Source organism: Camelus dromedarius, chromosome 29 (genome assembly GCF_036321535.1).
Source record: "Camelus dromedarius isolate mCamDro1 chromosome 29, mCamDro1.pat, whole genome shotgun sequence".
NCBI classification, from domain to species: Eukaryota; Metazoa; Chordata; class Mammalia; order Artiodactyla; family Camelidae; genus Camelus; species Camelus dromedarius.
The window spans coordinates 2,051,884-2,340,241 of record NC_087464.1 but is presented as its reverse complement, the minus strand read 5'-3'; the positions used below and the strand labels follow the sequence as shown (position 1 = coordinate 2,340,241).

Below are 288,358 nucleotides of genomic sequence, written 5' to 3'. Positions count from 1 at the left end.
ATTATAGCTGGAATTTGAAAAAGTCATTTCTATATCTGGCGACAAAGTGACTCGGAGTGATCAGCATGTACTTTTTTGTCATCGATGGTAATATCACCAACATCACTGTACTGAGAAAAATGTAAAATGAAGCTGTCACATTAAAAAAGAAATTATCCAAACAAAACTCCAAGCAAAATATGAAGCTCTACCACCCCTAGTCTCCTTAGGTTAAGTGCACAGGCTATGTATATATATGTATATCACATATATGTACACACACATATATGCTTATTTGTATGTATGTGCATGTATCTATGTATGTGTATGTGTGTATACATATGTGCATTTTCTAAGCATTCAGGCTTTAGACGACATAATAACGCAATGAGGAATGCTGTATTCCCAGCCGCCAGACCTAGTGCATGTCTCCAAACACTGGCTGGGTGGGGAGGATGCTTTAAAGATGCCCCCTATGTCAACAGTGTCCTCTGCAGCTTTGCTTGAGGAAGAGGATAAATATTTGTTTGACAATTTGACAGCATGGAAAAGTGAGACTTCCGGGAACCTAGTCCATCCTCTCAAAGTCATTTTGCCTTTGCTGGTGCCTGGGGATCTTGGTCACTCACAGTCCCTATGGCAGGGAACAACACATCGCTAGTGCAGATGCTTACCAGGTCCTTCCCCTGGGATGGCTAGCTCCAATTCCACTCCCAGAGGGGCGTGACGCTTCTGTTTTTAGTATCTTCTGTCCTGAAGGATTCTCTGTTGAGGGCTAGTCCCTGGAGATAATCATCTTCCTGCACATGGAGGTAGTCCTGCACCTTAGAGCTTAAGGAGGCAGTAAGGGTCCTCGAGGCCATGCTGCCCTCTAGAGTCAGCCCTGTCTGTAAAGATGCATGGTTTGTAGGAACAGAGGGCACTGGCATATGGTGACTGGGTGGACCTGGGCACTGTGGGGGTGCAGAGATGCCACCCAGTAGATCCAGCTACACTGTAATGGGATGTCTTGGGAGGAGATCGGGGACAATCTGAAGCAGGTTCTCCAGTGCCTTTAGAATTGTCTTATCTCCAGAGGGGAGAGTATAGCTCAGTGATAGAGTTCAGTCCCCTGGGTTCAATCCGCAGTACCTCCATTAAAAATAAATCAATAGATCAGTCAATCAATCAACCTAACCCCCCCTCCCCAAATCACTCTTATGGGATGGAATATAACATAATATTTTAATATGGGCAAAGGAAGGTAGGGTTTTAAGAGATTAAATGGGAACTTTGACTTGAAGTCTATGGAAATCTCATTTATTTATTTGCTTATTTATTTATATCGAAGTATAACATGTCATTGAGATGTGACACAACAGTATATTAGCTTCAGGTGTATGACATAATTATTTGAATATGTTGCAAAATGATGACCACAATAAATCTAGTTAACATCTGTCACTATACATTATTACAAAAAAATTTTTTCTTGTGGTGGGAACTTCTAAGATTTACTTTTAGCAACTTTCAAACATGCAATACTGTATTATTAACCATAGTCACCATGCTGTACATTACATCCTCATGACTTATTTATTTTATAACTGGAATTTTTAATCTTTTGACCCCCTTCACCTACCCACCTCTACCCCTGCCTCTGGCAAGCACCAATCTGTTTTCCATATCTATGAGCTTGGTTTTGCTTTGTTTTTAGAGTCCACATATAAGTAAGATCAAATGGTATTTGTCTTTCTCTGACTTTTTTCACTTAGCATAATGCCCTCAAAGTCCATCAATGTTGAAAGTGGCAAGATTTCCTCCTTTCTCATGACTGTATAATACCTACATTTCTCTCTATCTATGTATCTATCCATCCATCATCTATCTATTAATGTCACTTTTTTTAATTCATTCATCCATTGATGGACACTTAGATTGTTTCTATATTTTGGCTTTTGTAAATACTATAATGAACACAGGATTGTATATATCTTTTCAAATCAGTTTTTGTTAGTCAGAATTGAAAACGCTAGATCATATGGCAATTTCATTGTTAATTTTTTGAGGAACCTCCATAGTTTTTTCCACAGTGGCTGCACCAATTCATAGTCTCACCAAAAGTGCACGAGGGTCCCCCTTATATCCTTGCCAACATTTGCTGTTTCTTGTCTTTTTGATAATAATAGTTTCAGCACGTGTGAGGCGACATCTCATTGTGGTTTTGATTTGCATCTCCCTGATAATCAGTGATGTTGAGCATCCTTCCTGTGTCTATTGTCCATCTGTATGTCTTCTTTGGAAAAATGTCTATTCAGATCTTCTGCCCGTTTTAAAACTGGTTTTTTTTTTTTTGCTATTTTAATTGTGTGAGTTCTTTACATATTTTAAATATTTATCCATTATCATATGTATGATACGCAAATGTTTTCTCCCATTCAGTAGGTTGCCTCTTCATTTTATTTCCTCTATTGTGCAGAATCTTTTTAGGTTGATGTAGTCCCACCTTTTTGTTTAGGCTTTTGCTGCCTTTGCTTGTCAAATCCAAAAAACCATCACCAAGATTGATGTCAAGGAGCTTACGGGTTATGTTTTCTTCTGAGAACTTATGGGCCTTACATGCAGGTCTTTAATCTATTTTGAATTAGCTTTTATGCGTGATGTAAAATAGTGGTCCAGTTTCATTTTTCTGCATGTAGCTGTCCAGTTTTTTCAACATCATTATTGAAGAAACAATCCTCTCTCCATTGTATATTCTTGGCTCTTTCGTCATAAATTAATTGACCACATATGTGTGAGTTTATTTCTGGGCTCTCTATTCCACTTATGGAATCCTCTCTCCGATTATACCTCATTGTAATTTTTTTAATTGCAGTTAATTAGGTTTCTCTATTAAAATGGCCTATAAGTGGACTTCAAGTCTACCAGAAGTCCATATGTTTCTACTTTGACGAGGCCTGGTGACCACTAGTAAGAACCTAGAGTTACAGTCATCACCAGTAGGATGAATGCTGGGATATGAATGATGGTCACTGCAGGAACCGGACAGCTGCCACTCCAGGAGCCCTTCTGTTGCTGTGCTGAGTGCACGTAGTTATCACATTTATTCCCCAGAGCAACTCATGGGGCAGGGTTTCCCATCCCAATTTTCAGAAAGAATACTGAAACCAAGAGAGGCTCACACAGCAGAACCAGGTGTGGATTTAAGTACCCTGACCCCAAAGTTTTGACCTATGATGGGGAGCTCTGCTTCTTCCCAGGGGTTCTAGCCAGCAGTGTGGGGAGTAGATTTCCCTCTAGGGTGAGCGAGAGCTCCTGCTTTTTGGTACTGTGTCAGTCAGGGGCGCCAAATCTGTTTGGCAGATGCAGCTGTATCTATAAATGTAGCCCTTGCCCTCATGAAACTTACAGACTTGTTAGTCTAATGGTAGAGATACAGCATTGATGTAAGATAATAACTATTTATTAATCTCTATTATTCCAGAAACAATATTGCTCTGCTATACCATAACTAGTCTCTTTCATTTTATATCCGAAATCAAATAAATATATTTCCCTAAGATAACAACTTAAACAGGTAGGTACTTTCTTTATCAAATTATCCATCATCCATCCATCCATCCATCCATCTAGAAAATATTTGTTGATTTTGACTTAGTGTCAGGTATGTTTGCTAAAGATTAAAGGCCATACAGAGATATAAAAATTAAACATCACTTCTTCCCCAAAGATGCTCAAAGTCTGTCTGAGGGAGAACTTCTATATAGAGGATTATGATTGGTCCTCTGTATCCACGAATTCCTCATTCACAGACCCAACCAACCACAGGTCAAATATGTCTGAGAAAAAATTCCAGAAAGTTCCAAAAAGCAAAACTTGAGTATGCTGCATGCCAGCAACTATTTATACAGCATTTACGTTGTGTTTACAACACTTTAGGTAGCATTTGCATTGCATTAGGTATTATCAGTAATCCAGAGATGATTTAAAGTATATGGGAGGTCGAGATTTGCAGGTACTACTATATATAAAACAGATAGATAAGTTTCTACTGTATAGCACAGGGAACCATATTCAATATCTTGTAGTAACCTCTAATGAAAAAGAATATGGAAATGAATATATGTCTGTATATGTATGACTGAAACTATGCTGTACACCAGAAATTGACACAATGTTGTAAACTGAATATATTTCAAATTAAAAATTAAAATAAGATAAAAAAATTAAGCATATAGGAGGATGTGAGTAGGTTATAGGCAAATGTGTTACTCGCTATAAGGGACTTGAGCATCCATGGATTTTGATTGGCTCCTGGAACCAGTCCCCTCTGGATACTGAGAAACGACTACATAACATAAGGGAGAATGAGCAAGTTCTGGGGAAGAGTTTGTGAGAGAGTAACTCCCTGGGGAATCACGGAAGTCCTGACAAATGGACAGGGGAAATGGGCTAGTGGAGAGGACATTGCAGGTGAACACAGGGAGCTTGGACTCAGGGGGCACTTGGGAATGTTAGTGGAGGGAAGAGCTGGAGCCAGGTTGAAGGGGCAGCCCATGGAGGGAGGGCTCAAGCACCAGGGTAGTGGCTCAGGCTGGATTCGGCAGGAGTGTGGTCCACGAGAGCTTTTACAGGAGGGGAAATCCATAACACGGGTTTAGTGGGGAAAGCACGCTCTGTAGAGGCAGGCAGATCCTGGCTAGAATCTTGACTTTTTTTTTTAAGTGATGTCCACTGGTAAGTTACTCTCTGAGCCTCTGTTCCCACGTCTGCACCTTGAAGGAAATGATGCCTGCCTTTCGGTCTTGTTTGGAGGGCCCAGGTCGATCACATGTGCAGTGTCCATGATTGGGGAGGGTGGGGTTCCTGACTCGTGGGGACACTCTGTAGAGGGTGCATTCTGACGGGGTTAGGAGACTGGTGCTCTGGGACGCCTCCTCGTCAAGGTGGGTGGTGGAGGCTGGCAGCCTGGTTAAGATAACTACCTGAGGCCTCAAGGGCATGGCCATGGAAATGGAACACAAGCAGGGGCAGAGCTGGGAGACAAGGAAGAAGGGATGGAAACTGAAGTTTAATGGGAGGTGTAGCTGCAGGGTGAGGGAGCTACGGAGGCAGATGTGACCAAAAGGGATTCTGGGGCTGCTTTCCCAGCAGCACTCAGCCCGGGGAAGTCAGAGTTGGGCCACGAGCCTAGAACAGTCCTTCTGGGGAACTAGACTTTTTCTTTCAAGCCACAGCAAATTCCAGGAGTCCCCATTTTCACACAAGCTTCCAATGTCCGATGCCAGATTTATAGCTACAAGTGGCAAAGGATTTTTGGTTTTCCTTGGGGCTTAGACCACACCGGGCTGCTTGGCTTCCTCCTGTGTGGTCAGGTTGGCCAAGAAAACCGTTCGTCATTCTGCTTCGAAGGGAAGGCCTGCTGCTTTGTGGTTCTTGACACTTACTTTACCCCGAAAGCGGAACTTCACCCTGGCCTGCAGGGGTGGTGGGGGCGGAGCTGGAAACACGTATTTCCCACATTTGGACAGAGTCTTCGGCTTCAAACACTTTTATTCCTGGTGGCACAGTTTACAGCCTTGCTCGAAAAACAGAATTAGGAAACAAAATTAACTCAATGATGATTGAACTGTGATGAGGTGAGTGTCTGTAAGCACTTCCCCTAGGGGAACCAAGCGGGCGTCTACCACGTGAAAACTGTATCCCAAGGGAAGATGATGAAAAGTTGAAACTAGACTAAAGAATCTGAGAAAAAGAAGAATTATTTTAATTAGTGGTGCAGTCATTGTCTTAATTAAATTGTGATGTTCCAGAATAACACCTCTGTGGACATCAGGTATGAATTTCTATTCCGGGTGTTCCACCAGTGTCCCAGCGCAGAAAGGGCCATGAAATTCAGGCTTAGTAAACCTGAATCCACTTTGCGGCACTTCCAGACCCCGCGTAAGCGCTTCTGTGTTTTCACCAGCAGATGTCACTGTTTACACATAAAACGGAAACAGGGGTGCGTTCCAGGAAGGAAGTTAGGCTTAACGCCGGTAAGGACCTCTGAGAGGAGGAAGGCCAGACACCACCACAGGGCTAAGGGGTTGGGTTAGAAGATCCTGGTCTGTCTGAGAAAACTTGACCTTACTCACACTGGGCTACCATGGTTATAACTGGCCACCTGCCTCCCAGGTGTGAATGCCCAAACGTGTTTTGCACTGAGAAACAGGTAATTTTCCTTCTGACTCTGAGTTCCTTTGAATATTCTCAAAGTTCTCTGAGGCTAACGAAATCGTGGCTTTTAAGGGGATCTTGGTTAAAATGTTGGTTGCTGTCTTGCCCCAAATTTGAGTGTATAGAGTATGAGTCCAGGACAGACAGACCGTTGGTCAAACATTGGTCCTGCTTGTGGGCTGCAGCAATGGCAGCCGCAGCTGACACTTCAGAGGACTTCAGTGGGTGACAGTTTGTGTCCCCACCCACCCACCCTCGGGTTGAGATGCTGTTTTTGCTGCTTGCTAGCTGACACTGTGTGCTTACATACTGATAGGTACCAACCCAATGGAGATCCCATGACAAAATGGTGCCTAGAGCCAGTGCTCCCTCAGAGGGGCAAGCACGTTGGATGAACTTGACATCCAGTAGGGAGAGAGAAAAAATTGAGAAGCATCTATTGGTTATTGGGTCCTAAGCTCAAGTCGATTGCAGAATCAAATGAGATGCCATTCGTGAAAGGACCTTGTGCCCTGCTACACACGCACTCTGTTGAGTAAGGCGTTATAATTTAGCAGCACTAAGTGAGAGCTCCAGAAATACCTCAGGCACGCATTAGGGCCCTCTTAATAAATACATGCAGTCCATGGCAGCATCTGTGAGGAGGTGTATGTATTGGGGAAAATTGCACACTGTGAGTCATGCAGGATTTATCTGCAAGGTCCTCCTTGCCTTTTGACCATGATGATGGTGGTAATGGTGACTGTGATCATTGGTTCCTAATTGCTTTGTCTATCAGATGACCCACCTGCCCCTCCGTGTGAAAAGCTGCCCTGGTTTGGGTTGCATGGATGCACGACGTGCCAATCCTTCTGGTCCACGGAGCCTCATCCAGAAGGCTCATCCCACCTCTCAGATCGCTGAATCACAGATCCAGCTGCTTCTGGTCTGAGGGTTTCCTTAACATCCTTATCACACCCTAGACATAGGTTGCATGAAACTTGCCTTACAGAAGAGGTGGGGCATGCCAATTCCCATTGAGCCCAGAACTAGAGGACCTAGGGAGACACAATGTAGGAAAGTGTTAATACATTCCCCCTGGCTCTGGTCCTCGCTGCTGAGAGGTAGTCTTCGTTGATCACTGACATGTCAGACACTGTGCTAAATGCTTTACAATATTATTCTGAGATAGTCATTAGTACCCCACTGCCCCATTATACAGAGGAGAACACTGAGGCTAGGAGAGGTTAAATAACTTGCCTAACAGCACACACTAGTGACAGACCCAGGACTTAAAGGCAGACAATTTGTCTCTGAAGACTTATACCTAAGCCCTAACAGTGTACTTACAGTGTAGGAACAGTCCCTATTCCCAGTATGGCTTTAGTTCATTATTCAGGTTTGCTGATTTCTTCCAGGGCTGTAGAATCCTCTCCCCTACGTCCTGCCCCCACCTTCATGCAACAGCTTTTCTGAACAAAGGCATCCATCTTCATTGCTGAATGGGAAGGCCATGGTAGGTATTCAACAGACACATGTTGAATGAATGCAAGTCTGCATGTTTTCTGTGGGGGCACCAAAGAGTCTTTACCCAGTTGGAAGCTCACAAGTGAGGCATGGGTTCCTCTCAATGTGCAGATAAAACCCCTGAGCAGGACAGAAAACCACTTTGAGGGCTCATTGCTCTCCACTGAGTTGAAGTAGCCAGGTTTCATGTCTCTAGGAGCCAGTTCATTTTATGAAATTGTATGTATAAGTAAGGAATGTTTAGGAAGGAAGATGATGAGAAATGCCATTCTTCTCCCTGGTGTGGTGAATCATTTTTTCTTTTTATTATTGAACTATAGTTGACCTACAATATTATGTTAGTTCAGGTGTACTGCATAGTATTTGCATACATTATAAACTAATCAGCATCATAAATCTAGTAACCATCTTTCCCCATAAAAAGTTATTACAACACCATTGACCATATTCCTTATGCTGTGTATTACATCCCTGTGGCTTCTTTTATAACTTGATGTTTGTACTTTTACCTGTTTCACCCACCCTCTGAATCCCTTCCCCTCTGGCAAGCCCCCTTCTGTTCTCTGTATTTATGGGTCTGTTTTCATTTTGTTTCATTTGCTTGTTTGTTTTATTTTTTAGATTCCGTTCCAAGTGAGATCATACAATATTTGTCTTTCTCTGTCTGGCTTATTTCACTTAGCATAATATCCTCTAGATCCATCCACGTTGTCGCAAATGGCAAGATTTCATTTCCTTTTTCATGACTGAGTAGTATTCCATTGTATGTATATACCATATCTTCTTTATCTCTTAAAGTATCTTCCTTTCTCTTTTTTGACCTCTCTGTTGTAGGTTTTTTGTTGGTGGTTACCTCGAGTTTTGTGTACAACAGCCTACGTATATATGTGATTATTTTAAGTTGATGGTCTCTTAAGTTTGAATGCATTCTGACAACCTTACATTTTTTACTCCCCACCTCTATTTAGTGCTTCTGATGTCATATTGTACATCTTTGTGTTTTCTGGATATAGATGATTTTACTCCCTTTGTCTTTTAGTCTTCCTACTACTTTTTTTTCTTTTTTTTTTTTAACTGTATGTTTGCTTTATCAGTGAGACTTCTTTCACAGCTTTTATATTTCCAGTTGTAGGCTTCTTTTCTGCTTAAAGAAGTTCCTTTAACATTTTTTGTAAATTCAGTTTTGGGGTGCTGAACTCTTTTAGCTTGTTTCTCTGTTAAACTCTTTATTTCTCCTTCAAATCTGAATGATAACCATACTGGGTAGAGTATTCTTGATTGTAGGGTTTTATTTTTTTCCCCCTTTCATCACTTTGAATATATCATGTCACTCTCTCCTTGCCTGCAAAGTTTCTGCTGAGAAGTCATGTGATAGTCTTAGGGGGGTTCCCTTGTCCATAACTCATTGCATTTCTCTTGCTGCTTTAGAGATTCTCTCTTTGTCTTTATTTTTTGTCATTTTAATGTTAATGTATCTTGATGTGGACCTCCTTGGTTTATCTTGTTTGGGAATCTCTGTGCTTCCTGGACTTAGGTGTTTATTTCTACAGGTTAGAAATTTTTTCAGCCATTGTTTCTCCAGATAAGTTCTCTGCCTCTTTCTCTTTCCTTTCTCCTTCTGGGAATATAATATAATGTGAGTGTTAGTATGCTTGATGTTGCTCCAGAAGTCTCTTAAAGTATCCTCATTAAAAAAATTTTTTTCTCTTTTCTGAAAAAAATTTTTTTCACGTTGAGTGATTTCCGCTACTTTGTCTTCCAGTTTGTTGAACAGCTTTATGATCATTATCTTGAACCCTTAATGGGTATGTTGCTTATCTCCATTTTGTTTAATTTTTTTTTAAGGTCTTAGTTTATTTATTTTATTTTTAAATTTTATTTTATTGAGTTATCGTCAGTTTACAACGTTGTGTCAATTTCTAGCATAGAGCACAATTTTTCAGTTATGCATGAACATACACATATTCATTGTCACATTCTTTTTCACCTTGAGCTCCTCGTTTAATTCTTTTTCCGAGGTTTTGTTTCTTTGTCTCGCCCAATTCTCTGTGTTTATTTCTACATATCAGGTTAGCCGGTTATGTTTTCCAGTTTTGGAGAGGTGCCTTTAAGTAGGAGACATCCTATGGGGCTCAGGAGTACGCTCCTCTCTGGCCGCCAAATTGTATGCTGTAGGATGCTCCCTGTGTGGGCTGCAGGCCCCTTCTGTGGAGGCAGGGCTGGGAACCATGGGCACACCAGTAGGTGGGGCTTGCTACACACCTGCTTGGCAGTGAGACTGTGCCTCGTGTGATGGCTGCAGGCCTGCTGGAGGGTGCAATGGACTTCCCATGTAGTTGGCTGTGTGGCCCAGGGGACATAGGGCTTTTGGTGACCTGATGGTAAGCAAGGCTGTGTCTGCACATGGCTGTCTGCTTGACTTGGGTGGGGTGGGGGTGGGGGGCTCTGGTGCTGGCCCATTGGAGAATGGGTTTGGGCTCCCTGGCCTGTGTGGCCCAGGGGGGCTTGGGCCTTGTGCAGCCTGCTGATGGGCAGGTAAGCCCCTGGAGCTTGAGGGAGGTGCTTACCAGTGATGATTTTATTGTAGTAGGGTGAGCTCCCCAAAATACCTGCTGCCTCCCCAGAAACCTCTCCAAGGTCAGCAAGTGGGTCTGGCCCAGGCTCCTTTCAAAGCATTGCCTCTGTCCTGGGACCTGGAGTATGTGAGAATTTGCACGTGATCTTTAAGAGCGGAGTCTCTGTTTCCTGTGGCTCTCTGACTCTCCCAAACACACGCCCCACTGGTTTTCAAAGCCTTATCTCCCCAGTGCAGGACCCCTGGGCTGAGGAGTCTGATGTGGGGCGCTGACCCCTTGCTTTTTGGGCAGAACCTCTACATTGTGATGTTCCTCCCATTTGTGGGTCACTGACCCAGGGGTGTGGGTCCTGACAATGCACGTCTCTATCCCTCCTACTCATCTTGATGTGGTACCTTCTTTATATCTTCAGTTGTGGAAAATTGTTCTGCTAGTCATCAGGGTGTTCTCCCTGATAGCTGCTCTGTACCTAGTGTAATTTGGGTGTGTCTTTGGGAGGAGGTGAGTTCAGGGTCTTCCTCCGGCATCTTTGAAAACAACCTGGGGTACATTCTTCAGAGCAGAGGTTCCCTCCAACCTCTTATCTTTGCTGCATTGAGATCATGGGAATTTTTAGCCAAAAGCTAGAAGCCAAGGTAGCCATAGCCTTCGGTTAGCACCCGACTGCCCATTCCAGGATTGCATCACAACAACCTGTAACCCCCGAAGGTCCCTCTACCAGTCAGCTGCCCATCACGCTTGCTCCCCCTTCAGATCTCTGGAAAAAGCAACTTCTTATCCAAAGGGGAAACTCTTGTTCTTGATACAGAGTCCTTCCTGAATCCTGTGAGAAGGGAGTCTTTATTTTTTTTTTTTTTTAAAGATTCCGTTTCCTTGGCGTTCACACATATGACTTTTCCTATTTGAATTTTAACAACATCCTACTCACAGGCAGGTAGGGAAAAGCCCATAATCTGATCCTGTCTCAGAGGCACGGGGCTCAGCATGTGATCAGAGAGAAATGTAAGTGGATTAGTGACCATCGTTGTTTCCATGGTTACCAGACCCTACTGTTGGGAAAGGTTCACTGCTCCTCATCCTGTGGCACCTAACGCTTTGTTAGTACAATCATTCCTCCGTGTATGCAGAGGATTGGCTCCAGGAAACCCCACAGATATCAAAATCCATGAATGGTCAAGTCCCCTACAGTTGGCCCTCTTTATCTGTGGGCTCTGTATCTCGTAAACGGAGGGCTGATTGTATTTAATCAATCAGCTAACACCTACAGGATACACTGTATCAGCTTTCCGCATAATATACTCAAAATTCTCCAGTTATACTCCAGGGGTTTTTTTCAGAGCAGCTCTAAGGACTACAAAGACTTCCTAAAAGAATGCATTTGATGTGATCATTGTTCGCTAAGTATCTGGCATATTTCCTGTCGTGGAAGAAACACCCTCTTCCTCCTTCAGTAAAGAAGTAAGGTGAGCAGCCTCCTCTGCTCAGGGAGTGAGGAATAGCTTATTTGCTCAGGATCGCCGTTTCCTTGCTCTTATCACAGGACGGCAATCTCCTGCCTGTGGTTTTTGTGACCACTGATGATGGCACAGTAAGGGGTATGATTGAGAATCTAGGCCTTCAAATTAGACAGACCTGGCTTGAAATCCTGGCTCAAATCCTGCATTTCCCACTGACTCACTCTCTGAACCTGACAAGCTCCTGGATAGATCTGTGCCTTAGTTTGCTCAGCTGTGGAATGGGAAGAGTAATTAATGCCTACCTCTCAGGGTGGAGTAAAGAGTGAGACATGTCATAACTGGGACATTGTGCTGTACACCAGAAACTGATGCATTGTGACTGACTATACTTCAATTAAAAACAAAAAAGAGTGAGATATGTCAAGCCCAGTGGGGGTGCATGGTCAGCAGTCACACATGCTAGCACTCATTTTGTGGTTTTTACATTGGGTGGGTATGGGGAGAGGTGCAGAGTGCAAATGACAGAATCCCAAAGGAAATCTTCAGTTGGTATAATTAATGAAAATGCAAGTTCAATATTTGACCAGAGATAAGAAATTTATGGGCATGAATACTGCAGCTCTGATCACATAACCTACGTATGTTGTAGGAGGCAGCATTTCTTTTACTTAAAGCCCTATGTGCTCAATTTGCATTCAGAGACAGGTTGTGAAATCATCCAGACCTACTGCAAACAAGAAATCGAGATGCCAGCAAGGCCAGTGTTTTTGTGAGAATGTTAGGCTATTAATCATAAAATAGCAAAACAGAGCACTTTTATTTATAGCAAGCTGTTGCTAAGCAGATAATAAAGACCCCTTTCAGAGCTCTCATTTTTTTCTCCACCTGGCTTGTACAATGGTTTTTCACGTGAAATAAAAACCCCATATGTGCATGGGGCCTGAGTATTTGTGGTTTTCAGACCACGACCCTTGGCATCAACCAGACCCTGCAGAACAGAGCACGAGCCATGGAGAAACCCTGTGAGGAGAGGCCAGGCTGCAGGCGACCCCCTTTAACAGTGGCTGGGTATGTGAAGTCCCTTCAGGTTGGAAATGAGTGAGCGGTGGGGAAAGCCCAGGTGAGCGCCTGCAGCTTCCTCTGCTGGATGACTGAGAGGTCCCAGGTCTCCTCCTGCTGGGCTGGGTGGGGCTCGTGGTCATCATTCAATCAGACTTGCCTTTCCTGGCCCCTCTAGAGTTGGATGCTGACTCCTCCCAAGAAATGTGTGGGGAGCTGCCAGTTCATGAGAGCTCAGTTTTTTGCAGTCCCTGCTACAATGATCTCCAAGCTTTTTGAAGTCCAAGGTCGAAGCTTTTTGAAGTCCAAGTTCAGAGCTTTTGCAGTTTCTGGATAAAGCAGGCACTTAAAGATTTGCAGAATTCAGGAATGACTTTATGCATGTCTCTAAATCTGTCCTCTAGCAAATAGAAGATATGGTAGGCTGAAAAATTGGCCCCCAAAGATATCCACATCTTAATCCTTGAAATTTGTACATATTAGCTTTTTGGGGAAAGGGTCTTTGGAGATGTGATTAAGTTAAGGATCCTGAGATGGGAAGATGATTGCAGACTACGAGGAGGACCCCAAGTTCAGTTACATGTGTTTATATAAGAGGGAAGCATAGGACGATTTAACTACAAACAGAAGAGGAGAAAGTGACGTGGAAAGGGAGGCAGGCATTGGGGTAATGCAGTCACAGCCTAAATGTCCACCTAAAGATGACTGTAGAAAGAAAATGTGACACACACACACACACACACACACACACACACACAGGAATATTACTCAGCCATTAAAAAGAATGAAGAATGCCATCTGCAGCAGCATGAATGGACCTACAGATTATTATATTGAGTGAAGTAAGTCAGACAGAGAAAGACAAATATCATGTGATATCACTTACATGTAGAATCTAAAAAAAAATAATAATACAAATTCTACTTATATATGAAAAACAGACTCATGGACATAGAAAACAAACTATGGTTACCAAAGGGAAAGGGTGAGGAAGGATATGTTAAGGGTTGGGATTAACAGACACACACTACTGTGTATAAAATAAACAACAAGGACATACTGTAGAGCACAGGAAATTACATTCAATTTCTTGTAATAAATTATAATTGAAAAGAATCTGAAAAGAAAAAATATATGTATTTTTTATGTTTATATATAACTGAATCACTTTGCTGTATACCTGAAACTAACATTGTAAATTGACTACAATTGACTTCAATAAAAAAAATTTAAATATATATATATATATATATATATAATATATATATATATATATATATAAGTGTGCCCTCTACCCTATTTCCCTGGCGTCCGTCCTCTAGCTGCACTTGCATCTTCTTTAAATTAATATGAATAGGAGCATATTTACATCCAGTCATCTTGACGCAAAACTGATCATTCATTCACACCACACAGCTCCTTTGGTTCAGTTAAAACTTTATTTTGGGAAATCTTCCCATACATGTATGTAGATATTGCCTCATTCTTTTTAAAAAAATTGTGTAAAAATTTCATTGTATGGATATATTACAACTTGTTTAATTGGTCCAAAATGGTGAATTATTAAGGTAACTGAATATGCTTTTGTTTTGACAAGGACAGGATGACTTTAAACTGTACCTCTAAGAGCACAGAATTTTTTTCTTTCCCTAGATTATAGCCAACGATTGTGATCGCCTTCAAAGGCAGCATGGTTAATGGAGAGGTTGGGTCCTGCCCAGTAACTGTGGGATTGGGGAGCAGTCTGGGAGGTGCCTTCTCTTTTTGCTCCTGGACTCTCGTGCCAGGGACAAGCATCAAGGTTGTTTGTTCATTCATCCCTTTGTTCAACCAGCGAGTTTCAGAGCCACCGATGTTCCCAGAGCTGTGCCAATATTCTGCAGGTGCCAAAGGTGAGCATTGCAAAGCAGCTTGCCTCCCAGGAGCTCGCGGCCGAGCAGTGCGCTGCTGATAACCCCTCGCCAGACAGAGTGGTGTCTGTGGGCAGGCGCTGCTCTAGTATACTCTGCTTCCACTGCTTCAGCCAGCGCTTCTGTTACTGTTATCCCCTGCTTCAGGTAAGAAACCTGGAGCAGAGAGTGAGAAAGCCCAAGTCACCTACTAGAGGTCTCAGTGCTAGGAAGTGGCCAAGCCAGCGTTTAACCTCAGTTGGAGGACACCTGAGCCACCCACACTCTCAACTCATAGAGACAAACACTTTGACATCTATTGGTGCATTACAACCGCCCCCAAACTCAGGAGCTAAAACCCACAGCAGTGGTGCTTTTGCTCCTGATCCTGCAATTTGGACAGTCCCTGGTGAGGACCGCTCACCTCTTCCCCTTGTAGTGAGCATCTGCTTGGGCTGGACTGTCCAAAATGGATTTTTAACCCATGTGTGTCTGGAGCCTCAGCTGGGTGTTTGGAACATGGGGCCTGGCTGGCCATTTCTCCATGTGGCCCCATCAACATAAATAATCAATAAACAATCAAGAAGAAGGAGAGGAAAGAGTTTTATTTGAGCCAAACTGAAGATGAGCCAGGAAGCCTGCATCCCAGATGACTCCGAGCTGAGGTGCTGCTCCAGAGAAGCATGGTTTCCAGCACAGTTTTAAATCTTGTCAGAGCAAAGAAACATGAACAAGTCAGGGATACATTCCTTTCAAAAACAAACAATGAACAAACAGCCCAGCACATACACGTACAATATGTGCAGGACGGCCTTGGCACATGGGACTGGTCTTGTCATCCAAGGAGGACCAGCACTGGTGTCCTGGGAAGAGAAGCATTTAATCTTTATTTTTTAACATGGACATCCTTTACTTCTGGTCAGTGTGCCCTTTTCTTTAATAATGAAAACAGATGTACGATGTATGCTTGTTAGGCCACAAACAGGCTGTTCTAGTTAGCATCAAGTTCAAGTTAACTCATGTACAAGCCAGAATGGCTTCCCTATGTCTCCAGATGTGAAAATTGCTTTTATCAGTGCCTTCACATGACAAGTTGGCTTCCTCACAGTACAGTGGTCTCAGGCTCGTTGGCCGCCTCCCATAGCAGCTGACTTCTCTCAGAGCAGAAAAGCAGAAGCTGCCATTCCCCGCCCCCCCTTTTTTTTTTTTGCCATTCCCTCTTAATTCCGGGATTTGGAAATTTAAGAACATCATTTCCAGTGATTTCCTTGGTCAAAACGATTACAAGGCCGGGTAAGATTCAAAGGGGGATGAAGAGGGAAAAAAAAAAAAAAAAAACTCTGTCTCTCACTGAGCGAAATTCAAGGCCACACTGCAAAAGAGCATGTAAGATGGGAGCTATTATCATGGAAACCTCTGGAAACACAGTCCACCAGAGGCGATTAGCCATGTCCATAGACAGGAGAAGAGAGGAGTAAATGCTCAAAAAGGGTAGAGTTGGGGAAATTGACAGATGACTTCCAGCGTGCCGAGTCAGAGACAGAGACCCACGGAGGGCACATTTAAATTGGTTTGGTGGGTAGGCAGCATCAGACAGGTGCACGTGAGAAGAAAGAGGTCCCCAGAGCACAGTGTGAGCAAAGGCCAGAGGTGGGAGGGTGGTGTGTGCATGAGTGTGCGTGTGTGCTCACAGGAACCCTGTGCCACCGTGTTTGAGCATGGGGCACGGGGAGGGGGGTTGTGGGAGATGGACCAAGGAAGGCAGGGGGCGGTGCCAAGCCAGCAGGGTACTGCTTTTTAAAGGAGCAAGGAGTATGGAGACAGGAGTAAGTCACCGAAAGGGTTACTTTGGCAAAGCAATGAACAGACTGAAGAGAAGAAAGCAATTAGGAGGCCAAAGTTAGCAGCCTTGATGTCCAGGGAGAGATAATGGGCATAACTGGTCATCATCAAAAGTGCCAGAAGAAAGGCAGGCTTGAAGATTTGTTTTTAATTGCAGTATAGTTGATTTACAATATTATCTGGCTTCAAGTGTACAACACAGTGATTCAATATTTTTATAGATTATCCTCCATTTAAAGTTATTATAAAATATTTTCTATAGTCCTTGTACTGTGCAATATACCCTTGCAGCTTATTTTTTAAATGTTTTTCAAATTTTATTTTATTATCATTTATTTTTAAGGAGGGGAGGTAATTAAGTTTGTTTATTTATTTTTTGATGGGCGTACTGGGGATTGAACCCAGGACCTCCTGCATGCTAAGCACACACTCTACCACTAGGCTGTCCCCTCCCCTCTTGTAGCTTATTTATTTCATATACAGTAGTTTGTACCTAATAATCCCTCACTCCTACCTTGCCCCTCCCCTCTTCCTTCCTCCCAGTGGTAACCACTAGTTGTTCTGGATACCTGGAAGATAGTTTAAAGCGTGTGTGCGTGTGTGTGTGTGTGTGTGTGTGTGTGTGTGTGTGTGTGTGTATTTCGATCAAAAGATCTAGTGAGAAGAGGGTTGAAGAGCTGTAGGGTCTATTTTTAAGCACAAGATCAAAGGTGGAGCAGAGATCCTGATGAGACCAGCTTTCTCTGGCATCAGAAGAAAAGGCCCAGATGAGCGGCCAGGAGTGGCAAACACAAGTGGAGGAGGCAGGACTCGCCCCTCTTCCTCCAAGGGCGCTGGGAAGGCTTCCTCTTCGAGGGCTGCCCTTGGCCTGGAGATGAGCTCTGACTGGGCTCCTCCCCTGCCCCGGCCAACCCAGCGCCCTCCCGAGGCCCCTCCCAGCCCCGTGTCCGTGCTGCCCCTGTCACGTGGGCACAGCTGCGGGGGCGGCGTCCCAGTAGTGATGGGAAGGTGATGCCAATGAGCAGATGGGGTGTGGCTGGGGTTGTGGAGAGCAGAGCCTGCCCTGGTGGTGGTTGTTGAGCAGGGCCTCCTTTTTTGTTCTGTGGTCATCACAGCCCTGACAGGGGCTGGGTCTGCTCCCCTGTTGCTGGAGTCTAGGCTTCTAGACCCGTTTCTGAGCTGTGGTGTGTGGTCAGCGGGGTTGGAACGCTTCAGCTGGGAAGAAGGGTAGGCAGGAGATGTGCACTGGGAGGTGCCCTCTGTGGTGTCGTCTGTCACTGGTCATGCGGCTTACAGAGTATTCTTTGAGGCTGCCTTTGTCCCCACCTTTGCTATAGGAATGTCAGCCATCTGCTCTGGTGTCCCCCAGGTTCTGGGCCCCCGGAACCCCCAGTGCAGATCTCCCAACATCAGATGCTAGGACCTACTGTAGTAAGTGTGTAGTCATGTACCTGGATCCGTGGTGTGCCACGGGGTCAGCAGAGACCCCAGCCCTGCCTCTGTGCATGCTGACCTGTTTTGAATGCCCGCACTCACCCCTGCCGTGCGCCAGATCGCCGTTCACTGCTTATTCATCCCAGAGGCACAGGTGCACAAAGGCACCAGCTGAGCAAACCCACCCTCTCTGCTTGGGGCTAGAAACACATCTCAGCCCCGTCTGTGAAGCTGCAGGGCCCCTGGGTGTGGATTCAGCTTTCATCCGGCTTCAGGTTTTTGAAGGCACAGCCTCCTTCCTGCTTAAGTCCTTTTCTCCCAGACTCCAGAAGACATAAGCCATCCATGTGCTCACCTTGGTGCCAAGCACTTGGCAAAGGATGGAGAAGATGAAGCCTCTTACTGCCACCATGTGATAGAAACATCTCAGCATCCTCACAGGAAGGCTCTTCCTCTCTTCTCTCCCTTCAGCTGCAGTCATCCCTAGCCAACAGAAAGGATTCCTACTAGCAGAACTGGTTTCAGAATCACTTAGTAAATTCAGCTTCAGCACTATAGCACCTCAGCCTAGGTTGTGAGGGTATTTGCCATCCATTCTATTTTCTTCAGATGAAACAAAGACAAAAGCAGTTCTAGTTTAAACCATGTTACAGAAGCATGTTTATCTCTATCCATTATTTAAAATTTTACTCAATCAAGATTATATCAGATATTGCTGGCCTTGTGCCAGTGGAATTCGCATCTGGAAAGCCCCACCCAGCATCCCCTTCGCCCCTAACCCAGCTGCCTTTTCTGTTGTCCTCATTGCTCAGGACTGTGTCCTTCCCATCTCTTGTCGTGTTTCCATCATTTCTGACTTCGCACCATGTTGGCTGTGGTGCTCTCTCTCAGCAGGTATACAGAGGTTTCCTACGTCACACAACTTGCTGAGGTTTTCTTTGCAGTCACACAAAGTGCAATGTTTGAGTGGTGGTGATGGTGGAAATGGTAGCACTGGTGGCGGAGAGGTGGGTGGAAGTGGTGGCGTTTGAAGTGTTGGTGGTGGTAGAGGTGGGGGAGGTGGGGGAGGTGAAAGACAGAGGTAGAGGTAGAGGCGATGATGGTGGTGGAGGTGGAGATGGTACAGGTGGAGGTGGTGGTGGCGGTGTTGGTGGAAGTCAAGACGGTGGAGGTGGTGGTGGAGGTGGCGTTTGCTTTTTTTTTAACTGGTGAACTTTTTATTAAATCCACAAAAGTAAAAACCATACTGTGAGGGGCTAGGATGTGGACCACCAAGGAGTGGGAGCCAGGTCACCAGAGGGAGGAGGAGGAACAGGAGAGGGAGAGGGGGTGACGGGATAGGAGGGAGGTGACAGGGCCAGCGGAGATGGAGGTCAAAGTGATGGTGGTGTTGAAAGCGTGGCTTCTGCAGAATAAACACGAAGCAACCCTGAAGGGATCCTCTATGCTCCAGGGAATGGATTTCCACGGAACGCGGTCTCCGCTGAGTTTGATCTCACGGTAAAACAATTACGAACTGTAGTAGGAAATGAATTATAAGAAGGAGAGTCAGCAGACACATGAATGGGAGAATTTGCATCGCAATACCCAGATTTAAGTAAAAGAGACCTGGGAAGGAGAGACTTGAGATCATGGAAAGAGAGAATGTTTTTAAAAGAATACACTTTGTCCTGAACAGAACAAATGAAAACAAATCCACACCTAGATATATCGTAATGAAATTTCCAAAATTACAAAGTAGAGACAAGCATGCAAGCCAGAGTGATACATGACAGATTGGTGAAAGGCAGCAGGTGGGCAGCTGGCTGGTGGCTTCTCAAGGACTGAGGCTCTTAGAAGATCAGCAACTGGGGTTTCAAGAAGAGAAACAGAATCCTACCTTACAGGTGCTGGGGAAAGCTGACTGCTGGGCACAAAAGGTATTTTCAGGCACAGACATTTTTCCAGTGTAAACACTCGCCAAGGTCTCCCCATTAATATAAAAAACAGCTATAGTTTGAACTTCAGCAAATAAAAAACAAATTAATCTGGAAGGGGAAGAGCGAACCACTGAACACAGTCATGAAGGAAGAACTCCACAAAACTCTGGAAAATCCAGAAATGTATTAATTTTAAATAATAACATGAACAACTGATCAGGGTAGATTTTTTTTGACAAGTGGTAGAACTAAAATATTGGGAAATGGTAAATATAGAAGACGACAGGGATTGATAGGGAACAAAGTCTGAGAGTCTTTATTCCATGGGACCAGAATAGAGATATCTATTAGCTTTCAGCTGTGGCAAACAATCATGTTAAGAAATTAGAAATAATCTCTCAAAGGATAGAAATGGGATACATAACTTCCAAACCAGCTGGAATAACATGGGAACAAAGAAAAGTCATTAATCAAATGGAAAGCAGGGAAAGAGGTGGGCAAGGGAGCCAAGAAGACGCTGGGAAGTAAACACAGAAGTGAGAGATGGCCATCACTCCAGGGGGGCAGTGGCAAGGCCAGGGGAAGGCCGTCTCCTGCGGCACCTGGGTTAGCCCCACTTCAGCATTACAGAGTGGTCCTGGAGCCTCACAGGGAGGGGCAGGGGACTGGGAGGAGAGGCCCGGGGGACACACCAATGAGCAGATTCATGGGTCCACTGTGATGGGGTTGATTCCTGCTTCCACTCAACAAAACTGCCTTTTCTTGTAGCTCTTAGTCCTAACCCGAAAATTGCTCTTTATTGTCTCTGGGCGTCTCTGCAGGGCCCTCAGGGTCCAGTCTGTTGCTGGGTCCACCATCAGCTCAGCCTGGTCTGACCTGAGAGAGCGTGGGATACGTTTTCCATTTTTCAGGGGAAACGAGCCACACATAGTATAAACTTACTGTCTATTCTCTGCTCATCTGTGCTCCAGGTGCTTCCTGGGGGTTGCACCACCCCTGGAGTTTCAGAAATAAATGTATGCTAAAGGTGGACAAAAAGCAAAGAGTGATAGGGTCTTTGGTGCCTGGGAGAGAAATGGATTCCTCTCTGCTCACATTTTCAAGTAGTTATAGAATTTAAAACCTGCTCTTTAAAACCCGTGAACTCTATAACCCGGATAAGGCCCAACCTGTTCTTATTTTAGGTTGCTATTTGAAATCTGTTCCATTAAAGGATAAAGCTTTTGCTTCCTCGCTGGGTCCATTTCATCGTATCTGTTTGTTTCTTTCCTTTGCAAAGAGCCAAAGCAAAGGCAGGAATAAGCGCTCCTCTGCCTGACCCTCTTTTCTTGCATTGCAAAAGATCATTCTTACAAGCCTGGAGTGAGAAGAAAAGAAATCGGTCCTTCAGTGGAACTAGGCTGAGCTCCTGGGGAGAACCCCCTCCCCAGGCTGGATTTAAAGAGACCGTCTTGACAAACCTCTGTAGGATCTGACCGATCCACCGAAGTTACTAAGGGCACATAGTCTTGGGGGATTTGGTATTTATGCACTGGAGGGGGCTCTACATGCAGCCCCCTCCTTAAGCAAGTCCACATGAGCCCCGCTGGCCTTCCCCACGCACCTGCCTGACAGCAGGACTCAGCCATTGCCTCTTTCCCCACAGACGACCCACAAGCTTCTTCCCCATAAACCTTAAATGCCTTTCTTGCAAGCCCTTTTCCCTCCCTCCTTCCCTCCCTTCCTTCCTTTCCTTCTTTCTTTAAATTTTATTCTACTGCGGTAAGAACACTGAATATGGGATTTCCCTTTTAACACCTGTTCAGCTGTGCAACGCAGTGCCGCGGTCTCAGGTGTCACATGGTGCAGCCCGTCTCCAGAACCCATTCGTCCTTCTTGGCTGAAACTTTATGCCTCTTGGTTGGTGACTCCCCATTTTCCCCTAACCCCGGGTCCTGGCAGCCACCATCCCGCTCTCGGAAATCTATGAACTTGATTATTTCAGATCCCGCCTGTAAGCAGAACATGCAGCATTTTTCCATCCGTAACTGGCTTGTTTCACTGAGCGTAATGTCCTCAGGGTTCATCCATGTGGTCACACACTGCAGAACTTCCTTGTCTTTTAAGGCTGGGTAATATTCCACGTATGTATAGACCACATTTTCTTTATCCACTCGTCTTATCGATGGACGTTTAAGCCATCTCCACACCGTGGCTGTTGCAGATAGCTCTGTAATGAACACGAGAGTGCGGGGATCTCTTCAAGATCCTGTGGAAACCAGTGTGGAGGGTCCTCAGAAGACTAAAAGTAGAACTACCATGTGATCCAGCAATCCCACTTCTGGGTATTTACCCTCTTCTGTTTCTGTATTAAACACGTATTTTTCAATTCATTTTAAAATTTTTATTTTATTATTTATTTATTTATTTGTTTATATTGAGTTATAGTCAGTTTACAATGTTGTGTCTGTTTCTGGTGTATAGCACAATTTTTCAGTCATACATAAATATGCATATATTCATTTTCATTTTCTTTTTCACCGTGAGCTACTATAAGATCTTGAATATATTTCCCTAAACTATACAGTATAAACTTGTTCATCTATTCTGTATATATCTGTCAGTATCTATGAATCTTGAACTCCCAGTCTGTCCCTTCCCAACCCCCTCTCCCTGGCAACCACAAGTTTGTATTCTATGTCTGTGAGTCTGTTTCTGTTCTATATTTAAATTCATTTGTCTTCTTCTAATTTTTTTTTAGATTCCACATATGAGTGATATCATATGGTATTTTTCTTTCTTTCTGGCTTACTTCACTTACAATGACATTCTCCAGGGACATCCATGTTGCTGCAAATGGCATTATGTTGTCAGATTTTACAGCTGAGTAGTATTCCATTGTATAAATATACCACAACTTCTTTATCCAGTCATCTGTCGATGGACATTTAGGTTGTTTCCATGTCTTGGCTATTGTAGATAGTGTGTATTAAGCACATTTTTAAAACCTCTTACCTTTTGTTAAAATTGAAGGATAATTGGTTTATAAGGTTGTGTTAATTTCTGGTGTACAGCATAGTGATTCAGTTGTGTGTGTGTGTGTGTGTATATATATATATATTCTTTTTCACTATAGGTTACTACAAGGTATGGAATATAGTTCCCTGGGCTGTACAGTAAGACCTTGTTGTTCATCTATTTTGTATATAGCAGTTAGTATCTGCTAATCCTTAACTCTCAGTTTATTCCTGGATCGCCCCTTCCCCACCACTGGTAAACTTGAGTTTGTTTTTCTATGTCTGTGAGTCTGTTTCTGTAAAAATCTCTTCACTTTTTTTTCCCCATGAGAAATGCCATGTATTCTTTAAAAATTCTTGTTCAGTTTAGTATTATGACCATTTTCTGAGCTGCTACTAAGTGTCTTGACAAAGCAGCCTCAGCTGGGAGCTGGCGAAGAATGTAGGACCCGGCCAGACCACTGCGACCAAATCTGCATTTTCATGAGATCATTTTGAACCTTGGGTCATTTCATGGACTCTCCCTCTAAGAAAGCAATCCCCTAGATGGAGGGGTTGGCTGCTGCCCATTAAGCTACGACGATTTTCCCTGAGTCTTTGTTTTTAAAAGGAACTAGGAATTCCTGCACTTTTTTCTTTTTGCTTTGTGGTCTTGCTTTCAGCTGTTAGAAAGGAGCTGGCGGTAGGCACTTTGCTGGCATATTGGCCAATTAGTTCCCCATCCTCCACATTATGCCCCTAATTTCCCTAAGGCAATCATGCCATTAGCTTCAACACAGTCAACAAAAAAGCATGCCAGGCCACTGGATAGAAAGGATGAGCTGGAAACACCTCTCCACAGGGTTGTCTTCATTTTCCCACAGAAGACGGTGTCAACAATATTTACAAAGCTGGCTGTGCATTACAAAGTGCATCCACCGACTTGAGTCAGCAATATCCTTTTGTCCCTTTTGAAATCTACTGTGCAGTCTGAGCATGCTGTGTGCATGAGAGAGGAATTTTTTTCTTCTGGACTCGAGTGCTTAAAGAAAGTTGGCCAGCTTCATTGCTGGCAATAAAAGCATATCTTTCTCTATGTAGGTCTCAGATGATACAGTCCCCAATTCTCTCCGGATCACCAAAAATAGAACAGGACAAGCCAAGATAAGCAGATGTCTTACCCCCACATCCTAAACAAGGTATTTAAGCCCTGGAATTTAATAGCAAAGGGTGTGATGGCTGAAATATCACTCCTGTCAGAGTCTTTCTTCATAAAGCTGGACAGGGGGCAGGTACTGATTATTGCATTTGATTTATGCACAACTTAAATACTGGATTTTTAAAAAATTTAAATGTTTTCAATTAAATTATTTTGCAAGTGGGGAACTTATTATTGGAGAAATCTTATGATAAGATCTCTTTATAAAGCAATAAATCTTTTAGGTTTATTTGACTGTAAAATCAATATAATAGAATTACAGGAAGTGTCAAAAATGATCAAAGTTGATTACCTGCCATCTCCTAACTCGAATGTGACTCGTTTCCGTTATGCTTTTTTCTAGCTTTTGTGTATGACATATACATTCTACTTAGTTGAAACTACAGAATCCATGAGCATCAGATTTTTTCCCCTCACTCTACTTCATTGTATCTTAAATAACAGTCACTTTTTTATTACTGTACATTGAACTTGTTTCTAGTTTGTTGCTGTGGTAGTGTTCAAGCAGGCAGATAGCTAGATATGAACAGAGAAAGGGGGACACAGACCAAAAGGCAGGAATTGGGCAGAAAGGAGGGGCACAGGCCAAATGCAGGAAACCCTACATCATGTCAGCACCAGGGGTCCCTGGACAGAGAAAGAAAAGCAGGAACCTTTGGGCTGATAAGGGGTCATACCTTTTGGCCTGGAGACCCACAAAGGAGGGTCAGAAAAGGCAGGAATTTCCAGTGGCCGAATGTAACCTTTTGCTCATTATGACCTCATTTCAATACAATTAGCCTTGCAGATCAGAAGTACCCATCATGCACCGATGCCGTGACACTTCGGATTCAGACTAAATAAGGACAAAAACCCCTCCTCCCTTTGGGAAGGTGGAGTTGGGATGATAATCAGGGAATATGACCCCAAACCCATCCCTCCCCAATGAATATTCCGCCCATTCATTTTTACACCCATGTAACCAACTTGCAAAGAGACTCAGGGCAGCCACTCACCTGAGCCTGCCCGCTTTCCCCTTGAGAGCGTCCCATCCATCCTTTAGTAAATCCTCACTTTACTTTTTTTAACCTCTACATCTTCTCTGAATTCTTTCTGGGACGGGACAGGAACCTGGGACACCAGTTGCACCCACCGGCAACAGTAGTAGATGTGATGGATGTTTCGAGCCTCTCCCTCCACCCCTAATTTCACACCTGTAATTAGTTCACAGCCGCAGCAATAAAGTCAGCGTGGTCATTATATGAGCACACTGAGATCGCTCAGTGGGACACCAGGATGATAACTTGGAAAAACTCGACTGCAAATGAAAAGACCTCCCCTAGCCTCTTTAAGTCTTCTGCAGAATAATTTTCTTAATAAATTCCCAGGAGCAGTATGCTCGGCCAGAAAATCCTTTTATTATTACCAATGTATCTGATGTTTTATGTGATTTTTAAATTTTTTTTTTAATATTTTGAATTTGTTTCAATGAGGCAACTGGCTGTGGCATAACATTTCCTAGCTCCTGTTCCCCTGGTTCATAAGAATGGCCTCTTTGTGAACCTTTCCGTTTGGTGTCTTCTACATGGATTCATGTGCATGAATCAGGTAATTTCTACGGAGCAGGGTTTTCAGAAACCAATGTGGTGAACGCAGCACACATACTGTTAGAAGAGACACCTTTCTTTGGCAAATTGAGGTGTAAGTGCTGAGTCTCTGCCCTGTAAGATCCCAAAGCAGAAAATAAATACCCATATTCTTGGATCTGCCATTAGCAGTGTAAACTGAAAGAAAATGCACAACCTAAAAGCTGACGGACATTTGGCGGACATTTCTGAGGACTGAATCCCTTTGAGCCCTGGACGGCGACCTCCCAGATCGCTCTGAGGGACTGCTCCAAAGAGGTAGGGGCGGAGCCAGGATATGTAGGAGCTTTACAGCAAAGACCAGGTAGTCGGAATGTTAATGAGTACTGTTAAAGAAAGCCAGGCATCTCTAGTTAAAGAATTTAGCGCTTTTCTAGGTATAGGAAGGAGCAAACATCTGGGCTCACTGAATTCATTCCTTTGACAAGCACCTGGCTATCTAGGGCCAGTGTCCTGTCCTTTCTTATTCCAAGTCCCCTCAGAGGGCACCACTGTGAGTGGCTGCAGAGGCCGGGCTGCAGGCTTGTCTTCACTGCGGCGGATGGCAGCAGCTGCTGATGACTTGATGACTTGAGCATTCTGTGTTTACTGATATGTCTCGCAATATTTTCCGTTCACAGGAGTTAGTGTCTGTGGGGCATTTCAACCTTACTTCTGTCAACTGAAATAAAATGCATGACCTGAAAGTTGAGAGTTATGTTTTATTTGGTGGACTTTCTGAGGACTCAAACCCAGGAGGCGGCCTCTCAGATCGCTCTAAGAGACTGTTCTGCCCACATAAGTGAGGAGCCAGGATGTATAGGAGTTTTTGCAACAAAGACCAGGTTGTCAGAACATCAAAAGATTACTGTTAATTAAAGAAAACCAGGCATCTCAAGTTAAGGAATTGAGCACTTTTCTATACATGGGAAGGCGCAAAGATCTGGGTTCACTGGCGACATTCCTTTGGGATGCACCTAGCTGTTTAGGGCCAGTGTCCTGTCTGCACATCCTGAGTTCCCTTCACTCACTGCTGGGGACGGCGATAGTGGCTGATGACTTGATGGCCACAGCATCCGTTGTTTACTGACATGGCCGGCAATAGGTTTCATTCACACGTCTTACAGAAGGTAGCCAATTACAAACAAAAAGACAACACTGTGGGTCTTCCTAGAAGGTAGGTACTTGCTGGAGGCTCTGAAGTGAGTCACCCACACTCTTCTGTCTGTCAGGCAGGTGAGTGACTCTCATCTAATTTGAATATTTGGGAAAACCAGCCATGCCTTCCTGGGACAGCCATATGCCTGAGCCTCAGGCCGTGAGACTTCTGAGGGGATGGGTCTGACTATCTTGCCTCTTTTCCTCATTAAGTAGTGGTGTGTGTGTGCGTGTGTGTGTGTGTGTGTGTGTGTGTGTGTGTGTGTGTGTTATCATGCACTTGGAGAAAAGCACACACAAAATAAATGTAGAATTCAGCACATATCTTCTAAAGAACACCTAAATCCAAAAACAGAATACTTGTGTTTCTGAAAGGACACTGTGTTCATTTTCTATTGCTGTTGTATCAAATGATCACAAGCTTAGTGACTTGAAACACTGCACATTTGTTATCTTACTGTTATAGAGGTCAGAGTTCCTAAAATCAAGGTGGCGGCAGAAGGGCCTTCCTTTCTGGAGGCTTCAGGGGAGAATCTGATTCCTTGCCTTTTCCAACTTCTAGAGGCCACCTGCATTCCTTGGTCCATGGCCCGTTCCTTATCTTTAAGGCTGTTGCTATGGCCCGTCGAGTCTTTCTCACAGGGCATCACTCTGACCTTGCTCTTGTCACCCTCTCTGATTCTGACTTTCCTGCCTCCCTTCCCTTTTAAGGACCCTCGTGATTGTATCAGGCCTCTGGGATAATTCAGGACAATCTCCTAGGCTCAAGCTCCTTAACCTTAATCTCACCTGCAATGTCTCCTTTGCCATGTTTATAGAATTACAGGTTTTGGAACATTAGTGCTTGGACATCGTTAGGGAGCCGTGGCTCTGTCCACTGCATTAACACTATCCTAACTTTCTGCATTATGATTTGTACTGCCTGAAGTTACACTGTTTGTTCTTTTTGTGTCTGTCTTTTTTTTCCCCTTCAACCTGGTGTGAGATTCATTATGTAACTCTAGTTTATTGATTCCTTACTATAATATTCTAGTCTTACCATATGATATCACTTGTATGTGAAATCTTTAAAAAAAATGACACAAATGAACTTATTTACAAAACAGACTCACAGACATAGAAAACAAACTTATGGTTACCAGGGGAGAAAGGGAAGGGGCAGAGGGATAAATTGGGAGCTCAAGATTTGCAGATACTAACTACTATATACAAATAGATAAACAGCAAGGTCCTACTATATAGCTTAGGGAATTATATTCAATATCTTGTACCCATAATGAAAAAGAATATGAAAATGAATATATATATATGTATAACTGAATCACTACGCTGTACACTATTAACTAACACAACCTTGTAAACCAACTGTACTTCAGTAAAAAAAATTCTATTCTGTGAATACACGAAAATTTGTGTATACACTGTAAGTGGATGGATATTTGGGTCCCCAGCTCTGTGCTTTTATAAGTGTTGAACATCCTTGAGCCTGTATCTTGATGTTTGTATGAGAGGCAACATTGGGTAAGAGAATGCACCACAACTGACGTGAACATACATCCTGATTTGCCTGAAACAGCCTTGACTTATGCCTGCTGTCCTGGTATCCTGTCTGGTTACAGCCTTCATTCACTCTCCAAAATATGGTCATCCTAGTCATAGTGAATGCTTATGTTCAATGTCAAGAAATTATTGATGCAAGATAGTTTCTAAACTGATGGTGATTTATGCTCCACATCCTCACCAACATTTATGATCGACCATCTTTTCCATGAATTTGCATTTCCCTGATTACTAATAAGGTTGAGAAACCTCTCATATATTTATTGTCCAATTGGAAGAATAAATCTTTTGGGAAATCCCTGTATGACTCACTTTCCCTTTTTTCAATGGACTCATCTATCTTGCTCTTATTGATTTGTTAGGAATGCTTTTGATATTCTGGGTATGAGTCTTTTGCTGTTTACATAAATTGCAAATATCTTCTCTCAGTCTCTGGCTTGCCTTTTCACTTTTAATTTGAATGTAGTTTGAAGTATCAATCTTTGCCTGTATAATTAGCCCTTTTGGTGTTCCATTTAGAAAATCTTTCCCTGCCCCCAGGGTCATAAAAATATCTTCCTTTATTACTTTCCTGATGATTTATTGTTTTGCCTTTTTTATTTAGACCTATGATATACTGAAACTTGATTTTTGTGTAAGGGGGGTTCAGCTTTAATTTTATTCTTCAAAAAGACTCAGCATCATTTATCTAAAGTACTATCTTATTTTTCACTGTTTGCTCTACCAGGCTTTCAAAAATCAAGTGTTAAAAATATGCGTTGGTTTGTTTCTGCACTTTCTATTCTGCTTCATTAGTCCAGTTGTCTGTTTTTGTAACAGTATCACTCTGTCTTAACTACTGCAGTTTTATAATAAATTTTGAAATGTAGAAGAGGAAATCGTCCCCCATTGTTTTGTTTTAAGGGTGTTCTAACTATGCTTGGCTCTTTGCATCTCCATTTAGATTTCAAATTATATTATTAATGACCTTCAAAAGCTTTGCTGAAGTTGCATAAATCAGCTTAGAAAGATCTTACATTTTTAACAATATTGCATTTTTTTAATATGAGATTGTTTTTAAATAAAGAGAAAATGTCAATAATACCTAAAAATACTGCAATTCTACATTACTAAAAGAGACTCTGACTTGGTATTTGAAGTTGGGAAGTCTGGCTCAGGAGTTGCTCTCCTGAAGCATTTACCCAGCATTGCCTGTAAATTTTTTCTTAAACAAACTAAGATTTTTTTTTTTCTCAGTGAAAAGAGAATATGGAAGTAGGCAGCTGCTGGCAGTGGTCCAGAATTTCCAAGTCATAATTTATGTCTCTTTTGTTGTCTTAGTCTTTCTCTCATGGTCACAAGATGGCTGCCATGCTCCATGCATCTCAGATGCATGGCAGGCAGGACAAAGTAGGGGGAAGGGAGGCATCAGCAATGTCTCCTCTGTTACTAAGGATGCTTTTCCCCACCCACACCACCTCCAACAGGCAGACATGTCCCTCCATCAGAAAAGGTGCCCTTCTGTAGTAGTGGTAGATGAGGGAGACTGTAGGAGGGAGATGGTGCTGAGTGAACCTGTCCACAGAGTCAGTCTCAGCTTTCAAGACTTGGGCCCGGGCTACAGCAGGGAACCACCACAACACGCCACATTAGAATGGGCTGTAGTTAGAGATCACTGAAAAGTACCATTTTCTTTCATTCTTTTGGCAACTTTCTAGGGTCTCCTACTACAAGTGAAATATTTAAAGTTGCATCATTTTGTTTCTTGGTCTTTATTTAAATTAAACTTAATTTGGTCCATCAGAAATGTTACATTAGAAAAATTACTTCTGATATTCCAAAAGCAGAGAAATTTTTGTGTTTATCTCTGTGACTCCCCACAAAAAATAAAATCTACCCCTCCTAAACAGGAGATAATCAGTAAACATTTATTGTTTGAATTTATGTAAAAGTAGGGCAAGGAAATGGTACAGCTGATACTAAAATTGGGTAAAAATGGGCAATGGAAAGCATTAAATCGTCTCAATAAAGAGACAAAATGTGGATCAATTGCCTGAGCCTTAAAAACTTCCAAGATTAAAGTCTTTACAAAAGAATAAAATTTCTTTATGCTGGTCATTAGTGTAGCACCTCCCACCTTTTCTCCCCACCAGTCCCTTAACCAAGAATTTGGTCTTATGAGAAGCTGTGACCCAGTCAGCAGCAACTACTTCAAAGAACAAATTTTCTTCCCTCCACAGAGGAAGTATAAGGATGCAGGATTGCTGTGAGATTATTCACATGGGCTTTTCAACATACTTTTTACATCAATGTAGGGAGCACAAGAATAATGCAGATTGCATGTTGCACAAGGACAGTGAGCAGGAGTCTCTGCCTGGTGGTGACATGACGGCAGGGTGATAGCTCAAAGTCCTCTGAGCTTTTTCCATGAAGCAGGTAATTGATGGTGGTGGTTTTAAACCAAGCATGAGTTTGTGATGAGGGGAGAGAGTTGATCAATTTTAAAGAGGAAATGAAGGGAGGGAGGAAGGGAAGAAGGAAGGAAAGAAAGAAGGAAGGAAGGAAATGAAGGGGAAAAAAGGGGAAAAAGCATGGCTTAGAACTGAAGACCCTTGACTTCCTTTTCCACTTCCATCACTAATTGTACAAGCTTTAGTTAGACCGTTCCATCTCTCAATGCCTGAGTTGAAATGGAAGCAAGAGAGCATCTTTCTGAATTTATTCTAAGGGGACTGTGCTCTGAATTATTTGAAGGATAAGGCTGGATTGACTGACTGATTGACCACATATCCCTGCTTCTTTTGTCTCGTGCCCCTCTGGTTTAGCCAGATTCTCAGATCCTCTCCTTCTCTGCAGGCTGCTTTGCTGTATCAAAGGTGGCCTATTTTCAAGACCTGGGCTGTGTGCCAAGGTTTGGTGAATAACTCAAGAGGGAAGAGTCTCGTTCCTCCTCTCTGTTTCATCGGGGTCAGGCTGCAAATGGCATGTAAGGCAAAGAGGACACATTTATCCACTATATTGCTAGCCTGTGACATAGAGCTAACAAGGGAACCTGGTCCACTCAGAAGCCAACGGGACATTCCCATTACCCCAGTCATCACCGGCTTCTCCCTAAACCTCCTCTCCGAGTTTTTCTTTTCCCTTGGCCCCTCATCAGATTGCAGCTTCTCATCCTTCAAGCCATGTCTGTCCTGTTTGCACTCTCCTCTCCCCTTCTCCAGTTCAATGCCCCTCTCTTTCTCTGTCTCTGACCTTCTCTTCCTTCCCCTCTCTCCTTGTGGCCCTTCCCCTTGATTCTCTGCTCTCATTTTCTCTTTGATCTTTCTCTGGGTTTGTTCCTTAAGCTGCCAGTATCATTCATGGACCTTGAAGGAAATATGGACTCTCAGAATTATCAGGGAGCTCTGGAGACAGTCAGCCAGCCCCTGCCTGGTGCCTGGGGACAGGAACCAAAAGATCATGAAGCCCAGACCAGCGTCATGAAGAGAGGCCACTGGAAGGATCAGGATAGTAAGTCCAGGTTGTGATTGTGGCCATGCGTCTGTTTTATTAATTCCCTCACTCGGTATTGACTGAATCCCTCCTTCCAGACACTGCGCCACACACTGGAATAAAGAAATGAGGATGTTACTTCTTCCGGAAGGGCATTAAGTTTGTTCTTATGGCCCTTTTCCCCAGAATTGTCCAATTAATTTTCATGCTTTTTAAATAAAGAAGAGTAACAGGTGTGGGATGAAACACTGACACATACAGACATTAGATGATTCAGCAAATGCCCAGTGATTTGACCATTACCACAAGCAGTGAGGAAAGGTTGTAATCCAAAAAGCGTACAAGTATATTAGGATAGAGAAGGCCTGGCTCGGATCCCAGATGAATTAACATTCTTTCACAGGTGACCAGAGGTCACCTTCAGAAATGTACACAGAATTCTTTAAATGACATTTTCTATAATGTGGTAAGCCTTTCCATAAGTCATTAAATATACTCATATGATATAACCTTTATCCATCTTTTGAAAGAACTTTTGAGAAAAGGTCTGAAGTGGGCCTGAACTTGACTGGTCCTGCCATCCTTCTGGAGAAGGGAACTTGTGAACAGTTTAACCACTTTGTTAAGCCACTTAAATGATAAATATTGTAACTGTGTCAGGCACCTTCTACCTTTCCCAAGGAGCACGTGACATACCCCACTGTCAAGTCAATGCAATTTCCTGGCAAAACCAACACAGTGGTTCTATGCAGTTATACATTTTGGTTTAGGATCCATGGAATTACTGATTTTGTTGCAAAATTGTATCCCAATAAATCCCCTTCAACAATAATTTCCAGGTTTGAGATAGTGCAAAGGATTAAAACTTCTTTTAAATGTACATGCTTTTTGACAACGCGAACATGTTAAAATTTTAGGAGCTCTTTTTTGGAGGATTTCATGTTATTTATTTATTTATTTGTTTGTTTGTTTATTGAAGTATTTATTTATTTATTTATTGAAGTATTTATTGAAGTATTTATTGGAGTTGACAATGTTGTGTCGGCTACTGGTGTACAGCAAAGTGTTTCAGCCATGCATGTACATACATATATTCCTTTTCATATTGTTTTTCATTGTAGGTTACTACAGGATACTGAATATAGTTCCCTCTGTTATACAGTATAAATTCGTTGTTTATCCGTTTTATATACAGTAGTTAGTCTCTGCAAATCTCAAACTCCCAACTGATCCCTTCCCACCCCTTCCCCTCCTGGTAACCATAAGTTGTTTTCTATGTCTGTGAGTCACTTTTATAAGTACATTAATTTGTGTCTTTTTTTTTTAGATTCCGCATATGAGTGACATCATATGGTATTTTTCCTTCTCTTTCTGGAGTACTTCACTTAGAATGACGATCTCCAGGTCTTGATGGTTTCTGTCTCCTGAGGGCTTGTCACAGTGCCTGCCCATCTCAAGCAGGTGACTAATAGATGAGGATGGCTGACTCTACCTGGTCCATCGATTCACCAGATTGGGTTATTTCCCAGCAGTATTGATTAAACTCCCACCTGTGCACCACACATCTGATTTTCCAGAACTCACGATGCCCGGGCCAGTGAGCTGCTCTCCTCCGTGCCAGGTGTGCTGTTCCGTGCTTTCAGAGGACATCTGCACATGCATGTGATGCTCCTCCAGGAGAAAGAGGTGCCGAGAGGACAAGGTCGGATAAAGAGAATAATGAACAGCACGGTAAAAAACGCTGTTACGTCAGTGAATAAGGTATTAACCCTGTGCTGTAAAATTAAGTGCTATCTTTGAAAGTCTCCTAAGTCTCCTGTGACAAGCACATGGAAAATAGATCAGGAATAAGGAATTGAAAAGGATGTTGAAACAAATGCCAATGGGACCCAGTAGATGCAGAAATGGAAAGTAAAGCGGAGGACTTCAGGAAGGTAAGTCAGCAGAAAGGAATTAAAAGTGAGGAAAAGGAACTATAATGTCCTTAAATTAAAATGCTTTAATGAAAGGCTAAGCCCTGACAGAGGTGTTTCGATTACCCTGTGACTCTGATTATAGACCAACATAATGACCATGCTCTCACTGACACAGTTGGCTCAGCTTCGATGTAATATCTGTGGAATTCAAAACACTTTGTCAAGCACACGGAAAAGGAAGGCGGACACACTCTTCTTGTACTTTACTTGAACCCCATTATAGGAGGAGTGGGGAAGAAAGGAAGAGGAGAACAAAAAAACAAAAAAGACATTTAGCTGTTTTTTTTTTTTTCCATGTTGTCTCAATGTCTCATCTAATTCTCAGCCCAAACACACAAGCTAACTATTTTGTAGTTGGCATTATTGAGGTGTAATTGACTGATATTCAACGGCATAGGTTTAAATTGTACAACTTGATAAGGCTGATAAAATGATAATCTCAATCAAGATAATGAATATATCCATCCACAAAAACTTCATGTTTCTAGGTAATCCCTTTCTGGTCTCTTCTGGCAACCATTTCCTCCATCCCCAGGCCACCTCATTTCTTTTCATTACTGTAAAACTAATTTGTATTTTTTGGAATTTTACATAAATGACAACATATCTATTTTTTGGAGGGGGGACGGTCTGGCTTTTATAATCAGCATAATCATTTTGAGATTTACCCACCCGGCTGTGTGCATCCGTAGCTCACTTATGGTTATTGCAGAGTGATATTTTGTTGTAGGGATGCACCACAATTTTGTCTGTTCACCTCTTGGTGGACGTTCGGGTTGTTTCCAACTCAGAGCTATTACAAATAAGCTCCTGTGAGTGTTTGTGGGAGCTTATGCTTTCATTGCTCTTGGGTAAATACCTAGAAGCTGGATTGCTGGGCCAGATGGCTGGGGCATGGTGAAGTTTTTAAGAATTAACCAAAATGTTTTCCAAAGCGGTTGCTTCATGTACCATTCTCATCAGCAATGTAAGGAAGGTCCCAGTTGCTTCACAGCCTCCTCCACACTGGCTGTGATCAGGCCGCTCCGTTCTTGCTGCTCTGGCTGAGCATGTAGTACCAGCTCCTTGTGCTCTTTGTTTGCATTTCCCTGCGACTTGTGACGCTGGGGATCTTTTCATGTGCTTGCTGGGTGTTTGTGTGTCTCTGGTGGAGTGTTTGCTCAAATATTTTACTCATTTTTAACTGGGATGTTTGTCTTTTCTTATTCAGTTATGAGAGTTTACGTATTTTAAATTAAAGTTTTTTGTTAGATACAGGTTTTGCGAAGACTTGGATAAACTCCATTTTTAAACCCTATCATTGAAAAGCAAATTCTTTTAGAAATTTTGAATAAGAACAACTCATTGATTTTTTATAGTTTGGACTTTTGCATTATATCTAAAATCTTTCTCAAATCCACAGTCACTAAGATATTCTCTAAGTTTTTCTTCAAGAAGTGCTGTAGTTTGAGCTCTTACATTAGGTCTAACATCCATTTTTTAAATTTTTGTATCTGATGTGTTAAGTGCCAAGGTTCATTGCTTTATTCTGATGCCCATTTGTTCCAGCACCACTTGTTGGAAAGACTCTCTTTTCCCTATTGAATTACCTTTTTGGTCAATCCATCTCAATCCATGGATGACTTTCACTTTTTGAATGATGGAATAGATGCACTGTGCTGTGTTTCCCCTGTGAAGGACAGCTTAAAACTTGGGAAAGATGACCTGGTGGTTAGTGACCTGGGCTTTCTTTTTGCCTCAATATCCCAGACTGAAAACTGGAGAGGCTGGCATCCCTGAAATACTGATTGTTACAGAACAACAGCAAGCAAAAGGATTAGAAAAGGGACATCCCTGCCAGATGAAAACCTTTTAGAAAATAAACACTGTACTGCAGCTGTACACTGTAGGACCAGAGGTGAGGCCCACCCCTACCCTCACCAGCAAAGACAGAATGGAGAGTCCAGACTTCCCATTTGTGTTCCAACTCTTCTTCCTCTACCAGGGTGTTGTCAGAGGTGGCCAAGTAGGGAGCCAGCTCAGCACCCACTACTCCAGTTGGCGAACGCAGCTGGATACCATGTAGGGAGCCTAGCCTCCACCTCCATTCACTCTGCCCCGCCCCGTTGGTGTGGCATCAGGAACAGCCTAGATAAGAGCCAGAACTTTCACCACTATTTAAGTGGTGTTAAGGCCACATCCACACATGGTTTCAGTGGAGGCCATAAGAGGGGCATAACAAGATGTCCCGCTCCTTCCCAGCTAGGGATGTATTAGTGGAGTTCTGGTAGGCATCTGGTACTCCCACAAATTCCCCACATTAAGGAGAGCTATCTCCTCAGGTGTCAGTGGAGGCCAAGTAGTAAATCTGGATTTTTCTCACATCTGGCAGTAATGAGGTAGCAGCCACTCTTCCCCCGCTGGAGTGATGTCAAAGAAGCTAGTTAAAACAGAAAGTTCAAATAAGATCCACAGTTTTGTAACATAATAACCAAATTATCTAAGAACCAGGAACATTCCAAAAGCAGAATAAGGAGCAGACAGAAAAGAATGACAGAACAGAAGAAATTATCCAATATGAACAACATAGGCAAAATAGATTGAAAAAATGACAGAACAGAAGAAATCATCCAATATGAACAACATAGGCAAAATAGATTGAAAAAATGACAGAACAGGAGAAATTATCCAATATGAACAACATAGGCAAAATAGATTGAAAAAATAAAAAATATACAGAGCCTCAGGGACATGTGAGACTATAGGGGAAAAAAGCTTAATATTCATGTCATTTGAACCCCAGAAGAAGAAGATAATGTGGATGGCAATGAAAAACTATTGGAAGAATTCATGGCTGAAAAATTTCTAACCAGCAAAACCCATAAACACAGAGGTTCATAAAACTAAGAGAGACTCAAATAAGCTAAACTCAAATAAATCCACACCAAATCACAGCATAGTCGAAAAATAGAAACTGACATACAAGGGGAAAATCTTGACAGATCAGAGAGAAATGGTGCATACATGCAGGGGAAAAACAATTCAAATGACAGCAGACTTCTTTCAAGTGAGAAGCTATGGAGGCCACAGAGAAGTGGCACAACATTTTCCCAATGATGAAAGAAAAAAAATTGCAACCCAGAATTCTATATCCAGTGAAAATATTCTGAAAAAAAGGGAAAATCATTCTCATATGAATGAAAGAAGCCACCTCCATAACATAAAAGTGCAAAGTGAAGCATCAAGTGCTAATGTAGAAGCTACAGCAGGTTACCTAGAAGACCTGGCTAAGATAACTAATGAAGGTGGGGACACTAAACAGACTTTCAGTGTAGATGAAGCAGCCTTATATTGGAAGAAGATGCCATCTAGAACTTCCATAGCTAGAGAGGAGAAGTCAATGCCTGGCTTCAAATCTTCGAAGTACGGACTGACTCTCTTGTTAGGGACTAATGCAGCTAGTGATGTGAGGTTGAAACCAACTCTCACTTACCATTCTGAAAACCCTAGGGCCCTTAAGAATTGTGCCAAATCTACTCTGCTAACTCTGCCTGTGCTCTCTAAATGGAAGCGATATGCCAGGATAACAGCACATCTGTTTGCAACAAGGTTGACCAAATATTTTAAGCCCACCGTTGAGATGTACCACTCAGAAGAAAAGATTTCTTTCAAAATACTACTGCTCATTGACAATGTACCTAGTCACCCAAGAGCTCAGAGATGGAGATGTGCAAGATTAATGTTGTTTTCATGCCTGCTAACACAACATCCATTCTGTGGCCCACGGATCAAAAAGTAGTTTCATTCTTGTAATAACATGTAATGGAAAAGAACCTGAAAATTAAAAAAAAGTATGTATGTATGTATATGTATAAATGAATTGTTTTGCTGTACACCTGAAGTCAATATTGTAAATCAACTACACTTCAATAAAAATTTTTTAAAATTTATAAAGTAATTTCAACTTTCAAGTCTTATTATTTGAGAAATATATTATTGCAAGGCTATATCTGCTATAGATAGTGATTCTTCCAATGGAGCTGGTCAAAGTCCATTGAAAGCCTTCTAGAAAGGATTCACCATTCTAGAAGCCATTAAGAACATTTGTGATTTATAGGAAGGGGTCAAAATATCAACAGTAACAGGAGTTTGGAAGAAGCTGATTCCAAACCTCATGGATGACTTTGAGTGGTTCAAGACCTCAGTGGAGGAAGTCACTGTAGATGTGGTAGAAACAGCTAGAGAACTAGAATTACAGGGGGAACCTGAAGATGTAACTGAATTCATACCCCTATGGTAAAACTTTAATGAATGAGGAGTTGCTTTGATGATGAACAAAGAACAGTGGTTTCTTGAAATAGAATTTACTCCTGATGAAGGCGCTGTGAAATTGATGAAATGATGACAAAAGATTTCAAATATTACCTAAACTTTGTTGATAAAGCAGAAGCAGAGTTTGAGAAGATTGACTCCAATTTTGAAAGAAGTTGTATTGTGGGTAAAATGTCATCAAACAGCATGGCATGTTGCAAAGAAATCATTTGCGAAAGGAAAAGTCAATTGATGCAGCAAACTTCATTGCTCTTATTTTAAGAAATTGTCACATCCACTGAACCCTTTAGCCACCACTACTCTGATCAGTCAGCAGCCATCAATATCAAGGCAAAATCCTCTACCAGCAAAAAAGATTACAACTTGCTGAAGGCTCAGATGATGGTTAGCATTTTTTAGAAATAACATTATTTTTAAATTAAGATATGTACGTCCTTTTTTTTTTAGACACAATGCTATTGTGAACTTAACAGACTACAGAATAACACAAACACAACTCTTATGTGCACTGGAAAACAAAAACATCCGGGTAACTGGCTTTGTTGTGATATTTTGAAAATAGGACTTTGCACCTGTGATTAAGTTAAAGACTTCAAAAGGAAGAGATAATACTAGATGATCGCAGGTAGATCCCAAGTCCTTAGAAATCATCTATAAGGTATCCTTATGGGGAAAAGAGGAGAAGATGCTCACACAGAGAAGAAGACACGGAAGAGAGAGGGCAATGTGACCGTGGAGGCAGAGACTCGAGTGATGCAGGCACAGGCTAAGGAATGCTGGCAGCCTTCAGAAACTAGAAGAGGCAAGAAATGGGATTCTTTCTTGGAGCCTCAGCATCCAGCCAACACCTTGACTTTGGCCCAGTGATACTGATTTAGGACTTCTGACCTAGGCAAAATCCTAGGAACTGTGAGAGAACAAATTTCTGTTGTTTTAAGCCACCAAGTTTGTGGTGATTTCTTATGGCAGCCACAGGAATCTGATACAGTAGACTTAGACCTTTTTTCAAATTTGAGACGTTATCAGACATTAATTACTTCTCTGAGTGCTTTTCAGCCCTGCTCTCGTTCTCTCCTCTTCTGGGACTTTAATAATTCCAATGTTAGCTCTGTTTATTACTATATCACAATTCCTTGAGTCTCCATTCCTTCTTTTTTCAGTCTGTTTTATTTTATTTTATTATTATATTTTTTCTGTATAGGCAGTTTTTATTCTAGCATATGCTCTGAAGAAGATGTCTGTTTCTGATAATCAAGGATATTTGTTACTTTCATGTTTTTTTTTTCCTTTCTTTCAAAGGAGTTGGTACCTTCGGGTTGTGCTGTGTTGTGTGTGCCTCTTGACTTTATCCATAAAGTCCTTGCAATTTAATTCATTTTAAATTTCCATAACATTTGTTATTTTTAAAATTTTGTATTCCATTCATCTCTCACTGTATCCATGAATCAACAGAAAATTAATTTAATTTCTAATCTTTTATACATGGGTTAGGGAACTTCACTCTATTTTCCCTTCGGATTTTTAAGAAATATTCTTATTTGTTTATTCTACATGTCAATGGAATTTTTACCTGCACAGCACAAACATGTGGTACTAGTATAGAACTCAAAATCAATTCATAAACTGATTAAAGTGTTGTTGATTTCCTGATACTGTTAAATGTTCCTACTTAAACTAGCAGTGTTATTATTTTTGACTTGTACAAACCTTATTTCACTGTTTTCAGAAATATTTACCCTTATTCCTTTTTACTGGATTTGTAAAATATGGCTTTCTCTAGAATTCTGTCGGTCCTTTTTTTACATCTCTTCTCAGTCTATTTCAGCCTTATTCAGCTTGGGTTAATTCTACCAATCTGTCCCCTAGTTCATTGCGTCTGTCTTCTATCATCTTCACTCTACTACCAAGTTTATTCAATTAGTTTGTCATTTCAGTTATTATATTATTCAGTTCTGTAATTTGCACCTGGCTCTTTAAAAATAACTATGATTTCTTTTCTGCAGTTTTCTATTTGTTTCAGTTTCTTCCAAGAAAATCAGCAATTGCTTATTAAAGCATCTTCATTAACGCCTGCTTTGAAACTTGTCAGCGAATTCCAGCATTTGATCCATGTTGGTGTTGGTCTGCTGCTGGCCTTTTCTCATTGACGTCATGATTTTCTCAGTTCTGAGTTTGATGCACGATTTTCACTTGTATGCCAGCCTTTTGGGGTAGGAGACTTGGAGTCCTATTTAATTATTTTTTCAGCAGGCATCTGCCCGTGGAGGTGCAGCACAAAGTCTCGCTGGGCGTGTGCATTCGTCTTTCCACTGAGCCCTGCCAATGCTGCACCACGAAAGCAGAGCATGCTGAGTCACCTGCCTCCTTGCAGAGGTAGGGGGGAGTGTTCAGCCTTCCCTCTGCCGTTGACCCCTTCTGCACGAAAATCTGGTGCTAACTCACACCATCATGTTGCCTCCAAGTTGGAGGGGGTAAGCTCAGGTCCTGGCCATGCCCTGCTGTCCCCAGGGAAGGGAAGCAGAGGGCTGACTCATACTGTTGGGGTAGAGACAGCTTATCCTGAAGAGGCTGTTGTGGGGGAAATTGGTGTCCCACCTGCATCCCTGGGCAAGGAAAGGACAGTGAGTTCACCCCTCAGCCCCAGGACAGGAAGATTGCCACCTGCTCCATAGTGCAGGGACTGGGTGGAAAATCAACTGGAACCAGGGAGGGAGCGGTTCTTTCCCTTGGCATTTGACTGAAGGAGGGTGGTTATTGCCAACAGGTTTTCTATCCTTACCTCAGCCTCCCTGGCTGTCAGCCTAGAAGGCCAGACTGCTCAAGGCCCTCTGTACGTGTGCCTGCAGTGATCCGGGAGGAGGCTCTGTGGTCCCAGCAGGGTTCTGGGAATCAACACCACATGTGTGGTCCTAGGTCTCTACTCAGCTCCACTCCTTTCCCCCTCTGCCAGCGCTCCCAGGTGCAGTTGTTGGGTTACACCCAGGGATTTGTAGTTGTAAGGGGAAGACCCAGGCAGGATGGGGCTGCTCTGCTTTGGTGGGCCCGGAAGGAATCACAGGCTGTGACCGGGACAGTAGCACAGGGCCTGCCCTCAGGTTAAAGCTCTGCTGTCACCAGCTCAAAAGTCTTAACCATTGTTGACTGAAGGGGGTGTCTGCACAGGGCTCCCGCAGATTACGAGGCTGGATGGACAGTCTGTGTTTTCATCCATCACAGCAGTCTGTCTTTAACTGGAAGCCTGCCCATGTCTTTCAAAGACTCATCTCTCTGTATAGCAATAACCCCTTCCTCAGTCTTTTACTCCTGAAACTTTTGGAGAATAGAAAATACAAAATGTTTTGCCATTTTATCTCCAAAGTCTGGCCAGAGCCTTCCACACAGTCCAGCTTCAATACGTAGCTGTATGTATAAATAAAGGCCCCTTGGCATCTTTATCTGCTAGCTCTTACCCAGCCTGGATTTCATAACTGTGCATGCGAACACACACACACACACACACACACACACACTTTCCTCTGACTTCTAGGTCCTTAGACCTACTAATATAGTATCTAAAAATAAAATTTGTCTTGTTGGAAATACAAAATAAAACCCTTTAATTCTCAATCTATGCCCCCAAAGAACTACTGGGTAGATAATGCAAAACGGTAGCAAATTCACAAAACGTTTCCAAGTGACTTAAGAGTACATGACACAATTTGGTTTCATTTGCCTAATTATATTTGACTTGGATTGCTAAAATAAAGTTTCCACAGCAGACCACACCCTAAAAGGTGGTGTGTGGAGCCCCAGCAGACCATACCCTAAAAGGTGGTGTGTTAGACTGGGGCAGAGCTGTGCCTGGATCTGAGTCCTGGGAGGACGCCCTGCAGAGACAGGACTGGGGGTTCGGGAGGCTGCTCCCACCACATCAAAGGTCTGAAAGCGGCTTCCAGGTGGGTCTAGGGGTCCCTGACCCTGCCAGGAGGAGTAAAGTTGGTAGAGTGAAAACAATGGAGTCCCTTGGCTTGGGAGGGTAAGACCCCTAGTGCTGACTCTTCCTGGAAATGCCTGCTCCTGGTCCTCGCCGAACTGCAGGGCAGGGCAGCCGCGACCCGAGCTCCGGCTCCGGCTGGGGAGAGCCCTTCCTCGCCCCGGCACCCCTCCCTCTTGGTCTGATAAAAACCACTGTAAGAGGGAATGATGGCTCTATTGACCTGCTTAGGCACACTTGCGCGTTCACAGGGACCGGAGGGAGGCAGACAGAGCAGCAGAAGGAGCGTCCCCTGGACAGGGAGGGTCTGCGGTCCCCGGGGTGTCCGTGGGATGCCCGCGGAGACGCGCTCTGCGTCACCGGCACATCTGCACGGTCTGCAGCGCGGCTCCCGCTGGCCGGGGAGGCTAAAAATAGCAGCGCAGCGGGGAGGCGCCGGGGAGGACTCAGAGGCGCAGGGACGGGGGCGGGGCGGTGGAGGGGGCGGGGCTGCCCGGCCGGGGCGCCGGGACTCAGCCCCCGAGAAGAGAGAAGGGCCGCGGGGCAGTTACACCCCGGGCAGGCTGGAGCAAGGCCAGGATTGCCAGGGACCGTGCTCGCGACCCGCCCTTAGTTTCTGGGCTCTCTGTAGACAAACCAGCCTTGTCAGCGTCAAGGAAGGCAATCCGGAGCCCTCCATTCTGGATGTTACAAGCCTAATACGCTGCTCTTTTGAGATGATTCTGGGTTTATGGATCTCGAAATTCTTCTGAAAAGAATAATACCAGAAGACCAGAGTAGCCCCCATCTGACTTTTGAGAAGAGCTTACGACCCTTTAAGCACACACAGGGCTCCCCCAAAGACAGTGGGATTTAAATGTTTACTGGATGCAGAGTGAGATGAGAGAACACAGCCCGAGCAGTGATGCCTCTGCTCCTTTAAGAAAGCGTGTGAGTGCGGAGGCGCACCTTTTATTTAGGATAGCTTGTCTGCCTTTTAGGGCATTCCGGGATGTGTTGGGATTTTGTGTTATTTTTGGAAGAGGGGCAGTCTGAGAGAACGCCCCCTGAATAGTGGAGACGGGGGGGGGGGGGTGCGCGCGCGTGTATGCATGACAATCAGAGCTGGAGCAGAGGATTCTAGGTTTACTTGCAGCTCCCAAATTCTGTGGCTCTGAGCCACATGTTCACATGAGTGATTTCAAACTGAAAGACCGAATATACAAAGGGGCAAGGACCAGATCAGATATAAAAATAGAGCTTGGCCCCACCGCTGGCAGCAACCTAACTAACCCAGCCCTCTGGTCTCCCATAAACATCCCAGAAGCAGCCTGCTGTCAGTTGGTCAGACTTGCAGGAAGCCAGACTGCCGTCTCTAGTCGCTGTGACAATCCAGAAGGCTAAACAATCATTTCTGTGACAATCAGCTAAAATTCACCAAGACTTGATGAACAACTGACAGCTGCCCCATTTTTTGCCCCCATTCCAATTTAGAGCTGTTGCCAGAGAATAAATTCTCGTTTCTTCGCAGAAAGAATTCAGAGACAAGACACGGAGGTCAAGAAACTAAAGTAAGGAGAGCTCAACCAGACTTAGCTGAGCAGCCGTGCAGAGTTTCTTTGGCAAGCTGGTTATACAAGGTGTGAAAATGAGTTAGCGGAATGTTCATTGGAGACCGTGGGGTTTGGCGTAGTATTTCCTTGTATCTATTACAGCTCCGCCTTCTTGAAAGGAGGAGTGGTTTCTGTCCTTACTTAGTTTTGATCGGAAGTGTCAAGGTGTCAGTGCATGATGGGTACTTCTAATTTGCAGGGCTAATTCTATTGGAATGAGGGCCTAATGAGCAAAAGGTTACATTTGGATGCTGGAGATTCTTGCCTTTTCCCACCTTTCTTTGCCTACCTCCAGCACACTGGTCACCCCAAAATGCATGGTCTCTTATCAGTCTGGAGGTTCCTGCTTTTCTGTCTGCCCAAGGACCCCCATTGTTCATAAGATGTATGGTTTCCTGCCATTTGGCCCCATGGCCCCCTTCGTCTGCCCACATCTAGCATCTGCCTGCTCTAACATTACCACCCAGAGAAAACCAAACATGCACCCCTACCAACCACATAGGAAACCCCACTTCCAGTGAGCCCACCTCCAGCCTCCCCGGGCTGGTAGACTGCAATCAGGGCACCCTTGAAGCCCTCTCTTTTTCAATTATCAAGCTTTCCTCCTCCTCTGCCTGCCTGCCTGCCTTTGAGTCTCTGTCAAGCTCAAATTGTGGTGACTTTCTGACTCCCTTGCTCTAGCAAGCTCTGAATAAACAGTCTTTGCTTTTCTCATTTGGTTTGTCTTCATTTATTTTCACAAAGCCTGAAGCTGGGACACAGCCATCATTTGGTGTTCTGACCCATCCTCCATGAAGTCGGTCCTGCCCACCTCCCTCCTGCTTGTCCGTGGCCAGAGTGTACTCATCTCAGCACCCATGTGCAACGGGAAAAGCTTTTCTCCCAGTAGGACCCTTGCACCTAGTTTCTGGTCTTACCTGGCATAACCTGTGGGTATGTGTGGTATGAAGCCACATATTTCTCTCACTGATTTGTCACGAGGGATATAATTCTGATGGGTATGTGAAAGGCAACAAAAAGTTACTTGCCTGCCAACATTTAGTTAGAAGCCCCTGCTGTCTGCCAAACACAGGATTGGGTACAAGATGAATGAACTCTCTGCCCCACCATCACGTTTAGGGTGTTCACAGCCTCTAAGGGCTTGTGGGCATGTTAACAAATTGTTAGATCTCAGCTTCCCAGGAGCATGGACAGAGGGCATGGGGGACCCTTGGGGAGTCATTGAAGGCTTCTCCAAGGGAGTGACACTTGTGTGAGATCTCAGAGGACGCTCAGAAAGGTGACTGAGAAAAGTCGTCTTGTGAGAAATGAAATTTGGCATTCATACGACAGTTTCTTTCTCAACTTGTCTTGCCTTTAATTAAGATTACAAATAAATACTCCAAGCTTGGTGGGCTCAGGGAGAGGGGGAAGATCTGTAATCTAGGGCAGCCCAGGACAGGACAGAGGACCTTTCTCTGCCAGAACAGACCCTCTTCTGGAGACCCCTGATGAAAGGCAGGGGTGGGCCCAGGGATTCCAGGGTTTGGGGATCCTACCCTGGATGGAGAAGCTTAATGGAGGCGGGAAAAGCAGCAATGGGCTTCTGGGGTTTCCCCAAGGTAAGGGGGAGCTTTAGGAGGTGAGGGAGCAGATTCAAGCCGCAGGGTGGGACCCAGCAGCTAAAGGAGGGAGACACGGAAACAGTGGTGACAGCAGGCCAGCACAGATCCAGCATCTCAGGCCCCCTGAGAGCCCCACACACGTGTCCCCACCGTGGTCAGGTGCAGCCTTTCTGGCCCTTTATTCTGGGGGGACATGCAAATGTGAAGCGCCTCCTTCACGATCGCATTCTCAGATTTTTAAAAAAATTTTTTGAGAGGAAAGTACTTAGGCTTATTTATTTATCTATTGTACTTATTTCTTTAATGGAGGTACTGGGGATGGAACCCAGGACCCTGTGCATGCTAAGCATGCGCTCTACCACTGAGCTATACCCTTCTCCCTTAATTCTCAAAAGGAACCTCCCAATTTCTCTAGGCAATTCAGCTCCTAGTCTGGGCAATCATCAAGGCCTTTGGAGAAGGGGAGCAATTTGGCATGAGCAGGCAAGGATCACCAAGAACCAACCCTGGAAGAGCTAGGCTTTAGGGTGGAGGGTCCTGAGCCCCTCGAAGGTGTCTGTGCCCCTTGCCCTCAGCTATTGGTCCTGCTGCCTCCAAAGCTGGGTAGACTGTCCTTGGGTTACACCAGAAGTTCTATACTTGGTCACCCATCAATTCATTCCATAAACATTTTGCTCATCTATCACTTATCCCCCCAAAAAATGATTTAAACAAACATTTATTGAGCACCTACTGTGTGCCCAATATTGTATGCTAGAGCCCCAGGCATACCAATGAGACACACGCTCTGTCATCATTCAGATTAGTGATTTTCCATAGCAGCTGGGGAGGAGATAGGTGTGCACATCATATACAAGGCCTTTTTACTGCCTCTCCCTGCTGGGTGGGACTTTCTGTTACAGACTGTGGGGATAGGTCATGTTCCTCGAGCAGACTGGAGCAGAAAAAGAGTCGAGAACCCCTGATTTTGGTGCCAAAGACAAGAAAATAAAATATCTGTCAGAAACCATAAGAATAAGCAACATGTCTAGTGATATGTTACAAGGAGGTTGGGGCAGTGTGTCCCAAAGTCCTGGAGAATAAGGATCTTTCCAGGGACTGCTAGAACACGTGTGGGCTGGGGGATCCTGGCGAGGGCTGAGTGAATGGTGAGCATGAGTCACGGGGTAACACTCAAAGACAGCCTCACGAAGGAGCTGGAGTGAGCTGGTCCCAGAAGGATGCAGCCGGACTCAGGACCGGGGCCATGCTCAGGACTGGCCGACTTAGGCCCCTCAAATTGTTTCTGTGTCCTCCTGCCCCCTTCTAGCTCCAGGAGCCAATGATCCCAGCTGCCTGGCTGCCAGACTCGCCAGCTGCTCCCCCAAGCCCACCACCTTCTATTGCTACCAGCACTCCCCTGAATCACAAGGATGCTGGCTGTGTCCCCACTTCCCTGGCTGAGTCTAGCTCCTGCCAGCGGGCTGGATATCTCTCCTTCTCCTCAGTCCTGGTCATCAGTTAGGGCTTCCTGTTCCTCCCCGTCTTCTGCTTACGGGCTGGGCAGGTTGGTGAAGCACAGCCCCACTTTGAAGAAAGAATTCGAATGACAGAGGGACTTTAGAATAGAGCGTCTCCCCACCCCGCCATCTCTGGCACCCGTTCCCTGAATCATTTCCAATTTTCTTCCAACGGGAAGTACGTGCTGCCAAGGGCAGTGGTGGGTTCTGCTTTGCACTCTCAAGAAGGGCACAGGAAACATGATTCTGCTGTCTTAGCAGGAGATGAACCGGCACTGGGAGGCTGCCTGGCCTGCAGAAAAGGCTTGAGGTGACTCCTGCATTTTCTGTGTCCAGATAAGGATGTGTCTCTACGGCACAGAATCAGAGGGTTCCATGGATTTGCTGCCCACACGTGTCACAGACACGAACGGGGATGACGCATGTGCATACAGCATGCCATACACTTAGCATGCCACACACATGCGACATGTAGATAGTGTGCTGAGATCCAGGCAGACTGCCCGAGGAGTCTGGCATGAGCAAGGAAACTTATTGGACCCTTGGTCTTTTTATTGCCACCTGACCTGAAGATAGCTGTTTATATATTTTTTTAATTTAAAAAAATCTCCAAAGTGGGAGGAGGCATGCTTAGCATGCACGAGGTCCTGGTTCATCCCCAGTACCTCCATTAATTAACAAACCTAATTACCTACCCCTCCCCACCCCCGCAAGCAAAAACCTCCAAAGCAATAGTCCCCAGGTGCCAGCTCCTGAGTGGTGCCCAGCACATGTGAGGTTTTCACTGGCCTCTGTCAAAACAGCAGAACAATGAGGTTTCAGAAAATGAAACATAACCAAGTTGAGATTATGTCTTTTTTTTTGATATCAAAATATTCTTTTTCTAATCAAATGATGGTGAAAATTAATGGTATTTTTTAAATTAAATTCTTATTGGCAAAATTAAAAGACACCACATTTGCCCCCTTTTAATGGGCTGCTTTGTGAAAGTGTGGAAGCTATGAATGTGGTGGGGAAAATTCTGTTTTGGATAAATTGTTTGGCTTTTATATAGTTTGTTTAGTTGTTGAGGCCAGGGAAGTCTTACTGGTGTTTTATCAGCATGGAAAACCGGCTTTGTCCTAGAAAGCCACCTACAGTCCTTTTGTTACTCTTGGTAAGAAATCATCTCATGTCGTGTGTGTGCATATGTTTGTATGTATGTAATTTTTTTCTGCATCAGCCTCCCACCTCCCCACCATCAGCTACACACAAGTATTAAACTAAACACAGTTTCAGTGGCTGGGAAGATAGGAACTTAATAACTGAGGCAAGTACGCTCTCCCAAAAAAGCAAAGGGACACGGGTAGGTAGGGAGGGGGTCCACACATTCCTGCTGCCGAGAAAGTCCTGGGGCGGCGCCTTTCCAGGGGAAGCTGCAGAATGTGGCCAGGAAACAGGCCAGGAATGCAGGCACCAGCATCAGCTACCACAGTGGGTTTTGCTTAGGTGAGTCTCAAGGTCTCGGGTCTCAGGTCAGGGTCTCAGGGTGCTCAGGGTGCTCAGGGTGCTCAGGGTGGGCCCACCCCACTGAACAGAAGGCTGCCCAAGGAAACCGAGGCTCTTAAATGAAGGGGAAGAGGACAAAGACGTCTGCTTCCAGTCCTGGGGAAGCACGCTGTGTCCTGCAAAGGTTGTTCAGATTTGGTACCCTAGGAGCTACAGGGAAGCCAGGGATGCAGGCTGGCAACCCGCTGCGTGCAGAGCTCAGAAGACAACAGGTCCAGAAAGGAATCTGAAGCCGTATTTGCCGACTTCCAGAAGCAAACATCTTGGGAAGGGAGGGGCATTTAGCACGAGTAGCAGCTAAGGGTGGAAGCCCCAAGCCTGGAGGCAGTAGCTTCCAGGATGACCTGCAGCTCCTCCTGGGGGCCCTCCGGTGTGGGGGCGGAGGGGTAAGATTCACCGTCAGCAGCACATGGAATGGTTGAGGGGAAACAGAGTATCTTTAGTTTGGAAAGCCATCACACCGAGGAAGAGAAGAGTCTCATTTGGTGAGCCTTGACAGGACATTAATTAAACACACACACACACAGACAAAACACCACCATTTTAGTTGAGAGGGACCTTTCGTGCTTTGTGGATCTTGTTGCAGTGTTTTCTGTAGATTCCAGCCAAGTCGGGATACTAATCCTGAATTTTTGTAAGGACTTTCCCGTTGTAACTTACCTTAAGCCATCTGACTCCTTCTCAGATGCCGGCCTGCCCTGTCTGTGCAGCCCCGAGGGATCTCCTGGCCTCTCAGAGCCACCATTCCCAGCTACACAACCAGGCCAATTGTATCACCTGATGACTTTATTTTGATGATTAGATGATTAGATGAAACAATATGTCTGAGAATTTTTAAAATATATTTTTATTGAAGTACAGTTAGTTTACAATGTTGTGTCAATTTCTGGCATACAGCACAGCGCTTCAGTCACATAGGAACATACACACATTCGTTCTCATATTCTTTTTCACCACAAGATAATGAACATGGTTCCCTGTGCTATATAGTATATGTTTATCCTTTTTACATATATTAGTTAGTATCTGCAAATCTCGAACTCCCAATTTTTCCCTTTCCATCCCCTTCCTCCCCTGGTAACCGTAAGTTTGCTTTGTATGTCTGTGAGTCTGTTTCTGTTTTATAAATAAGTTCATTTGTCTTTTTCTTTTGTTTGTTTTTTAGATTACACATATAAGTGATATCACGTGGTATTTTTCTTTCTCTTTCTGGCTGACTTTGCTTGCAATGACATTCTCCAGTTTCAACCATGTTGCTGCAAATGGCATTATTTTATTATTTTTTATGGCTAGGTAGTATTCCATCGTGTGTGTGTGTGTGCGCGTGTGTGTGTGTGTATCACATCTTCTTTATCCAGTCATATGTTGATGGACATTTGGGTTGTTTCCATGTGTTGGCTATTGAAAATAGTGCTGCTGTGGACATTGGGGTACATGTGTCTTTTTGAATTTTATTTTTCTCTGGATATATGCCCAGAAGTGGGATTGCTGGATCATAGGGTAAGTCTATTTTTAGTTTTTCAAGGAATCTCCATACTGTTCTCCATGGTGGCTGCACCAAGTTACATTCCCACCAGCAGTATAAGAGGGTACCCTTTACTCCACACCCTCTCCAGCATTTGTCATTTGTGGACTTTTGAATGATGGCCATTCTGGCTGGTGTGAGGTGATGTTTCATTGTGGTTTTGATTTACATTTCTCTAATAGTTAGTGATGTTGAGCATCTTTTCATGTGCTTGTTGGCCATCCTAGTAGCTTTTCTTTTAATGGCAGCATAGTACTCCTGTTTCTGGATGTCCCGTTAATTTGTGCCTCAGGAGCTGGGCGCACCATTTAGCTAGGACTCTTTAAATCCAAATTCAAAGCCTGAGGCTCCTTGGGCCGCACTGATGACTCAAAGTCAGGCTGCAAGTCTAGGCACAGGCCCATTTCTGTCCACTTCACTCTCACCTGAGAGTGTTGGCCTTTAGAGTCCTACCTTCACATCACTGTAGTCTATTTGCAGCCCTATTTCAGGAGGCCTGGAGATTTGATTTTGATTCCTTCTGACTAAAAATTAGTTTTCCTGCTGTTTCTTTGTTTATACAGGAAATCCCCAGGGCAAAATAGCTCTGAGCCTTTGTCTTACCTTTTCTGGTTCTGGTCTTCTTTCAAAGTGTGGTCTTTACTCTTTCGTTAGCTCTCGGATGCGTTTAAGATGATATATTTTAGCATCATCCAGATAGTTTCGTTTTTCTAGAGCAAGGGTCGGCCTGATTGCTCAGTCGGCCATTACTGGAACCATTTGTTACCTTCATAGTTTGGGAAAATTTAAAAAGAAACATTCATGATATTCTGCGCTATTAGTGTCAGTTTTGACTTACAACACTGAACCGAAAAAAATCATGTTAACATTAACATTTTCCCACTTTGTGGATATAATGTTCTTTCCAATAGCATAAGCCTAAGTACCTTGGAAAGTAAAGCTTCTATGTGTGCCTTGGAAAATTTGAAAAGCAGTCATGGGTTAATGGACCATGATTTGTAAAAAGATCTGCAGATCTTTTTAAAGACACCCATTCAGTATGCCCAAAGCTCATTATTCCAAGCTGAGAGAGAGGCTGCAGACGCAAGGTAGACTCCCAGCACCCAGCCATCATCTCCCAAGTAGTGATGTGAGGTGTGGAAGGCAGGACAGACAAATGAAAGAAGGAACAAGCCAGAGATAACTTGTTTCTAAGCCTGAGCTTGGAAAGGACCCAGTGCTGCATTGTGACCTGAGTGGTCACTGAGATAACAGTAAGGATAATTTACATTGGACTATGAATGTGATTATCATGTTCCCAATTATGCACCTCATGTTCTGCACTAAGGCCCTTTTCAGGAGATGCAGTAACTCTCCATTTAAAATATCACATGAATGACCTCAGCAGAGGGCCTTTTGTCCAGTTCGCCTGTGGCTGGGGCAGGAAAGGGGTGAGACACGTGAGCCCCGCAGTGCAGATGGTTGTTTCCCAGGAGCACTGAGAGTCATGCCATCAATGGTCTCTGACGAGAAGGAAGCACAATGAAAACAGAGCTGACTCGAGCCCCCTTCCGTCCCCACCATCGCCCTAGGACCCAGCAGCGGACACACGGCCTCGTCTTCTGGACCTGAATTTCCATGCCACGATGCTCAGCAAGGCTGAACGGGGGCACTGATGGCCGGCGGTCCCGCAGAGTGGGGACGGCTAGGCAGAAGCATGTCTAATTTTGTTGAAAAGAGATGCAGGGCCCCATCTGGCTCTGTTTGCTGATTCCATATGGCACAGAGGGTGGCGTGTGAACGGGCCTGTGGGCTGTGCGGCATCTGTGTGAACAGCAGCTCCTCTGCACAGCTCCAGCTGTTGTCCATGTGCTGGGCAACAGAATGCAAATTAAAACAGCCAAGAAAGGCCAGGCTGATGTTTGTGACCTAATCTCGCCTCAAGAGGGAAACCCTCCCGGTGCTGCAGTGACTCCTGTCTGAGGTCTTTCTTCTCTGCCGCCCAGGGTCAGCTGGGTGATTCCTGCAGTAAATGGAGAATCACTCTCAGGATGATACGTGGGGCAACAGCTCCACGAAACACTTCCAGGCACTCGGTCTGGAGAACATCCCAACCTCAGGTTCTCAGGTTGGGTCCTCAGCCGGGGGAGCTGCGCGTCTCTGGATGGCTCTAGTTTCCAAGGTGAATAATTGGTCTCCTATTGGAAGAGACAAGCTGCTGGCCATCCAGTCCTGTCCTTGGGTTCCAGGACCTCCCCCAGATCATTTGGAGGACTGGCTGAGTGTGCCTTACCTTCCTGCCCCAGAGTTCAGTAACAGCTTTCAAAGTGAACCCCACTGATTCCAGACAAGGAGATACACACACAGACACACACACACACACATATACATGGATCTGGATGTGTATATATGTGTGTATATATGTATATGTGTATCTGGATGTGTATATATGTATGTGTATGCATATATGTAATGCTATCCAGTTACTCATTAGCTACTGGTTTGCCTCCATTTCTTTTGTTTTCTTTGTTTTTTTTTTCCCTCCTTCAGATTTCAGTTTCTTCTTCTTCTTCAGAAACCATTTTATCGTTAACATCAAAGAGGAAACTCTCCTCAGACTTCTAGCCTGACTTTGGAAAGGAATAAAAACCAAAAAAAGAGTTGGAAAAAAAAGAGATAGAGGGAGAGAGACTGGCCCGGTTTCTGACATTCTGTGTTCTCTGTTGCCTTGATTAGAGAAAGATGGCCAGTACAACATTCTGCAACCTCAGAGCCGGCGTAATTTCTTCTTCCTGAGTTAGTGTAACTGGGCCAGGGTCTAAAATTTACCTTCTTTCCTCCTGTTAATAACAGCTCTGGGATTTGGTGGCTTGCTGGATGTGTGCCTTTGATGATGTGTTTGGCGTCTATCATATTGGTTCTTGTAATTTGTTTTCACTCTGCCTGGACTGTTCCCTGCAGACTGCCTCGCTTTGACAGTGTTTACATGGGTCCTGATGAGAATTATGCATGGGTTCACCGAAGTGATGGTCTTGGAAGCTGAGAGCAAGAGGCCGCATCCCAGGTTCTATTTACCTGAGGAAAAGGTGACCTTAACTGAAATTTGTAAATTGTCCTTGTGATTTCTTTATTATTATGTACAGAAATTTCACCAGACTTTTATTTGCCATTCTTAAAAGTTATGATGATCCTCAACAAACCGAAACAAAACACAGAATTACCGTATAATCCATGCTGGCTTCGGCAGCCTGCACACTGAAACTGGGGCCACACAGGGAGGATTAGCACGGCCCCTGTGCAGAGATGACACGCAAATTCACGAAGCGTTCCATGTTTAGAAAAAAAATTACCATATAACCCACCAATTCTGCTTCTGGGCTCAAAAGAGTTAGCATCAGGGACTCAGATAGGCATTTGTACATCTATGTTCAGAGCAGCACTATCCACAATAGTCAAATGGTGGAAATAGTTCAAAAGTTCATCAACAGAAAAATGGATAAACAAAATGTGGTCTCTATGTCCAGTGGAATAGTATTCAGCCTTAAAAAAGAAACGAAATTCTGACACATGCTACCACATGGATGAACCCTGAGAACTTTACTCTAAGTGACATCAGCCAGTCACAAAAGGACAAATATTGTGTAATTCCTCTCATATGAGATGCCTGGAGGAATCAAAATCATTCTGCAATCACCAAAAGCAGAATGGTGGCTGCCATGGGCTGCAGAGAGGGGAGAATGGGGAATTGTAGTCTGACAGGTACAGGGTTTCAGCTGGGAAAGATGAAGGGTTGGAAGATGGATGGTGGATGGATGGGTGGATGGTGGGGACAGTTGCACAACCATGTGATTGTACTTAATGCTGCTAAACCATATACTTAAAAATGGTTAAAATGGCAAATTTTATGTTGTGTATATTTTACCACAATAAAAAGTTATGATTAATGTGGATTTATACATATTAAACCATACTCTCCTATAGCGCTGGAATTTGAAGGGAAAGACATAGATGTGAGGGAGGTTTTAGGCTGCCTGCAGTCACTCTGGGTTATGCTGGTCTGTCGAATCACCCTTGTACATAAGCATGGGGCTTATCTGCATCGTCTTGGAAGAGCTGCTGTATCATTTTACCAGTGTTACAAGCCGGTTTAATGTGCCCCTGCTGAGACTCTCTTGTCCTGCTTGGCTTTTTATAGTTTGGAGGAAATTAATTTTCTTGTGCCTCTAGTATTTATTGCAACATCAGAAGAAAAGGGTGAGGTTTGTATTGACTTTGATTTTTCTTCTTCAAGTAACATTAAAAGGTACCAGTGTAGAAAGAAACTGAAAAGGAGAGGTCTTTCGAAAACTCTTCAATTTAGGCTTTATGAAATTTAGGTTTAAAGAAAACTCAAAGAACCAAAGTGCTAAACTGAAGCTCCAGGGTTATTTTGATCCAAGAACATTTTTGAAATCCATGTCAGCAAGGTGATTAACAATGTGGACATTTATGGATTGTTCAGTGAAATAATTTATCATACTTCTGACACCCAGACACAGATGCGGGAATGAGGAAGACCCTTCAGCATGGTCACAACATGATTTCACAGTAATCTTGGGGCCATCAAACCCAATTTGGTGTGGTTTGAAAAACTTGGGAATTATTTTAGCCAAGTTAGAGTATTCTTAATGAAAATGTTTACGGTGAATCTAACTGAAGCTTTTGTTTTGACTTCTAGTTCACGAGACAGAGAGAGCACCTAGTCAAATGATGCCACCAATGACATCGCCATCAAATCCCGAATGTAGACGTTCATTTCATGAGGCAACTGCCCTGGTGTCTTCAAAACATCATGATCAAAAGGGACTAAGAAGATGTAACAACCACATGCAACACGTGAATCTTGGTTGTATCCACATTTAAAAAACTGAGCTACAATGTGAAACAGAAACAGACTCATAGACATAGAATACAAACTCGTGGTTGCCAGGGAGGAGGTGGGTGGGAAGGGACAGACTGGGAGTTCGAGATTGGTAGATCCCGACAGGTATATACAGAATAGGTAAACAAGTTTATACTGTGTAGCACAGGGAAATAAATACAAGATCTTGTAGTAGCTCATAGGGAAAAAGAATGTGAAAGTGAATACATGTATATTCATGTATGGCTGAAAAATTGTGCTGTCCACCAGAAACTGACATAGCATTGTAAACCGACTATAACTCAATTAAAAAAATAAATTAAAAAAAACTGAGCCACAAAAAACATTTTGGAGATGAGCGGGAATAACATATAGTTGATATTAGGAAATTAAGGTCAAGTGTGATTATGCTATTGGAGTCATAGAGTCACTTTTAATGCAGCATGTGGAGTGTCATGGCCAGCTTTGTCCAGTTGCTGGACACCCTATGGGTGGAGCGATGGTGAGGGGCACACCTGCAGTGAGTCTCCCAGGGCCACGTGCCTAGACAGGGACTCTAAGGGGCAAACGGGGATGCATGTCAGTCCACTTTTGATCTCTTTTCCAGGTTTGCAATTATTATCCCAAAGCATAATAATCTTTCAGCTGCTCAGCATCCCTTCATCTGGAAATTTGGAAGATTTCTTCCCTCTTGAACTGTGTACAGTTTTTTCTAAGGTAAATGATATTTCAATAAATGGGTATTAGAATAAGTTCCTAAGAGTGTAATTCCAGAGCGGAGGGTATAAACATTATTAAAACTCTGAATACATATAGCAAAACTGCTTACCCAGAAGGCTATCAACATTAACAGTTTCTCTGCAGTCAGCCCAGTTCACCAAAGCCTTTCCAGCCCTGGAATTAAAACAGAGGGAACATTTTCCAGCCACCTCCACCCTCCCCATGTAGACCTTGCCTTCCAATTAAGCTGAGTGTATTCTGGGACCCCAGTGGGCTCTTTCCTCCTCTGCTGCTGGGTTCCTCCACACAGAGGCTGCCCCCCGTTCCTCTTCTGCTCATTCAAGTGCTGTAGGCACCTCCCAGGCACATGTCAGCCAGCGACAACCTCAGACGTACACAGCAGGCTGCCAAACAAACACATGTGTGTACAAACTACAACGTATAAAATAAATAAGCTACAAGGATGTGCTGTACCCCCCAGGGAAGATAGTCAATATTTATAATGACTATACAGAGTGTAATCTTTAAAAATTGTGAATCACTATGTTTTATACTTGAAATTAATCTTATATTGCCAATCAACTATATCACAATTTTTAAAAAAATGTGGAACAGGGTCAATTGGTAAGGAAAACATATGTGACTTTCACTTGGAAGGGAGTGACACGGAAAAAAAAATCCCTGATGACAAATCTGACATTCATTTGCATTACAGACAATGGCGAGTCCGGAGCATTCAGCAAAGCCTGAGGCACCATGCCGTTCCGTTTAAATGTCAGGGATGTCTTTGGAGACAGACCATCTACTCCCATGCCCACCTCTACACACTAAGTGAAGGTGGTCAACTCCTGCATCTCTGCCCCAGGCTTTCGCTACCTGGATAAATGCCCCAGGCAGGGCCAGCCTCGCGGGTCCCCCCGTTCCCCTCACTGAGAAGGACATTGCTGTCATTGTCATGAAATCCCTGTAGTTCTGTTCTTGGGCTCGTGTGTTTTGTAGGTGAAGGCGATGATTACTGGAGCGTGTGCGTGAGCAGAGGAGAGCCACATGAGGTGTGTGTCCCCCACCATTGTTTCTGGCCTCCCCATTCCCGATGGTCCCCCAAGCCCCAAATTTAGGGAGCCAGGAAGCCGGGAGGAAGTGAGCACAAAGTGCGTGTGTCACGTCCATGACCAAGGAAAGGGGCGCAAACAGCCCAGGAGGCCATGCTTTCTGCTCACATGGGAACTCGCTCCACAGGCAGAGAGGAGGTTCGGGAACAACTGAAGAACCTTGTCACATCCGTTCTTACCTCTGTTACTTCCCCGTATTAGCCAATCACTTATGCTGAAATTGAAGACATAGAGGAAAAGCAAAGAGCGGGCGGCCCACCTTTCCGCTCAAGGCCTTCCTCACTCATCAGCGCCAGAGACGCCCGGTGTCAGGGGTGGACACCCATGGACAAGTGAACTGAAACCAGACGGGCTCGTTTCGTGTGGCCACCTTTCTGGGAAGAGATACAGATGTCTTGTGAACTACAAGACAATGATTGTATAATGTTTTTGATTCTGCATGAGTTAAATGCTGGTATTTGCCTTTAAAACTAGCATTGCATAGTATAAAGATGACCATAATAATTTAAAAGTCTTCCTTGTCCCTTGTTTGGAATAACTTTGCGGTGTCTTCTCCATTGTGGGTAGACACCTCCAGTGTGGCTGAGGTCCAGCTGTCCCCATGATTACTGGCTTGATGATAACCCACCACCGCCACCACCGCCACCACCACCCCAGCCCGTGTTCCCTCCCTTTTGAATTCCCCACCCCTCTGCGGTCTTTTCTGTATCACTGCCCCAAAACACTACTTAACACTCAGGTGCTGGAATCAGGGCCTCTCCCGCAGACTCCGTCACAGACACACCTCTCTACACCAAGGGTCCCGGCAGGAACGTCCCCTCCGTGACTCTGCCCTGAGCAGATGAACCATTGACAAGCCGGTAGAGAGCTTTGATGTTTGATGTGTGTCTTACCAGCCCGCTTTGCAGCTCACCGCAGCTCAGACAGGCCGGGAGGCGGCAGTGCCTTTTGAAAGCTTGTTGACATTTTGAAGAAAAATGTTAAGTTGCTAGTTTTAGAAATATTGAAGTCAACAATCAAAATATTTTTTGGTGAATGTCAGGATATCCCAAAATAAATACCCTTTCATCATTTCATCCACTTTTGGAATTCATTTTGTAGACGCCTGGGGGGTTCTGTTAGCCTCATGGGGCCCCTGAACTTCCTAGCCAAGGTGAATCCAATGTGGATGGACCTGTTGAGCCATGATGTACATGGGCCGCAGGGGTCCCACTGTCCCTTGTCATACTCTTTTCTGAGTTCCAGGGCCTTCCCAACCCAGTCCCAGGATGCAGAGCAGTGGGGGGGCCTTATCAAGTGAGGCGGGAGGAGTTGGTACTTTTGTCCTGAGCTCGGGGCATCCGTCCCACTGGTGCAGAATCACTGAATGGCTGAGGTACAGTCATTCCCAGGGCAAATGTCCTGGGTGCACCCATCATGTCTGGAACCAGAAGACCCACTGAGCGCCAAGACAGCACTGAAACTTCACCTTCTAATACTTACTTACGGGGCCTCGCGTGACCATCTGTACCGGGCATGGCGAGACGGAAGGGCTGCCCTTCCTCCCCTCTGAGGAGTGCAGGGGACACAGTTGAATCGGAGCAGATTTCACTCCAGCAGATTTTAACCCAGTCTCACTCTTGACCTGGGAAGCCCAGTCTAGTTCTAATAATTTCGACTCTTTTGAGCCTCGCTTAGAGAACAAACACTCCACACATCAAGGCTTTGACGTGGGCCTCACGTAAGAGTGCCAGTCTCGGAGTGCTCTGTGTGGTTTTCACAATCACGGAGCCAAATCACAATTTAAGTGTCATGTTTGGGAAGGAGGGATAGAAGCTCAGTGGGAGAGCACATGCTTAGCATGCACAAGGTCCTGGGTTCACTCCCCAGCACCTCCAGTAAAAAAATAAATAAACCTAATTACCCCTCCCCAAAAGATTTCTTTAAAAAGAAATAAATGTCATGTTTGTGCATACAATGTTCTAATTCTGAGATGAAGATATATAAAGATTTAGGTACTCTGGCTTTAGTAATTTGTGACCAGTCCTAAGGTGAAGTGTCTTAAACTGTCCAAAACAGCACAGACCTTCAAAGCCTAGCTCCTGAATTGAGGCCAGACTCCACACCTCTCCTTGGGACCTGGAAACAAATCACACGGGCTCACACTCATACACACAATGCTCACATGCTCATTCACACACACAGACACACACGCGCACCCCATCCACCAGACCAGCCACTGTGCTTAGAACACCTGTAGCTGTTCCAGTCTTCTGCTCAGGACCCCCCGCCCCTTGTCCGTCACGCTCCCGCAGTCCTCCACACGCACCTCCTCCATCGTGGGTTGTCACTTTGGCCCCATTTCAGACTCCAGGCTCTTGGCTCCACCTCAGCTTTCGAAGCCTGCCTCTGGTTTATACATGCCCACCCTTCTACACACTTCTGAGAGTCCAGAACTCAGCCTTCCCGCATGTGTTTACCACTCTCCTTCTCCAAACCTCCCCTATCCTTTCATGTCAGGTGGAGAGAGACCCCCGATCCAGCTCTGACCCTCTGGCCTGCTTCTCTGCACTCCAGTCTCCAGACCAGGGCCCTTGGGAGGCAGGCAGCACCAGCTCCTCCCCTGCAGAAGTGAGAGGCTTTGGGCATCCTGGCCACAAGGTCCATCCCAAGTGGGAACGAGATGCAGTTTAAGCAGACATTCTGTTTGGGGCATTTCCCTGAACCTCTCTGGCCTTGATTTGAAAGGCCACCCCTGGAAGCGCAGACCAGTGCCCGCGAGCCCCCGGGGAACAGGTGGAGACAGGCTCCTCGTCTCTGCTAAGATGTGCTCCCCGCCTTCCCCGGAGCTCGCGCTGCCACACCAGGTCTCGTCTTCTTAGCGCACGCTCCTGCCTCTCCCTGTCCTGCCTGTGGGGGCTGGGAAACAGACCAGCTGGAAAGGGGATTTACCTACGTGTCTGTGTGGGATTGAGGGCAGATAGGCAGCTGATCAGTAGGCATGAGACGTGGCTGATCCAGGAGCCCACAGCAAATCCTGCCAGGCCGTGTAGCAGAAGATAAAGCGTTCTTTCTGCTCGGGGTGGGAAGCCAGTGTCTGGACGAGGAGGGCTTGGGGAACTTGCTGATTTGGGCTGATGCGTGGATATGTCTAGGGCAAGTGTGTCTGAGCAAGAGCTCTAGGACACACCCCATCCCCAGGGTCCCCTGCTGTGTGCCAGGCTCCGTACTAGGACCCAGGAATATAAGGACCACGGTGATGAGGGCTGTAGCCTCATAAGCGTCTCAGTCTGAGACAGAGTCAAATATGCAAATACCTGCGAGCAAACACGCGTCTCAGGGACATGAAATGCTGTCCCTGCTGTGCCTGGAAATGGACTGTGGTGTCGAACTCACACTCTGCTCATCTGAGTTCTTTGTCCTGAAGCATGAGCATGCCCCTACTTCCTTTACTTTAGGGATTAAAAAACATATACATTCTTCACACCCATTAGGATGGCGACTATTTTAAAAAATCAGAAATGAAAAATGCAGGCGAGGATATAGAGAAATTGGAGCCCTTCTGCACTACTTGTGGGAATGCAAAATGTTGCAGTCACTGTGGAAAACAGTAGGCAGTTCCTGAAAGAGTTGAAAATAGAATTACCAAGGGGAGGGTGTAGCTCAGTGGCAGAGCGCATGCTTAGCATGCATGAGGTCATGGGTTTGAGCCCCAGGACCTTCATTATATCAAAAAAAAAAGTAAGCCTAATTACCACCACCACCCCGCCTCAAAGAAAATTAAAATAGAATTACCATGTGATCCAGCAATCCCACTTCTCGGTATATAGCCGAAAGAATTGAAGGCAGGAACTCAAACAGAAATCTGTACACCCATGTTTATACTATTTGTAATAGCCAAAAGGAGGAAGTAATCCAAGTGTCCATCCACACAAGAATGAAGACACAAAATGTGGTCTACACACACTATGAAATATTGTTCAGCCTTTTAAAAGTAATGAAATAATGACATTTGTTACAACAGGGATGAACCTTGAGGACATTAGGCTAAGTGAAATAAGCCTGTCACAACAGGACAAATTCTGTCTGATTCCACCCATATGAGGTCCCTAGAGGAGTCAGACTCACAGAGACAGAAAGTAGACGGTGGCTGCCAGGGACGGGGGAGGGAAGAAGAGAGAATGGAGTTAGTGTTTAATGGGGATAGAGTTTCAGTTTGAGAAGATGACAAATTTTCTGGAGATGCCTGGAGGTGATGGGTGCACAACAGTGTGAATGTATTTGAAACCACTGAAGTATATACTTAAAAATGGTTAAGATGATAAATTTTATGTTATATGTATTTTGCTACAATATTAAAATTAAAAATACATTATTAAAAAGCTATGATCCAGCAATGATCCAGCATTCCCACTCCTGGGCATATACCCAGAGGGAAATCTCATTCAAAAAGATACATGCACCCTAATGTTCATAGCAGCACTATTTACAATAGCCAAGACATGGGAGCAACCTAAATGTCCATCAACAGATGACTGGATAAAGAAGCTGTGGTATATTTATACAATGGAGTACTACTCAGCCATAAAAAAGAATAAAATAGTGCCATTTGTAGCAACATGGATGGACCTGGAGATCATTATTCTAAGTGAAGTAAACCAGAAAGAGAAAGAAAAATATCATATGACATTACTCATAGGTGGAATGTAAAAAAAAAAAAGACATAAATGAGCTTATTAACAAAACAGAGACAGACTCACAGACATAGTAAACAAACATACGGTTACCAGAGGGTAAAGGGGGTGGGAAGGGATAAATTGGGAGTTTGAGATTTACAGATACTAACTACTATATATAAAGTAGATAAACAATAAGTTTATACTGTGTAGCACAGGGAACTATATTTAATACCTGTAGTCACCTATAATGAAAAATAATATGAAAAGGAATATATGTATGTGTATGTATGACTGAAACATTACACTGTACACCAGAAATTGACACAATACTGTAAACTGATTATGTCTTAAAAAAAAAAAAAACTATGGGATAAACAAAACATTTTTTAGGATTTCAGGAGAAAAGAGTGATTTTTCTGAGGTGGCAAATCTGCCAAGACCTTGCCCAGACTGCCCTGACCTGGGGCCCAGGCTGCAAGCAAGGCCAAGCCGTCTGTGCCTGGATGCAGACCCGGTATAGCAGACATGTCAGTCCCGCCAGTGTCTGCCTTCTCTTCACAGAGGCCCTTGGCCATGGCCAGTTCTCCCTCACAGGTACTGCCAGTCCCCGTGAGTTCTGCCCTGTGCTCAGGCGTGAAGAGGATGCTTCTGTATCTGGGGCCTGACTCTTCTTCTGGCTTTGGGCTGCCCCGGGGCACCCTGAAGATGCTGCTCAAATCCCAGAGGTCCCGCCCTCTCCGGCCCATGTGTCAGCAGCAGACCCTCTAGCCAGCTATTGGGCAGGTGAGTTCCCTGTCCTGCTCCACTAACCCAGCAGCCGCTGGTCTCTGGGAGCTAGCCCTGGCCAGAGTTGCCTCTTCTTCCATCCTAGGTAGTATTTTGAGGTTTAGGAAAGGAGAAAAGACATGAAAGTAAGTAAAGGACCCAGTTTTCAATCCAGATGCTTCAATAGGTACTTTGGAATCTCTTGCAGGTGACAGAGGAGACCCTGTTATGGATACAAGGATGTGCTGCCCTGAGTCCCTTCAAGGGAGGGCTTGCTGCCCAGCCTCTGGGGAGCTGCTGACAGTCGGCCTCCAGCCTTCAGCCCCTTGGGCACTGGTCCAGCTGCAGAGCCATCCACCCACGGTTACATCCCTCCCTGGGGGGGCCTGCATCTCTGGGACAATCTAGGACAACTCTGCCTGTCACAGCTCCAGAGTGCCCCCGGCCGGCTGGGCCATCTCTCATCTCAACTCCTCCTCCACCTGATCCGGCTTCCTGTCCCTCCGTCCACAGGTGATGATCCCACAGGGGTTATCTCCCTAAGAAACACCCTGCACACCAAGCTGTGCCTCAGAGTCGGCTTCCTGGGAACCCAGTGGTGACACCTGTCTGTCCTAGGAATGCCTCATGGCACAAGATTGAGGATGTTCGAATATGAATGCAACTGTTCATCTCTGTGCTGTGAATCTATATGCAAAAAGTATTCAATACACAAAATATATTTATACAGATGCTTAATGTAGAGACACAAATATTTAAAATACATGTTTATATAGACATATACACACATACTTAATTAAATTATTCATAGGATCTCTTATTTAATGCTTATGAGACGAATAACTGGTAAGTGAACAGCCAAAAATCACTTAAAGTAGAAAATCATTGTGTGTACACACACACACATATGCACACACATGCATGCACACACAAACACGTTATGTACATACACACACAAATGTGTATATATGTATGTGTATGTGTATATGTTACATTTTATTTTAACTTGAAGCCTAAACACATAGATGTACGTGCTGATCATCTGATTTGCTGATTTCCGATCCACATTTCCTGTCCAAACCACACACAGCCCTAAGACATTGTCTGTATTTACCAATTTCAACTTATTTAAAGTGACATGAGAAGCTAAGACATCTGCGCAAGATTCCTAGTGCAGACTTAGGGATTTTTTACTCCCCTTCCCATCTTTCAAGAATTTCCCCGTGCACGCATAGTGGAACATCATCTTTTATAATTTGCCATTATTGAGTCTTTCCAAAGCTTTGAACTTGATTTCTGGAGAAGCAACAGCTCTCTTTTTCTGCTCATATTTCACAGGATTGGGGAAAGCTTAATTAAAGGACACAGAAATATCAGGGCCTGTCGGGGCTGGACAGCAATGCCCGGGCTCCGGGGAAGCACAGTCCTAAAAGATCAGTCAAGGACCACGGGCCTCAAAGGCAGCCCATGGACTCCCTGAGGGTGGGTGGAGGCGTGAGAGCCCAGGGAGGGCCCGGTGGGGGTGGCTGCGAGGGCTGTGGCTGAGTGAGCGTAACTCACCCGGGGTTGGATGAGCATGTTTCAAGTAGATACACTTGCTTACTCCTTTCACGCAGCACATACTGCTTGGTTCCTGCTCTGCGCTGGGTCCTGAGAACACAGTCCCCCTAAATGCAAAGTCCTCCCCCAGGAGGGACTCACAGGCCCACGAAGGCCAACTTGCAACCGGCTCATTTCAAACAACATGACAGGTGCTGCAGGCTCACACAGGCGGGACACCAACTGCGCAGGGAGCAGCGAGCTCAGACATGAAGCACCTAGTCACTGGGTCGTACAGAATGAGTAGGAGTTTGCTAGGTAAGTAACAGGAGGAAGCTTCTCGGCAGAGGCACGTGGGCAAAGCTGCTGACATACGGGAGGGCCCAGCACGTCCAGGGGTGGGCAGCAGCCCTGCGGGACTGGGGTCCAGCGCACGCCGCAGAGCCCAGAGGGGAGACGGAGGGGCCTGGGCTGCGGGTGGGGAAGCCGGTGTGAACTGGAGCCCTCGTACATCTGCATATTTATCTTCTGGGAGCTGACTCTTCCGCCATCTTAGTGCTAATGGCTGTGTCATTCTGTTAATGGCTGTGCCCTGCCCCCTTCCCTCCTGTCTCAAACTTACTTTTCTACTTAAGAACCTTTAAAAAAAATTGTAATACTACTGTGGGAAATGGAAGCTAACACTTTCAAATAAAAATGTTGGCGTAATTATCTCACGTACCAGCAGAAGAAAGTACACCTCACTTTGGGAAATGGTGATGGTAAGCATCTGGCCCTTCTCTGGGATCCTTAACCCTTTATAAGGAGGTCTTTTGGATGAAAAAAAAAATTTGTGCACTTCCCCTATAGGTGACTTTTCTTCAGTATCTGCCAACCGAGAAAATACCCAGCAGCCAAGCTGTGACGAATCCAGAATGATGGGCGTTAGGCTCGTGACGTCAGCTGCAGGCTGCGGTGCCCCCTCTTCCATGGGGAGAGCGTCTGGCCCCAGCTAATGTGAAGTCCCCTGAAACTCTGGGGCTCCTGGGATCTGTCGCCCAGAGTTCCTCCCTCCCCTCATTTAGAAGAAAGCGCCTAGGCTCTCCTTCACTCTGTGGACTAGGCACATTTGTCTTAGCGGTTTTTGGTTCCCCAGTGTGTGAAGCGGGGCTAAGAGTCCCTGCTGACCTGTGACCACACGGATGATGTTTTGGGGGATGATAAAATTAAATGCTGCTATTGAAAAGAGAAAAGGAAACCTTATTAAGTGCAAAACGTAAAAGTATAAGCCTTTCTGTAAAATATCAGAAGAAAACTAGGACTCTGCGGAGAGAGAATATGGACCAGGGGAGGATGGAGGCCAGAAATGATGGGGAGGGTGGCCGACCCCAAGGGCCCTGCGTGACCTGCAGCCTGGGCTCAGACCAGACCGGACTTGGTGGCTCCGCCCACTCAGCTCACATTTGGTCACCAAGCAGGTGGCAGGAAGAGAGAGGAGGCCATGTGACAGGGGTGACCTCCAGGCCCCCGCAGCTTTGGCCTTGAGGTTTGGTCTGTGCACTGAAGAGAGGGGTGTGGAGGTAAGGGGCTTCCCCTCTGGCCTGTCTGTTACGGGGGAAATGGACCAGGCTGCACGCGGGGCCCCTTTTCCTTCTTTGCAAAAACCCACCAGGACTAGCCTGGCTGCCCTGCGGCTGGAGAGTGGGATGCGAGAAAGGTCAGGGACCCTGAGCTGCGAGCGACCCTGCCCTCCAGGTTGGGGGGCGAGGTGGGAGGCAGCTCTTCCCTCCCCTCCAAGTAGCTCCCAGAACAAAGGAAAGCCTTGTGACATCACCCTCCTGTGTGTCGACTGTTCCTGTCACATCTGCAGTCCTTCGGAAAGTGGAATTCATCCCTGCTGTTCATAAAAGCCTCTGCTGGGATGATACCGAGAAATAAATGACTGTGGGTGGGCAGTTCTTGGCAGTATACAAACTGGGGCCAAAGGTGGCTTTGTAATAATAGGAAGAGACAATCAGGCAGGCGGGGATGGCCTTGTGAATAGATGATGAGGTCGCAGTGAGCTTATTTTAGCTTCTCTGGCCCATAGTAGTGACGATGGAGTAGTGCTCGGATATAAATATATCCTTCCTGGATTTTTTTTTCTTTTTAGTTCAAAATCTCAAGAATAGGTAAAACCTAAACTTCTGAGTTTCCATAAAGAGGTCAGAGCTCCTTTTAGAAAAATTCTAAACTGAGCCAAGAGTGAGATCCTGACTACAACGGCCGCTCTGTTGGGAAAATGCAGGAGCAGCGCATCTGCTGTCTTGATGTCATCGTCTGCGGGGGGCGCTCTGCCAGCCCTGCTCCCACGGAGAGCAGGGCAGGCGCTGGGCGGCGCAGAGGAAGGGGCCGGTGTTGGGGGAGGGGGTGGGGCGGGAGGCCTGGAGATGTATAGATTAACAACCAGGTAAGGAACAAATGGGGTCACAGCAGTGCTGTTGATCTGTTGGGTAGATTTTCCATTTGGGGTCAACCAAACAGGCAGCAGGAGAATTTTTTAAGCCACCACCAGCTTCCCTAAATCTACATTTTAGGTGTCAGTCTGAGAAGGATGGGAGATTTAGGGCAGGGCAGGGCTGCCCAGGGGAGGGACTTCAGGGGAGCCTGTGAAAGGGGCAAGAGTCTGATTGCTCACAGTTCTGGCTGCTCCCACATTCTCCTCCTGGCCCATCCATCTTTGTGACTCTACCGTTGGGCCTCCCGGGGGACATCGGGCTAGATTGACTCTAGGGCAGAGGGCTGCGTGGGTTTTGTTGGTTTCTGCAATAGGAATCCAACAGGGGTTATCTTTTACTTCCCTGCTGAGTGCACACAGCCCCCCTTGGAGAGCTGGGAGAGCCCAGTGGATGCTGTTTTCAGAATCTGTCCATCACTGGCTCTGACCCAGGAGTCGCCTGTTTCAAAGCTGAGTGCCAGGACTTCCCATGAAGCAGTCTCTCAGCCTCCACAACGAGCCCCCTGCCTGCTCTGTTCCGATGTTACGGGAGAATGTAAGTTCTTGCCTCTCACAGCGAAGAATTCAACAGCAAGACCAATAAAATAAAATAAAATAAAATAAAATAAAATAAAATAAAATAAAATAAAATAAAATAAAATAAAGATAAACAACAACTTTCTTCTGTATGGCACAGGGAACTATATTCAATATCTTGTAGTAACTTACAATGAAAAAGAATATTAAAAATGACTGTATGTAGGTACATGTATGACTGAAACATTATGCTGGGCACTAGAAATGGACACAATATTGTAAACTGACTATATTTCAACTGAAAAAAAAAGAGCGAGGCATAGTAAAGGGAAAGTGAATTTATTCAGGGGGATGCACACCCCGTAAACAGAGTGCAGTCCATCTCACTCAGAAGGCAGAGCAGCTTAGGAGATAAACACACCATAGCCAAAATGGGGGTCATCTCAAAAGGCAAGAGGGAGAAAGGCCAGGAGGCAACGGGGAGGGGGGGGCAGGGTGTTAGTTTAAAGTAAAAGTAGATACACACGCCATAGAGAGTGTGGCCATCTCAGGAGGAAGGAGGAGCATGACCACGAGGCACAGGGTTGTTGGTTTTTATGGGCTTGGTAATTTCATATGCTAACCAGTAGGAGGATTATTCCAACTATTTTGGGAAGGGGTGCGGACTTCAGGAATTGGATCCCCTCCCACTTTTTGGCCTTTTACGATCAGCCTGGGAACTGTCATTTAGCAGCTAATGTATTACAATGAGCGTGTAATGAGGCTCAAGGTCTACTGGGAGTTGACTCTTCCGCCATCTTGGTTCCAGCCAGTTTGTCCTCGATGGCTGTGTCATTCCTTCAGTGGCTGTGCCCTGCCCCCTTCCCTCCTGTCTCACTGGCCGTCTCCTCAGCACCCTCTCTGAGCAGGGCCTGAGGGAGCTTCTAGACTGCTGAAGGGCCTAGCTCTTCATTTTCTTTCTCTCTCTGTCAGCTTATGTCAGCTAAGGCACCTGAGCTGCCATGGCCCAGCCGCCATGTGAGCCGGAAGCCCTTAAGGACCCGAGCCACTCCCTTAACCAGAACCCTCAGCTTCTGTGCACAGAGGGCCCCAGTTCTAAGGTCTGCTGTGGGGTTCACGCAAGGCCTCTGGGGCCCTGAGGCATCGTCTTTGCTTCTCCCAAGAGAGCAGGCTGGCCACTGGCGTCCTCAGGAGTTGTGCGTGGATTGGATGATGGGTGGTTTCTCAAGGTAGTGATCTGGGTGATTCATCATGAGTGTGTGAGTGTGGGCGTGTGGCTGTGCGTGGGTGTAAACCCCCAGGGTGTGGTTGGCACTGTGTGTACCAGACTGTGCTTTTACTTTTCTTCTTTAGAGACCCAGAACCCTGCATTCCCCTCCCACAGGTGGGTGTGGCTGAGTCCCCCGCACACAGCCTGACACCCTACAACAGGGCCACAGGGAGGGTGGGGACATATTCCAGGGCTTCTGAAAGCCTTTCTTCCTGCCCATCCTTCTTGGCCACCAAGCCCTAACCCGATGCAAGCAGACCTTCTGGTCTTCTGTGTTGGACTGAGAGCAGCAGTGTGGCCTGGAGAGCTGGCGTCTGCAGCCACGTCCCCAACTGACTGCAGGGAAAGGCACTTGCTGTCTTTTTTCCTGTGACTATAGTCTTGTGTTCCTGGGAGGCCACCGAATCCAGGAGGCAGGCATGGTTGTGGGGTCCTTGAAGTGCTGTCCTGCCTTTTGAAAGTCCTGTGTGTCCTCCTTCAAGATAACTCATCCCCCAAGGGGGCTAAGGTTCAGGTTCACAGAGTCACGGATCTTTTCCTCTGCCCAGGAATGGCTCCCAGCAGGACCATGGGATCTGGGGACTGAGCAGCCGGCCCTCCGACAGGCTGAGTGTGCAGTTACTGTGGCCAGCAGCCAATGGTGTCCCCACTCTGGCTGCTCTGAGGTCCCCCTAGTGGTCCCCCTCTGAGGTCATCCTTCTAGTGGTTTTGTGAGAGCAGGCAGTTAGCTGGATATGAGCATAAAAAGGGGAACAAGGCCTAATGGTGGGAACTGGGGGGGGAGGAAAGGAGAAAGCACTGGCCAAATGCAGGAAATCACACACCATGTGAACAACGGGGGTCCTTGGACAGAAAGAGAAGAGCAGGAACATCTGGGCTGATAAGAGATCACACATTTTGGGGTGACAAGCAGCCTGGAGGCCGACAAAGAAATGTGGGAAAAGGCAGGAATCTTCAGCATCCAAATGTAGCCTTTTACTCATTATGCCCTTATTTCAATAAAATTAGCCTTGCAGATTAGAAGTACCCATCATGCACTGATGCTGTGACACTTCCGATCTAGGCTAAATAAGGACAAAAATCCCTTCTCCCTTTGGGAATGTGGAGCTGGGATGAAAATTAGGGAATATGACCCGAAACCTTTCCCTCCCAGGTGAATATCCCACCCATTCATTTTTACAGTCTGTGTAACCAGCTTGCCAAAGAAACGCTGGGCAGCTGCTCACCTGAGTCTGCCCGCTCTCCCCTTGAGAGCATCCTATCCCTTAATAAATCTTCACTTTATGTTCTTAACCTATATGCCTCATCTCTGAATTCCTTCTGCGACAAGACAAGAGCCTAGTCACCAACAACAATTTCAAGAAAGCAGACTGAGACCCTCACAGCAGAATGGAGGCTAGGACAGGGTCAGATCAGTCAGAGCCACTTAAAGGAGGGCTGAGGCCCAGCCAGTGTGTGCTGCTTCCCCACCCTACTCCTGCAGCCAAGCTTCTCAACACTGTGGAACCTTCTTCTCCACCAGCGTTGCCTTTTAAACCAACAAAATCACAGCACAACACAAGCCATAGCCAGCCACTGTGGACACCACCTGGCCCCCTTATCTTCACCTAAGCCTTGCTATTGTGGGCCCACTGTTCAGGGCAGGGCACGGGGTGGTGGGCTTCTGGGCTCCAGCCTGTGAGCACATCTAGCACTGGGCACATTCTCATGGGTCCCCAGGTTAGCAGCAGCTCTCAGCCTGTGGCAGCTGTCTGCAAGCTGCCTGAGAAGTTACCCAAACTTGATGAGTTGGTGTATTAGGAACCATAATGAATGAACTCAAGGACTCAGAACTTCCTCAGAGGAGCACTTAAGCCCTGCAGCTCTGTGCTCTGCCATCAAGCTTTCCCGCGTGGTTTTGTTTGCTGAGAACTGAAGCGCTATGTGCAGTGTGGCTGTGTAACACATAGACAGGCTCCGGGCCTCTGCCGCCGAGGATGATGCCCACTGCCAACACGTGCTCTTCTGAGATCATGCTCAGCATGCCCAGGAACCAGATCTGAGCACACGGGAGTTCCAAGATGAAGCCAGCCCTTGAAGAACACCTCCCCTTTCTCTTGGACATGAGTCGACATTTCAGCAGGAAGATGCTCTCATAATGCACCTCTGAAATGCCCAAGCTCGGGTGGTAGGGCCCTGCGGGACCATGGGCAATGTGGGGTCGACGCATAACGGTCTAGAGAAATGTCATAGGCGACAAACATTGCAGGGCCTCAGACTCTAAATGCAGAAAGTGAACACAAGCTTGTTTCAGAGGCTTAGGAACAGGGCTGCTCAGACTTCTCCAGTGGATTTCTGCAGTCCCGTGTGGTCAGTCTCCTGAGGAACATTTCAAGTAGCTTCATTTTAGATGTATTTTTCCAGATTTTTTGACCCACCAGTTTTCCAGCCATCCATCATATACTGCGTAGCTTTTGGGGGGTTTTTTGTTTGTTTGTTTGTTTGTTTGTTTTGGCTCTTTCTCTGTTTCTTCTTTTCCATCCACCTTGGTGTTTTGTTTTTTTTTTTAAGCAAACCAGAAATCCAAAGTCTTGTGTCTAGACCTGATTTACCATTTGGAAAGCTGTGTGACTTCAGGCAGGCACTTAACCTCTCTGAACTTTAATCCTTCCTTTCAGTCAAAATTAAATATGAAATGGAGACCGGACTTGAGAATTTTCTGAGCCAACAAAATCATTTAAGCCATGTGAGTAAAGCAAAATCTAGCTTATTTCATGGACAAAAGCAAAACTTAACTTAGCTTATTTCTTGTAAAAGCCTCTGACAATTTTAAAAGCAAGTTAAGTCATCTTTGTGAAAATGGTATGAGATAATCATTTTTTGCCAATCTCCTGCCATCTGGAAACCCCCATTGTCATAACCAACCCTCATTTTCACTTGATAAGCAGTCCTGTAACGCCACGTCAGTTTGAATTTGGAAGCTCCTGGCGAGCTGTTTTTATGTGCACAATAAATTTTTATTAGATACTATCTATTGATTTCATGGTTTTAATTTTGCCATCTTTGGACTTTTGACATCTGTAAAATTAAGGCACTGGTCTGTATAATCCTAATGTTTCTTGTGTTAGGCCAATGATTTTTGTGGTAAATATGATGCCAAATGGCTTCTGTCCTGCTAGAAATATATGTATGTCATTGTGTCAGTGATTAAGTTCTTGTCTCACAGCAGAAGGAATTCAGAGATGAGACACACAGGTTGAGAAAGTAAAGTGAGGATTTATTATTTATCAAAGGGAGAGCAGGCAGACTCAGGTGAGCAGCTACCCTGAGTGTCTTTGACAAGTTGGTTACACAGAGTGTAAAAATGAGTGGGAGGAATATTCATTGGGGAGGGAAGGGTTTGGGGTCATATACCCTGATTTTTTCCCCAGCTCCACTTTCCTGAAGGGAAGAGAGATTTTTGTCCTTATTTAGTCTGGATTGGAAGTGTCACGGCATCGGTGCATGATGGGTACTTCTAATCTGCAAGGCTAGTTTTATTGAAGTGAGGGCATAATGAGCAAAAGGCTACATTTGGATGCTGGAGATTCCTGCCTTTTCCCACTTTTCTTTGTCAGCCTCCAGGCCACTTGTCAGCCCAGAGGTTCCTGCTTTTCTCTGTCTGCCCAAGGACCCCTGTTGTTTACATGATGTATGATTTCCTGTATTTGGCCCTGTGCCCATCTCCTTTTTGTCCAGTTTCTGCCATTTGGCCTTGTCCTCCTCCCCTTTTTTTCCCCTCATATCTAGCTATCTGCCTGCTCTGACATCATGACTACAAACCTCACCTTCTGAGAGACAAGTGCCAACTGTGTTTAGCAGACATGGAGAGGTCGTGCAATATGGCACTCCTCCCCGCCATGAGAATCACCAGGACTTTAGCTGGGCTGAGGCGTCGATAATTTCACCCACACCCACCCCATTGCCTGGGGTGACAGCCTTATCTCATCCATATATAAAAATTAATTCAAGAAAGACCATAGACCTAAATACAGAACCCAAAGTTATAAAGCCCCGAGGAATAACCCAGAAGACTAGTCTGTAATTGTGGGGTAGGCAAATATATCTTGGACATGACACACACAAAAATAATAATACTAAATTTAAATTCATCAGAATCAAAAAAATGGTGCTTACCAAATGATACTTTTGAGAAAATGAAAGACAAGACACAAATGGAGATAAAATATTTACAATACATACATTTGACAAAGAATTTATACCCAGAATATATAAAGAACTACTACAACTCAATAATGAGGAATTTAATTTCTTTTTTGAAAGTTGAGCAAAAGACTTGAGTAAACACTTTACAGAAAAGACTTGAACAAATGACAAATGAACATATAAATAGGCTGTCAATACCGTACGTTTCAGTAAAATGTCAGTGAAACCACCCTGAAATACCATTTCACACCCACTAGATCGTCTATAATTAAAAAGACTGGTAACTCCAAAATTTGGCAACAATCAGCCTGGAAACTTACACCCGGCTGGTAGGAGAGTGAAATAGGACAATCACTTAGGAAAACAGTTTGACAGTTTCAGAAAAGGTTAAATATACACCCACTCTGTGACTCAGCAGTGTCACTTCCAGGTATTGACCCAAGAGAAATAAAAATACACATTCACAATAAGAGTTGCACAGGAATATTTCTAGCAAGGTTATCCATAATAACTCCAAACTGGAAAAATCCTAAATGTTTGTCAATGAGAGAACTGATAAACACATGTTGACAGAGTCATGTGACAATGAAAATCAGCAACAAAAAGAGAATTAGTGATACCCATTAACACCATGTGTAGAACTCAGTCATAGAGCACATGCTTAGCATGCATGAGGTCCTGGATTCAATCCCCAGTACCTTGAAAGAAAGAAGGAAAGAAGGAAAAAGAAAGAAAGAAAGGAAAAGAAAGAAAAGGAAAGAAAGAAAGAAAGAAAGAAAGAAAGAAAGAAAGAAAGAAAGAAAGAAAGAAAGAAAGAAAGAAAGAAAGAAAGAAAGAAAGAAAGAAAGAAAGAAAGAAAGAAGGGAGGGAGGGAGGGAGGGAGGGAGGGAAGGAAGGAAGGAAGGAAGGAAGGAAGGAAGGAAGGAAGGAAGGAAGGAAGGAAGGAAGAAAGAAAGAAAGAGAAAAGTTGTCAACTGAGAAATGCACAGCCTAAAAACTGAGAGCTACGTTCTATTTGGTGGACTTTCCGAGGACTCGAACCTGGGAGGCAGCCTCTCAGATGGCTCTAAGAGACTGTTCTGAAGAGGCAGCGGAGGAGCCAGGATATATAGGAGTTTTTGCCACAAAGTCTAGGTAGTTGGACCATCAAAAGGTTACTTTTAATTAAAGAAAACCAGACATCTCAAGTTAAGGAATTTAGGGCTTTTCTATGTACGGGAAGGTGCAAAGGTCTGGGCTTATTGAAATCATTCCTTTGAGATGCACCTGGCTGTCTAGGGCCAGTGTCCTGTCCTTACACATCCTGAGTCCCCTCAGGGGGCACCGTTGGGGGTGGCAGCAGAGGCTGGGCTGCCTGCTTGTCTGCATCCTCAGTTCCCTCCACTCACTGTCAGGGGTGGGGGTAGCAGCTGAAGACTTGATGGCCACAGCATCCTCTGTTTACTGATATGGCTGGCAGTATTTTTCATCCACGAAGCTGCCCCACAGGCAAGGCTTACAGGTTTATCAGGACTGGACAGTGCTTTTTGCATGCTTTTCCCTCAAATTTCTGCTGTGCAGTATTTGTCCTCGTTGTTTTCTCCCCCTCCCACCTCCTTCCCTTCCTCTTCCGCAGTCCTCCTCCCCTTCCTCCCCCCTCCTCCCCTCCTCCCTCTCCTCCCCTCCTTTCCTCCCTCCCCGCTCCTTTTCCTTCTTTAATTGTAGCTTCCAGAGGCATTGGTACACCAATTTTATAAAACAAACAAAAAGATAGTACCCTCCCTGTATTTGGTTCCAAAAGCTGAAGAATAAATAAGACTTTGTTCAGAACAGAGCAGTTAAGAGTAAAAAGGAAAAGGACTTCACCTTTTACTTTCCTACTCACTAAGCTTTTTTCCTACTCACTAAGCTCAATCGAGAGAACGTCAGCTGGGCCCCTGCTCTGCCTTGGGCACTGTGCTGGCTTCTGGGAAACAAAAAGGAATACACAGATCCCACTCCCTCGGAGAGCTGTCAGGCCGGTGTGTCACAGCAGCCGCGAGCGCTTCCAGAAGGAACTTCGGGTGAGAAAATAATTAAATGGACATAAAGTTTTCTCTCCTCCCCCAGTAGATCCATTATGCAAACCCAGATTTTTATAATTTGAATTTTTTGAAAAATAGAAACGATCCACTTGGTGGCAAGTTTTAGACAGACTGCAGATTTCTGGAAGTAATTTAGGGAGGTTTCTGAAGTTGGTATGCAAAGCTGGATGGAACAGAAACTTCTGCACCAAGGCTTCAAGATGGCGCTTACAATGGAGACGTCTGTACTCGGAAGCTCCTTGTGTGCTGCTAGTGAAGGTGTTGCTGAAAAACCATCCTCGGGACCCTGATAGCCAAACTGAGACTTGGAGGCTGAATTCTGGGAGAATTATTAAAAAACTGCTTTACTGCTTTGCCAAGCAAACGGGAGTCACAGCAGACTAATGCCTCAGAGACTATGAATCCATCTTGGGGTTGGGATCCTGAGGTTTATAGAAAAACTGGACTGAACAGGAAGGCAGCAACAATTAGGGTGTTTTTCCAGGATGCTGTATTTTTCTTAAGCTTGATGAATCCAACTGGCGTCATGGAGAAACTCCGGAGGATCTGTTCATTCTTCTGAGGCTATAAGCCCATGACCACCTTCCTGGAACACAGCTGAGTTAGAGGGTAATCTGTTCTGGGTAAAGAATGTATTGGTAGTGGAGCGTGTCATGGGAAGGCTGGAGACTGTTTAGCACAAAAGCATGTGAGCAAGTGAAGCAAAGACGGGGGTTTGTCAGAGAAAAGAGAAAGACAAGTTGCAAGAATGTTTCAGTCAGAATGAACCAGCAAACAGCTTTAGCATCAGGGAAGCCGCTTTGTTAGCTAGCTTCCTACTCTCTCAGTTACCTAGCACTTCCCACTCAGCGAAGACACCTTTGCTGTCGTATTTCATAGGCAGACAACTCTCAGGCCACCCCAAAGTGAAGCGGGATGTAGGCAGGCCCGGCTGCTGAGCCAGCAGGAGAGCGGGTCGTGCGGGCTTCCTGAGCTCTGCCTCATGATCTCATGTTTTGAAAATATTTTAATTAACAATTGTATTCTCCAGGGTACTCTTGACTCTTTAAAAAAATTTGAAACTTTTTGTAGTTTAATTAAAAAATTTTTTTGTCGGTTTTATTTTAAACAATTAAAATAATTTTGTTGATTTTGTTAATTTTATTAATTTTTGTTTTTTGGGGGGCGTGTAATTAGGTTTATTTATTTATTTTAATGGAGGTACTGGAGATTGAACCTAGGACCTCATGCATGCTAAGCACACACTCTACCACTGAGCTATACCCACCCCCTAACTTTTTTTTTAATGCCATAAAATATACATGGCATAAAATTGACCGTCTTGCCCATGTTCAGTGTGCAGCTTAGTGGCATACAGTGCATTGGCATGCAGCTGTCACCACGATCCTGCCACGAACATTTTCATCATCCTGAGCTGAAATGCTGCACACAAGAAAGTATAACTTACCCCTTCTCCCCTCCCCCAGCAACCGCCATTCTACTTCCTGTTGCAATGAACCTGACCACTCTAGGTACCTTGTATGAGTGAAATCATACAGTACTTGTCTCTTTGTGTCTGGCTTATTTCACCGAGCATAATGACCACAAAGTTAACCCATGTTATAAAGAATGTGTCAGAATTTCCTTCTATTTTAAGGCTGAACAATTGCATGTAAAGACTACGTTTTGTTTATCCATTCGTCTGTTGATAGACATGTGGGTTGCCTCCATCCTTTGACTATTGTGCATAATGCTGCTATGAATAAGAGTGCGTAAATAGCTGTTTCAGTTCCTGTTTTCCATCCTTTGGGGTATGTACCCAGAAGTAGGATTGCTGAATCATATATTAATTTCATGGGGGTTTTTTTGTTTTTTTTTTTTGAGAAATCACCATTCTGTTTTCCACAGTGGCTATAGCATTTTCCATTCCAATACCAGCACACAAGAGTTCCAGTTTCTCCACATCTTTGCCAACACTTATTGTTATTTATTTATTTATTTTTTGATAAACTTCATACTAGGCTTCATACTAGGTATGACGTGGTATCTCATTGTGGTTTTGATTTGCATTTCCCTAATGATTAGTGAAGTTGAGGATGCCTTGAATATTGATATTATGAGACTATTGTATTATTGATATTAAGAGATTTTAACATGAGTGATTATTAAAGCAATGAAAAGAACTTCCATAAGTTATGTTTTGAACTGTAGGTTGTGGGTAAGAGAAACCATGGTGTTTGGCCTGCACCCCAATGTTCATACCAGCACTATTTACAATAGCCAAGACATGGAAACAGCCTAAATGTCCATCCACAGATGACTAGATAAAGAAGATGTGGTATATTTATACACTGGAATACTATTCAGCCACAAAAACCGACAACATAACGTCATTTGCAGCAATGTGGATGTTCCTGGAGAATGTCATTCTAAGTGAAGTAAGCCAGAAAGAGAAAGAAAAATACCATATGATATTGCTCATATGTGGAATCTAAAAAAAACCAAAAATACAAAACAGAAACAGACTCATAGACATAGACTACAAACTTGTGGCTGCCAAGGGGGCAGGGGGTGGGAAGGGACAGACTGGGATTTCAAAATGTAGAATAGATAAACAAGATTATACTGTATAGCACAGGGAAATATATACAAGAGCTTGTGGTAGCTCACAGCGAAAAAGATGTGACAATGAATATATGTATGTTCATGTATAACTGAAAAATTGCGCTCTACGCTGGAATTTGACACAACATTGTAAAATGATTATAAATCAATAAAAAAAAGTTAAAAAAAAAAGAAACCCTGGTGTTTGGAGGGCAGATGGAATCCCTGGGGCAGCATAAGTCATGGTTGGGTGTTTTGTGCAGAGGGATAATATGTTTAAAACTAACTGACTGAAGACGTGAATGTAAGACCTAAAACCACACAATCCCTAGAAGAAAACATACATGGCACCTCAGTGACACCGATCTTAGCAGTGTCTTTGTGGTTCTGACTCCAAAGGCAAGGGAAACAAAAGCAAAAGTGAACAAGTGGGACTACATCAAACTAAAAAGGTTCTGCTCAGCAAAGGAAACTATGGGCAAACTTAAAAAGCCACCTACTGAATAGGAAAAAATACTTGCAAGTCATACATTTGATAAGAGGTTAATATCCAAAATATATAAAGAACTCAATAACTAAAAGAGAAACAAGCACAAAACAAAGCAAACAAAAAAAAACAGGTAGACTGAAAAGTGAGCAAAGGATCTGAATAGACATTTTTCCAAAGAGGGCATGCAGATGGCCAACGGGCACATGGAAACATGCTCAATGTCACTAATTATCAGGAAGATGTAAATCAAAACCACAGTGAGAGATGACCTCACACCTGTCAGAGTGGCTACCATCAAAAAGTCTCCAAATAACAAATGTTGGTAAGGCTGGAGAGAAAATGGAACCCTAGTACATTGTTGGTGGGAACGCAAATTGGTGCAGCCAATAAGGAAAACAGCATGGAAGTTTCACAACAAAAGAAGAACAGACCTACCATAGGTCTCAGCTGTTACTTTTCTGGGCACACACATACCTCGGAGGTGTTGTGGATTTGGTGCCAGTCCCCGGCAATGAAGCGAGTCACACAATTCCTTTTTGCGATAGTAGCATCGAAGATCACTGATCACAGATTGACATAGCAAATGCTATAATAATGAAACCGTTTGAAACATTGCAAGAATTACCAAAATGTGATAGAGACAAAATAAGTGAGCAAATGCTGTTGGAAAAACTGATAGACTTGCCAGATGCAGGGTTGCCACAAATCTTCAATGTATAAAAAACAAAATATCTTCAAAGTGCCATAAAATGAGATATGCCTATATTTATCTGCAGAACACACACACAAAAAAACCACTAATTCAAACAGATACCTGCGTTCTTATGTTCACTGTAGCATTATTTACAATAGCCAAGTTATGGAAACATTGATGATTCATTGAAGGATAAATGAGTCAAAAAGAAGTGGTATATATATATACACACATATATACATTATATTATATATTATATATATACAAGGGAATATCGCTCAGCCATAAAAGTGAATGAAATCCTTCCATGTGCAACAACACAGATGGACCTTGAGGGTATTACACTAAATGAAATAGGTCAGATGAAGGAAGATAAATACCATATGATTTTGCTCATGAGTGGAATCTAAGAAGGAAAAAAAAACTCAATCAACAGCAACAAAGTCACAGATACAGAGAACAGATTAGTGGTCACCAGAGTGGAAGGGGGTTGGGGGTGAGCGAAACGGGTGCAACAGGCAGCTGTGTGGTGGCGGATGGGAACTAGACGTGTGGTGGTGCACACAGATGTTGAACTGCAATGCTCTACACCCGGAACTTCTACATGTGAGAAAAGAGCTGAGCTGCAGTCATCAGCCTTGATACAAAGGTGCAGAAGCTCTCGCTCAGGAATACCCCAAGCATCATACCCTTTGGGTGGGAAGGACAAAAGGAGGGTCCACAGGGACAGCGACTGCTTAGCAGAGCACAAGGGCCGTACCCAGGGCCCCGGTGGGAGTCTGCAGGTGTTTAGGGTGGGCTGTCCGCCCCCAGCAGTCAGCCGCAAGAAGGGCTCGGAAACCCCAGTTCCAAAATAGAAGGGGAGGCTGGGGGGACACGCTCAGGCATGGGCAGAACACGGCCCTGGCATTCTGACACCTCCCACGGCGCTGGGCAGTGTGGGGACGACCCCCCAACTCATTTGAACAGGAGCCCCTCTCTCCTTGGCGGAAAATTACCAACAAGGCTGGAGGAGTGGTAGGTTCCTGGGTGTCTGTCTTGCCAGGCTTCTACTCCTGGGGAACACCAATGGGTCACGGCTAAAAATCAGTAGGAAAAGAGAGATAAATTTCCATTGAAATTGCCCTCCTTCTGCACAAGATTCAAATAACTCTATCGTCTCCTCAGATCTCGCTCACACAGGACTTTGGGAACCGCACACACCAGGCTCACGGCGCAAGGACACGCGCCTTCCCAGCGCCGGCAGGTGCAGCTCCTCAAGGAGCGGGGGCTTCCGAGCGCTGGTGGGTCTCCAAGCACCCGCCACGCCCTTCCAGACCGTCGCCCAGAAAAGGATTGGCACGCCCTTCCTTGCCAGCCTTGGCTCATTTTTGAGGTCACCACATTTAAAAGTCTCAAGAATAGTAAGTACTTAAAACACTGAGATCGCTTTCCCTTGTATTTAAAGAAGGGAGTGGGCGGCAGTGCCTCTCCGCGTGTGTCCTTAATGGAAAATGCACCCTTTCCGGGGGAGCCTCAGCCCTTTCTTGGCAGCCTGATGCGTGGTCTGGGTGGGGCTGTCCTGAAGTCACCTGTGTGTGCAGGTGTGGAGGCAGCCCACTGTGGGTGTGGGTGTGGGTGTGACGGCCCACGTGGGCATCTTGAACGGTCACTTGACTGGTATTTGCTTCCCCAGCAGCTCTGTTTCCTTGGCCTGGGAATGTGATGCAAGACAGGCGGGCCATGAGCCCTGACAGTCCCTCTCCTTAGACTGACGGAAGGAACGCATATAACCCTCTGCAAGTCTCCGTCCTGGGACGCTCTCTGTTGAAGCTGTTGAGTTGCCGCATGTGGCCAAGAGCTTCAAGACCCCTGACCCATCAGGAGGGGCTGGAAGGGTAAAGGGGAGACCCACCCAGGGCTGACCAACCATGGCCAGAAGTTGTTCCTGACCCTGTGTCAGGACTCCAGGACATTTTCCAAACAGAGAAAAGCAGCTACTTACAGCCCAAAAACCCAGGAGTGAGCCCTTCCTCACATACCTGACCTCAGGTGCAAAGCAGAATTCAGGAAGAGAAAGAAGCTGGAGAAACCCCTCTAGCTGCTTCGGCTGCCCTTCCCCCGCCACGTGTGGACTTCCGTTTGCAAGAATGACTCATGAGCTCCAATTAGAGCCGTGCTAACCAGGAGCTCCTTTTATGTTTTATTAGGTGGGCATGTCTCTGGCCAGTTCTCCTTAAAATTCATGGCTTCATCCCCACAGTGTAATGGATCTGCTCCAACAGCCTACAACATTTTTGCTTTTCTCTGTACGTGAATTACAGGCTGGAGCCAGCATGGCCAGTGCATCTTGGGTCTTTTTTTTTTTTTTTTGGTCATTTAGCTTTGAAAGGCAAGAATCAAAAATCTTGAAAACTTTAAAGAAACCTCTTCTAAAATAATGGAATTACAGTCTAGGAAATATTCATTTCTGAGGCAAAAGATTGATTTGCCTGTGGTGTCGTGGAAGGCGGCTTCGCGGGGAGTGCAGAGGGCAGACTGCAGGACGGCTCTTGGCTTTCTGAGCCCAGATGTTTTCTCTGCCACCCCCTTAGCTAGGGTTGACCCCAAAAGGGTTGAGAACAGGTGAGAATGAGGAAGGGATTCAATTTAGTGAGCAATCTGGGTGCTGTATGCTGGTTTAAGGCAGAACTGAGAATGACAAATGGTTCTTAACCTCAATTTACCAAAATGTTGATTTTAAAGACTTGACATACATATGGAATAGCACTGCAAAGCGAAATTTAAAAAGAACAAGAAAGAAAGAAAGAAAAAGAAAGAAAGAAAGAAAGAAAGAAAGAAAGAAAGAAAGAAAGAAAGAAAGAAAGAAAAGCTGAAGAAGGTGAAAATCCTAATTATAAAAAAAAAAACCCAGAATCCCACAGAGTCACCTGAAGCCCACCCAGAGTGGAGGTGGTGACTACACTGTCCTGACTCAGTGTGCGTGGGGGATGGGAACACAGCTCAGGTAACCATAAGGCAGTGAGCTGCTTTCCTGGCAGAGTGAGTTTGGCGTGTGGCACCCTGTGCCCATCAGGACTGGGTTTGGTTAAGGAGGACTTCCTTATGCCAACTGGTGTCTGAACCAGGTCATAAGCTTTCCAGTGAAGGTCTCCAGTTATATTTCTATTAACAAGGACAGAAGGAAAGAAATGCCATTACAAGTGTCTTGGAAACACTTTGTCATTGTTCCAAAACACTTGCTTCGAGTTAGGCATAAACTAAGATCAAATCGTGCAGAACTGTTTTAATGCTTTTACAAACGCAAGAAAGAAACCAGCTTGCGATTATGTTAAAACTGCAGGGTTGAAATCAAAAAGGAACCCTAACGTGCAGATCCTTCCGGGAGAGATGCTAGGGGCTTGTGCAATGGTCCGTGTGACAGAGAGCTCACCCCTGGGCAGGGCAGAGGCAGCCCTCCTGGAGGTGGCGTTCATTCCGAGTAAGATCCAAGTCCAGAGGCAGGGCGGGAGGTGAGAAAGGACTGTCGTCTTCCTTGTGGCTTGCTTGGATGACCGAAGAGCATCGTTTCATTAAAGAAAAGAAAAATGGCTGGTGGGGACAAAGTTGATCTCATAATTTATGAATGGGCCCCAACCAGAGAAGGATTTCACTGCACTGGCAGAATGAACACAAAGAAAGGACTTGAGAATAAGTCCCAGCATGGAGATTATTCAGTAGAGATGCGAGAAATGCAGGATGAGGTGATGCGAGCGGCAGTGCTGGGGCTGGCACCCTGCGGGCGGGGCTTGGCAGGGGGCCTTGGAGCCCTCCCTCCTGGGAGGCAGGGACAAGGGTACGAGGGCAGGGCAGAGTCAGGTGGGTGGGAGGGCCTGTGTCTCGAGCCTGTAAGAGCTGGGGACTGAAGGACCTTCCCTGTCCCTACTCTGCTCGCTGTCCACAGCACTTCCCACCACCCGCCCCTCCCTGGCCTTGCCTGGCTTAATCCACATCTAGCTAAAGTCAAGGTGCTCTGTCTATGAGACTTGTGGCCACTGCAGACTTGATGTTGGGCCTGTATTTTCTACTCACTTCACAGTCACAGGAGCAGGAACAAGCTGCCTGTGATCTTTCTCCTACAACCGCTTTTTTTCCTCTGACCCATTCTATTCATTTCTGAGAGAGGGTCAGGTACATTTGTGATTTTTTTTCTGTTCCTCCTTTCTGTCAGTTTCTGTTGCATGTGTTTTGAAGCTCGGCTATTAGGTGCACAACATTTAGGACTGTTAAAGACCAGAAAGTGGACAGTGGCCCAGGTCCTGGGAATCCCAGCCCCTTCCCCAAGGTAGTTAGAATAACCCTCCCGCTTGTCAGCATATGAAGTTACTCGGCCCATAAAAATTAACCGCCTCATATCCTGGGGCCTCTCACCATCTGAGATGGCCTGCACTCTGTCTATGGAGTCTGTACCTCCCTGAATAAATCTACCTTCAGTCAACTACAGCTCGCTCTTGAATTCTTTCCTGTTCGAAGCCAAGGACCCTCGTTTGATGGGGCGTGTCCCAGGGACTCACCTGAGACCTGGGACACAGCCATCCTCTGAAGCCCCATTTTCCTGCAACAATTGCATTAGCCAGAAATTCCAGAAAATATTAAGTAACACTGGCTTAGAACAAGCAACTTTCCTTTAGCTCCGATTCTAACAGGAACGCCTTGAGTGTTTCAGTATTAACATTTACTCTCGGAGTCGTCAAACATTTACTGAATGTATTCTAAGAGCTAATTTCTGTGCTGGTGCCAGGGGTATAAGGTGAAGAGAACACACGATCTGACCTCCAAGAACTTAAAATTGGTTTTGTATAATGTTGCATGTAGCCGTTTTGTCACCAAGGGCAGAGGCAGCCTTCTTACCTATTTTAGACGTGCCATTAGTACTGGGCGACAGGACATGCATGTCCCAGGGCTCTTTTGAGAATATCATGCAGTCCATCTCTGCAGTATGGTCTTCTTTTGAGGTCGAACTTAGGGGCTTGCAATGTATTCTGATAAGCACCTATGGACAGTCTTCATCCCAGAGGGCAGCTGACTGCCTATGCCCTTTACCACGCTTATGCCTCTGAAATGGCCTCGGTACCCACCCTCACAAAGCCACTTCCTGCATCATTCCATCTCCAAGAGAAGTATCTAGGGAGGAAAGATGCCTTTGAAAGAAGGTGTATTGTGAGTGCAGGAAAATCGGGAAGCTGGGGCACCTTGAACTCTCAGGTACTCAGGTAAATAGGCATCTAGTTCCCATACTTTGTGCTAACAACCATTAATTTAATTTGGGAAACAGTAGAGTTGTGCCCCTTCCCAGGGAAAGGCTCTTTATACGCGTTGCTCCAAGAACGGAGGAGGGCGCCTGAGGTGTGGGGGAGGGGCGGGTGGGGTGGCATCCCCTTCTGTCCTGGGCACTGCTGGCTGCAGGAGCCTCCCACTCCCTCCTCTCTCTTGCTCCTCTAAAAGGACCCAGACGCTCCTCTGAGGATCCACTTATGCAGCCCAGGTGCTTGGAGGGGAGCTAACCTCTCTCCCAGCTCCAGCCTAGAGCCCATCAGGACATTCCCCGCTCTTTTCCAGTGACTGGTTCAAGGCTTTCTGGCAACCCATGTGGGGACCCTTCCTGGGACGTGGAGAGGGGCGCCCCATCTCCCCTCTGCATGTGATGTGAGCACATCTCCTGGGACCGTTCCAGCCACGCCATCACCAAGAACGGAGCCAGCCCTGGGATCACGCTGACCCCGGAAGGCCGGGCGCAGGGAGGGAGGGGGCAAGCCCAGGTCTGAGCAGCGTGTTCGGCTGCCCCGGAGTCCCTCTCTCTCTGGTGTGGCAGACACGAGGCCTGCCTTCCCTTTCCACCTGACCTCAGGAGTCACAGGCACGGGTGACCAGCCACTCCTCCTGCGTGCTGTGCTCAGAAACTGCTTCGACCTTGGCTCCTGCTCCGGGACGGGAGCCCTAAGCAGGAGCACATCCTCATGTCATGTCCCTAGGCGGAGCGAGCGGGCAACTCACAAGGATTGGCCAAGTCCAAGAGAGGGTTCTGAAGGGGAAATGCCATGTAACTGCCTTGGACTTCTTAAAATAATCTTTTCTTTCTCTTTTTCTCTGTTCAGAGAGACAGAAATAATGACTCCCAAGACAATGCTTAAAGATACACACCTGAGAAGACCAGGCTTTTGGCAGCAAGGGTCTGGTGGGTGCTGACGCCTGGTACAGGGAGCTGTGGTGTAGCCCACGTCACTGTCACAGTGTCATGGTGTGCATGCCACCCAGCTGCTTCCTTCCCGGCGTCTACAAGGACCTGCCATGAAAAGGTGCCCTGCAGCACTCAGACCATATCCTCCTAGGTCACGTATTAACAACATCACACAACAGTGCCAACCGGACACGCTCTCTTTGCAAAGTGAAGGTTGTTTATTGCTCGTTATGAGTTTGACAGGCAAGACCCGAGACAGGGACCATCATACCTCCAGGCGATCTTTACCAAATGCCTGCGTAGAAATGGATGTTGGAATGAACATGGCACGCATGTGTGTGTGTGTGTGCGTGTTTTCCCGGAGTTCTCAGTTTTTCCTTCCTGGAGAAGCAGAGCCCCCACCCTCCCGGTGGTGGGATGGAGAGAGAGAGGGTGGTGGATCTCTGCTGGGGCCCTGTGCTCGCGTGTCACCTCCCCTCACTCCCGTCCACACCCGTCCGGGGTTCACTGCGCTCACACACATTTACACACGTTGAAGAAAACCAATCTGCTGCATTTTCTTATAAAATGAGATGAAAAAATAAACTTCAACACATCTTTTCAAGTGTCACTCTTCTATAAATTTTTATATATGTTAAAGCTCTTCTTTTTCTTTTCAATATACTCTACTTAGAAATTTTAAAAAATAAACTTTCTTTCTGGGTACCTTTCATTTCCTGTGTTCGCCTTGGAAATATATAAAATACATCTTGCTAGAACTCTTTTTGTGCAAATAATAAAACATAAATAATATTAACATTTCTGTTATAAAAAAAGAGCATTTCGAGGTTTCCACCGCTGCCACCGTCAGCTACAGTCCCTGGAAGGTGCTTCTAGAAGCAGTCTGTGGTCTGTCCACTCAAGCCCCGCAGGTCCTGGTCTGGCTGCGGGCGGCTGGCCAGGAACTCACCGTCCCGCTTGTCCATCTGTAAACCACTTCGGGAGAACTGGAGGACACTTCCCAGCCCGCTGACCAGCGAGAGGGAGGAAATCCAGCTGAGGGAGCTGAAGCTGGGGAGGCTGAAGATGGATGAGAGCGGGGCTGCCCTGCTGGTGCTGGTGGGCTTCCTCCTGGAGTACCTGGGACAGCCTTCCAGGACCACCTGCCCCGGCGAGGAGGCCCCCGGGGTCTGGCCGCTCAGCCCTTCCAGCAGGGCGTCCTCCCGCAGAGGCATGCCCATGTCCACCACACTGGGCTCCCCGCTGGCCTCCGGGGAGCAGGCCGGCTGCTGCGCATGCCAGGATGCCTGCGAGCCGCAGTCCTGAGAGAAGGACCCCGAGGCTCTGAGGCTCCTCTGTTCTGATGGTTCAGTCCTCGGTTCTCCTGGAACATGTCCCTGAGCAAAGGTCCCTTTGGGAGCACTGAGTTTCTCAGGGGACCTCTTGGCTAACTGGCGTGCCAGCTGAAGTTGGGTGGGGAACAGACTCCCCTGCAGGGCTTTGCAGAATAACCTGGAAAAAACACACAGAAAAGAGTCAGCTATTGCTCTGCTGGTGCCTTTGTGCTTCTGAGACTTGAATGGAGCAAGGAAAATGCTTTCAGAGCTTGTGAGGGGCCTGACGGACACTGTCCCCAATACCCACCTGGGCAGCAGCGCGGCGACAGGTGCGATGAGACAAGTCAAGTAAAACACGGGGTCGCCCATCAGCGTCTGCATGGTCCAGTAGGGATTGGATGGAGGGTAACAGGTCGCACAGGAAGCATTGTAAATCAAAGCCACGGTGAAAAATAAAAGGATGCTGAAGCCACAGGCGGTCCAGTTGAGCCAGGTCTGAGGGGTAAAAGAGAGAGACAGAGCTTTTATTTCAACAGAAGTGCACCAGTCCTCCACGGGCGGGCGGAGTAGAAACAGGACGGCTGGTGTGGTGGCGTGAAGCCCTGGGAACCTGCGGACTGGCCTGAATCCAGTTTGGGGAGATGGAAGGCAGAAGCAGGAGGGAAAGAGAGGCGGGGGGAGCCTGGTGGGGGTGGTGTGCAGGAGCCCAGGGCAAGTGTGGGCCAGGGACCGGGCTGCTCCCACACCAACGGGCTTATAGATCTTTTCTTGTTCTCATCTCATCAGGCCGGCTCCTGTCGGCTCAAAACCCGGCTAGACTACCGGGAATCCGCACTGAAGGAAGCGTGGGGCTCGCAGACCAGCCCCATTCTGGATCACGCCCCCAGGCCTTACCCAGGTCTTGGTTTCGATGCCCAGGTGCAGGAGGAAGGTGAACAGTGCGATGGCAGTGATGGGGGTCCCCCAGGTAAACACATCCGTGTCGGAGTCGTAGTAGGCCTGGAAGACAGTGCGTCTGGGTCTGTGGGTCGTGGAGGCCCCTGCCGGGAAGGGCGGTGCCAGGGGCCCACTTACCAGGTAGGGGATGAAGAAGCACACCAAGCTCTGGAAGGCGGCGTCGGCCATGTTCAACCAGAACGTACGAGGCCGGTATTCCTGGGGCACAGAAACAGGCAGAGCAATGGCAGGGACGCCCCCATCTCCCCCAGCGGCTCTCCAGGCTGCTACCGGCCGCCGGGGCACAAGCCAAGCGCCCTGTGAAACGCGCTAACTCGGGGCTTTTGAAGAGCGAGGCCCCGGGGGGCTGGGGAGAGGAACACCACCGAGGGCCTGCAGAGGGCAGGCAACGGAGTCGCTCCCTGAGCATCTGGACCCGCAGGACCCGCTGCCGCAACGCTAGGTCAACAGCAGAAAGATGACGACGCTTTCTAAATCCTGTGAGGGGCCGTTTCCCAGAGAGGGACTAGCGCCTGAAATTCTGCCCCCTCCCCCAGTCTGAGTCCTTCCACTCCTGCTTTGTCAGGGCTTGGCCTCCCCTCTGGCTGGTGGACCCCCTAGCATGTTTCTTAAAAGTGAGTTCTTTTAAAAGAAAGAAAAATACCATATGATATCGTTTACACATGGAATATTAAAAAAAAAAAAAGATACAAATGAACTTACAAAACAGAGACAGACTCACAAACATAGAGAACAAACTTATGGTGAGCAGCGGGGGAAAGAGGGTAGGAAGGGATAAATTGGGAGTTCGAGATTTACAGATAGTAACTACGGTATGTGAAATAGATAAACAACAAGGTCCTACTGTACAGCACAGGGAACTATATTCATATCTGCAGTAGTCCATAATGAAAAATATGAAAAGGAATATGAATGACTGAAACATTATGCTGTACACCAGAAATTGACACAATATTGTAAATGACTATACTTCAATAAAAAAAGAATGCAAAAAAAAAAAGATAAAAAAAAAGTGAGTTCTTTTAAAATTATATCATGGCTGTTTCCTAATGTTCAAATCAAAAAGCTGCCTAGCAAGGGCAACAATGACCTTGAAATGGACGCATCACGTCCTCATCATCTGGGTGCCCACGTCTGCACTCAACCCCACTGCGCTCTGAGCTGCTGGTCCCGGCACTGGGCCGTGGGACACGCAGAGCGGACGGGAGGAGCATCCACTGAGCCCCTCGGAAAGCGCCGGCTGGGCCTTTCCCGCCGGCCACCTGACTCCCCAGGACACGCCCCCTGCGGCTGCCCAGCAGGTGAGGCCTGGCTGAGGGCAGGGGTCCCCCCAGGTGACAGGTGGCAGGTGGCAAGCAGAGGCCCTCCTCATCTGCCTGACCTTCAGCAGCCCCCAGCCCAGGCCGCCTGCCTGGGTGGGAACCCGTCGTCACCAGAGGTGACGGGAAATCAACTCTTCAGTACACCAGCTCTGAATTAGAGACTGTCGTGCGGAACGTGGGGCCCTGTTTCCTTTGCACACACATAATAACTCCAATCAGCCCAAGAGAAGCACTCAGACAGCTTCCTTTAATGGCTGGCTAGGAACAGCTGGCAATTAGCCCGTCAATCTACGCGGCGTGTTGATGTAAACATGCATTTACATCATCTGTTTGTATTCATTTGTTCTTTCCAGGGTTTCCCCGTGGGTTGGTCTCCTCGTTAATGCCCATTCAAAGCAAAGCACATTTCTTTTGGGGGTGTTCTAGGAAAATCTGTCCTCCCCATGTGACCTTGACTTAGAGTCCAAATGGGCTTTCCTTGGGTTCCTGGAGACTCCTGGTGTGAAGACAGTTTTCACCTCACTCTGCTTTTTAATTTTTTTAATCTTTATCTAGGTAAGTTGATCTACAAAAACTGCACATTTTTAATGTACACATTTCGATGGGTTTGGGCACGTGCATGCGCCCGAGACCATCACTACACCACCGGCCTCACTCTACTTAGGGCGCTGCAGTCAGGTAGACGGAGTTCACTGTTTACCTCCCACGGGTCAGATACTAGGATTTTAACAGTTTGTCCCAAGGTGTTCATTCAAAGGGAGGCGTGGGGACCCGCACTTTGCAGGAGGTTGGCGTGGAGGGCGAGGGGACCAGGAGACAGGAGGCGGGGCGGGGATCCTCACCTCCCTGTTCTGGCCACTCGTGTAGAGCTGCGGCTTGGTCAGCAGCACGTCGGCCGGCACGTCCTTGTCCAGCACCCCAGTCACGAGCTGGGGGAGCGAGGAGAAGAGCAGGTTAAAGAAGATCAGGTACCACTGGTCGATCATGGCGGACGCGGAGAAGCCACAGTAAAACTGGAACCAGAACAGGAGGCCCACGAACATCTGTAGTCAGGAAGAGTGGGAACCGGCAATGCTCAGACGCCCTGCAGACTCTCGCCCAGGGGAGGCAAGGGGTCTGCGGGGTCTGACTGTAAAGGCTGAATTTATAGGTAGGTATTTCCTACCAAGACAGCCCTTACCTTGGAGCCCTCTGACTCCCCGCTTCCTCCTCCTCCCTGCTCCCACCTGGATCCCTTAAGCAGGAAGAACTGACAACGTTAGCTGGGAGTTCCCACGGATGGCCCTTGGAGGAACCAGGTCTTGTGCCCAAAGGGCCACAGATCGTAACAGAAAACAAAATACAAGTCTGGCAGGGTCTAGGGTGGCTCATATCCCAAAAAGGCCGGCTGGGTAAGTCACCCATCACTAGGCTTCTTTCCGAGTGCCCCTCTCTGTGACACCAAACCAAACCTACCCAGGTTACACCCTGGATCTTGCCCCTCTTTTTGATGGGGAACAGTGTGCAATTACTGACTCGCATGGAGGCAAGGACTCACATAAGCATGGTGGTAAAGGCGGTGAAGACACCAACCCCGCCGCCTTGACTGAGCCCTGGTACCCGCCCAGCACTCTGCGCAGGGAGCTACAGGCATTATCACTGGTCCCTACAGCTATCCCAAACAGGAAAGGTTCAGGGAGGTGGAAGGGCTTCCTCCCATGCTTAGTAGGAGGAGCTGGGGAGACCTCTTCCCACTGTTAGTTGATCAATGGACGTCCATGGCCTGAATGCTTTTTCCTTTTTTCTAATGGACGTATTGGGGATTGAACCCATGATCTCATGCATGCTAAGCATGTGCTCTACCACTGAGCTACACCCTCCCCCATGACTGTATTTCTATGATGGGCATGGGGGGCAACTACAAAGCATTCCGACATTTATTAGCAGTGCAACCTGGCTCAGACCATTTAGCCCCTCTCGCCCCAGTGTTCCTGTCCACGAAATGGGCACACACGTGGTACTTAGGTGTGGGGCTGTCATGAGGACTGATGACTGATGCACCTTCAAGAACCCACAGGAGTCCCCTGCACACTGTAGATGCTCATCCTTGGTTTGTGGTTGTTTCTGTTGGCAGGAGGGCTATTTTCTTTGTTTGAGGCCCAAGCAGGGCCAGCGTGCTTATGACCTCATTTAGAGGAAAGGAAACTGAGGGCCACGATGTCAGATGACTGGACTACGGTCACCGCATGAGTAATAAACCCAGTGTGTGCAATCACCCGATGATCTTGGCCCGGAGGAGCCACAGAGGGAGAACGTTCTCTGCTGGGTGCAGCTGACAGTGGCCTGGGTGTGGCTCATGGAGCTGCCACCGTCCACACTTCCAACCTGGACACAGTCACTTAACCTCCCTGAGCTCTGGTTTCTTGACCTGAACGTGGCTTGTTCCCAAGATCAGAAAAAAATGACAATCTACATGGACATCACCTCCAAAAGAGACACAGATCTTCTAGGACCTGTTTCAATCTGTGACTTACTGCGACTTCCCCTTCCCACCCTGAAAAGCGACAAACTTGGGTTTTTCATTGACTTTCTTCCCTTTCTCACTCCCACGCCTGGTTTTCTCTTGCCCACCTCCATGGGCGCAGCCTAATGAGTCATCAGTGAGCAAGTGAAGTCAGACAAAGAGGAAAACCACTTGGATAATTGAGATTTTTTTCCCCCTGTAGTACCAAAAAAACTTTCTCCCCAAACCACTGTTGCTATGGAAACTTTTCTTCTCTGCTCCTTACTGGAAAGGAAGGCCAACTCACTCCTAAAGCTAACGAATTTCTCACTTTGGGAGGCAGAGTGATTATCCTGGAACTTCTCAAGTAGATTAAGTGCTTGTTAACAGAGGCTGTGCAACTTATATAGAACAAAAAGCAGGCACCCTCTTCACCTGAATGTCCCTGTCCCCTCCCTGGGGACAAATTCACAGTGGCAGGCAGGAGGCTGTGCCCACTCCAGGTGGCCATTCTGGGCCCCATTTGCAACTGAAATGTTTAATGCCTTCCCCTCAGTCTGAGACATTTTCATTAGGAATTACGGAGAGCTGGTTTCAGATAAAGAAGACAAAGTCCATAAAAAGGCAAATAACTTGCTCCAGATGGCACTGCTAATGAACGTCAGAGGCAGGGCTGGGAGGCTGCTCTGCCCGTGCCACTCACCTTGACTCAAAGCACCCACCCTCCGGGAGCTGGTACCCTCTAGGTCTGCAGCCGTGTGCCCGGGGCCTCAGTGCTGGGCAGGCAGAGCCAGGCAGTCAGGAGAAAGGGGACTGGACTGACAAGGATAGGGGGAGTGATGCACAGCCATGCATGGGTCCAGTCCCAGGCGGAACCAAACCTGTTAATTCCCAGGACTCAACCTACAAAATTAGACGTGCCCTGATTGTCCAGAGTATCTGTGTTAATTTGCTAGAAGATATTTCAAACAATGAGTGAGAGTGAGGGGGCGGGAGCAGACGGGAAAAGAAAGGGAGGTCTCAGCCTTCAGAACAATTAAGAATATGAAACAGAGCTGCGCTGATGGTGGTTCAGAGCGAACACGGAGATTCTAGAATGGAATTTGAAAAAAAACAAATAAATAAGGCTTTTACTGTTTTTTGTTTCAGGAGGGTACAGGACGATCTTGACTTTGGAGCTGTGCGTCCAACGGGCTAGATTTACGGGACTACTCTGGAAGGTCAGTTAGCCCAAGAGTGAGTTTATTTCTTGTCTCCTTGTCTGCATATTCAATTGCAAGCTCTGAGAGGCAAGAGTGACAAGGAGCAATCCGGCAACTTCTCAGCAGAATGTCTATACCTCACTCACAGGCAGGCCAGGGTTCTGTGATGGCCAAGTTGTCCATCCCGGAAGGCTACGAAAAAAGACGGCTGTCTGCCAAGGACACAGTAACGAAGGGGCGAAGAATTAAATGTTAGTGGCAACAGGAAATGGACCCAGGGCCTGGATCAGAGTCCCTGGAGAGGCAGAACCGACCTCAGCTGGCCAGGCCTGGGTATGCCCTAACTGAAGGTCAACTCCGGACTGATCTGGCAGAGGGGGCGTCTGCCCCGCCCAGCCCAGGAGAGGCGGGGGCAGGCCTGCTAGCAGCCCCTTCCTGCTGGCCCAGGGTGAGTGTATCTCAACAGACCACTCGGTGTCAGGATCACAGCCTAAGTCCTCTCATTCTGACCCAGAACTGCCAATCACGCCCCTGCTTACCACGATTCCCTGCCTGCTCTAGACAGACCACCGATGAGAGCCCATCCCTGACACACAGTGACAGAGCGGTCACGTGCTTGGGAGCTGGAATCAGATGGATGGGGACTGAACGCGGTGAAACATGCATGCAAAAACCAACGGCGACTGCAAAATTCCTGAAAACTTATCAACAGAGTATGAGCATCTCTGGCTGATGACCTCGTGCAGACCCCTGGACCACATGGTCGCTCTACTTCCTATTGTAAAGCCCTAAGTGGATGTTCCCCTTGGGTCTGCCTGTTTCCAAGACCTTCTCCCTCAGAGGTGCAGATGAGTTAAGACTTCTGAGCCTGCAGGGTGCAAGGCCAGGCCAGGCCTGGGGGAAATCCACCAAGGCCAAGGAAGGTGGAGCCAATGGGAGGCTGTGGGATGGCCCACCGGCCAAGGTCAGGTGATGGTCCTGTGAACCTCAGGCCTTTCATATCAAAAATTCTTGATCGTGGCATCAAATACTTACTGTGTTTTTGTAGAAGAAATACAGCACCATGTTGGCAAGTCGGGAATAGCACCAGTGTCCGTGAACGATCAGGAGTCTCTCCAGGTACCGGAATCTGGGCACTGCAAAGTCGCTGGCCATCACTGCCTTGAAAAGGAGAGAGTTCCTGTTATGGTGCCAACCTCACTCCGCCTAAGGTCTGTCCTCTCCCCTCCACCAAGCCAAGGCGCCAGGTGGACGGAGAAGTTCAGTCTGAACACACGTGCCTGGCCAAGGCTGGCTGTACCATGGTCTCCCTTACAAAAGTCCAATCTCAACCACACTCAGGTTCCAGGATGTCACTCTCCAGGGCTCACTGAAGGTTTCAAATATATGTAACTGATGGATTTTTAAAGTTTTTACGTTTTCTTTTCCTTGTTATTTTTTTTTAAACAAGCTAACAAAAATACAGAGATGTGTGAAGTTTCCCTGCTTTTCCCATCCTCCGATGCTTTATTTGTTCATCTAAATCATGTTACAGAATCTCGACCCAAAGGTGAACCAAAGCCACCCTTTATGTAGGCCTCAGATAGACGGACAGCTGTCCTGGGAGTCGGTCCTGGGTCGTTCTTCCCACGAGCTACAGGTGATGAGCAAGGCCAGGCCCGTGGCTCCTCTGGCCTCCAGGTAGCCTGTCCCAGGATGGCACGGCAGGGCCCTGGACATGGACAGGAAGGAGGCGGGTGGCAGGCTTCCTCTACCAACAGGAAAGACACCAGGGGCGGACACATCCCCGTACTTCACCGAGCATCCTGCTCGACACACTTAAACTAATTGGGCCAGACAAACGCTATCAACGTGACACTTTTGTGCCCAAAATAACTCAAAACACATCACATAATGAGTTTCTTTATTTGGGGGAAAAGAAAAATCGGAGAAAATGTCACTGAATAGAATACATGTCTACTCATCTTTGGAGCTTAGTCCGCCCCAAAACGTAAGTCTGCTTTTAAAACTGACCTGACTTGCTTATACTTAAATAACACCTGGAAAAAAGATCAGCCTTGAGGTTGTCCTGCCCGTGAAGCAGCGTAACATCAGGATGCAGGACAGGAACGTCCGAAGCCTCCGGATAGCTTTATTTTATTAAAAGAAAAAATTTTAATATAATATATATATTTATATTTTATTGAAGTAGAGTCAGTTTACAATGTCGTGTTACTTTTATTATTATCATTATAGGTTGCTAAGATATTGAATGTAGCTCCTTGTGCTGTGCAGAAGAAACTTGTTGTTTCTCTGTTTTATATATAGCAGTGTAGTATCTGCAAAGCTTTACAGGCCCAAGTTGCCAGGCTTAGCCGAGAAGCAGGCTTAGCAGAGCCTGGCCAGAGTTCAGTGACGGAGAGGAAAGTCTTCACTTAGGACGGCTGTGCTCCATTTAAAATTATTTTATTCCCATTTCACAGCCTTAGTCCTAAGAGATGTCCATGACCCTTAAATGCTCTCTGCAGCTTTGAATTTATTTTTTATTTAAATGTTTCAAAAAAAATTTGGGGTGGGAGGAGATCATTAGGTTTTATTTATTTATTTTATTTCAATGGAGGTACTGGGGAAATGCAAGGTGTCTGCTTTCTGAACCCAAACATAAGAATCTGAAAGCCAATAGTGTCTTTATGCCTTTTCGCATCCACATACAGGCATCTCAAGGGTTTTGTGCATCCTTCATCCTTTCATTCATTCCATTATTCCTTTTCTCAAAAGTCACATATTAAGACCCTCCAGTTGCCAGGCACAGACTGGGAGGCACAGACACCGTCATACAGGGTCCCTGTTCTCAGTGGAGTCAGTCTAAAAACTCTAAGGGATGTGGTTAGTATGAAGTTAAGAAGAGCCCAAGACGCAGGCGTCCACATCGCACTGGAGAAGCAGCCTGGACCCCTGAGAGCTGCAGACAGACCCCTCCTTCCAGGCCCCGCCTGCCTCTCCAGCCTTTGGCCACGGCGTCCCACCTCCACACTTGGGCTCCTCTGCCAAAGCGGCCTCCCCAGTGTTCCCAGCCAGGTCAAAGCCTCCGGTCACACCCTCAATGGAGACACCCGTGTTTCTCTTTCACAGCACTCACTGCCATTATGACCACTGGTGTAAGCTTAAAATACTATCTACCTTCCCGTTTTGGCTTTTCTGAGCCTTCCACGAGAGCCAGGATAGTAGATGTGGTCACTGCTGCCCTGGTTCCCGGTCAGCGCTTGGTCCTGTGGGGCACTCAGGGAACGTGGTGGACCAGATGACTCCACGAAGCCAGGTCCTCTCAGACACACAGAATCTCCCTGGTCCCATCTCCCCGCCTGGGACACCTTTCCCAACTTGGCTGAGCTGGGCAGTTCCCAGCGACCTCACCCTTCCTCAGTGACTCAGCTGGGATTCCTCAGGCCCCTACTGCCACAGCATCCCACCCAGTGCGTCTCCCAGAGGCCTCAGCACATCTCTTTGCTTATCAGACTAAGATGCAGGCAGGGCTGTCATCCCCCAGGTAACCTGCGCACTTACAACAGTAAGAAAAGATACCAAGCTTTATCACCAACTTACATAATAATGCACCCTCAATGAGGAAGTGTAGCTTTAAATAAATACAGAAGCATCCAGTAAGACCCCCACCCAGAAGTCACGGCCACCCAAAGCCGCGCCTCAATACGAGCCCTAAGCTCAGCCGTCCCCTCCAACTCCTGCCTCAAGGACAAGCAGCAGGGGCGGCTCACCCCACTCCCCCTCACATGCTTAGGCTTAGAGTCTGGACACAAAGTGCCTTCACTTGGTGGATTTCTCTGCATGTGTGCTTGGCGGGCACTGCCCTGGGTAGCTTTTCACTCGAGCACAAAGGAGGCGATGCTGATGACATCAGAATGAATTAACTATTTTGCCCATTCATTCAACAGATGCTTTTTGAGCTCCCCCATGAGCTCGGCGCTGTGAGGAGGCAGGGAGACTCCAGCCTGCACTCCATTTTTAATTTTGTGGAGGAACAAAAAACGTACAAGTAACATCACACAAGTCAGAGGAGGGCAAGTGGAGGGTATGAAGGTGCTGAGGGTGAGGACAGGCCCGAGATGGAACGGCTGTGCTCCTGGCTCAGGGCTTCCCAGCTTCTTGCCATTTCAGGGCCAAGGTGAAAACTCCTGAGCCAGCCAGGCCTGGCGCACAGGAGGGCTCAGTAGGTAACAACCGACTGGATGCATCAATGAACAGATCAACCAGTGACTAAACAGTGATCAACATCCTGATTTCTACAAGAAGATGACTGGATAGATTGTTCCCTGAAGTCTCCACCAGGTTAAAAAAAATACTGGGATTCAATGTTAATAAAACGTGGGAAACTGCTGTGACACTATGGCCAAAAGAAGTCCATTTTGGTGGGGGAGGGTCCAGCTCAGAGGTAGAGCACGTGCTTAGCATGCACGAGGTCCTGGCTTCAATCCCCAGAACCTCCGTTAAAAATTAAATAAATGAACTTAATTACCACTACCCTCCAAAAAAAACAACAAAAGAAGTCCATTTTTCACTGACTCATTTGTTCACTGTCTGGATCGCATGTCAAGAACTAACACGATGACAGATGAAAAAGGCAGAGATGCGTTGTCACATGAGCCAAGACAGCCACACTCCACTTGTAACCGAGCAGGACCTTGTGGCGCCTTCCCGGGACAGACCCCTCCCCGTGCCCTCTGCTGCAGCTCCTCTCTGAAGTACCCGGATAACAGTGTCATCTCATGCACACGTCCTGTGTTCTTCAGATACTAAAAACTACCACCAAAGGGAAGAAATTACTTGATGGAGAGGATGTGGCCCCCAGACCTCCTGGTGCCCGAGGGTTGATGGTGTTGATGCCTGTTACCTGTACACCAACCAGTCAGAGGATTGTGCACAACTGCTCATGTACCCTGTGATCCACCCCCACCTTACCTGGCTTTTAAATAGGCTTTGCTGAAACCCTTCAGGAAGCTCGGGGTTTTCTTGGGCACAAGCCACCTGTCCTCCTTGCTCGGCCCTAAAATAAACCTTTCTCTGCTCCAAACTCTGACGTTGTGGTTAGTTTGGCCTCACGATGCGTTGGAACACAAACTTGCCTTCGGTAACACATTTTTATAGTGACACCAGGTTGCACCAGCACTATGGCAAAGTTCGCTTTTCAAACGGTATCCCCAGTGCTCAGGAGCAGCGAAAAATGCCTTCCAGGGATGAGCTGCTGACAGCCAGAGGCAGGCGATGACTTACCCTGCCTCGCTCTGCCCCACCTTTTCACAGAAATACTTAGAGACACGAGCAGGCATATTCCTGGCATGTGGCTTCCCCGGCCACCTGGCCTCCTGCCGCTGGCTTAGCAGAAGGCGAGCGACAGTTGGACTGAAGCCCAGCCCTTTCGCTCCGTGGGACAGAGCCCAGGGGAAGGCCAGCACAGCTCACACGGGACAGCCCCGCTCGGTCGTTACCTGCATGCCCTCCTGGCCCGAGATTCCCACACCCACGTCCGCCACCTGGATCATGCTGACGTCATTGGCTCCGTCTCCTAGAAATAGCACAGGCAGGAAGAATCGTTTGAATGGAGGTTCGCAGAATCAAATCGGCTTAACGCATCCTCCCAGGGTCCCCATGAGCAGAGTCCTGGGCAGGGTCTGGGGGCAGGGAGCAGAGGCGGTGCAGAGTCTTCCCCAAGGGAGCCGAGTGACGCAGTCAGAACAAGCATGGTGGGGGGCTCAGAGCCACCAGCCCCACCAGGATGCATCTCAGAAGGCAGTTAGCAGGTACCTTTCCAGCTAGCACACGCCCTACGCTGCCCTTCGCGTGGTGTCCAGCACCGCGAGAGACGTGACCTCCACCTTGATCGTCGTTTCCTGAACTGCTCCGGTGTTTTGTCACGTCAAGGCTACTCCCACTCATACTCACGTGAGTGGTTTTCTAAACTGAATGAGGGAGGTTAACCTCTGCCCAGCAGACTGGAGAGCCCGTTCCACACATGCATGTCCAGCCAGCTTGTTGGCCCCTGGGCTCACCGCTGGGCTCTCTGAGGGTGTCATAAAGGAGGCTGCCTATTTATTCAGTCAAACTGCTACAGAAAACGCTTAGGAACGCAGGGTATAGGCCAGAGCTTTCGCCACCTTCGGGGAAAGGCAAGCAGAAACGTAGTCATTGTCGCTCAGTGATTGTGGCCATTCTTGGAACAGGGTCACAGAAGGTCCCAAATCACGGAGTCCCTCCCACGTTTCACATATGCCAAAGGTGCGGATATAAAGAGTTGGAGTGACCCACGCCGTGGCCACAGGATGTGTCCCCTGCGGTATCTCTGTCCTTTATTGCACTGGACCCAACACGGGTGATTAGTCAGTATTTGTCCAATTGAAATTCTGCAAAGCAATAACCTCTGCAGCTCTTCCCAGAACGTCCCATTCAAAATGAGATACAGAGGCAACGATGTTCTCTGTATCATTAACCACTGGACGCCCAGGACCCGGTCACATCAGTGCTTTAACTCATGGTCAAAGAAATGAGCTCATGTTCTTGTAAGTCATTACTTTTCCTCTTTCCCTTCTGAGAGTCTATTTTGTTTTTTAATTTTCTTTTTAACCAGCCAAGGCTTTACCTCCATTTTCCTAAAGGAATGCCACACACTCATGATTCAGTGGCCGACCAGGCAGTGAAAATGTGGCTTGTCACTCCCGTCTGACACCAGCCCTGTCAGGGGGCACTGTCCGCATGTTCTCACTGAGGGCAGGAGCAGGGAGGAGCAGCTAGCAGTAAAGCTGCAGACCCCCTGGCTTCGGCCTTGAACACCTGCTCAGGGAGACCTGAGGCCACTCCAGGCACACGAGGGCAAAAGTGGTCCTGAGACAGTGTCCCCGAGGAGGGGCCACCCCAGAAGAGCTGCCTGTCTCCCCTTATCCTGAGCTGAGCTGAGCACACGCTCACTCTCCTGAGCGGTTGCCACGGCCCTCAGGATAGGCAGGGCCATCTCCATGACGACCACACTAGGGCCATCCCAGTGCAGACCCAGCCAATATGCTGGGCTCAACTGTCCTGCCGCGGCATCCTGTGTGACGGGGTGGCAATCCCCACGCCAGCAAGGAGGGCTGTCACAGATTGACCGTATTTTGTAGAAAATACAGTAATAATTGTTACTGATTGGCGAGGATGCTTTAGCTCAGAGCCAGCCCTCACTCAGGTGTGCATTCTATATGCAGGGAGAGCAAACTGTTTGCTATCCAGGGATCATGGGAGTCACCCCTTTTCCTAGGCTATCTGCACCTCACCAGCAGGTGATGCTACCAAGCCCCTCAACCTCACTGGACAGTGGACGTGAACGGAGGTGGGTAGGGGTGCTGCCTTGAGGGGAGACAGGTGAGACTGGAGAGATGCCTGGAAGGCTCTCCGGGCCAACAGTCTGCAAGGAAAAACCATCATTAGATGCATAGTCCTTAAAGAAATGATGCAAAATTTAGCAACTATTCATACCTTAGGATGGATTTTTTTAAAATTAGATGCTTGTTTCAAAAGAATCAAAGTTCAGCAGACAGGAAGCAACAGGAGCTCAAGTCTCTGGGCCCCGGGGCATCAGCAGCCTCGGACTCCAGGTGGCTCAGGGCGGTCAGAAGCACCTGCAGCGGGCCTCCGTTCTAAGCTGGCCTGGGAGAGTGCTTAGCGTGCAGGGCTCTGCTGTGGCCGTGCCTGCCTGGGACCGGCTGCTCTCTAGTCTCCCGTCTCCCGTCTCTCGGGAAACAGTAAACCGCCATTGCACTACTGACTTCCCAATACGTAGCTATCTCTGTTGCTAGTATCTTTTGTGGCTTTCACATCGAAGCTTTACATTTGGAACAGACTGCCTGTTTCACTGCACTGGCTGTGATTTTTATAAATAGAAAATAGAGCAAAAGAGCGTTCGTTTTCCCATCCTGTGGCACAGCACAGAAGGGGCAGGAAATTCAGGATGCTCCGAGAGGAAGCAGCTGCACGAGGTGGGGGCTGCTCATTCACACAGGGCCCCGCCCAGACGGCCTAGATACTTGCCTATGGCCAGAGTCATGGCCTTGAGCTTGCTTCTGACCAGCTTGACCACCATGCTCTTCTGCAGGGGGGTCGAGCGGCAGCAGAGGACAGACCGGCACTGCTTAGCGAGGAAGAGGAATTTGTCCTCCAGGTTTTTCTCCAAGGCGTAGGCCAGACTTCTGCCGTCGATCACGAGGCTCAGGCTGGGGCCGGCGGTGGTGACCGTGGAGGGCGGGTAGACAGGGGAGAAGCCCACACTCAGGCTGCCAGCAGTCTTCTCAGGGGCACTGTGGGGGCTCCTGGACTGCACGTAGTGGAGGCACTGGTCCAGCAGGGCCGCGCACACCTCCTGAAATGGACAGGAGAGGACGATGCGGTTCACTCGGCTGCGTCCCTGACCAGGTCACCCGCCTATGACACGTCTGAGAATCTCCAGGGACCCAGGCTGCAGGCTCTGCCCAGGAGGCCTCCCTCCTGAAACTGGGAAGTGCGTGAAAGAGATGACTTCCAACACAAAAGAGTTTGAGCTGGTTTAGGGTTACTGTAAGGTTCCGCTATATTCCATTATACTGTGTAGAGGGTAGGCAAGATCACCTTCTGGCTGGTTCGACGGCAGGAGCTTCCCGGGCCATGCCCCATGGGCTTCTGAGACCCTTACTCAGCCCTTCCTATTTGCTGGTGAGGTACCAACAAAAGCCTCAATTAGTCCCTGAGGAAGTGTCATCAAAGAGGGAGGAAATAGCTCAAGTGGCAGAGCACATGCTTAGCACGCACAGGGTCCTGGGTTCAGTCCCCAGTCCCTCCTCTAAAAATAAATAAATAAACCTAATTAACCCCCCCAAAATAAATTAAATTAAATCAATTATAAGGATTTGAGGATCCTTAATGACGGGGATAATTAAAAAAAAAAAAAGAAGTGTCATCAGTGTCTACCTACATTCTCCAGGTGACCAGGAAAATGGAGTTTAAAAAAAAAAGCATAATGACTGAGGCTTTTAATTGGCAGTGCCCGTCCAAAACTGTATCTGGTTCTAGAAAGAAAAAGGAAACAAACTTACTGGGGACCCTGCAGGGTCTGGGACAGAGGCACAGGAGGGACATATATTTCCAGGAACAAACACACTCCAGGGAACACAAGTGGTTCCTGGTCTTCCACAGACGGACAGCGAGTGACCAGCTTCCTGTGATGCACCATGGAAATCCAGTCGTGCCCAACAAGCACTTACTTTGTTTCTTCTTTCTTTTTTTTAATGGAGGTACTGGGGATTGAACCTAGGACCTCACGCATGCTAAGCATGCACCCTACCACTGAGCTCTACCACCCACCCACCAACGAGTGTTTACTGAAGACCTTTCATGTTTAGAAAAGTGAGTGAGATTACAGCAAAGAAGATGAAAAGATGCAGTTATTGGCCTTGGGCGACAGGCAGGCAGCTGGACACACACGCACGCTCACTCGTGACCGCAGCAAGTCATGGACCAGGATGTGCAAAGTGTCGCTGGGCAGAGAGGGAGCGATTTGCTTCCGGGGGGGCTGGGAGTGGCAGTGACAGGGAAGGCCTTGAAGAGAACATGGGGCCTCATCACAGGAAGACCTTGAATCTCCGGGTCATTGCAAGGGGTCTTGGAGCAAGCACACCCTGCCGCCCCCTGGGGAATGCAGCTGCGGCACCTGGACAGGGTCACACAGCAGCTCTTTGAGGACTCAGAGTAAGCAGCAGCTGTCACCCTAGGGAGGAAGACCAGCACTGAAAGCACCCTAAATGGTGAGCTTTCCACCTTCACCTCGTCTGGACCCACGCATCACGGGAGCTGGGAGTGGGTGCCGAGGTGGGACAGAGAGAGGTCCAGCTTCAGGAGAAGCCCTCTGCTTCTGTCTCGAGGAGAAGAGACGAGAACTTCCAACGCTCGGAGAAGATGGAGGAAACCCCGTTTGTATTTATTTGCCTCTCTCGTCTCTCGAACCCAGTCTCAGGCAATTTGCTCTGGAGGCGGGCAGCAGAATCAGTGGTAGGAGGGCCATCTGCCGCCCAGGACACTGAGGGAGGTGGTCCTTCCCTCCTGTCCTACCAGTACTTGGCCCTGGATGTCGGTGTTGGTGCAGAATACAAAGCAGATCAAACCCCAGCTTTCTGGCCAGAGGGAGCTCCAGAGAATCAGAAAGTACTGGAAAAACTGTGAGGAGAGAGAGCTTGGCAAAAATGTAAGACAGATTCTAACAGTTTGGCAAAGGCTAAACCAAACTGATGTTGAAACCAACCCCCCGAGGCTGCTCAGAGCACACAGCCCAAACCCAGGAGGACTACCTTAAACAAAGTCCATATTCTTCACAGAATTTAAACTGACCAGAGTGCCATTCAAAAGGCCCATAACACAGCAGCAAACTTAGCAGCGTGTAAAAAGGAAAGGCTCAGTGCACGTGGAAACGACACGAACAGAAGCCAGTGCCAAGACGACACACATCCTGGGATTGCCTGACAAGAACTCTGACGCAGCCATTATAACAGTGTCCCAAGAAGGAAGAGAACATTCTAGAAATGAATAGAAAAGAAGTCGCGGCAAAAACTAGAAGATCTAATAAAGAAGAATCAAATAAAAATTCTAGAACCCCCCAAAACACATTAACCAAAACAAAAAGATCACAGAATTCCATGTATGTGTCCATCATTGGATCACATAAATAATTTATGTGACTTCTCTGTGCTCAAGGAGCAGGAAATGTAACTCCACACTCTGTGTAAGTGTGAGCTGTGCTTCCAAAGAGGACCGCGTGAGAGGGGTGGAGAGAGTTAGTTTACGGCAGAAGGACCTGACAAAGTATCTACAGAGACAAGTCGTGCTGACAGCATGTGCCCTTGACATGAGGTGATGAAATGATGAAAATGGAACTTTATGTCCATGGTCTTCCTCCCCAAACTCATAACTTTAATCACGAAAAAGACATCAGACAAATCCCCATATGAGGACATTCTACAAAATATCTGACCAGTACTCCTCAAAACCATCAAGATCATCAAAAACAAAGGAAGTATGAGAAACTGTTACAGTCAGTAAGAGCCTAAGGGGACATGATGAATGGAATGCGGTCCTGGATGAGATTCTGGAAAACAAAAAGAACATTAGGTGAAAATTAAGATGGTCTGAATATAGGACGGATTTTAGTTAAGTAATTATATATTAATATCAATTTTTTAATTGTAAATATAATAATTAGCAAAGTTAGGTGTAATGAAACACTGAGTGCTATCTTCACAATTTTTCTGTAAATCTAAAACCACTCTATATTAAAAAGTTTATTTTTGAAAAACTACTAAATGGGTTCAGTAGGAAAATGGTGGTAACAGAAGAAAAAGTCAGTGACATCAAAGACAGATCAATAGAAATTATCCAGCTTGAACAAGAGAGAAAAAAAAAAAGAGAGATAAAGAACAGCCCAGGGGCTCTTGAGAAAACACCAAAAGACCCAGCATTCACGCCATCACATTCTGGAAGCGGAGGAGAAAGTGCAGTGCAGAAAAAGGGTTTTAATGGAATAAAGGCTACAAACTTACCAAATCTGGTGAAAGACACAACCCCACAGACTCAAGAAGCTTAGCAAATCCCAGAGTATAAATCAAAAGAAATCTGTGCCCAAACACGTCACAATCAAACTGTTTAAAACTAAAGACAAAGAAAAACACTGGAAAGCAGGCAGATAAAGACGATTCATTAGTTATAGGCTAATAATGATTGTTGATTTTTCACCGGGTACCATGATGAAATAAAGACATTATCTGAACTTACTCTAAAAAAAAATTGATAAAGGAAGTTCTTCCTACAAAAGGGAAATTGTACCTCAAGGAAACTGGAAGCAACAACAGTGTAAGAAGAACAGCAGAAATTGTAAGTATTTATGTAAATAGAATGGACTATTCTTTTCCTCTTGAGTTCTTAAATATATGCTTTTTGAGTGAAAGTAAAAAAAATATAACATGATCTGATGAGGGTTTCAGTGTACGTAGCTGTACTATATACACCTACAGCATTAGGGGTAAGAGTACGGGGCACATGGACTGATAAGATCTCTTCACTCCACTTGAAGGGGAAAAATACTGATTCTAAGTAAACTGTGACAACTTAAGTATGCATACTGTAATCCTAGAATACACACTAAAAAAGCCAAGCAAGGTGATGCTGTCAAAACACAACAGACCAATTAAAATGGAATACAAAAAATGTTCAAATAACCCAAAAGAAGAGAGGAAAGGGAATGTAGGAACCAAAACCAGAGAACAGTAAGAAAACAAAAAGTAAAATGGGAGAGTTAAGCCCAAAGATACTGACAATCACAATAAATGTAAAGGATCTAAGCGTATCAATTAAAAGGGACTGTCTGAATGTATGAAACATGACATAGGTACCAAAAACCAAACAAACAAACCAACCCATTTCAAATGTAATGCTACAGGTAGATTAAAAACAAAGGATAAAACAAGATGTGCCACGCAAACAGAAATCAACATAGCTGGCATGGCTATTTTGGCCCAGAATAAATACTTCAGACTTTTCAGGTCATTCAGCCTCTTGTGGCAACTACTCAACACTGCCATCATAGCATGAAAACAGCCACAGATTGTATATAAAAACATGGTGAGGACTGTGTTCAGGTAAAACTCTGTCTATAGAAATAGGTGGTAGGTTGGAATTGACCCACAGGTGACAGTTTGCTGACCCTATTACAGAAGAATTGAACCATACCATCTCTCAGCTGGATCTAATTGATCCACATGGCAGGATACACACTTTTTTCAGATTCATGTGAACATTCACCAAGAGAGACCACACTCTGGGTCATTTAAAAAAATGAACAAATGTGAAAGAATTAAAATCATAAAAAGCATATTCAAGGGGTGGGAAGGGACAAGTGAGGAGTTCAAGAATTACAAATACTGACTATGGTATATATAAAATAGATAAAAAAAAACATATATTTTGTACAGCACAGGGAACTATATTCAATATCTTGTAGTAACCTACAATGAAAAAAGAATATAAAAACGAATATTTTATATGCATATGTATGACTGAAACATGCTGTACACCAGAAACTGACACAATGTAAGTGACTATACTTCAATTAAAAAAATAATAAAATGATTTAAACTAGTGGAAAAAAAGCATATTCTATGACAATAATGGATAGATATCAACTGAAGAGGTTAAAATAGAAGTCAGTAACAGAAAGACAATGTGGAAACTCCACAAACACTTGGAAATTAAAGAAAACACTACCAATTTTAAGACTTATTTTTAAAAAACACAGGAAAACATAGTACTGATAAAGGTATAGATACATAGATCAATGGAATAGAATAGAAAGTCTAGAAATAGACCCACACAAATAGAACCAACTGGTTTTCAACAAAGGTGTAAAGACAATTTAATGGAAAAAAGACAGGCTGTCCACAGACGGTGTCTGATTAATTAGCTCTATGCAGAAGAAAGAAGTTTGACACAAACCTCACACCTTACACAAAATTCTACACGAAATGGATTGTGTCTACTGCTGACACACTAAACTACCTTTTAAAAGAAAATGTAGGAGAAACCCTCGTGGGAAGACACATCTTAAGCGTGACCACTAAAGCATGATTCACGAGAGAGACAGTCGGATTTCATTACTCGCTGGAGATGCTCCAAATGCGAGTCACTGGAGGAATCAGAGCCCAGGCCAGAGCCCATGGGAAGCAGATCTTCCCTCCGCACTTGGGGATTTCAGTTGACAGATGGGAGGCATGAAAACCCCAGTGCCTCTGGGCACCCCCGGGGACACCCAAGCCGTCCTGAGAATGCCAAAGCCTAATGGACTGCTGCCCTGGCTCCACATGACCTCAGGAAAAACACTCTCTGATACTGTTGGCTGGGGAGCGGGGTCAGGAGAAAGCAGGTTGAACTTTGCATTATAAAGCCCAGATGCACGTTCCTTTGAAATTAGGAAATCCCAGCACATGCCACATCTTCCAAGACAATGACAAGCACGTTCTAAGCACCAGAAACACAATCCGGGTCCAAACCGAGAGGCAGAGGGCAAAGGCCCGTCTCACAGCAGCTGCCAGAAGTGCAAGGCATTCCTTCCTGCTCTGCCCGGGGGATGCTGGTCAGGTGTGAGGCTGCCCAGGCAGAGCCGGGCTCCCTGACATCCGCCCACCTGGGATTCCGCGTTCAGGGTGATGACTTCCTCGTTGTGGTCCAGCAGCTTGCAGGCATACGCGATGTTGATGGCTGTTTCCTGTTTGTCACCGGTGAGAACCCAAATCTGCAGACCCGCCTGACGCAACTTAGCAATGGTTTCCGGGACTCCGTCCTGCAGGCGGTCTTCAATCCCAGTGGCACCTGGTCAAAGGTACGACAGTGTGGGTGAGCCCCCTGCTCCTGGGCTCCAGCCCTGACACAGCAAAGGTGCTGACCCCTCCTGCAGACGGGGCCCTGCTTGTGGTCCGTATCACCTGGAAGCACTCAGGTGATTCCACACTCAGGACAGGGCTCTCCCAACTCCACATGGCAGTGTAACTGGGAGGGGAGATGCTGAATGCAATTCTCCAGCCTTACAGCAGAGCATCTCCAATGCTTCCTACACACAGCTGACTTCCCACTTCACAGACAGCCTGGAAACCAGGCGTGTGCAGAGACGGGGGCAATGACCATGTTCCCAGGGATGAAAAAGTTTAAAAAAATCACCCATCCCATAGAAAGCTTCTGGTGAATGACATCCACAGTGTGTGTTCTCAACAGTCCTTACAGGGAGCTAACGAAACAGACCACAGAGGCCCATTCTTTCTCTTTTTTTTAAGTTAAAAAATTTTTTTAAATGGAGGTACTGGGGATTGAACCCAGGACCTCGTGCAAGCTAAGCACACGCTCTCCCGCTGAGCTATACCCTCCCTCCCATCATTTCTTGAAAACAACACTGTCTGGAATATGCTTTTTCCACAAACATAGTGATTAAGAGGCAGATTTCCCCCATGCAGGAATCAGGAAAAATATACCACTTGGTGCAGAAAAGCGTTCTCTAAAGCCAGCCTCCATTTCTCCTCTGCTTCCAACTTGGGGAGATGGCCTCTGCCTTCCTTCTAGAAGTGCAGCATTGCCTACAGGCCCCCCTTGCCCCAGCCCTGCCTTTCTTTTATGCCATGCTGTTCCCTGTGCGGGGATGTCGCTGTGGACTGAACGTCTGTGTTCCCTCCCTCCTCCAACAAAAACCCATAGGTTGACGCCCTAATCCCTAAGGTGACGGCATTGGGGGGTGGCCTCTGGGAGGTGATTAGGTCATGAGGGTGGAGCCCTCATGAGTGAGATTAGTGCCCTTGTAATAATAAAAGACACAAGAGAGACAGTGTCTCTCTCTCCGTGGTGCGAGGATACAGAAGGAAGGCAGCCGTTTGCAGAACAGGAAGGGAGTCCTTATCAAGAATCAAACTGGCCAGCACCCTGACCTGAGACTTCCAGCCTCCAGGACTACGAGAAATAAAGGCCTGGCATTTAAGCTACCCAGCCTGTGCTGTTTTGTTAGAGAGGCCCGAAATGACTAAGACAGACACCATTTTCCCTTTCTCTGCCTTGAACAGAAGAGATGGCAGGTGCAGGGAGGGTGAAGTCAAGGTGTAACACACACACACAAAGTGCACATTTCTTAGATTCACCCTCTAATGCACTTTCACACATCACACACCTGTGTAACCAGCCCTCAGCTCAGGAAACAGGATCACCAACTCCCCAGGAGCCCCCCTCTGGGGTCAGTGGCTGATTTTTCTCTTCCAGCTCATGCAGCCTGTGCAGCGTGTTGGACCTGGACCTCCCACTTGGTAAGTGCACCAGAAGGCTAAGTGGGAACTTGGGAGGAGTCCAGAAAGGAGGAGGGGATACTGCACCCAAGCTGCCCTCTGCTCTAAACCACGGAGGCCCCGGTGGGAGGACCAGGCAGGGTGTGGGGCTCAAGGTCTGCTGAGGAATGAAGCACGTTATGTTCCATGCTCACGGTGGGCGTGTCCCTCGGGTCCTGGTCCCCCTCCCCACCCCTAGCTCTGTGGCTCTAGCATTGGAAGAGAGCATGTATCTCTGACCCCTCATCTTTACCGCCCAACAGTGCCAACATCTTTCTGCACATCCTGAGTGTCACATCTGCTGAAGTGTGTTCCCTGATGTGGCGGGGAGAGCAGAGGGAGGGAGGGTCTTGCCCACCTCTGTGTGTTCACAGTGTCTTGTTCACACTTAATAATAATGACTATGGAATAATCATAATGGTGGCTAATCCTGGTGGATTACCATCTACCAGGAAAAGTTTGCACAGCATCCCCAAGACGTGAGAACTACAATTTCCTCACCACTCAGGGGTGGAAAGCAAGGTGAGGGAGGTGAGTTTAGCAAAGGACGGGCCCATGTGTGGAGGGTGAGAAGGCTAGCTGACCCACAGCCTGGCCACTTCTCTCCCCCCTCCATTGTCCAAGGCTGCCACCATCCTGCCTGGAACACAGACTAGTCTCCTAGCCAGTGACCCTGCCTCTGTCCTTGCCTGCCCCAGAGCCGATCCTCAGAGAAGCCAGAGCACTCCTCTAAACCACCAGGTGAGTTGGAAATCTGGGGACAAATCTAAGCTCTACTGAATTCTCCTATCGTTGTAAACTCTGCTGTTAGATTTTGGTCAATAGGAAAGCAGTCTGGGAGGCATTGTCTTGAGATCCACCCTGCTTTTAACTGCAAACACTGGTCTCAGCTGTCCCACAGTGCCCTGCAGGTGAAGATGCTCAATAAATATCTGAATTGATGGGGAAAAAAATGCATTCCCCACGAAGTATGCCTCTGCTCCAAACCTCTGAGCGGCATTACCTGCACTAGGACAACGCTCCCACTATGAGACAGTGCTTTGTGTACAAATCAACCAATTACCCACTCTTCACTAGATAGTGATCTCCTGCAAAAAGGTCTTCTTTCCCCCCATCTTTGTACCCTGGCTGTTTAGCCAGGACCCTCGGTAAATGTCCCCAAGGAAAGAAAGCAGGGATGGTCGCGCAGGTAAATTATGGTCCAGAGGGAGTCTGCCTCTGCTTAGGGAAAATTGAGTACCTTAAAAATACAGCTTCTTACTAACTACTATATATAAAATAGATAAACAATGAGTTTCTTTTGTATAGCACAGGGAACTATATTCAATATCTTGTAGTAACCCTATAATGAAAAAGAAAATACAAACTAATATATGTAGGTATATGTACGACTGGAACATGATGTTGTACACCAGAAACCGACACAACATTGCAAACTGACTATATTACATCATAGACTGACTATGTTACTATATATATATATATTTATATATAGCTTCTTTATTTTAGGAGCTAATTGGCCAAAGTAATGGCCTCCCCACTGGGACACTTGACAGACCTTCATCTATACAATGTACAGGTTTGAATCAAACACAGAACACGACCAAAGTCAGAAACAGAGTTATGAAATACGGCATGAACTATGGCTGCGAAAGAAGAGGTAATCTGAAGAACAGTCCTTTTAAGATGACCTGTGTCTTTCTGAGCTCTCCAAAGTAGCTTGTTTGTAATATAATTTATGTGGCTTTGAGTAAATGCCATCTTCTTTACAACCTGATCCCTGGGAGAACCTGGCATTTCGAGATTTATAACCAGGGTAGTGAGTAGGGTTCAAGTTGGTGCCACCAAGCCCCACTGGGCTCAGATGTCAGGCAGCTTTTAATGAGGTGGGAATCCCACCAACTGAGGAGCTGCAGATGACATTTGTAGAAAAGAGCAAGATAGCCTGGAGAAAGTGAGCAGAATGTAGGTTCTTGGCCAGAACACGGTGGAAAAGAAAATTTCAAGAGCACAGTGTGAATGATGATCATTCCCCTCACGGTTCTCTGATGTTCTTTAATGTAAGAACCTAAGTAAAAAGATTCCAGTGGGGCTTTGGGATATTAAATTTGGCTTGGGGACATTAAATATCTAAAAGCTCACTCCACATTTCTCAAATGTGACTCTGAGGAGTTGGAGCACTGTGCCCGTGGAAGACTCAGTGGTGAGCAGTGAGGCGGTGGCTCTCCCATTCTCCAGCTTGGCCTCCTCATCTCCAAGCCATAAACATTCCAAACTGTAGGGGATGGTTAAGTGTCTCCCAACCGGCTTGCAGGAGGAAGGCTGACTTGCTGCTTTTGCCATTTCTGTGGTGCAAGCACACACACCTTGGGTGATTTCAAGCCACCAAAACAGCACTGGAGCAGGTGAGGGTAGAGCTCAGTGGTAGAGTGTGTGCTTAGCATGCCTGAGGTCCTGGGTTCAATCCCCAGTACTGCCATTAAAAATAGTAAACAAATAAATGAATAAATAAACCTAATTACCTCTCCCCCTAATAAAAAAAAAAAAAGCATCAGAAGGCTATGCAAAATTCCTGAGAATGCATGCAAAACAGCAAACAGTGACCGCAAAATTCCTGAAAACTTAGCAGCAGGCTCCGGCCAAAGGGCATGAGCAGACTCCAGCGTGCTGCCCATGTCCTGGTGGGCAGTCCTGGGGCTCCTTCCCCGACCCAGCTCAGAGCCACCCTAATACACCTCTGGAGAGAAGCATCTGCCTGGGGATGACAAACATGCTTGAATCAGAATTCTGAACCATTTTACTGCCAGGACACTGACCTGACCCCAACAGAAAGGGCTGGAGGAGGGAAAAGTAGAAAACCCTATTTTTAAAGGTTTGCACAATTGTCCAAGTAAAAATGCCAGAACCTGAGCCAGGAAGCAATTCCTGGGGAAAAGATCTAGGAAGATGAGTTGATTTCAAGTTCAGGATGATCCTAGGGTGAACTAGGGCTGTTTAAAATTCAGGATATGTTAACAGACATACAGCATGTGAGCCAAGGGAGGTGACAGGTGCCCAACCACCAGAGAGTTGTACAGGAGAGGCCAGCCAGGCCATTCAGGTGTGGAGCCTTCATCACTGCGCAGCTGCTAGGTGTGGACCTGGAGTCTGCACCTTGCTCAGCCCTTCGCTGCATCCCCTCTGCTCACCCTCACAGGACTATTACTTCCCCTTAGCGGATAAGGAAACTGGTATGCACGTGCCCAGGCTCACATGACCAGTAAGCGGCAGAGCCAGGACTGGACCACTGAGCCAGGGCAGGGAGGCAGATTTCACTCTACTCAGTAAGTTAGAGCTGTGGCGGGGGTGAGGGGAGAGGAGCTGCTCCTAGGGGAGGGCACCTGCAGTGGAGGTCAGAGAGGCCGGGCAGGTGCATCCTGCCCTCCAGACAGGACAACCAGCAGGACCTCCTCCCATTCCACAGGCCTATCAACTATCTTTTGGAGAAGCTCCTTCCAGATGTGAACAGCATTCAGTAAATCAAAACCTGGCAGCCTCGACGAGGCACAGCCCGTTTCCAAGTGTTTCATTTAATTCACCCCCAGGGATACCACTCAGGATGCCTCTGGGGCTCTGGGTCCTCGGACTGTTTTGAATTGTACATGGCCTCCTATAGGACAACATGGACAAAAGAGAATATCATACAAAGTGTGTATATGTGATGCTTTTAAGTATATGAGTACTCTACTCTATTGCAGACGCATATGTAGATATATCGATATCCCAACTCGTTTGCCCAGGGAGGAGGCCAAACGAATTACAGCCTTTCTTGTTGAAAGGTGAACCCCCATTTATCTGTGCCCCGGGAAGATCATCTGACCACCAGCACCATGGGATGGCGAGGGTGTACACACACACAGCACTGTCCCAACGAGCTCCTGTTGAGCGTACAGACAGCGCGAATACAAAGACTCCTCTAATTTAATACATACATCAATAAATATTACGTACTTTAAATACTTAATCAAATGAATACTGAAGTAATAAAATACTTTTATAGACACTAATATGAATTCAGTAGCAAATATGAGCACATTGTAGTAAAAATTAGCCTTCTTTTTTGGGGGGGGTGTTAATTCAAATTGAATTTTTGAAACATTCACAAGATGTGAGTGGAGTCCAATGGTTTCTGTGTTTCCTGGATGGGGGAGATCTTGTCAAGCATCCATTGTTGAGAAGCCTTACTCCTCATCACTATTTTTGGTGGGAAAGTAGAGTTTCAGGGGAGGCAAGTCGGGTGTGGTTGCAGTGTCTGGCCGGAGTGGCATATGAAATGTCACAGAGGGACACAGTGAGAATATTCAATCAAGGCCAGCAGCCCCCACACCGGGGTGGGTCCCCGCTGCGTCAGGCCAGAGGGGTCTTAAACAGGCCCGCGTGCGCGCAGAGCTGCCACTGGCTAAAGGCACCGGCACCTCCCGGTCCAGGATGCTGCCAACTCCGCGCGGCTCCACATGACATCCTCTCGAGAGCGTAATTACCCAACAGATGCAGATTCGTCTCCAGGCGCAGGGCAGACTGAAAGAGGAGCTCCTCGCGGTTGTCCAGGGCAGATTCCGCTTCCAAGTGGCTTTGCAGCCAACAGGCATACTCCTCTTTGCTCAGAACCTGGGAGAGACCCGTTGATGAGCGCCCGCAGGCCGAGCCCCGCCGGCCCTGCCCTCCCGCGGAGCCACGCCCACTCACCCTCTTGGCGATGCACAAGGTGCGCAGGCCCTCCACCGCGTACAGGTTGAGGTAATTCTGAGTCTTGCTTCGGATTTTCTTTTGATGCCTTCCCCTGGCGTCATCTAAGTTGGAGGAGAAGCAGAAACGACAGAGTAGTGAGGACAGCAGAGCCCGGTGGAGGACCCTGGGTGGACCTCCCCGGCCACTTTGCCCATCGACATCACGCTGCGTCCGCGGATCATGCAGAGGGAGAGCTCGGCACCAGCAGAGGTTCTAGCTGGGAACCCTTCCCACCCGTGGAAAGAAAACAGCCACGTGTTAAGGCCTCTAATGGAATCATGCTCACAGAGACGGAACATAGCATGGTGGCTGCCAGGGGCTGGAGGGAGGGGAGAAAGTCATACAGAGCTTCAGTTTTACAAGATTAAAAAGTTCTGGAGTTCTGCTGCACAGCAATGCAAATAAACTCGCCACTACTGAGCTGTACACCTAAAAATGGTTAAGATAGTACATGTATGTTGTTTTCTTAAAAGTCACAATTAAAAAAAAAAAAAAAAGCTAAGAAATCAGCTGTCAGCTAGTAAGAGTTTCCCAAACATCCACCCTTTTCTGTTTTCTGCAGACCCAGATGTGGAGCAGGCTGGCGTGTTTCCAGTCTGCAGAAGTGCTGACTCTGAGCCTCACCCAACTGCGGAATCCACGGCAAAATGACACACACCTTCTTAACTCCACCATGTTCTGGGGGCAATAATTATGAGCGAGAAGGCAGAAGGCAATTCAGTTTCCGCATGCTAACAGTGTGAGTGAGTGCATGAGTGTGTTTTGGGGCCAGTGAGGAGGACGTGGCCATCCCCGTTCTGCCTCCTGCTAGCTGGCCGCATTTGGAATGCTGGCCAGAATTTGGCTACAATTCATCAAGCAGCAATGCCACAAGAGTATCCTTTCGCGATGACTGATTCCAACCACCTGCAGTGAGGGGCACCCTGAGCACATCTGCTCCACTCGGTTTATCCTACGTCTGTTTCATTCCCTGTCAATAGTACACACGTTCAATAAAAACTTAAAAGTCAGATGTTACTTTAAAAAGAACCTTGTTGTCTTTTTGACTGCTTCTAATATCCCTTGTTGAAATGAGAATGTCATATAAACAAAAGCTCACTAAGAGTGATCTGCCGTCCCTTTGTCCAGGAGGTGGACATATAAACTGAGGCACATAAACTTCCTGTTTATAAAAAATCATATTTAATAATAACAATAAGGGCACAAATGAACTACTTACTATTTATAACTAAGATGACTGATTTCTTGAATATGTGTAAGCACATCTGACTGTCCTTTATGACTGGATTGCCGCATTCTATTGATTTTTATTTTGTGGTTGGCTTTATTCCTTTGATAATTATGTAAGTTTAAAAAGCTAAAGCTCTAATCTGCTCTCAGAAACAATGATCAGTACACATATGTAAATTTAAAAAAAACTGCAGTATATTGTATATATGTATTTACATGCAATATAATGTGTCTGTGCAGTCAAACTGTAATAATTCTACCTAATAAAACTGAAAAAGGAAAAAAAAAAAGAAAAATCATATTTAATAGAAAGTCCAATTTCTATCCCCCGTACACCAGTAATGTTGCCAGACAGAAGATGCCTAAATGGCACACTGGACATACCTTTCACTAAAAATACTATTTCTCGTTTACCTGAAATTAAATTTTAACTAGATATTCAATATATTTAATTTGCTAATTCTAGCCATCCTACCTTCCAGTGATGAGGCCCCTGGTCTGGGGAAGGCAATCTATGATCCAAGTCAGCTCCTTGACAAACAGGACCTGGGAGAGGCTCTCTTAACCTCGGAGGGGAGTGCTCTCTCCATGGAGACGACAGCGCCCCCTAAAGACCAAAGATTGGTCCCCTGGGGGCAAAAAAGTCTTTCTATGCATAAAGCACAGATCTACATAAAGTCCATAAACAGACATACAGCACATCTGTGGCATTAAAATGTCATGGGTGGACAATTAGGAAAAAAATCCAAGATGACTCCCTAAGGGGGCAGTGAAAATAGAGGGTTGGGCACCCCCGCCCGAGACTTCAAGGGATTTAAGTTTCCTGAAAAGATGACACTGAAAGTCATCTTAATTTTGACTACCGTTTATTCCTGGTGTTGTGATAACATTATTCCAGATTCTGACTGTTCTTTGAGCAAAGACATCTGAGGGACCTGGATGTGATATTAATAAAGTGCTTCAGGTGTCTGGGGGGTGGGGGGGAGGGTAAGGCTGCACTCCAGGGAGGGAGCAGGGTGCATGGCCTTTAACCACCTTGGTCAAAACAAAACTAATGAATGAAAAAGAATATGAAATGTACATATGTGTATGATTGAAACATGACGCTGTACACCAGAAATCGACACATTATAACTGGCTATGCTTCAATTAAAACAAACAAACAAAAAACTAATGAGTGAGAGAAGGCAGGCCAGGCCACTCAGGACCTAGGGGGCCCTGGATGAAGGTTTGGTCACACACCGTGGTGTTTCTGTTTGGGACGGAGTCTACCCAGCCCTGCAGGGAGAGAAACCGTGACCACCACCTGGTGGCCCTCCCTCCTCCTCTATTCTTTGCCCTTGGAGGAGGGTGGAGCCGTCTGCAGCTCTGTGCCTTAAAAACCACACAAAGTGGCAACTGGACTGAACCTCTGGTGAGTGAATCTTAAGGAAAAGAAACCACAGAGAGGGGAAAGGGACCACACTTAAGCTTTATGCCTGTAACACACCAGGCACAATGCTAGGAGTTTGGACAGGGGTTTGCTGTCAGGTCAGCATCCTGACTTCCTCTGTACAGATGGGAGACTGAGGCACGGGGAGAGTGAGTGACTTGCCCAGGGTCACTCCAGCCCATAAGACTTGGAATTTGAATAGAGGTCTGTAGGTCCTGGATGGGGTAGAGTCCCTGCTTTCTACCCGATCCCACCTAACTTATTGCCAGGCCATGTCCTTCGAACACGACGCATTCCCCATCCACCTCCCCGTGTCTTTTTTGATCAAAGTGTTGCAAGCTCTTTGAAGAAAGATGCAGGACACTCCGATGCTCTCCTCCCTGTATCCCCTGCACACAGGCAGAGCAACCTGGCCACAGTGCTGCACGTCACAGGCAGCCATCTGCAAATCTGCTCTGCTCCATACCCCACCCACTCCCTCACTCCCAATATGAAAACTGAATGAGTTATGCACAATGCCAGGGTGTCACTGGTGGATAACTTCAAGATGACCCCAGAGCCATCCCTTCCCTTGGGAAACCGCTGGGGGCTCTGAATGCCCTGAATCTTAAACTGCCTGACGTCTACGTGTAGATCTTCCCTCTCCAAGCCTCCCTGAAGCGCACATTGCTTGGAAATTCCCAGAGGAAGGTGGAGACTTACACAAACTTCTTGTTTTTGATTTGTACCCTCCAACATCATGGTTTGAGCAATGTGAGAGTTAAGATGACGTCGTGCTTTTACTTTTTCCATGGTGCAACAGATGGAAGGCTTTGCTCTTTCTTACCTGCAGTTAATTCCTCCCGGGGACCCATAAGGAGGAGGTGGGCAGCAGCAGGTGAGGTGGGTGCCAGAGCAAAGTTACACTGGGGCTGCAGGACAGAAGGGTGGGGGTCTAGAAGGCCCGCCAGCTTGCACTTGGGCTCCCTTCACCCCCTGACCTTGAAGCTGACTCTGAGAGATAGAAGTTTTGTTTGTGCTTTGTCTAGACATTTGAAGCTTTTTATTCATTTTTCAAAAAGTGCACTGCCAGCCAAGTATGAGCGTGGCCACTGCTGCAGGCTTCTCGGCGGCTCTGATGCCCCTCACACAGGTCAGCAGGCTCCCTGCTCTCTCTCTCGGCTGGGGGTCAGCCTCTCTGGCCATCCCACCCTACCCTTGCTGGTTAGTGCTGGTTTGGCTATTCACCCTATCCATAACCCACTGCAGGTGTTAAAGTCCAAAACACAGAGGTCTGTTAAACTGTCTTTACAAGAAGGCTGTAGAATTCTTTTAAAAAAATAATCAAAAGGCTCCTTTATTGTAAATGTAGATAATACCATAATTCATCAAAATAATTTATAATAGTTAACTGCTTCTTAAATATAATCTTATAAATGATGCCTTTTGAAGTTAAAAGTAATGTGGATTCAGTTCATTTAAAATTATTTAGAACAGGGTAATAGAAATTAAAAAAAAATTAACTGCCACCTATAAAGTCTTCTAAGAAAGGAAATCATGACAAGTTCTTGATGAGATAAACACCACTCCATTATTAAAGGGGATCAAGAAGAAGCATAAAGTTAAAAAGCACAAAGATAATGTTTTTGCAGTAGAAGGAAATCTACTCAGGAAGGACCATATCTACAGTTTTTCTTTCATGTGGATACAAAAGCTAATTTCAGAATGAAGGTGGCTCTCTGAACAAAATCAGCCTGAAACTTGGACTCCATGTCTTCCCTGGGGCAGAATCACCACCTGATGGGAAGGCAAAACCCGTCCCCCCCCCCTCCCCCAGTAGGTCATCCCCAAGAAAGGCCCTCCATTGAAACCAGACGCATTTGCAATTCACTCAGATGCCTTTAGGAGGGAATAGCTCTGTGCCAGGAAAAAGGATTTCCTGTCTGCAGAGTTCCTGCGGTAGTCAGGAGTCCTGCTCTGAGGCACTGTGATTATGGGGAGAGGACGAGAGGACCGTGGGAAGTTAAGCAGTATTCCCTAGCTCCACTCCTGAGCTCCAGAGGGGCATATCCAGTGTACAGGGCTTCACACAGGTGGTACCCAAAGCTGTTTCCAGGATACAGCAAGGAGGGAGGCAGCGGAATTATGTGATCCCTCTCCATCTGCCAGCAGCATCCTCACCTCCACCCTGCTTCTTTCCCCTAGAGGTCAGACGTCCCCTCCTTTGTCCTTTGGGTACAGAGGGAGGTGTAACCAGCTTTCCTAGTGGGCACCCAGGTTCTCCCCCTCCCAAGTCCAGTAGCATTTGTTCCTGGAAAAGAGGGGCAAGTCCTCCTGCTAAACAAAGTTCCACCCTCTATACCAGTGGTTTCTGAACTCCACTTTTCAACCCCAAAGTTGCATGGAACTCTAGCACAAAAGAGACCAAGATGGAGCTTCTCGGCCCCACAGCGGCCAGAGGCCTGCAGTCCCCACTACCCTGGCCCCCACTGAGGCCTGAGGCAGCTCCACAAATGGGCTAAAAACCATGGCCTGGGTGTCACAGGTGCTCCAGGTCCAGACAGTCACAGGGCAGAAGGGAACCTCCTGGGACTTCTGGCCCGAAGTTCTTAACCTTCACTGTCCAGATTTAAAACCTGATGCTGGGCCTCACCCCCAGGAATGCCCAACCCCATTCTCTGGAGGCGGGTTCAGACACTGAAGCCCTCCATCCCCCACCCGCACCGCGCATTCCAATCCAAACCCTTCAAGGGAGAATTTCTGGCCACCCAGAGAGGCAAAGCTCCGATGGGGGGAGGGGGTGATTTCTGGGGACGCCCCCAGCCCCTGCGCTGAGTGGGTGGGGAGCTGTGAGCAGAGGGAGCAGGATACCTGCGGAGCAGGGCAGCAGGAGGTCCATGACCACCGAGTCGGCCCCCTTGGTATAGACGTTAATCTCATCGGTGAGCGGGTGCCTGATCACCACCGACATCCTCTTGCGGATGGAGTCGAAGCCCAGCGTGTGCAGGAGCTCGAAGGTGAGGCGGCCCAGGTGGGGCAGCTCCACTGACACCTGGTCGTGCAGCCGGTCCACGAGCTTGCAGTTGTAGGCGCGGGCGGCGTAGACAAGCGCCGCCTCGTCGGGGCTCTCAGCCTCGTAGCGCAGCTCGCCCTCGGGCCCGGGCTGGGGCTGGGGCTCGGAATGGGGCTCGGGCTCCGGCTCCGGCTGCGGCTCCCGCGCCGCCGCGCACTGGGCCGCCCAGCCGCGCGCTCCGCTGCTGTAGCCGTTGCTGGCGAGGGCCGGGGCCGGCGGGCCCAGCCGCTCCTCCAGCCCGAGCAGCGCGCTGTCGTTGGGCAGGGTGGACAGGAAGCTGGACCCCGCCTTGTGGGCGGGCTTGGTGGCGGCCACGCTCCCGATGCTGCTGCAGCTCGAGGTCAGGCGGCTGGGCGTGAACCGCCGCAGGAAGTCCTCTATCGTCTTCACCGGGGACTTCAGCTCAAACCGCACCCTCACCTGCTGGAGAGGCGGGCAGAAAGGCAGGTGAGGGGCTCACCCCGACCCCCACAGGGCCCTCCTCCACTTCCCGGGTGGGGCCGGGAACACAGATTTCCCACTCAAAACTGCAACCAGGCCAGGGTCTCGTCCCTCCGCCTCGTCCACTTCCCCTAACCAAAGGCTATACAGTAGTTACTCCTTCTTTCAGGATTTGCTTGTAGGGTAGCCGCAGCCCAGGCCCTGGGACTGACTCCGCAGACCAGTGTGGCAGGAGCACGAGCAGGAGGGGCACACGCTGCTGCCAGATATGCCACTGCGGCGAAGAGGGCAGAGACCCCTTGTTTAGCCTCCATCACCCACCAATGGCTCCACTGGCAGAACCTGCTGGAAGGGCTGGCCCGGGAGGAGGGGAAGGGATCTGGGAGAGTAGGGGGCCCGGGGACATGGCATGCATCCAGCCCTAGAAGACCTTCATTTGTATCCACTTAAAGTTGCCTGGGTGCATGGCGCTCAGCCATGCTGAGGTGCACCCACCACCTGACACCACCTGGCCCACCTGGACGACCTTCTGAGGAGCTCCTGGGTTCACAGAGGCTCCTTTCACACAGAAAACCTTACTCTCTTCGGAGAGAATCTTCATGATAACCCAAACAAAACCCAGCTCGAGGACTGCCATGTTCCCACCACCTTCAGTCACTTCCCACTGATTCTCAACCACTCCTTGAATGACAATGTTATGAACGCCAAATACAGTTACTGTGTGCCCAGCCCTACTTGGAACCCTGGCCCTAAAGCCCCACCACCGCGCCCACGTCCCAGACACAGGAGGGGACTGGCTGGTGTCAAAGTCAGGATTCAGGTCCCAGCAGCTCCTCCAGGAGTCTCAGCCCCAGCCTGTTCTGTCCTCGCTGTACCCTGCAGCACTGGGAGGCAGGTCGGGTGGCCACCCTCCTGGCTGCTCTGTGTCCCTCTCATCCCGGGCTCCACAGCTGTCTCCGGCCATCCATCCTCCTCCCCTGGCCACAATCCTAACACCTGCCCACTAGTCTGGGAACGTCCCTGCAGAACTAGTGAGCTGGTCTGCTCTATCTGAAGTTCCCAGCTGCAACCCCTTAGACCAGAGAGCAGTGCTGAGCGACTCTGGCTCCTGTGGGAAACTGATGATAGGGGGGCCACCCTGAAGGTCAGGGGCTCTGCGGGCTCGCAGGGACGGGGACTCCAGAACTTGCCTTTTGTCGTGGCTGATCGGGGGACGTGACCACCACTGTGTTGCAGATGGTGAGGGCGATGAAGAAGTCGAAGATGTCAGACAGCTCCGGCGAGAGGTGGGCCAGCGGGTGTTCCTGGTGTCTCGCGAAGGCCAGGCACCTGCCGCACTCACTCACCTTCTCCAGCAGCTTTGGGTCGGGCGTGATGTCTTTCTCCTGGGGAGGACACAGAGGCCGAGGGGTCAGTCTGACCCAGTGACCTGCCAAGCATCTTTTTTTTTTAATAGACTTTTTTTTCCCTTCAATTATTATTATTTTTTTTGGGGGGGAGGGAAGGGATTTATTTTATTTATTTATTTTTTAATGGAGGTACTAGGGATGGAACCCAGAACCTTGTGCATGCTCGGCACCCACTCTGCCACTGAGCTATACACCCTCCCCACCCCGCCTGCCAGGTGTCTTGGTGCTTGACTATTTAGTATGCCTTGATTTTACTAGAAGCTGTGAACCTCACCTCACCTCACATATACACATATGTCTTTTTGTAATAATACATCATGTATGATTTTAATTATATAAGAATATACAGTTGACACCTGAAATGAAATGCATATATTATATACAATAAGGTACACACGTCCTTTTTATAAAATAATACTCCTAAGAATATACATTATTATAAAGTAACATACCTTACTCAGATTTGGAAAAATAAGAGAGTAATAGGGAAAAACCTAACAAATTTGTATCACACCACCTCACGGTAATATGCACTTTTTGAAAAGCATGCATCTGCCTTTCCTTCCAGTCTTTTTTCTACATATTTACATTTTATAGAATCAAAATATTTTATACATAAACTGGAAGTTTCTATTTTCCCCAGAAACATTATATTGCCTCAACTTTACCAGGCCTTTAAAAGCTATTTGAAAACACAGTTTTTTTTAACTTAGTTAATTTTTATTGTTGTTGAATTAATAATATTTTTATTGATGTATAGTTGATTTACCATGTTGTGTTGGTTTCAGGTGTACGGCAAAGTGATTCAGTTATACATACACATGTATATTCTTTTTTGGATTCTTTTCCATTAAAGGTCATTCTGAGATTGACTGTAGCTCCCTGTGCTATCCAGTAGGTCCTTGTGGTTTATCTATTTTACATAAATTGTGTATATGTTAGTCCCAAACTCCTAATTTATCCCTACCCTCCACCCTTTTCCCCTTATGATAACCACAGTTTGTTTTCTAAGTCTGTGAGTCTGAAAACACAATTTTTAAGTTTCAAAACAGACATACCATCATTTACTTGACCATTTTCTTTATCACTGGATGCACGTTTGCACTGCTTACTGACATAACTAACACACTGATAAGCTTCTGTATAGAGAAATCCTTGATTGAATCACTGACTTTCTAGGTCAGAGAGTTGGAACACTTCGAATACTCTTGACCCATACTGACTGCTAAATCACGTCAGGAAAACTTGTTCCAACATAGCCTCCCTCCTGCCCTGCGTGAGAGCTCCCTACCCACGTGCCCCGTGTAAACCCACCAATCAGCGACCACCATTCTAGGTGACCTCTATTCAAACGGAAGTTTCTACAGGGGTTTCAAAGGATGTAAAGGAACAAGGCCACCAAACGTGAGCAAAATGGTTTCTCCCTCTCTGGTCTTCAAAAATTTTAGAAGTGAAAGTGTCTTTTAGAAGTTATCATGCACTTCTGGAAACTTCCCTGTCAGATGAGAATGCCCTGTAAATATTTGGGCAGCTGACAAGGCAAGGGAGAGAGATGTTTATTAAATCTGGGCTCATCTAACTAAAACTTCTATTTTTTAATTTGAGTTTGCTTTTTCACAGCTGTTATCTTGCTCTGACACTTGTTTTCGTTTCATATGATGGGACAGTCTTCCTCTCCATCACCCGTCTGGGTGGATCACTGGCAGTCTCCAGCCTGAGAAGCTTGGTAAGGGGACCGTGTCAGTGTTTGGAAAAGATACAGCAGTGTGAATCGGGGGAAGGCCCTGGCCAGAGGAACGTCCCCTAACTGAACAGAGGTGACCCCCACCAGCAAGAGCTCGCTTGTACCGTGAAGCACAGACACTTCCGGTGAGCCAGAGTTGGAGGGCAGGTGACAGCAGGAAGGAGTGGGGCGGGACTCACCATGGGGCTGCTGAAGGCCGTGTGCTTGGACAGCATGCTGGCCAGCTTGGCCTCAGCGCGGCTGCCTGTGCGCCGGTGCGACCTGGTGCTCTGGCTCCTGTGCACGATGCGGACGCTCTGGTGGCTCCCGGAGCTGCCGCGCTGGGGCAACGAGCCCCCTCTGGGCACCACCTCCTCCTCTTCTGAGTCTGCCTCCTGGTACCTGGCCAGACGCCGGGCTGCAGGGAGAGGGACAGAGTGACACACCATGGGGAGGCTGGGCATGAAACTGACTCCGCGCAACAGTTTCAAGCAGGGAGCCCCTGCCACCGTCGCTCCCTAGTGGCAAGGCCACGTTTGACAGGGGTTTCCACTGAGAGGTGGGGGCTGTTGTCATTTACGTGTGCCTTCAGTCAACCCCATTTCACAGGTGAGAAGACTGAGTCTCAGCTCATTAAGGTCACAGGAAGCAGAGGCAGGGCGTGGAGACAGCACTCAGACCCCATGGGATACCAAGGCTCCGTTTCTGTCTGATGGCACAGAGGCCATCCCACCCCACAAACAAGTCACATGTGGGTGGAGACAGGTTCACATACAGCCCCTCTGTTCAGGGAGAGCCCAGGTGTAAACGGGGTGGGTGGGCTGGTGTGACCCCTGAGGCTCATCCTGGGGTCACAGGGCCACCTCCCCACTGGAGCCATCAGGACAGATCACGTGTTGAGCATCTGCCCTGTGGTCACGCAGACGTAACAGTTCTTAGGCCGTGTGGATGGCGCTTTCCCACAGGGGGCTCCTTGCTCAGGGTCAGGGGTGGGGAGGGTACTGTCCGCACTCACCCCACAAGGATGAAGCACCCTGCATCAGGGAGGCTCCCAGCCCCCCTGGGGTCGCACAGCGTGGAGGAGCCAGAGTTCAGGTCCCCCCAGCAGAGCTCCCAGGAGGAGCCTGACCTGATGCCTGAGCCCTTAGGGGCCGCTGGGAAGCCATGGTCCCTGTGGCCACCAGGGCCCTCGGGGGTTCACAGAAGTACACCTGCAGCGCTGCTCTCGCTGAGGGAGGCTCTCAGCACATTTTCCTGGCTTCGCCCAGTTAGTTCAGCTTGTTCCATCGTGGATGAGCGAGAGGAGGTTAGTTAAGAGGACGTCTCACTCAGTAAGTGACTTGTGAGAGCTTCAAAACAGGTCCAGTGCTGGGCGGCAGCGCAAGACATCCTAACGCGAAGCGGTCTGCGAGAGCGGCTGCGAGGGTCTCTGGCCTGGGCATGCGTGGCACAATCTGCCCCATGGGCCAGGCCTTGCACTCAGCATCTTCCAAAGAAAGACCTTTCTTTAGAGATAAGGCAAGGGAAGTCACCTGCCCGTGGTCACAAGGCTGGGTAACTGCTGACGCCAGGATCCCAACTCAGGGAACTCCTAGTTCCAGGAGCAAAACAGACTCCTGCGTGTCCCCCCGCTCCCGGCAGCGCAGTGGCGAGTGGATGGAGAAGAGAAAAGCCTGGACCAGTCCGTCCAGCTTGTAGGCTTGGGCATCACAAGCGTGGTGTCAGCCTTCCAACGGCTCGCCTGCCCTGCCCACCCTCCCATAGCAGTGATCAGATGTTAGCCTAAAAGTGGCCATGCCTCAGGCCCCTGCTGGTGTGTCTGTGCTCTGTGCCCGTGCAGCAGTTTCTGGCCAGCAGTGGCCTCAGCGATGCCCTCGGTGTCCTTGGGGAAGACGGAGACAAGGAGCAGGTGATGCGGGCCCTGGTACTGTACCATCACCAGGACACAAGGTAGAGAGGGACACGCCCACGGTCTGTGTGGCCAGTGCAGTACACGTGAGCTGGGCTCAGCGCTCAAGCAAATCCACCTGAATTCATTTCACCAACCAGCTCTGAGAGGTCGGATCACGGGAGCAGCTGGGGAAGGTGCTCTTGGCCCCGGGGCACATCAGTCACTGGTCCAGCTCTTCCTTAAAAGTGCTGCAGACACACCTGGTTGGTTCAGTCTTCCCCAGAAACGCTGTCCTGTGTCTTCCAGGGAGATGGACCCCTTTGCTTTATGGTACACATCTGACAACTGTCAAAATCTTCCTGGAGTCTTATTTGGGATTCTGCCCACGGAGCTTCAGTTCCAGCGTTCAAAGGCTGACCTCAGACCTGGGTCCTCCGACTGACTCCTTTACAACTAGGCTGAGCTCTGCTTTCAGGCCAACGAACTCGTCTGCACAAGGCTGAGGAGTCAAGGGAAGTGAACCGAGAGAGGGAGGCAGGTGGGTGGGGGGGCCACTGTTACTGACCGCTTCTTTTGGGTGGCAAATCAAACGCGAAACAAAGCAGATCCATTTCTGTACCTTCTGCTAAGATGATAAATTTTATGTGAAGGACACTAGTGGATATCATGATAATTCTTGGTTTTATATATATATATATATAAAAATATATTTATATTTATATATATATATATATATGGGGAAGTAATTAGGTTTATTTGTTTATTTTTTTAATGGAGGCACTGGGGATTGAACTCAGGACCTCATGCGTGCTAAGCACACACTCTACTACTGAGCTATACCTGCCCCTGCTTTGGTTTTATAAAACTCACAAAAATCTCATGCTTCCAACAGATCTTTCCCACCAAATGCCCCTGAAAAGCAGTCTTCTGTTGACGCCCACGTGCTGTCCCCCAGTTCTGGATTTGCCTCTGTTTCCACGCAAGGCTCCTCTGATGCTCTCAGATGCTGGTACAGGAAAGGAGGGGAGTCCTGCTGGTACAGAGCAGGTGACCCTACTCAGAGGTACGACGGCCCTGTGGTGCGGGAACCCCCTCCTGGCTCGGGCTGGCGGGTGGCTCTGGTCACACCTCGAAGCAGACGGCTCCCCAAGGATGAGGAAAGGACTGCCTGAACTCCGAAGTGAGGTGACACGTCCCTCCAGCTCCCCAGACGTCACATTTCAGAGGAAAGAACGCAGCATGAACTGCCCCACGCCCTTCTGAGAATTTGCAGCTGATAACAAGGAGACTGATGGGTGACCAAGGAAACATCTCTTTGCCTCTTGGTGTGACAGAGACCCAGTGCCTTGAATGTGAGCTCCTCCAGGCTGCCTTTCTTGGTTAAGCTTGTCTGGCAGGAAACACGGAGGAGCCTTTGCTGTGGATGCTGCCAGGCCTCAGGTTCCCGAGCAGCTCCGACAGCCTTTCTGTTTTGTTCTCCCTCAAAAACCAGCAATCCCTGGAGCATGTGTGCGTACACGCACACACACAGGTGTGCAACTCTAACAGAGCAGCTCCCTGGCCAAGCCCAGATTGGGAGCCCCCAGCCCCAGACTCACCATTTGCATCATGGGAATACTCTACACCGGACACAGTGCATCTTCTGAAAACCATCTTATTCTCGGTTAAAGTGCCAGTTTTGTCGGAGAAGATGTACTGTATCTGCCCTAGGTCCTCCGTGATGTTCAGAGCCCGACACTGCAGCTGCGAGTCCGTCTCCTCATCGTACAGCTCGATGTCCTGGTTGATGAAGTGCACTTGGCACACTTTGACAATTTCAATGGAAACATATAAGGAAATTGGGATCAAAACCTACAAGACACGAGGCACACGGAATGAGTGACGGTGAGGAGCTGGAAGCTGTGGAGTTAGTCCAATCTATTTAAACAACAAATAACTACAACCACAAGCAAGTGGGGGCTACACTGTACCTTTAAGAGCTTAACCAGGTTGGTTTACAGTCAGTACTGGAAAATACTAGGATACTGGCAGCGAGTTTAAACTAGGACAAGCCCATGGTCCCACTGCAGAGTGGAAATCCACTGCGGTGTCTGGAAGTGCGGTAACCATGGCTTGGACAGAAGCAAGCGTGTCGGCTTACTAAGTCGTGCCTGACAGAAGCTAGGAAAGGAAAGAGAGAAGAGAAAAAAAACAAAGCAAAGCACAGTCAGAGTCCTCATAAGCAAAGTCACCTCGCACCCAGGCTGTCCAGGGGGCTCCCGGTGACAGGAGCGGCCTGTCCTGCAGACACAACCCCACAGTTCAGAAGAGACAGTCTTTTCAGAGGCTGGTTCTGTGAACAGAACAATTTTGTGTGATCTTGATAGAGAGCAGAGGGAAGAAGGCTTGGAGAACAGTCACAGGTATGCACTGGCAATTTAAGAGTAATCTTCATGGAATCAGTCCTCCATTTGTTTTCTTTTTTGTGTGGAGTAAAGGTATTGAACTGCTATCAATGGGCTCAGAAGGTCATATCCAGACTGACTGGTTCTCTGAGTAACTTCAGTATATGTTAATGCAACACCTGCCACAGTACCAACTCAAGGCCAGAACAAAACATGCTTTCATAAAAGGAGACTAATTTGGAAAGTTAAGACTGCTTTCCCTTGGATGAAGTACACATGATAAAAGACAGCAGGCAAAGGGCTAAGCCTCGTCCTCTGTTCACTCTGCTCCTGAAGGTGGCAGGGATGCTCAAAGCCCCCCGCTATTCCAACAGATCCCCAGGGCACAGATCCTCAGTTAGTAATGGGGAATTGTTCAGGAGGCATGTGAACATAATAACAGTAATGTAATAGTAATAATCATGATCATAATCATAACCAATGCTGCAAAATGCAATGTGATTTCCTGAATTGAATTCTGGAACAGAAAAAGCACATTAGTGGAAAGACTAATAGAATCTGAATGATGTTTGGAGTTTAGTTCACGGTACCAGAGTTCGTTCCCAGCTTTGACAAGTTACCGTGGTAACGTAATATGCTCGCACGCAGACACACTGGGTGAAGGACACGTGGGAACTCTCTATACTATTTTTTGCAACTTGTCTGTAAATCGTAAAATTGTTCCAAAATAAAATTTAGAAAAATTGAAATTTTCTTTTTCAAGAAGTAACCGAATGGTGGCAGAGGGAGGGTACAGCTCAGTGGTAGAGCGTGTGCTTAGCATGCACAAGGTCCTGGGTTCAATCCCCAGTACCTCCAGTTAAATAAATAAATAAATAAATAAACAAACAAACAAACCTATTTTACCCCCACCCACCCAAAAAAAAGTGTAGGGGGAAAAAAAAGAAGTAATTGAATGGAAAAATAAAACAGAAAACAAGGATCAAAAAACCAACCTCTCAAAGCCTAAGAGTCTTAAGAATAGCAAAGGAGAATTTTCAGTTGAAAAGCACCCCAAGAAAAGACCCTTTAGATACATCGGGGGGAAAACAGAAGGCAATACATTAGGCCGGTGAATCTGTGCTCCTCCCAGATGCAGAATTTGTAGGAAGTTCTCAGCGGGAATGTAAAGCAATTGTCATATGGTACTTAGTGTCGTTACCTGCAGAACTATTATCATTGTCAAAAACGAGTACACCGCCGCTGTGACTGGGGATAAAGAGGTGCCGTCAGACTCGGGGACATCAAATAATGACTTCTTCTCCTGATAGCGCTGCACCCACAGTCCATGTCCTGTAGCAATGTTCAAAGAGAAGTGTCATTCGCCCGACATAAAAACAGGAACACTGCTAGTACAAATCAAAGCAAACTTTTAAGACTATTCCTTGACACAGGTGCATCAGGGTTTACGAGCCTGCTTGGGACCTAAGAAAGCAAAGGCTTGCAGTATCGCTGGCATCCACGATCGGCGTGCTGGGACTTGGACTCTGCCTCACCCCAGCCCTCTCCTGTTACTGGCTCTGAACAGCATCCCTGGTCATAGTGCAGGAACTGGATGTGTCAATGAGAAACCTCCAGAAAGGAGTTTCTCACCGTGTGCCTCCCCAGGCACCGGTCTCAGCAGGCTCTGGATACTGCCCATTCCCGTCTCTTCTTGGAGATTCAAAAGTCACATCTCACAGGCTCCAAGAAGCCAACAGCAACACACATTACCTCATCAATTGAGCCCCACACCTATCTGACCACAGAGCCCTTCTCAGGTCCTGTGCACCTGTGTCTTTTACCACCGAGCTCTGAGGCCACGGCACACCTGTCACACCCATCATACCCGTCTGTGGGACAGCAGCTGAGCAAGGACATGGTGAAGGTCATTTAACAGGGGGCTGAATGCTCTAAGACCTGCCAGGGGCTCTTGAGGCAGCTCGCGGCTTTGGAGACCAGCGACGGCTGGCGAGCACCGGAGTCCGCACACAGCCTAACTGCTCATCTCTTCTCGGGACCAGATAATGTCTTTCCTCCTTTCACAGAGTTCCCATTAGCAGCCTTTGTGCCTCTGCTGCTATAATTCCTGTCCATCACCAGGTCATAAACACTTCTTCCACTGGAATCATTACTACTGGTGCAATGAAACCGTTCTCCTACCCAAGAGGTTGCCAATTCAAAACCTACGCCTTTGCGCTCCCCGACCATCTGGGCGGCTCGCCATGGCCACGCTGATCAACATCCTGAGTCCACGTTGGGGGACAAAGGTGTGTGAAGTAGAGCGCTGAGTGGGCGAGGGTCAGAGGCAGCCAGCAGGCGCACCTGGCGGCCATCCAGCAGGGTCCACTCAGTGACCCTCAGAGGAGACTTACCGACCGCCGAAAACAGAGACATACAAACGAGGAGGAGGACACACCAGAGCACGTCGCAGTTCATCTGCCTCTCGAGCTGGCTGCGCTTGTAGCGGGGCCCGCTGTTGTTCAGCAGAGCCTTGGTTTCGTGCCCTGCGGTGGGGGGGTGGGGGACACGCGGGAACACGGTGAGACAACACCCGGCAGGTGAGGGGTGGGCTACTCCAAGTCCATGGCTGGAGAACCGTGCTGCCATCCAACGATTCTTTTTTTCTTTTTAGTAGAGGTACTGGGGATCGAACCCAGGACCTCGTGCATGCCAAGCACGCTCTTTACCACTGAGCTCTACCAAGCCCCCACCCAGTGATTCTCACAGGACAAGTTCAGTCAAGAGAGCAGGCGACACAGTTAGCCTTAAATAGGTAACCACCACGGAGACGGGCACGGGGCAGAACAGGCCAACAGGCTGAGAGCTGGGGGCCCAGCTGTCACTGGAAGTGTTGCTCCTTTCTATTCCCCTGGTTCCCCACCGTGGGTTTGGGCCACTCTGATAATCAGGAAGTACACAAACCCGTGTCCCGGGGCACAGCCACAGGCGGCGGGCGACATGCAGCGCCCACCTGCGTAGATGACGATGCCCACGACGGCTTCGGTGTTGCGGACGGTGCAGCCGCGGAGCAGCAGGTTCTCCTTGTAGAGCCCAGCCTTCTTCCCGCTGTCGTGCACGCTGTTGGGGAACAGGCGGCACGCGTCACCTGGGCGCTGGCACGGGCCTCCCCGCCAGGCAGCGCCGCCCCGGGAGGGATGGGCGGCCTGGATGCGGCGCTGGCGGGGGGGGGGGCTGGATCCCGGGGAGCGCCGGTCTTGGTGGATCTCTGCACCGTAACGGGGCTTCTAGAAGCACCTTCAGAGCCTGACGCCTGTTCCGTTACTTGGCCCGTGGGCTTTGTGAATAAGAAATAGATGACTTCTTCTCTGTCCCCCATTTTTTTTTTGGTGGGGGGAGGTAATTAGGTTTTTTAAATTTATTTAATGGAAGTACTGGGGATCCCATCTCTGACACAGGGCTCCTGACACCTTTGTAGTAAGGGTGTGAGGAGAAACTTTCATTCTAACATGGAGTCTCTGACTCTGGTTCCTGGCGCAAAGCTCCCAAATGCCTGTAATTTCCTAAGTGATCAGAGCCCTAGGGACACCTTTTGTTCTGCTATTCGGTCAGGGAGCCCGGCTGTTCCTGACACAGGACCAAGCCTGTGACTTGTGAGATCTGAAACCACCTCCGGTAGACGGTATCAGGACTGAATTGCGCTGTGGGGCACCCACCTGCTGTCATGGAATAGCCTGGCTTGGGAAAGACTCACATGTCAGAACTGGTATCAGGACCACTGTAAGATTTTCACCACGGGACTGACCCCTGCTGGGCAGGGCAGCGCTGGGAGCTGGGGGCTTGGGCTGGGAAGGCGGCCAGGGGAGGCCCTGCTATGTGGTCTCCACCCATGTCCTGCTCATCACGGGGAAACTGCTCCTCACCAGTCCCTCATGTTGTCACCAAAGTACAAGTATTTCTCTACAAAAGGGGAGAATATTGGTTTCCCCAGTATCTTCTGCATCCTATTTTTCTTATAAATAAAAAGTCATAAAATTATTAGAAATACGAATATATTAAATGTGAAATGCGGTGAATTCCATGAGACACTCTTATGCATCCAGGTTTCACTACTACTTGGATTCAGGAATATCCCAAGTGGAAGCCACTGGTTTTCAAACTTGTCCTCGTGACCCACCGATGGCTGCACCCTCACCCCTGTTGGCCAGGACCGTCCACGCTGGGACCACACTGGGCAGATGAGGTCCCTGGAGCCTGACGAGTGGGTCAACAGGGGAGGCCCTGGAGGCCTCCAGAACAGGGGCCAGTCTAACCTACACCAGGCAGGGTCCCTTACCTCCAAGAACAGGGTCTTCTAAGACCCCTCCACTTTCTCGCACCCTAGGTGGAGAGCCCTGCCCAACCCTCCTACACACCCACACCCCAGACTCCTCCTCTGCGGGCTTGAAGCTCACCACAGACCCCTCCCACCCGCTCCTAGCATGGTGCCCACTGACCACGGGTGCAGAGCTGGTCTGGGGAGGTACAGGGTCAGAGGAAGCTCACAAGGCTTCCAGGAAAACAGCACTTCCTGCCACATCCGGACCCCAGTACCCACATGAGGGACAGGGCTGCCTCTCGACCAGGGAAATCAATATATTTCATGGTGAAGAAAAGAAGCTAAGCTAAAGATAAGGCCAAAAGGCATGTGGGGGGTGGGGGGGGCACATTTCCCACAAGCCTGTAAGTTACCAACATAGCACCAGTTCTGCAGAACTCACGCAAGGGAATGTGCAGGCGGAGAGGAACCAACACTGGGCGATGCCCCGCTTCTGGCAATTTCAGAACAGAGTAAAGGTTTGCTTTTGAAAGAGAACTCAGCCATTAAAAAAAAAAAAAAAAGAAAAGAATACAATAACGCCACTTGCAGCAACATGGAGAGCGTCATTCTAAGTGAAGTGAGCCAAAAAGAGAAAGAAAAATACCATATGATATCACTCATATACAGAATCTAAAAAAAATAAAAAGGAAAGAAAAAAGAGGACACTAATGAACTCATCTACAAAATAGACAGATTTGGAGACATAGTAAATAACTTTATGGTTACCGGGAGAAACAGGGAGGGAAAGGATAAATTTGTAGTTGGAGATTTGTAAATAAGTACTACATATAAAATTAGATAAACGAGTATCTTCTGTGCAGCACAGGGGACTATATTCAATGTCTTGTAGTGACATCTAATGAAAAAGAATATGAAAACGAATATATGTCTGTATATGTAGGACTGAAACATTATGCTGTACAACAGAAACTATACCACATTGTAAACTGACTATACTTCAATGAAAATTTTTTTTTAATTAAAAAGAAAAAGAGATTCAATACTGGAAACCTCAGTGCTAGCTAGAGCATCAAGAGGCTGGCGTATGTCAGACATCACCCACAAACTCCAGCTTCCACATCTGCAGTGAGTGGATGCCCCCTGCCACGGTTCTCTGCCAACAGCCAGCCATGGAAGCCATTCCTCAGGACGGCAGGAAAGGACGAACCGTCTCCCTCCAAGTCCCAGTCATGCTTATTCAGAACAAAAGATGACCTCAAGAGAAATAGGAAACATGCGTGGCATTCGGCTTCCGACGTGACCTACATCTTTTTTTAGCAACTGCTGTGCTTTCTGATCAGACCAAGCCAGACCAGAACGGACCACAGCAGGTGCATCGGCCTGTTCAAGGCCCTGGTGCAGACATGCCATGAGGGGGGCTGTGTCCCGAGTGAATGGCCCTACGTCAGAAGGGGAGGGAGGCGGGAGACTGGCATCACCCAGCAGGGACTTGGCAACTCAAGTGCTACCGCGGTCTCCTGAGGGCGAAAGTCCCCACCAAGGGTGAACAGGCCCAAGGCCAAGGAGGCACGAGGCTCAACTCCAGGAAGACACTCCTGAGAATGTGAGCCCATCACACTGCCCTCAACACCTCCCTCTTTCTTATGGGTTGACATGGGTCCTTCCTGAATTCACATGTTGGCGTCCTAACCTCAGTATCTCAGAATATGAGTGCATTTGGAGTTAGATCTCTAAAGAGGTAGTTGAGTTAAAATGAGGTCACATGGATGGGCCCTAACCCCCTAGGACTGATTTCTCTACAAGATGAGGAGATATGGTGGGGAGGGTGTAGCTCAGTGGTAGAGCACATGCTTAGCATGCACAAGGTCCTGGGTTCAAGCCTCTGAACCTCCATTAAAAATTTTTTTTTTAAAAAGAAGAGATCTGGACACAGAGACAGACAAGGGCAGAGATTATGAGGATGTGAGGACACAGGGCAAGACCACGGCCGTCTGCGAGCCAAGGAGAAGGGCCTCGGGAGGCACCACTCCTGATGACACTGACCTCAGACGTCCGGCCTCCGGAACCACGAGACCACACACTTCTGTGGTTTAAGCTGCCGGGTCTGTCACCCAAACAAACGGATACATCCTTTAACATCTCATCTGCACCACTTAGCAGAGTTCCTCTTGCTCAAGGCCCCAGGCCTCTTGACTCATCCAGCCAACCTCTTCCAAATTAAAAACTGTTCAGAAGTGCACAGTGCACTGGGAAATGCCACAGGCGCGCTCCCTGGGAAGTGGCAGGGCTCAGCTAGTAAATGTCCTGCCTGGCTGTTCTTTCTCAGGAGGGGCTCTGTCTCTTGACAGCCCTGGCTCTTGGTAACAGGACTTGCATGGCAGCGCTGGTCCATCTGAGTCCCAGCACGGGGAGGTGCTCACAGGGGCCTGCAACCCTGGGGGTCGCCACCCACTGGACCAGACACAGAGGTGCAAAGGTGCACCTGCCGCTGCCCGCTCTCCCCCAAGGCCAGGGAGGTGGTGCCAGAGTGCTGGGGCCTTGGACAGCAGCCTGCAGCCAGTTCCTCCCCAGGTCTTGTGGCCTCCAGCACCCAGGCCTGGTCCCCTCCTCTGTTCTGTCTCAGGCCAAAGCTCTACCGTCGACTGGTCACCTGGACCAGCACCCACGGTGCCATTCTTCACCCCCTCATTTTTATGTCCACTCAGATCCACTCAGACATCAGTCCTCAATTTTACCCTGCTTCGCTGGCTATTTCCTTCTTCTTTTTTTTTTTTTTTAAATGGAAGTACAGGGGATTGAACCCAGGACCTCGTGCATGCTAAGCAGGCACTCTACTACTGAGCTATACCCTGCCCCACCTGACTATTTCTTTATTCCACCTCCTTCTTGTGCTGTCTGTGCATCGCTCAGAAATTTCTCTGCTGGAGCCTGCGACCCACCCCTCATAGCCTGGATGCCGCCAGCCCAGGCCCCTCCTGTCTTTTTCTCACACAGGCACCGAGCGATGTTTCCGGGTGCAGATTTGAGCACTGTGTCATCCTGGGAGCATGCTGCAGGGGCTCTCACTTCCTCTTGGTGCACACAGTCCACTCTGCACCCCAAGGGGGCCCTTCCTTCCCGGGCCTTCTGCCCCGGCCACCCCTACACAGCACGTCCTGCTACCCACGCTGACCATCAGTCCAGCATGGCCTGCGCTGGCCTGTCTGTCTCGGGGAGCTTGACCAGCTACCCTGGGCACACGTTTTGCAGCCCTCAGGGAGATTCTTTGCTGGTGACATGCTCCCCAGGCCCCCTGGCCAGGAGATTTTGCAGTATTCTTTTGTGCTTCCCCGTCTCCACTTGTGAAGAGGGGCATCTCTCATCTTGTTCCATTCTGCATCCTAGGCCTGCCTCAGGCCCTGGCAAATGCTGAGGCTGCCTGGCCCTCAGCTTCAAGGGGGGACCAGCCTATGGGGATGTTAGACACCAAAGGAGTGGACAGAGGCCAGAGAGGATGGGAGCATACCCCTGGCTCCTCCTGGAGAGAGAGTGCTGGGCTGGTGTGTCCCCTGATCAGGGTGATGAGCCCCCCAGGCGGCCCCCTTGACATTAGTCCCCAGTGGCCACTCCTCCCCCAGGACCACTGGGCCTCCTGGTGACAATGGGTCAGCTACTAGTGACGGCCTGAAGCCCTGTCCCCTCTCGGCAGAAATGGACCCTTGGCTAACAAAACCCACCTCCACACCCTTACTGGAATTTGAGCCCCTGATCTGTTTCCTGTGGGGACCTGACTGACAGGTGGGGAGGGAGAAGGAGGGAGAAATCCTTCCACTGCAAGTCCCAGGCATAATTTTCTTTAAAATCATAGTTGTTCGGGTTTCTGTTTATCCACGCAGGTGCAGAAGTGACCTGTGCTGATATCAGATTGTGTGGAGATGTAAGGATCAGTTACAGGTGCTGAGGTGAAGTGAAATATCTCCCTCAGAGTCTAGCTGACATGGTTACAGTTCATCTCAGTGCCTGGTCCTTGGGGGTGAGGACATTCGGGACATAAACCTACACACAGCTCCATCCAGACACTGGCTGGGGGCTGGGGGCCCTGAACGGGGTGACAACGGTCTTGGAGATGTCATCGGCCAGGGCAGTCGGGAGGGGCTGCCCTGGGCTCTGGGTGGCCGCCCGCGTCGTGGGGCTCGGCATGGTCAGGCAGGCTCTGCGGCCGGCGGGGAGGGAGCCCAGACCCGCTTTGCAGAAGACCTGGGATGAGAACAGGACCGGCTTCACAACTGGAGATGGAATTTTGCATCAGATGGCGAGCCCAACCAATCTCTGTGCTTTATTTATTCTTTAGGAGTAAGTGATAATGTTTGATTGACTTGTGGCCCCAAAGGCCGCCCATCGCTCTGCCATCTGAAGGCAGAGCGAGCTGAGCAGGGCACCTAGAGGCCCCACTCACAGGCGTCCCGGGGAGCCGGGGGCCCAGAGCAGCTGAAGGGCGGGGAGGGCTGCTATTTCCAGTCCCTCTCTCTGAGGATCTCAGCAGTGCTTCACGACAGGGACTGCATTAAGGAACAGTGAGCATTCAAGCACACCTGACTAATGACGTCCCTAACACTTCTGTCTGCACAGCTTGAGCTGTATTTCATATACCATGAAACTCACCCATTTAAAGTGTGCAGTTCAGGGTTTTTTGTGCATTGACAGAGCGGTACAGGTGTCCCCACTGGCAAATTTCAGAACGTTTCATCGCCCAGAAAGAAACCCCGTGTCTACTGGCAGTCACTCCCCACTCCCATCCCATCCCACACCCCTACCCTGAGTCCACTTTTTGTCTCTTCAGATATTCCTGTGTGGACATTTCACACCCATGGGGCCCACACCATGGCTGACGCCGCCCCCCTGCACGGACTGTTCAGATTCATGCTGTGTCTCACACTCCATCCAATGTCCGCCACTGTCCTCTCCAGAATTAGGAGGGAGCCGGGCTCAGAAACTCTGGAATAACTAACTTTCCTAAGGCCACCTGCCGGAAAGGAAAAAAGCTGGAATTCAGGCCTGGGACTTCTTGGTACGATCCCCAGCAAGCTTAGCTCTTCAACAGCAAGTAGCTGAAGTTTCAAGTTCAAATGGGCTGGTCCAAATGAGTGAGACCCGCTGGCCTGCCCCGTGGCGGCCGTCCCGGGCTCTCAGGCTGAGTGAGGCTCTAGGGTGGCAGCTGAGTCTAGGCTGAGGAAAGGCGGCCCGGAGAGACAGTGAAAGCCAGCCAGCCAGGGAACTGGCCCTCTGGGTCTAAACCTCAGAAGTGCAACCCAGACGAGCCCACCCCAAGCATCAGGACCAGCAGAAGGCAGGGGCCTCCTCCCCCGCTTCTGCCGGGAGGCAGGACTCAGGACCCAGGGTGACCGGCCCCTCCCCTCTGCACTCTTCCTGGAGACTTTAGCCAGACTCCCTGCAGCAGGGCTGGTGGTCCCCCCCAGAGTCACGGAGGGAGGAGTGTTCAACACACTGCTCCCAACTCACATCCACCTCCAGAGCCCCTGGCTGAACAAGCCTGGTGGGGAGAGGGGCCCCTCTGCACCCTGATGGTCCTGTAGCAAATCCCAAATACCCCACCCAGTAGAGACAGTCAAGTCACGATGACACCGGGGTCTAGGCAGGCAGGGGCCTGACCTGGCTGGCACCCGGGCTCCCCGACTCCAGCAGGGCAGGCGGCTTGTTGGGAAAAGTAAGAGCCAGCACAAGGCTGGACCAGAGCGGGAGGAGGGTTCACCCGGGGAGAGCTGCCTTCCGACCTTCCTCGGGCAACAGGCCAGCGAGAGGGACACATACTGGGAACGCTCGCTGCTGGCATGGTCTGCGGAGCCGAGTCAGCCTGGCTGGCCGTCCACATGAGGCATCTTTCCAAGAAGGAGGCAGCTGGGGTGTGGAGCCAGCTGAGGGCCGGCGCGGAGGCGGTGCAGGGGCTGGGGGTGGATGAGGGGCGGCGGGATGCTCTCCTCCTGCGTCACCGAATCCCCCCGCCCGGACTGGAGGTCCCCACGGAGACCCCCTCCAGCCTGGCCTCGTGTTATCTTCTCTCTTCCTAACAAGCATCTCACCTCTTTTTGAGGCGTTCATCTCTGGCCCTGTCGCTCCTCTTCAAGCCACAGTTCTAGAAAGAGTGGTTGAAAATATAATTCCTCTTCTATCTCCTGTGTCCTGGACTCTACCCACCCCTCTTCCCCAGGCTCCCTGGGGAGTCCAACGTCCTGCAGACCAGCCCACCTTCCTGAATGCACCTCTTCCACCAAGTGCTGCTCCTGGAACTGGGTCCCCATCACACCCAAGGACTCCTGCTCCCGAGCGCCGGGATCACTGTGCCCTCATTCCTTTTCTCTCTTCCCCAGCCCTCTGCCCTGTGTTGGTCTGGTGCCTCCCCTGGCATCAAACACGACCTCTCAACCTGTATCTTTAGCTCCTGCTTCTCCAAATTCCTGACACTTGTTTTTTTCTGTCAGCTGGGTCCCTCCCTCCATCTGATGCACCTGCCAGCTGCTCACTCAGGAAACCCCAAACCCGTCGTTCCTCCACCTATAGCTTCTCTGGATACAAACGTTGTGGACCAGCCATCCTCCCAGCCTCCTCCTCTCGCACTGGCTCTCCCTCCCCAGGGAACATTCGTGTTCCCTCCTGTACCTCCTCCTGAACTTCCCTCCGTCCCGGCTAGGTATATTATAGTAAAAACATTACTACACAGTCATATAGTAATAGGAATGTTAACAGCAGCAATGACCATCACAGTGGCCAATACTTATGAAGCGCCCACCCTTTGGAAAGCTTTCTGTGTATTAAGTGGACAAAGCTTTGCACCAGTGACACGAGGTGGTGCCTGGACTCTCCCCATCAGGCAGATGAGTGAAGGTAAGGAGTGTGCGGAGCCGCCGCGCTGGAGAGCATGGGCCCCCGCGTCTGCCAGCCTCAGCGCGAAGCCGGACCTGTTTAACGCCCTTGTTTAACAGAGGCAGCTCCCCAAGGGCAGGACTGAGAGCGGCTGACTGAGGCTGGCGTCCCCTCCAGGGCTAATCCAACCCGAGGGCAGGGCCTCAGAGGACCCCAGAGATGAGGAGGCGCAGGCTGGAGCAGTGTCTGGAGAAGGCGGTCTAGCTTTCCCTTTGGTAGAGCTGGCACCAAAAAATCACGTCCCCAGGAAGAATGTCCCCGGGACACTCTCCCTAGAGGCCGCCCAGCCCCGTTCATGGCAGCTGTTTCAGGGTCCGTGGAAACCCAGCACCTGTTCTGTTTTGCCCGCCTGGCCCTGGAGGTCCGAGGTGGCACCAAGGATGTGAAGCCCGGAGAAGGTGACCTGGGGGCCACAGCAGACCAGGTTTGGAGGGATGGTTGAGCATTCTCTCCCAAATTTACAGATTACATTTTAGCATTTTTTTGAGTTTTATCTTCTTTTAATGTGTTCCTTTAAGGGGTGATCTAACACTTGCAAGTTCCGGTGGATCCTCGGGCAAGAATCGGCAATTTTAGTGGGTGACGGGCTATCTCTTGCCCCAGATGGTTAATGCTTTTCATTCATGGATGCTCCCACCCTCCCAGCACAAGGGGAAGCCTACCGGGAGCTGGGCACACGCAACAATGTTGAACGTGTCAGCAAAGCCGAAGCCCTGAACTCACACCAAAGCTCTCAGCCATGGAGCCCCCTCCCCGGGAGCAGAGCGCCAGTCTCTCCCTGAGTGTTTGCCGGCGGCCACGCTGTGCCCAGGCCGCTAAGCAGGAGCCGGGTCTGCAGGCCCCTGGGGGCAGGACAGCGGGGGAGGCCCCAGTTCCCCATGTGGGTCACACCCGCAGTCCCCAGGCTCTGCTCACACAGCTGGCTCCCTCTCTAGGGGGACACCCGAGTAGCATGACACGATTACAGAAATTTCCAAATGTACCCAAGAGCTGAGGGACTGGCAACTTACTTCCCAGAGACCCACAGCCCAGCTTCAGCAAGTCCCAACCTTCGGCCAGGCCCGTGTCATTGATGCCCCTGCAGTGTCCCTCTTTTCTGGAGAAGGGGCTGGGCTATTTGGCACGCCCTAGATTAGCCTTCTGGTTCTGTCTGCTGCCTCTCTTCCCCTAACAAGAGCAAAATGAACATGCGAGCAGGCATTTCTTCCATTCGGTTCACTGAGTTAGCCCCAGAGCCCAGAGAGGGGCCCAACACACAGTAGGTGCTCAGCAAACACTTGTTCAATGGCTGAGTGCATGAAATCGAAGTTTTAAAAAAATTTTGTTGGGGTTTTTTTGGGGGAAGGAGGAGATAATTAGGTTTATCTATTTATCTCTTTATTTATCTTAATGGAGTTACTGGGGATTGAACCTGGGACCTTGTGCATGCTAGTCATGCACTCTGCCACTGAGCTGTACCTTCCCTGAGTGCATGAATGAATGAACTTCCAGGAAGGCTCCGTGTAGTCAATCGTGCCTCCCGTGTTCCCCACCTTCTGGGGCTGCTAGACGGAGGGGAGGCAGCGGCTTCTCCCCACGGGCAGACCTGACAGGCTCTGAGCAAGCAGTCCCGTAAGCCCCGGTGCAGGACATTGCTCCTCCACGGCTGCGCCAAGGGGCAAAGAGCATACACACACTAGACCGCACCCGACACAGCGGACCGGCGAACAACACGGGTCTGACCTGCGCGGTTCCACCTACTCGCAGGGGTTTCCAGTTAACACATCTCTGCGCCGTCTGAGGTTGGCTGAGTGCACGCGTGCTGAGTGGACGCGTGCTGAGTGGCAGATCCGGAGGGCAGACTGCAGGACCTGAGCACTGTGGGTTTTGGGATCCCCAGCAGGTCCTGGAACCAACCCCCACGGACACCGAGGGAAGACTGAATTTTTGACTGGGGCAGGGGGCTGGTGCCCCTCGCCCCTGAGTCGTTCAAGGGTCGGCTGTTTATTTATAGCCAGTTTGTCCTACAGGAGGGCACGCTCAGGAGGTCTGATACTCACATGCAGCCACGGAACCTCGTCAGGTCGTTGTTCGGCTTCTCACACTCGATCACGCTGGTGAACGTCAGAGGGTTGAACTCGGAGACCTGAAATTACAGCACGGACGCGTCAGAGAGACCTGGGTGCAGCCGTCCGTCCTGGCTTCCGTCTCACACCCACGGCGGGGACACGGCATGAAGGACTCTGCCTCGTAACCTGTGCAGAGTCCAGCACACACACAGACATGTCTACACAGACACACAGATGTGCACACACACAGACACACAAATATACACATGCACACACAGACACACAAGCCAATACACACCCAAATCACACATACATATACACACAAAAACACACATGCAGACAGACGTATACACGTGCACATACACACATGCATACACATATACACGTGTGCACACACGTACACAACACAATACACACCCAATTCACACACACGTCTACACACACATATGCACATGCACACACATAGACACCTACACATATACACACATACATACACGTATATGCAGATATATACACACATACGCAGATATGTACACACACACAGACACCTACACACATACACATATACACACACATACACATACACACAACACAAAACACACCCAACTCACATATACATATATACAAAGATACACACATACATGCATACACACAGATATATGCAGATATACACACAAACACATAAACATGGATACATACACAGGCACACGCGCATGCCCGCACACTGCACTTGGCCCGTGTGTCCTCGTTCTCACAGCGAGTGACCGCACGTCACTGAAGGATGAGCAGTAGTTAGTAAGACGGGACCAGGGCACCAGGGAGTGCAAAGGGCTGCATCTCTAATGCCAAGTAAGAGCCTGTGAGGTACAAGCAAGTGGAGAGATGGGTGAGGAGGCCGACCAGCGCCTTCCAGCTTCTATACACACTGAGAGAAGCAGACTCCATGTGGCAAAGAGGAACTTACAACAAAAGCACCGTTTCCTCAATGTGTAAGATTCTTCACAGACACTTGGTGAAAAACATTAAAATAACCAACATCTAAGCCAACAACTTCTTTCTTATTCTGCCAGATGAAGAAACAACAGCCCACCACCAAGACAGGCTTTCTCCGAGAATTTCGCATTGACAGCTGACGGGCTGCCCCGCTCCCATGAACTGACGCGGAGTGGGGAGCAGCGAGGGGAGGCGGCGGAGGAACAGATCACTGAGTGCAGTTTCTGGAATTTTAAAAATCAGCTCGCTGTCATCGGGCTGGCCCTTCTCCTTCCTCCACCAAGAGTCACAACGTGGTAAGAAACTGAACTGTCTCTGCTCACACAAGTGTATCATCACCAAGAAAAGTGCAGATGGTTAAAAATCAGAGGAATGGGCGGGGGGAGGGTATACAGTTCAGTGGCAGAGTGCATGCTTAGCAGGCACGAGGTCCTGGGTTCAATCCCCAGCACCTCCATTAAAATAAATAATTACCTCCCTTCCAAAAAACAACAAAAACAAAACTAAACAGAAAAAAAAAGAAAAATCAGAGGAATGGTATAAACATCGCTGACACCATCCCAGGTAACTAGTACTCCAGCACAGCACCGCCCGCCCTGGCACTGAACACAGCCATGAAGGTTAAGTGCTCAAAAGTCACTCCCAACTGTCTTCCAGCATAGCATCTCCGTTAAAAGAACTCACTGCATAATAGTAGCTCAATTCAACAGCTGAAACTAAAATGCCACTTTAGAAGGCTCTTCTCTTTTTTTCTGAGATGATTAAGACTTTATTCAACTTAGTGAAGTGTAAAAATTGACTACATTTTAAAAAAATTTCATTGAGCAATAGTCGGTTTACAATGTTGTGCCAATTTCTGGTGCCCAGCACAATGCTTCAGTCACACATGAATATACATTTTTTCATTGTCATATTCTTTTTCACCGAGAGCTGCCGCAAGCTCTTGTATATATTTCCCTGTGCTATACAGTATAAACTTGGTTATCTATTTTATATATCCCTGTCAGTATCTAAAAGGCTCTTCTTGAAGTTTAATCAGCCATCAGCGCCCCCTCTCCCTGGACTGAAATGACCTCTGGCTCTGTTTAGAGTAAGGCTATGTTTCGAGGAGCCCTGTGTTTATCTAAAGCCCTGTGGATTATCTTGAAGCCGGCTGGTTGCCTTTTCCAGAGCAGACATCCGCAGATGCGGCGGCCAGCATGACCATGAAGGGAGTGAGTTCCACAGCACACCAGGGTTATTCTTGGCACTCAGGGAGAGCAGACTTAAAATACTCGGCCTCTGTTTATTATGCTTTCTCTCTAAGAAAAATGTCGTGCGCGGCTCCCAAATGGTGGAACATTCTGTCTCCGGGGCTCGAGAGCTGCCTTTGTGATGGTCTACCAATAACCACACACCTGGGGGATGCGCGTGCCAGGGGCACGGATGCCCGGCCTCACCTGCTTTGCCTGGAACTGGGCAGGGCTTTTAGAACTGGAGAGATCTTGGGGACTGTTTGGGGTTGAACTGTGCCCTCTCACTCCTACCCCCAGAATTCACAGGTGGATTTCCTAACCCCTGGTATCTCAGAACGGGGACTGTATTTGGACACAGAGTCTTTAAAAAGATAATTAAGTCACAGTGGCATCCTTAGGGTGAATCCCAATACAGTCTGCCTGGTGTGCTTATAAGAAGAGGAACTTTGGACGACCACGTGGATGCCTCGATCTCAGACTCTGCGGCCTCCAGCTCTGTGAGAAAACAAATTTGTCCTTTGTGACATGGCAGCCCTAACAACCTGAGACAGAGACCGTCTGCGAGTCCCCCATTTAAAAAGGGCTTCACATCCGAGCACACCTTTTGGATGAGAAGATTCTACTTACACTGACTGCCAACTTAACTGGCGATCCCATAACACCCTCATTTAAGAAATATATTTACTGATCCCTCCATCCAGTCATCTACCTGTCTGCTTCATTCCAACTTGGCTTCAAGGTTTTGCCCAAGTCACATCAGCCAAACTTTGGCTGACCCGGCCTCAGTGTGTGGACGGAGGGTCCAGTCTACCCTTCCATCCCAAGCACGCTAACGCCATTTTTTAAAAATGCAGATACAGAGTTGGGGAGGATGAAAAAGTTCTGAAGATGGATGGTGGTGCACGTTGTACAAGAAGGTACCTAATGTCACAGAACTGTACGTTTAAAAATGGTTAAAATGGCCATGATTAAAAAGTCAACACAGGGAAAAGGGAACCTCCCTACACTGTTGGTGGGAATATAGTTTGGTGCAGCCACTGTGAAAAACAGTACGGAAGTGTCTCAGAAAACTAAAAATAGGAACTACCATATGACCCAGCAATTCCACTCCTGGGTAGATATCTGAAAAAAACAAACACATCATCTTAAAAAGACATAGGCACCCCAGTGTTCACAACAGCACTATTTACAGTAGCCAAAACATGGAAACGACAAGTCTGGAGATGATCATATTAGTGAATCAAGTCTAACAGAGAAAGACAAATATCACGCAGTATCACTTATATGTAGAATCTAAAAATAAAATGACACAAATGAACTATTTACAAAACGGAAACAGACTCACAGACATAGAAAACAAACTTATGGTTACCAGGGGGGATCTGGGTGGGAAAGGATAAATTGGGAGTTTGCAATTTGCAGATATTAACTGCTACATATAAAATAGATAAGCAATAAGTTTATACTGTAAAGCACAGGATGCTATATTCAGTATCTTGTAGTCACCTGTAGTGAAAAAGAATATGAAAAGGAATGTATGTAGGTACACGTATGACTGAAGCACTGTGCTATACACCAGAGATTGACACAACATTGTAAACTGACTACACTTCAATAAAAAACAAAAATACTATATAACAAAATTAAAAAATAAAAGTGGTTAAAGTGGTAAATTTTAATGTTACATATATTTTACCACCAAAAAGTTTTTAAAAAGCAAATACAAACATTGAGACCTGATGGTGAAGAAACAGCTTACTTGATTATATTCCACTTGATTAGAACGTAGCTCAGAAATCCAGGAATTTCAGCACAAATACAGAGAAGTGGAGAGTTGTGTAGCTCAGTGGTAGAGCGTGTGCTCAGCATGCACGAGGTCCTGGGTCCAATTCCCAGTACCTCCGTTAAAAAAAAAAACAAACTACATTAGATTTAAGCCATCCGAGGGCCCCTCTGTAACTGCACCACAGACGTCATCGTCATCAGTTACCACTGAAATGCTCTGCTCTCTCACTAGATGCCAAGAATTTGCTCAGTGCTGTTCACCACCACTCACAGCACCACCATGAGGTCGGTGGTTTAATTTAATTTGGGGTGGTTAAAGACCATGCCCAAGGTCATGCCCAAGGTCAGCAGACTTCAGAGGGACTGAGGGAAGGTCCTTGACCTCAGACATCCAGCTCAGCCACGGACCTCATCGAGCCTATCTCGCATCAGCAAGAAAAGATGACGCCGTGTATAATAAGCCAGAAAGTGTACAGCTGACGCTACAGAAATTTCCAAATACACTCACACACGTCTGAAAGTTTCAATGACTTCAAAAGCATGTGTCAAGTAAGTGTGCCCTGGTCTGTGTGCCGACACGCCCTTCCCATCTTCAGCAGTGCCTGTGGGTGCAGGGCTAGCGCAGAACTGGAGTGAAAAGTCGGGAGCCCTGGGATTCACCCCGAGTTCTTGGTGAGTGAAGAGCGGGCGCTTGGATCTGGCTCTCCGAGGTGTCTGGAGCCCTGTGGATGCACAGGTCCAGGAACGCAGAGGTGGTGCTCACCCACCCCGCACTGGGACAGCCGTGGCATCGGAAGGCGCTGCAGACACAGATGACCTGCGCGTCACAGGCTGTCACAGGCTCGGACTCCAGCCAAGCTGCCTGCTGTCTGCAGCCTGGTCACAGCACATCCAGTGTCCTGGGCCAAGTGCAGTCAATGACGTCACTCACTGCAGAGCCCGCACGTCCAAACTTAGCGGCAATAAAATGCAAACGGTCTCTGCTACTAGACTCCAAACATTTCTCAAGCTTCTTTGGACACAGTGACTTGACCTTATTAGGTGGAAAGGAAGAGGCAGGAAGGTGACAAAAGGGTGAGCCCCGGGCCCTGCCCTTGAACTTGCATTTCTCTGGAAACTGCAGCAGCTGAGAACTTTACGAGCTGTTACCCGAGGGTGGTCCCTCCCCTCTTCCCTCCACGGATGCCCGCACCCACCTCCTCCTGATGCCCGGCACCTCCTCGGGGAGAACAGGGATCTGTGCAGGTGCTGTGACCCCTGCTCAGCCACACGGGGAGGCCCGGTGTCTAATTCACCAGTGGCCGGACTGGCCGCTGAATGTATGCTTGATTCATCGGGAAGATTCTGTTACCAACCTTGTATTTCACATTAGCGTTAAATGAATTACTAATCAGTATCCCGTAAAAGCAAAAGAGGACTTCCTCCATCCTAAAACGGAAGCAGTGATGTCTGAAGAATGATATTCATAGTCCAGTAAAGCACACATTTTTGGAAATTGAAGTACAGTTGGTTACGATGGCTTTTTTGGGGGGTGGAAGAAGAGGAGGTTAATTAGTCTTTGTTTATTTTTTAATGGAGGCACCAGGGATTGAACCCAGGACCTCGTGGGTGCTAAGCACATGCTCTACCACTGAGCTATACCCTCCCCCCAGGACACATGTATTTAATAAACTAGTTTATATTGCTTTGCCAATGGGCTAAGCACATGCTACCAGCAGGGACCCCACCACCTAGCTGCCCACGTGGAGGTTTCGGAGAGAGGCCGTGTGTCTTGATCTCTGGGTGACATGGGTCCAGGGGAGGGTGGTGAGACGACATGCAGAGCCCGGTACCACCACCATCACCTCCTGCACTGGCGGCGGGACATGGACAGGCAGGTGCTCCTGTTCTCTGCCTCTGGGACCCTGTCCTGAAAATGCTCTCTGTGTCGCCTGCCAGGATGCTCCTCTCCCAAGGGACTCAGAGTTCCCCTCCACCTCCAGTCTCAACATCACTATCCCACAGTGGCCTTAGAAGACTGATCGCCTACAGCAGCTGCCACTCTACAGGATGAAACCCGCACCTCCAAGCAGCAGCCAGGCTCTGCCTGCCCCACCCCACCCCCGCTGACCCCTTCAGCTGCCACCACCCCCAGCACCTGTTCCTGCCCTGGAGAAGCCAACACTTTTCCGCATGGCTTCCTTTGCGCTCCCACCTGACTCCCCCTGGCTCACTGTGCCCTCCATTTAGGATGTGACAGCCCCCTGCCCTCGGTTGGGCAGGCAGGTGTGGCTGCGTCAAGCCTGCACGGCCCCAGCACACACCGCTCCTTCACCTCAGGGTCCCTGAGGACAGGAGCTCTGCTTTCTTGAGACCAGCGCAAGGCCTGGTGCACAAGGCCCGGGGCTGACGGGTGCTTATCCTGCAAGGATCTCACGCACCACAAGCTTCCAAACAGACCCAGTGCTCTGTGCGGAGCACTCCTGGAGGCCTCGACCCCTTGCTTACCGGGCGCCCGTCACCTGGCACTAAGGCACACGGGGCTGCCAGGGGGGCTCCAGAAAACACGGCCCCTCTTCTACAAGCCTGAGTGCGTGTCACTCGGTGGCAACATGAAACAGTTTCTTCACAGCCTCTAATCTAGCTGCTTACTTATTGACAAAGGGCGAACAGTAACTGTATTAATTTAGGCAAAGCAATGAACCCAAATTACTGGAATAACTAACCCCAATTCTCACTTTCCATTTTCAATCCAATTTTTATTAACTACATGCCTGTCAGTGTCAGGGGCATTCAAAAGAGGGCGATGTGGAGTGAGCGAATGCAAGAAGAATTTACTTGTTTGCTGCTAAGACTGCACTGTCAAATCAGTATTTTCAGTTGATTAACCTGAAATGGGGAAGAAATTGTCTCATCTACCATGATGTCCCCTGGCGCGTAGAAGGTGCTCAATCAGTTTTTAGTAAATAAATAAAAACCCAAATGATGCCTGCCAACTGAAATAAAATCACACAACGTGAGAGTTGTGGGTCACGTTTTATTGGGGGCAAGATGAGGACTACAGCCCGGGGAGACAGCATCCCAGAAAGCACTGAGGAGCTGCTCCACAGAGGCAGGGGACACTCAGGATTACATGTGATTTCAGCGAAGGGGGTACGTGCAGTCAAGCACACACGTAGGCAGAGGCTGCTGCGAGTCACGAGGAGGAGCAGATGTCACCGTTAATTATTTTAGCGCTTTTCTAGATATGAGGAAATGCAAGAATCTGAGCTAACAAAATCTTCCCCTGAAAATATCTACCCATCTGAAGGCCTGTTCTGCCAGTTTTTCCCAGAGCACAGAGCGCCTCGTTCCTGATCTCCGCCCTGGACTCCTTTCAGGGAGTGTTGCCGGTCAGCGGCTGCAGTGGTTTGGATTTAACCCAAGCAGAGGTAGATGGCAAGTGCCAACGTGATCCCGTTCTTGGAGAGGCAGATGGCAATGCCAATTTTTAGCTGCCAAACAGAACGTATGGGGCACTAGTGTCAGGAGATATGAAAGGCACAAAGAGCCTTAAACCAAAGAATCTTCTCCCTGATCAGTTTCACAGAGTGGAGTAGCCCTGGGAGTTTATGCCCTGACACAAACAAAAACAGCATAGAGACAATCATGAAAACGAATGCATGTATGTATATGCATGACTGGGGCACTATGCTGTACGCCAGAAACTGACACACTGTAACTGACCATAGTTCAATTTTAAAAAGTCCTTAAAAAAAAAAAAAAGAATAGAGACAATCACAAAACACATTTACGGAACTGATCCACGATTGCGCTGGTGTGTCATTTAACGTGCTCTAGACACAGAAGTGCCCCAGTGGGCTGGACAGCAGCCCGTGAGGGAGCGCTAGGCCGTGGGCAGCACAGCACAGGACGGTTCTGCAGAGGGCCACACCCACTGCCTGTGATGCCCTCAGCATCTCCAGGGAAACCGCGCTGACAGGGGCCAGGACAGGGGCATCAGGGCCACTGCCAGCCTCCCAGGAGGCTTCCAAGCTCAGAGCCTTTGACAGCTGACGGGCAGAGAGCCGATCAACGGTGTCAGGGCTGCCACCTCCCTTTTCTGACTGCAAATCTTCCTGCCACAAGGACGAGCTCTGGAGATCAGGTGCCCAGCGCTTGGTTTGAAGGCAGAAAGCCAGCCTTTCCTTTGTTGAATCAGACTTGAAAATGCAGGACCGGCCCTCCCGCCCTCCCCTGCCTTCTCACCCTTTGTTCCCCTGCCTCCTTGCTGGTTCACAGTTGGAAAAGCCTCAAAGCGTTCGTTTAGATGGTGGCAAAACACAAAGGCTCAGGGTGCTGGGTCTGAGCCTGAGTTCTCCAAATCAAAAGCCTTTCTTTCCCTCTCGGCTACAGATGCTCCCTGCTGCCTCCGAGGGCTGTGATTGCCAGCAGAGCTGCACTTTTCCTCATAGCAAACGTGTGCAAAGGATCTCAGGGCTGGCCCTGCATTCAGACAGCTACGCATAAACTCCGACTGAGCTGTTTTTGTAGAAAACCAACTTCAAAACCTAAATGTGGGCTGTTCTTTAAAATACCCCTCTAAAAAGAACCTGTACTTAATCCAACACGGTGCCAGCACATAAAACACGTCTAGATCAGTGCTAAGCTTATCGGTGCTGTCAGGTGACAGGTGAGCGTGTCTGCTTCCCTCCTGTCCCTCTTTCGTCACCACAGGTGGGAGTGACGTGCGGGCACAGCCGGGGCAGCAGGGTGTGAACCTGTCACCTTTCGGAGATCACTGAGCAGACAGCCGAGCTGGGGAAAAACACTCTCCTCTCACAAGGCGGCATGCACCGCAGCTTTGGGTACATGGATAACCAAGTGGACCCTGAGGGCAGCCCCCAGTGGTAACCGCTTAGGAAAGTCACACGGCTGGTGTCAGAAGAAAACCAGGATGGAGGATATAAAAAGAAGAAATGAAAGTTGCAGATGGACCTAAGATGGTTCATCAGCTGTCCCTGAGATGGGGACATTATCCCTGATTATCCTGCACTACTGCGGCAGTTTCTCTTGCACTAACGTGGGAAGTGACCAAAATGGTGGCAGGAATGCGAAATTTGAAAGCACAACTAAACTAGTTTAATCACTGGGATTCAAGAAAAAAAAAATGTCTAGCATGAAAAATAGGCAATTTAGACGAATGTCTGGCTAGGGGCAAACAGAAACACTGGACAACACATTAAAAACACCTGCCCAGGGAGGAGGTCGGTGGATAGTTCAGGTGGTTGGAGCGCGTGCTTAGCATGCGTGCTTAGCATGCATGAGGTCCTGGGTTCAATCCCCAGTGTCTCCATTTAAATAAACAAATAAGTAAGCAAGCCTGATTACCTCCCCTGAAGAACAACAGAAACACCTATAGCCTGAGGTATCAGAGATGTAACAAGAAGGTGAAGAGGAATCAAGACAAGAGCTAGAAAAGATAGAAATTCAGAGAGCTGAGACTGGCCTTTGGGGCCTCTTTTCCCTTCGTGGAGGCTCCGGTCTCTGAAAGAGGCCGTGGAGAAATAAACAGAGCTCATGAGACCAGTGTCGGAGTGCAGAACCTGAGCCAGGTCACCAAACGTGCTGCCAAGGTTGGAAATGGGGTCTCACTGAGCTAAATCAAGGTGTCCAGAGGGCTGTGTTCCTTCTGGAAGCTCCAGGAGAAAATCCACTGCTTGGCCTCTTCCAGCTTCTCAAGATCACTCATGTTCCTTGACCCACGGCTTCCTTCCATTTCCAAGGTCAGCACCTGGGGATGGGGTCTCTCTCTCCCTGCATCTGACATTCACTCTCCTGCCTCCACTTTCACTTTATCTAAGGTTCCCTGGGACGACAAGGAGCCTGCCTCAGTAGATCAGGACAATTAGGGACAGTGTCCCCACCTCAGGGACAGCTGATTAACCACCTTAATTCTATCTGCAACTTTAATTTCCCCTTGTCACGCCACACAAGACATGGCATCTCTTGGGGGGCTGTTACACTGCTACCACCAACAGAGGGGCCTGGCAAACAGCCGTGCTTTTTCACGGGGCCATGAACAACTGAACCCCCGAGACAGCGTGACCTAGAAGGAAGAGTGAACCTCTGTGCACACTGGTCCCAGCTTAGAGCCAACTGGGTGGCCCAGGAAATATCAACCCACAGCATTGGAATGAAAGTAATTCCAGATTGCTGCAACTCCCAGATAATGAACAAAACAAACAGAAGTCCTCAATGAAAAAATATAATCCTAGTCCTCATATGATTTATAAAAGCCAAATTTCCACGTACAATGTCGGACCCATACTCCAAGGCAACCAAGTAAAAGACGGTGTGATGAAAAATACTGCAAACCATGTCAGTAAACAAAGAATGCTCAAGCCATTAAGTCATCAGCCACTGTCGCCACCCCGCAGGGAAGACAGGCCTGCAGCCCGGCCTCTGCAGCCACTCACAGTGGTGCCCTCTGAGGGGACTCAGAATAAGAAAGGACAGGACACTGGCCCTAGATAGCCAGGTGCTTGTCAAAGGAATGAATTCAGTGAGCCCAAATGCTTGCTCCCTTCCGTACACAGAAGAGCGCTAAATTCTTTAAATAGAGATGCCTGGTTTTCTTTAGTTAACAAGTAATCTTTTAATGTTCCGACTACCTGGTCTTTGTTGTAAAGCTCCTATACATCCTAGCCCCTCCTCTACCTCTTCGGAGCAGAGCCATCTGAGAGGCTGTCATCCCAGGCTCGAAGGGGTTCGAGTCCTCAGAAATGTCCGCCAAATAAAACGTAACTCTCAGCTTTTAGGCTGTGCATTTATTTCAGTCGACAACAGTATAAGGCATCTCACGCAACGAGAACCAACAAAAACAAGAGTAGGAACCGGCCCACAGGGACTTTAGAGGACCACGCTTGCGCGATCCTGAGGCTTAAGACAGGACTGACCAGATGGACGTTTTAGAAGAACTAGAAACTATAAAACATGACCTAACAGATGTAAACAAATGAAAGCCAACTAGACCTGGAAAAAAATCAAATAACCTCTAATGAAAAAGAATATGAAAATAATTGGGGCACTGTGCTGTACACCAGAAATTGACACATTGTAACTGACTATACGTCAATTAAAAAAATAAAAATTTTTTTTAATTTAAAATAAATCAAGTACAAGCTTTATGAATGGTTCAGTGGAAGATCTGGTAAATCTGAAGAGAAAATTAGTAAAAGAGGAAGAAAAGTTAGGAAAAATGTTTAGAATAAAACATGGGGGAAAAACAAAACAAGTTTCTTCTGTATAGAACAGAGAACTAAGTTCATATCTCATAATAACCTTTAATGAAAATGAATATGAAAACGAATATATGTACGTATATGCATGACTGGGACACTGTTCTGTGCACCAAAAATTGACACTGCAACTGGCTGTACTTCAATAAAAAAAAATTTTTTTTTAAATGGGGAGACTTGAGGATAAAAGCTAACAGAAGGGAGGGTAAGAGACATAGAGAGAAGGAGTGGCCCACATACTTGTAATCTGAGCTCCAGAAGGAAAGGAGAGAAAGACTTATGCAGGACCAGTGTTTGAAAAAAGTAACAGCTAAGAATTTAGCAAATCTGATAAAAAGTAGCAAACCACAGATCCAGAACCCTTAAGTAGGGAAAGGGAGACTGTACCCAGGCACGTGACACTGAAGCGCTGAAGACCAAAGCAGATAAATCTTAAAAGGAAATTGAGAGGATGTGTCACTAGCAGACCGGAACCAAAGAAAAGCTAAACAGCATTCTTCAAAGAAAAGGAAAAACCGGCCCCGATAAAAGGGTAAGACGCAGGAAAGAAAGAAGAGCAAGAGAAATCATAATTGTGAGGGCGAATGTAGAGACATGGTGACTGTGTGAAACAGTAATACTGATGCCTCAGGGGATCGACAAACAGCCATAATTACAACACGTGGCTACAAGGGCAGGTAAGAGGGAATAAAAAGATGTTAAAAGAAAAAAGAAAGATCCCTGTATTACCCAAGAAGAGGGTAAGAATCGATTCCTATTTATTAAATACTGGTAAGTCAAAGATACATGCTCTAAGAAAAGAAAAAGGCAAATGAACATAAATACAAAACAGAAACAGACTCACAGACATAGAATACAAACTTGCTGTTGCTGGGGGGGAGGGGGGTGGGAAGGGACAGACTGGGAGTTCGAAATTTGTAGATACTGACACGCATATGCAGAATAGATAAACAAGATTATACTGTATAGCACAGGGAAAGAAACACAAGATCTTGTGGTAGCTCACGGTGAAAAAGACTGTGACAATGAATATATGTATGTTCATGTATAACTGAAAAATTGTGCTCCACACTGGAAATTGACAGAATATTGTAAAATTACTATAACTCAATAAAATAAAATAAAATAAAAAGATACATGCTCTAATCGCTAATATAACCCCTAAAATAAGAGTAAAGGAATGTATAACTTCCAATCCAACTGAAGAAAATAAAACTTTCAAGTAATCTAAAAGAAGGTGAAAAAGGAGGAAAAAACAGAAAATGGACCAGGGAGAACAAATAAAAGATGGAATATTCACACCCAAGTACAGCATTAGAAGTAAATCACGTACAGTCTTTTAGTGAAAATACAGACTGTCAGAGTGGACTTTAAAAATACTCAACAGCATGGTGTTTTGTAAGAAATGACACAGATACCAGAAAACAACGTGAAGGGTGAAAAATACACCCGACAAAGAACAACAGAAGGCAAGCTAGTGTCTCTGTATGAATCCTGGACAAAGTGATTGTGAATCAAAAAGCATATCTATATATAAAAAGGGTTAATGTGAAATGACAAAAAGTTCAATTCATAGGAAAACAAAAAGAATTCTAAATTTACATACTCCTAGTAACATTACTTCAAATCATAGATAACAAATTAACAGAAACAAGAGACACAAAAACAAATCCACAGTCTTCACTGGGGCTTCTTAACACTCCCTTCTCAGTATTTGATAGAAGAGTCGAAAAACCAGGAAGGTCTAGAAAATCTGAACAGCACTATTAACAACCATATATACATAACCACACATATATATATATGTATATATACACACACATACATATGCAAACATACATATATATAAAACACTGCATTCAACAACTGTAGAATATAGTTTTATCAAGTGCACACACAAAATTTACAAATGTTGATCACATACCAAGCCATAAAGCAAGTAACAAATCTCAAAAAAAAAAAAAAAAAGAATACAGGATTCAATTAAACCAGAATAAATAATTAAAAGAAAAAAAATTTTTTTTACAAAGACTTGCTTTGAAATTATGGAAAACAATTCTAAATAACCAGTTGGTCAAAGAAAAAAGTCACAAGAGAAATTAGAACATACATTTACTTAAGTGATACTAAATATATTATGTATCAAAACTTGTGGGGTATTGCTTGCTTTCAGGGAAGCTAAGAACCTATTTGCATACATTAAAAGTATTAAAAAGCTGAAATTAACAAGATAGGAGACCATCTTAAAAGTCAGAAAACAGTAAATGAAATCTAATGAAAGTTGAAGGAAGGCTGTATTAAACATCATAGCAGAGAAAAGTACAAATATCGTAACTAACCCAACCTCAGAAAGACTGAGCTTGAAAAGAATGTGTACAAATTATGAATAATAGGAATAAAAAAGAAGTCATCACTACAGATTCTATCAGCATCAAGAAGTTTAAAGGTGCTGTATGAATAATTGTATGCCAGTAAGTTTGAAAATTGAAATGAAAAGAACAGATGACCAGAATACAAAATACTAAAATTTGTAGTAGAGAAATACACATTCTAGTTATTTAAACATTAAATAAATTTAAAGATATTTAAATCTTCCACCAAGAAAATTTCAGATTCAGATGGTTTCACCAGTGAATTTAGCAAAATCTGAGGAAGAAATAGCACTCACAAAAACTCTTCTAGTGATGAGGACAAACACTTCCCAACTTATTTCTGAAGCCAGTATCAGCTTGACATCGAAACCTAACAAACCCATTATGTAAACAGAAAATCACAAGCCTATCTTATTTATGCAAATAGTCTTAATAAAACATTAGCAAACTAAAGCCCAACAGTGTATATCAGAAGATGACACGTTAGGAAAGCGGTTATAGTCCAAACACTCAAGGTTGGTACGTTATCAGAAAAATCCGTGTAATCAGCCACGTTGGCACAAAAGGAGAAAAATTATACAATCATCTCAATCGAAGCAGAAAATGTGTTTCATACAATTCAGCTTCCATTCATGATAATGCCTCTTAACAGAGTAAGAATGAAACGGATCATCCTTAGTCTGTGAAAGGCCTTCAGAGGTGTCATAATGAAAGAGTATGTGTAATAGTGAAATGTTCAAATTTTTCTCTTTAAGATTCATTATCAGAGAATGTCTGATATTACCACTTCTATTCAAGACTGTTGGAGGTCGTTGCCTTTGCAAATGGGGGAAAAAAAGAACTAAAGGTATAATAATTGGAAAGGTAGAAATAATGCTATCGTCTTTAGCAAATGAAATGGTTACATGTATAGAAAATCTAAAATAATCTTCAGAAAACTTGTTAGAATTAATATGTGGATTTAGCAAAGCTTCTGGGTACAAGGTCGTCCATTATATTTCTACAGATTGCATACACATACATATATTTATGCATAATGCATTTACTCTTGTAAATACACACACATACTGCATTTATATACACATTATAACAATCTAACAAAACCATTTTGCTAGGATTAAATCTAACAAGAAGGTACAAAGACTTTATGTTGAAAACTATGAAGTATCATTGAGAGAGATTAAAGAAGACAATTGAGTGGAGAAATATATATTTGTGAATCACAGAACTCAAAATTGCAACAATACCAGTTTTCATCTCTCCAAATTCATCTGCATAGTCAGTGTAATCACAGTCAAACTTCCAGCATCTTTGGCGACAGGTTCATTCTAAAAGAAGGGAGATGCAAACAGCCAAGAACAGTCACGACACCCTTGAAAAAGAGAGCAAAGTGGGAGGACGATTTCCACCACATGGCAAGACTTGTCAGTCAGCTCAAATAATTAACGCAGTGCAGAGCTGGCGTGAGGACAGACAAACGGACGGAAGCGCACAGAGGCCTCCGAACAGAGCTGTGCGTGACGGCCACCCGAGCTACGATGCGGGGTGCAGCTCTGGGAAGAGGGTGTCTTTCCAGTACGTGATTTGGGGATAACTGAATGACCACATGGGAAAAGGAAGTCATCTACAAAACTCAGTTCCAGGCAGACTGTGCCCTAAATGAGAAAGGGAAAACAAGAAAGTTTCTATAAAGTTACAGGAAAACACCTTCATGACACCAGGATAAGGAAGGGTTTATTAAATAGGCACTTAGAGGGATTCGTCACAAAGGAGAAGACTCATAAATTGTCTTCTAGAAATAGTAATAACTCTCCTTAATCAAGACACCATAAGGGGGAGGGTGCAGCTCGGTGGTAGAGTGAATGCCTAGCATGCACAAGGTCCTGGGTTCAATCCCCAATACCTCTATTACATAAATAAATAAACCTAATTACCCACCCCCACCAAAAAGAAAAAAAAAAAAAAGACACCATAAAAAAGGTGAAGCAGCAAACCACAGAATGGGAGGAAATCCCTGCCCAGGGCTTTTATAAGGAAATATGTAAAGAATTCTTAAGCAAATGGCTTGAATAGGAATGTTACAAAAGACAGTGTCTAGAAGAAAAAAAAAAAAAGAAAAGGTATTCAGCCTCCTTGGTATGTACAGCACAGGGAACTACACTCAATGCCTTGTAATAATAGCCCACAATGAAAAAGAATATGAAAAGGAATATTTAAACATACATATGTGTGTATGTATGTAATGTGTAAATGAATCACTATGCTGTACACCAGAAATTAACACATTGTACATCAACTACACTTCAATTAAAAAAAAATCACTGGTAATTAGAAAAGTGCAAATTAAACCACAATGAGATACCTTCCACATCCCGTCAGACTGACTGCACAGAAGAGCACCGCGTGTCGGTGAGGAGCTGTACAAAGTGAGCTCACACACGGTTAGTGAGCCCGGGCCCTCGGATGACCGCTGGGCATCATCTGTCAAGTTCATATGGTGTGGAAGCAGGATGACCCTCTCTTTACCACTCCCCGTGACCTTTACGGGGAATCTGTGCTTCCCATCCCTCCAACTGGTAGCTCCGCTGGATCAGAAGTCCTGGCTCCTGGGGAAGATGAGGTTGATGGAGACGATTTTCCACCAGAAAACTTGCCCGTTAACTTAAAGCTGAGGCCGCCACCTGTCAGAGGCTCCTCACGTCAGAATACCAACTGTGAAAGAGGACCCTAATCATCCTGAGTGGAGAGGGGGCAGGGAGGGGCACCTCTGAAATTTAGAGACTTTGCTATGGCATCGCTGGTGTCTCCACAACTGGTGACCATGACCAGGTAGTGCAGCCACTGTGGCCACCAAGGGCACAGTGACCAGGAGCTCGCTGGGGACAGAGGTCTGGGTCACCCCACCGAGCAGAAAACCCAGACCAACACATGAGCTAGTTGAGGTGAGGGGAATCCGGAACGGGTGGCAGAGGAGAGTGAGGATGAGCGTTAATTACGGCCTCAGGACCAACAGTTATCTTCTGGTTTTACTCTGTCAAAAGAAATCTTAACGGCCCCCACTTTGAAGAACCGGTGACAAGGCAGCAAGCACTGGGTGTGGAGAACGAGCAGGCTAGGAGGTGCACAGAGAGGACATGCACGTCCCGGTCATTGCCCACCTTCCACAGCCAGCACCCGCACCCCTTTACCTGAGGGCTTTGGGGACTGACAGAGCCCCCGCCGTTGCCAGGCAGAAGGTGACCTCAAGCAGGGAACGGCACGTGTCCGTGTAGGAACATCCCAGGTCCCGTGCCCCTCGGCCAGGTGATCTGAGGTGGCTGTCCACACTGCCTCCCAGAGTTTAATCAACCGCTGCCACTCAGCTCCAGGTGCCCACAGGGGTGACCTGCTTGACAACGCGCCCTTTGTGGGCTGCCTTCCCTCCCCAGTCTCACTTCCCCGCTCCCCTATCTGTGTTGCCTGGAATCGTCTCCCCCAAAACTGCTAGCCCTCAAAGCTTTCCCTCAGTGCCTGTTTCAGGACCACACGATGGCAGAGGTTCAAGAAAGAAAATGATTTCATTACACAGAAGAATGAAGACCACAGGAAATGTAACTGCATGGATGGGTACATAAGATTTCTTATTATGTAAATCTCTTTAATATACATGTATAAACAAAAAATAGCAGCATATTGTGGTGTTTAACATATTTAGTAAAAGTAAAATGTATGTGACAATAGTACAAAGGCTGCAAGAAGGAAAATGGAAGTACACCATTGCAAAGTTCTTTTATCACATGTGAAGTGGAGTAATTTAACTTGGGACAAACTGGGATGAGTTAAAGATGTATTTTATAAACCCTGAAGTAGTTACTAAAATACCAAAATAGTTACAGCTAAAGAACAGATAAAAAAAAACAAGAGAAAAGAAGGTGAGAAAATAAACATTAAACCTAACCACATCTGTAATCATCTTAAATGCAGAAGCTTTAAGCATTCCATTTAAAAGATAGATGGTGGGGGCAGGGTGTAGCTCAGTGGTGGAGTGTGTGCTTAACATGAACAAGGTCCTGGGTTCAATCCCCAGTTTCTCCATTAAAAAATGATAATAAAATACAAAAATAAATAAATAAACCTAATTACTGCCCCCACACACAAAAAAAAAAGGAAAATTTAAATTTTTTAAAAGGTTAAAAAAAATAAAAAATAGACATTATCAGAAAGGATTAAAAAAAGGCTAGATCTAATTCTATGCTGCTTACAAAAATACACTTTAAAAATAAAGACATAACATAGGTTAGATATAAAAAGTTAGCATGTTAATACCAGTCAAAAGAAAGCTCCAATGGCCATACTACAACTGGAGAAAGCAAATTTCAGAGCAAAGAATATTGCCAGGGATGTAGAAAGTTATTTCATAATGATAAAGGGGTCAAAAAGCCCCCCCAAAAGAAAGCTTCAAAATACATGAAACAAAGCTGATAGATCTGAAAAGAGAAATTGACAAATACACAACTATACTCAAGAGGTTTCAACAGCCCTTTCTGACAGTTCATAGAACAAGCAGCATAGAATTAGCAAGGACACGGAAGGCTCGACCACCACCATCAACCAGAATGAGCTGCTTGGCACTTACGGAACATTCCACCCAACCACAGCAGAACTCACACTGTTCTCAAAAGAGCACCTGGAGCGTTTACCAAGACAGACCACATTCCAGGGAATAAGACCAGTATCAGTAAATATAACATAGTTCAACTCATACAAAATATGTTCTCTATCCACTATGGAATTAAATTAGAAATCAGTAACAAAGATCTGTGGAAAATGCCCAAATATTTGGAAGTAAAATAAACACCTTTCTAAATGATGTGTAGGTCAAAAAGAAATAATAAAGGAAATCAGAAAGTGTTTTGAACTGAATGAAAATGAGAGCATAAATATGTGGAATTCCACTAAAGCAGAACATTGGGGGAAATTTATAGCACACAATTCATGTGTTAGACTTGAAGAATGGTCTCAACTCAGTGGCCTCAGAGTTAACCTTACAAAACAAAGTAAGCGAAAGAAAGTGATAATGATCAAACTGGAAATTAGTGACAAAGAAAAAAAAAATTGAGAAAATCATTGAAACCCAAAGCTTGCTCTCTGAGAACATCAGTGAAACTGATAAGCCTCAAGCCAGACTGACAAAGAAAGAAAAAAAAAAAAAGAGAGAGAGAGAGAGAGAGGAAGGTACAAATTACCAGTATTAGGATGGAGCAAATAGGAACCAAGGCACTTAATATTAGTCATTAGTCATTAGGATGATGGAAATCACAACCACAATGGGCCACCACTCCACACCTACTAGGAGGGCTATTTTTTTTTTTTAAAGGAAAATAACAAGTGCTGGCAAAGACCGAGAGAAATGAGAACCCCTATACATTGCTGGTGAAAATGTAAACTGTGCAGTCACTGTGGAAAAGGGTTTGACAGTTCCTAAAAATGCTAAACACAGAATTACCATATGACCCAGCAATGCCACTTCCAAGTATAAAGCTAAAAGAATTGAACACACAGATTCAGGAGATACTGGTACACCAGTGTTCACTGCAACATCATTCGCAATAGGCTAAAGGCGGAAACGACCCAAGTGTTCATCAGCAAATGAACAGATAAACAAACTGTGCTATATACATACAATGGAATATTACTCAGCTGTAAAAAAGGAATAAAGTTCTGACACATGAGACAACATGGATGAAATGTGACACCTAATGGTAAGTGAAATAAGTGATAACAAAAGGACAAATATATAGTTATTCTATTCTACAAATATATATATTCTATTTATACAAAATATATACAATAGGCAAATTCATAGAAACAGAAGGCAGATAAAAGGTTGCCAGGGATTGGGGGAATAGGGAGATATAGCTTAATGGTGACAGGGCTCCATTTGAGGTGATGAAAAGGTTTGGAACTAAACAGTGGTGACAGTTGTACAACACTGTGAAAGAAACTAACGCCATTAAATTGTACATTTAAAAACTGCAAAGCTAATTTTGTGTTACACATATTTTAGCACAATTAAACTAAAATACTGGCTGACTGCTCACCACACCAAATGCTGAGGATGTGTAAGACTTGGAACTCTCATACAAGCTGGTGGGAATGCAAAATGGTGCAGCCTCTTTGGAGGCTCAGAAGTTAAACACACACCTCCCATAAAAGCCAGCTCTTCCACTCCTGGGGATTTTATTTATCTAAGAAAAATGAAAGTCTCCTTCCTTACAGAGACCTATACCTGAAATTTCACAGCATCTGGTTTTGTAACAGCCAAAAACTATAAACAACCCAAATGTCTATCAACAGTTGAACATACCGAGATATGTAACTGAGAAACGTCTATATAAAGGAATACCACTGGCAATGAAAAGAAACAAATTATTAACCCGCAACAACTTGGATGAATCTCAAAATATCTGTACTGAGAGAAAAAAGCCAGACCAAAAAAGTACATACCATATGATTTCATTTGTAAATCTCTAGAAAACCCAAAGTAATGGATAATGACAGAAAGATGATCAGTGGTTGTCCAGGGCCTCGGAGGGATGGGAGAGAGGGATCACAAACTTCCAGAGGGGACGGATATGTTCACTACCGTGACTGTGGTGATGGCTTCCCTGGTGTACACCTAGGTCAAAACTTAGCAAACTGTCCACTTTAATTATGGGCAGTTTATTGTATGTCAGTTGTACCTCAATGAAGCAGCTTTTTTTTTTTAATTGAAGTATAGTTGGTTTATGGTGTTGTGTTAATTTCTGGTGTACAGCATAGTGATTCAGTTATACGTATATATATATATATATATATATATATATATATATATATATATATATATATTCTTTTTCACTATAGGCTACATAAGATATTGAATATAGTTCCCTGTGCTGTACAATAGGACCTGGTTGTTTATCTCTTTTATATATAGTAGTTTGTATCTGCAAAGGGCAGCTTAAGTTTGCAACTGATAATTAAATAGCCAAAATTTTTTTTTTCTCCAGTGACACCACTTTTTATGTTTTGAATGAGTCAGAGAGCAGGTTAAAAACAACCACTTAATCAACTGCCTCTCTTTTAGGAACTACACTGCCATCTGACTTTTCCGAGTCTGTTTTCACTTTAGGAAGAGAGAAACTTATTTCTGAAAGGGAACAACTGATCTCCACCTACACTGACTTCATTCTCCAGCACAATTAACCCGCCCAGAGCAAGAGCTCCAGTTTTACGAGCCTAAGTTGCTTGCATATGGAATTCTTGAAATAAATTATCTTCACTGGGACTCGGCGTCCTCTTAATTCTCCATCATTAACTGAACATAAGCTTATTTATCGTCTCTTGAATCTCAACACCTGGTGAGCACGACCCATCCCAGAGGACAGCAGATGGTCAGGCTCCCGCCTCCAACAACTCCCTCTCCCTGGGTCTCAGGACTCACTTCCTCCCGCTGACTGTGCTCCCTGCATGTCCATTACCAGCCTCAAGTCTCTCCCATCGTCTGAACCTTCTTATCACCTGAGGCTCCGCTCAGCTCCCACTCCCAACCCTTCTGATTCTTGAGAACACCCATCGGGACCCGCCCTGATCCATCACAAACCCACTTAGCAACCAAACAGCCCTGTCTTACCGAGTATAGGCCATGTGCCAGGAACCACACTTTACTTTGCCTCCAGTCCCTACAAAGCATTCTCTCACCTACTTGACACAGATAAAGAACTGGGACCGGGAGGGCATGCAGCTGGCCCCAGCAGAGTTAAGCAGGAAGCCTAGCCCTTTCAAGGCATCCTCCTCTTCCCTGGGCTCCTTCTTGCCCCCAGGGACAGCTGGGGTGGAGGAAGGGGGCTCCGGGTCACAGAGAACAGCTGTGCTGTGTGCCGCTCTCACACACGCCCCCTTTGCTCCTCTGCCCTGGGCCACGCTGTCGGCAGCTGCCCCCTCTGCTCTGCCAAGCAGGTCAACAGCAGTGGCCTCCGCTGCTTGCACTGACGCAGAACGATGCTCCTATTCCCACCCTTAACTGGCTAACGGCCCTTGTTCTCCTCCTCACCATGATGCTTGTCAGGATCTAAAACCCCAGCAACAGAATCCCCTTTGTTATCAAGGATCCGAGGTCAGACAGCAATCCGTCTCTGGCCCCTGGGGGCAGCAGGGCACCTGTGGCTCTGTCCTCCAGGGCTCAGGGAGGGAGACTCCCAGCTTGGCTGGGCATAGTCGTGTCTGGTGCGGTGTACCCAACCCCACCAGGTGCACTCATGTTACAGAAATGACAGGCCAGCCAAGAAACAAGCAGAAATGACAGGCCAGCCAAGAAACAAGCACCACTCGGAGGGCTGGAGTACTCTGATGTATTACGCCGGCGGGCTCAGAGGGGCTTCTGCTCCGAAGCTCTGAGCACCTCCAAGATGTGTGCATGGGGTTTTTATAGGGTTAATTACAAGCTTGGGGCTATTAGCCAATAAGGCTCGAACAGCAAAACAAAGGAATCAGCACACTGGAACTTACCTGTTAGGAACAGATCAGCTACTGACACTTGTTGAGCTTGGATTTACGAGTTAGCTTGTTAGCGCAGGAAACTGACACTAAACTTCAGATTTACGAGTTAGCCCAGCAGAACTTAGATCGGTAAACTGTTACTTATTACACTTGGATTTATGAGTTATCTTGTTAGCCCAGCCCGACTTCTCCTTCACATTCAAACACACTCTTAGGCAGCTAACCAGGTTCACCTAGATCAAAGCAGAGCAGTGCGGAAAAGAAGGAACGGGGTGGGGTGGGGGCTGGGGGGGTGCCCTCAGACAAATATCCCTCTTTTCCAAGGAGACGACCACAGGCTTCTGATCACTCCCCTCATTACAGACCTTTGAGTTCCAGAGCTGCCTCCCTCTGCCTGTACTGTTCATCCTCTCTTCAGAGAAAACCCCTAAGACACCAAGTGATTGTGGGTCATGGCTGATTTTATGTGCTGGTGTGACTGGGTCATGGGGCACCCGGATTAAACACTGCTTCTGGCTGTGCCTACAGGGTGTTTCCAGGTGAGATGGGCATTTGCACACGTGGACTTGGTAAAGCGGATGGCCCTCCCTCCCCAACGTGGGTGAGCCTCATGCAATCCACCGAGGGCCTGAACGGAGCCAGAAGTGGAGGAAGGAGGAATTCCAGCCCTTTTTTTCTGCCTCCCAATTGAGCTAGGACGGCTCACCTCATCTTCTGCCTTCAGACTGGAGTTCACACCGTTGGCTCCCTTGGTTCTCAGACCTTCAGACTCAGGCTGAATCACAGCACTGGCTTCTCTGGGCTTCCCTGCCAGCTTGCAGATGGCAGGTCATGGGGCCCCTCAGTCTCTGTCATCGTGTGAGCCAGTTTCTACAATAAATCTCTCTCTATATATAGACCTCCACGTGTAGATATCTATATACCTCTATATCCATCTAGAGAAACGTATATTTAGATACAGAACTATATATACATGCACATATATACAGAGAAAGAGATGGGCTCGTAGCCAGAGAGAGTTAGAGACAGAAATCTGTCTGTCTGTCTGTCTCATCTCTCCTGTTGGTTCTCTTTCTCTGGGGAGCCCTGAAACAATGTGCCACAACCTTTTAGGGTCTGTCACCCTTTCTGAGGACACCCAGAAACCTAAGTAAGGCCTCTTCCCAAAGCAGACTCCTGGCGCTGACGGCAGCCGGCAGGAAGCAGGCCGAGGTTGGGAGGCATGGTTTCTGCGAGCGTCCCACCCTTGGGCAGCTCTGCCAAAGGCCTCCTGCTGCCCAGGAATGCTGGCTGAGGCGGTAAGTCATGGTTCCCAGGGAGGGCGCCTCCTCACGGGTGGACTGCAGGTCTGTGCATCCTTCCACGTGTGCGTGCGCGCACACACACTCGCAGGTGCGCACTCATGTCAGTCACATGGCTGTGCCATGTGCCTCCTTACTTTTTTGGGGGGGAGGTAATTAGGTATGTTCGCTTATTTATTTAATGGAGGTACTGAACCCAGGACCTCGTGCATGCTACACACACACTCTACCGCCGAGCTAGACTCTCCCTCTGTGTCCTTACACCTTTAAACTTAAAAAACCAAGAATACTTGTTATACATCTTAATCTAAGCTGCAGTATTTCCAGAGGCCTCGGAGGGCAGGGTGTGGTATCTGAAATTTCGCCCACAGACAGAACCTGAAAGGAGGCCAGACCCCAGGAGTAGAGTCAGCTCCCCCACCCCGAGGCTGCCGGAGAGCAGGGCACACCTGCAGGAGAAGCCGGGGCGCCAGGCCTGGGCGCGCCGAGGACAGCATCCCCACAGAGGCGGGGAGGGCAGATGCGCTCAGGGTCAGCATGGGAAGGGGCCCCACCTGGACATGCAGTGGCTCTCAGCTGGGCAGGGGGGCTCCCTGAGGACACATGGGAACAGCAGAGGGAAGAGGCCGCCGGGTCTGTGCAGTCTGGGGCCAGCACCCACCGCACCTGGACTTTCCCGGGAGCACCGCTCAGAGCCGAGTGCCCGCAGGTCGCAGCCAGCACAGGCCCCCCAGCATGGACCAGCGGAGCGGGGCCAACAGAGCACCCCTGAAATTCCATCCAGGGAGAGTATCACCCAATTTTATTTTCTCCAGAGATGCTCAAAATCACATCTTTTGTAGCAGGTGATCTCTATTTGTGACTCTTCATGAAAAAGAAGTGTCTTAGGGAATCACTGAACTACCAGCTTCTGTCAGGAGGCCAAGAAGAACCCAGAAACGGATTATCATCCCACTTGTGTCCGGAAGAGAGGAAATAATTACAGAAAAATAAGTATGTCCAGGTGTCAGTCAGCACCGCGTGTCTTCTCAAAAATGAATCGCGTGATGATCTTGTCAAAATGCAGATCCTGCCGCTGTGGGGCCGGGCGGGCCCGGGACTCTGCATTTCTCACAGCCCCGCGTAAGGGCAATGCTGCTCCACCCACCAACCTCTGGACAAGGACCAAGGAACACGGGGGATTATGGGCAAATAAGTTTTCAGTCTAAGACCCATGACACAGTGTAGGTTTCCAGGAGCAAGGACGCTCCTGTCTGGGGATCCCGTAGCTGAGACAGAGACACAAGGGTCATCGCCAAAGATGACCTTGACGCTAGAAACCTGTTGAGCCCTGCCCTCGGTTTCGCGTGTGCCAGGAGCTCACGGCTCCAGCCCGCTGGCTGCAGGGGATGACTCTGCGGGGCGCAGTGGACGCTTGTGAGGAGGAACATAAATTAAGGTTCGCTTCTCTGTTGTTTTCGCCATGCAAGCCTGGCCTTTTGGTTTGAGGTGGAGCATCTCCAGAGCACTCCGGAGACTCCATGGAGTCTGCTCGTGGAGTTGGCACCGCGCTGTGGGGCGTCGTGCCTGCTGAGCTCAGCACCACGGCCCCCGCTCCTGGCTAATGGTCCCCGGCACGTCAAGCCAGCATCCTCCCGTCCTCTTTGGAACTCTTGCCAACAGCCGCAACAGTGACAAAAGGGTTCCCTCTAAAGACCAGGACTTTCCCTCTGAAGCTCGGACCCTTGCCCAGCGGTTGAGTCAAGGAGCAGACCCCTCAGGGTGCTGGTTCTGTCCCAACTTGCCCCACTGCTCTTGCACTGGCGGAGGCAGGTGTAAATGAAAAACACTGCCAGCCATATCAGTGAACAGAGGATGCTGTGGCCATCAAGTCATCAGCTGCCACCCCCACCCCTGACAGCGGAGGAACTCAGGATGCAGACAAGCAGGCAGCCCAGCCTCTGCTGCCACCCCCAACAGTGCCCCTTGAGGGGACTCAGGATGGAAAAAGAACAGGACACTGGCCCAAGACAGCTAGGTGTGTCTCAAAGGAATGATTTCAATGAGCCCAGACCTTTGCACCTTCCAATACTTAGAAAAGCACTAAATTCCTTAACTTGAGATGTCTGGTTTTCTTTAATTAAAAGTGATCTTCTGATGTTCCAACTACCTGGCCTTTGTTGCAAAAATTCCTACATATCCTGGCTTCTACCTTGCCGCTTTGGAGCAGTCTCTTAGAGCGACCTGAGAGGCCGCCTCCAGGTTCAAGTCCACAGAAAGTCTGCCAAATAAAACGTAACTCTCAACTTACAGGTTATGCACTTAATTTTCAGACACAGGTTAAAGGTGCTGACCCAGCGGCCCACACCTGCAGACTGGCACCCCACGCCACAGCCTCCTCCTCCCCAGAACCCTGCCCAGTTCCTGACTAGCAGCGAACCCTCCAGCTCTCTCCAGCTGCTCTGTTACCTCCCTGGACTCACTGAGCCCCAGGCTACGCCTCCCACTTCGGACAGAACTCTTGTGTTTATTTTTAGGCTCTCCTGCACAGCAAGGGGGCAAAGACAAGGGCAGAGGTGCCCCTGCTGAGCCTGCCAGGAGAGGAGACCCTCTGTCACTGTTCCTGTCTTGCAGATGTTGAAACTGAGGTCCAGAAGGTCACATGACCCTCCTGGGTCACAAGCCAGTGGATGCAGAACCCAAAGCCTGCTCTCCACGGTGCTCTCCTGAGGCCCCCGTCTTCAAGTGCAGTGACCAAGCCCACGCGGGCCTCCTTCTTGGACCCTCAACTGTCCACCAGCATCTTAGCATCTTCCTCCCTGGGGCCCCTGCAGTGACCGTGGCCCATCCTAAAAACTGGGCTCTCCTCTGAGTCGGCAAGGAGAGGGAGGAGAGCCGGCCACCAGCAAGGCGGGTTGGTTGGGAAGCTGGGAAGGCAGGAGGCCAGACGCCCCATTGGGGACCACAGAAGGTCAGCTTTATTCCCACTCCGTGTGGACTGAGCATGAAGTCAGCCCCACCCCAGCTCTGCCAGCCTCTACTCTAATTGGGTTTTTCTTAGAAAGTCTTGGAGGGAACCAGGCAGGCTGGGCTGACACTCACAGAGGAACCGCAGGCCCGGGCATGCCCCCCAACCCTAGAGGGTGAGAGCAGGGTTTGTGGGGGGCGGTGCCGGGGAGCCCGGAGGCTGGGCTGAGTCCCTCCTGCTGCTCTAGGCAGGCTGCAGTTTGAATCCGGCTCTGCTTTACTAAACGGCTCAGATCACTTAACCCCTGGTTCCTTGAGGACAGGAAGGATGTTTTCTGTTCTGATCACGGTGCCTGCGGGCAAAGTGCTTAGTAAATCTGAGAACAGCGGAGGAGCCTTTCAGAGCCTCCGTCTTGTGTTTCCTCATCGGCACAACCTGGAGAGCCCGCCACCCTGCGTGTGTGTGGGGTGGGGAGGCCACCCTCTCAGTTCCCCCTCTCAAGAAGGGCAGACAGCAAAGAGGGCAAGGGCTCAGCTCTCCTTCCGCATCGTGGCCAGACCGCTGACGGTGACGGCTGTCACGCTCATTTAAAAGCCCAAGCGCAGCGCTGTGGTGGGCACAGTGATGGAGGAGCCCCAGGGCCACCCTGCCCAGTGCACCTGTTTCCTGTCCCTGCTGTCTGAGAGCAGAAGCCTGCTCGGGACATGCCAGGGGCCAAGGGGGTCGGCTCGTCTGCCCGCCGCCGCCCCTGGGTCCCTTGTCACCCTGGCTGACCAACCAGGGCACCCCAGCCCCATCAGAAATGGAGCCTCCATCCAGCCCCAGATCACCGGAGCTCAGCGTCTGCTGGACTGCACAGCGCCCATGCTCAGCAGGGCCTCCTGGGACGGAGCCAGAGGCGAGGGCCGTGGCCCAGTGAGGCGCACAGCCCGAAGGCCCCAGAAACAACCAAGCCAGCACTTCAAACCAGTGGAATTCTCCCAGCAAATCACATCTTAAGTGGAACCCACAGATACACGTGTGCACGTATATATCCTTATCTACTTTATGTATATCCATGTGTGTATATATAGAGAGACAGACAGACGTGTGCAGACAAACACGCATTACGCATTCTACCCTGCCTGGCTTCTTGGCATCAGCAGTTTCTTTAGACCAGGCCGTTCTGCTACACAGCACATCACAGTCAGATTTTTGGACAGTAATCAGTTTCCTCTGTGCCCGTTCCGGCCTGGGGAGCTAGCCCTTAACTTGACTGCGGTCAAGTGCCCGCCGCCGCTGCAGACTTCGGAGCCAGAGCACAAGATGAGAGCAGTGACTGGATGTGCTTTGAGCAGTTGCCGCAGCAGCGCCCAGGGCCGATTGCAGGGATGGGGGCAGGGAGGCGCTGCGGGGACCCACTGCAGGCCCCTCGGGGAGGGTCCACGAGGAGCCACGGGGGGTGCTCTCCCGGGGAGCACGGACCAAGCGCCCCTGCAGGGTGGCCCGGGAGCTGGAGCAGCGAAGGAGCAGGAGGGGATTCTGCAGGGGTGGGCCGTGCATCCGGGTGAGCCACCTCCTCTCGCTGGGCCTTGGGCCACCTTATTTGTAAAACAGGAAGGCAGCTGTCCTCAATTCAGGGCAGTTGTCCTCAGCCCCGCGGGGACCCTGGAACATCCCCGCCTGCCCACCCCACACCAAGGGAGGCAAAATGCTGGGGGCTGGCCCCAGGGGGCCCCATGCCTCTCCAGGGCAAGCTCAGATCAACCTTACTAGTAAGTACTGCTAAGTGGTTAAGGGCTGGTGTGGAGACCACCGCCCCGGGCAAGCTCTCAAAGTTCTGAACACTCCCCGGGAGGGAAGAGGAGATGCTCTCCCGAGACAGGACCTTTCAGAGTCACGTATTCAGGACAAATCTGATGCGCCAGCCTGGACGGGTGCACAGAAGGGCCATGGGTGTCCCCAGTTGAGGTGGCACTTGGTGGGGGGGCTGCCTCCCAGGCAGGGTCCCAGGCCTTGTGCTGCAGAACTACAGGACTGGGGCAGGTCCTCTGACGCCAAGAGGGAGGGTCGGGTCAGTGGTAACTCCAAGTGCTGGGCTGCAGTGGCCGGGAAATGACCCGACCATGAACAGGACGCAGTGGGAGGACTGGCCACGACCAAGGGGGAGGGGAAGCAGGGAGGGGAGGGTCCGAGGGCCTCCTGAGTCCTGGGATGGGTGACACACGGAAGGGGTACCCAGGCCACCAGTTCCTGCCACAGCAGCGTGATGCCATTAACTGTGGACTTCTTTGTGAAAGGTGTAACCAGGGGAAAAGTAGCTTCTTCTATTCAGAATAAAAGCAAACGTTTCCTACTCCCTGCAATCACAGGAGTGGAATCAGAAGCACACAGTCCAAGCCGGGCAGGAAGCCCAGCCCGGCCAGGTGTGGCGGTGTGACCGCAGGGGGCCCCCGCCTCTCACCCCGGTTGCCCCAAAGAGGGCCACGCTCTGCCCGCAGGTCCAGGCCTTGTTTTCCCAAAATGACCCAGAAGAGCTCTCTCTTTACTCCGGTGTAAAGAAAACAAGTCCTGAAATTCTTTTTATCTTATAAAATGAACAGGAAAAACACAAGACATCACATCCACTGGAAGTGACATCTTCCTTGAAGGAAGCTCCAAGATCCAAAGAAGATTTTAGCCAATAGCTGAAAGCGTTTCTCTCAATATTACAAAAGGAGAGTGTTTAAGAGAAAGGGTTTCTGTCCTCTCGTGGTGTTAATGATTAATACAGTTTTTATTTGCAGACATACTCTCAGTTGTTCGTTTCTTCCAGAATTTACCATGGCTGTGGATTCACCCAGCCCAGCCTTCCTCACCCTGAACATTTAACAGCAATGGTCACGTTGCTCCCTGGAGGAGTCTGGGAAGAGGGTCCCCAGGGCCGCCTGGTCCCCCTGGGCTGAGGGGCAACGCCACCGCTCCGTCTGTCCTGGTGTCAACCTCGCACAGTCTGTCCTCACAAGATTTCCTGCCTGATGCTCAGGGCTCCAGAACTTCTGATAAAGGCCGGATGACCAAACCGGCCATTTGAAGTTCCTTCCAAAACAAACCTAGATCTGCAGGCCTTTGAAGCTGGCCTTCGTCACCACCCCAGCGAAAGGGCTCGCTTTCAGCCAACGGGCAGGATCTGCTGCAAAGTCACAAATGAGTAAGAACTACTTTTTTCCTTTTCCTTCTCTCAAAGACACAAGGATCTCAGGTGGATATTTCTGTTCAGGCAAGTCTGGTGTGTCTGTGTGTGTGTGATAAAGAACGACCTTTCAGCTTTGGCCCCATTCTTAACTTACAAGCCCCCTGCAGACGCATCTCAGCGGCAACTCTCTGGAACCAGAGGGGAAGCCCTGCAGTCACAGGCAGTGTCACCCTTTTCCAAGGAGGAGGGGAGGATGGCATCTTGACAGATCTATGACCACAAGTGGCTTCACTGGAAACCAACACACCACAGAAACGTGTCCCAGCCTGAGCTCAGCTGGGAAAACACTCCCATTGGGGACGATGAGTCACGTCCCGACACCTTTCACAGCGTGGATTATCCGTTACCACTGGTGAAAAAGACCAGAACGTGTTTCAGTATGGTTTATACCCAATTTAGACGTTGGGGCCACGGTTTCATCCACACCTGAGCAGGTAACAGCGTGCCCAGCAGTATAGCTCTCGCTCCCCACAGAGAGAAATTCCCACATCAGGACTGGTCCCCGCGGACACCATGATGACAGCGCAGGTGTGGAGACAGAGCCCTGCTTTGGTCTCACCGGCAGAGAGGTGAGACTCCAAGAAGCACTCAGGCCGAAACAAGAAGCAAGCACTGCCGTCCACTGCAGGAACTCACACAAGCCAAAAGCTTTCCATAACTTCCCCAGTGATGCTTGGTGAAGTGGGGAACTAGATTCTCACACACGCAGAAACAAAACGAGGCTAACTCGAAAAATTCAAATGCTGTGGCCACTGGTCTTGTGTTGTAGAAACAGGGACCTTCCTCATGTTGGGGGCTCTGCTCTCAAAACAAAGGGAAGCGACCCAACCCCAGGCACAGACGCCCCATCAAAGAAGAAAGTGTCCCAGGGTTGACAGCACAGAGACCGGACTACCTGGGCGCCATCACCTAACGCAGGCAGTGAACAGAAGCAGTTCAACAACCAGACTGCAAATTTTAGATCCCCCAGGAAGAGCTCAATCTGCTTCTAGAACATTAAAGAATATTTATCCTCTCCCCCAAAATAGGACAAAGTGGTAACTGGAGCACACTTAGCTCATTTCGTTTTATTCTTTGGGACATACACTTGCGCGCACGCACACACACACACACACCCCTACCTGCCTGTGCACACACTCACACGTGGGCACACACAGGCACGCCCTCACACACACACCCATACCCACTTGTGAGGAGGAACTTGCGGCCAACTGGACAGATCTCCCGTTACCAGCTCTTTCTACTGGTAAAGAAATTCCTCTTCCAGAAACACACACACACAGAGCCTCAAACCTTCTGCAAATCCTGATGCAATTCAACTATGTCTAGAGAAGTTGGAATTTGGTTAAATTCTTTTTCCATTACACTGCAAATACAAAGGAAAAAAAAACACTGTATACCACCATAAATGGAACAAAAACCTCAGAGGGGAGGGTATAGCTCAATGGTAGAGCACGTGCTTAGCATGCATGAGGTTCTGAGTTCAATCCCCAGTCCCTCCATTTAAATAAATAAATAAATAAATACCTAATTACCCCTCCCTCCTCTAATTAAAAAGAAAAAACAAAACCAAAAACCTCTTATTGCTTTGGTCGTCTTTTTCCTAGAATAAAAAATGACCACTTCCAACCACACAAAAAACATGGAGTTAAATGCACGCGCGCGCACACACACACACACACACACACACACACACACACACACACACAATGTTCAAGTTTACCCATATGGTAAATAGATCTTTTAGGATGAATTTTTCAGGTAAGCCTAATATTATCAATTGCATGGCATTTAGTTGTTTTCCTTAAGATTACAGTGCTTTACTCTCTGTAGGTGCTGCTTTGCTAGATCACAGGTTCAAGACAAAGAATCCATGACAAAGTCACCAGGATTAGAAAACAAAGCATCTTATTACACTACCAAATTTATATTCACCATGAAGTAAACACAGTTGATATTATAAGACATGGTTATGTCTCAGATAATTATATTACCCACCTAACTGAAATGCTTTGTACATTCACACTTGCTAGAATAAAAATTTTAGTCCAAATATAGTTACTGGATTCTCAAAGTAATTTTCTTTCCTATAGTCTTTCCTGTTACCTATTTAATATCCTTTAACAAAAGTATGTGACTGTTAAATTTGAGAATGAAACAGTCCCACTCTTGGGTACATATCCAGAGAAAACTCCAACTTGAAAAGATATACATACCCCAGTTTTCACAGCAGCACTATTTACAACAGCCAAAACATGGAAACAACCTAAATGTCCATCAACAGATGACTGGATAAAGAAGATGTGGTATGTGTGTACACACACACACACACACACACACATATATACACACACAAATGGAATATTACTCAGCCATAAAAAGAATGAAATAATGTCATTTGCAGCAATGCGGATGGACTTGGGAGATTGTCATGTTAAGTGGAGTAAGTCAGACAGAGAAAGACAAATATCATATGGTGTAGCTTATATGTGGAATTTAAAAAAATATTTTTTATTTACAAACCAGAAATAGACTCATGGACATAGAAAACAAACTGTGGCTAGCAGGAGGGAAGTAGGGAGGTTGGGGGCAGCAGGGGTGAGGGGTGGTGGTGGAAGGGATAGATTAGGAGTTTGGGATTAGTAGATACACACTACTATATATAAAACAGATAAACAACAAGGACCTCTGTATAGCACAGGGAACTATATTCAATTTCTTGTAATGAGCTGTAATGGAAAAGAATCTGAAAATACACGTGTGTGTGTGCGTATGTGTGTGTGTGTGTGTATGTGTCTGAACTGCTTTGCTGTACACCTGAAACTAACATTGTAAATCAACTACAACAAAAAATAAGAATTAAAGAAAAAGAAAGAAAATGTTCCACAGTGTAACTTATATGTAAAAGACAACCATGAATCTTTCTGTCAAGGCTTGATATTAACTGATGCAATTAACACACCCAGCCAGCTGTCTTTGTTTTCCACTTAGATGACAAATGGTTTCCTTCTTCAGTCCCACAGCAGAGACTGTAGCTAATTTAAAGACTACTCAAAAAGCTTAAGGAAAAAGAAACTTTGGTCCAAGAACTATCTATCTTGCAAACCACCTTTTCCCCACCTAGATTTCCTGTGGTAGAGATCATTTGGGGAGCGTGAGTAGGTAGAAACCAAAAAAATATTAATTTTGTCTCCTACATGTATGGAATTTTAAAGTCATTCTTCTAAGCATCTTGAATTCTGTCAGGGAACTGGGGCAGGGTGGGGACTGACTCCCTCATAAAGGAAACCCTCTGTCACTGCCTGAGCAGCATTTAGAAGAGTGTGCAAAGTGGAGGAAAAGCCATGTCACTGTCTTAGGATCCGTGCCAGTCTGGACAGCAGGTACATCTTGTAAAATAGTGCTGCTCAGACTTTTTCCAGCCTAGGAAATTTCCATCCTAATGTCATCAGGACAGGCACCAGGCCCACAGGCACACACATGTGCACACACCCACACACGCCTGGGAGGAGCTAGCTTTGGCAGGATTGTGGTTTCAGCTCTTCCTGCAAGTCTTACAATCCCCACTCCAAACTGCGGGAAACAGATGGCCCCGTGGGTGGAGCTGGGGTTGGATCCATCCAACAGACAAACTGGAGGAACATTTTTTCCCTAGTAAATTAACCCACATAGAAGCTGCCTCCTGGGCGGCTCCGCCCTGACACTAACATGGCTTGCACGGCCTCAGGGCTGGGCTCCCTAACTGCCCTCCGGCCCCCCGGCCCATTAGAAACTCCAACACCACCCGACACGTCGGGTCCCTGTTTCTGCTTCGTCCTCAGCACGTACCTCTAAGTCCATCTCTGCTTAATTTACTTACTTACATGCCACATAACACTATGAGGGGAAAGAAGTTTGCCTGTTTTGACCGGTGCCTAGAATGGCATTTGAAGCTTAGTAAGTACTCAGTAAATACTTGTTAAAATAATCACAAAATGAGTTTCAGGGGAAAAAAATGATCTTTATATAAAATTATCAACCTAGGATAAACAGCAAAGTCCCACAGTATAGCACAGGGAACTATATTCAATACCTTGAAATAGCCTATAATGAAAAAGAATATGAAAAGGAATATATATAGATATAGATATAGATATATAGATATATTTGAATCACTATGCTGTACACCAGAAATTAACACAACATTGTAAACCGACTATACTTCAATAAAAAAATATAGAAATGAAAAAAAATTTATCAGCCTAGGGAACTCCAAATTCTGCAGAAATGACTGTGCGGATGTTACAGAGGAACCAGAAACGTCAACCTGTACAGAGGCTGAATGCATGTGGCTTCCTGGGCGCAGCTGCAGGTCTGTGTGTGGTGAGGCGACAGGATGCCCAGGGCACCAGAAAGGACCAGGCGGTGGGAACCTCCCCATCCTGCCACCTCAAAAGCTGCCAAACCCGGGGGACTCCAGATTCCCCTTCGATTCAAGGGGTGGGGGAAGGGGGCCTTGACAGAACTTCCTGACTTCCCTTTCTGCTGCTCTTCTATAAAAGGGTACAAGACCATATGACATCACTCATATGTGGAATCTAAAAAAAGACACAAGTGAACGTATTTACAAGACACAGAACGACTCACAGACTCTGTGAGTCATGAGAAAACAAACTCATGGTTACCAAAGGGGAAAGGCAGGTATAAATTAGGAGTTTGGGATTTGCAGATACAAACCACTATATATAAAACAGATAAACAAGTTTACATTGTACAGCACGAAGAACTATATCCAGTATCTTGTAGTAACCTATACTGAAAAAGAATATGAAAAGGATGTATGTACATGTACGACTGAAACATTATGCTGTGCACCAGAAACAGATACAATGTTGTAAACTGAGTATACTTCAATGTTTTAAAAATGGAAAAATAAATAAAAGGGTACGATAATCATTACCTCATAATTTCTGTTTAAAACTATGACTGGCAATGGTTTGCACCCCTGTGAATGTGGGAAGCAGGACACAGCCTGGCCCCCAGGAAGCTGGAACAAATGTGACTCGTTACTGTGATGGCTTATGTTCAGTACTGGGGTTCCTCTTATTTCTTGGATAAAGCCAATCTGACTTCAGCTTTTCAGTCAAGTGTTTATTTTGAAGCCCCAATATCTAAGTTTCCTTCTAAGAGCAATATGGCTAGGGGACTGAAGATGTCTCAGGGCCTTGACCTTGAACGCAGGGTTCTGGGGAGGCCATGCATCCCCCACCACCCCCGACACTGTGCTTCCAGGCCCTCAATTCTGTACAGTCTGTCCAATACTCTTCATGAAACGCAATCCTATTTGCACCTCTGAGGCATCTTCTGACCTGGGTCACTGCCTGGAATACCTCCCGGGCACCCAAGCCCTCCCATCCGAGCCCTCAGAGTACAATTTAAGCCCTCTTTCTGAGCTCCTCCCTAGGCCTCTCAAAGGGCACTTTCCAAAGCCAGTCCCCTGCTGGGATTCTCTCGTGCCTCAGAACTGGGCGTTTGCTGGTGAGCCGGCCTGGGTCCTCCAGGTGTTGGTCCCACTGCCTTAGATTACCAGACCCCACAGCATGTGGACCACCTCCCTCCTTCTTAGCATCCTTCCACAAAGAAGCACTTCATGAACGACTTTGGAAACTCGAGAAGGTGGGCAGTCGGCCATGGGTGCTGGAGGAAGGGGCTGGCCGCCAGGTGGGCGGTCAGTGGACTTGTCCTCCAGGACTGAACCTGCACGAGCTCTCTCCAACTCTCAGCTCAGGGGAACCAGGGCCCTGAGGCTCAGCCTCGGACCCCAGCCCAGGCTGCTGCTCCCTGCACCCGCTCCTGAATCCCCCACATGCACAAGCCTAGTCTCCGAGGGGCCACTGTCGAAAGCGTCACCACCCGGCCTTTGCCCAGTGGAGTGGCTGAAGCCACACACAGAAGGTGGCATCCCCAGTGCCTGGTTCCAGCCGCAACTGCCCAGCATCTTGAAAGTTCTGGGCCCAGCACCTCCCGGTGGCTGGCTCCCCTACCCCCGCGAGGGCTGCCTTCTGCTGGCACAGCCCCTTGGTAGCTTTTCTGCCCTCCCATGATGGACAGCCATGCCCTTGGCTGTGAGAATGAGACTCAGGCTCGGAGCCCTCTTCGCTGGCCGCTGTCTCAGCCCCAGGGCCACAGCTGTTCCCTCCATGAGTTCCTCTGTGCTCTGCAGAGTCACTTTACTTCTTCAGTGCGGTCCCCAACCAGGAGATCTGCACACCCAACTTGCCCTGAGTCACGTGTGGCTTCTGCCTCCTCACTGGACCCTGACAGATACACTCAGTCCCCACCCGCACTGATGTCAGGGTCCTCTTATTTTTCACCTAAATTTCGCAAATCACCTCTAATTTAAGTTCTCCTAGGGGTCAACCACTCCCAACTGCCCATTCATCTACATGGCACCGTGTTACTGTGAATTCAACAGGAATCCATTCTTCACCCGAGACACCAGCTGGCCCTCCATCCACGAAAAACCCACCTCAACACAGAGGACTGAAATGTTCCTGGCGTGGTAATGTTGCAGTCAGAAAATAAAAGATTTTCCATCTTTATTTTCACATACTTCAGAACAGTAATGCATGAACAAGAATTCAGGGACCAGAAAAATGCCTTGGGATGTTAGCGAAAGACAGGGGGAAAAACAGAAAGTGAAAAAATTATACCAATAGTAGGGACTATTGAAGAATTTGGGTGCTGATAAAGAAGCTTTTTTTTTTTTAAATCAAAATTATTGTGGTTCTTAATTTTGGCCATTTTGACTAAGTTACGGCTCAGATCCATTTACTTCCTCCGGCCCCTGAATGCAGGACATGTCTGTCTGCAGCCACCCTGGAATTTCAAACATCCATCTTACAAACAGCATGTTTCTATAAAGCACCACCGAGCTGTAAAGTGTTCCAGCTCTTGTTTGGGGAAAAAAGTGGGTGGAGGAGGCTTTTAGATATGACTGGGTTCAGCAGTTGAGAAAATTAGAAAGTAGGGAAAAAGGAAGTTGTTCCTGAGAGCTGACCAAGGAGATGTACCCACATGGCCTTGCCCCACCCGCCACCCAAACAGGTCCACTCTGCTCTCCGGTCCGCAGCTTGCCCAGATCCTCCAGCACGTCTGATGTTTCGCCCATCAGACCTTCGAATGCATCCGTTTATGTAAGAGGCACCGTCCGCACACACTGGCCGCTCCTCCAAGCTGGAGCCCAAGCCTGCGCGGTCACTGCTTGCCTCCTTCCAAAAGCACCCCTACTGATCTCAGGTTTGTCCCCACGCTGGGCTGTGCCCTGGAGAAGGCTGAGGAACTCAGGAACTCTGGGGGTCTGGGGGAGAAAGCCTGGGGGTAGAGGGACATCAGGGAACATGCACACGGGTCCTGGGGGGCGAGGGGCAGCACAAGGCAGGTTTAGATGACCAAACCCTGGAGCACAACCAGTGCAGAAGCTGGAACTTGCCGGATATACTAGCGCTGGGCCTCGAGGGTCCCTAATAAGCACTGTCACCAACTCTCCTGATCTGGGAGGAGAGCACCTCATTTTCTAAAAATAAGATTTTTAGTATTTAGGTATGTTTTGCTTGATTCCAAGAAAGACTGGAGGCAGCTCACAAAAACAGACTTGACACAAGAGGAGAATTAGGGGGCAGAGGGCATGGCTCGAGTGGTAGAGCGCATGCTTAGTATGGACGAGGTCATGGGTTCAATCCCCAGTACCTCCTCTAAAAAAATAAATAAATGTAATTAACTCCTCCCCCCAAAACAAAAAAGAATTAAAAAATAATATAATAATAAAGAGGAGAATTAAATGAGGAGATCATGATGGTAGATGGAAGGGAGGGCAGAACAAGCCAGATGCCAGTGAAAGTTCGGGCCACTCTAGAGAAGGTGGGTGAGCCTCAGGCTCAGAAAGTCCCGCCAGCCGAGGCCAGGCGGGAGCCCCAGGGTTGGGGAATGCCACCAGGCCCTCTGCAAGTGTGCAGAGGTACCTTGGCTGTCACGGTGACCAAGAGTCAACTGCATGGACACTCATAGCAGGAGGCAACAATCCTACCTAAGGAACACCCTATCCTCAAATGCCAGTACTGCCCTGGGGACACCCCCAGGCTATAAAACCAGCCAGCTGCCCCAGGAGCCCCCCAGTCCTGATTCTAAGGCCTGGTTCTCCTCAGGAGCTCACGTGGAGGGCGTGATGGCAGAGCAGGAATCTCCAATGTGGGCCACTGACTGACACACATTGTGGGATGGAGGAAGAGGCTGCCCAGTGCTTCCCTCCTGAAACTCAGGAGCTCACTTCCCTGGGCCCCCCTTAAAGCTTCCTCCAGTTTGTGGTGATGGCCAGACCCCCCAGCATGACTGAGACAGGAGAACCGAGGTATGGGCTGGCCCTTCCAGATACGCTGTGATCCCTGAGGGTTCATGCTCCCCTCTGTGCCCCAGAGTTTGCACCTCGGCATCCTCTGCACAGACTTGGAGGGTGACAGAGGTTGGAAACCCCTGGCAGGGTCTGGACTTTCCAGCCACAAGGCTATTGGTGAGGACAGGTGTTCGGACGCTGCTTCCCTCCTGACTCCTCACAGGCTGTGCATTTCTGAGCAGTGGCTCGTGCTCCTCTAAACTCAGTCTGTGATGCTGAACTCAGAAACATCCTGGAGGAGAAAGACTCCTGAGGCACACCTGGGGGTCAGGTCCTTACTTCTGTGTTGCCATTTAGCCAACTAGAGAGACAGCTGGGTACATGCGAACAGTCAGTTGGCCCTAAGTGTTCCTGGGAACCTTAAAGGGACTCTAAGTCGAAGGCATGTACAGTGGAAACCAGAGTCATAAAAGCCAGTCCTGGTTCCTACAGCTGTAGAGGCCGGTTATGGGCTTGGGCAGGCTGGGGTCCTCTCAGACCCTCAGACCCACACTCACCCACTGGGAAAATCCACCTGGCATGATGGAAGGCACGCAGGCGCTCTAACGCCTGGAGGACCGGCCCGGGAAGCCCACGCAGACGCGCCAGGTCACTTACGAGCTCAGAGAAGCCTCGGACCACCTGGCGCCGTTTCAGGTTGGTCTCTCCATCCAGGTTGGCAGTCTCGATGTGGCACAGCCCGTCGGGGTCACTGGAGGAGAGCAGCAGAATGTCCGCGGGGATGATCTCATTGCAGCGAAGACGCACGAAGTCTCCCACGCGGACCTCCTTCCAGTGTCGGTGCACGTACTGCTTTTCCTCCCTGGTAAGGAGACGGCCGTTAACAAGGCTGGGAGGGGCGAGCGAGGCCAGATCTGGGTGACAGGCGTGCAGAGCTCCTTGAGCAATCTGTGCCACTTTCTAGTAAGTTGAAAATTTCCATAATAAAAAGTGTTTTAAAAAGATTCCTGGGGGGTGGGGATAGCTCAGTGGTAGAGCGCATGCTTAGCATGCATGAGGTCCTGGGTTCAACAAATAAACAAACAAACAAACAAAACAAATGGACGTTGTTTTTTTCAAAAAAGCTTCCTAAAGGCCACATACAGTGTAACTCCAATTATATGAAATATCTAGAACAGACAAATCACAAGGATAGAAGGTGGGTTAGTGGTTGCCTGGGCCTAGGGGGAGGGGCGATGGAGAGAAACTTCTTACTGTGTACAAGTTTCCATTTGGGGCGATTAAAATGTTCTGGAACTAAGTCCTGAAACCGCTCTAAAGAAATAAAGTCTATTGAAGAAAAAAATGTTCTGGAACTAGGTAGTGACAATGGTTGCACAGCACTGAACACACTCAGTACCACTGACTTGTCCACTTTAAAATGGTTAAGATTTCCACGCCTCGGTATATACCCTGAAGAATTAAAAGCAGAGACTTGAAGACATATTTGCACACCCATGTTCACCATAGTTCAAAGGTGGAAATGACCCCAATGCCCAATGACAGATGAATGGATAAGCAACAGTGTCTTATGGCCACACAGTGGAATATTACTCAGCCATGAAAAGGAAGGAAATTCTGACACATGTGACAACATGAACGAACTCTGAGGACATTATGCCAAGTGCATTAAGCCACTTACAATGGGCCAAATATTGTATGATTTCACTTTTGCAAGGTCCCTATAATACACAAATCCATGGGGACAGAGAGTAGGACCTCTGTCCATCTCACTGTCCCCATCTACAGAGTGGAGACCAGAGCAGATGCATCCTCTCCATGTCACCCAAGATAAAGTAGACATTCACTCAGAAGAGTGCCCACCAGTCAGCTTCCAACACTCAGCAGTCACTATTTATTAACAGGATAAAAACATCATGTGTAAATTTACTCTTTAGATTGTTTTTTCACTCTGGAAAAATGGGCTAATTGATCCTACAAAGGTTTTTTTTAAGAGTTCGTAGGAGGCAGTTTTGTCCACTTTTATAAGTAAGCAGAGGAACAAGACTTCATCGCAACATGACATGCTATATACGGAATCCGCATCAAACAATCCTCTGGGCTACACTGAGGAAAATAAAAAGCCTTAAAGCACCTTCCACTTCTGCCATCACCTTCCCGCTGCATCCCGTCTCATAAAACGACCCCCTCACCTGTGCTCCCAGAGCGCGATTCAGCAGCGAGTCTGGGTCTCAAGGTGGGACCGAACCTCAAGCTTTAAGCGAGAAGGCCTAAGAGTGTCAGACCTCTATCTTATTCCACGCTGTGGATTTAGGGGAACCCGTGGCAAACTTCCCGGGGCTCCCAGCCATCAGCTGCCCCAGATGCTGAAGACAGAAGTAGCCCCTTCCATTGTCAGCCTCTATTTTCTCATGCTCCTCTAATTCAAGATCCACCGTCGTGTGGTGGCTACAGAGCCAACAAAGATAAATTAGACACAGTTCTGTCCTCCAAAATGCATGCCAGGAAAGACCAAAGCACTAGTGAGTGCCCCAGGGGGGCTGCAGACTCCAGCCTCCAAGGTGAGCACAAAGGTACTTTTGCAACTCCCTGCAAGGCCAGGGTGCTTTTCAAGGGAAACGTTCTCCAGTTGTGACAAGTCCCACCGGCCCCCGCCCCAGGGCAGCTGCTCGCTCCCTGTCCCGGTCTGACCCTTTTCCAGGGGACAGATGGAGAACCTTGACAACTGACAGACGGAATACCACTTAACCATGGTCCTATCTCCTTTTCTAAAGGTCAGACCTTGACTTTACATCATTGTGACTGTTAGCTCCATAACCACAGAGGAATTCAAAAGGGTTCATCCTTTCCAGACATTTCCAAAAGCTACATCGCTGTGCAGTCGCAGAGGTGGCACGCGCATGCTGGGAATGAGCTGAAGAGGCTGCGGTGTGACCCGAGCTGTCAGGAGACCGGTGTTCCCACGCTGGCCCTGTGGGACAGGCAGAGGCTGTCCACGGGGCCGGGGGAGGTGGGGGAGAGAGACTGTCTGGGTTCAGTTTATCTTAACGACATTCCATTTACAGAACTCATCACAAATAAGGTCAGTTTCCATCTGCCTTGAAATCTTAGGACATGAGTTTGCCCACCAGAGCAGAGAACGTTTTTCAAACAGTCACTCTGGTGGACAAACTTGAGCCTGGAAACACGGAGCGAAGGATGAGAAGACCTCAGGGTGGAGGACCCACCCCAGTCACAGAAAGCAAAGGAAGCAGATGCAGAGCAGCTCAGGATGCCTTCAAGGAAAAGGCCCTATAGCTCCCAGGAACTCTCAAAGTGGCAGGACCCTTAAAACCCAGAATCAGGAATTCATTGAGAAAGAACAGCATCCCAGAACCCCTTCCTCGCCTCAACAGACAGACCAAAGATTTCTCATCAAAGCCCCAGACTGTTCCAGCTGGAGCGCCCAGCACTGAGTCTAGACCCTGGATCTCCTGGCCACGTCCCTGCCCGCATTACTCTTACCCACTTTTATTGTATGTATGTTGTATACATTCTTTAATAATATATATTGTATAGTTTATGTATATCATATTCCATGTGTGCATTTGTACGTGTATACTAGATACATTACATTTAACATATTACACATCAGTAGCCTTCCTTTCCATGCAGGAAGGTATGTTTATTTTTCCCCAGCAACCGTGTTTGGACATACGGTCTTCAAAGGGGTGATTAAGAAGAAATGAGATCACAGGGTGGGGTCCTGATCCAATGGGACTGGAGTCCTTCTAAGAAGAGGAAGACACACCAGGGATGTGTGTGCACAGAGAAACCACTGCGTGAGGACACGGTGGGAAGACGGCCATCAGAGGAGCCAAGGAGAAAGGCTTCAGGAGACACCAGTCCCGTCGGCGCCGTGATCTTGGACTTGCAGCCTCCAGACTGAGCGATAATAAACTTCTGTGATGCCAGCCGCCCAGTCTGGGGTGCTCTGTTCTGACGGCCAGAGCAGACTAGCAGCTAATAACTTCAATTCCCCTGACTCCTGCTGGAAGGGGTGGTCCCCAAGCCGCAGGGACGGAAAACAGGGGGCAGTGGAGGTGACAGACGAGCACTGCACAGGGAGACTCTTCCAGGGCCTGGGTCCACCCCCACATCTGTGCACGGGAGAAGCACCGCAGAGAAGACAGACATAAACCCCACTGACACAGGACTGGACTTTAACAGTGGCCCCCTAAGAACGCTCCTTTACAGACTTTTAGAAGCAGCAGGTGAACGGCTTAGGACTGCCTCCTATTGCCCCAGGCCACAGTGGAGGCAGTTCAGGGTGGACAGGACAGATGACCCTCCCTCCCCACAGGACAAGTCTCCGGAGTGCGTGTCACCCCACAGCCTCCCTGCAAACTCTCCAGTCAGGCAGGTGCAGCCCCCCTCTAGGGGCCACTGGGTCCGAGGCACAAGGTGTAAAATCGCCCCATCAGTACCAGGTATTTGTTACAGCAGGTTTAGGAAGTGGTGCTGTTTCGTTTGCCCACGTGATCTTCCTCCTCAGGACAGGCGTCACCTGCAGTGGGGGCAGGATCCTGAGAAACAGCCCCCAGATCCCCAGCCCTGGTGTGCATGCCCCTGCCAGCCCCCCGAGTGAGGCAGGGGCTGAGCATACACAGGAGTGACTCCTGCAGGTGGCGTGGACGATGAGTTGGTCAGCAGGTAGGGGCCTGACGGAGCCACAGGAGCCCAGTAAACGGGGCCTAAGCCAGAGACAGCAAGTCAGACACGGACAAGCAGAGAGCAGTGGAGGGGCCACGTGACCAGGGCCCGGGGCTGACAGTGGTCCTGGCCATCAGCCAGCAAGAGCCCGGGGTCTCACAGGCCCCCCCACCCCTGGAGCCAAACTCCAGCAAGAACCCGAATGAGTCCAGAAGAGAACTGAGCCTTGGCCAACACCGGGACCGCAGCCGGGGCCACCCCGGGCAGAGAGCCCCGGCCAGCCCGCGCTGGCACCCCCTGGTCCTGGCTCCCGGCAAGGGTGACAGCGCACATCTGGGTTGCTTCCAGCTGCTGAGTTTGGCGGAACAAGTCCCACAGCAATCGCAAATGGACACACGCTGCTCCCACCTTCTGCACAGAAGTGGGAGCCAGGCGCGGCCCCCCGCCCGGCGGCTCCATCACAGGCACATCCGACAGAAGACACCTCTTGAGGAAAGAAGGCGGAGCAAGGCTGGTTAAAATCCAGGCCCGAGTCTCTCTCGACACAGAGCGGAAGCTCATCAGGGGGCACGAACACCCCACTCACAGTGGGAAACCTGAAAGCGTGCAGTTCTGAAATACGGACCGCATCATAAACGACAGGCGTGGGGCACGCGCCCTTCACGGGAATGACATCCGCCCTGCCGATCAACCCAGCGCCCTGCTCAGGGGACCAAGGGGCCGGACCCCGAGGGTCCGTCCAAGAGTTCAAAGGTCATTGGTGGGAAACTGATTTTTCTGAGACGGGGGTGGGGGTGGAGGGAAAGGGTGGGGGAGGGGTGCCCAAGCTGAAAGGGGTCCTGATTCAAAACAGGGGTGAATTAGGAGGCCACAGGCAAAAGAGAGTCTTTTCCAAGGAAGCAAGGCCACTGAGGTTTCTGTGCTAACCACCTCACCTCTTGGCCGGCTGTCTGCTCAGCTGTTAAGCGGGTTTAAACAGATCATTTCGAAGATCTGCTCTTAGGCCAATGAGAGGTTTCTATGATTAGCTTTCCTCTTCTGGGAAAACCCGTTGACATTTATAATTAGTCCTGCTGAGCTCTGCAGTTCTTATCCGAGCTTTTTTGGTCCAAAACAGCACAAGGCAGGGGTGAAGACAGAAGGAAGTTTTAGTGGGACTAGTGACAAAGTTTATTTCAAGAGAAGTGCTAAACAAAGCTTTAAGATCCTTTTAACTCGTCGTTTTCAGTCACTTATTAAGGCTGACAAACTACTGTACCAGCTATGTTTTTAAGGTTACTAGGTAAACAATTCCAATAAGAGGTAATGGCTGACTGAGGCAATTTACAGGAATTACTTTACGCAGCTGAAAGCATGCTTTGTTTTGTTTTGTTTTGTTTTGGTGGGGAGGGTACAGCTCAGTGGTAGAGCACATGCTTAGCATACATGAGGTCCTGAGTTCAATCCCCCCGTACCTCCGTTAAAAAAGAAAAAAAGGCAAGCATGTTTTTTGCCTGAAGACCACTGTTACTCTTATGTAGCTCTTCATGAATGCAGGAGTCAAGGACTACTGCTCAGAAATGTTATTAATGATTTATTATTTGAAATGCATCCAAGTCTCCACTAGCCTCACTCCTGACCCCTCTCCAGCGCGGGACGTGTCTCTGCAATGGCCGAAGGTTTTCAACAACGTACTTACAAATCCCTCCAACGTGGCGAAGGTGCGATCTATTCCATAAAACCAAACAAACTTAAAGTGTTTTATGCTTTTTTTTTAAAGGCACTTGCAGGAGTTGAGCGAACTGTACTTTCATCTTCAATGGGCTGTTTCCAAATAGATCTGCATTTAGGTTATTGGATTACAATGCTCCCTAATAGCAAACGAACATCTTTTTTGCTTTTTAAGGTGACAACAGGTTCCAAATTTGACAAACCAGTTAACATCCCTGATGACCCACTGCCACGCCTTGTACAATGACAGTCACAATAATTGGACCACCACTGTCCTTATCTCCAACCTGGTCCGTGGCGTCACGAGAGAGAGTATCCCCTTGTAAGAGTCCTCCCTGCTCAAGGCAGGAGGAGGGGGAGGAAGGCGCACGCCCGTTACTGATTCCACCCACAGCAAGTGACTCCTGCCTTGTGATGTCACATGGCCGTTCGGGTTCAGCAGCAAAGTGTCCGGCTGCTCACACTTCTAAACGTGTTCATAAAACGCCCCTGCCACACACAAGGAGCCACCTTCCCAGGGCATCTTGCCATTGGAGACACTCACTTCTTCCATTTCTTGGTAATTTAGGAAATGAATGAGAAGTCTGAAATGCTTATATCTTGAATACACATTAGATTTTCTTACCCTTACGTTATCTTAATGTGGCCGTATTTTACCATATACTTTCCCATGTTCCAAGAATGCTGGCTTTAGCTCAATTGCGCATTATTTTCACAACCACACCTGGAACCCCTCACGACAGACACACCCCCTCCTCAGGTGCTGACGTGGGGGTGGAGGGGGTGGAAGGAGGAGCATCTCACTCACCTCCCTTGATTTCTCTTGCCCTTAAACTTGTCTCTCCCCCAACAAGACCAACCAACAAAGGAGTGTGTCTTGGGTTCAAATGAGCAGGAAAGAGTGAAAAAGAGAAAGAAGAGATGGAGAGCATTTAAGGTTTGAGCAAATCTACCTGAAAACAAGGCATGAAAGATGAAAGTACAATTCCTTCACTTGTGTTCCACGTACGATTCGGCGCTAGGCGATCAGGGAGCACCTCCTGGAAGAGGCACCGAATTTAGCTCCAGAAGGAAGAAAAATAAATCTCAGCCTCACCCATCCCCACCCTCACCCCAAAGTGGAAATTAGGGAGAGGCTAGAAGGGCAGAGCCCAAACCAGAGCTGAGGGGTGGGCAGAGCAAACGAGATCGTGGACTCGGAGACAGAGGCAGGAAAGAAAGAAGAGGCGTGGTGGGCGTCTGATTGGACAACTAATGGACGGGGCACTGAGAAGGACGAGATGAGAACAGGCACACATGCGCCCAGGTCTCCAGCCCTGGTGGCTGGAATGTGGGAGCCACTGACCTCACCCCGGAGTGAATCTGCCGTGGGATGAACGGAGTCGAGTAGTGAGCAAGGCTGAGTGTAGGGTGCTGGTGGGGCATGTGGGGTGGCTTGTGGGAAATGCCCCAGCTATGAAGACCAAGGTACATGAAGACAGGCACTGGGGGCTCACACGTGGAGGAGACAGGACGCAGCCCGTGGGCGCTGTCACTGCGATGACCAGGGAGCGAGCTGGCTGGCTAGAAGAAACAGCGCTGACAGTGAGCACCGATGGGCCCACGAGGGAGGGAGATGTCAAGGTGGGGAGGCGGGCGGGGCAGAGGGTATGGGGTGAGAGCCCAGACCTGGGAACCCAGGGTCCACGGGACAAAGATGCGACCCCCTCCCACTAGCACAGGTGGCCTGGGCAGGAGTCCAGGGGCCGTATCTACACCCCCATGCCTCTCCCTTTCAGTGCCGAGTGAACACATATGGAAAAACAGCCATGGAACGTGTGCACTCAAGTCACTGGGTTTGCGTTTCCTTTTGGCGGAGCTGCAACCTTTGGTGGTGCACACTGAACGTGGCACAGATGTTAAGATCGCAGTCCCCTTTCCAAACACTCCTGGGAATTCTTCCTCCCCCTCTGGACTGGTTCACCACGAGGGGTCCGGGAAGCCCTGGGGAGGCCTGGCTTTGAAAGCACACCTGATGAGGCGGCCCCAGCAGGGCAACTTGGCAAAATTCTCTGCCCAAAGCTCATTTTCTCCCTCGCCAATTATACAGCCCAGGGACCAGCGCGGCCTGAAAATAACATACTGCTATGCTTGAAAAAGGTGGAAAGGCAGACACTTCCAGACCCAGGCGGTGTTTGACCCCAACACCGAATAACACATTTCAGTCCATCCTCCAGAACACCTGCTTATTTGCAACCAACCAGCATGGCCATGTTCAAGGTTAGAAGTCATCAAATTGTGGTCTTGGCTACAAACTGGGAAGTGTGCCCTAAATGGGCTCCCCATGCTCACAGCAGCCACCTGGGCTGGAGCCCTCTGGGGCTGAAGGACGGCTGGCGGGCGGTGACTGCGGCCGGACAGAGGTTTACTCTCCTGGCTTCGGGATGAGGTGGCAGCATTGACAAGCGCCCTCCTTGGGCAGGGCACACCTGACACTGTTGGAGGCAAGGTTATGGGCTATGCACCGACGGGCCATCTTCAAGTACAGTATGTCTCCCTGTGGGCATCACTTCTGTGCAAAGCTGCCCAGCTTTCTTGAAAAACCCCTCCCTGGAAAATATTTACAAACAGTACTAAGCTGCTGGTTCTGGAAGGATCTGAGTTAATGGTGACGCCCGGCACCTGGCCAGCACTCTCGTGTTGAGTCAGAAGCCTCTGTCTCACCAAAGTAAGACACCCGCAGTTAAGCGGCACCTCGGAAGGGAAGGCCGGACTCCGGAGGACGGAACTACGAGCCTCCAGTCCTGCTCCGCAGAGGAGGCCCGCACAACCTCGGTCTCTCCGCCAGACCTCGCGCCCAGCTGAGGCCCCACCCCAGCCTCGGCTCTGGTCCCAAGGGACCGTCCACCCTCCCAGTGGGCACCAGACCGCCCACAAGGACCCCTCAATTGAGTGGGGTCACCGTCTCTATCGGGACTTCCTTTTCCATTTTTCTGTGTGTGATTTTCTCCCCACTCTTACTTTGGAAGCCAGTGTCGGATTTTGACTAATAAAATGAGAAACACTACAAAGGAACAGCAAGTTACATCCTACTTTTGATTCCTGGTTGGTCATTAGGGCAAGAGCTGCTATTTTGTTTTCTTAACTTAGAAAGACGGTGTAACTGTTCACAGCAGTTAAATGAACAGGGCACTGGATGGGTGGTGCCGAATGTGCCGTATGTATGTGTACTTACAGCAAATAAGATTACATGGTTAGCACATCCTACACTACCTCGCTGGCACGGAACACATTATCCCTGTGGAGAGAAAGCGCTTTCCAAACATCTAACTGCTTCTGGTCCACCTGTCAGTTTATCACACTTCCTGCTGGTAAAATATCCCCTGGATGAGAAAGGCTTGTTCCAACGAAAGTTGTGCTTCATTTACGACAGAAACAGAGTTGGCCAGAAGTATCGGGACGCGCCCTGTCTCACAGGCCAGACAGCTGAACACGGTTTCTTCTCCTCCCAGCGGGTCAAGGTCGAGGTCGGGTTAAACATAAAGCATCTAGAAGGGTCCACAAAATACATTTTTAAGAAAAAGAAAAGACCAGAGAATTAACCAAACATGCAAACTGACTCGATGGAGGCTTCCCAAGCTCACGAGTGAAGCACTCTGGCCCATGAAGGGGCGAGCAGCACAAGACTTTTTTAAGCCAAGGAAGGAACGAGGAAGCAGGATGCAGTGAGGTTCACGGCCAGAGATCCAAGAATCTCACGGAATCATCAGTGCGCCAAGGCCTGATGCCTTGGGGATAAGAAAAACCTCTGTGGATTCGTTATTCAGATCGTGGACAAATGAAGGAGTGTGTCTGGAGTGAAGAGAGACACAGAGATACGGAGATGGGGACAAATTTCACAGCACTTTAAGAAGACCCATCGAGACTCTGAAATTACTCCAAATTTACTGTGCACTCATTACACAACAGGCAGAGAAATGCAAAGCCCAGAATGAGAAAGACAGTAGCTTGAAAGCAGTTTCCCAGCCTCAGCACTGCTGATGTTCTGAGCCCGATCATTCTTTCCGCAGAGGGCCGTCTGCACGGCGGGATCTGGGCGGCACCCGGCCTCCACCCAAGAGGTGCGGCAGCTCCTCTGCAAAATCGCCCCAGATCGAGAACCACTGCTTTCCAGCACCCGGGATGAACATTCTGGAAGGTGAATTATTAAGTAAACGCTTCCAGGACCAATTTATTTTAAAAATCCTATGGGTGAGAACTCAGCACTGAAACAGAAATGGCAAAACCTGCAGCAGGAACTCGACCTAAGTATGTTGCGTAATGTCCAGAACGTGGCTTCTTTCCACCCTAAACTGAAACAGCTGCTCCTTTGGTGAGACAGGATAATGGACTCAGAATCCAATGCTACAAAGTCAGAGGATGCTGACAGAACTTGCTCCCGATCGCAAGGGCCTCTGGCTCCTTTAGAAAGAAGACTGGAGGCTGACTTTCCCAGACCACACCAGACTATGCTGGGACCATGCAATTATCCACTACAATGCCGCACTGCATACCCAGAAGACGTGAATTTTTCCCTGGAAATGTACTAGCTGGTGACAGCAAGATGATACCTAAAAAAACAAGACCACTTAGAAACCTCTTAGTGAGTTTTAACATAATAAAAAACAATTTTTTTTGGACAAGTTATTTGTACTGCAGTCTTTTCTGAGTTTCATGGGACAGTCTCAAAATATCTCAGTAGACATGAATACGGGGGTCAGAGTCAACATCCCAGTAACAACACTGCCCATTTGTAAAGCGTGCAAAACACTCCGGGGGGCATTTTTGGAGTTTTCAAGGTAATTTCTTCTATATTAATTCACTGGTTGGTAGGACATTCTCACAAAACAGGGCAGAACAAGCCACATTCTTTCAGGTGGTGCCCTAAAGCTGGGAGAGGTCTGGTGTTTTTAATAACTTTTCCCAAGAGGCTGCAACAATCCATATTTCTCCATTGGTATCTGAGTGCCCGCCCCCTCGTTTCTGCAAACAATAGCTGCTTCTTTCTTTCTTTTTGAAACCTCCCTGCCAGTCTGCTAGGCAGACCGGACACCCATTTAACCTGTTCTGGGAATTAACTGCCTACCTTCCCCTCTTTTTCCTGTTGTATTATTTGGTTTCTTCCTGACAACTTAATTTGTGAGAGCTTTTAGATTAAAAATATTAACCCCCTTTTCTTTTACCTTGAAAATAGTTTTGTCTAAAGAATTTTTTTTTAATGTTTGCTTGTGGTGTATTTTGCCATATAATAATTTTAAATTTTTTTAAATTTTTAATCAATTTAAAAATTTTACATCGTTAACTGTGTGAATTTTCCAGGCTTGGCTAAGAAAGTCCCCTGTGCCCTTGAACTGCCCCTGTTGCTTCTCTGTTTTTTGGAGGGGAGTGCCGAGTTCTTTTCTGTTTCACTATTTAAGTGTTCAAACGAACTGATACTCATTTTTATATGGTACAACCTAGGGGCACAGCGCTGTCTCCTCCAGATGCCAATTGTACAAAGACTATTAAATAATCCTTTAATAACCTTAAATAACCGAACTTAATTACCAACTCTACAATTCTCACATACAGTATCTTGTACTTGGGGTTTCTCTATTACGTTCGGGCAATCAGGTTGTCTTTCTCCTTGTCCACACCAGGACACTGGGCTCCACTGCACGGTGGGCTGAATCAGCTCCACTGCTGGTGCCCCCCCTCTCCCCAGTAGAGGCAGTCCGGGTGATGCTGGGTGGTGTCTGCTCCTGCCTCTGCGGGTCACCTGTGAGTCACATACAACTTCAAGCTGCAGCCCTGGTTCCACTAACTGGTACGAAAAGCCCCTCCTGGGTCATCTTTTTAAAAATGTCTTGGCTAAGGCTCACCAAGAAGAAACGGGAGAGGACACAAACAAAATAAGCAATGAAAAAAGAAATGAGCTATCAAACCATGGAAAGACACAGAAGGATATGAAATGCGTATTACTAAGTGAAAAAAGCCAATCTGAAAATGCTACAAACTATATGATCCCAAACACAACATTTGGGAACAGGCAAAACTGTGGAGACAGTAAAGAGATCCGTGGTTGTCAGGGGTTAAGGGGTCGGGAGGGCTGAATAGCAGCACAGAGTTTTTTTTATGTCAGTGAAATTACTCTGTATGATGCTATAATGATGGATGCACATCCTTTATGCATTTGTACACAGAATGTACACCAAGAGTGAACCCTAATGTCAACTATGGACATTGGGTGACAGAAACAAATCAATGTAGTTTCTTAGATTGAAACAAATGCACCAGTCTAATGCAAGATGTTGATGGTGGAGGTAACGTATGTACGTGGGCGAAGGGTATATGGGAAATCCACCTTCTGCTCAATTTTGCTATGAGCCTAAAACTGCCCTAAAAAATTAAGTCTGTTTAAAAAAATATATCTTGGCTATATTGGAGCAACAGAAACTCTAAGGCCATTTTATTTGATTCCAAGAGAGAACCCTGCAGGCAGAGCTGCCTGACACATGGGCCATCTTCCTGGAGAACCAGCACGGAGACAGCACATACTCCCCCGCCCAGGGATGCAGGAAGCCTCCTGCTTGCTTATGTAACAGAAAAGAACAAACCAGACTCCACGTTAGATCTGTTTCTTTGGCTTTAACTCTGTACCCTGTTTTGTGAGCTCAGTCTTTCTAGCTCTGCACCTTTGGTAAAGGAATGTTGCCTTTAGCCTGAAATATGCAGGAGAGCCTATTCTCAAGGCTCTGACCTTTAAGGATATTAACACTTTTGTACTTATATAAAGATAACAAGTTGCAGAATGGAAAATAATGTTTGTTTTGTTGGAAGTTTACAGGGACACCATGATCTGACCCAAGTGGACAGATGCAAGAACAAAGAATTGCTACAGCAAGAAGTCTGCAACCAACCACCCCCACCCCCTTTTTAATATAAAAGGAGCCTGCATTCTGACTGGAGCAGGATGGTTCTCCAAGACATTATTACTCTGCCATCCTCTTGTTCTGCTGGCTTTCCAAATAAAGTCATTATTCCTTGCCCCAACACCTTGTCTCCCAATTTACTGGCCTGTTGTGTGGCGAGCAGAACAAGTTTGGACTCAGTAACACTTACATCCTTCAAAAACCAACTGCTGTTTTCTCATGAGGGTTTTTAACCCTTCTTGTTAAATTCATTCCCGGGTACTTTACAGCTTTTGCTCCTGTTTTCAGCACTGTTTCCCACTCCCCACCCCTAGGTGCTCACTGCGCCTGGAGTTACTGTAACGTCCACTCTACATAAAACCTTTCTAAAAACAACCATCGCTGTAACATTTCTCCGTATTTATTGCCAATGTCCCCCAGTGGTCTGTGAAAGACCTTCAACAGGCCCTGTCCTTCAGAAAATCTGGACCCTGGAATGGAAGGGATGTTAAAATATGGATCCAACTATGCTGTGGTTCTCTTGATGTAGTTCGCATGGTGATGTTAAGACACCTCTGGAAGTCACAGCTTGGGAATCTAATCCCAGTTTTCTCCAGCAAAGAAGTGGCGGGGGGAGTGGGTAGAGCTCAGTGGCAGAGCATATGCTTAGCAGGCATGAGGTCCTAGGTTCAATCCTCCGCTAAAAAGAAAAACAAAAACTAATAATCCAATAAAGTAGTAACAGCAGCAGTAACCTTGGGAAACTGATGTCACCCAATAATTTTTCTGAGAACGATCGACAATGTTGGGATTCAGAACTGACCAAACCCCGTCCTTGGGTAAAAACACGGTACGTCTGGCCATGGTGACCGCCACCATGTGCCTCGGGCACTGGACCCTAGGGGCCACGGCTGAGTCTCTGTCACCTGCTCGCCTTGGCAGGGCCCTGCGAGGTGGTGCCACTCCCACTTGAAGGACGAAGAGGCTGAGGGTCAGAGGGGGTTAAGTCAGTGCCCAAAGACGCACGGCTAGAAGTTCGGAGTGCTGCTCCAAAACCACGTGAAACTGAGTAAATCGTGCTTTCCAATTTTAGATTATTGAGGGGGGAGATACTGAAAAATGCCAATTGCTAAAATACAGATGTTGTCACCTGTCTTCATTTAGGGAAAATAAATATCTTTTTCTAGTTAGGGAAATCAAGCAGGTTACAACCAATTACAAAGTATCTTTTGTCCTTCTGCAAACAGGCTGAGGTAGGAAGCACATCCCCTGCCCCTTCCAAGGAACTGAATGGGGGCGAGGGGTCCGCCCACCTCAACACCAAATTGCTGCCACACAGCTGAGCCCACCCGGCGAGGTCTGGGTACCACAGACTGTCACACAGGCCTCGCTGTGGGAAGGCCTGCTGACCGGTCACTTCTGGCCCAATTCTGAACACGTAACAGTGATGACGGTGGGCTGTCAACTCAGCCTCCTGAGATGAGAGAGAAACTCTTTCCTCAGTCCGCCTTAGTGATTTGGGACTGAAATAGGGACAAAAATTCTTTGAATATTTTTGGGTTTCTGCTTATGTCTCTCACAATCTAAATACCACTGAATTGTTTTTTGAAGTATAGTCAGTTACCATGTGTCAATTTCTAGTGTAGAGCATAATGGTTCAGTGATACACATTCATACATATATGTTTTCATATTTTTTCATTATAGCTTACTACAAGATATTGAAAATAGTTCCCTGTGCTATACAGAAGAAATTTGTTTTTTAACTATTTTATATAGAGTAGTTACTATTTACAAATCTCAAACTCCCAATTTATCCCTTCCTACCCCATTTTCTCCAGGTTAATCGTAAGATTGTTTATTATATCTTCCAGTCTATTTCTGTTTTATAGATGAGTTCATTAGTGTCTTTTTTTTCATTTCCTTTCTTTTTTTTTTTAGATTCCACATATATGTGGTATCATATGGTATTTTTCTTTCTCTTTCTGGCTTACTTCACTTAGAAGGACGATCTCCAGGTCCATCCATGTTGCTGCAATGGCATTATTTTATTCTTTTTTATGGCTAAGTAGTATTCCACCATATAAATACACCACATCTTCTTTATCCAGTCACCTGTGGATGTACATTTATGTTGCTTCCTTGTCTTTAAATGCCACTGAATGAGATTCCTGATTTTGGTTTCAGCCATATGTTACTATCCTTGTCACTATTCATAGTGGTACTTATTTTCCGCAGGAGTGCCAGACAGGTAACCAGCTCTAAAATTACTGCCTGGAAATATTTCTTTAGACATTTTATTTCTTAACTGTGAAGCCGCATGTCATGAGATCCGCTGGGAAAAATTCGACCTGTGCAGAATTTTTGGTTTGTTTTGGAGCCAGTGCAAACGTTCTGTGTCAAGCTACCTCTGTGACCCACACTGTCTTGACCCTGTGTGCACACACAGAGATGCCCGGCACCCGAGGTTCCCGCAGGGCACCGGCAAGGATGCCTCCGTCCCTGCACAGGCGGTGCTGGTACCATCAGGGAGCACCCCACCGCTGCACATCACCCCAGCTCTTTCTCCGGTGGGGGGGGTGCTCCCACAGCAGCGAGGCATCCTGGGCATGGCTCCAGTCACATGTGGCCTGGACAGGCGTCCTCTACCTGGAACCTGCCTGCCCCCCCTCCCCAGGATGGGCCAACTGGACCTCAGGACAATGCACCCCAGGTTGGAAAACAGTGGCAGCAGTGATTCCGACTTGACTCCGAGAGGTCTTTTACTGCTCAGTGGCTCTGGAAACGTCAGTAACTTGGAAATGTTATTTTTCAGAAAAGCACTCACAAAGCACACAGCTGTGTATATGAGGCCCCTCAGTGCCAGGAGGACCACCCGCCCACCGGGAGGAAGTGGCCCCTGCTCCCTCGGCCGGTCCTCCTGGACACCTACCCAGGGGAGGGGGGTCTGTGCTCCTCTGAATCAAGCCTCCCCGACTTCTCTATTTTGTACTGGGCTTTTCTTTTAAATCAGAGTCTCTCCCGATGGAAACAGGCACCCTCTCAAGGGTGAGAGGGTCGTCAGGCCCCCTTCAAGGGGGACAGTCACTGCGGTGAGCTGGCCTCCCAGCTACAGATCCTCCTTCCCTCCCGTGGGGGTCAGGCTGGGCCTCCGACTTAACTAGGGACACTGTCCTGGGAGTGGGGACACAGATCGCAGGGCAGACCAGACCCACGGCCAGGCTTCCACGCCAAGGCCACCTCCTCCAGGGTGTCCACAGGATAAGGCTGAGCATAGAGATCATGCCACCCGGTAAGAAGCTTTCTGAGAACAAGTTAAATATACAAGACTTACGTGGCCAATTAGACACTTCGTCCTAAGCTATTTTTAAAAACACAGCCCTTGCGAAGTTCGTCAGGGCCACGAATCTGGAAGATGAATTTCGCTATCCCACAGAAAAAGGCCCCCACTGCCTGCCATCTGCCTTCCCCGCTTAACTTGGAGTTGATGACCTACTGACACGCCCTTCTACGCCACCGACACCATACACTCCTCTGCCGATGACAGCCCTGCCCTGCCTGGGAGGACCCACCCCCAAAGCAGAGAAATCAAAGTATCTTGGAGGCAAATAAGTGCTCCTGAGGGGCAAGTGCTCCGTGCTTTCAAGGGCCTGGATTCCAGGCAGGGGTGGCTCCCTCCCCAAGGCCACTGCTCCTGGGCTAGGGGTGTGCGCCCGCAGTCCCCCTGTGGCCAGGAGAGCTGGGCCAGGCGCCCCCCAGGGCCAGGAGACACCTCCAAGCAGGTCTCTGTTAAGCAAAGGGGCCGACCCACAGCCCACGTGGGTACGGGGCTCAGGACATCCCACGGCAAGGCCTGGGGCCCAAGGAGGGCAGCACAGAACAGGGAGGAGATCCAGATTAGCAAGAGAAAAGAGGGGCAGGAGGACACCAAGCACAGTCTCCAGGTCTCGGGGACAAGGCCAGACTTGGTGGGAGGGTCCTGCCGCTCTGGTCGGCCGGCCCCTTCCCGTCCTCAAAAAAAACACAGCTGCTCCTGCCCCAGACACGCCCATAAAGGGCCTCTGTCCACGCCCCCAACAATGTGAACTAAGTCGAGCACAGCGTGCAAGTTCGTCCAGCCCACTCTGGAACGTTCGGGGGGCTTCCCGCTGGTCCTAATAAAGCCCACTTTATCTCAAACATCAATACACGGTAACCATTTTAACCATCTACTTCTCATCTTATTTAATTTTTTTATTTTTCAGTTTTATTTTATTCCTAGGATTTCGGCGACATCAGAGCCTGTGTGCTTTGACAGAGGTACAGTCCACACGTTTAATCCATGCCATGTTCAATCCACGCCACGTTTAATCTACACCCAGTGTTTGAGTGACTTTTAGGCTAAAGGCACATTCCTCACTCTGTCCCCTCCTAGAGCTTCGGCCACAAGGCAGAGGGTTGGAGGAGTCACCCTGGGTGAAGGAAGCTGTCTCCTCTTAGAGAAACAAACCTGAGCAAAAGAAAACCCTTTGCGGTGAGAGCATCCCCTCACCAGGGAGGGCGGTACAGTGAGTGCCCTGGGGACAATCTACTCATTTGGACAGAACTGTCCCATGTGGCAGGAAACAGCTTGCTTTTAAGGAAAACACACCTTTCAGCTCTATAAGGCACCCAGCCCCTGCCGCACGTACGGATGCTGTCCTTTCACACCACTGGGCGGGAGGAGCACCTCGGACTCCCGTGGGGAACCCCCCTTACTAATCTCTGAACCTGACACGCCAGACAGAGCACAGAGGCCACTGATCGCATCGCTCTGATAACACATCCCAGCTGGCGAGCAGCTACCACCTGCCCCGGGCCAAAGGCTGACAACCTCCCCGGGTCCCAAAAGGGAAGGCCTAACGGACATTTTTATACCAACACAGGGAACACATGCTCCACATGACAGGGGCACGTGGCCTCCTAAAGCCATCTTTGTTCACTAAGGAGACTCTGAAAATAATTTCCCTGTTTGGAGTCAATAAAATGTTGCTTTTGGGCCAAGGCGGGCCAAGGCTTTATTGGAAACCCTCCATCTGAAGGTTTGTCTTCTGAGAACAGAACAGAAGGTGGGCAAAGGCACCACGGAAACGCGGTACGAGTCCACCTCCGCAGCACAGACCACGTCGTCTCAACACTGAAACACAGCGCGGGGCTCCCTCTTTGAAAGCCGAGACCACTGGGGGGAAATGTCGGGGCAGCTTCTCTCAGGCCCAGACCTGCCTCGCTACAGCTGGGGCCACGAGGACACACTGAGTCAGAGCCCCAGGACCATGTGCCTGGTTCCTCTGGTGGCCGTAATAGGTTACCGCCAGCGTGGTGGCTTAAAATGAAAGCCATACATAGTGATTACCCTAACAGCCCTGGAGGTCAGAATCCCAGCACTGGTCTCACTGAACTGAAATCCAGGCATCAGCAGGGGCGCTTCCCTCTGGAAGCTCTGGGATGAACGTCTCCCTGCCTCTTCCGGTCTCCAGGGCCACCCTCGTTCCTTGGCGTGCGGCCCTTCCACCTTCAATGCCAACGTGGCGGTCAGGCCTGCCTCACCGAGCTCCATCTCTCTGTTTTTTTCCTTCCACCACAGGAGCCTGAGACTGTAATGGGCTCACCTGGAAAGCCCAGGCTAATCTCCTTATCTTAGGATCACCTTATGAGCCAAGGAAACTGCACTTTGCCACGTGACTGAAAATACTCAAGGTTTCTGAGGACTGGGACGTGGACATCTTGGGAGGAACCATTATTCTGCCTAAAACAAACCATAAACAGAAGGTAGGTAAAACTGCATTTTATATGTGAGGAGGGTGTGGCCAGTATGCAGGGGGAGGTGCTGTTCTGGGGTTTGTACCTCGCAGTCAGCTCCCACCTGGTACCCTCACGGCCAGGGGCCCTTTGTGAGGTGGGATCACTCCTGAAATGAGACAAGGAACAAGGACAAGGTCAGGTTGCAGAACACATCCTCTTCTGACCCCTGTACGCAGCAGCCCCGAGGTCTGAACAGAGACAAATCATTAGTGGGAAAGTAGCCAGGTGGTGACTCCACAGCTGGCGCTGCGCCATGCTGTCCCCTCGGACCCCTGGACCTCACGTGACCAGCTGGGCACCTTCTTCCTTTCATTCATTCATTCATTCATTCCAGTGTCTGTTGGTTCTGCTGGGTACGGACTCTGTGCTAAGGGACAAGTACAACATGAAAAAATGCTCCATATCACTAATTATCAGAGAAATGCAAATCAGAACTACAGTGAGGTGTCACCTCACACTAGTCAGAATGGCCATCGTTCAAAAGTCCACAAATGATCAATGCTGGAGAGGGTGTGGAGGAAAGGGAACCCTCCTTCACTGCTGGTGGAAAGGTAAATTTGTGCAGCCATTATGGAAAACAGTGTGGAGCTTCCTCAAAAAACTAAAAACAGACCTAACATATGATCCAGCAACCCTACTGCTGGGCATATATCCAGAGGGAACTCTAATTCGAAAAGATACACACACCCCAGTGTTCAGAGCAGCACTATTTACGATAGATAGCCAAAACATGGAGGCAACCTAAGTGTTCATCGATAGAGGACTGGATAAAGAAGTTGTGGTACATTTACACAATGGAATACTACTCAGCCATAAAAAGAATAAAATAGTGCCATTTGCAGCAACATGGATGGATCTGGAGATCGTCATTCTAAGTGAAGTAAGTGAGACAGAGAAAGACAAATACCATATGATATCACTCATATGTGGAATCTGAAAAACAGACAAAAAGGAGAGGGCATATAGCTCAAGTGGTAGAGCACACGCTTAGCATGCACAAGGTCTTGGGTTCAATCCCCAATACTGCCTCTAAAAAATAAATAAGTAAGTAAACCTAATAACTCTCTCCAAAAAAAGAAAACAGAAAAAAAGAAAAAAGAAGACACTAATGAACTCATCTACAAAACAGAAACAGACTTGCAGACATAGTAAATAATCTTGTGGTTACCAGGGGGGAAGAGGTTGGAAGGGATAAATTTGGCAGCTTGAGATTTGCAAATATTAACTACTATATATAAAAATAGGTAAAAGACAAATTTCTTCTGTGTAGCACAGGGAACATGTTTGGTATTTGCAATAACCTTTAATAAAAAAGAATATGAAAACAAACATATGTACGTATATGCATGACTGGGGCGTTATACTGTGCACCAGAAACTGACACACTGTAACTGACTGTACTTTGATAAAGAAAAAAATAAAAATACAGAGAATGACGGAACCAAAACCAGCAACCTGAGCTGCTCTTAAGTCGGTGGGAACCAGGGCTTGGCCACAATGTGGCTGCCATTCTGTCCTCTGGAGGGCTAAGTCCAGCATCCATGCTCACATGTCCTGGTCACAGCACCTGTTCCATGAGGACAAGATCCTCGGGGCTCCGGAGTGTGCTGCCGTCCTGCTCGTGATTCTAGACAGCCCACAGAGGACAGCTGTGCCCGCTACCCTGCACAGTGAACTCAGAGAGCCGAGGATGAAACCCCTCAGTCCTGACCATGGTGGGCAATTCCTAAACCTCCATGGGCCCAGCTTCTGTGAGTGTAGACGGGGGCAGCAGATCTCCCGGCATGGGCTCACATGCGCCTCCAGTACCCCCCACAGGCTGCTGGTGTGGCTTCACACTGCCCTGCCCCAAGACATGTGTGAATGAGGTGTGTGTATGCATGTGAGTGTGTGTATGTGATGGGGGTGTGTGTGTGTGTGAGTATGTGTGTGTCAGGGCATGCACACGTGTACACACGGATATTCACATAAAGGACAACTGGCAGGCGTGGAAGTCGAGCAGAAAGAGTGTGAGATCTACAGAGACAGACGGGCTCAACTCACCTCTGTCATCCACTGAGCGTGCGTGCTTGGATACGCCACCTAACTACCATGACCATGAGTATGTCATCTGCTCTGTGAAATTTAGCCAAGGACACAGATGCGTCACCTCTCAGAACTGCCCTTGGGAATCAAATCAGAATTCTTCCCAGCACATGCTTTTTTCCCCACTCCTTTTAAAATGTTTTGTTTGTTTCTTTATTTTTTAAATTGTGTCGGGGGAGGATGTTAGGTTTATTTATTTATTTTCTTTAATGGACGGAGTGGGGATTGAACCCAGAACCCCGTGCATGCTGAGCACAGACTCTACCACTCCCCACCCAACACACACTTTTGAGTATTAAATATATATATATTCAAATGAATGTTTGTTGAACAGTTGAATGAATATATGTGATGTTTCTTTTAGAAGCATAAAATAAAATATGACAGAACTAGCGGGAATTTGAACTGTCGGCTTTTCAGATTTGCTTAAAGCATAATACATCCTGGGTAGGTGAATGCTCTTGGTGTGAAAAATAGAAAGGTGGGAACGGAGGAGAGGTAAAAGCTCTCTTTTGAAATCTTCTAAGGCACATGCAGTGGGCGTGGCGAGCGAAGGCTGATGCAGGAGGGGTTCTGAGAGGACCAGCCCCCACAGCCACACGCAGGCCCAGCAGAGCTGCCGGGTGCCCGCTCCCTGATGCTCCCCAGCCAGCTCTGAATGACTAGTCGAGTCCCTCTGACCCGCTGTGCAGAAGGAATCTGCCGGGCCCAGCACACACTGGCCTCGGGGCCCGTACCACCCGGACCTGGCCCCCCCCGCAGCCCCTCGGGTTCCTCCAGCTCCCCAAGGGTCCGGATCTGGGAAAAGGGATGCTGCCTCGTTAATAAAAAACAAAAAGTCCTGTATCATAATCACTGTTTCCACAGTAGCATTTACGAAAAACTGGACCCACCCACTATATCACACTTGACACGTATTCTTTGTGCTGCCTCTGAGGTAGGACAGCAGCGAGCTGGCTACTTACAGATTTCGATGAGGAAACTCAGGCACGAACATGCAAGAAAGTCCAGATAAAAGTCGAAGTGGGTCGTGCTCCACTCCAGCACCACTGGGACCACAGACTGGAAGGACAGTCACGTTTCCCCCCAAAAGGGGCAGAACACAAGGAAACGCTAAATCCATAGGATAAAAGATGAAGGCTGGCCATTTTCCTTCCCCCAAATCACCTAACTCTAGGAAGTGCCAAACATTTCATCATCTGCTTCAAGAAAATAAGTTTCTACCTTTACTGAAAATAAAAGAAATAAAGAACATCTTAAGTTCCCGTAATTCCCAGACTGGAGGAAGAGCTATTTTAGAATCAAAGATGGAAGGCACACCTGCTCACTATTTTGAAGAATCTTCCCAAGACATTTACCTGAATTATTAGAAAAGACCTTAACTGCTTTGAGAAGAAGCAACTGAAAGCTACTAAACGTAATTATTTTCTGATACAGAAGATTAAAGTGTCCCCAGGGCTGTGCCTGAATGAGCGATTTTCATTCATTCCATGCACTACGTGAAACAGCCTCCCTAACACACTTTCTGCCCGCCTCCACCATAACTGTCCTCTCACCCCAAACTGTAACCCATCCTTTCCCCAGGATAACCGACAGGCAGGCACTTGTTTTCTCCAGTGCATCTAAACCGTGCAGTCCTGACCACAGCTCACCGCTCGACACGCCCGTGTCTCCATCAGACAGACGGCCTCCACCCAGGCTGAGAGGGCAGCTTTTTGGGAGCCATCAAAAGATGCTCACAAGAGAAGTTCTCAGGACTTTCAAAGGATGGAGACCAGGAAAACACCCTTCACTCATTTCTTCACCCAGTGCAATCTTCGCATATTTCAAGCATCCTTCCAAATGCCATCTTCCCTCCTCCACCGAACACCTCTAAAGCCTCAAGGTGACCAGACGCCGGGGCTCTGAGCACCTGCATCAGGCGGGGTAGGTAGGCAGCCTGCACGTGGGGCTCCTCACCCTCCACCGTAGCCACCTGCCCAGGCTTTGGGCTGGACTTCAGGCTGCCCACCTCCTCACCCAGCCCAGGGCCCGGCATCCCAGAGGTGAAGCCGGCTTTACTGGCTGTCTGGATGAATGCTTTGAAATTCTTGTGGTGGTCCAACATTCCTTGCGGGACGATGGTTTTAAATGAAGTCCTAATTACCCATATGTTTTCAAGAGAGAAACGCTTTTATTGGTGCCAGTTGGGACTCTAAAATGACGTCCTTATGGATTTTGTAACTATCTTTATAGTGGAGGTGAAGGTGAAAAGTTCGACCGAATGATTTCTTCGAGGGAGAATACAGTAGACCATACCAGTAAGAAAAAAAAAAAGCAATAAGCAATCACCAGTTAAATAATAATTAAAGTTAAATATGTCCTATTTACTTTCAAACGCACCAAATAAACCAGCAGGCTGACAGAAGACAGCCCCTGATTTAACCGCATGCTCCAGCACTCCCTCAAGAACTAGATCCTTCATTTCACAGCAGGAAAACAACCCCACCACGAGCTACCCCTGCACAACAAGGCAAAGGATGGCAGGCTTCCCCGACTGCCCAAAAGCAGGGTGTTCCTATGAAACCTTTCCTGACCAAAAATGGCATTAAGCAAAGCAGCAGTTACCTCAGGACGCACCTGGCTAAGGGATGCACAAAATCAATTGAGATGAAGCACAGATGTTCACACAGTTTAAAGCCATAGCGACTTGATGCAGAGATGCTGCGTGTGGCTCCCAGGGAAGGAGCCTGGTGCTACCAACTCTCGCTGCCTCTGCTACAGCTTGCTGCAAAACAAACGCTAAATGCTCTTTTTGCTTTGCACATTTTTTCATAAAAGCAAAAATTCTTTTCGGATTTCTTTCGGTTAGCAAAAACAGGTACTAACACAGAAGTAAAAGCAAAAAAAAAAAAAAAGGAAAAGGAAGAACCAAGTGGCGTAAAGCAGGGGAAATCTGTACTTCAGCACAATTGATCAATGCCACTCATCAAAACACCCTCCAGTTTGTCTCCTGTTTTCCAAGTGGGAAAGTATCTGTGTAAGTAACGAGTGGTTCCCAACTCCTGTATTTTTATGGCAGGATGTTCCCCCGGCGGGTGACCAGCCTGAATCAATGGTATCTTTATGCCAGATGCTATCTATTCTTTGGGGGAACTCAGAAGAAGTTTCCTGGATGAGGTGGTGTTTGGTTTTAGGATTAAGGGCTGGGAGAATTCATAAGCCTTGACACTGGCACAGGCTTTCCCGGGTTTGGGGAAGATCAACGTGGCTGGGAGGACGGGATGTGCTGACTGACTGGCTGGGAGACGGGGCTGTGCAGAGAGGCCAGAGCTGGGCCCCACGTTCTCTACAGAATGAGGCCTACATTGCAGAGAGGGGCCCTGCTTGTATCCTCTGAAACCTGAGCCCTGTGCATTGGGGTGGAAGCTCTCTGCACTCTAAGTGAGAGCGCCCAGGGTGGCTCCCATTGGGATAGTGGGAGGCGGAGAGGTGGGACCACCCTCCACAATAGCCCAGCTAAGTACGGGATGGGAGGGGTCCCAGAATTTGTCCCAGTGGAGAAGTGCCCAGGAGATGGGACACAGGAGGATACCTGTAATTCCCGTAACTCCCATACAGATCCAGGGGGGCTGGGGTGGAGCAGCGAGCCTTGAACCGAGGGCACTCACTCCCCAGACATCCAGGGACAATTACTGCATGGCAGAGTGACGGAGGACACTCATCTCCCTTCGACTTTCTCAAAAGAACAGCATTTCTTTGAAACCCAAAGAAGAAGAAAAAAAAAAAAATCTGATGAGCAACAAACAACTTCCTGTCTGTGGTCACCTGATGGTACAGCTGTCACAGGAGCAGTGGGGTTGCCAGGAGACGGGGTGCAGGGATGAAGGCGCGGGTGGATTACCAATGGACGGTCAGAGCCTGATGCGCCTGCAGTGAACTCAGGGCTGCTGGCAGGCAGTTCAGCCGCAGATCGGTCCTCTCGCCTGCATACATCATGGTTCCCTTAAGTCTGAAGATGCTTTGGGAAATGCACACCTATATATTTGTTTGCTGTCAAAGTGTAACAATGTCCACAGAACTCCGGGCATACAGACTGTTTGGCAAAAGTTAAAAATGCATGATGAAAGACGGCAAAGAAAAAGAGCCAAACTGAATTCAGATTCTACGTCCACGGGGCTTGACCTCCTACCTGCCTACCACAGGCACAAGACCAACAAGCACCCTTTGTACCACAGCCTGAAGAGCGAGCAAACAGTGCTGGCCAGGACTTAACGAAGCGAGCGCGGTCCGCCCAGGTCTGAGGGAAAAGCCTTCCACAGAAAGGACCACTCCTGGGACCCGGGGGCGACCACCAGACGGGCAGCAATTCACCCTCACAGCCAGGGGGCAAGGTGCGCCAAGACACACCACAGATTGCGTCCAGAAGCAGAGTGCAGCATGGCCTTGCATAAGTAGACACGTCATCGGGGCCCCGACCTGGGGTCCAGAGAAGTCCTAGCTGTGACAGTGTGTGTGTTTAAGGAAGCGGAGGGCTGTCGTCAGGCAGAGGGACCACTTCACTGCACTCATTAACAGCCCACTAAGACTCCTGACCCACCAGACAGTGGGGCCCAGTGAGAGCAGGTCCCGGAGGGGTCAGTGTGGGTGGGACACAGGAGGCGGGAAAGGCCAGCATCGGGGATACCACTGGGGCCCAGGAGGCGGCTGCCAGATGTTCCAGGCAGATGTGGACCACGGAGGCTCGTGCAGGCTCTTCGCAGATACAGAGCTGGGCGATTAAGAGGAAAGTCAGAGGCAGCTTTGCTGACTGGCCAGTTCTAGGCTACAGAGAGAGTGCAGCATCCCACAAAGACATCCAGAGATGGGAGAAGAAAGGAAAGGAAGAAACTAAGAGAGGAACCAGAAACGAAGACGGAGAGGGAACAGAGCTCTCCGGTAATGCCCTCTTGAGGGTCCCCTCCAGCTAAACAAACAGAGACGGTGCCCACGGCCATCTCCACTGCTTTTGTGGTAAGACTGGTGTGTAACTGGGAAAGTCACCTGAAAATGTACAGGAAAGAAAATGAGAAAGCCCTTGTGAGACTGTGGGGAGGAAAAGATGCAAGAGGGCCCAGAGACATCACAAGCATCAGGAATCAGGGACAGTATGCATGGGGCACAGGATGCATGGGAACCGAGGTCACACCTAATCCTGCTGGACCACAGCTCACCCTGCCAGGCACTATGCATCTGCCTGGGCCTGGCTGCACCCCATGGCTCTCTACTCTGCAAGGCCAGGGAAACTGAGGCAGAGGGCTGGAAGATGCCAGCAGGCAGGGTGCCGCAGCGCTCGGCAGTGCCCGGCAACAGCAGGAAACTGCAGGGATAACAATGCTCACTCAGAGCCTGGTACTCAGAGCCTGGTCTGCGTTTCTCCCCACCCCGGCCCCTCCTAAGTGGACCAAAGCACAAGTGATTAGGAGACAGAGCAAAGACTGACAGGAGCAAAACTGACAGCTGCAGTGCCCACCTGGTATTCTTAGAAACTGATGCCTGGGGGCTCGACCCAAATGAGTTGGGAGTTATTTTTTATTTATTTATTTATTTATATTTTATTATTTTATTTTATTTTATTTTATTTTATTTTATTTTATTTTATTTTATTTTATTTTATTTTATTTTATTTTATTTTATTTTATTTTATTTTATTACAGTTTCCTTAGTTTCTGACTATTCTCTGATAAAGAGCATGGTATCAATCACACTTAACAAGTCAGGAAACAGGAACCTCACTCACGGATCCTTATCGTGTTCAAGAACACTTCTGTAGTTTGGATATCGTGCCCTTTTCCAAGCACAAAGCTCTGTTTGTTTCTGCTTTGTAGTGTAGAGTGTTATGTTCTACCGTTGCTACACAATCACTTTGAGGGAACATGACTATAAAAATAAATAAGTTTCTTTTTTCATTCAAAGAGAGGGAAACTAACCAGGGCGCCCTAAGCACACCCACAAACCTCTTCCAACAACACTTGCAGTGGCCCCGGGGCTGGCAAGAATGCTTTGCCAGTGATATCAAAGCCTTCTCATTTATCTACAATCAACCCGACTTAAACACAAAGAGGAAAAAACACTTGTTCTGTTCCACTTTAAATTTCAAACAGGTTATTTTTTGGGTACAAGGCTGTCTTTATTTTTCTTTGAACACAGGGGAATACGCTACTCTGAAACCTTGCACTACTCCTCCCTCTTGGTTATGGAAAAGCAGAAAAACACATTATTAATCTCTGAGTTGGAGCTTGAGAAAGTATAATTCCATTTTCAAAAATGATCGCCAGCTTCCAACTTCTGATCAAATGGAATAAAGGTACAGGATTTACCCTCCTCTCTGAAATAAGTAAGAAGTTGGGGGAAAAATCACATTTAAAAAAAGTAGTTTTTAGACACTGGACAGCAGGAAGCAAGGACCATGACCACTGTGAGTGGGAAGCAGACAAAGTGAGCCCCACGCCATCCCCGATTTACTGTCTGGAGGGTCTCGGGCTGCAGACAAGACAGAGATCCAAGCAGAGCCCTCGGTCCCCAGAGAGGAGGGTCCAGGGAGATCAAGGTTGCTGCAGTCTGCAGGGCAGAGTGTCAGAAAGGGAGAGCTGCCCAGAGAGGTCAGCTGCTCTGGAGGTCAACGGAGGTTCCCCTGACTTTTCCACCGAGTCTTGATCAGCACATGCGTGTGAGGAAATGACCCAACATCAGGGAAAGAACCACCTGGAAAAAAGCAAAGAAAAGCTCTCGGAAGCTCCCAGTGGTCCAGGAATAGTCCTTGCCGTCACCAGCTAGGGTAGAAAGTTCAAAATGGACTAAAGTGTCCAACAGCTTACAAAGTAAAATTCACAACATTTGACCTGGTGATTAAAAAAAATAATTTTAAAAAACCACAGGTATGCAAAGAACAAGAAAAATAAAACCAATAATGAAGATAAAAATCAAGCAATAAAAACAGATGCAGGAATGACACAGATGATAGAGTGAGCAGGGCATCAACACAGTGGTGGCACCTGGAATCTGTGTGTTCAAGAAACTAGAGGAAAGATTAAATTGTTAAGTAGACACAAGAAATAGATTAAAAAATAAAGACCCAAATCAAACTTCTAGAGTTCAGCTCAACAAAGCTTGAGATGAAAAACCCACTGGATGAGATTAATGGTAGATTAGACACAATAAAAGAAGAAAAAAATAATGAACTTGAAGACACAGAAATAGAAACTGTCTGGGGGAGGGTGGAGCTCAGTGGCAGAGTGCGGGCTTAGCATGCACGAGGTCCTGGGTTCAATCCCCAGTGCCTCCGTCAAAATCAATCAATCAATCAAAGGAATTATCCAGTATGAAAAATAGATTTGAAAAAAGAGAAGAGGGAATGAAAAGAGTGTCAAGTGAGCTGTGGGACAACTTCTAGTAGCCTAATATATCTGTAATTAGCATCTGAGACGTGGGGGCAGAAAAAAATGGATGACGAAATAATGAACAAAGATTTTCCAAATTTGGTGAAAGCTATACAGCCGCAGATTCAACACACTCAATAAATCCCCAGCATACGAAACAAGAAAATGATGCCCAGGCAAACCATATTCAAACTGCTTAAAAAATCAATGACAGAATCACAAAGACAGAGAAAAAAGATGCATTCTATTCAGAGAAGCCAGGATAAGAATGATAAACATCTCACTGGAAACACTGAAGCGAAAAAGACAGTGGAGCAACACCTTCAAAGTATGGGACAAAAAAACCTGTCCATCTATAATTCTACACCTAATGAAAATATATTTTGAAAACCAAAAAGAAATATATAGACTTTTTCAAACTTCAAAAAATGTCAAGAATTCATCTAGGGCAGACCTGTTCTCTGGTAAAGGACACAGAAACCCTTCGGGCAGAAGGGACACCGTGCCAGGGGGAACTCTGCATGCTGCATGTGCAGAAGTGATGACAGGACCAGAACTGACACCCATCACCTGGTGTCACCAGTGACTCCTGCAGATCAGCCTCTGGGTCTGCAGTCCAAATTCTCATTTGCCCCTTTCCTCAGCACCTCCCAGGCCAATGTTGGGGCCTCATTTCCCTGCTCCGGAAAACACGTTTCTTTGTGATCCCTGAGGTTTCCACAGTCTTCACGCTGGGCCGTTGTAGTGGGAGTCAGTTACTGTGAAAGATGAATGGATAAGCTTTCTTAAATTTAACTGATGCCACTTTGGATTTCCCATGGAACTATTTCTGGTTTGGGAACCTATTTCGTGTATAAAAACAGGAAAATCTTTTATAGGTCCAAATCTGAGGACAAACAGAAGATAAAAAGGCAGAGCTAGCCATGTATAACCTGGTATTGAGAAGTTTGTCAGAGTCGGGGAACAAACTTTAAAAATTAATGGGAGATGCTGACTACTATATCTAAAATAGATAAACAGCAAGTTTCTTCTGTATAGCACAATGAACCATATTCAATGTCCTGTAGCAACCTATAATGAAAAAGAATATGAAAACAGATATCTATATATATGTGTATAACTAAAACATTATGCTGTACATGAGAAATTGATACAATATTGTAAACTGACTACACTTCAATAAAAAATAGAAAAAATTAATAGGAAAATGCACAAACACCTGCACTGTTTATAAAATAGGTTTACCTCCTAACCACAAACCAGCCACCGGGCTTGTGAAGAATATGTATGCAAGAAAGTTCCCTCAAGAAACTAGAACGTCCTTTTAAGAAAAAAAGATATTACAATTGAATTTCCCACTGTTTGTTACAATCAGTTTTATTAAACTGAACTCTCTCCACTCCCTCAGCCCTCTACGAAGCTGACATCAAACCACTGGGCCCTCAGAAGTTAAACTGCATAAAACACAGGCAGCTGTGCACCACTGAAACAAAAACAAAAGTTGAAACGGACAGCTTCTCATTTACCCCAGCTGTTGTGGAGGTTACTGATCAGTGGAGATGATCAGTGCTCAGAAACAATTAACACAGCCTCAAATTCCAAACCAGGAGAAATCTGTGTCTCCCAGCATTCTAGGGGGGAGACACCCGGGAGGTGACAGGAGAGCCAGGACGATGCAGCCACAGACTGGCCACTTGGGCATCGAGGCCTGTCTTCTCGTTTCACAGCTGCACTGCTTTCTCATCACGTAAAGGAGGGACTGTGGCTCTCCAACCGTTTTGAACACTTTGAACACAGAAACTACAGAATCGATGGAGGGCCTGCTCCACAGGTGTGTCAAGGTCCCAAACCTGGGTCCACAGTAACTCTGCCCTCAGAGTTCAAAAAAAGAGACTTATAAAAAGACATTTATACTCCTAGTGGAAAACATAGGCAGAACACTCTTGGACATAAATCACAGCAATATTTTTTTTTCAAACCAGCTTCTGGAATAATGGAAATAAAAGCAAAAATAAACAAACGGGGCCTAACTAAACTTCAAAGCTTTTGCACAGCTAAGGATACCATCAACAAAACGAAAAGACAACCTACAGAATGGGAGAAAATATTTGCAAATAGTGCGACCGACAAGGGACTAATTTACAAAATATACAAACAGCTCATACAGCTTAATATCAAAAAAAAAAAAGTAACCCAAACAAAAATTGGGCAGAACTCCTAAATACTAAATAGACATCTCTCCAGAGAAGACATCCAGATGGCCAAAAAGAACATGAAAAGATGCTCAAGATCATTAATTGTTAAGAGAAATGAAAATCAAAACTATAATGACATTATCGCCTCACATCAGTCAGAATGGCCATCATTATAAAGTCTACAAATAATAAATGCTGGAGAGGTTGTGGAGAAAAGGGAACCCTCCTACACTGTTGGTAAGAATGTATATTGGGACAGACAGTATGACGGTTCCTTAAAAAACTAAAAATGAACCTACCATATGATCCAGCAATCCCCCTCCTGGGTATATATCTGGAGGAAAATACAATTTGAAAAGACACATGCACCCCAATGTTCACAGCAGCACTATTTACAATAGCCAAGACATGGAAGCAACCTAAATGTCCATGGATAGCTGACTGGATAAAGCAGATGTAGTAAACACACACACACACACACACACACACACACACACACACACACACACACACAATGGAATACTACTCAGCCATAAAAAAGAATAAAATAATACCATTTGCAGCAACATGGATGGACCTGGAGATCATCATTCTAAGTAAGCCAGAAAGAGAAAGAAAAATACCGTATGACATCACTTACATGTGGACTCTAAAAACAAGACACAAATGAACTTATTTATAAAACAGAAACAGACTCACAGACATAGAGAACAGATTTACGGTTACCAGGGGTAAAGGGGGTGGGAAGGGATAAACTGGGAGTTCGAGATTTGCAGATACTAACTACTATATATAAAATAGATAAACAAGTTTCTATATTCAATATCTTATAGTAAAAAGAATATGAAAACTAATACATCTATGTATATGTATGACTGAAATATGCTCTACACCAGAAATGGACACATTGTAAACTGACTATACTTCAATTAAAAAATAATGCAAAAAAAAAATAAAAGACGTTTATAAAAATCTCCCTGTCTGCTCTGCTGTGAAACTCAGCTAGCACCGAAGTGCATGGGAACAAGGGCCATCTCAAGGGCGATGCTGGCTTCTGCAGCATCCCAGGGTGTCTGGGTACCTGTATCTGCACAGCAGAGCACCGCTGGGAGGACATACCCTCCTCCTGGCCACTGGATCCCCTCAGCCCCTCCCACTAGCTCCTCTCACTTCCCAGGAGCAGCCAGGCAGAAAGAATACAGAAAACGAAATGCATCAGCTTTGTTATCTACTAGCCGCTGTTTTTCACACTGCAGAATCTTACAGGGCAAAGAACCTCAGAGCTCTCCCATTCAACACACCAGGCCACCTCTCCTGGCTAATTATAGGACACCAGCTGAAACCAAGCTCAGGAATGAATTCTGCAAACACACTTTATTAATCTTACTGTAATGACTAGATTTTCTGTGAAACGTGGCTTTTCCCAAGAAAATGATATGACACTGGAAATGCTGAAACCAAAGGCTGGTTTTATTTATCAGCCATTTCAGAGTAAATGGTGCCTTTACCAAGCAATGAGCTTCCCTGCTTAGGATGATACATTTTACTTTAAAAAGCACATGCTACCTTGTCCTTGAAATTGGAGGGTCATTTTTAGTTCCAACTCTTGCAAATAACAAGGAGATTTTACTTTTCCTATTCTAGGCTGATAAGGGTTACTCTGACAATTGTGTCTTATGGAAAGAGTTTTAAGAAAAAGAGGAAAACTATTTAAATCTTTTTTTAACCAGAAATTTCCATCACAGGGAATCCAGAATGCCCATAATAAATAACTTACAAGAAAACCTGAAATAGTTCTAAAAGTGAGATATACCGGTTCCTTTATTGTCAATAACATTTAAAATTTAGAATTTAAAATGTATGAAGTTGGGAAACAGAATTTGCAGAGCAATAAAACTTAATGATAAATAAAATGACTGATCTTACATTGCTTTTCTGATTTTGCTTTTAAAACAAAAGTGGAAAAATATATATAAAGAAAAAAGAACTCAAAGTTTTTCCTTTCTGACTGTGCCCAAAGAATAAAACTGGTTTTATGTAAGCAAAAATTCAGATTTCTGTTAAAGACAGGCATACTAAAACATCTATGAAATACAGAATTCTGTGCCAGTTTTTTTGAAGTATACATTTGTTTCGTATTTTCAAAAATATTGCCATGCTCTTCATCTATTTGATCGATAATCAATCATCAACCATGCAACCTTAGGGATCATTTTAAATTGCTAATTTATTTTTATGCAAACAATATATAAAAGTAAAATTATTTGTTCATTATGCAATATACTTAAAGCTAATTGAAACCAAAAAAAGTTTTTAATGTGGAAAAATATAGGACAATATATGAGAAATTTTTTAAAAGAATAAATTAATATTAAACAAATTTTTTGTAAACTGACTATACTTCAATAAAAAATGGAAAAAATATTAAACAAATATTTTAAACAAAAGACATCAAAGGAATAGGTCATACTATAGAGATAAATATGTATAGGTGAATGTAAGTAAGCTAGAATTATCATGATATGATAATAATCAGAAACTTGACTAAAATAGCCAGATACAACCAGACAACGTACTTCTAAGGGGGCAATCACCAGCTGAAAAATCTGGGGGACGGAGCTTGTCCAAGGAAGGCAGTCCATTCACAATAGCACAAAAATTACAAATGTAAAGAAATAAATTTAAAAGTTAATGTGCAGAATCTATGTGAAGGAAATGACAGTGCTCTCTGAATAACTTCAAAGGAAAACTTACCTAACAGGAGGACCCACCACCGGGACCCAAAGTGGACACCCTCTACATCGCACTGATGGTGATTCTGCTTCTACCGGACCAGAACTCCAGAGAGGTTTTTTTTTCTGTTTTTTTTTTTTTTTTTTTTTTTTTTTTTGTGAGACAGTGGCTTGAAAACATTTCTAACATTTACATGGAAAAATAAATGAATTAAGTGAAAATACTTAAGAAAACAACTTACGTGGAGTAATTTTTCACCACCACAGGTTAAAATGTTCATAAATGTGAGGAGGGAGAGGACAGCTCAATGGTAGAGCACCTGCTTAGCAGGCACGATGTCCCAGGTTTCATCCCCATGACCTCCATTAAAAATAAACAAACCTCATTACCTCCCCCCTGAACAGTTTTTAAATGTTTATGTATTTTTTTTAATGTGCAATGTAGTATGCAGGGTAAGGTCAATTGAGTAAGAAAACAAACAAACAAAAACACTTGAATACAATAAAAGTAGGATTTTAAATTTATTATATGAAAAGGAAAAAAATTTTCTTCTACCCTTACAAAATAGCACTGTAAAACATTTAAGAGAAACTGAAACATAAAATCACAAGGAAAACAAAAATGAATATAAGGTACTATTTGCATGATGATATTCCAGGGTTTGGAAGAACTCATCAATTAAAACGTATAAAAAAAAAACCCTACAGGTTGAGAGATATGACTATATAAAAGTTTTCAACTTTTATGAGTCAAAAAGCACTAAACAAAAATTGAAAGATTGAAATATATATATATACACACACATATATATTCCTTTTCATGTTCTTTTTCATTATAAGCCATCACCAGGTATTGAGCTCCCTGCGCTATACAGTAGGTCCTTGTTGTTTATCTATTTTATATATAGTAGTATGTATATGTTAATCCCAAACTCCTAATTTATCCTTCCCCCCAACTTTCCCCTTTGGTAACCATAAGGTTGTTTTCTGTATTCATGAGACTGTTTCTGTTTTGTAAATAAGTTTACTTGTACCATTTTTAAAAATTTTACATGTAAGTGATATCTTACGATATTTGTCTCTGACTTCCTTCACTTAGTATGACGATCTCTGAAGTCCACCCATGTTGCTGCAAACAGCATTATTTTATTCTTTTAATGGATGAGTATTATTCCATGTTTTATATATACACACATACCCACACTCCACATCTTCTTATTCATTCATCTGTTGATAGACATTTAGGTTGCTTTCATATCCTAACTATTATAAATAGTACTTCTATGAACATGTGCTTCTATGAACTTGTATCTTTTCAAATTAGAGTTTTTGTCTTTTCCATGTATATGCCCACGAAAAGAACTGCTAGATCATATGGTAAGTCTATTTTTAGTTTTCTGAGGGATCTCCATACTGTCCTCCGTAACGGCTACACCAGTGTACATTGCCACCAGCAGTGTAGGAGGGTCCCCTTTTCTCCACACCTTCTCCAGCATTTATTTGTGGGCTTTTTAGTGATGACCATTCTGACTGGTGTGAAGTGACACCTCATTGTAGTTTTGACTTGCATTTCTCTAATAATTAGCAACGCCATGTATCTTTTCATGTACCTGTTGGCCATCTGGATGTCTTCTTTGGAGAAATGTCTATTTAGGTGTTCTGTCCACTTTCTGATTGGGTTGTTTGTTTTGTTGATGTTGAGCTGTATGAATATTTTGGAAATTAACCTCTTGTCGGTCACATCATTTGCAAATATCTTCTCCCCTTCTGGAGGCTGTCTTTTTGTTTTGTTCACGGTTTCCTTTGCTGTGCAAAAGCTTGTAAGTTTGCTTAGGTTTGCTTTGGGAGACTGATCTAAGAAAACACTGCTACAATGTATATCAGGGAATATTCTGCCTGCGTTCTCTTCTAGGAGTTTCATGGTGTCATGTCTTAATATTTAAGTCCTTAAGCCATTTTGAGTTTTTTTAATAAAATAAATTAAGTGTGAAGGTGTGTACTAACTTAACTGATTTACATGAAGAGACTGTCTTTTCTCCATTGTATATTCTTGCCTACTTTGTCAAAGATTCATTGACCATAGATGTGTGGGTTTATTTCTGGGCTCTCTATTCTGTTCCATTGATCCATGTCCATTTTTGTGCCAACATCATGCTGTTTTGATTACTGCAGCTCTGAAGTATTACTGTCTGAGGTCTGGGAGGATTATTCCTCCAGCTTCGTTCTTTTTCCTCAGGATTCTTTGGCAATTCTGAGTCTTTAATGGATTTATTTGTTCTAGTTCTGTGAAAAATGTGAAAAATGTGATAGGGATCACATTAAATCCATAGACTGCTTTGGGTAATATGGCAACTGTAACAATATTAATTCCTCCAATCCAAGAGTATGACATGTCATTCCATTTCTTTGAATCGTCTTCACTTTCCTTTCTCAGTAGTTTATAGCTCCCAGCATGTAAATCTTTCACCTCCTTGGTCAGGTTTATTCCAAGGTATTTGTTTTAATGTAATTTTAGAAAGGGGTTTTTTAAAATTTTCTCTTTCTGATATTTCATTGTTAATGTAAGGAAATGAAACAGATTTCTGTATGTTAATCTTGTATCCTCCTACCTCACTGAATTTATTTATCAGTTCTAATAATTTTTGTGTGGAGTCTTCAGGGTTTTCTATATAAATATCATGTCATCTGCATATAATGACAGTTTTACCTCTTCCTTTCCGGTTTGGATCCCTTTTATTTCTTTTTCTCGTGTGAGTGCTGTGGCTAGTACTTCCAATACCATGTTGAATAGAAGTGGTGAGAGTGGGCATCCTTGTCTCGTTCCAGAATTTAGCGGGAAGGCTCTCAGGTTTTCATCACTGAGTATGACGTTGGCTGTGGGTTTGTCATAAATAGCTCTTACTACGTTGAGATGTATTCCCTTTATACTCATTCTAGTGAGAGTTTTTTTTATCATCAAAACACATACGTATGTGGACATTAAACAATATACTCTTGAATAACTAATAGATCCAAGACGAAGTCATAAGAGAAACTAGAAAATACTTTGAGATAAATGCAAACGAATACACAACACACCAAAACTTACAGACTGTGGCTAAAAGAGAGTCTAAAACAGAAAGAAATTTAACATCCTATATTAAATATCATTTGTACCATTTTTTTCCTCAATACTACTCCCATGTAATTAAAAGTATTTTTAAATATACTTTAACAAATTCACAATATTCCAGGAAATGAACGTACCATGATATCTAACTATCATACCAATTCAGCAGAATTTAAGTTGTGTTCTACTTGTGCTGTTGTAAAAGCTGACCACGTTTGGACACTTTAACTTGTGACTACATTAAATATTATTTTCTCAGGATAGATTTATAGAAATGGAATACCCACTCAGAAGGCAGGTGTTCCCATGGCTGCTGGTACCCGGCAGCCTCATGTTCACTGTGTACGAAGCTGTGTCCCGCGTCATGCACACGCTGGAAAGGTGTGGGGGAGAAGTGGTGGCAGATGTCCTGACTCTGCTGTGCTTGCGAGAAACAACACTGGCTGGGGAAGGGAGGCCCGCTGCACTCCCTCCTTCCCACCTTTCTTTCAACAACACAAGTATGTCAAGAGTCCGCTTTTATAAAGGAATTATTACAAAGCTTGGTCACACCTGTCTGAGGCGAGGCTAAGGGGGTCAGTTCAGGCAACTTCATGGCAGATAGTATGTCGCCAAGGAGGAGGACAAGCCCTGACAGCACGTGAGGAGCGATGCTGCAGGGACTGTGCATCCGCCTAACCTGAAGTTACACAGAGGGGGAAGTGTCAGCTCCATTTTAAAGGTGATTGAACACGGGGCACTCGGTAAAAACAAGTCTTAAACAAGTGAGGCAGTGATTATTGAGCACTTTGATGTTATTTGTTATTTATTTTTTGTTTAATTTTTAGGGGGGAGGTAATTAGGTTTATTTATTTTTTCATTTATTTTAATGGAGGCATCTAGGATTTAACCCAGGACCTTGTGCATGCTAAGCACGCACTCTACCACTGAGCTATACCTTCCCCACTATGTTATTTGTTCTTCAAAATGTACATTAGTGTGTATACCTTGAGCATGTTTAGGAAGCGAATGTGCTCCCCTCCAGGGGCCAGGTGTGCAACCAACCTCCTGCCTCTATGGAGTTCACACTCTGATTGCGGCGGGGGGGGGGGTGCGTTCCAAAACAACCAATGGCTCAGACAGGCAGCAGGTGAACCACAGGGAGTGCTGTCAGGATCAACGGAGCAGGGTGTGGGGAAGGGCTCCCTGAGGACGTGACACTGGAACCTGGATGTGTGTGATGTGGGACCAGCTAGGGAGCACAGGGAAGGTTCCAGAAAGGGCAGCCACCTTGGGTCCTGAAGGAGACACAGCCCAGAGACAAACTGGGATATGCAGTGGAATTGGGGAGGGAGCAGTGCCAAGGACATGAGGGAGGGAGGCAGCAGCCAGCCAGGTACAGGACCAGGGAGGCCCAGAAAAGGGCTCTTCCAGGTGGGTGGGGAGGCAAGGAGGATTCTGAGTAGAAGCCTCCGTGATCTGCTTTAAGGGTGTTTTTTGGGTTTTTTTTTTTTTTAATATTTTTGTTGTTTTTTGTTGTTTTTGTTTTTGGGTTTGGGGGGATAATTAGATTTTTATTTATTTATCTATTTATTTATTTTTTTAATGAAGGCACTGGGGATTGAACCCAGGACCCTGTGCATGCTAAGTGGGCGCTCTACCACTGAGATATACCCTCCCCCTGCTTTAGGTTTTAAGGCATCGCTCTGACTGCTGGGTAGAGGGTACCCGATGTGTGCTGGGGGTAGAGGCAGGAACTGGAAAAAGTAAAGGCTGGGGGGCCAGCTGGGGGACCAGTGGGGATGGAGGGGTGAAGAGGGAGGGACGCTGCAAGGCCCCTTGGGGAAACCATCTGGAGCTGGGATCCATCTATGATGGGATTGGGGCGTGAGAACGGCCGCCCCACTGCCCAGACACAAGCACACCTGGGGCTTAACCGCAGGAGATATGGTGCCAGCGGGTGGTGCCTGGCCCCAAGCCCCATCCTCCCTGTCCCCTCCCTCAGCAGAAGCCCCAAGGTGCTGCACCTCTGCTCCACGACAGGGCCTCGTTCTGTGGGACTACCCCAGCCCCCGTCACTGTGGGTTTGGGGGTCCTTGATCCAGAACTTTAAGTCTATGATTTACCCACACCCAGGAAGGCATGACGTTAGGAGAGTCTTTTTGTTTTAATTATGAGATCCTTTCTAAAAATCAACTTTAGGAAGCTTGTCACCTAGTGTGACCTTCAATGTCTAACAACTCATGGAAATCAACACCTCAAATCCAAGGAATTCACTTCCTCAGAGGCACAAAAGCTACCGGTCAAACTAAGGTGGTCTGAGAGGAGGCGTCCACCCTCCCCCGGCTTCACAGCTTCGCCCCGTGCAGACTCCCGCGGTCGGGCCGCCCACCCACATCACCCGGAGCCAAAACTGGATTTGGGGCTCATGACGAAGCCACCATGAACTTCGGCCAGACCCCCCCTGCCCACCAGCTCCCCCCACCCCCGTCCTGCCCCCGCAGACGGGCTGCGCCCTGGACCCGACCCAGGGCCCTGCACCGCGTCTGGCCGTCTGGAACTGCCGCCCACTGCCGCCCCCGCCCCAGGAAGCCCGGCTCATTCCAAAGCTGTGTGTGGCTGGGGCCCCCCCAGACCCGCCTAGACAAGGCACTCATGCCGCAGCTGCACGCCGTCGGGCGGTGCGTGTTAACTGCAGCGGGTCTGCGTGTTTTCTGCTCCCGCCAAAAAAGGCCAGGTTTATTCACCGACAGTGCATCTCCTTGATAACACTCTCCTGGGGAGTGCTGTGGGCCAGCAAGTGCTCACAGGCAAAGGAACCACACTGGGGAGAGTTCTCTGAAAACACGCTGCGTAGAGACGTGAAAGCAAAGCAGACCCAGCCAACAGCCTGGAAATGCTTGGCAATCAGAGTGTCTTCCAGGATTATTTCCAAATACCATATGGATTAATGTGCTGCATTTTCTGAGTTTTTTTTTTCTAAGTATAATTGATTTCCAATGTTGTGTTAGTTCCTCGTGTACAGCCTGGTAATTCAGTTACACACACGCAGATACATACATATTCTTTTTTCACAAGTTCTAACTGAGCTCTTGGGACAAGCCAGGCGTTGTGCCGGGCATGGGCGGGCTGGGGACCACGAGCAAGGCTGCCCCTCACTTTCAGAGGCTCCCGTGGGCACCACCTCACTGCCCAACCAGGTAAAGACCCGGACGATGCCAGGGATTTCCAAAGAGCCACACCACCTTCGTCTCTGAACAACTCATTACTCACCACCAAAAGGAGAATCCTTTACAAACGTAAACAAACCAGCCCCCCGGGCCGAGACCCACAAGTGTCAGTTAAGTGATGGCAGCAATTACACTGTGATGAACAGTGTCCTCAAAGTCACATCCACCCAGAGCCTCCGAGCGTGACCTTATTTGGAAATAGGGTCTTTGTCAGTTACCACGAGGCCACGATGGATTAAGGTGAGCCCTCATCCATTGACTGCCTTCCTTATAAGTAAAGAAAGCAAACGCAGAGACACACGGAGAGAAGACGGCCACGGTGAGACGCAAACAAGGCTGCAACCACACAGCTGCATGTCAAATAACACGCCGGATGGCCAGCTGCCACCAGCAGCCACAAGACGCATGGACAGATTCTTCCCTCCAGACTTCAGAGGGAGCACAGCTCTGCTGAAAGCTCGACTGCATGCTTCTGGCCACCAGATTTGTGAGAGAACACACTGCCGTGGTTCAACACCACCCGCTTTGCGTCCACTCGGAAACCTTCACAGCCATGTCAGAGGTGGGCTCCGCCCCCTGCGCGGACCCAGGCCCCGCTCTGGTGGCAGGGCATAGGCACCACAGGGACAGCAGACACTCAGGGTCCCGCCCGGGAATTCCAAACTGTCGTCTTTACATCCCAGGTCGCTGATGGGCAGATTCCACTTTTTGTTTTCTGATCATAGGAATTATTTCAAATGGGTTCTGGGTTTGTTTTTTTTTTTTTCCTGTGAATGTGTCCTCTGCGTCAGAGTCACTCTACGACTACTTTCAGCCACTACATGTAAAGCAGAAAAATAAAACAAACTGCAGGGGGAACACATGGCAGGCAGATCTAGTTAAAGGGGAGCCGGGCAGGAGGGAAGACGGGCCGGGGAGGGCTGAACTGGGTGACCACACTGTTGGAGGGCAGAGCCTGGCCGGGGCCCTGCTCTCGGGCAGCGAGAGGTCAAGAGGAGGGAGAGGCGATGGCACCAGCGCTCTGGGGCTGGTGCTCCAGTGTCAGCAAGTGGCAGCAGCGAACACAGGTGACCGCACCCACCCGAGTCTGACCAGCTCGTGGGGGCAGGGCGTTAGAATGTGAACCTCTAACGGGTTCCAAGGTGATGCGATGTGATGTGATGCTGTTGGTCTAGGGACCGCACTTTGAAAACCACTACTCTAGGGAGCGCTAGCCATTCCTTGAGCAGAAGTTGCCCCCGGGTGCCTGTGAAACTCCACAGCCAAGTGTAGCCCAGTCAGATCGGGGTCTGCTCAGGTCTCCAGCTGCTTTCCAGAGGAGAGATGCGGTTCCGGCTGCCGCCAGCCTTCCATAACAGACCTCGTTCTACTCTGTCTGCAGACGAATACACCAACGGGAAGCAAGCGTGTTTTCCAATGAGAATCCTGCCAAGAGACCCACCCGGCAACAGCTGCTAACCAAGGCAGGAAAGGGGGTGGGGAGTGGAGAAGGGAACTATTCACCTAGGGAAGCAAACACACTCTAATTAAGCCCCGCTTCAGCTGATTCGGATGGGATGCGGTGCCCCCAGGAGGGCCCACTCCCCCTGCCCTAAGGAGAGTGGAGACAGATCACCTGAATCGACGAATGGACAGGACTGTGAGATTCATTGTTTTATTAAAGACTCAGACAGACTGAGATTTTTAACCTCAAGTAATGATGAGATTATAACCTCATCTCGTTAAATACGAAAAGGCCTTCAACTTTCAGAGAAATGGTGGCTAGAGAGAGGAATTATTCTGTCACAGGGTTACCCTGAAGTAGAAATTTATTGAGTGTAAGAAAATATGTAAAAAGTACTAAGATGTTCCTGGAGGGGGGTGGAGTGGGTAACTAGTTTAAAAAACAAAAAAAGCTGAGGCTACCAAACGCCAGATGGCCAGGGCATTTAGTTCTGTTGGGCGCACATCAGAGAAGCACGGGGGTGTCCTCTGCACTGCGTCCGTCCGGGTCTCTGGGAAATGCATGAGCTGCAGCAGCCAGGGGCTGGTCCCAGGGGAAGGCCCTTTCAGGAAGCGTGTACACTACCGAGGTCCAGTTTTCCTGAGGTTTGGCAGGTTCCCATTCGACCTGATTCCGGCATAACAGAAACTGGGATCCTTTGATTTTTCAGTGTGAAACCAACACAAAGCAAAGTGCTTGTTACTCGGCCACAGGGATCTCAGAGGCCTGACACACACATTCCAAACCTGCCTGCACAGAACACACGCCCCAGGACCCCACGCCAGCTGGGCTCCTGTGCAGCCCTCAGCTTCCTTCAGGTCACTGGGACGTGACCAACTCACAGCCCAAGCAGAGTCACGCCGGGGCTGGGCAACACCTTCCTTCCCAAGCCGCATGTTCAGTGTGAAAACCCACACCTGGACCATATGCATCACACAGCATCCAATTGCAGCCCCACGGCTCTGTGCTCCAGGACGTCCTTCAATCTCTGTTCTAGCGCAAATAATATTTTATTAATCCAACAACAGGGGTTGCGACTCAAACACAGATCAAGCTGCGATTTTCCGCAGCTTTAAACTCCGCTGCGATGGAGTCCCTTGAGGCTTCTTAAGGGAAGTGTCCCATTGAGACCTGAGGTTCTTGAGTAAGGATGTTGCTCGCAGCACTTCCTTAAAACGAAGGTCCCCTGAGCCAGCGAGGAAAGGGTGGGCATTACCCCAAGATGCTGTTCTAGAAGTCACCTTTCTTTACAGTTAGCAATCAAGATGTTTGCAGTAGCATTTCCTATTGAGAGCTCCCTCACTGTTCCGTAGGACTGCAAGACGCCAGCCTGTGTTCGGTATGTCTTGTCTCACGGGAGTCAGTCTCCAGTTGAGAGTGTGTTTATTTTAGTGCAGTATTTCTCTGCAGCACTCATCTTTTGTAAATACATTAAAAATACATATTTACCCAGGTGTCAACTGTGACTTAACAACATGCATTTATCCAAGACCATTCTTTCTAGAAGACACTGGCTGCCCTTCAGCATCTAATCCTGATTTCACAAGAAAAGGGCTGTGACACTCCCAGGAGTAAGACAGGTTGATAAGTAACTCCAGGCTATGTGCATGATGCACCCCTTCCAACGTAATTATCTGAATTACTCGTAACAGTAAGATAAAAGGACATTAAGATAAACTACTGGCGGATACTTCCAAGCATTCATTTAAGCTAATAATCCCGAGTGTTTTAAATATTCCTTGTAACCAGAGAACCAAGTCTCCTGAAAGTCAGGAGTAATCATAGCGAGTCTTCTATTTGCCCTGAATTAGTTACTCGTAAGTCTTACATGTTTATGCCCACACCCGTGAGAGGTGCTGTTCCCAAGCTCTGCATCTCTGCCAGGACGAGTAACGTCTGACACTGCCGTTCCCCAGGGAGCGAGGTGGGCGCATCTTCGCCCCTCCTCTGGTTTGCAGTGGCGCAACATCCTCAGGGACCGGGGATCCCTTCCGAGGCCGTGGTCCTGGCAGCCTCATGCACCCACGTCTGGGTCCTACACACCCTGAATTTCTGTGTCTCCTTCTCATATCTAACAATTATAGTGCTTCCAAGGGATTTTTAGGGTGATAAAATTATTCTGTATGATACTGAAGTGGTGGCTACATGCCATTATGCATTTGTCAAAGCCCACAGAATGTACAACAGCAAGAGTGAGCCCTAATGTAAACTGTGGACTTTGGTTGATTAATAATGTGTCCGTGTAGGTTCATCGATTGTACCAAACATGCCACACTGATGAGGGAGGTTGAGGGTAGAGGAGTATGTATGTGTGGGTGGGGAGGGCTGTGTGGGAACTCTGTATTTTCTGCTCAATTCTGCTGTAAACCTGAAATTTCTCTAAAAAAAAAAAGTCTATTAAAAATTTTTTTAAAAAATGATTATAGTGCTTCATAACAAAATGATCATTTTTATTTTAAAATAATTATAGAAGGGGTGGGGGATAAAGGTCAGTGGTAAAGCACGTGCTTGGGGTGCCTGAGGTCCTGGGTTCAATCCCTAGTTCCTCCGCTAAGGGAAAATAAATAAATAACATTTATTTATAAAATACATACATAAAATTTTTAAAATGAAATAATTACAGAGTCACAGGAAGGTGCAAAGAAATATACGAGGAGGGCCTGTCCACCCTTGGTGCATCCCCATCTGACATCCTACACAACGAGGGCACAACGCTGAAACAAGTAAACTGGCGGTGTCGTCACCCACCGAGCTGACGCGGAGTTCACCAGCTTTCAGCGCCCTCCCGTGTGCATGCACCCTTCCAAGCATTTCCCCACGTGTCACCTCTTGTGAAGACCACATGAAGATGCAAGGCCCCTTCCTGCTACCACCTCTCGGCAGCCATATCCACCCTCCCCGTCCCCAACCCCCGGCAGCCACTCATTTGATCCCTGTCTCCATAATTATGTTATGTCACAAATGCTACAGAAATGGAATCGTGCCGCAGGTTTCCTTCTGAATCAGCTGTTCACACTCAGCAAAGTGTCCTCGAGGCCCATCCGAGTGGTTCCGTAGCAACAGCTCATTCCGTTTTATTGCTGGGTTGTCCGTGGTGTGGACAAACGCTTCACCCGCTGAACACTGGGGTGGTTTCTAGCATTGGGCTATTAGGAATAAAGCTGCCATGCACATCCGTGTGCAGGTTTCTGGGTGAAAAGAAGTTCTCAGTTCTCTGGGGTAAGTGTCCAAGAGTAGAGCTGGGATCATACAGGAGTTCTAGTCATGGTTTTAAAAAGACTATTTCCCAGAGTGGGTATATTTCACAGCCCCGCCGGCAATATAGGAGAGCTTCAGCTTCTCTGCATCCTTGGCAACGTTGGCTGCTATCACCATTTTTATCCTTGCCATTCTGGTGGATGTGCAGTGATGTCGCCTTGAGGTTTTAATTTGCATGTCCCTCTTATCTGAGGATGCTGAACATTTTTTATGCGCTTGCTGCCATCTGTGTGTCTTCTCCAGTGAAATGTCTTCTCATGTCTTGCTCATTTTCAAATTGGGTATTTTTTTAATGTGCAATCTTTAGAGTCCTCTTTTTATTCTGAATACAAGTGCTTTGTTAGATATGTGATCAGCGAATACTCTCTCTCAGTCTGTAACTTGAATCTCCTTTGTCTTAACGGGGTCTTTCCCACAGAAAATGTTTTTAATTTTGAAGAGGTCCAGTTTATCAACATTTCCTTTTATGGATAGTGTTTTTGGTATCAAGTCTAAGAACTTTTTGCCTAGTCCTCAATCCTGAAAAATTTTTTTTTATGTTTTCTTCTAGAAGTTTTAGATTTACATTTAAATCTATGATCCTTTTGGAGTTAATTTTTGTATGAGGTGTAAGGCTTAGAGTGTTTTCCTTCTTTCTTTTTCTCCTTTCTTCTTTCTTTCTTTCTTTCTTTTCTTTTTCTTTCTTTCTCTTTCTTTTCCTTCCTTCCCTTCTGTTCTTCCTTTCTTTCCTTTCTTTTCTTTCTTTCTCCCTTTCTCTCTTTCTTTCTTTCTCTCCCTATGGGTATTAAATTGCTCCTACACAGCTTCTTAAAAGGCTATACTTCCTTCATCGAATTGCTTTTGGTTCTTTGTCAGAAACTAACTGGATGTATTTGTGTGGGTTTACTTCTGAGTTCTCTGTTCTGTTTCTTTGATCTGTGTGACTATCCCTTTGCCAACCCCACATCGTCCTGAACTCTGCAGCTCTAGAGGAAGCAGTAATCCTGGGAACAGTGATTCTTCCCATTTTATTCTTTTTCAAAACCGTTTTGGCTATTCCAAAACCTGTGCTTTTCCATACAAATATTAGAACAAGCCTGCGCATGGCCACAAAGACTTTGCTGAGGTTTTTGACAGAACTGTGTTAAACCTGGGGATAACTGACACCCCAACTATGTAGATCCCTCCCACCCATTAACATGGTACGTCTCTACTTTTACACAAATCTCCTTTCATTTCTTCCATCGGCACGTTGTCATTTTCATCACACAGATCTTGTATGAGCTTTGTTAAATTCACACCTAAGTATTTCATTTTCTTTGGAGCAACGATAAACGGTGTTGGGTTTACGATTTGTTTCCACTTGTCCACGGGCAGTACACAGAAATGCAGTTGACTTGTCTGTGATGATGCTGTGTGCTCTAATCTTAAATATATAAATAAATAAACCTAACTACCTCCTCCCATTAAAAAAAATGTTTTTAATTAAAAAAAAAAAGAAATGCATCATTTTCATAGTGTGATGAATAGAAATTACCTAATCTAGACATAAGATCACGGTCAACAGCCTCTTAGGCCTCAGTCATAAATGCTATCCCTGGTTTTATATGGTCTCTTTTACCGCTAAAAGTCTGACTTTTTGAGCAAGCAGTTTCATTTAAATATTAAAATTACCTTCCTTCATCACTAGAATTTTAAAACCTAGTGTTCTAAACAGCTGTAGGGGGTGCCAACAGTTTAATGTTGGAAAGGGGGTACAAAATAAAACTGGGCAAACTTGTCTACCATGGTCATTCCACATGCCTCCATTCCCCCCGCCCTCCCACCCCCGCCAGAGAGGAGATGTGAACCCAAAAAGAAGTAGGTCCGTCCTCCACTCCCATCAGCCCGCAGTGTGGCTGGGACATTCCAAAGTCTTTCCTCACCACTCAAACCTGCACCAGTGTGTGCAGAGGATCCTAGGGGCACACTTCCACAAATGTCAAATTTCGAAACAGAAAACAAGAGACAGAAGGAAACTCCCTCTTCCGAGCAAGCAGAGCGAGATGTGATTAAGTGGCAGGGAGGGGAAAACCTTCTTGAGGAACCTGCCTGAACTTCACCTCTATACAGGCCGATTGGTAGATCTTCCCCACCCAGTGCCCAGATCTGGTGCAGAAAAGAGACACTTCTCTCTGCGCAGGGGTTTGTCGTCTGCATCCTTTGTTGTAGAGCACACACGTGTGCATGCACATACACACACGTGTGCGCACATCAGCTTTTTTAGGAACCTAGGAATGGAGACAGTTTCCTTCCACATCCATCCCCAAGCCCTGACTTTACAGAATCCCATCTCGGATTTCGCCGTGGCACCCAGAACGGAACAAGCCCTTTGGCAATGTTCAAGGAGAACTCATCCCCGACATGAAGATAAACGCCTGGTCCCCACGTGAAACTCCCAACGCCTGTACTCACCGGGTCCACCACGCCACGCCCACCGCTCCCGCCACAGCGCCCACCAACTCCAGAAGCTATTTCTGGACGCTTTTTCTGGTTGAAAACCACAAACTCTAAATTCACGAACACTCAACAGGCACTATCAGAAAGGACTGGAGCCTCCTTTTCACTTGCTTCCTCCCTCCCGTGGTCTTAAAGCAGTTTTCAAATATTTGTCTAAAACAACATTATCCTCTGCCAAATTGCGACAAAGCCCACCTCACTAGAAATGTCTGCTCATGGCAACTCAAGTGGAGATGGCACTTTACTTTACTATGGCTCCAAATAATACGAAGGAGCCAAAATCTGGGAAACAAATGACCCAAGGCCACAGAGCACAACGGTATTAAAAACGCCTTTGTCACACACTTTGATAGCATGTTTATTATTTCTTGAGGGTTCTATGTCACAACGCTACAATTTGCGTGCTTTCAAAAATGGAGAGAATTTGCCACCCAGTAGAAATGACCACGCGATAGCAAATCTTGAGTTTCTCTCCGCCTCCCACCTCTGGCCAGCTGGACCCTCTACAAAAGGGAGGCTGAATAAACTCCTACCTCAAATTAAATTATGACACAAATAAAAAGAACTTTACACACCTTCCTGAACTGGGGATTCTGATGAAGGTAATGAGGCTTAAGAAATATTTGTCTAAGCACCTATGTTCCCAGTGCATTTTATTTTGAGGGGGAGGTAATTAGGTTTATTTATTTATTTACTTAGTAGAGTTTTGGGGGTGGAACCCAGGACCTTGTGCGTGCTAGGCAAGCACTCTACCACTGAGCTATACCCTCTCCCTTAAAACATTCATTTTTATGATGTCCAGTTTTTCAAGAAATCTGTTAATTTCTCAGGTAATCAAAACGGAATTAAGTGAGATTGTTTTCCTTTAGAAACAATTTCGGTGTTCCTGAAAGCTTTCACAACGTGCACAGAGCAAGCACTCACTGGTGAGTGAGAGGGGTGATCTCAAGCCCTCTGTCTTCAGTGACAGATTTTAGGTCCACAGAGCTCTCTCCTTCTCTCCTGTTCCTCCAGTCACCAATCAGCACATGCCTCTGATCTGACCACAAGGGGCACAGTCTGAACAAGGGAGTGGTCAAAGAATCGAACTGACCCAGGAAAACCCCGAAATGCAGGGAGATAGTGGCACCTCATGCGACGAGGTGGAACTCACCAAGTAAGACCTCGCCTGGTGATTCTCAGGAGCTGTGAGCCACCCCTGGGCTCTGACTGCAGGGAATCAAAGCGTGAACAAGGACGCGCACCGTGAGCATCAGTAAAGAAGACGGGGAGAAACGGTCGCCAAGGGCAGCGAAGACCGAGTCAGGCCTGCAGAATCCCGAAGTCAGTGGGCCCGTTCTCCCACGTGCGGGCATCAGAGGCCATCCTGGCGACAGTGATGCCGGGTGCCCCCACCAGTGTGCGCTGCAGATAGCCCACGGCTGTGCCGGTGGCCAGCGAGCAGGGCCGCCTCTGGACTCGAAAGGAGTCTCAAGCTCGAATATAAAGGGTGGGATGACACTCAGGCAATGGGACCACAAGGGAGCACCTGACTCAGGCTAAGCTGGAGGCAGCGCCCCCTGGAGGCAGGTGTGTTTGTGCTGGGGCAGGTGCGGTTACCCGGACACTGGCTGGGTTCCTGGAGGACTCTCCTGGAAGGCAAGTCCCTGGGCCTGGACCAGTCCCCGTGGCGAGCGCTGATCAGGAGGGTGGGGAAGAGGACGGGGTATGGGGAAGGGAGTGTGGGGGTGGGGAGGGACATGCAGACGTCACTGCAGCCTCAGCACCCTCTGCCACCACTGCAGCCGGGGTTGGCTAGGGCTCCCAACAGCCAAGGAAACACTCATCCCAGCAGAACGCCAGATGTGAGTAACACCTGGCTTCACCAGGAGGTTCCAAGAGTCAAAGGATAAGTTGTAACATTTATAAACTGAAAAAGACAGCTCTGGTAGCAGTGAGGAGGCGCGGCCACAGGGGAGGTGCTGACAGAGGCAGGAGTAGATAAGTTTGGAGGTGAAGTCAGAGGCACAAGGAAGCTGAAGAGGGCCTAGGGCGAGGGGGCTGCCCCAGCTGTCTGGTACCTGGCCCTGGGGGTCTGGGGGCAGGGGCATTGGGGGCCTTGCGTGTGACAGCCTGATAAAAGGGGGTGTAGGGTGTGGGCTCTGGATTGGTTGGTTTGCTTATGAAAGGCACACTCAGGCCAGTCCTTCGCTCTCTCCAGGAACTGGCTGGTCCTGGGAGGAGCCATCCCTCCACAGGCAGCAAGTCCCCAGAGGTCAACGCACAGGACAGAGACAATAAAGATGAGGGAAACAACCCAAATGTCCATCGACAGATGACTGGATAGAGAAGTGGTATGTTTATACAATGGAATACTACTCAGCCATAAAAAAGAATAGAATAGTGCCATTTGCAGCAACATGATGGGCCTGGAGATCAACAATCTAAGTGAAGTAAGCCAGGCAGAGAAAGATACCATATACTATCATTTATATGTGGAATCTAAAAAAAAGGACACAAATGAACTTATTTACAAAACAGGAACAGACTCACAGACATAGAAAACAAGCTTACAGAGGAAAAAAAGAATACAAATTTACAGTTAGATTTACAAATTTACAGGCAGGGGGGAAGCATTGGGGAGGGCTAAATTGGGAGTTTGGGATTTACAGATACACACTACTATACATAAAACAGATAAACAAGGTCCTACTGTACAGCACAGGGAACTATATTCAGTATCTTGTAATAGCCTATAATGAAAAGGAATATATATATATATATATATATATATATATATATGTATAACTGAATCACTATGCTGCACACCAGAAATCAACATAATACTGTAAACTGATTATACTTCAAAAAAAATTAAAAAAAAAAAAAAGACAAGAACAACACAAGCCTGAAAAAGAAAGAACTAATTTGGGATGTCACTACATGCACTGGCTGGGACCAGAGCCAAGAATGACAGACACAGTGCTCCCTCCACCCGTCCACACCCCCTCCAGCAGCCCCTGCACACTGTGAGAAAATTCCCGTTACGTCACAGAGGAATCAGTGGGAGTGAAAAGAAGAAAGTAAGAGCAGAAGTGGGGAGGTTAGCATGCTCAGCGCTGAGTGTCTACAGAACCCAGGAAGCCATCCCTGCCATTGGGGCAGCCAGAGCCCTGGGGCTCAGCCCTGCCCTGACCCACAGCTCCCCAGGGAAGAGCCCTGGCCACAGCACACTGCCCTGGGTCGACGTGTGAAAGACAGGGACACGGCAACCAGATCTCAATGATTCTCTGTAATGAATCAAACTTTCCACCCCACTTAAGAGCAACGATTTTCTTTCCAAAAAAACAAAAAATAAAACAAAACTGTTAAGCGGAAAATATTACAATGCCAGTCACTATGTGCCAGGAACAGTCCACACATCTGATCTAACTGAAGTCTGTCACCGCAAAGTAAATACAGAAAATAAAAGAACGAGGATGACAGTTGCAACACAGAATGTCACAGCCTAGGCTTCTACCCGTTAGTCATGAGAGGACCCAACTACTAAAATATCGGGCAGTCAGTAAAAGAATTCTTTTAGAAAATAAATTAATGCCATGTGTGTCCTGAGGCTGCTGACTGAACAGGGAGCATCTATGGCCCTCACTTGCCCATAGGAGACATTCTGGAACAAATATTGGATGCATTTAAAAATGGCTTGTTTGTTCAGAGAGACACAAGCTGAGAGCATCCCAAGAGGGCCGTTCCCTCCCTCCCGATAACTCACTCCTCCCTGCGCTGTCTTTTCGCCCTAGATGGTTCTGGGGTTTCTGAGCCAACAGACTTCCCGAGCCGCTGAGGATGACCAGGAGACAGAGAGTGAATGGACGGGTGTGGGAGCTGAGATGAAACTGATTTCCATCTTGGCGGAGGGCAGGGGAGGAGACTCTGCCCAGAGCGCTGGAGAGAAAAGCGCTGGGACCCGGAGGTGGCCGCACCCTGTGAGTCAGCCCGAGGCTCACTGCTCCGCCCACCACCTGACGGGTGGACTAAGCGGGGAGACCTGGGGCTGGGCACCGCCCGCCGGAAGGAGGCTGGCGGACCCGGAGCGGAGCCCGGGCGGCTCAGGTGGGATCCACGTACGTGGTCCACGCCCACCGCCCCATCCACAGCTGGCACACGGCGCAGATGCCACCCAGAGTCCCAGTGTCACATCTGAGAAAGGAGAGAACTTGCAACCAAAACCGAACTCTCCTGATCTTGATTTTCTTTAGCGGGACAGAAGAGTGGTGAAAAGTGTCTGGTGACAGCTTGGGCTTCCTTCCACTTCATTAACCCTTCAGGTACTGGATTCCTCTAGGGGCAGAAGTTTTCCCTCGGGGCGAGGGGAGGGTGGAGCTCAGTGGTAGAGCAAATGCTTAGCATGCACCAAGTCCTGGGTTTAACCCCCAGTACCTCCATTTAAATAAATGAACAAACAAAACACCCAAATAAATAAATAAATAAATACCTAATTACCCCTCCTAAGAAACAATAAGGGAAGAAGTTTTCCCTTCAGAAAAGCACTGCTGAGCCAAAGAAGACAATCAGCAAGGCAGGCTAGGGAGTGGGGCTCTGGGGGCTCACAGAGCTTTGGAAGGGGCAGACTTTTAAGACCCAGCCCACCCTCCTGTCTGTTCACATCCTGGGGCCTTTCTAGGAAAGTCAGTTCCTGAAAGAGGCAAACCCTGATGCGGAAGAAAATTTAAGACAGATCGGGAGCTTGTTTGACTTCCCTACTCTTCTAAACTCTGGGGGCTCTGGAGAAGCAGCCTTGCGGGGAGCCCTGCAAGCTAGGCGCTGGAGGATGCCCACCCTGGCTGCTCAAGGCTGGTTCTCCTTTTGAAAATCAAAGACTTCCTGTGGGTTGTTGTTGCTTCTTCAAAGGTTGATTAAGCAAAAATGAGAAACTCAAAGACATCCTCAAATAGGTCAATGAATTTAAGTCATTTGATGTTTTAAAAACCAAAAAAAGAGTTTCACCAAAGCCAATGGATTTATAAAACACATCCTGCCACACTGCTTGCTAATTATTAATCTAAACAAATGCCTTAATGTCACCACTTCCCTGTAGTGCTTCTCCAAGGAAGTGCATTTCTAAGAAGATACCTGAGCCACCAGGGGCATCCGGAGATTACCGGGGACCCATGAAGTTAGCAACAGAGTCCACAAGCAACTTTCAATATTTCAAGATGCTTTCAAAAGCTGTCTGGTTACTCACGATAAAACTACACAGGCTAGAGGAAGGTACAAGAGGAGGGCGTAGCTCAGTAGTAGAGCGCGTGCTAAGCACACACGAGGTCCTGGGTTCAGTAACAAATAAACCCAATTATCTACCCTCCAAAAAAAAAAACCAAAACAAAACGAAATAATACTACACAGGCTAAATGACAAAGTTCTTTGTTTTGGCCAGGAATAGATCCACTTCACTATAGTAACAACATTCGGAACATTCTGACCCAAAGATCTTAGCAACAATGATAACCAGTAGCGGGAGTAATAACTGTATTAAGAAGCTGCAGTCAACCTTTTCAAGTATTTACCTGCCTGCCGGGGCTTGGCTCAGCCCCTCCGTGCAATGTCTCACTTAACTCCTCACAGCACGCCCAGACGGCGGTCCTCACTCCCGTTTAAAGGAGGAGACTGGGCCACAGAGGGAGGCATCTGCCCAGCGTCTTCCTGCTAGCACGCATTCAGTCTCATTACAGGCAGTTTAATTGCTGCTGATTGACTTGAAATGGGCAAAGGAATTCATTATTACCTAATGAAAATAGTTTGGTAGGCAAAGCATTTCAAGATACAGTACCCAGGATGGAGAAATAACCAGAGGGTATATCGGAGGCAACGCCAACAAACCGTTCCCTGAGAAGATGCAAAATAAGGAAATAGACAGAGCCAAGCAACGTGTGCTCTAAAAAAGCAAAGATCAAAATAGCTGCTCCATTTTTCCTGTGAATTCCTTTAATGCACCATATATAGCAAGGTCAGTCTTGTACAAACAAGTCCATTGAGCTCCCTTAGGAAGGGAATTCAACCAAAGGCTGGACCGGCCCATTGTGACGGGCAGAGCTCTGGCCTCTCTCAATCTCCCCAAGTCAAGGAATCCAGATACATGGACAAGCTTTGTCTTTAGAATGTCTTCCAAAAGTGTTTCTCAATGAAGGCCTGACCGGTCTTGGCAACTGGGCCATTCTTTATGGAATGGGACCATCCAGAACAAGGCAAGGCATCACATGCCACTGAGCACCAAATCCGAGGAAGACCAGCAGTCACTGTGATAACTGAGTATTTGCAAACACACCCAGAGGAAGTCCCCTGCAGAGGAGACACCTGACTCCTTCCAGGAAAGATGGAACCTACAGAGTCAACGATCACCACAATGAATGAGCATCACTTGAGGGTCCAGGGAGACATAGCATGGCAAAACAGCATGGAAGGACTTGGCTTCTGAGGCCACTGAAAGCTACTGAAGAATTGTGTTAAAAAATAACAAAGCCACTGATCAAATTCAAAAATGGGCAAAAAAATCTGAATAGACACTTTCCCAAAGAAGATACATACATGGCCAACAGGTAAATGAAAAGATGCTCAACATCACTAATCAGCATGTAAATGCAAATCAAAGCCACTAGGAGAGATCACCTCAACCAATCAGAATGGCTAGTATCCAAAAAAAAAAAAAAGAGAGAGAGAGAGAGATAACAAATGTTGGCAAGGATGTGAAGAGAAAGGACCCTCTGTGCACTGCTGGTGGGAATGTAAATTGGTGTAGCCACTATGGAGAACAGTATAGAGATTCCTCAAAAAATTAACACTACCATATTATCCAGAAATTCCACTTTTGGGACTATATCCAAAGGAAATGAAAATACCATGTCAAAGAGATATCTGCGCCACCACATTCACAGCAGCATCATTTTACAATAGCCAAGATATGGAAACAACCTAAGTGCCCATCAACCAATGACTGGATAAAGAAGATGTGGTGTATATACACAATGGAATGTTACTCACCCATAAAAAGTAATGAAATATTGCCATTTGCTACAACATGAATGGACCTTGAGGGTATTATGCTAAGTGAAATGTCAGACAGAGAGAGACAAACATATCTGATCTCACAGGTAGAATCTGAAAAAAAAAAAAAATCTCACAGTAAAAGAGATCAGATGGGTCTTTATCAGAGGTGGAGGTGGGGGGAGTGGATGAAGGTGGTCAAAAGGGAAAAGCTTCCATTTTTGAGATAAGTAACTACTAGGGATATAATGTTAAGTACTGAGGATATAGTGTTAACATGATGACTACAGTTAACACTGCTGTATGGTGTATTTGAAAGCAGCTAAGAGAGTAAATTCTTAGAGTTCTCAACGCAAGAAAAAAAATTTTTCTTTTGCTTTTGTTTTGTATCTGTACGAGATGATGAATACTAAGTTAATTTATTGTGGTAATCATTTCACAATATATGTAAATCCTTATTATGCTATTCACCTTAAACGTGTACAGCACTGTATTTTGATTATATATATATATCTCAGTAAAACTGGAAAAAAATAACAAACCCTCTTTGGTTGGAAAAGTGAGGGTAGAAAATATTTAAGCTGAGCTTGCAATACGGACCAAAAGAAATGACTGGCAGTTTTGTCAAAAGGACTCAAGAGCCAACATGACCAAAGAACATCAATGATCATAACTACAACTAACTTAAAATCATTGAATTATATTTAAATAATTAAATAAATGATACATAAACCTATAAAAGCCATAATAATATTTTTTAAAACTAAGCATCCTCAAGAGAAGTGATTGATTCCAGAATCAAGGCAAGGAAAATAGAAGGTGAGCCTGTAAGGAGCATCCTTACAGAGCCAGAAAGTAAGGAAGAGCTCAGGAAAGGCGGGGGACATATCCGAGGGACACAGAGCCAGCCTGAGAGAGCTCCTATCTCCAAAGCTGCAACAATGTGGGCAACAAGATAAGCTACAATAGTGTTTGACTATAAAGCCTATGGAACCCATTACATCAATATCCATTCATTTGCATTGATATAAATAATTGAGAAAATAAATCAATGGGGAAGAAAAAGATGGCTCTTGCAAGAATTCTCATTCATAAATACGGAAAGAGTGAAGGATAAAGAAATTCACCATGAGAATACCAACGCAATAATGACTGCAGACAAGACCTGTCAATGGATCAGTGTCGGAGGGCAAAGGTTCAAGGAGATATAAGATACCTACGAAGTCTCAGGTACCAATTCCAAGATTTTTTTTACCAAAGGGAAAATAATACACTTACAATAGTGAAACCTAGCAGACACCATCCTAACCACATGATCAAAGCTAGCATCATCAATAATAAGATACATTGGCATCAAATACCCTCTGATAGCATGCAGAGAAGGGTGTCACCTCAGTGGTATTCCTGCCCAAAAAACCCAAATATTAATCCACTCATGAGAAACAACAGACCAACCCAAACTGAGGGAAAATTTTACAAAGTGACTGATCAGGATGTGAGACTGCCAGAATGGTGAAGTGAGGGCCTCTGTAAGTTTGATCCAACATAAAAACAACACTGGCATAAATTTCCAAATCAACTTTTTCAGAGTGCTGGATGTTAACAAATCTTGCCATAATCTGAGGTGGGTGGATTGGGAAAAAAAATCTGCTGAACCTTGGTGAGAACCACAGGACTGGCGGTGTTTCCACTTGACTTACTCCCATCTCCCTCTCACTAGCTCCACAGTACCTGTGAAAACCAGCTGACTGGTTACCACCAAAAGAAGCAGACTGAGTTCCGAGTTCCTCAAAGAGCCCCAATCCCAGGACAGTGTTGTTATGGGAGCTGATCTGGACCTTGCTTTGTGGGAAAAGCCCAGTACCCAGAGCATGCATTGAAAACAATCAGCAGCAACTGTTTAATATCACAGCTGCTGGAGGCTGCTGCACCAGTTAAGGCAAACAAGACGAATATATTTTTTGGTAACTGTTTTCTTCTCCTACCTGGATTTAAAAGAGCATTCTGCAAAACAACTATTATAAATCTGTGTTAATAGACTGATAACGTATAAAGATGTAATCTGTATGATCATAGCAGAAAGGAGGGGGAGAAAATGAAACAATATTGAGGCAAAGTTTTTATATACTATGGAAATTGTTAGTATTAATCTGAACTAGATTATTTCTGATTAAGATGCTAGTTTTAATCCCCAGAGCACCACTGAAAAGATAACTAACAACAAATACAGTAAAAGAAATAACAAGGAATTAAAACTGTACACTAAAAAATATTTATTTAAAGAAGACAATAATGGAAGACTATAAACAGAAACACATAAGACATATAGAAAACAATTAGCAAATTGCAGGCATAAATCCTATCTTATCAGTAATTACATTTAATGCTAATAAAAAATACTACAATTAAAAGGCACCCAGTGCTGTTTCTCCCTAAGGAGCTGTGGGTAACAGAGCTGTGAACGCTTTCCGGTTTGTCTCTGTTGAGCTGAGCCTGGCCTTACCATAGCTTACCCCACAGTAATATGGTTAGAACACATTTAAACATGATTTAAGTTATATATGAATTTTCCAACGTCCTTCTTGCAGAATAAAAATTTTAAAATATGTGATTCAACTCTATACTTTCCACAAGACACACACGTTAGATGCAAAGACACAAACAGGTTAAAAGTAAAAGGATGGAAAAAAATACCATGCAAACAGTAACCAAAGGAGAGCTGACGAGGCTGCGTTATTCCTAGACAAAACAGACTTTAAGACAAAAATTGGTAGAGATAAAGAAATGTATTTTACAATGACAGAAGGGTCAATCCATGAGGAAGACATGACAGCTATATAACAGGGCCCCATAACACAAGAAGCAAAAACTAGCAGAGGTGAAGAGAGAAATAAACAACTCAACAATCGTGGGAGACTCCACTGTTCCACTTACAATAAAGACTAGAAAAATAGGCAGAAGAACAAGGAAACAGAAAATGTAAGCAACATTTTAAATCAACTAGACCTAACAAATATCTATAGAACTTCATAGAACAACAGAATATACATGTTTCTCAAGCACACAAGGAACATTCTCTAAGATAGATGATGAAACAAGCCTCAACAAATTTAAAGGACTGATATCATACAAACTATTTCAATAGAGTGAAATTAGAAATCAGTAACAGGAAAAAATTTTTGGAAAATTCACAAATATGTGGAATTAAACATGACATTCCTAAGTAACCAATGGGTCAAAGAAGACATCCACCACGGAAACTAGAAAATACTTTAAGACAAAAAAGGGAAGGAAGGAAGGATGGAAGGATGGAAGGAAGGAAATAATACATCCCATACAGGGAAGTTTAATAGCTGCAAACACATTAACAAAGAAAATGGATCTCAAAAAAATGAACAAAGCCTCCACCTTGAATAACTGTAAAAATAAGAACAAACTAACTCAAGTCAAACAGAAGAAAGGAAATAATAAAGAGCAAAAACAATGAAATAGAGAACAGAAAAACAATAGAGAAAAATCAATACAAAAAATTAGGTTCTTTGACAAGATCAACAAAATTAGAAAATCTTTAGCTAGAAGGACCAATAAGAGAGAAAGCTCAAAGTATTACAATCAGTAATAACAGAGGATCCATCAGCACCAACTGTACAGAAACGGAAAGGACTATGAGGGAATGTTACAAACAAGTGTACGCCGACAAACAAGGTAAGTCAGATGAAACGGACAGTTTCCTAGAAAGGTACAAAATTACCACAGCTGACTCAGGAATAAACAGAAAATCTGAATGGACCTACAGGCAAAGAGATTGAACCAGTCATTTTTAAACTCCCCACAAGGAAAAGCCCAAGCCCAGACTCACATTGTCTTCAATGTTGAGTTCTTTCAAACCTCTAGTGAAGAATTAATACTTAGTCTACACAAACTCTTCCAAGAAAGATAATAGTGGGAGAACTCCCCATCTCATTCTATGAGGTCACACAGTATTTTCCTTATAGCAAAACCAGACAAACACACACAGACACACACACACAGACATATACACACAGACATATACATCAATATCCCATACGAATACAGATGCAAAAATCTGCAACAAACTCTAGTAAACTGAAGCAAGCAAATTATAAAAAGGATTATAAGGATACCATATATATGGTATATAAAGGATACCACAGCCAGTCTTGGGATTTATCCCAAGAAGGCAAGATTGGTTTAACATAGGAAAAATCAATGTATCACTATTTTATTATATTTTATTTTATCATTATATTTTTCCCACTTATCTTTTATCATGTGATTTATCATATCATTTATTATCATGTTAATTTAATAAAGGACAAAAGCCACATGATCATGTCAACAGATGAAGAAAAAGTATTTAACAAAATCCAACACTGTCTGGATTTGAAAAAAAGAAAAAAAGAAACCTCAACAAAATCAACAAAGTAGGAACAGAAAGGAACTTTCTCTGACTGTGGCGTCTATAAAACAGCCACAGCTAGCACCATACTTAGTGGCGAAAGACAATGTTTTCACCCTCAGATCAGGAGCAAGACATGCTGATATACAGAAAATCTTAAGGAATCTGTCCACAAAGCAACTGTGAGCTCTAATAAATGAGTTAGCAAGGGGCAGGATACAAGACCCCCAAGCAAAGGACTGACCGATACTCATTAATGCATGGAAAAACTACTTAGATCTGAATAAAAATGTAGTTTCATTTAATTGCTTTGTGCTAATGTTAATGTCTTCATTTTGACCACTGTAATACAGCAAAGTAAAATGTTAAAATTAGAGGAAGGTTGGTGAGGGACATACTGTTTTTGCGACCTTTCTATAAGGTCTAAAATGATTTCAAAACAAAAAGTTTAAAAATTTTAGAAAGCCAAATTAGTTCCCATTGGAAAATGCGAGTGACCCAAATTAAGTGGTTCTCTCTCTTTCCTACATGATGAGTTGTACCGCTGGGAAACCAGGTAGTGGATGAGGGGTAAGGTCTTCGTATGAAAATATTCAAAATAATTAATGAAAGAATTAGACAGGCACCATTTCCCAACCTCTAACCAATTAATCGATGTTGACGATGATTTTCAATGGCTACTAACATCACAAAAAGAGAGACTAAGGAACTTTCCGTTCCTCACAATTGAAGTACATCACTTATGCGTGTGGTTTTGACCAAAAAAAAAAAAAAAATTCAAGCTGTGGGAAACCCTCTAGGACAAAAACTCAGTTTCTTCAAATGTACTTTGCAAGGGTAAAAATAAACAAATAGCAAGGGGAAAACAGAGAGAGAAAGGGAATTGCACAGGAGGAAGTCAAAACAATAAAGGAGATCCAAAAGACAGATCAGCCAATTGCAATGAGAACTTACTTGGATCTGATTCAAACATACAAATTGAAAAAATATATGTATGAGCGGGGAAGGGGTAGCTCAGTGGTCAAGTGAGTGCTGAGCATGCATGAGGTCCTGGGTTCAATCTCCAGTACCGCCATTTAAAAATAATAGTAATTTAAAAATAAATAAATAATCTTAATTACTTCCTCTCCAAAACAAACAAAAAAAAAACTATACAGGCTAAATAACAAAGTTCTCTGTTTTGGCCAAACAAAAAAAAACAAACCAAAAAAAAAAAAAGAAACAAGTATGACAATTATGAGGCAAGTGGAAACTTGAACATAGATTGGGTATTTAATAATATTAAGAAATTAATATTAATTTTAAAATGTTAAATAGGTAAAATAATGGTATTGTAGTCTAGTTTTAAAAAGAATCACTGCTTTTCTAAAGATAAATACTGAAACATTACGGAAGAAATGTCATCTCTGGGATGCGCTTCGAAATAAAAGAGGGGGAAGGACAAGTGGGACAGATAAACAAGGTTGCCACGAGGTGCTAACTGTTCACCTGCCTGATGGACACACAGAAGCCCCTATGGATGTGCTGCTTTATAGTACAACTGGAAATCAGTAGCAAAGAAATTTGGAAAACTCACAAATGCGTGGAAATCACAGCTTTCCTAAATGACCAATGGGTCAAAGAAGAAATCACCAGGGAAATTAGAAAATATTTTGAGATAAAGAAAATGTTAAAGTTTTTTTGTTTTGTTTTGTTTTGTTTTTAAATAAAGCATCCTGCACTTGGGGGTGGAGCTGGCAAGTACAAGAAACTGCTAACATAAGAGTCCCCAAGCAGGATGACTCTTGGCTCAAGCCATGGCACTGCCATCTCCTACCACGGGACCTAAGGCAGTGATAAAGCTCAGTTTCCTCATCTGTGAAATGGGAATATGAAACAGGACTGTCGGGAGGTTACAACAGGGAATTTTGCACTAAAATACTGCGCTCATATTAACAAGTATAAAAAGGACCTCCCCATGAACAAGACTACCTTCTGAGGGCAACCAAGTTTTGAGGGAAAGAAAAGTTCTTTTTCTATAACTCAATCCCATATGTGACACATGAAAGGTTTCAAAAGAAAAATTACTTCCAGAAACCGTGTCACCGGCCATGTTCAAATATTATGCTGCAAGTGTTCCCCCACCAAGCACCCCCAAGGGATGTCCCTGGTTAAAGAAGACTTGCATTACCCTGGCAAGTCCCTGTCCCCTGGGTCCTGGGCTGGTGTCTCTGCTTCTGCAAATCTTTTACTACAAATAAGACAGATGCTGCGCTTCCCAGGAGCAAAGTTTCTGCTGCTGGCCAGGAAGAGACGTGGCTCTCAGGAAAGGAAGATCAAGGCGTGATGAACAGACAAAAAACAAAAGGAGAACATTGTTGGGTCTCATTTCAGGCTCTTCTGAAAAAACAAATCACAAAGCCCAAGGTAAGCAAGTCGGACAGATACCCTAATAAACTGGGGAAATGAAGTGAGAATCAAAGGAAAGAGACAAAAATGAGAGTAATTCCAAGATAAGCATTGGAGCACACCTCATCTGTTTTCCCAAAAGATGATGGAAAGACACCAGAATGCCACGCTCAAATCCCAGAATAGAGCCCAAAAGACCCAAAAGATTCAGGGACAAGTCACCTCTGGTTAATTCATGCAGAAACTCTGTTTCCATCATCCTAGAGACAGACACTGACAGGCGTCCGCGTCTGAGTCATCACAAAGTGTATGGAAGCAAAAGGGAACACGGTATCCAATAACCCAGGCAGGGCTTGGGCAGAGGGTGGGGGGTTCACAGGACAAGGGTGCCAGCCCCTCCCAGGGTCATGGGATCAGAGCCAGAAGGAGTGTGCGGACCTGGGGCTATTATCGCACTTTACAGGTTGGAAAACGGAGTGCAGGTGAGGCAGAGGGCTTGTGCAGAGTTCCTGCCAGGCCCACCCAGACTGGGACCCCCGACCTCAGGACCCATCTCCTAAAGCTTACTCTGTTTCTGGGGACAGGAGCAAGGTTTGCCGGTTTGAAGGGGTTACCCACTCGCCCCATGATTGAAAAGGTGGACGAGAGAGGTCTGACCCTGGCTTCCGCCCTTCACCTCTCTCAGGCAAATCCTCTTCCAGGAGTGTTTCTCTTTCAATTTCCCCCAACTCTTCCTCTGATAACCAGTCTCTGCTTTCCTGCCACCAGAAGCACCACTCTCCGGGCTGGCTCCGCCCTCCTGTCCCCTCTCCTCTGCCAGCCCAGCCAGCCTTGGGCCCTGCTGTCATTAGCTGCCCCCTCACCCCTGGGCCCTGGGGGCACCAGCCTTGTCTCAGCTGGACACTCAGTGCTTGATGCTTGTGAAAGAAAGTGAAGTCCAAGGCCCCCAGCAACAGAAACTTGAGGCCGCATCACCTGCACTCACACGGGAGTGGATCTGGAGGGGGAAGGGGGAAACTCAAACACCCTCTTTCTTCCCACCTGTGCCCAGAGGGAGATGGCTTTCCAGCCAGACATCGCCAGTCCCAAGGAGGTCTATGTGACCAAAAAGGGCTTGCATGCCTGCCCCACCCAACTAGCCCCTTGCCAGGCGATGCCCAGACCGACCCTTCCCGGGGCGGGGCCACAGGCAGGACCTGAACCCCCAGGATCACCCACTACACTCTCGTCCTAATGGCTTGGCTCGGGAGGATTTTCCTAAACACAGTCTGAAATCCACGAGATGGTCCGTGGGCTCAGGCCGCAGAAACAGGAGTCGGCAGCACCGTGGCTTCAGCCCAGAGCCATCCCGCTCCGATGCCGTGTTGGCAGTTTTCCCATACTGGCCATCTCCACCACCAAGAGCAGGACGCTCCTGCATTTCAGCACCGCAGTTCCAATTCCTGTGTGCCCACGAGGCCGCGATGCGGACTCCGCAGCGCCGGGCTGGGGGAATGGGTACCTGGGAACCCGCCTTTCCAGCGAGCTGGACGCGGGATGCTCACAGGGCGACCCAGGGACTGCGTCAGTGGGACACACCGCATCACCAGTGGTATAAAGATCCGATGCACTGCGCGCTGCAGTCAGCACACACACGGCGATGTCCCAGAGAAGCCGCCGTCCAGCCGGCATCAGCAGGTTTAGCTCCCTCACTGAAGTGTGCTCTCACTCTGCATTTACAGGCTTTGCACGTCAACCAAAGCAGTGACACAACGCAGAGCAGACCCTGATGTGCACAGCCGTGCTGCCCTGTCCCTGCAGTAACCGAAGGCCCTGAAGGAACTCCGGCCAAGCTCCCTGGTCCTCCGACCCCTGCCCTTCTCTGGGAGTTTCCTGCCCTGTCTCACTGGGCTAGGAGCCTCACCCAGGGCCCCCCGCACCCCACCAAGGGCCATGGACACCCCGACGGTGCAGTCAGTCCCCACGGTAAGCTCTAGGTGAGACCCAGACCTTCTCCAGAGCCTGGCTGGGCTGTGTGAGGAACAGCTCAGGGCACTGGTTTGAGCTGATGGGCAGGAGCAGCCAGCAGCTACTGCAGCCTGAAGGCAGCGGGCGCACCAGCCACTCTCCGTTCAGAGGATGCGGAGGACTCAGAAATCCACCGTCCTCACAGCCCAGGCCTGAAAACACCAGTCGCAGACCTTCTGGGCCTGGAGGAGTCGGACCTGGCTTCTGTATGGGGATGACTCTCCTCCAGACAGACCTCCTCTCCACACACAGCTGCCACCCATCACTCCCACGGCGCCTCCCCAGACGGAAGGCCCATTCTCTCCCCGGGAAAGCATTCAAGGAATGAGACTTGGGAGCTGGGAGGTGCTGGGGAACTTCTCCTGTAAGCACCGTTCTCCCCGAGACCTCGCCCCCAAGACGGCACCGAGCTTGTGAGAACCCCAGCTGGGTCAGGGCAGAAGGGGAGAGAACAGGGGTGGGCGCGTCCAGGGGCAGTGAAGGCTTCAGAATCCCGTGAAGCCTTTCGAGGTCACGGGGTCCAGGGACCGCTCTGGGGTTCTACTCTGAGTTTTCTGGTGGGCGTGTTGGGGGTGATGGTTGTTACAAGGGTCAAGTGACTTCATGGGCTGAAAGAACTATGTCAGCTGAAGATAACCTATGTTTCCTGAGCTCTAGGTATTTCTAAAAAGCAGGCGACGGGGGTTACCGGCTCAGTGATAACAGGAAGTGGTGTGTGTGCAAAGACTTCAGCCTGGAGCCCCACTGGGTCATGCTGTGCAGAAGAACAGACTGGACTGGGGACACTGAGGCTGTCTGTGTATGGGGGGGCTGCCTCCCTGCTTGGCTTCGGGACTCTAGTGACCAGGAGCCAGGAAATCCCACAGCCTTTTCCATCGATGTCACACTTGCTGACTGGACGATGGGCACCCCTTGAAAGCAAGCTGAGCAATGTTACTCCAATGTGGGCCCTTATATAAGTGCCACCTCTGTGCTCATTAAATACTCAGATTCCTGGGCACAGTCCCAGATGAGCTTGTCAGCTGTGTTAAGGATGGAGCCTGAGAAGAGCTAAATTCTGTATTCTTAAATTCAAATTCTAAAGTTGTTATTTTTAATAAGCTCCTCAAGTGATTCTCATAAAAATTTAAGAAGCGTAAGGACCAGAATATTATAAAAGCTGTGGAGTCAGGAAGAACTGGGTCACATTCCAATACTATGACCCAGAAGCTGTGTAGCTTTGGGCAAGTTGCTTAACCTCTCTGAACCTCTGTTTACTCATGTCAAGTTAAGTATAAAGCAGAACCAGTGTTGCTGGCAGGGTCAGAAATCCTTAAAGGCATTCATGGTCTTCATCCAAACTATTCTAAGAGGCAGGAAAAACCATGACCCTCATCTTTTAGGGGAACCGTCTTCCACTGAGAGTACAAGGGAGGCCACTCACATGTGATGGAGGCTGAATGAGGCTAATGTCCTTCAACGCGGAGGCGGGTATCGGCCCCTACATCAGGACTCACGCAAACTAAACAGGAGGGCTAAGCTTTGGATGAAGGTCAAGACCATCTGCCTTCCTGAGGCGTGCAGCCTTGAGGCAGACTCTGCTACTAGACACAGCTCCAAGACAGGTCTGCAGCCAAGTGGCCCTCTTGGAGTGAGGAGTGTAAAAAGAGAAGAGGCAGCAGCATCCTGGACTGGCCCCGCCTGAGGGTCCAAAACTTGAGAAGTGCAGGGAGAGAAGGCGCAGGAGGAGCCCAGAGGAAGTACATTCCCAGGTACTACCCACGGGCAGGACCTCCAAGCCTCAGTCTTTCCATCTGGAAACCGTGCTCAATTTTTAAACTACTTAACAGTTAACTACGGGATGGCACCCAACTGGGTGCCCCGCTCACCGCACACATCAGTGGAGAGACCCCGCGGTTACTACCCCTGCCCTTTTATCCGGTCTGTGCCTGGCAAGTCAGAACTTGGTGGCAGTTTCACTCTGTTGTCCTAACCTAAGACCGCGCTTTCCATTCGCGTGTAGGTTGTTAAAGTTATTAAACAACCTGGTCTGCGGGGTCTGGCAGAAGATTGAGGCTGGGATTTCAGGTCAGGGCGCCCAGGAACAGATTTCCCTCTTTTTGACTTATAAGGCAGGAGCGACTGGGGACGAGGACGCCCAGCGGCCGCTGGACTCCAGCCCTGGGATCACCCTGGCTCTGACGCGGCGTCTGAGTGACAAGCGGGGACAGGGAACCCCGGCGCACCCAGAGTCTGGGGTTTCACAGGCCCCTGGCCCCTCGAGGCGAGGCCCTCCGCGGAGTTGAGCGGCTCTCCGGGTCTCCCCGCCCCGCGCCACTCGCGCCGCGCCCAACGCCAAGTTCCCCGGAGCGCCCGGCCCCGCGCGGGCCCTGCCCCGCCCGGCCGCCCGGCCGCCCCGCCCGCCCGGCTCACCTGCTGAAGACGAGGCACCCCAGGTGGTTGATCTCGTGGTCGGAGCGGTGGCGGCTGTAGTCCTCCCATAGGTCCTTGAAGGCCGTGACGGCCAGGATGAAGAGCACGGGCGCCAGCGCCAGGCCGGGCTGGAAGGCGTTCACCGCCGGCACGAAGTTGAGCAGCGCGATGAAGACGAAGTACACGTTGGCCAGGCGGTGGAACTGCTCGAACAGGTTTTTGGGCAAGAAGGACAGCAGAGTGTACTTGGTGGTCTTGAGCCGGTTGTCGGCCAGGTGCTGGGTGCCCGCGCACCGCCGCCGCGCGCCCTTGGCCACGCTGGTCCCGGGGTCCTCGGCGCCCGGGGGCGGCAGCAGGTTGGAGCGCACGGTGCGCGTCCTGCCCTCCCGGCGCCGCCGCCGCCGCCGCCGCGCCTCCGGGGACCCGGGCTCCTCGGCTGCCGCCGGCTCCTGCTCCATGGCCGCGTGTCGCCGCGCCCGCCTCCTCCGCCGCTTGCGCCCGCCCGCGCCAGCCTCCTAGGTGATCATCGCGGGCGGCCCGGGCGCGGCGGCGCGGGCTCCCCGCCTGCGGGACGCACGGAGACGCGGTCAGTGGCCGCCCCGCCCAGCCCGGCCCAGCCCAGCCCAGGCCTGCCCAGCCCGCCCGCCCGCCCGCCGTCGGGGCCCGGCGCGGCACAGAGCCCCCTTGTCCTCGAGCCCGTCCGGGCCTTTCCGCCGCCGCGGCTCCCGGTCCCGCCCCGCCCCGCCCCGCCCCGCGCTGGGCCGCGCCCCGGCTGGCCGGGACACCGCGGAGAGCGGGAAACAAAAAGTCAAGCTGAAAACTTTCGTTTCCCAGAAGCATCAGTTGGGTCCCAGCACACTGCCAACGCGCCCTGCCACCGGAGGAAAGAGGAAGCCGCAGGGTGTGGGAGAAAGGGCACCGCAGACCCCCGGCGGCGGGCGGGCTCTTCCTGGGCTTGGCCTGTCCCGGAAAGGGTCTGGGGGACCCGGGTTAGGAGCCTCCCCTAGAAATCGACTAGAATCAAAATCCACAGGACCCATGGCATTCCAGTGCTCTGATTTTTAAATATTGTTTGGGTAGGAGATTTACTTCTGGGACCCCGAGAGGATTCTTCCCTACCCTGCCCAGCCTCCATCTACTTTAAGATTAACTTCTTGGGTGACCTAGACTTTTAACTTTCGAGATCATCGCTGCCTTTCCTTACTTCCCAAAATAGGATTTTTTCCCCCTTTAATTGGAGGGAGGAATATTTCGCTGAGCAAAGGCAGGCTTTGGTCTGCTCTATTTCAGTCTCTTTTCCTCCTTGGTAAACCCTGAGAGCCAAAATATACCCAGTGTGCTCTTGTTCTAAAGTGGCCTCTGTGACCCAGACAGTGACAGGGCATTGAAGATGGTGGCTGGGAGGGGGAGAGGGTCCCGGGAGGGTGTTGCAGGAGTGGAGAAGCCTCTGTTGGGACAAAGGGCTCCCCTCAGGATTCATGGGGAATCAAGGAGAGGAGTGTGTGATGGAAAGGTGGGCAGTGGCTGGCCCTGGCAGAGGGATGGGGAGGTCCCACTTCTGGGATAAGACTTGTCCCCCAGATGTGCTACAGCGGGGACAGTTTGGCCCCCCCGACTCTAGAAGTACAGAGGTGAGGAGCAGGGATTTCTTGCCCAGGAGACCACGGAGTTGGAACACTTTCGTCTGGATTTGGGGAGCTGTTGGCCTTCTCCCCCTGCAGGCCAGCCCCTCTTTCTCTTCCTGCATTGAGACCTTCTGTCATGTCCCCAGGACGGCCTCAGCAGCCTCTGCTGGCTCTGAGTTCCTCCCTCAGGTGCCTGCTGACCAGTCCACTTCCCTGGCTTTGCTCAAATCACTGACCTCTTCCCTATGACCCTCTCTCAGGATGGTCTTCACCTCCAGTACCTTGGCTTGTACCCCACCACGCAGCCATGCCGGGGGCTCACATCTCTAAGGGAGCCTTCCCCCAGACCACAGTAGTTACTAGAATCCAGCTTAAGGAGGGGTGAGTGACAGGTCTTAAGAAAATGATCCATGTTGTATAAGAAGCCCCTTCCCCCACCATTCCTAGGGGTACCGTGCTGATGTGTGGAGGCCCAGATCGGAGAAAACAGTTTTGACTAAAGTGCCAGCATTTTCAGGGAAAGAAATCAGGTCGCATAGTGGGACCAGTGGCATCCCAAACTGAGCACCAACAGCACAGGAACGACCACAGCTTCCTTGGTCTCCAGTCACTCTTCATCCACATTTCCTCCATCACCCAGCCCGGCGAGGCCCTGGGCCTGCTGGTTCCCTCCCTTTCCCCTCCCTACGCAATCCCGAGGGCTTTCCCAGAGCCTCAGGGTGGCTCTCCTGCCTCCCAGTTCCCTGGCTAGTGCCTGTCGCCAGGTGGCCAAGATGGTGACCTCCTTTACTGCATGACTTCATTTCCTTACCCGGGAGCTTACAGGAGCCCCTGCTGCTTACACAAAGTCAAAGGCTGACTTCTTGGGCAGAGGTCCCTTGAGGCCCTCAGGGAAACTGGCACCAGTTTGCGGATTTAACTCTGCCTCTCCTTCCTCCCTACCGGCACCCGGGAGAGATTTCCTTACCCTTCTCAGAACAGGCCCCACCTACATTCCACTCTAAGGTTCCAAGATTCTGTGAGTCACACTGCTCCTTAAGCCTGGAATCTTTCCCTACCTGCTTGTCACCAATCCAGACTCAGCATTTCTGCCAAGTCCTAGCCCATCTGGCCCCTGGGAAGGTTTCCACACTGTGTGACCCACTGGACCCATGGAATGACTTCGCTCTGACATGTACGCAGTGGTATGTAAACCTCTCAGACTGCTCTGCAGGAATTCGGGGCTCGGATGTCTTCTGTCAGCAAAACTCTCAGACTCTGGCCAGCCTGGGCCAGGAGGAGGCTCGGGTGGACTCTCGAGCTGGCCATCTGGATCACCGGGCTCTAAGGAGGCCCTGCTGCTGGTCCATGGGCAAGTCCTATTAATTGCCCTCACTTGGCAAACTCGTATTCATCGCCTGTGGTTGGCCTGGCACGGTTCTAGCCCCTGGGGCCCAGGGGAAATGGTCTCGTGGATCTAACATTCTAGGAGAACAGGCAGTGTGATACTGTGATCTAGGATAAGAAATACACACTTGGTCTTGGTCTGCATTTCTGGCACGGAGCTCCTAAATCTCTTGGAAGTTCCTAAGAGATGAGAACTCTAAGGGTGTCTTGATGTTCCTAACAAACCCCTTTCAACCACACCTGGGTTTATGTTCATGAAGTGGCTTTTAGGAAGCCCCTGAGGATGGCCGCTAGTTGCCAGGGAACCATCCCTGTGATTAGAAGGTTAGAACTTTCAGCCCTAACCCCTGACCTCTGGGGAGGGGAGGGAGCCTGGAGGCTGAATCAGTCACCAATAACCAAAGATTTTACTCCTGGCTGTATAGTGAAGCCTCCATAAAAACCCAAAGGACTGGGAGAGACTCCAGGGGGATGAACCCACTTCCAGGGCGCATGGAGATTCTGGGAGAGCTGGGAGCTGGGAGAAGGCATGGCGGCTGCGTGCTTTCCCCACCCTTCGCCCTGAGCATGTCTTCCATCTGGCTGTTCCTGACATATATATATATATGTTTAAATAATAAACTGGTAGCTTAGTAAATTAAATGTCTTCCTGAGTTCTGTGAGCCACCTTAGCAAGTCAGTTGAACTCTAGGAGGAGGTCTTGGGGCTCCGACCTGTAGCCAGACTCTGTAGCCACTTGTCAGAAGCACAGCTGGCAAACCTGAACTTGGGATTGGTGCCTGAAATGGGAAGCATCTTGGGAGACTGAGCCCTTATCCTGTGGGGCCTGACACCATCTCTAAGTATAGTGTCAGAAGTGCGTTGAATTGTAGGACACCCAGCTAGTGTCATAGATTTGCTGGATGGGGGGAAAATCCCTTATGCAGACACGCACGCACACGCACACGCACACCACACACATTGGAATCGGTGTCCCATAACACAGGCAGCGGCCAAAACGAGACACTCTGGGAATACCACCAAGGCCCCGCCCTCAGGAACCCCGTGTTCTCCTGGGGGAGCGCGGACCAGGAGGGCACAGGAAATGCAGGGGCACAGGGCCCCGCCGGCAGGGGGGTGCTTGGCTTCCTGCAGCTGGGCCATCGGAGCGGGCGTCCCCCAGGCAGCCCGGAGCAGAAGCCTAAGGACACAAGTGCACAGGTGGTGGTGCCACCTGGTGCCGGCCAAGGACTTGCGACCCCCACACTTCCAGCCCTTCCTGCCTGCTCCGCTTCAGAAGGTAAAGCACTTTCTCTCCTGACGTGTGTTTGCCTTAGCAGAACCAGGGCCCCAGCAGGCACCACTTCGCATCGCATAAATGTCTAGGGGCAGAAACACCAAGTGCAGGAGAGGTTGGGGTTCCAGGCCCAGCCAGATGGGTCTGGGGACCTGGACTGGGCTCCTGGAGGGCCTAGAGGACCGCGGTGAGCATTTTAGCTTTTAGCTGAGTGAGAAGAGGAGCCTTGAGGAGTTTGGGTGGAAGAATCACGTGACTGGACTCAAGTCTTCAAGGATCATCGGCTGCCATGTGGGCGAAACAGCAGATCGGCCGTAAGAGGCCATTGCAGTGACCCTGGAGAGAGGACAGTGGCTCAGGCCCTGGTGGCTCTGATGGAGGCTAGAATGTGGCTACTCAAGAGGGATCTGCTGGTGGCCTGGGTGTCAGGTAGGAAAGGGCTCTAAGGGGCCCTGCTGCTGCTCCTTGGGCAAGTCCTTTTAATTGTTCTCACTTGGCAAATGCGTATTCATCACCTGGGGTTGGCCTGGCATGGTTCTAGGCACTGGGGCCACAGGGGGAAATGGTCTCACGGATCTAACGAGGGGGTTGGGGATGCACAGCTGGAAACTTGGGATGCTGAGGCCGGAAGGCAGTGGGAGAGGAGGGGCAGGCCTGCAGGTAGTCACCAGGCCCGGGAGCAGAGATGCAGGAGACAGAGGTGCACTCGTCCCAGCTCAGCAGGGAGGCTGGAGATGGCAGACTGGGGTCACAGAGCAGGTCTGGATGGAAGGTGGCATAACTGGGAGTGGGAGGCGGGCAGAGGGACCTGCGTGCAGGGCTTCACAACTGCCTTTGGGAGGGACTGGCCTCTCTGGATTTGCTCCAAGGGCAATGGGAAGCCACAGACTGCCCCAAGCAGAGGCAAGAGATGCATGGATCTGATGGAAGATGGCTTTGGAGCCCAGTGGGCACAAGCAAGGCAGTGAGTTAATGAGGAGCTGGCTTAGACCCAGGCAATGGACAGAGTAGGAAAGATGGAAGCATGTCTTCCACGTAGAGTCAGTTGGTTGGCCAACAGGTTGGATGCTTGGATGAGAAAAGGAGGTGAATCAAGAATAACACAGGAGAGTTTAGTTAATGAGGTGGAGATGAAGGGGAGCAGATTATGCCACCCTAAAATACACCACTTTGGCACATTCATTATTTTGAATTAAAGTTCGTTGAGAAACAGCCAGTGCAAGAAGGACACTCTGGCCCTCCTTTGTCTCTCTGAAGTCAGGAAGTAAATCTCCCATGTGAAGCCCCCTCCCTGTACCAGGAGGGTAGAGGCATCCTCATCACTAGAAACAGGGAGCCTAGGACCAAGAAGGCTGTATATACAAACCTCGTTACTCCTCCACCATTTATTCCCAGAGCCCAAAGCCCTCTGTCTCATCAGTTCTTCCCAAATGTATCTTCTTCTAAAAGGTCTAAGAGCTGCCTGCTTTGGTCACTTCCTTGAGTCTCATTTTTTTTATAGGACTCCTGTACAGACAACATTAAGTTTGTTTTCCCCCTATTAACTAGTCTAATGTCAATGTGATGATTAGAGCAACTACAGAACCTAGAAGGGAGAAGGAAAGGTTTCTCCTCCCCTACAGGGAAGGACAGGTTTGGAGAAGAAAACGCAAAGCTGGCATAAGCCATGCTGAGTTTGAGGTGCCTGTTGGACATCAAACAGATGCCAAGTAGGCAGTGGGATGAAGTCTCGACATTACAGGAGACGCCAGCACCAGAGATACAGAGAGACCTGTGACTTAGAGCTATGTGATGAGAAGATGGTACTGTTAGAGCAGGCAGATAGCTAGATATGAGCAGAGAAAGGGGGACACAGGCCAAACGGCCGGAATTGGGCAGAAAGGAGGGGCACAGACCAAATACAGGAAACCACACATCACGTAAGCACCAGAGGTCCCTGGGCAGAGAGAGAAAAGCAGGAACCTTTGGGCTGATAAGTGGTCACACCTTTTGGGGTGATGAGTGGCCTAGAAACTGACAAAGAAAGGTGAGAAAAGGCAGGAATTTCCAGTGTCCGACTGTAACTTTTGCTCATTATGCCCTCATTTCAATAAAATTAGCCTTGCAGATTAGAAGTACCCATCATGCACCAATGCCGTGACACTTCCAATCCAGACTAAATAAGGATAAAAGTACCTCCTCCCTTTGAGAAGGTGGAGCTGGGATGATAATCAGGGAATATGACCCCAAACCCTTCCCTCCCCAATGAACATTCTGCCCATTCATTTTTACACCCATGTAACCAACTTGCCAAAGAAACTCAGGGCAGCCGCTCACCTGAGCCTGCCCGCTCTCCCCTTGAGAGTGTATGATCCATCCTTTAATAAATCCTCACTTTACTTTTTTAATCACTACATCCTGTCTCTAAGTTCTTTCTGGGATGGGACAAAAACCTGGAACAGTGGTTACATCCACCGGTAACAGTACCTACAGACAGAGTCTAGAGTGAATACACAGAGGAGACCCTGGTGCCATGTTTCCACTGCAAAAGGTAGGGAACTGGACAAGGCAGTCCTGAAAACTGCATCCAGCTTTCATGTAGAGAGACTCAGCCCCTTTGCTGGTGCGATGCTTTCTTATGGAATAAGTGAGAATCACATTCTCAACATTTTAAACTGACATCATTTGTTTAATATTTATTCTTGTGATTGCCCCTAATTAAAAAAAAAAAAATTTGGCAAGGGGGTGGTTATGTATGTAAGTATGTATGTATGTATGTATGTTTTTTTCATGGAGGTGCTGGGGATTGAACCAAGGACCTCATGCATGCTAAGCGGTAGCTCCACCACTGAGTTATACCCACCCCCGATTACCCCAAATTTTTTTTTTGTTGAAGCTACAATGGCCCCTAATTTTTTTTTAAAGGCAGAAGAGATTCTGGAACTTGTAATGTATAAAATTAGGCACAGACACTGGCCATTAATTAATAAAGCTTAACACGCGTTTTAAAGTCATCAAAGCACAGAGCTGTGGAATATTAGGTTAGGCTACTTGGCTGAGGATCTGTGATAATGTCCCAAATCCCAGAAACGCCGCATTCCCGAGACTCAAGAAAAGGTTTCTATGCTTGCCTGAGCACAATTGTGCGCCTTTTCTCCAAACTGAATTCCTTTTGCAAAGACATTTTTTTTTTTTTTAAGGATAAATGTATAGGTGTGCTTGGAAACTGGGGAAAGTGTCTTTGGAAGCTAGAAAGGGATACTGGAGACATAAAACAGGTAAATGTGGGCTGATGAGGAAGTGTAATAAATCCAAGAGAGTGCATTACACAGTTCAGTAGGCAAGGAAACTTTAAAAAAAAAAAAACTGTTTCCCAAACACATCTCTGGGAAAACCCCAAAATCTGAGAGAGCAGTTCTGGGGCATCTGGGAAGCAATGAGGCCCATCACTCCTAGAAAATGTAAGGAGTCAACAAAAGGATCTTGGTTTTAGAATAAGATGAAATACCTAACAGAAAGTAATTAAAAATCAGCTCGGGATATATGCAAATAATCATAACAAAATCCTATATTAGCAGCAGTAAGGTTTGACCTTTGTGGAGCAGGTAACAGCTGCCTGGCATGTGCCATATCTCCATCCTCCTGCTCTGAGGCAGACTTTTTATCCCAATGTTACAGACGGGGATCATGTGAACACATGGCTGGACCACTTAATATCTGACCGAAGGGGATAAAAGAAGATCTGAGTAAAAGATGAAACAGGCCATGTCCCTGGGTGGGCCTCTCAAATTAACCTGTAGATTTTGTGAATTTCCCAAACTAATTCCAGCTTGATTTATGTTTTTCGTTTCACCTTGACAAGTTGAAAATAAGTAATTAGAAAATGAATGAGGGTAAATATGAAAAAAAAAACTGGAGATAAATGAGTAACTGTTTACACTGACAAAAATAAAGAAGGCAAACAATACTTAAGAACTCTGAGGCTGTGTACTAGGAGGAACTCTAAAATACCGCCAGTGGAAGTGTGAATTGGGGCAACCGCTTTAGTTCGCGATTTGGTGTTTCATCTGAAAGTTGAACATCCAAAGTCCTGCATCTCAACACCTCCTTCTCTAAGAATAAGCCCAGAGGAACTTTGCCCATGAACACTTCATTTGTAAATGGTGTTTGTTCACAGTCAGAATGACTTGTTCCACAACTGACCATGTACAGTAATATAGTCACAAGGTGAAAAACACGTACGACTTTGAAAATGAATGAAATGCAGCTTCGCGCAACAAAGTGGAGAAATCTTGGAGACCTAATATTTGGTGAAAAAGTAAGTCCCAGAACAATAGAACAATACTGTTTTTACCGGCCACAAATACTAGTAATAATGAGTGAAATATTGTTCAGCACACTTTTATATGGGACAAAGCAACTTATTAGAAAACTAAACAAGTGCTTACCATGCAATTCAGCAATTGCCCTCTTGGGCATTTATGCCAAATAAATTAAAACTTACATTCACACAAATCTGTACACAAAATTTCATAGCAGCATCCTTATTCCGAATAGCTAGAAACTGGAAACAAACCAAGTGTCTGTAACAGGTGAGTGGATAAACAAACTATGGTACATTTCACATCATGCAATTAACTGCTCGGCAATAAAAAGAAATGAGCTATTGATGCACACAACAGTTTGGATGGATCTCAAGGGAATTATGCTTAGTGGAGGAAAAAAAAAGCCAATCTCAAAAGATTACATACTGTATGATTCCATTCCGTTTTTGAGATGATAAAATTCTAGAGGTGGAAAGCCAGTGTGGTTGCCAGTGGTTTGGGAGGAGGGGGGAAGGGAAGTGGCTGTGACTGTAAAAGTGCATCACTAAGGGTCCTTGTGACGGAGCTGTTCTGCATCTTGACTGTAGCAGTGATGATAAGAATCAACACATGCATCAAAACTGCACAGAGCTGAATGCACACATACACACACACGAATGCATGTAAAACATGAGTGCGTGGTGAAATTTGAATAGAGTTAATGAATTGCATTAATGCTAATTTTCCGGTTGTGATTTTGTGTTATACAAGGTGTTAACATCAAAGAAAATTCAATGGAGAGTATAGTGGATCTCCCTGTATTATTTCCTACAATTGCATACAAATCTACAGTTATCTCAAAAGTTTTTTTGAAAATGCAGACATTAAAAAAAGGGGTGGGGGGTGAAAAGCTAAACAGCAAAGGGAGGCAGGGGGCTGTGATGAGGACTCGGGACACACTAGTAGCTGCAAGTTATTGGCAATATACTGTTTCCTGTGCTACATCCAGGGGCCACAGCGAACCCCACCTCCTGGTGTTCATGCCTTGAATAGAGATGGCTGTGTAAGCAAGGGGATCCTGAGAACAAGAGAGTGTGTGATTCTAGGCTTGGTCATGAGACATTGGCCTTTCTGCCTCCCTTCTCTTGGCTCACTCATTCCGGGAAAAGTCAGCTGATGTGCTGGAGGGCACTCAGGCAGCCAGATGGGAGAGCCACGTGGCAAGGAGCTGAGGTCTTCTGCCAAATGCCAGGAAAGTGTATCCTCCAGCCTCAATCAAGCATTCAGGTGATTGTAGCATTGGCCAACATCTCAATGCATGTTGGGGGTCCTGAAAGCCCCTACTGTGTGCTGCACACAGTTATAACCATCAAGATTACAAGGACACCTAGTTCGTGCTTCTTAAAGTGTGTTCTGGACCAGATGGTTCACTGCTAATTAAATAAAACCTTCTCAATGGAGGAAGCAGTGTGTTGACATCACATTCCATTCCTAATATTGTTGCAGACAAGCAAGAAACAGTGGTGGATATGCCACCTGATGAACGCTAGAATAGGGCTTTGTCTCTGTCCTCTGAAGCCCACATGGAGTGAGGAGACAAACACGTATTGTGACCGTGTTTCATTGCCATCCAGCCACATTCAAATGCCACAGCTGAAGTTTTTCTTCCACGCCCACTGCTGCCCCTGTAGGTATCAAATCCTCACCTCTGTGTGGGAAGGGCACAGACTTGCCCTGTACCCCTGGACAGTGTTTTGCTCTTTGCCTTGATGTATAGGCTTGCTGCCTACAGATACGAGCAGGAATCTGCCAGCAGAGAGTTTTTCCCCACGTCCAGCTACCAGGTTGAGCCTGCTCAGAGCTGTCCTGGTGGGTATTCTTTCCTGTTCCCAGGGGCACAGGGAATGTCTATGTCCTTCCAAAACAGAGGTGAGGTTTTTGACACCTGTGGGGGCAACAGCAGGTGTGGAAGAAAAAACTTCAGCCATGGTATTTAAACATTTAATGAAAATTTTACTGGATGAGCTTAACAGTAGATTGAAGATGACAGAAGTGTACTCAGTACATATTGAGATAAGTAAGTATAAATTATCCCAATCTGAGTAACAGAAAAATATATTTTAAAAGTAAGCACACAGCCATTAATGTTTAGGACAATATTCAGTGGTCTAATATACATATAACTGGAGTTTCAGAAAGAGAAGAGAATAGGGCAGAAAAATCTATTTTGAGAAAATGGCCAGATATTCCCCAAATTTGATAAAAACATAAGCTTCCATAAACTTACAAGATGCTCAGAAAACTGCAGGCAGGATAACTAAAAGAAAAATGTAACTAGGGAGTCAGAGTTAAACTGCTGAAAATCAAGAGAAAACCTTGAAAATCTTGAAAGCAGCCAGAGAAAAACAGACACATCACAAAAAGAGGAATGATATGAAAGATAGATACTTCTCATCGGAAAAATGGACATCGGTGGATAAAGCAGTATCTTTAAAGCATTGAAAGGAAAAAAATATCAATTCAGAATTCTATATCCAGAATGAAGATGAAGTAAAGACAGTTTAAGATAAACAGAAGCTGAGAGAATTCAGCACTGGCTGAACCAAATCAGAAGAGAAGCTCAAAGGATTTTTTTTTTTTTTTTTTACCCTGAACGGAAATGAACCAGATGGAAATCCAGACCAGCAGAAAGCACAAATGAACTTATTTACAAAACAGAAACAGACTCACAGACATAGAAAACAAACTTATGGTTACTGGGAGAGGTGGGAAGGGGATGGGAAAGGATAAATTAGGAATTCAAGATTTGCCAATACTAACCACTATTTATAAAATTAACAGCAAGTCTGTAATGTATAGTGCTAGGAACTGTATTCAGTATCTCGTAGTAACCTATAATGAGGGCAAGTATGAAAAGGAATATATGCATGTATATGTATGACTGAGACATTATGCTGCACACCAGAAATTGACACAACATTGTAAGTTGCTTTGTCCCATATACAAAAAAGAATACTGGATATAGTAAATGTAAAAGTGTTTTTTCTTAATCTTCAAAATGTTTTAATCTTTTTTTTTTTTTAACTTTATTACATTTGTGGGGGAGGTAATTAGGTTTATTTATTTATTTATGTTTAATGGAGGTGCTGGGGATTGAACCCAGGACCTCATGCATGCTAAGCATACAGTCTACCACTGAGCCTTGCCTTCCCCCAGTAAGTGTAAAATGTTGAAAACTCTATATTACTGTTCATTTCTTAGTATCTTTAAAAGGCAAATAATTATTTAAGCAAACATTATACAAACTTATTTTGAGGTTTATAACTTCAGCAATTATAATATATATGAGAACAATAGCACAACAAACAGAAGTTAAATGGAATTACATCAGTGCCACAACCCCCGGGGGTAAAGAGGAAACATTGCAAATAAGACTATGCCAATATAGTCGACAGATTAGATTAAGGGAGTAATTTCCTTGAAAACCAGTTTACCAAAAGCAATATAAGAAATCTGAATATCTCTATACCAATTAAATGTATTAAGTTCATAATCAAAACCCTTCCCATAAAGGAAACTCCAGGCCCACGTGGTACAACCACACACACACTCGAAGGCTAACACCAAGAGGAATGACGGCATGAAATGCTGGTGAGGATGTGGAGCAGCTGGAACTCTCCACCATTGCTGGTGGGAGTGTAAACCTGGGGCAACCACTCTGGAAAAGGACTCAGTATTTTTTCATTTCTTTAAACATCCATGATCAGCAACTCTAGTCCTAGGTATTGACTCTAGAGAAACGAGAATATATGCCCACAAAAAGATGTGTTCATTGCAGCTTTATTCAAAATAGCTAAAAGCTGAAAAACACCTCAAAGTATTTCCACACAGTGGAATGCGGTCCAGCCTCTGCCCGCTGGCCTTCGTCTCTGGGGTCCTTTGCACTTCACCTTCTGTGCATCTTTGTTCTGCTTTATCGGTGTGCTTGGCACCTGCCTCTCCAGCCTTATGGCTCCTGGTCACAGGGAGCGCACGGCCTGCTGCTGACCTCGCCGGGTGCCTTGCCAGGGGGCAAACTCTGGCAGTGATGCAAGCACTCACTTGAGTGCTGTTGCGTGCGCAGTACATTAGGTTCTTCTTAAAACCTTGTAAATTTGTGAACATTGCCATTGGGTCCTGTGGTCCTGTGAGTCTTCTCAGCAATTAAACTCTGCTTAAACTCTCACCGTCAGTGCCCTAAGTTAAAGCAACCTTCCCAAGGACATCTCAATACACTGACACTCAGGTCAGGCTTTTTTTGGAAAGAAAAAAAAATGCTATTTACTAATGTACAGAATAGTGAGTTGGTTCTACAGCATCCTCCTGTGATGGCCAACCTGGATATTTTTGTTTTGTGTCCTAATGAATCCATGGATGTCAACATATGTGATGTCTTTCAACCACTGCAATAGCATTTTTGGTGCTCTTTTGGTCCTATTATTGGTCAGCGAGGGTCCTTCAGGCTGGTTGCTGGGTCTTTTTGCTACAACTCCAGTTGTGTTTGACAGCTTCCCTCATCTCCTGGCTAACACAATGTTCCAGACTCATCTTCTACATACCCTGCCTTAGCCCTGGAATAAACCATTTCTCCAAAGAGCCCCGATGGTAGAGTGTGGGAAATGGTACTTAGAAACCGCAGTTCGTATGACGGGGTGTTCGTTGCTGCTGCAGCGGTCACTGCATTTCCTTCCTTAATATGCAGCTATGAAACTGTCTTTCCTATTTTCATTGGGAATGAAAAAATAAGAAAAATGGCTCTTGACATACTGATCAAAGACACTGAGCAACACATATAAACTAAAAAAGCAACTCTTACAAACATCAGAAAGTTTGTTAGTTTTTATTCTAAGTAAATTTTGAATGCGCAAAAGAGGCATTTAAAATTAAGGCATGCAGGAGGGAGGGGGGTGGGAAGGGATAAACTGGGAGTTCGAGATTTGCAGATACTGACTGGTATATATAAAATAGATAAACAAATTTATACTGCACAGCACAGGGAACTATATTCAGTTTCTTGTAGTAGCTCTTGGTGAAAAAGAATATGAAAATGAATATATGTATATCCATGTATGACATTGTGCTGTACACCAGAAATTGACACAATATTATACCTCAATAAATTAAATTAAATTAAATTAAATTAAGGCATGGACCAGAAAGACTAATAAATACACAACATGTAGTGTACATCTTTGTATTTTAAGAGTTGAAAAAGAGAAACTTTGAGAAGGGAGGAGGGTGTAGCTCAAGTGGTAGAGCACATGCTTAGCATGCACAGGGTCCTAGGTTCAATCCCCAGTGCCTCCTCTGAAAAATAAAGTAAACCTAATTACCTCCCCGCCTAAAAAAATAAGCAAACAAGTAAATAAATTTAAAAAAAAGAGAACCATCAAGAACATGAAACAAGTACTAACTCAGAGAGGAAGGGCTGGCAATCCCTTTCTCCAATGGCCTATGTGCGCTCTGTAGACAAATCCTGCAGGTTCCACCCTCAGAACAGACCCTGGCCCATCCCTTCTCACTGGCGTCACCTCTGCTCCTACAGTCCTCACCCAAGCTGCCCTCTTTGCCCCAAGGCGCTGCCCTAGCCTCCTGCCTCCACCTGGCCCCAGAAACCAGCACTCTGATCTATTTCCTGCACAATCGCCAGAGTGATCTTTTTGTTTATTTTTTGGTTTTCTAATTTGGGGGCGGGGGAGGTAATTAGGTTTATTTATTTGCTTACTTACTTACTTATTTATTTTTTCCCCTACTTATCCTCCATGCATCTCCTTTACTTTTTTTTAATCTATTTTTTTGACCTATAGTTGATTTACAATAATGTTGCATTAGTTTCTGGTACACAGCAAAGTGATTCAGTTACACCATATATATATTCTTCTCCAGATTCTTTTCATTTTTTTTAACTGAAGTACAGTCGGTTACAACGTGTCGAATTCTGCTGTACAGCACAATGTTTCAGTCATGCATAGACATACATATATTTGGTTTCATATTCTTTTTCGTTATAGATTATTACAAGATAATGAATATAGTTCCCTGTGCTATACAGAAGCAACTTGTTTTTTTATCTGCTTTATATATAGTAGTATTTGCACATCTCGAACTCCCAATTTATCCCTTCCCACCCTCTTTCCCCTGGGTGACCATAAGTTTGTTTACTATGTGAGTCTGTTTCTGTTTTGTGAGTAAGTTCATTAGTGTCTTTTTTTTTTTTTTTAGACTCCACATATGTGATACCACATGGAATTTTTTTCTCTTTCTAGCTTACTTCACTTAGAATGAAGATCTCCAGATCCACCCATTCATCCAATATTTGCTTATTTACTTAATCATGTCTTGGGGATGGAACCCAGGACCTCGTGCATGATAATGAGTATGCGCTCTGCCACTGAGCTATACCCTCCACCCTCAGAGTGGTCTTTGTGTATCGGATGAGGTTGCTCCTTTATTCCAAACCCTCTGTTGATTTCACAATGTCCTTTCCATGGTGAAGGAAGCCCAGCGAGCCTGTCTTTGGTCGTTCCCACGGCCCCACGTGGTTCCGCTCCCCCTTGCTGTCACCTGTATCAGCAGTGCTGACCTCCTGGCTGTGCACACGCTGTCCACACGCTGAGCCTGCTCTCCATCAGCTCCCGGGGTGTGCCGTCCCCCTTGCCTGGACGACCTTCGCCAGATCTCCACCTGCCTGCTCCCGCAGGAAATTCACCTTTCCCTACGCTGTCTCCTGAGTCACTTCCCTGGACTGGCCTCAGAGCCCTCTTTGCCACCTGACATTATGGTCTCCATGCAGATTCTGTTTCTTTGTTTGCCCTTCCAACACCGCCCCCAACTTATCTGAATATCAAGTCCCTGAAAACAGGAAGATAGAATCTCGGTTTGCTTGTTGACTCCTGTAGCTCCGGTACCCAGAACGATGTCTGGCACACAGCACGCTGTCAATAAATACTTGAAGAATGAATAACTGAGGTAGTTGGAAAAGGACTTAAGAAACATAAGAGGCTGATAAACACACATGTCTGTCTGCAGACACACACGCCTACACACATCATCGTTATCTTTATCGTCATGTTATTTATGAATTTGAGACAAAGGGCAACAGAGGACTGAGAGACAGACAGCAGAGCAAACACAGATGCAACAAAAGACTGAATGAAAGAGAGAACGGCTTGGGTAGGAAGAAGCCAATGAGAAAGAGACTGAAAGGGGTTCCCTCTGCCCCATGCCCTTGGCCATGCCCTTGGCCATGCCCTGTGCACCTCTCCCGGCTCCTCCCTGTCTGGACTCTGGCGTCCTTGTCAAGTCTAGGGTGGAAGGTGCAAGAAAAATGACTGTTGTCATGAGCTTCCTTAAGGTCTCCCTCAGCTGGTTTTCTGTGCCATAAAAGTCTGTTTTGAGAATACAAATGCTAAGTCATTGCTACTCAAGACAGGACTTTCCAGGTTGCTGCTGAAATGGGACAAGGAGCATAAGAAAAGACACGTTGGTTAATATCCATGTACTACCTCACCATGCACATGTTAGCACATAAATTGTTTGCTATTCTCCGTCCATCAGGAAAGGCAGAGCACATGGTGTGGCAGGCATCAGGTGGGGCAGGGCAGAGAAACATGGGGCAATGGGACAAGACCAGTGAGAAGGGAAGTTCAAAGCATCTAGCCAAGTTCACCCATGCCCCTTCTCCCAGGCCCTTGTTCCATTCCCCTCCCACTCAAAGTCTTGCCCAATTGCCATCTTCCGTGTGCCAATGAAAAATACTGCAAGCCATATCAGTAAACAAAGAATGCTGAAGCCATCAAGTCATCAGCCACTGCCGCCACCCCCAACAGTGAGCGCAGTGTGCAGACAAGCCCGCAGGCCAGACTGCAGCCAGCCACAACGGTGCACTCTCAGGGGACTCGGAATGAGAACAGACAGGACTGGCCTTAGAGAGCTACGTCTTTGTCAAAGGAATGGTTTCAATGAGCATTTTCTCCTTCCCCTACATAGAAAAGCGCTAAATTCTTTAACTTGAGATGTCTGGTTTTCTTTAACAGTGATGTTTAATGTTCTGACTACCTGGTCTTTGCTGCAAAACTCCTACGTATCCTGGCTCCTCCCCTACCTCTTCCGAGCAGTCCCTCAGAGCGATCTGGGAGATTGCCATCCTGGGCTCATGTTCTCAGAAATGTCTGCTGAATAAAACTTACAACTGTGCATTTATCTCAGTCAACAGGCATGTCCCAGGGACTCAGCTGAAAGCTAGGACATAGCCATCCTCTCACCCCACATTTTTTCCTGTATCAGGATGATGGAGGCGGGGCCAATGGTGTGAGGGGAGCCCAGGCACTACTCTGAAGGCTATCTCTGGGGTTGCTGAGAAATCTGATGTGATGGCTCCCCCCATGTGGAGGGAGAGGAGGAGGGCTGGCATCGAAGTGGAACCTGGCACAGGACTCTTGCTGATAGATATGCAGCTAAATTTCAAAAGCGTATGATCATAAGCCTATTGTAAACACTCCAACAATGCAGAAAACTACAGAATAAAAACTGCAAGCTTCCATCACCCTTTCTCTGCAGACACGTCTCCCGATCTCTGAGGGATGAATTAACAAAGAGGAGGTCAGGGCACCGATCACGAAATGAGACTCTCAGAGTGAAGAGAAAAGTCAGAACTTCACTGGACTTACACTTATTTTGTAGTTTTGAAACTTACTATTATATCAGTGGGAAGAGACATCTTAAGGGTTTGGTGTTTGGTGCTGACAAAAGGACTTAATAGGGTCTGGCTCTCGCTATAAGGATAGAGTTCTTTCTCTCTCTCTCTTTCTTTTTTTAATATATTTTTATTGAAGTATAGTCAGTTTACAATGTTGTGTCAGTTTCTGGTGTACAGCACAATGCTTCAGTCATATAGGAACATACATATATTCATTTTCACATTCTTTTAACCATAAGTTCCTACAAGATACTGTATATAGTCCCCTGTGCTATGCAAGTTCTTTCTGATGTAAATGGCGGCCATGTGATTTATCTTGTGTTTGCACATCACATGACCCTAGGACTGTGATATGGGAGCTCTTCTCTGCAGAACCTGCAGATCCGTCTCACCTCCTGCGGGAGCTCTGTTTTGTTCTCTGGTGGCATCTTCCCCAGTCTTGACTGTTTACATATTCACGAGCATGTGTAAGTCATCTGTAACAGTTTCCTACTGTAAGCGGTGTCACCATACAGCACACATACACCTTTATTCACAAGCTGAAGAATTCACATATGTTAGATTCCTAGTGATCCAGGAAAAATGAATGTGGGGTGAGAGGAGGGCCATGTCCCAGGTATGGGCTGAGTCCTGGGATGTGCCCTGCCCAGTGAGGGTCCCCGGCTTCACACAGGAAATGATTCAAGAGCGAGCCACAGTTGAGTAGAGGTAGTTTATTTAGAGAGATACATACTCCATGCAGTGTAGGCTGTCTCAGAAGGCGAGAGAAGGGCCACGAGGTGTGGGGGTTGGGTGCTCAGGTTAAATTAAAAGTAGACACACCTCCATAGACGGAGTGCAGGACATCTCATTCAAAAGGGAGGAGTGGCCATGAGACAAGGTGATGCCAGTTTTTATAGACTCGGTAGTTTCACATGCCAACAAGTGGGAGGAACATTCCAACTACCCTGGAGAAGGGGCTGGGTTTCCCAGGAATTGGGCCCCCACTCACTCTTTGACCTTTTATGGTCAGCCTCAAAGCTGTCATGGCACCTGTGGGAGTGTCATTCACCATGCTAATATATGACAATGAGCTTATAATGAAGTTCAAGGTCTACTAGAAGTCAAATCTCCTGCCATCTTGAGCCTCAGGGTCTACTGGGGTTGAAACTTCCACCATTTTGGTGTTAATTACCACGTCATTCTTTGAATGGCTGTGCCCTGCCCCCTTCCCTCCTGTCTCACTAGGACTGGCTCCTCCATCAAAACAAACAAAAATGTGCATTTGAATTTACAGACACAGACTTTCCAAAATGTCGTCCCACTGGGTGGAGTGAGCTGATTTTTCCATATTCAAACCAACAGGGTACTACCCATCAGTCCACTTTCACTTGTCTGATGGGGGAAATTGATACTCCAGGGTTCCTAAAAAAATTTGAATCCTGAAGGATTTTGATTTTGAGGCTGTGTTTTATAGAGCCTTCCTAGTGGCGATGTGGAAAGATCAAAGGGCGGGCATGGAGGGGAGAATGCACTTCAGAGAAGGTGAAGATGGGAAGGAATTATCCAGGTGAGAGGAAAGGAGGGTGGGATTTAGCGAGTAGCCGTGGGCTCGGCAAAATGGGGCAGGAGCAAGAAAGCTGCTGTGGGAAGGATGAGAAAGGTGTTTGTCAGACATCCCAAAGCCACCCCCTTGCCCGTGCCCTGCTCTCTCCGCACCCAGGATGACACTTCAATATATGAAGATTCATCCTGAGAGACTGCAGAGGTAGAAGCCTCTGGAGGAAGACCCCAGGCTTGGTATCCTCTGCAGCATCCAATCTCCAAGGAGTCTGGATAGAGCAGGAGCCTGGACCACGTAACCAGCAAATATTTACCACTCCAAGGTCCTGGGCGCTGAGCGTGAAGACCTCTGATCTTGGGGGGAAGAAGGCAGATCTTTATTACATCTTGAGAATCTTTCTTATACTTTCAGTGCAGAGAGGTGTGTGCCTTTCATATGGTGCTAAGATTAAACAAAACAACAACTTTTTTTAATGAGTTAGATGGGAAATTTCTATAGGATGATAATGTCGTTACCTTCAATGTACTTCTCCTGAGTTGGGGAAGGAAATAAAGGATTAAGAAGCATAAGAGAAATATGTTTAGGCTAGAATGGAAATGTTTATCCATACTGGTTACAAGTCGGGTAGACAGAGCTCTGAGCCAAGCCAGACTTGACGGGAATTAAAAATCTTGGGATGGCTGGCATTTCATGCAACATACTTCCTGTTTGATTAGCAGCAGTTCACAACGTCTCTAGCACTTCTTCTTTACAAACACCATCCCCCTCAGTTTAATGTCTGTATTTACAAGAGTGCTTTCCAGTGTTGCAGGAGTGGGATGTGTATTTGGCTCTGAACAGTCATCTAACGGTCCTGCTGAACCTTGTGATGCCCTGGCCCCATGAGCAGGGCTGCCGAGGGACCCAGATGGAGAGACTGGGCCTGTGAAGTCCTGGAAAGGCAAGGGGTGACGTCAAGCTACGGCCACATTTCCTGCAGTCGCGTGCAGGCAGCCAGAGATGATGCCAACTGAAGACCAGGCAGCCCGTGGAGGCCTGAAGGGCAGCCAGACCCATAAATTTGACAAGTGGAAAAGAATTGTGATGGTAACAGAACATTTCTCTGTAATGTTGGCGTATGTCTTCTACCGCAAAGCCCTTCAGATTTTAGAGACATTCAACACTCCCCAAACAGAAGGCTGTTGCACCAGGCACAGCCCATCCTCAGGTCTGTGCTGTGATGGACGAGGCCCGTGGGGTGAGTAATAGGAAAACTGTCTACTGACTTCCCCCAGGGCTCGTCTTGGGGGAAGGGTGGCGATCGTAATTAAGATTTTATGATAAAAATATTTTTAAGTAAATACAAAAGTCAGGAGAATAATGCACTACCCCTAAAGGACCCACCACCCAGGGCCCCTGTTCTTTTTTTTTTTTTACCATTTCAGGATTTACATAGTGCACTCAATCAGTTCCTGCTGCTTTGACATGCGTGTGATCTGTCTGGCCCTTCACTGCAATGAATCCCCTTTTGCCTACATCTTTTCACATTTTTTGCAAGTGCACCTTTAAGCTAGATTCTGAGAAGTGTAACTGTTGGGTTAAAGAGTAAATGTGTAAGTTGTTTGGCTCCATATTGCCAAATTTTCCTGTGTTGCGTTACATCCCCAGTATCTGAGAGTGTCTACTTCCTTATCGTCTCTTCAGCACAGTGTGTTGTCAATCTTTTGTATTTTTTTGTATTTTTTAAAAAACTAAAAAAAAAATTTTTGAGGGGTAGGATTAAGTTTATTTATTTGTTTATTTTTAGAGGAGGTAATGGGGACTGTACCCAGGATTCAATCATTTTTACATCTCTTGTAGAGGAATAAAAGTGATTCTATAAGTGAAATAAATATGATTATAATAAAATAAAATAAAAATGATTATATAAGTGAAAACTTAACTTGAATATCAACACTTATTTCAATCTAAATAATATTTACATTATCATTTTAACTTGACTACTTAGAGTTCAAACTTTATTAATAGCATGAATCTCAAAATATGTAATTTGCAAGTCTTTCCCAAATTCTTGTTTTTAATTGAGCTATAATTGACATACAACATTATGTTAGCTTCAGATATACAACATAATGATTTCATATTTGTGTATGTTATAAAATGATCACCACAATAAGTCTAATGTACATCCAGCACCACATATAATTACTTTTTTTTATTGTGATGAGAACTTTCAAGGGTTACTCTCCTGGCAGCTTTCCAATATGCAACATGCATAGCCATCATGCTGTGTATTATATCCCAGGGTGTGTTTATTTTATAGCTAGGAGTCTGTGACCCGCCCCTACTCCACCCCGAACCCCAGCCCCATTCCCCTGAATTTCCCCTATTGTGAGTGAGGTTGGTCACCTTTTCATGCGTTTAAGGGCTATTTGCACTTTTTCCCCCTGTGAACTCTCTGTATATCTTGCTTCATTGTTCACAAGGTTGTTAATACTCTCTTTTATTGCTTCTAAATTTTGAATTTGTAGTAGTAATTAGGGAGATTTTCTTACTCTAGTTAATAAAGAGGTTCATTCTTCTTTTTCTAGAACTTAGATCATTTCAAAACCCTACACTTAAATTCATGTTACAATTCTACTTGTCTAGTAACTATCCAGTTGTCCCAACAACCTTTGTTTGAGAATTCTACCTTTGACTTACTGACCTAGGAAGTCATCTTCATAATGTTCTCTGTCTCCATATGCCCTTGGCTCTACTTCTGGACTTTATATCTGTTTCATTGGCCTGCTGTCCTTCCATTGGCCAGCACCACTCTGCTTTAATGAAGGAAGCTTTATCGTATATTTTATCTGGTGGGGATGGTTTGCTGCCCTGTTATTTCTTCCAGAGTTTTTTCTGACTATTCTTACTTAAAAGAATTTATTTTGTTTTGTTGGGTAATTAGGTTTATTTATTTATTTATTATTGCTATTTTTTACTTAGCAGACATACTGGGGATCAAACCCATGACCTGGTGCGTGCCAGGCATGCACTCTGCCACTGACTGCTCCTTCCCTCTCCCCTGACTGCTCTTACTTGTTTCATCTTTTCATATGAACATTGTGACCAACTTGTGCATTCAGCTCTTCTTTTATGGCTGGATCACTTCTGAAGGCAAGGTGTCTGCCATCCCACAGGTGCTGAGAGCAAGCACCTGGATGTGAGTGTGCAGTTACACCAGCTTCCTTTGACAGTGATTAATAGCCCAGGCCCAAAGCTAAGGAGAGGTCTCTGAGCTCAGTAAGCTTACAACACAGTGAAGAATGAACACGAATTATCAAGACACAAGAAGAACCCCTAAGTTCCTAAAGTGTAGAGACCATTGGATAGAAACTTACCTTAAGGCCTAATAAAGTGCTTGATTAAACTAAATGGATGGCTGTAGGAAAAGCTGGACTAGAACCCCAGGTTCCCAGGGGAACAGAAAAAGATATTTGGTTGAAATTGGAAGCCTTTGACAAGATGGTGGCATCTGTGTTTGGCTTTGAAGAATGACTAGATTCCAGTAGCTGTGTGGGAGGAATTATAGCATTAAAAAAATGTTAAAAAAAGGAAAATGAAGAAAAGTTGCATCTAAATTCAAGCACTAGGAATTCAAATCAAAATGATCACAGGGGGCTATTATCTTATATTCCTCCTGGTCATTCCTACTATATGGGAAACAATTGACTTTTGCATGTTAACTATCTATCCTGCAAGCTTGCTATAATCACGTATTACTCCAGGAGCATTTTTGTGAATTCTGTCAGAATGTCCACATAGACAATAATGTCACCTGCAAACAAAGACAGTCTTATTTCTTCTCCCTAATTCGTATGCCTTCTATTTTCTTTTCTTGTTTTATTGCATTAGCTAGGACTTCCAGTGTTGTTGAAAAACATGGTGAGAGGAAACCACTTTGCCTTGTTCTTCATCTCAGGGGGAAATATTCTAGTTTCTTGCCACTAAGTATGAGATCAGCTGTAGGTTTTTGTAGATGTTCTTCATCCAGCTGCAGAACTTTTCCTCTATTCTTATTTTACAGAGAGTTTTTATCATAAATAGGTGTTGGATTTTTGTCAAATGCTTTCTCTCCATCTATAAACATGATCATGTGATTTTTCTTCTTTCATTTGTTGATGTGTTGAATTACACTAATTGATTTTCAAATGTTGAACCAGCCTTGAATACTTGGGATAAATCCTACTTGGTCATGGTATATAATTATTTTTATATATTGTTGGATTTGAAAGAGCATTATTGTTATTGTTAGCATATGTAACAAACCTTGTACCAATGGATCAAGAGAAAAACGTAAGAGATAGGAGAGCCGTGATCTCTCAGAAACTGAGTCCAGTGAGTGGTAGTGGAAAGTAGAAAATAATATGACAGATTGAGGAAGCTCCACTCTAAATCAACAGTCAAAAGTGTGTATATAGGAGTGACAGAAAGAAATACTGAGAAGATAGGAAAAGAGTTTTGGAGTCTTCAGTATCTGCACTCAAGTTACACAAAACTCTCCTGCAGGGGTAGCCTCCCCCGGTCTCACTCACAACCTCAGGGCTGATAGGGCAGGAGAGCTCAGGGGTTGACAGAAGCTGGCTGGGGTGGCCGTGACCAGCAAAGCCAGAGCCAACCCCAAGGGGCCTCCTGCACGCCACAGGGGACTGGGCTATGCTGACACCCCTGGGTCCTGTGGTCTGAGGAGGACGCCCTGGTGTTCCTGGTGGACCCCTGCTTCATTCATAGTGCAGACTCACTCAGGGCAGGAGTAAGGGAAAGTCATAGGATTTGAAAAAGAGAAACAGAAAACTCAACTTTCCCTAAAATTTCATTAAAATATGAAATGCAATAACAGCAAATATGAATTGGAAACAGCCCCTTATTACTCTAATTTTTTCATTATACCATGTTTTTTGTGCCAGAAGGAAATAATCTTGATTCTCAGAACCACCGTACTTACTGAGAGTTTTCTTTGCCCTGCCTCCATCCCTCCACCTCTTCTTTCTCTGATGAAATCTCGTTTCCCAGAGTAGACAATTCTTTAAATTGACATCCACTTTGTTACGATGCATTTTATCTTTCAGCTCCATGGCAGGATCAAAGAAAGAATGGTGTATTTTGAAACAAAACCCTTCTCTTTTGAAGAGCTACGTACCAACAATTCAAATCAAGGTCATTTGTTTCCTTTGAAATTTATCAAGATGAACTCTGACTCACCTGCTCAGATATTCCAAACCAGCTTCCTTTTCCAACCACTGACCTGCATGTTAGATCAGAAAGGAAAACCCTTTTTCAACTCATCTTAGTCACTCGATTTATCACCAGTTGATGTCTTCTCATCTTTTCAAAGTAAAGTAAGATCCGTTCTCTGTATGGCCTCAATTTTGTATTCAGCGTCTAAAGGTTACTTCTAAAACGTTGGAATTATTACCCAACTCTGCTTCTTGATGAAGTGCTATTCTTAATCTTTCTCTGTTTGTACATGAGTGTTAGTAGCACCATAGTTTTTTGTTTTTCCCTCACAGAAAATGAAGGTGCTTATCACCAAGAACAGGTCTTTAACAAAAATTACTTGATTCTGAGTAGAAGCGAGGTGTCCTTTAGGGCACCCCATCCTTCTAAGGCACCTAGACAAGAACCCACACCATGGATGTGAGTGAGGGGTGAGTCACACAGCATACGGTAGCCACTCTATCCAAACAATCAGCCAATGGGATAGAAGACTGAATAGACACGCTTCTCTCTTTTTAAAATTTTTATTATTTTAATTGAAGTATTATCAGTTTACAGTGTTGTGTCAATTTCTGGTGTACAGCATAGTGTTTCAGTCATACATGTACATACATATATTCCTTTTCATATTCTTTTTCATTATAAGTTACTACAAGATATTGAATATAGTTCCTTGTGCTGTACAGAAGAAACTTACTGTTTATCTATTTTATATATAGTAGTTAGTGTCTGCCAGTCTGGAACTCCCAATTTATCCTTCCCCACTCCCTTTCCCTGCTGGTAAAATAAATTTGTTTTCTATGTCTCAATCTGTTTCTGTTTTGTAAATAAGTTCATTTATGTCATTTTTTAAAGATTCCACATATAAGTGATAGCATATAATATTAGTCTTTATCTGACTTCCTTCACTTAGTATGATAATCTCTAGGTCCATCCATGTTGCTGCAAATGGCATTATTTCAGCCTTTTTATGGCTGAGTAGTATTCCATTGTATAAATATACCACAGCTTCTTTATCCAGTCATCTGTTGTTGGACATTTAGGTTGTTTCCATGTCTTGGCTATTGTAAATAGTGCTGCTATGAACATTGGGGTGCAGGTATCTTTTCAAGTGAGAGTTCCCTCCGGATATATGCCCAGGAGTGGGATTGCTGGATTATAAGGTAAACCTGTTTTTAGTCTTGAGGAATCTCCACATTGTTTTCCATAATGGCTGCACCAAACTATATTTCTACCAACTGTGTAGGAGGGTTCCCTTTTCTCCACACCCTCTCTAGCATGTATCAATTGTGGCTTTTTATTGATGGCCATTCTGACTGGTGTGAGGTGATACCTCACTGTAGTTTTGATTTGCATTTTTCTGATAACTTGCGTTTTTTGTTTTTTTTTTTAACTGAGTAGAGTCCTACACACTTGGTTAGTTCCCCTCAGAATGTTAGGTGAGCAACTGCAAATTATTTGAGGGAGTGAGAAGCAAGTACTCTGCCTCCTGAAAGGATGAACAGCCGGATGCCTGCTGTCCAAGGAGAGGTCAGAATGGGCTGGGGTAGATGTCAGGGGGACCCAAGTGGCATCAAGCCAGAGTCCCTCCGTGAGGAACTTGATGGTCCTCCACCCTCCACTGACTCATGAAGACATCACATATGTGGGACAACCTGGATTTAGTCCACCAAAGCCAAGTGGTAATCAGTAGGCATTGTTCCAAGTGGCTGGTAGGGCTGGTGGTTTTTTTATTCCACAACAGGAAGCAAATACATGAGACACCCAACATATCAAGTGAGCTTGACCATTGGTCCCTTCAGCTTGGGAGGAATCAGGCACTATGTGGATTCACCGCGTGGCCACAGATGCCGAAGGGTCATTTCTAAGGGCAGCCCCTCAGTGAGGAATGCCTTGGGCTGTGATGTAGGCCAGTGGTCCCCCAGCCCAACACTGCTGCCCTGCAGACTTCAGAAACAGCTCACCTCTTAGGGACTCTCTCCCTGTCTGTAAAACATAGGGAAACACAGCACCCCGGCCATAAGACTTTGGGGAGTTGAGTGAGACAGTTCGTAGCTCCGGTCTCTGTGCTGGTGCCTAGAAGGTGCTGGGTAAACTCTCCCGCATATTTTTCTATCTCAAATTGTTACCGAAGGCAAGTTTGTGCGCCTGACACACCATGAGGCCAAACTGAAATGGAGTTTGGAGCAGAGGAAGGTTTACTGCAGGGCCATGCAAGGAGGACCAGATGGCTCATACCCAAGAAAACCCCGAACTCCCGGAAGGGCTTCAGCAAAACATATTTAAAGGCCAGGTGAGGGAGAGGTGCCGCAGGGTGGGTGGTCAGCTTGTGCACAGTCGTCTGATTGGTTGACGTTGAGGGAACAGGACGTCTACACTATCAACCCCCAGTGGCCAGAAGATCGGGGGACAACGTGCTCTCAGTCATCGAGTAGTTAATTTCTTCCCTTTGCTGGTGGTTTTTTAGCATCTGAAAAACTCAGGACATATACATGAGGTACTATGATCTGGATACTTGGGAGAGGAGCTATAGCAGAGGATATGGGTGACCAGTCTGTCCCAGGAAGGCCCCACAGGGTCCAGCTTGTTTATAAAAAGGCCCCTGGAGCAGCCTGGGTGGGGTCTCCAAGCACACTCACCGCCAGTCTCCCAGGGGCGTGGCTGTGAGCAAGGGTGGACCTGCAGGTCTCTGACACCAGGCCCAGTGTCACAGCTGTTGCAGGGCCAGTACCGGGACCAGCGTTCACTGCAAAGAGCAGAATAACACTGGATTCTGATTTAAAAAAAACAAAAAACAAAAAACCCAGGTGCTGGGAGGAGGGTAGGGGAATCATGTGGCCCATTTGAGAACATTTGTACAGTGTAGAGAGAGCGACTGTAAATCACGGGGCGGGCAAGTCTGCTGAGGGTGGGACCAGAGGGGAGACTGGATCGGAGGTGAGGAGCCTGTGGTTGTCACTTGGCGGCAGGAACTGGGGCACACCCATGACTGGGGCCCCACTGTCACCACCTCCAGACAGGATGCGTGGCTGCCCTGGGCTGACCCTGGTGACCGCAGCTATGAAACTTAGGAAAACAAACAAAGCAGAACGAACTCCTACTCCAAAACCTCAGGGAGGGAAAAAAGGGGCCAGGCCAGCGGGGTCACCGATGGGAGCGTGGTGGGCACGCTTGCTGCACTCGAATCCAGAGTGTCAAAGTTAAACAAACCAGACTCCAGTTAAAGGGGTGAGGGCAGCTTTTCTTCAGGGATGCACCATTGTAATAAGGAAGGGGTCCAGCGTGAGCTGAACTCTACTTTTACTTGCTCAGAGGTGAATGAGCATCTCAAAGGGAGACTAAGGGAATTGGGGAGGAGGTGGGGGTTCAGGAGAGTCAGGAAAGTGAGAAGCCTCAGAAAGTGGTAAAGGAGAGGTATCCATCTGAGAGTTTGTTAACGAGCACTCACCAAAGTCAGGCTCCCACAGAGACGGGAGCCCTGTCTCCAAGAGTGGGATGAATAAACAGTGAATTCCTTTGGCTGAGTTTTCTCAGGCCAGTGCTTTCATGGGGGAGGGGAGGGTCCAGGGGCAACCCAGGGAGCAGCTTGAGCTATTAGAAACTTGTTAATTTTTTTTTGAAGTCTTTATAGAACAAGGAGATTGAGGCTTGGTCCAGAGGAGGGCTCAGAGGGGCCTGGCTAGAATTTGGATTTGACGGGACACTTGTCCAGAGCCAGGTCCTGCCCTGTATCCCACGGCCCCTGCTCTGACCCACCCCAGCGGGCCCTGCGGCCTCATCACCACAGATGCCAGCCTGGGGGAGCCAGGGTGTCTCATTGCATGTTCCCCAAGAGTTCCAGCAGCCCAAGAGATATCCATGATGAGACATTTGTCTTTTTACTGTCAGGACAGCCTCCAGCCTCTCCTCAAGCTCTGGCTGGCCGCCTTCCTCACCACACAGACTACCTCCCCCTGCTGCCCTCTGGCCGCCTTCCCCAGCCTCCCGTGCTCTGGGCTGCGGGCCCCACTCTCCTGAGGGCCTGGCATGCTGGCCTGCGCATGGGGGTACCAAGTGACTTGGCCCGAGTGCATCCTGTTCATCCATTAACTCCTACTGTGACATTAGAGCTGTTCCTGGCAGAAGAAAAGCAGTTAACCTCTAGGCTTAAAAACTTACAGACCGTACCTTTCTAAGAAAAAGAGGTATTATACACCTTGTAGATACCTGCCATATAGCCATGTGTATCATGTGTGTGTATAGACGCGTGTAGTTTTTTTAAACAACAATAGTATTTACATAAATACTAAGAGTACACATGTTCATCTATTAATTTTTAAAATTTTTAATTTTAATTTTTTATTGTATTATAGTTGATTTACAATGTTGTGTCAGAGTCTGGTGTACAGCAATGTGATTCAGTTGTATATATATAATATATAATATATTTTTATTTATATATATATAATATTCTCTTCCATTATGGTTTATTACAAGATATTGAATCTAGTTCCCTGTGCTGTGCAGCAGGTCTTGGTTGTTTATCTGTTTCATATACAGTAGTGTGTATCTGCTAACCCCGAACTCCTAATTTATCCCTTTGCCCCCTTTCCCCTTTGGTCACCATAAATTTGTTTTCTACGTCTGAGTCGGTTTCTCTTTTTGTAAATAAGTTCATTTGTATCATATTTTAAATTCCACATATAAGTGATATCATATGATATTTGTCTTTAAGAGCACACTATGTTTAAAATCAGACATTGTGCTGAAAACACTTTTGGTAAAATATGGTGTATCACCTGGTTTTAGCTGTGAAGAGAGCTCGTTGTGGGACAGAACAGAGACGGGGTGTGTGTGTCGTGGAGGCTGGGACCCCTGCGCTCTGTACTTCTTGCAGGCTGTGTGGGATCTGGGGTCTGAGGACAGTGGGCTAGCCCTCCCCAGCAGTGTTTAGTGCTGCCCTTGCCCCTGGCCATCCCCCCAGGCCGGCTCACCCCGCACTCAGCCACTGAGCTTCGAGGCTGGGATACGTGTCCCCAGTGCCCAGCTCAGGAGGGCCCTCGGCAGTGAGACTGGCCATGGTATAGGGTCCACTACAGCAGTTTGCTGAATATACAGGTAAGTAGTAATACTTGGGGGAAAAAAAGGGGAGTGGAGTTTGGGGCAACGTACTTCTGTCTTCACCTGACATCTGTGCAGGCAGCCACTGGCAGCCTGGGCTCTGCAGACCCCAGCAAGAAGCAGACCTCAAGGGCAATGGCAGTTTCAAGGGGACCCTGATGGAAGGGCAGCTCCTCCAGTCTCTTCCCAAGGTGGGAGGGGCATTGCCCAAGGGAAGGGGAGAGGGGGAAGACTCCTGGGCAGCCAGCAGCAGCCAAGAGGGTGTTCAGAGCCCTGGAGAGTGCTGAGGAACCGGAGGACTAATGGTGTGCAACAAATCCTTTTGCAAATCAGAGAGTTAAAGATTTTTGCTTTCTAGGAACTGAAAGAGGAGCTAGTCAATTTATAAACTGACAGATCAAATCATTCACAATAATTGATGATGATTAATCACAAGGTAATTTTCTGCTCATAATGTGTGAAGAGTGAAATCCTTACAACAAAACTACTTCCAGTCACGTGTATTTATTAATGTGAAGAAGTTTTCCTCCATGCTTACATACATTAAACAAGAACAGGAGTACAGTGGATACCAAACCTTATCTCAAGCTACCAGTAGGTAATATTCATCCCTGGTTACATGAAATAAACTGAAAAAAGACTCGGGGCCATTTGTCTCATTATAAGATGTGTTTTTGATAAATGTATATTTTCAGTGATTATTAACAATTATTTATCGAATGTTATAGTTATTTGCCTTAAAGAATTGAATGCCAATAATAATTACAATGACAGGGGTAGAGTGCATGCTTAGCATGCATGAAGTCCTGGGTTCAATCCTCAGTACAGCCATTAAAAACAAACAAAAAAGATGGTAAATGACAACTTAAAAATATGAGAGGCTGTACATGGTAATTCTTTCAGAGTGAGTCCAAAAACTTGCAGACCCTTGGTGGAAAGAACCAGGATGAGCAGGGCACGTTCCTGAGATCGTGAAAAGTTGTCTCTACAAAAAGTGATTACAGAGCAGTAGGGGAGCCCTTTGTTAAAATCCACTGCCAGGAACGATTAAAAACCCTAGACCATGTACCTGAACAAGGAAGTAATTGTGATTTGACCAGAGAGCCAATTAAATATCTTATGTCAGGCAACATCCCAATTAAAATCAAACAGTAGTGGGTTTCAAATTTTTTCTCACAAATTTCAGTACACTGAAAAACTACACACATTTTTAGCCATTGTAAAAATGGCTTTCAACATGTTTTAGCCTAAGTTTAAATATTTGAAAAGAATATAATTTCTGGTACATTACAAATATTAACACTTAAATATGTATGTGTGTATACATATGTATGTTATGTCATTCTTTGAAATTTATACAATGAAGCCTCAATCCTCTAGTAAAATGAAATACACCATCATCCTTAAAAAAATATAGAACAAAACTTTGACAGCTGGGAATTATTTTTTTTTCTTCTGTTTATTTCCTTTTCACTTCCTCATTCAATTTTATCCTAACATAACTTATTTTTTACTTGAATGCCTTTTATTGATTGTTCTATCATATGTGTCTGTTACAAAACATGTGTATAAATGGATCAAACCACAAATGCACTAAAGCTGTTATTAAATAATTGTGACAGTTGTACTCGAAATGCATCACAATGAAATACATGAAAATGTGTTTCCAATTTGTCAGTGCACCCATGGAATATTGCTTAACACTAGACTATGGTAAGGTTCAATGCTGAACTGTTTCTATTCCTGTTTTAGCTTTTTACAGCTGTGGCACTGAAAAGTCTTGATGTAAATGGGCTGATTTTTATTACAGCAATGATATTCAACTTTTTGGAGTTACATGTTCCAAATCCCATAATGATCCACCATTACAAATTGTTCTCATGAATCTATCTGCTGACTGCTTGATTCAATTTTGTTAAATGTAAAAATTGGAAACCACATAATTGTCGTGGAATTTGTTACCAAGTCAGTAACGCCATTTAGGCTCTCAGTTTCCAGGAGAGAAAGAGGCTTTACCAGGATGAAAAACATGAGAAGATAATTTTCCAAAAAGTAAAAATCATGATTCTCATACATTTACAAAATGAGCATATGTTAAAGGTTTTGTTTAAATGCATTAGAAGTGAGGGAACTAGTATGATGTTATAACCAGTTCAAAGGAGACTCCCAGACCACATGTGTTATTGATCAGGAATTTCGACAGGAATGTGCAAATGAGGCTAACTGGCCTCTTCCACTGCGGGGAGGAGCCAGCTTCCCCACGGAAGGTCAGTTAACAGGGCTACAGGCAGGAAGGGGCTTTCACTGAGATCACTGGCTACACCGTACAGAGATGTAAAACAGCTCAGAGGCAACAAAAGACAGGAACTGGACGAGCTGGACTGGTGTGCCCTGGAGTCTAGACAGTGCCCAGCTCTCCACGGAAGCACACATCTTCTTCTTGTTTCTTTTTCACTTCTAGGTTCTTCCTAAAAGATTGGGAAAATTGAAACACTGATTTCAAAAACACCTTTGCTAATACAATATTTTTTGATAAATGACGTCTATCTCCTACTTTAAGTATATTTTCCTTAAAACTTCAAAACTGTAGATTTGGATTCCTCAGTGTGAGGGAAACATCGGCCACATGGACCTAATGGTCAACCCACGTGTCACATCACAGTCATTTTATGTTAGAAAAAAAGTGGGCTTCATTTTTCTATGCAAATAAATGAGTGAACATGCCTTTTGAGGAATATTACCAAAAAAAATTTCAGAAATAAATCGCAGAACCTCTCTTTGAAGATAGACTACTAGTAGCTGTCAAGATGAAGACAACGCTGATTAAATAGAATTCAATGATCCATTCTGTTCAGGTGTAAAAACAAGATAACAATGCTGTCTAGCCTCACATAACTTTTTTTTTTTTTTTAGTTTTAGTTTTCTTGTTTTTGGCGGGGAGGGAGGTAATTAGGTTTATTTATTTTTAGAGGAGGTAGTGGGGTTGAACCCAGGAGGTCGTGCATGCGAAGCAAGCACTCTACCACTTGAGCTGTACTCTCCCCCGCGTCACACATGTGATAACGAGTTATATGTAGCCAGACTCACATATACAGGTGAGGAGCATGAGAAGAATCATGGTGTATCTTTAATGAATGGATGGGCAAGCACACATTGAACTCCAGTATTTGGTTTCAGGAATAATTAAACAAGACTTATTTTTAAAAATTAAACAAGATTTTTTAAAAAAACACTAGAAAACAAAACCATTCTTTTTTTAGAGAACATGACCAAACTTTTCCCTGGACTCACACCTTGGGTATAAGTTTTGTTTTTTGTCAATATATGTCAGGACATTTTGAACGTTCTTTTTTTAAATTGAAGTGTAGCCAGTTATGATGTGTCAATTTCTGGTATACAGCACAATGTTTCAGCCATGCATAGATATACATATATTTGTTTTCATATTCTTTTTCATAAAAGGATATTACAAGATATTGAATAGAGTTCCCCATGCTATACAGAAGAAAGTTGTTTTTTAATCTATTTTTACATATAGTCGTTAATACTTGCAAATCCCAAACTCCCAAATTTATACCTTCCCACCCAGGACATATTGAACCTTTTATTTGATCAAATAATCCTGGGAATTTATGATTAGAATAAATATTTCATGATCTTGTTTGCCCACATAGGTTTGCTTTCCTTATTGAATGATGATACACCAAATCTGAAAGAAAGCTCATAATTTATTTATTGGCAGGTCTGGTATGTCTTTAAAAATGTGATTGTCTTGAAAAAAACATTCTAATTAGGACGAAAAGAATCAGCATCACTAACGTGCACTGCTCCTGCCTGTTTGGAGAGGCATGTATTTCTTGCTAGGGGTCTCTACTAATGCACTCAGAGGAAAGAATGGAAGGTATTTTTAGAAGCTGACAATTTCTCTGCTTTGCCTTCACAGATCCCTCACTCAGAAGCCGCGCACCCTTCAGCATAATGGAGGATGTGGTTTGAAAACGATGAGGTGACTCTCACCACTGCACTAAGTTACATTGAATTCGGAACATCCCAACAAAGACCACGGCCTCAGCTTATGGAGCAGCATCTCCAGTAACAGCCCAGGGCGTGAGAGCAGGAAAGAAGAGCCACATGCCGGCTTCTGGTGCTTTATCAGCCACTGAAGTGTGCTATTTCAGAAGGGTCTCTTGGTTCGGCTGTCTTTTGCACTCTTGACGGGGCCCGGGTGAGGCACCCGCCCTGCCTCTGCTACGCGGGGGAGGCATTCTGGAAGGAGGCACTGGGGGAACGGGGCTCAGGCACGGAGACTTGAGGAAGAACTTTCAGGCTGTGGAGAACATACAGAACTGTTGTAACTGTCTGTACTTCTGTCCTCCTAGGAAAGGCATCGCCTCTGAGAAGAAGGAGCAAAGGGTCAGTCCAGGTTAGGCAGGTGCTTCTAACCTGCATGTGGCCACAGTCCCCCAACCATACATACCGGCATCCCTGGGGCGCTGGTTGGAAATGCACATTCTTGGGACCCACCCTGGACCTACAGAATCCAGCTCTGTGAGGAACCAGGTCCTTTGCTGGCTTGGCTGCTTGAGCAGATTTAGGTGGAGAATTTGAGGGAGGAGGGAGACAGGTAAGTTTCAACCAAAAAATTTCAACAGAAATCAAGGAGAACGCTGAATATTCTTAACATGGAGGAATGGGAAATGAACAAAATATACCAAGGGTAAAATACGGTCTCCCAATAACAGAAATAAATGTCTACCTCTTAAATAAAGAAATGCAAATGAGAAAGATAAACGCTTTTCCTCTTGTCAAAGACTGAAGGGAAAAAGTGAGCTGATAGTGTGAGTGAAAAAAATCCTGCCAGCCATGCCAGCAAACAAAGTACGCTGTGGTCATCAGCCACCAGCCACTACGTCCACCCCTGACAGGGAGCAGAGGGAACTCAGGGTGCAGACAAGCAGGCAGCCCGGCCTCTGCTGCCACCCCCAGCGGTGCCCCCTGAGGGGACTCAGGATGTGGGAAAAGCAGGACACTGGCCCTAGACAGCCAGGTGCATCTCAAAGGAATGATTTCAATAAGCCCAGACCTTTGCACCTTCCCGTACATAGAAAAGCCCTAAACTCCTTAACTTGAGATGTCTGGTTTTCTTTAATTAATAATAATCTTTTCATCTTCCAGCTACCTCATCTTTGTTGCAAAAACTCATGTATCCTGGCTTCTGCCTTGTCACATTGGAACCACCTCTTAGAGTGATCTGAGAGGCTGTGTCCTGGGCTCAGGTCCTAAGGAAATCCACCAAATAAAACATAACTCTCAACTTTTAGGCTGTGCATTTGACTGTAGCCAATATGAGCAAGGTTCATCGGCAAGATGAGCCAGTAGCTTTGTGCTTTGCTCATGTGTCAGTGCATCATTAAAGGAGTGTATTTCTGGAGAGCCATATGGAAAAATGAATCATACAAGAATCATACAAATGCCTACCTTTCAAAGTCATATTTCATGGCTAGGTATCTTGTCTACAAAAACAACCTACCTGTAAGTTTTCTCTACAAGGACTTTAACTGTAGGATCATCTATTTATGATAAAAAATGTCCTCCCCATAACGATTAATTAAATCCGAAGAGGAAATGTATTAGCAAATTCATCAGATGGCTCTTATGCATCCATTTCCACCTGCATTTGAGGACAGTGGCAGAAATGCCAGCACATGCTATGTATGATGAGTGGGATCTGAAACCTTGTCTATGACACCCACCTCATTAGGAGAAGAGCAGCTCACGTCCCTGGATGTCCTCTCTCTCTCTCTCTCTCATGTACTTTCCCCCTTTACATGCTGATTGAACACGTCCTACATCAACTGACCAGCATTTTGAGCCATTTCATTGGGACTCTGCTTGCTTGCCAAACGCCTGATTTTGGCAGCTTCATCATTGCAGTGTTTGAGCAATTATTTGAAGAGCTTCTCTTACATTTTCCCCTTATTATTTTATGAAAGATAGAAGATAAAATGGAATAATGAAAGTTCTGTAGCAGGAGAGGTTCTCCAAAATATAATGAAATCAGCGTGAGGTTGGAAATCTGAAGGGTGCCATTAGCTACAGTCATCCGTCCTTGGGTCTACTTTTCATGCTTAACTGATTAAGAAAGATTCAAAATTAAAGACGACATTCATAATGCTGGAATTAAACTTTGAAGATCATGTCTGGAGGCCAGATTTGACTAGGAATTTGTAATATTCTTGGTATTATGTGTGCAAGTAGGAATCTGCCTATGTGCATAGAAACAATCTTGGATGGTAACACTGAAGAATGTTAAGATACTAAAGATGGATATTTCCGGTTGGTGAGATTACTCTCATCTGTATTTTCTACATATCCTGAAGAGAATATGAATACTTTTTAATCTGATAAAATTATAGATGTCATTCTTAAGGGGAAAAGAAGGAAACTCACCCTAGTAACTTGCTGCTCTCCAGGTGGGGGTGATCCCGAGGGTGCGGGGAGATTGGATGGAATCAGAACCCCAGAATTGTCTAGATTGACAGCCCCCTTCATGCTTGCATCCCTAGGACCATTTATCCGTTCACCCTGATTCGATTTGCTATGAGAGCCCTTCAGTTATATGAAGGCAGCTGTCCCACCCCCGCCTTTATTTTCCAGGTGCTGTGACGACCAATAGACTCGCTCACATCATTGAAAGGCATGTTCTCTTCTCAGAAGCATGTGTCTAATTCTCTCTGTCACTCCTCCTAGGATGTAGTGTTGGGTGTTCTCATGATCTCAGACGCACTCTTGTCTCTCTGCCCTTTACTAGGTGATGACCCTGGTGGGCACAGAAGGGCTCTGCCCACGCCCAGCACAAAGGGTAGGTGACATGCTGCCCAGGCCCTGTGGTGGGATTGCATGGACCTGTGCGGGTTGTGACATGGAGCTGGTTTGCTGAGGGACAAGTGCAGCCTGAATGAGTCACCTGCAGGCAGACAAATGCCTCACTTGGTCTCTCTGCCTCCACAGCTCCTGTCCCTCCCTTCCTGTAGCACGATCAGCCTTCTCTCTCTTAGACCGGGTTCTCCAATTTATTCCCCTGGAGGGTCTCCCAGCCTGTGCTGTGTCCTGGGACCTTTGGGAACATTCCTCCTGCTTCACAGCAGTAGTCCCAACCCACCTCCTGCCTCATTTTCCTGCCAACCCTTTCCTGACTCCAGGCCACCATGGGTAGCGGTTCTCCACTGGGCGGTTGGTGGCTTACCTCTGAGGACATTTGCTGGTCATGGAGGCCATTCTGGTGTCATGACTTGGGAAGGACATCTAGTGAGGAGGACCAGGGATGCAGCTAAACCTCTTCCGGTGCCCAGGACAGTCCCTAGTGACTAAAAAAAAATGCACAACCTAAAAGCTGAGAGATATGTTTCGTTCAGCAGACTTTTTGAGGACTCGAACCTGGCAGGTGGCCTCTCAGATCGCTCTGAGGGACCGCTCCAAAGAGGCAGGGGAGGAGCCAGGATATATAGTAGTTTGCCACAAAGACCAGGTAGTGGGAACATCGAAAGGTTACTGTTAATTAAAGAAAACCAGACATCTCAAGTTAAGGAATTTAGCACTTTTCTATGTGTGGGAACATGCAAAGATTTGGGCTCATTGAAATCATTCCTTTTGAGATGCACCTAGCTATCTAGGGCCAGATTCTTATTCTTTCCCATCTTGAGTCCCTCAGGGGGCACCACTGGGGGTGGCAGCAGAGGCTGGGCTGCCTGCTTGTCTGCATCCTGAGTTCCCTCCGCTCCCTCTCAGGGGTGGCAGCAGTGGCTGATGACTTGATGGCTGCAGCATCCTTTGTTTACTGATTTGGCTGGCAGTATTTTTTGTTCACACCCCCGCCACAAGGATTTATCCAGCCCAGTGTTGATCCTGTCAAGGCTGAGAAACCCTCCCATGGGGGCATGAGGAGTGGAAAATGAAAAAAGTGCAAAGGCAGTCTTGGGGTCAACAGTAAAGGCTGGCTATTGTGGGATGGCCTGAATGATGGTGACCCTTCTCAGAGCACTATCCCATGGCCCTATCAAGCTGCTGGGGGGCACCTGGTCTCCCAGTTAACATGGCCACAGAGAGGCCCCCAGATCCCGCCAAAGCACAGGCCTCCCTGCAGCACAGCCCCTGTTTATAGTGTGAGCTCTCATGTGGGGATGGGGCGGCAGGAAGACGCTGGCTGCCTGATGGGGGATCCGCACCCCCAGTACTCAAATCTAAAACTACATAAGAAGAAAAAAGGTTAGAATGTATTTATGATTAATCTCACTAATTAAAAAATTCTTACCAGAGGGGAGGGTAGAGGGGTAGAGTGGCAGGGTCAGTGGTAGAGCATGTGCTTAACATGCACAAGGTCGTGGGTTCCATCCCCAGTGCCTTCATAATAAGTAAATAGGCCTAATCACCATCTCCCCCCCACCCCCCGGCCAAAAAAAATCCCACAAACCAAAAAAAAGAAATCTTACCATTAAGCGAATCTGAATTAGGCAATTAAGTGTCACCCTGTTCTAGAAAGGAAATACATTTTCTTTTTTGTCTCTGTGTATAAGGTTGGCCGTGACCCACAGGGGTAGGAAGAATGGCAGACTTTCTCAGGGAATCCAGGTGTGGAGGGCAGAGCACTCAGGGGCCCCACACCCCCCTTTGGCAGTGTCAACCCACGTTCCTGCAAACGCAAAACATTTGCATCACGAATGCAGCGTTCTCTTTGGAACCTGAGAAGTACTTACATAGCCAGGAAATTGGACGACTAGGGAGAAGGTTAAATACCGGCCAAATCTTCGAAGGACAAAAATAGCTTTCTTTGAAAGGTCTCAGAGCATTTCAGCGTTCTGGGAAACTTCAGTTCTTAAAATAATAGTCCAGTGGCCCCTTTGGTCTTCGGAGCGCATGCCTGCCGCGGGCACTGGGAAGATGGAGAGCGAGTGCCTGATGTCTGCAAACCCCGCTGAAGGTCGTGGTTGGCTTTTTCTGCACATGGGCTGCCGAAACAGAAACGTGCTTGGCTCTGCTGCAGGGGAACGTGTTGAAAGTCATTCACAGAATCCTCTTGTTTCCCAGCCTGAAAGGGGGATTGTCCTGGTGTAGGGTGGGTTGTCACCTACGTGATGCACTGGCTGCCTTGTTCCCAAATGTTAGAGGAGCTCAGAGCTGGGAAAGTCACCACGGCCCCAAGGCGAGCTCCCTGCCACCCCAGGTCTGCTGCTTGGGCTGCGGGCCCAGGACTGTCCCCGGGAGGGGACCAGTGCCTCCTCCCATTGTCTCACCCCTCAGCCACTGGCCAGCCTCTCAGGAATAACTAAACCTGTTACCAAGCCCAGGCTCATACTGCCCCCCTCACGACAGACCGATAAACGGTAGGACAAGGGGCTGGGGCAAGGAAGAGCGACTTTACCGAGAGGATGGTGGACTAGTGTCTCAAAGAAACATCCCGCGTAGGTTTGGAGCTAGTTTCTCTTACAAGACAAAGAAGAGGCGAGGAGGTAAAGTCAAAAAAGGCAACAAGTTGTTGCAAATATGCCCTAGTTGCGGCCAGAGTCCGAGGGGAGGTGTTCCTTCCTGCAGCCATTCGCAGGTGGGCCTGGTCAGGATGTTCCCTGTGAGCTAAACAAAGGTGTTTTAGCGCAACGCTCAGGCTCGGGAGGCAGGGTGCTCGGAGATGGACCATCATGTGTGATTTAAGCTTATAAGCCGCATCCCAGTCAGTGATGACCAGCAACGGAGCACACAGGTCAGAGTGAAGGAGGAGGCCCAGTGTGGAGTCAGACTTGTTCTTCCCGACTATACCCCAACTTGGTTTAGGGGTTCGGACCATGCTTCTCTGTCTGAGCAGTTTCTGAGGTGTTCTTCAAAGCTAAGGATGCTAACATTCGCCCTAAGAATGATGCCTGTGTCATAGCAACGTACCCCCTGCAGGAAGCGGCGGGGGTGCAGGGCCTCCCCCACCCCCACGCACTCCAGGTAACCGCTCCTGCGCTCCTGTTCCCCGGGCCTGTAATCCCATTCATTCCGGGTCGCATCCCTACTTTATAAAGAACTGTGACAGCAACCTGAATCCCGAGGAGAGACCAAGAGACACTCAGAGGGTTGGAGAACTCAGGTTTATCATGCCGGCGGGCCCAGAGGAATTAATACTCCAAGCTCTGGACCCCGTCTGTAGGTTTACACAGGCTTTTATAGGGTTTTAGGTTTCAATTAAGTTTGTGCCACATGCAAATGAGGTTCGAAATGGACCGATCAGTAGTGAGCTTTTGGGAAGCAATGGAATTTTAGGGGTAAGTTTCTTTTTCCTAGAAGGAAGCCGTTCTACAGAAGAGCAAAAGCGGGAAGGGAATGGCCCTGCCTGGGAGGTCTTGCTGGTCCCTTTGTGGGTTTTGACGCTTAACAAGCGTCAGGGGAATGAGGCACAGCACTCACAGTGAGGTAGAGGATGGGGCCTCGACTCTTTCCTTTAGATGCTGTAATGAGCGTTATCACCTGAGGACAAGGGGCTGTGCTCTGGGCCCTGGTGACCTGGTGAAGCCTCCTTCGCCACCCCATCTCAGGCCCAGATCCCAAGGCTGTCCTCCCCCAGGCCTTCCCTCCATCAGCTAACCCACCCCTCTCCAGCCTGGCACCACCACCTGCCCTGCTGCTCTCCGGAATAACCTTCAGCTTTCTCTCTTGAACCTGATCCTCTGTCTGGATGCTGGTTGCTCCAGCAGGCTCGCCAGACACATATGCACAGTCACTTAAGCTCAGGTCCTGTCTCCGCCCACCTTCCAGGCCCTGGGGGAGCTGCAGTCCATTCTGAGCTCTGCTAATGGTCTCTGATAGGCAGTACTCGTCTCCAAGGCAAAGAGGTGTTTGTGATCTTTAATGCTGAGTGCCGGGCACTATGTAGGAGGTTGAGGGGAAAACAGATTTTTCTTTGCTGCTCAGGAAGGCAAAACGTGCAAGGGTAGGGAGTGTGCCGAGGGCAACGGTGCCATCTAGTGGTGCGTGCACAGCCTGCACTCCCCCACTCACAGGACACAAAGATTTGTCCACAAAGTCAGATTTAGATGCAGTCACGCTTGATTTCTTTCTGGGATAAACACTCAGATACAAATGGATTAACCCCAAAACACGGCTTTGTTTTTCATTTGGATTCCTTTCTTGGACTTTAAATACAGATATAAATTTTATCACATATCTAGCCCTATTTTACACATTTTCCCCTGCAAGTGTCTTATACTTACTAAGAGAAGAAAGCAGCTAATATTTCTAAAATGAAATCACTCTTCACTCTTAGAAAACTTACCTCCTAGATAGTAGCCATCACCAAACCCATTTTTCTGTTTTTATTGGAACATTTCATTTAAAAAAAAATCTCTTCTTTCCATTCGTATTTGACAGAAAGATGGTCTGAGAAATAAAGAAGTTCTGTGCCTAAACCTAATAGTCAATCAAAAAACACTCGAGGTGTTTCAGAAGAGTAAGGCTGAGGCATGAGCTGATTGGCTGGCAGGAGGTGGATGGGATCTTGGGAATTCAGGAGGCACGCTAGCTGTGGAAAAGAGAGGAACGGCCTGAGGGTGAGGATGCCCCCAGGTAGCCCAGGTATCACTCCAGGAGGGGAAGGGGAGACCAGCAGCAAGCGAGACAGAGAATGTAGTAGGGAAGAACAAATCTGACTCTATGTTAGATCTGTCCTTTGGCTCTAACCCTGTGCTCTGTTTCCTGGGCTCAGTCATGCTGGTTCTGTGCCTCTTGTAAAAGAATGTTGCCCAGAGCCTGAAGTATACAGGAGCGCCCATTCTCTAGGCTCTGACCCTTAAGTGTGTAACACTCTCCCATTCATATAGAGACATAAAGTTGCAGAACAGAGAATCACATTTGTCTTGTTGGAGGTTTTACAGGGGCACCATGACCTGACCCACGTGGACAGCTGCAAAAACAAAGGATTCTAACACCAAGAAGTTTGCAGCAACCAACCACACCCCCTCCCTTTTTAGTATAAAAGGAACCTGAATTCTGACATAGGGAAGATGGTTCTCCAAGACATTAGTCCTCCATCTTCTCCATCTGCTGGCTTTCTGAATAAAGTCATTAGTCCTTGCCCCAACATTTCATCTCCCAATTTATTGGCCTATAGTGTGGTGAACAGAACCAATTTGGACTCAATAACAAGAATAGAACCTGGACTTTTAAAGCAGGGGACCATTGCTTTGAATTTCATTCAGAAGGCAAAGTATGAACCCAGCTGATAAAGAGCTGTATTCACCTCTGCAGCTTTCAGACATTTTAATTCATAAAGAGAGTTCTAACATGCACGAAGAAAATGAGTTAAATTCCATACTTGGTAGGTTAGACACAAATATGTTCTAATTAAGTGTATTTCTAATAACATTACACCCTCAGCCAAAAAACCTTCTCATCTGAAGCCAACATTTACACTCGGGGGGGGGGGGGTGTTAGAAAACAAAAATGGCTCTGGGAATTCTGGAAGAATCCAGGAAAGTAGCTGGAAGCTTTGACATCCCAATGACACAGCCATTTGTCACAGACCCCCAGGGAACACCCACTGGCACCCTAAATGTATAACTCATGTGCGCCTTGATTCCATTTCCCTGAAAACCTCTGACTTTCCCAGGAACAATTTCTCTTCATAAAAATAAATTGAACTTGACATCCTCCAAGTAGGAACAACACAATGTTCTGTGCCAGTGTGAGAAGCAGTTCCGGGGATGTCCGTGGTCTAAGAGAGCTTTGGACACGGAAGAGCCATCATTCGGACATTTACAAATGAAGTGCAGGGCCATCCAAGGCTGAGCCGTTACCACTCACGCACGAAGAGACAAGCCTCGCTTCATTTTCCCCAGTTTTGTTTCGATTTGATGTATTATGGCATCACGGTACCAAGATTTAGCCCAGGGAACTTAGTGCAAAATGTATTTTAGTGACAAATGTGAAGAGTTGTATAGGGATTGAGTATAATAAGTCAAAGCGGGTTGGCGATTAATCCGGCTTAGCAGTTCAGCAATGTAAACGTCTGGTGTTTGTCTCTTAAAGAGTTTTAATTCCCCAAGGAGTCTCAATGTCTCATCTTTCAATTTTTTTACAAAAAAAATTGGGGAGGTTTTATTAGGTTTATTTACTTATTTAATTTCTTTTTTAATGGGGGCTCTGGGGATTGAACCCAGGACCTCGCACATGCTAAGCACACACTCTACCACTGAGCTCTACCCTCCCGTCTTCATCTTTCATTTTTATCTGAGGCGATAAAATCCTATTTGCTTGAAATGGCTTAGATCCAGGAAGGTCGGACAGATCAGTCCGGGTGCCTCCACTGGCCACGCCTGCCCCGCTGAGCACGCCCACACCGGCTGCCATCGCCCTTCCCCGTCCTGGGCGGAGGTTCCTTGGCTGTCTCTCAAGTGCTCTTAGCCATGCTTTCACCTAATAAAGGTCTGTCTTCCAACTACATGTATTATTTCCTAAGCGTCTACAAATCTTCGGTAGACTAATAAAATATAAAATAGTTCAAAAGTATCCTTGAGTTATGGTGAAGTTTTTTTCTTTTTATGTGCAATCTTTCAAATGAAAGCTACTAAAAGTACGCTTTTGATATGTGCTCTAATTTCTGAAACGTTTGACTTGGAAGTGCCCTGGCACCTGCTTTGAAACACAAGCGCTATCTGTAACAGGACCCTTAAATCATTTTTACGGTTTCTTCCTGAGCATCATAGTCGTGGGCCACTTTTGCTCGTGACTTTATAACAAGTGAATTATTATGCTCACAGCACTCAGGTCCTGGTCATGAAGAGCCTACAACCCAGCAGTCCTCATGGCAGGCCTGCGAGGCTTGAATGAGGACTGAGCCCCTAGTCAGCATGAGAGGCTGTATCTTGAAGCATCTTTAGAATCCACGTGTGTGGGCTGCGTCACGTATACTCGTGGGTCACCCAGGCTTTCCCTCTGCTGTTGGCATCCCTGAGTTCCTTGAAGAGGGCTATCTGAGGGCTCTTAGCTGATCACAAGGGGGCCTGGGGGTGAGCCTGCACCTTAACACCTGCAGTATCGTCTTCAATTGGCACAGAATTCAGAGCAAGGCAAAGTTCCAACACCTCCTACCTTGATGTGCAGAGAACCACCTGTTTGGTTTGTTGGAGTTTTAAGACTTAACAATGCCTGGATGACAGGCGTGGTTACAGCATCAAGCATGAGATGTTCTGACAGGAAGGACTTTTCAGAATGGGAGGTTCTCCCTGCTGTGTGACTTGGGTGGTTATGATGGTTAGGTTTGTTTTTTTTTTTTAAATGATGGTTAGTTTTATGTGTCTACTTGACTGGGCTGAGGGGTGCCCATAGAGCTAATAAAACATGGTTTCTGGGTGTGTCTGTGAGAAGTCAGCACCTGAGTTGGCAGGCTGAGGAAAGGAGATGGTCCTCACCAGTGCAGATGGGCATCGCCCAACCTGCCGGGGGCCCAGACAGAACAGAAAGGCGGAGGGACGAAGGAGGGAGTTGCTTTCTCCATTTGAGCTGGGATCCCCTCCTGCCTTCAGACATCAGACTCCCAGTTCTTAGGTCCTCAGACTCCGCTTGGAGCCTCACACTCCCTTCCTGAGTCTCTGATGCACAGACAGCAGATCACGGGACTTCTCAGCCTCCACAGTGGTTTTGAGACAGGAGGGAAGGGGGCAGGGCACAACAATTAAAAGAAAGACCCAGCAGTTAGCACCAAGATGGTGGGAGATCCATCTCCCAGTGGACCTGGAGCTTCAATAGACGCTCATTGAAATATACTAGCTGCTAAATGGCCCTCGCACAGGCACCATGAAGGTGCCAAGGCTGATCCTAAAAGGTTGAAAAGTGGGCGATGGCCCACTGGGAATCCCCATCCCTTCCCCCAAGTAGTTGGAATAATCCTCGCACTTGTTAGCATATGAAGTTGCCAAGCTCATATAAACTACCAACCCCGCACATCGTGGCCGCTCTGGCCTTCTGACACAGCCCACACTCGGTCTGTGGAGTGTGTATCTCTCTGAATAAATCCAGTTTTACTCAACTATGACTCACTCTTGAATTCTTTCCTGTGTGAAAGCAAGGAACCTCACTTGGCAGGGTGCGTCCCAGGGACTCAACCAAGACCTGGGACACGGCCATCCTCTCGCCCCACATTTTTCTCTATTAGTTTCAGCCAACCCTCCATAATGCTTCTCTTCCCATTGTTAAAAATGGTGGAAGAAGACAATCTAGGGGCTCTCCTCCATGCTGCCTAGACGCCCTGCTTCTCTGGGCTGCGGAGAGACTCCGTGCAGGGAGGTTTAGCGGCTCTGCACCTGGCTTTGCAGGGGGGGAGTGTTCTGGCGCGTCCCCCACCTCCCAAACCCGCACCCTGTGAAGCGGAGAAACATCTCTGAGGAGAGGAGAACCCCCTGGAGGTTCCTGGGTCCTAGGCCATATACATACTCTAAGGACGGGCCTCTGAATTACTCTTTCCTGAACAAATTGTTTATTTTTTAAAATTCTGGTCAAATGAGTGAGGGAAAGGTATAGCTAAGTGGTGGAATGCATGCCTACCATGCACAAGGTCCTGGATTCAATCCCCGGTGCCTCCATTAAAATAAGTACACAAGCAAATGCTTAAATACATAAATAAACCTAATTACCCTCAAAAAATTAAAAAAAATTTAAACTAAAAAAATTTATTTTTAATTCTGGTAAAATACCCATAGTATAAAATTTATCATTAAGTATCAGTTCAGTGATATCAAATACATACACGTTGTTTCTCAACTCACCACCATCCATCCACAGAACTCATCTTCCCAAACTGAAACTCCATACCCATTAAACACCCCCCTCCCCACCCCCCCCTCCCCCAAGCACCCGGCAACCACCATCCGCTTTCTGCCTCTATGACGTCAGCTGCTCCAGGTGCCTCACAGAGATGGGGTCATACAGGATTTGTCCTGTGACTGGCTTATTTCCCTTAGTATAACGTCCTCCACGCTCTCTGCGTTGTAGCCTGTGTCAGGACTCCCTTTAAGGCTGAATAGTATCTCATTGCACGGAGAGACCGCATTGGGTTTATCCATGCATCTGCTGATGGGCATTTGAGTTGTTTCCATCTTTCGGTTACTGTGAGTAATGCTGCTGAGAACATTGCTGTACAAATACTTCCCTCTGTCCCTGCTTTCCATCCTTTTGGGCATATATCTAGAAGTGGAATTACTTGGTCATGTGGTAATTCTTTTAATTTTTTTAAGGATAGCCATCCCTGAATATTTCTGCTTTCAAATCAGATTTGGTGGATGAACGTGCTTCCGTCCTTCGTCCGTTCCTCATGTTTTCAACTGGACTCACTGAGTGTGTTCTACCCACAACAAGGAACCAGGCTTTGGAAAGCTAGTTAATGAGAGATGGTGAGCGAGGCTTGCTGCATTAACCCTCAAGATCTGTCCTTTTCAGGAAGGCATTTTGTTAAGGGCATCACATTGAAAGTACTTAATTATGCTATGAAAGTAAATACTGCCAATTAAACAGCACAGAGGTTTGACTCCAAGTTTTTTAGATTTATATCTTCTTCCTAATTTGAGAAAAAGTGTTTATTTAATTTTAATTTTTCATTTCATTTCATTTTATATCTTTCTTTTTGTTGTTTTTTTGGTCAGCCCCAAATTGACAGAGCTAAGAGGTGGCCAACTCATGGGATGTGCACCGCCTTGAACTGCCTGCGTGGTGGTTGGTCAGTGTGAACTTCAAGTTACTGAAGAGAAACCATAACCCACAGTGCCCCTTGAAGGTGGGGGAAGCTCTTTGAAAGCCCTTAATAGCACAGACCACTGTTAGGTGATCTTCACAGACATCTCTTGGAGAAGGGGGTAAGATATTTCCTCCCGCAAATTTTAAATTTTAAAGACTTTTTTTTTTTTTAACAAAAAGAGCATTTCAAACATTCACAAAAGTAGAATAGCATTGTTACCGAGTCCAAACTCGTTCTGCTCGCAGCACGACAGGCCCACAGATCAGGAGACGAGGTGTTGGGGCAAGGAATATCGACTTTATTCAGAAAGCTGGCAGACCGAGAGA

The 288,358-nt window shown here is 46.9% G+C and overlaps 1 protein-coding gene and 1 non-coding gene across 4 annotated transcripts; one reads left to right on the top strand and one right to left on the bottom strand.

Moving 5' to 3' along the window:
• Nucleotides 1-53,088: 53,088 nt before the first annotated feature.
• Nucleotides 53,089-53,191, top strand: LOC116149431 (U6 spliceosomal RNA). The gene has a single exon (XR_004133044.1). It is a non-coding gene; the product is annotated as a U6 spliceosomal RNA (small nuclear RNA).
• Nucleotides 53,192-84,219: 31,028 nt separating this feature from the next.
• On the bottom strand, nucleotides 84,220-242,703 carry ATP10A (ATPase phospholipid transporting 10A (putative)). Of its 3 annotated transcripts, none has more exons than XM_031440440.2 (21): nucleotides 242,092-242,703; nucleotides 177,430-177,634; nucleotides 138,773-138,858; nucleotides 128,508-128,614; nucleotides 127,909-128,040; nucleotides 126,717-126,847; nucleotides 124,730-124,982; nucleotides 121,441-121,658; nucleotides 119,299-119,493; nucleotides 117,466-118,090; nucleotides 111,912-112,015; nucleotides 111,707-111,833; nucleotides 105,515-105,699; nucleotides 99,349-99,676; nucleotides 96,780-96,856; nucleotides 92,335-92,460; nucleotides 88,458-88,544; nucleotides 86,411-86,491; nucleotides 86,231-86,335; nucleotides 85,644-85,831; nucleotides 84,220-85,511 (listed from the first exon to the last, which is right to left on the bottom strand). In XM_031440440.2, exons 1-21 carry the CDS (start codon nucleotides 242,547-242,549, stop codon nucleotides 84,893-84,895), a joined length of 4,437 nt encoding a protein of 1,478 aa, XP_031296300.2. In that variant the 5' UTR covers nucleotides 242,550-242,703; the 3' UTR covers nucleotides 84,220-84,892. The 3 variants fall into 3 exon arrangements, with proteins under 3 accessions (XP_031296300.2, XP_031296298.2, XP_031296299.2); XM_031440438.2 differs by having other exon boundaries at nucleotides 88,458-88,658; nucleotides 242,092-242,702; XM_031440439.2 differs by having other exon boundaries at nucleotides 88,458-88,658; nucleotides 117,466-118,087; nucleotides 242,092-242,702.
• Nucleotides 242,704-288,358: the final 45,655 nt, after the last annotated feature.

Excerpts from the sequence above, each read along its gene's own strand:
- ATP10A (XM_031440438.2), bottom strand. The coding sequence starts at position 242,549 with ATGGAGCAGGAGCCGGCGGCAGCCGAGGAGCCCGGGTCCCCGGAGGCG. Across the intron at positions 128,041-128,507 it reads GGGCATCGTCATCTACGCAG|GGCACGAAACCAAGGCTCTG; the intron begins GTGGGCGCTGCA and ends CCCCCACCGCAG. Across the intron at positions 96,857-99,348 it reads GGCCATGACTCTGGCCATAG|GAGACGGAGCCAATGACGTC; the intron begins GCAAGTATCTAG and ends TGCTATTTCTAG.